Source organism: Podarcis bocagei (genome assembly GCF_964188305.1).
Source record: "Podarcis bocagei genome assembly, chromosome: 13".
NCBI lineage: Eukaryota > Metazoa > Chordata > Lepidosauria > Squamata > Lacertidae > Podarcis > Podarcis bocagei.
The window spans coordinates 54,617,844-54,847,712 of NC_138138.1; the positions used below are offsets into that span (position 1 = coordinate 54,617,844).

Genomic DNA, 229,869 nt, shown 5'->3' on the forward strand with positions numbered 1-229,869 from the left:
TATATCTTTACATGATTAAATCTTTTCTCTCCACAGCTGTTGACCTCCTTCCCTCCCGATTTCAGGCTTCTTAATCAAAAATTCTTTCTTTTTTCTGCAGCTAAGAGTTGTTATGGTTTGCCCGTCTTAAGATTTATATCAAACCTGCAGTAGTTTTTAAGTTTCTATAGTTTCCTTCAATATATGCCATAAATTTATTCCAATCGCTAATAAGCTTTGTATTTTTTTGGTTTCTAATTTTTTGCGTCAATAAAAGTTTTATTCTTGTAAATGTCTGCTAGGTGATTTAGCCTTTGTGCTGCGTGATGTGATGGAATAATGGGTGATAAACCAAGGAGATTGGTTTATTAGTGGGGTTGGGGACAATATGCCTACTTTTTCTTTCCATGCCTTAAAAATGGATAGTGTGAACCTATTTAGTGTTGTGGGGAGGTTTTTTTCAGCTTGTTTTGGAGGAAGGGATATGCAGCAGGCGTGTTTTCAATTGTATCTAACGCCAACTGATCCAACTGTCTCCCCTAGAATGTATGTTATGATGCGTGTTTGGTTGCCAAGGTAGTAGTATTCTATATTGTGAATTCCCCATCCTCAGTCTGAGGTTGAGAAGAGCAAGTAGTTGAGACCTGTTCTTTAAGTTTTGTACGATAAAATGAGTGGTTGTAATTTGTTCGGCCACATACTAGGATGGTTTGGTAGATGGTGGAATGGAAGGGTTGAGAATGGGTAGGTTAATTTTGGAAGGGTGATCATTTTGATCGTGGCTATTTTATCTGAGAGAGTGAAGTTAGTATTTTTTTTTAATAAATATTTATTGAGTTTTCACAAATTATAAAAACACACACAATACACAATACAAACATACACTCACAAAAACAAACAAACACGTATAATTTCGGATCTTTTTTTTTCCTTAAACCTTACTTCACTGACTTCCCCATACCTCCCCTTTCTGCATTCCAATTCCCAAATTTATTTTAGCAAAGAGAGTGAAGTTAGTATTGTTCCATCGCCTCCGGTCTTTGTTAATTTGTCGCCATGGGGATTTTTAATTATGGAGGTATAATTGGTTGAGGTTTCTGGATATTTGAACCCCTAGGTATCTGAATTTGGTACAACGGAGTTTTATCTTTATTTTATATATTTTTGGATATGAGAGAGTGTTGAAACACATTGCCTCGGATTTGGCAAACTTCACTTGCTGGCCCAACACCACTGCAAAAGTGTGGAGTTCTTTGGCTAGGTGATTGCTGTATTCATAGGGTATGGTGTCGTGACCATTAGGCCTGCAAAGAGCCCTAGTTTATATGTTTTACCTTTTATTTCCACTCCCTTGATATTCGGGGCTGCCCGGTGTTGGATTGCTAGAGGTCCTAGGGCCACGATGAATAGGAAGGGAGGCAGCAGGCTTCCCTGTTTGTGCCTCTTTGGATTGCTATAGTGTTAGAGTCCATATTGTTACCGGTAGCTAAAATCTGCACTTCCGACTTGGGTTGCCATACGTCCGGATTTTCCCGGGCATTTTTTAAAAAGCGAATTCTGCCCAGACACTGTTTGGGACGGTCAAATCCTGGCTATGTTGGACGTATGGCAACCCTAGAGTTCTGTGTAACATAGAAGCTTGGGAACACAGGAAGTTGCCTTATACCGAGTCAGGTCATTGGGGTCCATCTAACTCAGTACTGTCAACACTGACTGGCAGCACTGCCTCTCTGGGGCATTTCCCCCAACCCTATCTGAAGATGCTATTGAGAACCTTCTGCATGCAAAACACAGGCGTGCTCTCACTAAGCTACAACCCTTTCCCAAAAAGGCCTTGCTTCCATTAGTATAGTGTATTTTAAAATGGGGTTTTAGAGTTTTTAGGGGTTTCTGAATGTTTTATGTAGTTTTAATGTAGTTTTATGTAGTTTTGTGGTAGTTTTATGTAGTTTTTCAGTTTCATTGTTCTGCATGGGACAATGACAATAAAGATATCGTATATATCGTATACTTAAAACAAAAGAAAATAAATGAGCTTATAGGCTAAATGAAAGAGTTCTTTCTCTCAGCGACTTCACAGGGTCTCAGGAACTGGGAATGCCAAAGTCTCATTTTCCTCTGCCCTCTTGATTCAAAATGGCTCCCAGCACTCAGACGACAGGAACCCTCATGCTGAGTTTGGTGAGGAGGGGGGTCTGAGCCTACAAAGGAGACACCCACCCACCAAGCTAGGGCTTCAACCTGACCCAGACCTGCATCATTCTTTTTATTGGGTGCTGCTTAACTAGGGTTCATTTGGTCAGCCATCTTGATTCAAAATGGCACCCGCATCAAAGCGTCGACAGCGTCTGCCATGCCCACCTCAGGAAACCTTGTGGCAAGTTTGGCAATGGCAATCTCGAGAGAGGCGGCCGGACCTACACCCCCTCCCCCACCCCCAAAAAGAAGGGCAAAGTCAGGTCAAAAGTCGGTGTGCTGAATCAAAATGGTGGCTGGTGTCGAAACCACTTTCCAAAATATATATTAGATATATTAGATATCTATTAGATAGACCAGAAAGAAGATGAGTGTAAGAGGGTGAGAGGGATGGAATGTTGGCGTGTGCTGTGTGCTGATTGGCTGAGGGTGACAGGTGACAGTTGGAACAGGTGTGTGTGACAGTTAACGGCAGTTGGTTTTTTGGCGGGAAAAGGAGAAGGGGGTAGAGTAGGCAGGATAGGAATAGAAGTTTAAGCACTTGTTATAAAATGCTAAGTATCCAGACATTTATTAAAAGCATCATGTAAGACCCTGTTATATCCAGCTTTTATTTATGCTTTTATTTTTTATTGTTACATAGTGAGCATTGCCAACAACCCAAAAAGCGTCTTACCTCATACCACACACAAACAATAAATTATGAGAGAAAGGCATGGCAACACACCTATATAAACCAAGACATCCATATTTCCCGAGCTGGAGTGGATGGTGAATGTCAAGCCTCTTAAGTCAGAAGCACAGGAAATAAAATATCACCAGATGACTTAAAATTGTTCTGGATCGTCCATCCCTCTAGAGGCAACACATAAATTGTATATTTCTACACCCCCCCCCCAAAAAAAGACAAGTGTAATCTGCTTTGAGGGGTTTTGTTTTTTCCTCCAGTCAAGCACTCTATAAATTTCGTAAAATAATTAAATTAAGTCTATATTTTTTTCAAGGCTTTCTATTGCTGGGCTATTGAAACCCTAGCTGCAGCAAACATCCATGTCAAACGTCCTTTAGAGCGGCAAGCTTTCATGTTATCAGTCCGCACAGTCAGCCATGACAGTTGTGGAGAGGCTTAAACAGGGGATTTAATTATTTTATATATTTCTTGATACACCTGAGACCATTGGTTGGTATACCTGAGACAAGATTTTATGGCAATAATGAAGATTTCTTGCTCAAACTGCCTCATGTTTGGCCAGGCTATCTGGGCTGTGACAAAGACAGTCAGAGATAGTTTGGATTGATTGATTGATTGATTGATTGTCACTCAGAAATAATCGTATCTTACATAGTGGCAGTGGAATTCCAATAGGGAGATGATTTGAGATGTTCTATAAGCCCAGAGCGGGCAGCCCCATGAGGCAAAAAGGAGCCATGGGGAGTTGAGAGAACTATTCATCAAGCAAAATAGGATGGGTAATTTGAATTAAAGCACCCTTTTGCCACCCATGAGGCAAGGTGGGGTGACTGCCTCAGGGGGCAGGCTCCACTGAGACAGCAGTTCCTGGTGTAGATCTTTATTCCCCCATTGTTCCTCGTGTTGATCTTCACTCCCCTGGAGGGGAAGGGACACCATTTTGTGGTTCCTGTATCTTCATACATTCACTTGAAAGCACAAGGTCCCGTCCCCCCACCCTCCATGTCTTAGACTGAAGAGAGAGAGGTCACCTCCATCTCCTTTTTGCTCATTCTCCACACGCCATAAATTTTGTGTGGGTGAAGACTGCAAGATTATGTTACCTCACACTTCTTATGGACTATCATCGTTCTAATTTAAGATAACGTTCCACAACATTTCCTTTTTTATATATATAAATTTTTTATTAGTTTTTTAACATATCGTTTTCAACAGTAATTAAACATACTTTTACATCTTATTCAATTTTTTTTTTACTTCCATCAATCCTGTCTGAAAATTTTCCAATCTAATCTCTTAGTATGCATTCCTTATCTTCCCTATTACATTTCAAACTCATAACCAATATCTCTATCTTTTTCTACTTTGTAACACTTCGTATATTTCTCCTTACAAAACTTCTTGTAGTCCTACTAGCGTAATTTGTTGATTACAGTTGCTCTTCAGATAATTCATATACTTATTCCAATCTTCTGTAAATCTCTGGTCCCACAGGTTTTGAATCTTTCCTATCATTTTGTCCATTTTGTTCCCACATTTCCAATGCACAACGAATGGGACAGTCTCTATGGGGTATCTCCCTCTGAATTTTTCACATATTTGATTTTTTTTTTAAGTAAGGCTTGTCCCTTTGAAGCATTCAGATGCAGTAGCCTCCCCAGCTATACACAGCAGTAGATAAAATGCAACACAAAACCAATAAAACTGCATTATAATAAACAGAAATTCAGTAATAAAGAGAGTGCAATCTTGTGGGTCAGGGAAAGGCTAGTAAAAGGACATGTCTTCAGACAAATGTTTCTGAAACAATTAACAGATGATTCTTTATGTACGCTGCTCTCCATGGGCGGCTGGCTCAGCACCATTTATTTTGTTATTTTCCAACATTTAAACCCCAGCTTTCTATAAAATATTCAAGGCAGTTTATAATTTAAAAATGAAGCTATCTTTCACCATGGCAGCATCTACACTCCGGATCTCCTTGCCCATTGATATGTGTTGAAAATTCATAAGAACATTGTAAGAACATATTATTAAGAGGTTAAAATCACTCCAGAATGCTGGGGAATTGTTTAAAAACAGCGTTAAAGCTCAAGTGGAGTGTATACTGCAGGTCAGGAAAGGTACCATGACGGCTAAGAGGCCGCCAATGTGGTTAACAAGCAGAATCAAAGAAGCTATTAGAGATAAGAAGGCTTCATTCAGAAAAAAAATGAAGTCATCAAATTGATAAAACAAAAAGGAACACAAGCTTTGGCAAAAAATAAATAAATGCAAGCAGACAGTAAGGGATGCTAAAAAAAAAAGATTATGAGGAGCACATTGTTAAAACTATTAAGACAAACAAGAAGTTGCTTAAATACATTAACAGCAGGGGGCGGGGAGAGTTTAGACCATTGGATGACAAGGTTGTCAAAGATGTCCTAAAGGAGGATAAGGAGATTGTGGAGAAGCTGAATATCTTCACAGAGGACGATATAGGGCATATCTTGGTGCCTTTTTCAGGAAGGGAGACTGAGGAACTTAGGCAGGTAGTAGTGATGAGAGATGAAGTCTAGGCCTAATAGACAAATTAACAACTGACAAATAGTCAAATCTGGTTGACATCCACCCACCCAAGAATTCTGAAAGAACTCAAATGTTAAATTGCTGATCTTCTAACAAAAATATAGAACTTGTCTCCCAGATCAGCTTCCATAGCCAATGTAACACCGATTTTTAAAAAAGGAATCTAAGGGAATCCTGAAAATCATAGGCTTAATGTCTCTTTCCCAAGAAAACTGGTAGAAAATATGATGGAAGAGAAAATAAGCAAGCATATAGAAGAACAAGCCTTGCTGAAGCAGAGCCAGCATGGCTTAAGAGCATTAGAAGAGCCTGATGGAATCAGGTCAGTAGCCCATCTAGTCCAGCATCCTGTTCCCACAGTGGCCAACCAGTTCCATGTGGGAAACCCACAAGCAGGACCTGAGCACTGCCTCTCCTGTGGCTTCCAGAAACTGGTATCAGAAGTATCAGTGGAGACAGAGCATAGCCAACATGGCTGGCAGCCATCAATAGCCGCCTCCATGAATTTGTCCAATCTTCTATTAAAACATCCCAAGTTGGTGGCCTTCACAGTCTCATGCGAGTTTCATAGTTTAACTATGTGCTATGTGAAGAAGGGAGGCGGGTGGCGCTGTGGGTTAAACCACAGAGCCTAGGACTTGCCGATCAGAAGGTCAGCGGTTTGAATCCCCACGACGGGGTGAGCTCCTGTTGCTCTGTTCCAGCTCCTGCCAACCTAGCAGTTTGAAAGCACGTCCAAGTGCAAGTAGATAAAGAGGTACCACTCCGGCGGGAAGGTAAACGGCGTTTCTGTGCACTGCCCTGGCTCGCCAGAAGCGGCTTAGTCATGCTGGCCACGTAACCCGGAAGTTGTACGCCGGCTCCCTCGGCCAGTAAAGCGAGATGAGCGCCACAACCCCAGAGTCGGTCACGACTGGACCTAATGGTCAGGGGTCCCTTTACCTTTACCTTTTATGTGAAGAAAGTGGGTAGAGAATGGCATGGAAAAGGTGGAAAGAGAAAAGTTTTAATCCCTTGATCATAACTCCTAAAACTCACGGACATCCAGTGAAGCTGAATGTTGGGAGATTCAGGACAGATTAAAAAAGTACTTCTTCACATAGTGCCTTGTTGAAACTATGGGACTTACTCTCACAGGAAGCAGTGATGGCCACGAACTTGAATAGTATTAAAAGAAGTTTAGACAAATTCATGGAGAATTTGGCATGTCAAGAACTTGGCACGTCAAGAGCACCGGAACAGGAATAACTGTTTATGGTCATGGATGTCAACTTATGTGTATAAGCTGATGTGCTTGAATTCCTGGGGAAGGGGGGAGAGGGTGTCTGGAGGATATATATACTGCATGAAATTTCTCATTTCTTTGGACTTGCTGTGAGCTGACCACACAAGTGCCTTCTGCTATCCAGAGAGCAGAATAAACTCTTTCTCTGAACCAACCCTCGGTGTCATTTGACTTCCTTCCTCCCGTCCGGGAGCAATGCTCACCCTACCAATTAGTAAAGTCCAATAAGGCTACACTATCAACGGCTATTAGCCATGATGGCTGCAGTCTCCCTCCACTGTCAGAGGCAACATGCTTTCAGAACACCAGTTGGTAGGAACTGCAGGTGGGGAGAGCATTGCTGCTGCACTTGGGTTCTGTTTGCAGGCTTCCCAGAGGCACCTGTGTGAGGACAGGATGCTAGACTAGATGAACCATTGGCCTGATTCAGCAGGACTCTTCTTATGTTCTTTCTAGGCAGGCACCTTACGGTATTGTGTTTGGTGCCTGCTAAAAACACTTCTGCATAGGCAAGCCAATCCAGACTGGTCAAGTTAATATTTTTAGATGTAAGTTTCTTCTATACTGTATATTGTTAACTGGTGATTTTATCACTTTTTTGGGGGGGGGGGAGGTCAACTAGTTTTTAGCAATAATTTTAATGTATATTTTATATAAACTACTTAGAGGTTTTTACAATTAATTGGCAAACAAATTCTGTTAAATAAATAAAATAGAATTACTGGGTATGCACAACAATTATCTACCTACCTACCTACCTAAATGCCTGCACTTGAGACAGGCCATAGCACGGATGTCCATTTTACAGCTGAGCAAACTGAGGCCGGGGATGAAAAAAATGGCATCTTCCCTTTCTAGAGTGGGGGGTTAACCCCAGGGCCCCTGTCCTGTTGCCTCATTACCTCCTCCTCTCCAAGTGAGGGGGGAAACCAAATCTTCCCTTTTATGTGCGTTTGTTTGTGGGTATGGGACTAGTGTTGAACCCCCTTCCCTCTTTCTCTTCTCCTCTGTTCCAGACACGACGGCGGCCCTGCGCCTCATGGAAGAGTCATTGTTGCTGGACCAGAATTTCCGACACAAGGCAGAAAAACTCCTTGGGATTTTCCAAAGCGAACTGTTTCAGGCTCTCCTGGGTGCGTATGGGAGGTAGCTGACACCAGGACTGATGGGGGGAGCAAGCCAGGGTGCTGCTTGAAGAAATTGAGGAGGAGCCTAAGGGGCAAGGGGCAGGGCTTACATGCAGTACTCAGTCCAGCTTTCCCAAGCCTGGGGCCCACCAGATGTTGTAGTCCAAAACAGCTAGAGGGCTTCAGGTTGGGAAAAAGTAGTTTAGTTTCTGAAAGTCAATGCATGAGTCATTTCCCTCCTAACAGCCCAACTCCCAAATGTGGAGTATGAGGTGCAGGGCAGGGAATGCACTCTGAATGTGCTCAGAGCCACACTCATCTTGATTAACAAAAGAATTGTAGAGTTGGAAGAGGGACCCCAAGGGTCATCTAGTCCAACTCTTTGCAATGCAGGAATCTCTACGAGATCATACAAGACAGGCGGCCACCCAGCTTCTGCTTAAAAACCTCCAGTGAAGGAGAGTCCACCACCTCCCGAGGGAGTCTGTTCCACTGTCAAGCAGTTATTACCATCAGAAATTTATTCCTGATATTTAGTTGGAATCTCCTTTCTTGTAACTTAAATCTACTGGTTTGGGTCCTATCCCTCATCTTCCATGTGACAGCCCTTGAGATATTTGAAGATGCTAACATATCTCCTCCCAGTCTCCTCTTTACCAGGCTAAACATACCCAGTTCCCTCAACCATTCTTCATACAACTTGGTTTCCAGACCCTTGATCATCTTTGTCACCCTCCTCTGCCCACACTCCAGCTTGTAAATATCCGTCTTAAATTGTGGTGCCCAGAACTGGACACAGTACTCCAGGTGTGGTCTGCCCAAGACAGAATAGAGTGTGACTATGACTTCCCTTGATCTGGACCCTAGACTTCTGTTGATGCAGCCTGAGGCCTTGATGTTAATAAGCTCTGCCTGCCCCATATGTATAGATAAGCTAGGGAACTAGGTTCAGAAGCCAATGAAGTGTGGCGTTGTGAAGGAGGGCTACTGAGAAAGTGTGCAGGAAGCGAAAAAGAACCTGAAAGCTTCTTGGAGAGGCAGAAAGAAGAGGAAGCTGCCTTATGCTGAGACTATTGGTCCATGTGGCTCAATATTCTCTACACTGACTGGCAGCAGCTCCCCAGGGTTTCAGACAGGGAATGTCTCCCAGTTCTATGTGCAGATGCCACCAAGGATTGGACCTAGGATCTTCTGCAGAGGCTCTGCCACTGAGGTGCATCCCTCTCCTAAATAGTGGTGTAAATGGGCAAGCAGACATTGCATATTGGAGGGGGCAGGGCAGGGAGAATTCCCACTAAAATTTCCAGTGACCGCCGTTTCCCAGGAGAGAAGTTTTTGAAAAACAGTTCTTGAATATATTTTTAGATTAAAAGATCTTAAGTTATTTTTGAGCAGGGATCTCAAGTCCTGTAATTTTCCAAGATTTCAAAACACTGTTTAGAGGAGCTAAAAATGCAGAAGGCCAAGGGGGGAAATGAAGCAACTGTGTTTAATTTGTTTTGCAGGTGGGCGGGTTGCACACGGGTTCAAATAGCCAACAATGTGTGGTTAGCTTTATCACGGGGTACAAATACTTTTTGAAATGGGTACCTGAGCCTTCGCCAACTTAGAGCCTTCTAGATGCTTTGGACTACAACACCCATCAGCCCCAGCTGATAGTACAGTGGTACCTCGGGTTAAGTACTTAATTCGTTCCGGAGGTCCGTTCTTAACCTGAAACTGTTCTTAACCTGAAGCACCACTTTAGCTAATGGGGCCTCCTGCTGCCGCCACGCCAGCGGAGCACAATTTCTGTTCTCATCCTGAAGCAAAGTTCTTAACCTGAAGCACTATTTCTGGGTTAGCGGAGTCTTTAACCTGAAGCGTATGTAACCTGAAGCATATGTAACCCGAGGTACCACTGTAGTCCAAAACATCTAGAAAGCTCCAGGCTGGGGTCTATGAAGCATAATTCCCTGAGGAAAGGGAAGAGGGTCTAGCTGGGGCAGTTGCTTATCTGAACTTGATAAATTGAGGAGGGTCTTAAAGCAATGAAGCAATGGGGGGGGGAGAGGTGGGTGAAGCTTAAAAGTGAGAGGAGCTTGTTGGTTGGCTGGGGTTTAGAAGGGGAATTGTGGGGGGAAGAGGTTGGCCAAAGTTAGGGAAGACTTTCTTCTTCATTGGGAATTAGGGAATCAGAGGGGAATTAGGCAAAGCCTAAGCTTTGAAGGGGAGGGAGGAGGCGGAAGATGAAGCTTGTGGTGAGCCTTGCTGAGCTTTCAGCATGGAGGGTGCCCAGGTGTATGGGTTTGGGGGCTACTTTCCCCCAGCCACTCAGCCCTCTCATCTCTCACCCTTGCTTCAGGGCCCAAGAGCCCTGTCAGTCTACCTAATGCTAGGAGGCAGTAGCCTCCTTATCTTCCTCCTCCTCCTCCTCCTGCTCCTGATGCCAGAGCTGCACCTGCAGAGACTCAGCCAGCCAGCCAGGGAGGGGTTTGGCTCAGCTCGTGGGTCTAAATATAGGCTTTAATCTGAGTTTCATAATTACTTCTGAGCTGGGCTGAAGGGAGGTGGGGATGGGATGCCCGGAAGCATCTAGGAGCTCAGCTGTAAGGCGCTTGGTGTGCACCTGGGGAGTCCTAAGTCCTTTTCTTCCCACACCTGTGTGGCCAGCTGCTCCCCTTGGCCTACCTTGCAGGAGGATGTTATTTGCAGAGGAGGCTCCTCCAAGGCCTGTTTTGTGAAAATGTGCCTCCCAGATAGTGGCTTTTATTTTTCAGACAAAAGAAGAAAAAGAAATATTGGGGATTCCCCCCCCCCTTTATCTAATCTTAAAAATTATTTGACTTTCCATCCATGCTCTTGGTTTAGATATCCAGGAGTTTTATGAAGTGACCATTTCAGACACTCGCCCCACAACTTCACGGAGGTCTCGGCCTAAGGTAGGTGCTCTTTTATCAGTGATTTCCTTCCTCTTCCTATAGCTGTTTGCTTTCTTAGTACTCCTGAGTCCAACTCCTCCAACCTTGGATTGTGTGCCTCAGTAGAATTACAGAATTTGCTGCCACAGGAGGCTGTGATAGCCACCAAATTGAATGTCTTCAAAAGAGGATTAGATAAGTTCATGGAGGAGGATAGGGCTATTGTTTGTCGCTTTTGTTTTAGCTACTTATTTGTATTTTTATCTTGTGAGGAGCCCTGATATCTTTTGATGAAGGGCAGTATATAATCATCATCATCATCATCCTAAAAATAAATAATGGCTACTAGCCACAATAGTTATGCTTTGCCTCCACAGTCCAAGGCAGCAGTGCTTTTGTATGCCAGTTGCTGGAAATCGCAGGAGGGGAGAAGGCTCATGCTTGGATCCTGTTAGTGGGTTTCTCGCAGGCATCTGGCTGGCCACTGTGAGAACAGGATGCTGGACTAGATGGGCCTGCTTTGGCCTGATCCAGCTTTTCTAATGTTCTTATTGTGCACCAATGGGGGGGGGGAAATCCAATGTAAATTTGAAGTGATTCTGTGGTCCCTGAGTGGATTGCTAGCTAGCTAGTTAACATCATCTTATTTATTTAATTTAGAAATTTCTTTACATTTATATCTCTCTTATTTCTTTTGACATGAAACCCAAGGCGACATACATGTGGTTCCTAGGCAGTCACCAATTCAAGTACTGTTCTGACTTAGACTTGCTTAACTTCAGCAAGGTGATGGCATCATGTGCCTTTAGACCAGACCTTGGGGCCCTCCTGGGGCCATCAAAGCAGTATCTTTCTACACTGGTACCTCGGGTTAAGTACTTAATTCGTTCCAGAGGTCCGTTCTTAACCTGTTCTTAACTGTTCTTAACCCGAAGCAACACTTTAGCTAATGGGGCCTCCTGCTGCCGCCGCGCCGCCGGAGCACGATTTCTGTTCTCATCCTGAAGCAAAGTTCTTAACCCGAGGTAATATTTCTGGGTTAGCGGAGTCTGTAACCTGAAGCGTATGTAACCTGAAGCATATGTAACCTGAGGTACCACTGTACACCTGAAGTCCCAAGAGCCCTTTTCATTTCAAGCCCTTTTCTGAAGGTTTCTCTCCCTTGAGGACATGAATACTGGGAAATGGGTGCCAGGGAGAGGCAGAACACAGCTAAATGTTTTTGGGGAAGAGCTGTGGCTGTGTGGTGTAACCCAGCTCTTGCACGAGTGGGGATCCCAAATTCAGTCTTCCGTATCACCATTGGGAATGGATCTGGGCTAGTGTGGTTAAGATCCTGGTGCCGTTCCAACAATATAAGGCAGCTTTATATATGATTTAAGCAAGAGATATGGCAACAGGAAGTTGAAGATTAAACCGTCCAGACTCCTTGAGGTTGTATGCAGAGCAGTACAGACTGTTCGGATCGGATAGGTTGGAGGGAGCACTCTAAGGGACTGTTGGGGGATGTTCTTTCTAATTGAGTGAACTTCTGGTTAATTAATCTCACTGTTTCTCTTCTGGGAGAATGGAAGAAGGGAAATAGACACGGAGGAGAAGCGGAGAAAAGAACTGTGGTCTCTCTCTCTCTCACACCCACACCCTGGTGGATCTGCTTCTATGAATCCAGCCAATTAGAGGCCACAGGTGCCTTCCCATGCCCTGAAACGATGGAGACATGGATTCATTGGCTTTGAGCTTCAGTACTGACGCGGGTGGCACTGTGGGTTAAACCACAAAGCCTAGGGCTTGCCGATCAGAAGGTCAGCGGTTCGAATCCCTGTGATGGGGTGAGCTCCCGTTGTTTGGTCCCAGCTCCTGCCAACCTAGCAGTTCGAAAGCACGTCAAAAGTGCAAGTAGATAAATAGGTACCGCTCCGGTGGGAAGGTAAACGGCGTTTCTGTGCGCTGCTCTGGTTTGCCAGAAGCGGCTTAGTCATGCTGGCCACATGACCCAGAAGCTGTACGCTGGCTCCCTTGGCCAGTAAAGCGAGATGAGCACCGCAATCCCAGAGTCGTCCACGACTGGACCTAATGGTCAGGGGTCCCTTTACCTACTTTGTCAGTGACATGTTCCTCACTTAGTTTGTCCTGGACTTCACAACCTGTAGTAACCTCCACAACCTTCTCATCTGTGTCATTACCCAAAAGAGTACTCATAGAATCATAGAATCATAGAGTTGGAAGAGACCACAAGGGCCATCGAGTCCAACCCCCTGCCAAGCAGGAAACACCATCAGAGCACTCCTGACATATGGTTGTCAAGCCTCTGCTTAAAGACCTCCAAAGTAGGAGACTCCACCACACTCCTTGGCAGCAAATTCCACTGTCAAACAGCTCTTACTGTCAGGAAGGTCTTCCTAATGTTTAGGTGGAATCTTCTTTCTTGTAGTTTGGATCCATTGCTCCGTGTCCGCTTCTCTGGAGCAGCAGAAAACAACCTTTCTCCCTCCTCTATGTGACATCCTTTTATATATTTGAACATGGCTATCATATCACCCCTTAACCTCCTCTTCTCCAGGCTAAACATGCCCAGCTCCCTTAGCCGTTCCTCATAAGGCATCGTTTCCAGGCCTTTGACCATTTTGGTTGCCCTCCTCTGGACACGTTCCAGTTGGTCAGTGTCCTTCTTGAACTGTGGTGCCCAGAAGTGGACACAGTACTCCAGGTGAGGTCTGACCAGAGCAGAATACAGTGGCACTATTACTTCCCTTGATCTAGATGCTATACTCATTAATGGTTCCTCATCATCCTGGAAAAAGTGACAAGTGGGGTGCTGTAGGGTTTTGTCCTGGGCCTGTTGTTGTTCAGTGTTTTTATAAATGACTTGGATGAAGGAATTGAGGGGATGCTCATCAGATTTGTAGGTGACACCAAACTGGGAGGGGTAGCTAGTGCCGCAGAAGACAGAATCAGAATTCAAAATGACCTTAACAGATTGGAGAACTGGGCGGTAGCTAACAAAATGAATTTCAGTAGGGACAAATGTAAGATTCTGCACTTAGGCAGGAGGAACAGATGCACAAATATAGGATGGGGGACACCTGGCTTACTAGCAGTACATGTGAAAAGGATCTAGGGGTCTTGGTGGACCACAGGCTTAACATGAGTCCACAGTGTGATTCAGCAGCAAAAAAAGAGCTAATGGTGTTCTAGGCTGCGTAAACAGAAGTATAGTGTCCAGATCAAGGGAAGTAATAGTACCACTCTATTCTGACTTAGTCAGACCACACATGGAGTACTGGGTCCAATTCTGGGCACCACAATTTAAGAAGGATGTTGACAAGTTGGAATGTGTGCAGAGGAGGGCAACCAAGATGATCAAGGGTATGGAAATTAAACCTTATAAGGAGCACTTGGAGGAGCTGGGTATGTTTAGACTGGAAAAGAGGAGAGTGAGAGTATATATGATAGCCATCTTCAAATATCTGAAGGACTGTCACATAGAGGAGGGAGCAAGCTTGTTTTCTCCTGCTCTGGAGGGTAGGACTCAAACCAATGGCTTCAAGATGCAAGAAAGGAGATTCCAACTAAACATTCGGAAAAACTTTCTGACAGTAAGAGCTGTTCAGCAGTGGAACAGACCCCCACGAGGGGTGGTGGACTCTCCTTCCTTGGAGGTTTTTAAACAGAGATTGAATGGCCATCTGTCATGGATGCTTTAGCTGAGATTGCAGGCCGTTGGACTAGATGGCCTATGGGTCCCTTCCAACTATTCTATGATTATCTATTTCTCTTGCTGCTGCCTGTTACAGCTTCCTGTAGCAGTGAGTTCCACAGGTTAAGTGTGTGTGTGCGTGCGCGCATGCATGTGAGAGAGAGGGGGGGGGAATACTTCTTCACCAACACCTCTGTTCTGTTTGTCACACACTGGAGATGTCTTGCTTGTGGGTTTCTCATTGGGGCATCTAGTTGGCCACTATGAGAACAAGATGCTGGACTAGGTGGGTCTTTGGCTTGATTCAGCTGCTGCTGCAGTACTCTTCTTATGCTCCCTTTCTCTTCTCCCACCTTCACCCCACTATGGAGTGGAGACCTGTCTAGATCAGGGCCTCTACAGCGACAGGGTTCTATCCAACATTAGTTGTTCTCAGAGCAGTCCCATTGAAATGAATGAATGTGACTAACTTAAGTCCATTGATTTCAATGGGCCTATTATGAGCATAACTTAGTTGGTTCAAGCTCAGGTTTCTTTCCCCCCCAGCACCAAAATAGTCAAATGGAGGTTGACAGGGCAGGGATGGATATAGAAGCAGTTCATGAGGAACCAGGGCAGAGTGGCAGGATAAGGATGTGAAACAGAAACAAGTAGAATTTATGAGGTGAGGTTCACTCCTGGAGACCCCAGTTTCTGCAGTGACTGAGAGTCTCTGCATGACCAGGGCTGATGTACTAACTACACCTTTTCCTAGATGTGTCAGATCTGGCCATGTCTGTATTAAAACTCATTTGAATGACTACCATGGGCTTTGCGTATGGTTGCCTTTGAAGAATGTCCAGAAGCTTACAGCTGGTTCAAAATGTTGCAGTGGAGCAGCTGCTGAATGGGGTGAATTATAACAGGAATGGGGTCTGGAAGCAGCCCTCTAAAACTCTCTATATGGCCCTTTGTCTGTCCCCAGACAATGCCCCTTATGGGCCATTTTCCATGTGTTTTTGCCTGGTTGGAGTGTGTCCTTTGAAGTGCAATTCTTTTATTTTATTATTCAACACGTTTAAATTCCATGTGTCCTCAAAGGAGTTGAAGGTGGCATACATTGTTCACTTACGGTACTCCCTGTTTTATCTTCACAACAACCCTGCACTGTAGGTTAGCTTGAGAGACTATGACTGGCCCAAGGCCATGCAGTGAGTTTCAAGGCTATGTAGGGATTCGAACTCTAGTCTCCCAGGTTCTAATCCAATACCTCTAACCACTGCACCAAACTGGCTCTCTTGATTAACTGCATGGCTTTGGGAAGAATAATAGGGACCTGCCTTTATAAGGATTTCTGATGCATTACATGTTAAAGCAATGTTTGAACACTCATAAATCTATGTATAAATGCTGAGAATGATTATTTATTGATGTTACAAGCATGGTCCTTGCTAAGAAGATGGGGAAGCATATATAGGGACTGAGTAAAGGAGAATGAGCAGTCCCAGTGGGGGAAGGGCAGAGCATGGCTTGTGGGGCATGAAAGTGTGCTTTTCTGCACAGATGCAGTTGCTCAAAGAGGGGCAGATCCTGGAAGGCCTGGAATTTAGATCTGCCTTCTCTCTGTTTCTCACCAATGACCCTCCTGTTCAAGGGTAGGTTAAGAAAGGGACAGAAGATAAGGCTAGCCTGTTTCCTCATGGGTTTTATACAAATCTATAGGGCAGCCACACTTTGAATCCCGGGTACAGTTCTGCTTGTCTCATCTCAAAATGGCTAGCATAAAGCAGGGAAAGGTGCAGAGAAGCAGGGCAAACACCAGAACTAGAGCTGCCCTTGGCACAGTGCTGATGAGCTAAGCAGATCTTGGCTCAGCTCTGCCACAGCCACCACATGCTTTCTCTGCTGCTGCTTCTGCTTCTGCTGCTGCTGCTGCTGCTTTGGTGGTGGCTGCGTTGGCAACATTCACTGCCCCTCCACTGGGCTTCTGGATTCACTTCATTGATGGATGGGCACCACCACTTTTGAGTGGGAGCTAAACTCTGCTCCCAGCCATGGTGACCACTTGCCATCTTACAATACCCAAAATGCAATCCCTTGCCCCATACATCTGTTAAATCCACAGATTTAATATATTTATAATCCTGCTTGAACTATAGATATATGAAAGTAGTAAATTTTATAGATCTGTGGGCCAGGGCATTACATAAGTTCATTAATAATATTTTTGAGTGACTTAAAAATGGAGGAAAGCTAGCACAGATGGGACTCAAGTTTGGCTCCTGTTCCAAAGTGGGACCATTTCCTGTTGCTGAAAAGCCTCTGAGGTCTGTTTAGCAGTGAATGGCAGCGGAACCTGGTCAGGCAAGTGAGGGGCTCTGTTGAGACTCTGGGCCCCTTGTCAAATGCCTGACATGGTTGACAGCTGGCGCCAGACCTGCTGAAAAGGTCAACTGAAATGATCAGCAGGTTGGAGCAAGCTCAAGTGTTTGGGACTTTGTGCAGAGCAATCTTATACGCTAGTTCCACTGGAAGGGGATAAAAGATCCATTCTCTATACCTTCAGCATAACCCCTCAGTAATCATCTCTTGGCTGCTAAAAACTAGCAGAGAGGGGGACAGTTGGCTGGGCCAAGGAAATGTCGGCATCAGAGGGAGATGACTGAAATTAATACAATTATTAATGATATGGGTAGGTGCCCCCTCCAATAATACTGTAGCTCAGGCTCGTCCAGCTTCCAAGAGACTATGATCTATAAAAAAACTGGCAGTGACCCACTGTATTGACCAGCGTTGTTAAGCTTTTTTGGGGGGAGGATCAGCCAAAGTTGTCGAGCTTTTGTTTGGGGGGGGGGCGATCAGGGTCCCACAATCGACCATTAGACCAGTTGGACATCCCTGCCCTAGCTTATCCTCTGCAATTGATTGACAGTAGTGTGGAATTGAACTCTCTGCCATGGAGTGGTGGTCAGTAGCTTAAGGGTAAGACAGATTTATGGAGATGGAGAGATCCACCATTGGCTGTTGGAAGGGGCTTCAGCTTGGTGACAAAATACATTATTTGCTCACAGAAGGCCTCAGATTCAGTTTCCTCTACCATCACTTTAAAAAGACTTTGGAAGTGTGCTAAATGAGATGCCTGATGGCATGAGATAGCTTTATATGGAACTTCCATGGCCAAGGGCAGTCTAGCACTGAACACCAGTTGCTTTTAGAGCCACAGCAGGTATAAGGACCCTGTTGCCCTTGTGTTCTGCTTGAGGGCTTCCCATTAGGGCACCTGTTGGAAGCTCGAGGCTGGCCCGGGTAGGCCTTTTCACCTGATCCAACAAAGCTCTTCTTATGTTCTCTCTGTTAGTTTCTGAGGATGACGTGGTTTTTGTGGGCCATGATTTTTATTTGTCTCTGCACCCCCTTGTCCTGCTTTGTCAATTTCCTCTCAGTGCTCATGATCTCATAAGCCCTCTCTCATCTCCTTCCCCAACTGAACCTCGCTCCAGAAGAGAGATTATTCACCCCCCCTCCCCACAACTTCATAATTTTAGTTGCTGGTGTAAATGACTGTGAGAGTGACTTCACAGAGTTTGTTTATCCTGTCTGCTGAGACGGAGAGAGGATAAGAGGAAGGAGCAGCAGCCGCCAGTTTCAATGTGACAGGAAGGAAGTCCTTTTTCTAGGAACAGATTCTCTCCCTCCCAAGAGCCGAAGCAGTTTAGTGTGGGCTAAAGCTGGCTGGAGGGCAAGGTGCCAGAAAATTCTTGGAGGGTTCCAGAGGGTTCCTCAGTGTGCTGGGGCAGTCTACCTTTCCATATGTAGCAAGGGAATGCTGCAGACTTCAAGCACTGGCTATGAAGTCCTAGGGCAGCCTTTGCTAACCTGGCATCCTGCAGACTGTCTGGTCTTAGGAGCCTGCATAATAATAATATCACTGCTATTATTTCGTTAGATGATGATGATGATGAATTTCAGTGCCAGACTGTCTGATTTGGCAAGCTGGATTATCATTATCATTATTGCATTTATTTGTCATTTACTACTAAACTGTCTCAAAGCTACTTACAGTTATAAAAACCTGCATGATACAAAACTTAAAGTACATCACTAAGATAAAATACCATTAATTGGTGGAACGTGCTCATCCTGTTGTAACAAAGAAAGTGATAAATCCTACCCCATCCTGCTGAAAGATGAACACAAATAAAGGTGTGGGGATCATCATACCGTGACCCCCAACTGAGCCAAATGCATGGGGAAACAGGAATGTCTTTGACTGGTGCTCAATGGCTGATATTGATGGAATTAGGTGCATCCAACGCTCTGGGGAGAGCACTCCACAATCAGGGAGCCACCACTGAGAATGCCTGCTCTCATGCTGCCAAATTCTGTGCCTCTCTTGGAGGGGGCAGGGCAAGAAGGGCCTCTGGTGATCAGGTAGGTTCATGTGGGGAAAGGTGGTCCCTAAGGGGATTGGGGCCCTGAACCATGTGAGGCTTTATAATATTAACAGTAGTTCAGGCAATCTAGAAGGGTTCATTCTGTGTTTAGCTCCAGAATGAGGAACCTTTGGCTTTGCAGAAGCTGTTGGAGTCCCCACTCCCATCAGTCCAGCAACATCTGGAGGGTCAAAGGTTCCCATCCCTGGTATATATGAAGGTCAGCCAAACACCTGTTATGGAAGAATGCTAATAAAAGTATCCTGGCTGTAATGGGGAAGGGAGGCATCTTGGTGTCCCTCCTATGAATTAAGATGGGGTACAACTCACTGCTTGTGTAGGGGAACCTCTTGGGTTGGATCTCTTGCTCCGCCTGCCTTAGAGAAATTAAAAAACCCTTCCTAGAATGCGAGACATAATGCCTAGCAGCTGAAGAGTCTCTCAAGCTTGCCTCCTCAAAAGCACAGTCAGAATGTCTTGTCTCCCAAGACAGCTTGCAGGGCCAAAGCAAGTGCTCCTCAAATTTCGGCCCCCTCATCTGCTGCTCATGGTGTCTCTAATCTGGCTGGCCTTGTACTTGCTTTGTCTTGCAGTAAGTGGGAAGGGCTGAAGTCAAATCAGTGACTGTTTCAGGGTTCCTGTTGGAAGTGTTCACCTGAAAAGATAAATTTTAATAACATGTGGGACATTTGGGAAGGGCCTGAAAGCCACTGTGGGGTGGTGGGCCACCTATAAGAACCGAAAAGAAGAGTATAGGCTGCCAAATAGGACTTAGGGCCTCAAATAGCTGAAAGGACTCCTCTTCTTTTCCCACAGACCCTCTCAGGTGTTAAGATCAGCAGAGAATGATCAGCTCTTGGTAGTTCCTCTGGCATCAGAGCTTTGGGGTGGTGGTTCTCTGGGACAACCCCTAAGTTAGGATCATGGGAAGCTGTACCTTATTCTGAGCTGGGCCGTAAATCTGTCTAGCCCAGTATTGTCTATACTGTCTGGCAGCGGTTCTTCAGGCAGGGTTTTTCCCCAGCCCCCCTTGAGATGCCATTGCGGATTGAACCTAGGACCTCCTGCATGCAAAGCAGATGCTCCACCACTGAGGGACAATCAGTCCCTAAGTTGTGGAATTCCTTCCCTACAGAGGTGCACCTGCAACCTTCACGCCAGGTTTCTCCTCATATGGTGAAAACTTACCTCTTTATCCTGACCATTGCCACCCAAGAATGATATATTTAGGACCTACCCTATTCTTGTGACTGTAATTTGGGAAGGACCATAGTGGTAGAGCGTTTGTTTGGCATGCAGAATGTCTTAGGTTCAATCCCTGACTGCAACTCCAAATAGGGCTAGGAGAGACCCAGAGACTGAAACCCTTAGAGCTACTGCCAGTCAGTGTAGACAGTACTGAGCTAGATGGATCAAATGGTCTGACTCATTATGAAGCAGCTTCCTTTCTTCCTGTTTTAAATTGCTTTTCGTATTGTATTTCAAGATAGCTGAAACCCACACTGAGACCTTATGGTGAAGGGTGAGTAAGAAATCAAATATATTATTATTATTATTATTATTATTATTATTAATTATTATTATTCTATGTACACACATAGGCACACATATAAAAGCACACACACACAATATTTCCCATTTTCTGTCTGTCTGTCTGTCTCATGCATCTATACCTATGTATATCTACTGGCACATACTCCCTGATATTCTCTCTCTCTCCATTTCCAGCAGATCTTCTATTTTCTGCCTCCCCCTCACTTCTGTGATCAAGGCATTTTAGCTGCAGTTTTTAAAACTCTCCTCCCTCCCACCCCAACATCCGTTTGACCATATATTTCTATCTCTCTTTTCATGGGCATATATTTTCCTGGCAGTTGGATCTGATCTTTTCTTTTTAGCCCTCCTGTCTTCAACTCCAAATTTAACCTGTTACAGTCTGTTTTGGGGTTGTTGTTTTTCAGAGGTTTGAGGGAGATAATGTTAATGAATTCCTGGAGATCCTGTGTGTGTAAAGGTCAGATTTGTGGGGGTGGCATTATTTTTCTTTTTTTACCCCCTCTCTTGGCTCCCAGGCAGCCCCCCACCATTTTATATGAGATATTTCCTGTTAGGTGTAAAATTAAATTGGTCTCAAGTGTGTGTGTGAGTGAGACTGTGTGTGTGTCACACACACTCACATATACATATACTTGTGATTATCTTCTCCCTCCCAACCATTATACAAAGGAAGAAAAATCTTCCCAAATTAGATGAGGATCAATACCCTGCCCTGAAATATCACACTCAACGCTTGTGCATAAGCACTGGGTTCCCAGGGTCTCCCAACACCTTTTGGATCCCACTTTGTCACCACCACTTTCTGCCAGTTACATGCATGACCCATACTGGGTGGGCTCATATGACAAAAATATACACCTGCAGTCTCTCACACACACATACAAACACACCCACCCCACAAAAGTTCCTGATCTCTCCCTTCCTGATCCTTTCTGGACTTTGGTGCTGGGAAGTGGCTGTCTGTGCCTTTCACTTTCACCCACAATTGAAATTCAATCTCCCTCCCGCCAGCCTCTCATTCTACTACCTTCAGCCTCTCTGGCGCTGGGAGAGTTAACTCCCGGTGACGTTGCTGCCTCCACACACCGCCCACCTCCCTTGCTGGGCTGGATCCGTTCTGGCACTCAAAAGGTTAACCTCCTCTCCCTCCCCCCTTTTTCTTTGTGCCCCCCTCTCTCACTGCTCCATATTCCAGGTCCCTCTCCCCTCCCTCTGATGGGGAGCAGCAAGAGGGCTCTTCCTCTCGCCAATTCAGCCCCTACATCTTAGCGGGACCCCCCCTGCTCCTGGCCTTCCCCCCATTTCCCCCTTCTTCCCCCCTTCTCTCTATCTCTCTTCCTCCCCTCTTTTCCCACCCCTCCACCTTCTTTTCCACCTCTGCACCTCTTTCCAGCTGCCCATCTTGAGCGAAGGGAGCAAAGGACTCTGTTTCTCTGAGAACAGGCAGAGCCTCCTTCCTTTTTCCACCCTCCCCTTCCTTCCTTACATTCTGTCACTCTCCCCCCCCCCCACTGTAAGCTCTCTCTCCCCCCCCTTCCTTTTGGATCTCTCGCCTCTCCTTTCACACACGCTGCCTTTCATCTCTCGCATACTCCCAACTGGCATCCCCCCACCCTAACACACACACACACACACACACACCACCCAGATGCCAGCTTTGGCACCCCTAGGATACACCAAAGCGTAGCTCAGGGGCGGGTGGGACGTAACACCCCTGGTACCCCTCATCAGTCAGGGTGAGCTACCCAAGAACCATAGTTGAGGGGGGGGCAAGCGGTAACCCTGAGCCCCGGAATATCTGATGTTCTACAGACCTTTCCCAGCTAGGTGCTTGAGTCAAGAAAGGGATGGACTGCTTGTGCATAGTCACTACCAAGGTAAGATTTGCCTCTGGAGGGGGTATATTTTGTGCTTCTTGTTAACTGTGGGGTAGTTTGCTCACCTCTGCAAAGGGTGGGAAGGGGAGGGGGGGTAAGAGAGCTCTAGAAAGCCATGTGTATTTGTCTGTGTGTCAAGCGACGGAGCAGGGGCAGTTGCTGATGGGTGGCATGGAACAGCTTGGCAATGCTACTGGGTGCCAAGGTGGTCGCTGGCAATAGGGGTGGTTATGATGGTTGTGGTAAGCAATGGAAGAGACTCCTCCATTGCTTGAAGTGGTGGGAGGAGGTCTCCAGAAGCCTTCTGTCTCTCCCATGAGCAGTTTCCATGGAGCCGATGGCTGCGTGGGATAAGGCTCTATAGGGTGATGTGGGGTAGTGGTGGTGAGATTGGGGAGGTGGAATCGTCCCTATAAAGAGGCAGGAGGGAGAGAAATGGGGTGTTGCAGAGGCAAAAGGTGGCATCTTTACTGCTGGAATGTGAGGATGCTGGCCCTGGTGCTGAATCTTTGGTGCTCTCCGTGGTGCTGAAAGTGGATGCCACAAGGCTTGTGTCTTAAAGAGCTTGCAGCTAAAGGAACGTGCCCATGATGGTGACGGTGGCGGAGCACTGGGAACACAACACACTACTAGGCTGACATTGGGTGCAGGTGTGTGCATGTTTGTGCATGCACACACACACATTGTACAGCTCCAGAGGTTGCTGGGAGGTTTGTGTGTGCGGAGGGGGTGGAATGGACCCGTTCCCAATTCCACTTTGAAATGTCTTAGGGCTGGAATGGTTCTAAGATTAGGGTTAGTGGTGAAGTACAGGTCAAGGGTTGAGGTCCCTCTCTGTTTTAGCTGGGGGCTCTAGGGCTTTGCCATAAAAGTGTGTGTGTGTGTGTGTGTGTGTGTGTGTGTGTGTGTGTGTGTGTGTAAGAGAGAGAGAGATGCTTTTGCTATGCAGTTTCATTTGGTGTGTGTGAGGGAGGTTGGGGTCCTTCCCCAAGACAACTCATAGCACTGCGTTATATATCTGTGTGCCTGGAAAGGTTGGGTGGTGATTGTTTTAATAACTAGGAGACTTTCGATTGTTGAAATGGTGTGTGTGTGTGTGTGTGTGTCGGGGTGCTGGGAATTCTAGATTTGGGCTACTGGTCTTGGGAAAACTTGTCAATAGCTACAGTATTGAGAATTGAGGAGTAGGTGCTTCTCTGTCCAGTCTGAGACCCACTTGAGTCCTATATAAGGTAGCAAGGGGACCCATCCATTTCCTTAGTGCTCTCCATGGACCTTGGTGCTCAGCAGTTTCTGGCCTTGCTTTCCTAGTCCCTCTACCTCCCTTCCCTGACTTCTTTTCCTGGTGCTGTGGGTGGGTGGGTAGTGGTGGTGGTGGTCATTGAGATTTCCAGGCCTCATTCAGGGCCTGGTTCTGAGTGGGTATTGGGAACTGAACTCTCCCTTTCTCCACTGGACTAGGATTGAGAGCTGCCCCTGCTCTTGGCTGTTGGAATAAAAGGGTTTCCCACAGGTGTGTGATGGAGGTTGCCAGTGGGGTGGGGGCAAGAGAAGAAGGCCTGCATGTGCCAAAATGGGCAGCAGGAGGGAGAGCAGTGTTGGGGAGTGAGGGAAGGATAGAAGTCTGACATCTTCTGATGCTCATCCGAAAGTATTTGTCTCTTAGCAAACTCATGTTACTTCAGAGAACAGCAGATGGAGGAAGCATAAGAATGCACCACCTAAGAGGGAGGGTGGGGGGGGGAAGCTGTGGAATGCAGTGTCTTGTCAAAGCAAGATCAAGAAACCTTTCTTAACAAAAAAAGAAGAAAAGGAAAGCATTCCGCATTGGGTTTTCTGCCCTCCATGGAAACGCAGAGCAATCCAAGATCCCATCAGGCCTTTGGAGAATGGAATGATTCAGTCCTGATTAGTCAGGGCGGGGTGAACATTTAATTATAAAATAAGGCATTGATGTGGGTGGGTGGGGGGAGAGTGAATGAGTCTGTGGGGTGGGGGTGGCCAGGCTCCAGGGGTACACAGTGAACAGGTGTTGCTTTTGGCTGAGGTGGCTTAAAGTGTAGCTGGCTTATTGGGGTTTTTTTTTGAAAAAAGAGTGGGGTGTTGAGAGCGCATCACCCGGGGTGTATATAAGTGTGAGTGGGGGGAGGGGGAGAGAGACAGAAATAGCACCAAAAGGAGCCATTTCGTTCTGCCCGTCACACACACACACACACACACACACACACACACACACACACTGCTTGCGCTAAATACCACACTCCAACTGTACATGAATGCTGATTTTGGGGTGTGAGTGAGGAGGGTGGAGTGCTAGAAGAGAGAGAGGTTGAGTGGTTCGAGTGTCTGATAGGAACCAGTAGTAGAAACTGCAGTGGCTGTCCGCTTCCAGGCGGAAGAGGAATTTGGGGTGGTGGTGGTTGAAAGGTGTAAGTGCAAATAGGAAGATGAGAGAATGTCTGGGGTTCTCCCCCCCCCCCACAAAACCCCCCAACAAATTTTCTTGGTAGTGGGGAAAGTGATATGGTCTATTTGAGAAGTGTCTCTAGGCCGCATAACTGAAAATCAGGGTAGGGGGCTCTGTATGATGGGTGTCTAGATTGATTTTGCTGCGGAATGTAAAGCAGGCAGTGGAGTGGGTGGGGAATGGCGTTAATAGGGTTGGGTGTGTGAGGAGGGGAGACACAATCTGGGGCAGCTTTTCCCAATCGGATGCCCTCCAGATGTTGGGACTACAACTCCCATCAGCCCTAACCAGTACTGACTGGGGTTGATGGGAGTTGCAGTCCCAAGATCTGGAGGGTGTTGGGTTGGGGAAATCAATTCTACAGAGACTGTAAGTTATTTCTTAGCCCTGAATGTGAGGGTATATCTACATTAATTTGTGCAGACACACAACACATCTGTAAGTGTGTCTGAACACTGTGAGGCATAAGAATAGAGTGCTTTATTTTTTAAAAATGGTTTTGGGGAGGGGGAGTCTGTTGATTGTGGAGAGGGAGGGCTCTCAGCATAGCAGCAGGAGGCCCTGGCCCAGTCAGATGGGCGGGGTATAAGTAATAAAATTATAATAAATTTTAGAAGTCACTGGCAAGAGTGAACAATAGGTTTTCTGGGGGAGGGGGAATTGGACTTCCACTGAAAATAGCCTCCCCCCACTTTCCATAAATTGACAATGGTCCATTAATAATGGATGTGGGCACTGGGAGTGATTGGCTGGGGCTTTACTTCCTGAGGCTTCATCCATCTCTACTCTTATCAGATCTTCTAAGGACTGGCCTTGGATTCTTTGCTGGTTAAGTGCATGTGGAGGGGTGATGAATGTGTTGAGGAGGGGTGGGAGAGAAGGTCCCCTGAGGTTTATTAGATTGGTTTTTGCTTCCTTACGTTCCAGGCTAAGGGCCTGATCAACATTTGATGGCTTCATGGTATTTGTCTGTCATTTGGGGTCTTCAGGGGCTTGGCTAAGCTTGGAAACCCACTCTTCAGAGTTGACCAGCAGGTATTAAAAATAGAATCCAGGGAGAAAGTTGGGTTGAGTTAAGCCACCCACAGTGAGCTGTGTGGGAGTGTTCTTGCCTGCCTTCCCATTCATAGTTTTGATCCATGAAGAGTTCTTAAAGTGTCAAGAGCAGGTGACGTCAGGAGATTTAAAGGCAGGTAGTTTCTTTTTTCTTTTTTTCCTAGGGGAGAATTTTTTAGAGGCATTTCCTGTGGACAATCTGGTCAGAGTTCTAGGACAAATGTGGGGAAACATTTTTTGCCCGAGGGCCACATCTCCTCATAGGTAACTTTCTAGGGGGCAAAAAGTCTTTTTCAGACAAGCAAAAACACTTGAGATGGGGACAGGGCAAGGCTGGTGAGGGATGAAGCCTTGGGTGTGTCCCGAGGAGAGTCCCAAGAGCCACATACAGAGGCTTAGAGGGCAGCATTCGGACCCTGGGCTTGCCGGTCCCCCTCCTAGGAACATAGGAAGCTACCTTATACTGATTCAGATTATCTAGATCAGTATTGTCCAAATAGTTGAGTCTATATAGCTCTATGGTCCATAAAGCACAGTATTGTCAACAAAGACTGGCAGCAGTGGCTGTCCAGGGTTTCAGACAGAGGACATTCTGATTCTTACCTGGTGATGCCTTTAGAGATTGAACTTGGATCCTTCTGCAGGTAAATTAGATGCTCTGTATTATCCTCTAAATTGATATCAGAGTGTGTTAACAGTGGTGTCTGGATCCTGCCCAGTTTGTATGTGTATTCTAGAGGCTTCAGGAAAGTCCCCCCTCCCACACTTCATTTTAACAACTGGAGTAGAAATTTGCCTTGAGGCCTGTGAAGATGGCAATTTGGAATCATCTAGATGTAGACAAATGCCTAGAATCAGGAGTGCAAAGGTGTTTGATAGCAATCAGCCATCTTTTCTAGTCACTTGGTTAGGAATATAGGAAACTGTCGTCATACTAAGTCAGACTATTATCACCAATGGTACACTGACAGTGGCTCTCCAGGTTGCAGACAGGAATCCTTTCTCACCTGTACCTGGAAATGCCATATGGGATTGAACCCTGGGGCCTTCTGCATGAAAATCAGCTGTTCTACCACTGGGTTTGGGCCCTTTCCCAGCTACTGAGTTTCATGATTTTTGCATCTGTCTTGAATGCATATTGGCGGAGACTGATTGATCCAGGTAGAGCATTTGGGGTGGATGTAAAAGTGTGAACAGGTTCAGCTTTCCTTTCTAGAAGGCCTTGGATGCAGGAGTGGGGAAATTTGTGTAGTTGCCAGAGTTACAACTCCCATCATTCCTGAACATGCTTGGCTGAAGCTGATGGGAATTGAGTCAAGCAGCATTTGGAAGGGTGCAGGTCTCCCATTCCTCATCTAATGTCACAATATAGGGGTATTAATTTATTAGGGAGGTGGATGCATTAGTACCAAGGTGCTTCAGGTAAATCACGTGGGGGATTTGATTATACCACTTGTCAATGACCAGGATGGAAAGTATGTTTTTTTAGATGACTAGGTGTTGGGCTAGGAATCCTTGCTGGGCTATTTTGAATGCTCTGGACAGAGATTGGACTTGAAAGTATCTAACCATGGCAATTGTTTGTTTCAAAAACACCTAATAGCCATGGCTAAATATTTTCAACTTCAGAGCTAGGGAATCAAATAAGGCTGAGGGGGAGGACCTTCCACCTCCCCTAGACTTTGGAGGGTAACTTGTAGATTGGGGTAAGAGGGGAACCTGTGGCCCTTCATATATTGTTGGACTCCAGTTCCCATAAACCTCAGCCAACAACAGCAATAATCAGGGATGATGGGAGTTGCAGTCCAGCAACATCTAGAGGGCTGCTGGTTCTTCCCCATCTAGATGGGGATAGACACATTAAGAGGCTTCTAGGGGTGCTGTGAAGGATCCTGCTCAATCTCCAATGGCATATCCAGGTAGGACTGGGGATATCCCTTGTCTAAAACCCTGGAGAGCTGCTGCCAGTGCAGAAAATACCTACCTGGATGGGCAAAGAGCGTGATTTGGAATAAGGCAGCTTCCTATGTTCACTTCTTCAGATAATTAGCACAGGGCATGATCCATCCGGACATTTTTCCATGCAAGGTGCAGTTACAGTTCATTTTTCTGGGGTCTTTGTGAGACAGCGTCCCAACGGATCATGACTATTATGGCCTGATGGTTTGTGGGTCCTTCTTCATGGTGTCCAATATGATCTGCTTGTCTCTACTGAGCTCTTTCCATGTATGTGCTAAAATTTCTTGGGGTTGGTGGTGGGAAGTGGCAGTCTTGCAGATCAGTCCTCATCAAGGCATCCGGAATGTGACTCCAGAAAGCTGCTAGATAGCCTAGAATAGCACTGCCTTTACCTTCACCCTTTTTTCTTGTTCTCTGTCTCTCCAGGCATGGATTATTTGTGAGAGTGTGGTGTTCTTTAGCAGCTGTAAGAAAATGGGGGTGGGATAGGGCATCCGGTTGGTTGGTGACATTTTGTGTGTGTGTGTGTGTGTGTAACATGCCTGTGTGGCTCTTGCCATTGATAATCTGGATTGGGAATGAGTCATTGTGTGTGTGTGTGTGTGTGTGTGTGTGTGTGTGTGTGTATGAGTGACAAGGAGAGAGAAACTCACAGTAGAAGAGAGATTCCAAAAAGGAGAAATGCTTCTGAGGATGGGTGAGTGAACCAGGACTGACCTGTGACCACTGCCCCCCCAAAGGTTTATAAATGATTTGGTCCAAGAATTGCTGAAAGGGGGGCTTTGCTGAAATTTAGAAAAGGCCCTTGAGCTGGCAGAAGGTGGGTGGGAGGTATCATGCAGCAGTATGTGAGAGGGGGAGGGAAGTATCGTAAATTAGGCAATTTGGAAAGGCTCAGTCTCAGTGAGAATTCAGCCACAGGACCTGTTTTCAAGCATTTGGTGTTGGAACAAAAGTCCTCATAAGGGCATTTAGGGAAGGTTGTGGTTGTGGATGCAAAACACCCCAGAATCCACCGGAAACTTTATACACATGTGTACACACCCACACAACACACCTGTTGCATCCCAGCAGGTAGATCTTGGGTATCAGTCAGTGAGATTGACAGATCTGATCCAGAGTAGGTGCCTTTCAAACACGTATGCTAATAACCACATAGGCAATCTGGCGCACACATTTTTTTCTTGATATCAAGAAAAGCTGGATGTATTTATGATTTTTAATTGTATAGTGTACTGTTTTATTTTAATAATCTTTTAATTGGCCTTAAAGCTATTTTGGAAAAGGTGGGATGTGTATGTTTTAGAGAAAACAACTTATGCAACCCAAATAGACCTTGTAAAAATCTTCCATTTTTGCTCATGCTGTCTAGTTTTTATCCTTTTCCCCCACCTAAGGAACTCTGGACAGTTTACGTGAATCATCTGCCCCCTCCCATCTCAGCAACCCTGTGAGGTAGATTAGTTGGGAGAGTTGAGCCCATCAATTTCACCCACTGCATTTCATTGATTTTTAGGAATTTGGGCCCAGATCTCCTCTCCTGCCTGGCCCCCACAGTCCAACATACTTTCCACTCCACTGATGCTTTAAAAATGTATACCGTTAGAAGTAGTATTCAAACTCACTTGCTTTTTAAAAAAGCATTTGCTGGGAACATATATTTGACATTTTTTTAACTCTCTTGTCTTCAACTGGTGGGTCAGGACCCACTAGTGGGTTGCAGCCTGATCCAAGAAAAGGGTCATCCAAATGCATGTTGGAGTTAAAAGTGGGTCCTGGGTCTGAAAAAGTGGAAGATACTTGTTTTAACTGACTTTTCCTGCTCTCTGTCCTACATTTGGAGGTGTGAATGGTGTTAAGGGCTGGTCAGTGACAGTGACCATGGTGGTTGTGGTGGAGAGGGTCAATGTCACTTTCAGCATCTTGTCTGAAAATGCCTTGAGCCTGTCTGAAGATCTGGCATCCTCAATGGGGTGCGTGGTCCAGAACTCAGCTTTGCATGTCAAAAGTCCTTGGTTTAATCGCCAACAGCCTCTTCAGATGAAAGGGGCAGGGGCAGGCCATAAGAAGAGAGACTCTCCTCTCCCTGAGACCCTGAAGAACAACTACTAGCCACCCTCCCTCTATCCACACCATACATTGAAAGCACGTTCAAAGCATATGATTTCCCCAAAGAATCCTGGGGACTGTAGTTTCACCCTCACAGAGCTGCAATTCCCAGCACTTTTAACAAACTAGTACTCATGTTTCTTTGGGAGAAGCCATGTGATTTTAATGAGCCTTTAAAGGTAAAGGTAAAGGGACCCCTGACCATTAGGTCCAGTCGTGACCGACTCTGGGGTTGTGGCGCTCATCTCGCTTTATTGGCCAAGGGAGCTGGCGTACAGCTTCCGGGTTATGTGGCCAGCAGGACTAAGCCGCTTCTGGTGAACCAGAGCAGTGCTCGGAAACACCGTTTACCTTCCCGCCAGAGCGGTACCTATTGATCTACTTGCACTTTGATGAGCTGCTAGGTTGGCAGGAGCAGGGACCGAGCAACGGGAGCTCACCCCGTCGTGGGGATTTGAACCACCGACCTTCTGATCGGCAAGTCCTAGGCTCTGTGGTTTAGACCACAGCGCCACCCGCGTCCCTTGTGCCTTTAATTTCTTTTAATATATGGTGTAGATCTGCATAGGCAAAACTAGAGTACAGTAGATGGAGGGATTGCCTGAGTTTTGGGACAAGGCAGCTTCATAGCTTAGGAAAAACCAAGGGGATGCTGGCAGCAATCAATCCAGTTTTTGCTTATCTAGTGAGTGTGTTACATATACCATGACCCATTTAGTTGCTCTTGTATGGGTGGTGGATATAGGATTATAGCTGTGAGGTTTGCTCTAAAGGGAAAGAGGGTGGCTAAATCCCAAGTTTTTATAAGAATGGAAAGGTCACACAGGAAGCTGCCTTCTACCGATTCAGACACTTGTTCTGTATTGTTGACTGGCAGTGGCTCTCCAGGGTTTCAAGCAAGAGGTCTTTCCCAGCCCTACCTGCAGATGCCATTGGGGATTGATCCTAGTACCCTCCTGCATTCTACCACTGAGTTTCCTCTGGCTAGGTAGCAAGCTTTAGAGATGCAGCAAATGCTTTGGCTAGCTGTTTGCTTATCTCCTCAGACAAGTTTTGACAAGCCTTCTAAGTTGAGCTCTTCATCCCAGTCTACATCTGTACTGGAAAAGTTTTAAAGATGTTTTTATCATTTTATCACTTCTTGTTTGCCATCCTGGGCTCCTTGATATGAAGGATATAAAGAAAAATAAACTTCACTGGTTAGGACTGCAAGCTTTTGGGTTGTCCTGGACTCTTCTTCAATGAGCTGTGTTTGGTATAAGATAGCGACTGGCCTTTGAACCAAAAGGAGCTGTTTTTGCCAACAGGGTTGTTTGGGGTGGCAAATCCTTGGGAGGCCACAGATTTTAAGAGGTTTCTATTCCAGAAGTGTATGTTTGTGATGTTTAATTGGTTGATGGGCTTTTGTTTGTCAATAATAATAATGCAAATTTGGCATTAATGTCCCCCCCAATATGATTGAAAATATGCAAACTAAGTGTTCAGGGGTCTTGAATAGAGTATTTCTGTTGCAGCCATTGGATTTTCACCAGACATTCTGTGTTTGTCTGGAGTGATGGTGGATGAGAACAGTGCTGGGTTAGGTGATAGTGAGGTGGATGATGGAAAGGGACTCAGGCTGCAGAGGACATGTTTGCAGTCCTGTTGTGTTCTTGCGTTGTTTTCAAAGGTTTCCATGCAGGCAGGAAGGCAGGGCCTCTGTGTCCTTTTACATCCACCATGATAGTCGGGGATCAACAGGTGAGTGTTGCAGTGTTGGGGAAACACTTTGTCAGCTGGTTTCTACTTACCGTACTATGCAGCTATGGGCCCTGAGTTTTTGTACAAAAAGTGGTGGTGGCCTCAAAGAGGACTGGAAGCTTGGGCCGCATTTGTGTGAACAAAAGCTAATGGTGTTTTGCAAGGAAGTATGTGCCTTATATCTCTGTGCTACTTACATGCCCTCCACTGACAGGAGTACATTCTCTGTCCTCTCCTGACAAATGCTTTTCTGAAGTTATGGGAAGCGCTCAGGGAAGTGATGGAAATATCTCTGTCTCCCCAGCAGCCCTGGTGTGTGCTGAAGATGGCCTGCAATGTGAAGCCAGTGTTTATTGTGCAGTGCAGTGCTGTCCCCCCATCCCCAGCCCCCCTGCAATATACACACATACCTGAGATGGAGGGCACATTATGAATGAATTCCCCCCCTGGGCCTGCAAAAAATGGTGGCTGCCCCCAGGAGTCATTGACATGAATGCGATTGTAACAGTGCAGACCAAGGGTCTGCGAAGCTGTATTCATGAACAGAAGCAGCAGGCAGAGGGGGTAGCTTTAAGAGAGTCTTCCTCCATGCAAGGCCCTCTAGATGTTGCTGGAGTCCAACTTCCAGTGACTACCATGGCCAAGGACTGCACCAGTTTGGAGAAGGTGGCTTTAAGATATTTAAGGGGATGCCGCCGCTAGTGCTGGAGATGAGCCAGATCTACCCAGCTCCTGGGGGAAACTTTCTCCAAAATAAGATCAATTGAAATGAATGGGACCCACGCCTATTTATCCCAGTGGAGCTCGTAAGATTGCTGGGAGAGCCCTACTGGATCAGGCCAATGGCCCATCTAGTACAGCATCCTGTTCTCACAGTTGCCATCTGGAAATCCTCAAGTGGGATCCAAGCACAAAAGCACTTGCCCCTCCTGTGGCTTCCAGCAACTAGTGTTCAGAAACATTGCTGCCTCTGACTGGAGGCAGAGCATGGCCATCCTGGCTACTAGCTACTGATAGCCCTTCCCAGTCCTGTATCCATGTTGGTGACCTTGGATGCCTCTGGAGTGAGTTCCATAGTTTAGCTTGCTCAGGAGACTGTCCACCCTGAGTGGCCCCCGATCTCCTCCAAGGCATTCACCTTTCTGTACCTCCAGTTCCTGCCCACACCAGCCCTTTATATTATGAAGTCTCTCAAGGAGGTTTCATATGTGAAGAGCTGTTATGGCAAACAGAACAAGGCAGGGTTCAATACAGGCCACTCTCTCTCACCCAAACCCCCGGTGCTGCCAGCAGAGGTTGGGGTGGATGGTGGTGGGATGTCCCCGCATCACAGCTGTTTGCTGTTTTAAGGCAGAGGTGGTGACACCCACAGGCATGAAGATGTGTGTTTTTGAAACCACCCAAATTTTGGTTCGGGGCGGTAGAGGGTTGTGCAACTGTTTTTTGACAATTGCGAGGTAACTAAAACACCTCAGGCCAAGGGGTGAGATTGACGAAAGCTTCCTAAGGCAATGCTCAACCCACTCCTGATTTCGAAAGCAGTCTGCACCACACAGGTTCCCTCTAGAAGTTTTGGACTACAGCTCCCATCATCCACTAGCCAGCTGAGGGATGATGGGAGCTGTAGTTCGAAACATCTGGAAGGTGCCACATTGGGGGAGGCTGCTCTATCCAGTTTCTTCCTCCCTCCCCCACTTTTATCTCTTTTCTCAATCCTTGGCCGCCTCATCCCAGCACCCTCCCCCCCTCCTATCAGCCTCGGCTGCCTCTTGGATGCCATGGCAACCAGGGATAACTGGATCATGAATGCGTAGGGGGGGGGATTATTTCAGGCAACGTACAGCAACACCCCCTTCCATTTTCCTGTGTAGGCCCTTCATGCCCAGTTCCATTCAGTTCCCTTTCTACCCACCCCAAGGACTCCCAAAGAGATGGGGGGGACACACATGCTATTAATTTGGCATGGGGGGCGCAATATGGGGAAGAGGTTAAGGGCTTGCTTAACTTCCAGGTCACAGATAAATCCTGTTTCCAGTGCCCAAGATGAATCCTGGAAGCAGGTAGACTCAGCCCATATATTATTATTACTATTATTATTACCTATCCTTCAGGTCCCAGGGTGGGTTACAACAATTTAAAATTTCTTAGAATATACCGTACATATTTTTGCATACAGTTTGGACTAACATGCATATTTTTGCAAGTGTTTTTCCTACTACAATGCATTTTCACCAACATTATGCATTTTTTATGCCCTACCATGTTTTTGTACACATTCGTTGGAGAACTGCATGCAAAATTTGGAGAAGCAAAAATTTCAAAGAATAGTAGTGTTTCAGTTTGTGTTTTGGTTTGAGGAGTGTGAATTAAGTGGTTTCTGATTCAAATGTAAGGCAAAATTAATTATTAGTACTATTATTGCACTTAATTTATTAATCACCTTCTAATCCACTGTCTCAAGGTGATTTACAAATAAAACAGTAAATTTAGCAATTTATTAACAAAATAATTAAAAACAATTAAAAATACAACAGCAAATACATTTAAAAAATGATTAAAATCCTAACAAGTGGACATTCATAGTAAAGAACCATTTATCTAGCTGGAAAGCTTGTTGGAGCAAAGCATGTCTTCAGCTATTTCCAGAAGTGCAGATAGTGGTTGCCTGTCACATCTCGACAGGAATGCTCTTCCACAGAACAGGGGCAGCCACACTACAAACCCTCCTCTTGACTGAAACTTATTCATTCATTTCTATCATTTATATACCACCTTTTTCTCCCATGAGCTCAAGGTGGTGTACATGGTTCTTCTCCTCAAATTATTCTCACAACAACCCTGTGAGGTAGCTTACGCTGAAAGAAGACAGTGACTTGCCTAAGGTCACCCAGGGAGCTTCATGGCAAGTGGGGATTTGAACACTACCACAGACTCAACTTGCAGGAGAGACTTTTGTGCAGATTGAAGTAATCAACTGGGTGTATAAGGGGTACCGTGATCTCTCAGGTAACTTGGTCCTGAACTGCACAGGGACTTAGTACCAACACCTTGAACTTGTCCTGGTTAGCAGATTGGCTGTGAGTGCAAATCATGCAAGCAGGGTGTTCTATGCTGGTGATAGTTTGCTTCCTGAAGCAATATAGCCACTGTGTTCTGCACCACCTGCAGCCTCAAAATCAACCCCAAGGGTAGCCCCACATACAGCACACTGCAGTAATCCAGTCATGAGGTTACCAATGCATGGACAACTGTGCTCAAGCTATCCTGATCCAGGGACAGCCAATAACTGGTTGGTAAAGGGCACTCCTAGCCACTGAGGACACCACCTCCTGTCACAGAAGTAGATTTAGCACCCTTTCTTCCCCATTCCTAGTCCCTGAGCACATATAGAGTCCAGAAGCTTAGATTTTTATTGCTATATATATACTAGTCCTCTCCTGTCTTCCCACAAAAGTAAGGGTGCCATGTTATGTTGCACTAGCAGGGCAGGGAAGAAAGTTAAAGGAGGTGAATCAGTTGGAAAAGTCTCAACTTCTTATTAAGATCTTACAAATGCTTCTGAGGAGAAGGAGGCAGAGGCAGCAGCATCTCAAACTGCCTTGAATCTCAGCAACAAAGACACCTGCTTTACATTTGACAGTAGCACAGCAGGTAAATTACCTGTTTTGCATGCAGCAGCTCCCTGATGAGAGGCCTCCCAGCGGCCTGATGAGATCTCTAGGCAGTGCTGGGAAAGACCCCTTGTCTGAAATTCCAGTGAACTTCTGCCAGTCAATATACACAATACTGAGCTAGATAGACCATATGGCTTGACTGTATAAGCCTATGTTGTGGTGCTGCTCCAGGGAAGGCCCTGCTTTCAAAAGCACTAGATCAAATTCTAGATTGAGGCCTCTCCTGAGGATACTAAGAACTGCAGGGGTTCCTGTGGGAGAATATCATGTGTGAATGCAGCAGATAACTTCAGAGTTGTGTGGGGACTGTCTCCTGATTCTTCTTGGCCGTGACCCACCCATCTTAATGACCCTTGCAGCAGACTGTCCTTTTTTTTGCTGTGATTCCTCTCCAGTCTCCTAGTCATTGTTACAATAACCCTGTAAAGATGTGGATGAGATGACTGATGCTGGGCTTGGGGTGGGAGACTGGCTGAAGGGCCAGCTTGTGACGTCAAACAGGGATTTCTGCACTAAATAATTAATACTTAGCATTTACAGTGCCCACATTTTTTCATCCCACCTTTCATAAGGTTCTTCCACTAACCCAGTCACCATATTTTAGGCATTCAGGCTTAATTTTAGGCATTCAGGCGCTGTGGCGCCTAGGACTTGCTGATCAGAAGGTCGGTGGTTCGAATCCCCATTACGGGGTGAGCTCCCGTTGCTCGGTCCCTGCTCCTGCCAACTTAGCAGTTCGAAAGCACATCAAAGTGCAAGTAGATAAATAGGTACCGCTCCGTCAGGAAGGTAAACGGCATTTCCGTGTGCTGCTCTGGTTCGCCAGAAGCAGCTTAGTCATGCTGGCCACATGACCCAGAAGCTGTACGCCGGCTCCCTCGGCCAGTAAAGTGAGATGAGCACCACAACCCCAGAGTCGGCCCTGACTGGACCTAATGGTCAGGGGTCCCTTTACCTTTACCTTTATATTTAAATTATGCTGGGACTAGATATATGCTGCTGCTGCTCTGGCAGTACAGCCACTACATCTAGTGCCTAGCATGAGGGGCAAGCTCATAGGTAGAAAATACAAAAATGGAGGAAAGACCAGCTAGCCCACACTATCCCTAGAAACTTCACCAATGTCCAACAATCAAGGACTGCTGGTAACAACATCCACATGCTGCCTGCACATGAAGGGAGCTAGTGAACTTATGGCAATGAGGACTAGCACTCCACCCCACTCCCCATACACACTTACACTTAGTTTTTTTACATGCTACAGCAGGGGTAGCCACTATAATAACCTCCAGATGTTGTGGACCTCAACTCCCATCATCTCCAGACAGTATGGACAGTGGTCAGAAATGAGAGGAACTGTAGTTTAAAAAACCCCAGAGGGCTACCTCTTTGCTAGAGCTTCCCAATGGGACAGCTCCAAACTAAGAAAGCATGAAGGGGGCCATTCAGCCTTGGATAGGTGGCTAGACAGGTAGCAGGTGCAGTGCCCACTGTGGCACCAGGAAGGATATAGGAGTCTGCTGGAGCAAATAGGTTGACAGCCCTATGCAGGAAGCATGCTGGACACTGTTGCTGTCGCATGGGGTGGACCTCCCTTCTGGTCTGCGCAAGGCAGTACCTGTGTGGTCAGAAGGAATCTCCATGGGCAGAACAGTTTTTCACACACAGGACAAAACAAAGATAATAGTTTGAGTTCCTCACTTGAAGTTTAATAAATTTATATAGTATGACAACACAAATGGAAATCATTAATTATGCAGCTGTTGATTAAGGGATTATTATATTAACTGAAATGTAACTGACATTAATAAGATTATGGAACTCAGAAATGCGGGGAGCCCCTTTATCTAAATTGTATTAATTGGAAGTTGATTGGCATTTGAATGATTGTATTAATTGGGAGTTAATTGATATTGTTATAATTTGGCTATTGGGGGAATATTGGAAAACTAATAAAATTTATTTGGAAAGGAATCTGTACCTGTGGGAGAGTAGCCTGTGCGGATCAAGGCAAGACATAGAGGAACAAGAAAGAGGCAGCTTCTCGAAGGACATGTAGGCCCTAGAGCTGGATGTGCATATGGTGTTTGTGGATGCTCTGCCAGCCCTCCTGCCACAGTCTTCCTCCACCTTGCTCCAGTGACGGGGAGACTGCTGCGATTGTGAGTGCTTCCCTCCTGGAGGTTGTAGTTAAAGAATAAGGTGATATTCACTAAAAAAAAAAAATGAAACTTTATTTCAAAAGTCTTTTTTAAAAAATAAAAAATTTTTGTAAACTCAACAGAGTTTAAGAAGAACCACACATCATAAAATTATGTGTCTGGGTTGGTTTAATAAAGGAGAAGTCTGTTGATGGCTACTAGCAGTGATGGCTAGCTCTGCCTCCAAAGATAGGGCCAGCAATTTTCCCAACTGCCAGTTGCTGGAAAACCCAGGAGGGGAGTCCTCACGTGCTCAGGTTCTGCTTGTAAGTTTTGCACAGGCATCTGGTGGGCCACCGTGAGTGAGAACAGGATGCTGGATTAGCTGGGCCATCAGCCTGATCCAGCAGGCTCTGTTTATGTTTGCCTAAACCAGGGGTCTGCAACCTTTAAGACAAAAAGAGCCACTTGGACCCGTTTCTGAAGAAAAAAAAACTGGGAGCCGCAAAACTTGTCATTATAAAAATAACTTTTTTGTCACTTTTTTATTATTTCTTTGTTTGACCCCTCAGAATTACTCCTCCTCATAGAAATAAACGTTAAATTAACAAGTTACCTCTTGTGTGTGTGTGTGTTGTTCACTCCCCTTCAAAACAGTGACCAGCGTACATGCCCCCTTTCAATGCAGTGGGCGGGCGGGAAGGTGACATCAGGACGGTGCGTGACTAACGCATGCACCGCCCCCACCGCAGTGGCGTAGCGTGGGGGGTGCAGGGGGGGCCGGCCGCACCGGGCGCAACATCTGGGGGTTAGGGTTAGGGGGTGCAAATCCACGGGTTAGGGGGCGCAAATCCACGGGTTAGGGGGTGCAAATCCACGGGTTAGGGGGCGCAAATCCACGGGTTAGGGGGCGCAAATTACTTGCCTTGCCCCGGGTGCTGACAACCCACGCTACGCCACTGACCGTGAGAACAGGATGCTGGACTAGCTGGGACATCAGCCTGATCCAGCAGGCTCTGTTTATGTTTGCCTAAACAAACAAGATTTTAGCAAGCATTAAAAAGCAAGGCAACAAAGGTGCTTGCCTGACACAAAGAAGCAAGCAAGTAGTATAGCATAGTTCCTGCCACACTAAAAGTTTGATGTCTCACAAGCATGGGGTGAACATTTTGTGGCACTGGTAAAGGTGCCAGTTCCACAGATTGCTGTGCGGTCAAGTGGGCACATATGGCTTGAGGCAATACTTCAGGTAATCTGGTCCCATACTATTGAAGGCTTTATAACACCTCAAATTTAAGCCCAGCAGCATACTGGCAGCCCTGCGAGACAGTTGCAGCAGTTAGACATTATGGCAACCTTCTCCCCCCCCCCACCCCAATCAGCCTCCATCCAGTACAGAATTATAGTCCAAAACATCTGGAGGGCTCCAGTTTGGGGATGAAAGCTGCACTGTGGAATGTGCTTCCCTTCCCCTAGTTTATCCAAGTGATATGCTTTGTGTTTTCTTGATTGTTTTTGTACATGGTGATATTGATGTGATTCAATATGATCCCATTCTCAATATGGTTTGCACCTGCAAAATGTTGGGGCAGATAGACGGCTTCATTTCCAGTTGATGCAGGTCCCATAACTGCCTGCTGAAATCCTATACCTTTTTATACCACAAATGTTCAAGTTTATTTTTTGTCCAGTCTCTGTGGCAGACAGAAGTGTCCCTCCAGATAGCAAGAATGCATTGGGGAAGCTTCACACAGCAACTAATGAAGCGGAATGATGTGTGGATGGTCTAGTGGCACTGTGGTCTAAACCACTGAGCCTCTTGGGCTTGCTGATCGGAAGGTCGGCGGTTCAAATCTCCACGATGGGGTGAGCTCCTGTTGCTTGGTCCCAGCTCCTGCCAACCTAGCAGTTCGAAAGCACACCAGTGCAAGTAGATAAATAGGTACCGCTGCAGCAGGAAGGTAAACAATGTTTCTGTGCGCTCTGGCACTCATAACGGTCCTCCATTCGCCAGTAGTGGTTTAGTCATGCCGGCCACATGACCTGGAAAGCTGTCTGTGGACAAACGCCGGCTCCCTTGGCCTGAAAGCGAGATGAGCACCGCAACCCCATGGTCGCCTTTGATTGGACTTAACCGTCCAAGGGTCCTTTACCTTTACCTTTTACCTAGTATAAATGCACCCGCTAAAGCACTATTACTCTCTGCCTCTTGACCTTATGCAGGTACCATCATTGTACTCTTTTAGACACATCTGCTGAATTTTTTTCTGTTTCAGCAGGCATACATGATTTGGTTGTATCTGATTTTAATTTTTCTAAAATGTTTTATTGTTTTTAGTTTTTTAAAAACATTTAAAAAATATTTGAAAGCTATTTTTTGTTTATTTTTTATTACATGTTTTAATCGCAAAAGTGTTTGCTGCCCTGGGCTCCTTTCGGAGGGGTATAAGTTTAACAAGTAAATAAATGACATGTTGCAGAATACACTCACCAAAAGTCATTGGTCAGGAGGAGGCCTTAGTTACAAAGTTCTTATAAGTGCTCTGGTTGCCTCACTTCAGAAAGGATATTGTAGAGTTGGAAAAAGTTCAGAAAAGGGCAACCAAAAAGATCCAGTAGAATGGAGTAACTTCCCTATGAAGAAACGTTTGGGACTTCTCTAAACTAAAAAGGCGAGTAAGAGATGACATGATAGAAGGCTATATAAAGGTTCATGGCATGAAGAAAGTGTCTAGAGAAAAGTTTTTCTCCCTTTCTCAAAACACTAGGACCCATGGGCAGTGTTTGAAACTCCCATTGTTCTAGGCACATTTTGCGACAGGGAATTTCATTACAGCCGTTTCTGAGTTCTGGGTGCAGTACTGCACCTAAGATTTCAGATTAAAACTGCAGAGTGGAAGGAAAGGAGGACCTTTTTCTGCCTCCCCACTTCCAGCTACCCTCTGAAGACTGGGGAAGAAACCCTCTTAAGAATATATGGGGGGTGGGCAGGGGAAGGACTAGCCCATGTGAAAAACGAACATAATATTTTAGCTGCCGTTCATTCATTTTCAGCTTTGTATTCTTGTTGTAAAGAAAAAGTGCACCTAGACATTCCGTTGTTGTGCCCATAACCTAGGTTCAAGGTGCCATTTAGCTCCTAGCTTTCATAGCTCAGTTTCTAACACTGCTCATAGACACCCACTGAAGCGGAATGTTGGAAGATTCAGGTTAGATAAAAGAAAGTCCTTCTCCATGCAGTGCATAGTTAAGGTATGGAACTCCCTCCCACAGGAGACAGTGGTGGTAGAAACCCAGCCAGGTGGGTCTGTGGAACCATTCACATAACAAAAACTACCATAGAGATAACAAAATTTCAAAAGATTTCAAAAGTCGGGTCTCTGGCTTGGCTTTTGAAAAACTAAGTCCACAGTACTTGCTAACTGACCTAGACCATGCCCCAGAATCTCCCATGATGCATGCCAGTTATGCAACAGAGACTGGAAGGGGTTCTGTCAAAGGAGAGCATTAAAAGCTCACAGATGTAGAGTGTGCATGTGTGAGTAGAAATGTAAATTTTGTATTTCAAGATAGGCTGCTTTTTAAAAATACATAAATCTTTGGAATTCAGCCCTGTTGAATGCCTTTCATTCAGGGTGACAACTTTGACAATAAAACCAATCCTTTTGCCCCCCCCCCCAATCTCTGCACTGACAACCTGCTTGAAACTACTTCCTTGCAAACTCACACCACCATTGAGCTTGTATCTGTCAGGGAAACTAAAATGCTGGTTTGGGTGGTTCATGCCTGCATGGTAACAATTGGGAATGTGTGGCAATTTTGCACCTTTCATGGCCCATCTCAGGGTAGTTAGAACCCGCTGTCTGTTGCAAAAAATAAAAATGGAAACTTACTGCATTTTTAGTTGCTTAGTTTCAGTGCATTGGCCTTGAACATTTTTTCACAGTCATGACTACAGAGTCATCCAGTTTCTAACAGTTTCACAGCCACGTGCTGTTCTTGGTAAGCTTGTGAGCAGGGCCTGAGAGCCACAACCCTCCCTTTTGTTTTCTCCAGTGTGTGCTAATCAAAGCTAACCTGCCTCTGATTATGGAGGTTCCATTCCTAGTCTTGTGGCTAATGGTGCGTCGTGGAATCTGCTTTGTTCCTGCCGGATCGACTCATGCATATGTCAATGGACATTATATATTCTTGTGGCATCTCAGTTTTTTTCGCAGTTCGTTTCCGTGCCAAACGGTCAGCATGCTCACATTTTGAAACATTTCTCTTTTTCTGGCAACAAATGGTCATTATTCTTATGATCGAAATGTGTGAGAGCCAAACGTAACGTAAGAGAGGGGCTGTAGCTCAGAGCATAAGATAAGAATCCTGCGGGTTCAGGCTAAAGGTCTGTGCTGAATCCTGGAAAATATATCTGTACACTAGACTGTGTGTACACACCATACATTTAAAAACACATGACTTTCCCCAAAGAATCCTGGAAACTGAAGTTTATCCCTCATAGAGCTATAATTCCCAGGATCCACAACAAACTAAAATTCCCAGGATTCTTTTGGGGAAGGAGGAGGCATGTGTATTAAATATAGGGTGTGCCCACAGCCTAACTGTTAATATGAACATACAGTGGTACCTCGGGTTACATACGCTTCAGGTTACAGACTCCACTAACCCAGAAATATTACCTCAGGTTAAGAACTTTGCTTCAGGATGAGAACAGAAATCGTGCTCTGGCGGTGCAGCGGCAGCAGGAGGCCCCATTAGCTAAAGTGGTGCTTCAGGTTAAGAACAGTGTCAGGTTAAGAACAGACCTCCGGAACGAATTGAGTATGTAACCAGAGGTACCACTGTATAGTACACAGTGATGCTAACAGAATTTTCTGGGTCCAGAATCCTGTATGCAGATTGGGTCCTATGACCTACTCACAAAAGCAGGTGCAGACTTGCATAAAATTTGCATATGCTGTGTTGCATGCAAAGTTGTTTCCTCTTTTGCAATTGGAGTGGCATGCGGAAAAATAAATCGGTGGCTGCACATGTAATAAAATGTCTGACAGAATGCAGACAGGTGAAGCTTTCCCCCCATAATTATTTTTCCATGCTAGAAAAGGTTTAACCTGTTGAATTTATGCTTGACACATAACTGTTAAAGGCACAAGAAATCTGCTTTCCCACAATGATATGACCCTAAATTAAAGCCTGGGCTGCAATCCTGTACCCATGTACCTGCGACTAAGCCCTACTAAACACAAAGTGACGTACTTCTGGGTAGACATGTATACCATTGTACTGTAAGTTAATTATATAGTGGATTCTTAATTAATGCTTTGCCTTTAGCTCAAGCACAGCAGGAGAAATGCCTAAGCCTCTTTGTAAAGTTTTCATATTTTGCATTTTCCAGTTCTGGGACGGGCTTTTAACATCTACGTGCTCTTATTGTGCCGTGATATTTGCAGAAAATAACTTTTACGGAATACCTGATCTCAGATAACCCCCTACCCCACAGTAAAGATGCATCCTGATTACTAGGGGGAAAGGAAGGGCAAAAACTATGGAGATTCCAAAAACTGGAAAATGAGGCAGAAGCAGGAAAAATGCGCTAAAGGGGAGGATGAAATAGCTTTTTGGGATCCCGGGGATTACCATCATCTGGAGCACAAATAAGTCACATCTCTGACTTCACTCATTGGCTAAAAACACTGAAAGGTGGGAGCAACCAGGTTGGTGCATCTCACAAAAATTGTCTCAATGGTTGCCTTCCTTCTGGGGGGCTAGAGACTTACATTTTTAAAAATGAAAGCTCAGAGTGTGGAGTTTTAACATTCTGTATGTTTTAAATTACGGTTGCAAACTTTTTAGTGACAACTTTATTGTTTATCTGCTTTGTAAACAATTTTGAGGGTTTTTTTCTACTATCAAGCTGTATATAAATTTTATGAAATAAATAAATAGGCATAACAACTAGTAGCCGTAGGTAGTCCTATCCTCTATGAATTTGTCTTTTGTCATTTTAAAGCTGTCCACATTGGCAGCCATCACTGCATCATGTGGGAGCAAGTTCTATAATTTAACAATTCTCTGTGTGAAGTGTTTCCTTTTGTCTGTCATGAATGCCCCACCATTCAGATTCATGCTGGTGTTATGAAAGGGGGGCGGTGCAGAACTTCTGTATTCAGTTTCTCTGCATTTTCTAAACCTGTAAAATGTTACTTTTGGGTGGTACAGTATCTGCTTTGCTTGCAGAAGTTCCCAAGCTCAGTCCCCAATGGCATCGCCAGGTAAGGCTGGGAGAGACTTCCTCCCTAAAACCCTAGAGATTCACTGCCGGTCAGTGTAGGCAGCACTAAACTAGATGGACCCCAATGGGCTGACTCAGTGTAAGGCAACTTATTCAGTCCCTAATTTCCCTTAAACTAATTGCAGTCCTTCAACCCCTTTTATGTTTTTATTCTGGCAACTGAAATACATAAGCACAAAATAAGCTTTTATGAAGCTCAAAGACTACACAGTCCACAATGCACCGCCACTGAAATCAGGAGACATGTATGTGCAATTATGCCTGGGGCCTTTAATTGAAAATGTGTTCTCTTTGCATTCTTCTAGTTAGGTCTTTCCATTCTCCTCTCCGCACCCACCAATCTAAATGTTAAGCTTCCTCCATCTGTCTCATCTGAGTAACATAATGAAGACCAATTGAGGGGCAGAAGAGTGTGCTTTCAGAATGAATTGTCAGGTTGCTGTTATATTGGCACATGGCTGCGAAGAAACCCTCCACTGTAAAACTACTTCCCATTTCTACATGTGCTATGTCAACCTTTCCTCAACAGGGTGTCCTGTTTCGGACTACAACGCCATCAGCCCAAACCAGCATGACATTTTCATCCTTTGCCTTAATCTTGTCTTGTTTGGGGCTTCATTAAAGCTGGGGGACCACGTGTGTTGAATGCCCACAATCTGCTTTGATTTGGGGTTGTTTGTAGGAATGAACAAGGAGGTGCCACTAAGCATGTCTGCGCTGTCCTTCCTTGTCCACCAAGCAACCTTCACCACTGCTCTCATTCAGGAGTGCATGACCTTTGAGTATGCATGAGTTCCAACAGAAATTAATTTTTTTAGGAATTCATCCCTCCTTTTCTCACAATTTCACTTCCTTTAATAAGCTATGATTCCCCCCCCCACAACAATTGCAAACAACAAAATCTATCTTTTAACGTAAAAATGTTATAAAAATATTGTAACAGTCTAGATAAAGCTGTATTTCAATTGAAAACCAGTGTTAATGGTTTGCTGTGTTTGTGTATTTTTCTAACCCTATTAAAAAAAATGCAAGAAAATCATCCTTGTTTAGAGAACTGTCCCCAAACAGCATTATATGGTTTGTGCAAACCTACGAACACTTTCTAGACCTTTTGCTAATTGTCTATAAAAAATCTTCATAAAGTAAAAGTAAAGGGACCCCTGACCATTAGGTCCAGTCGTGACCGACTCTGGGGTTGCGGCGCTCATCTCGCTTTATTGGCCGAGGGAGCCGGTGTACAGCTTCCGGGTCATGTGGCCAGCAGGACTAAACCGCTTCTGGCGAACCAGAGCAGCGCACAGAAACGCCATTTACCTTCCTGCCGGAGCGGTGCCTATTTATCTACTTGTACTTTGACGTGCTTTCGAACTGCTAGGTTGGCAGGAGCAGGGACCGAGCAATGGGAGCTCACCCTGTTGCAGGGATTCGAACCGCTGACCTTCTGATCAGCAAGTCCCAGGCTCTGTGGTTTAACCCACAGTGCTGCCCTTGTCCCCATAAAAAATGTTCATACAGGGTGGTAATTAATGTTCAAGCTCATCTCAAAGGGGATGCTGATGGTTGTAGTTTATTGGGAGAAATGCCTCTTTTTGCTATGTGTGGATGCTTAGCACATAAGGATGTTTTTTGATCTGCGGTCGTTGGGATCAAAAATATTAAGCAGATGGAACAACTCCATTACAAAGAAAGATGGCCATGTTTGGGACTTTTAGTTTAGAGAAAAGGTGAGTAAGCAGTGACATGATAGAAGTTTATAAGGAGGAAGTAGATAGAAAAGTCCCACCCCCCTTATAACATTAGAACTTGTGGATATCCAATGAAGCTGAATGTTGGGAGATTCAGGACGGATAAAATAAAAAATAAAAAAATTCCAGTAGCACCTTAAAGACCAACTAAGTTAGTTCTTGGTATGAGCTTTCGTTTGCATGCACACTTCTTCAGATACACAGTAAAAGATAAAAGAAAGTCCTTCACATAGTGTATATGGAACTCACTCCTGCAGGAAGCAATAATGGCCACCAACATGGATGGTTTTAAAAGGATTAGACAAGAAAATAAGGCTATTAATGTTTGCTAACCATGATGGCTATGTTCTGCCTCCACAGCTGGAAGCAGTAATGCTTCTGAATACCAGTTGCTGGAAACCACTGCAGCAGAGTGCTCTCCTGCTTGAATCCTGCTTGTGGGCTTCCTATAGAGACATCTAGTTGGCTACTGTGAGAACAGGATGCTGGACTAGATGGGCTCTTGGCCTGATCCAAAAGGCTCTTAAGTTGTCTTTATAGGAAATATATGCCTGGAAAGCTTCCTTCAGAAAGAAAAAGTTGTAAAATTGAAGAGTTATTGGACTCACAAAACTTCCAGAGAGTTCCAAAGAACATCTGACCGGCCACTTTGGGAAGCTGGGAGCAGAACTAGGTGGAATCACTTAGGTTCATACAGTAGAGTTTTTTGTATGTTGTGTTAAACCGATGAAGCACACTAGAGGTTCATCAATACTTCCTTTTGTGCTGCATTTCTGGGCACAGGTCTGGTTTTAAATCCCTATGTCCAAGCAGGGTATTTTTTTGTCCCTGCACTTTCCCCAGGAAAAACCCGCATTTTACCACTGAATCAGAGCAAGTGGCAATAATCAGATTTTCTGCAGTTTGCTGTTTGCTCTCATTCAGCAGTAAAATGCAGGTTTTCCTGGGGAAAGCGCCAGAACAACAACAAAACAGATGTGGAGCTTTAAAGTGCGGACCTGTGCCTGGAAAGTGTAGTGCAAAAGGAAGTCTGGATGAGCTCTAGGCCAGCCTTCCCCAGATGTTTTGGAGCTTTCTCTTGGGGCTGATGGGAGTTGTAGTCCTAAACATCTGGAGGGCACGAGGTTGGGGAAGGCTGGATGAGCATAGGCCCACTCACTTGTTGACAGTGCATCTCCAAGCAGGATGCTTACTGGGAAGACACTGTTTTACAGGTTTGTATAGTTGGGGTTAGATTGTCAGAATAGGATCTGGGAGTAAAGGTAAAGGTAAAGGTACCCCTGCCCGTACGGGCCAGTCTTGACAGACTCTAGGGTTGTGCTCTCATCTCACTCTAGAGGTCGGGAGCCAGCGCTGTCCTCAGACACTTCCGGGTCACGTGGCCAGCGTGACGAAGCTGCTCTGGCGAACCGGCACCAGAGCAGCACACGGAAACGCCGTTTACCTTCCCGCTATAAAGCGGTACCTATTTATCTACTTGCACTTAAGAGTGCTTTCGAACTGCTAGGTTGGCAGGAGCTGGGACCGAACAACGGGAGCTCACCCCGCCGTGGGGATTCGAACCGCCGACCTTTTGATCGGCAAGTCCTAGGCACTGAGGTTTTACCCACAGCGCCACCAGGGTTCAAATCCTCACTCAGCCATGAAGCTCACTAAGTGACCTTGGGCCAGTCACTGTCTCTCAGCCTAATCCACCTCACAGTATTGCTGTGAGGAGGGAAGAACTGTGTATATAAATGTTGTTTGTGTGTGTTTGTAATAAACACTGTGGTACCTCGGGTTACATACGCTTCAGGTTATAGACGCTTCAGGTTACAGACTCCTCTAACCCAGAAATAGTACCTCGGGTTAAGAACTTTGCTTCAGGATGAGAACAGAAATCGTGCTCTGGCGGTGCAGCAGCAGCAGGAGGCCCCATTAGCTGAAGTACCCTTCAAGTTAAGAACAGTTTCAGGTTAAGAACGGACCTCTGGAACGAATTAAGTACTTAACCCAAGGTACCACTGTACATAATAAATAAAAGCAACAGTTTGAAGGGAGAAGAGCACACAAACAAAAGGAGTTGGGCCAGCCCCCTTTTGTTATGCACAGAATGTTGCATCAGCTCTGTTTCCTGCATTGTTGAAGAGGAGTTCTGTGTAGTACAGAAAACACACATTTTAACCAACATTCCTGATCAGGGAAGCAGTATAATATAGAACCACTTTGCAGAAAACTTTTTTTTTTTTTTGCAGTAACTAGGGGGAACTCTGAAGCTGACCAGAATTGACACTGATCCCCTTAGCATGTATGTTGAGTATGTGTGTGTGTGTGTGTGCGCGCGCGCATGCACTGAATTGCCTATTGGAGTAGAGAAGATAATTGTGTAATCTGAAGTGAGGCAGCTGCGTTCCCAGTGGGCTCCCTCATCTTATGCTGACTTGCAGTGGCCTCCTTGAGTGTATAGATTACTTATACTAGGGATCCCTCCTTCACCACCTTCTTAAATGCAGCTGGTTCTGGGGTTGTGGGGGGGGGGAGTTGCTCTGCAGCTGTGTAGAATGGAGGGGTAAGAATTACAGAGGAGGAAAGAAGATTTTCATTTGCTCCTGAATCTGAGTAATGCGGGAAGGTTGATGCTATACTTCCATATAATTCCCCCCTATCCCCTTGATCTCTCTGTTGAACCCTTCTGTCTTACCTCCCTCTTTAAGATCTTTCCCCATGGCCTTTGGCCCCAAATGTTGGGAGTTGTATTTTTTTAAAAAAATATAGGAAGCCACTAATTATTTTTTTGCCTTTTTAAAAAAAGAACTGCATCCTACCCCCCCCCTCCCCACAAAAAAACCTCTCAGCGCCATGCGGGAGCAGGAGCCTGTCGCCATGACAACCCCAGAGCCCCAGTGGCTTGGTTGCTAAGCGACTAAGAGACAGGGAGGCCAGGATGGATGGAGGAAATACATCAATGCAGATGGGGGAGGCAAAAAATGATGGTTCCGCCCCTTTGAGTGACTTTGGGATGGGGAGATTTGAAGAGCATGGGGGTATCCTTACGGATCCTTCACCTCTCCCAGTATCTTTTAAGGTCTCTCTGAGACCATCTGCTTTGCATGTGGAAGTCCCCAGGTTCTGTCTCCAATGGCATCTCCAAGAAGGGCTGGGAATGTCCCATCCGAAACCCTGGAGAGCTGCTGCCAGTCAGTGTAGACAGTACTGAGTTAAATGGACTCGTGCCTGTCTCAGTATAAACACAGCTTCCTATGTTCCTAGGACAGGAATGTTGGGGTGTTGAGGCTACTATTCCAAGCCCTCTTAGTGGGTGATGTGTGGGTGAGGATGCCTTCTTAGAGAGGTGGGGATGGTTCCAGGAAGGACCTTTGCATGACACCAGTATCCCACCCCTTGGAATCCCCAGCAACTGGTATTCAGAGACATAGTGCTACCAGTAGAATTTATCAGTGCAGGGGACTGATTTATTTATTAAATTTATATACTGCCCTTCATCATAAGATCTCAAGGCAGTTCACAGAATAAAATTTCATCACAGAAGAACATGCTTCACTCTATGTGTGTGTGTGTGAGAGAGAGAGAGAGAGCAAGAGGTTTTTTGATATGGTCTTTTCTAGCAACTGGTGTGTTGCTAGAATAATGGTGTGCATTATGTGCTGATTTAACACTCCTCCCTTTTATGCAGAGTGGGCCAAATATTGTCTGCCAGCAGTCGGGTGCAGTAGCCCTCCAAGGGTGCCAGAAACTGCATGGTTTTGCTTACATTGTTTGAGCCTACAAAAATAGGATGCTCTTGTACCCAGCAGGCAACAGGAAGAGGCCTCTGGGCTATGTTCATGGGCTGCACTGCTTTGAACATAAGAAAAGACTGCTACATTAGGGTGTGCTGAATTGCTCAACCTTCAGATTCCAAAAATGAAGGGTGCTAAAAACTTGCAACACGACTTGTGAAGTCAAAGATATTTTGATTAAATGAATATAATTTAGTTTTGCTTGGTAAGTAAAATGTGTGTAAAATTACATAGACATCATTTAAAATGATTGCCAAGTATTTGCAGTTATACATTATTCTTATTCTTATTTTATTTATACCCAACATTTTCAGAAGGTAAAACTAAATTATCTGGTTTTCCAAAAGCAATTTATGTGTTTTTCATCAAGCATAGACTTAACAAGCTAAATGTTGTCTAGTTAAAAATAATAGCAGATTTGAATTCCTCACACTCAAAAACATATTTTTTAAGACCCTTCACTGAAGAAATTTTCAAAAATTAAGTTTCACGCCCTAAAATGGCATGTCCTGCTACTGTATCAGACCAATGGCCATCTAGTCTACCATCCTCCTCTCAGAGTGGCCAACATGATACCTGTAGGAAATCCGCAAGCAGGACGTGAATAACAGAACACTCTCCCCTCCTGTGGTTTCTAGCAACTGGTATTTGGAAGCATATTGATTTATATATTAGTAACTTGGTTTTAATGTAGCGTTTTTATATGTAACTGTATATTTTTGTAATATTTTGTTCAAGTTGTCTGTTGTTGCTTCAGTTTTCTGTATATTTTAACTATACTAAGGCATATTTTTTAATTGGCATCTGTCTCCAGAGACAATGGAGTGCACCTCTGAGGGTGAAGTCAAACTGCATTAGCAGCATTTAAGTGACCTCCCTGGGGCGCAATCCCGAGCAATGTGTAAGGAAGTCCTGGGCTGCCCGCTCTGGGCCTCTTATGTGACCCAAAGGAAAACAGAGCAAGACATATGGTGCCAGCTTAGCTGCAGGAGCTGCTGGATGAAGGCATACAAGGCACCATCCAACTGCCACCCAAATGTGTAGATTTGTGTAGGGTTTACTTCTGAACATTTTCTTTTCCTGAAGATATACAGTGGTACCTCAGGTTAAGTACTTAATTCGTTCCGGAGGTCTGTTCTTAACCTGAAACTGTTCTTAACCTGAAGCACCAATTTAGCTAATGGGGCCTCCTGCTGCTGCCGCGCCACCGGAGCACGATTTCTGTTCTCATCCTGAAGCAAAGTTCTTAACCCGAGGTACTATTTCTGGGTTAGCGGAGTCTGTAACCTGAAGTGTATGTAACCTGAAGCCTATGTAACCCGAGGTACCACTGTACTGTAAGGCAGCAGAGGTTGAGGATCAGTGTTTTCTTTCTTCTTGACCATTGAGACTTACTCTTGGTCTCATCTGCTCAATCTGCCAGAGCCTGTCTTCACATGCCGGGGAAGTCCCTAACTCACCAAGGGCTTGAATCCCGTTGGCTACCCTCACATGGTTTAGCTAGCCAGTCGAAGCCATTCCTGGGATGTGGCCACTGTTGCATGCTGACAGCTTCTAGGAGCCACAGGTGAGAACCAAGTGCAGCGTGGAGACCAAAGAAGGAGCATGGCATGTTCCGCATCAGAGGTCCTACCCCTTCACTAACACCCAATGCACCCCATTAAGTGGTATAGAAATTAAATAATCATTATTGCCTCTGACCAGTGAGGCAGAGCACATCCATCATGGCTAGTAGCCATCACTTGCTGTCTCCATTAATTTGTTCAATCTTCTCTTAAAGCCATCCAAGTTGGTGGCCATCGCTACCTCCTGTGGGAGCGAGTTCATAGTGCTGCATGAAAACGTACTTTTGCCCATCCTGAATCTTCCAACATTCAGCTTCATTGGATATTCCGGGGTTCTAGTGTTATGAGAGGGGAGGGACTTTTCCCTCTACACTTTCTCCAGGCCAGGCAGAACTTTACAAGCTTCTATCATGTCACCTCTCAGTCACCTTTTCTCTAAACTCTGGTTTAGCAGTTTGCACCTATTGGAAATAGGGGCAGTCTTGTGCTCTGTGGAGACAGTGAAATGCAGAATTGGTGCATAAGTGCTACGTATGTGTATGCTCACAAGAATGTTATTGAACACCTTTGCACTGCATCCTTGTATTTGCAGTCAGCTGTCCCTCTCACACATGTGCTTGCACATACATGAGATATTCAGTAGTACTTTACCATTGCACTGTGTGTGTGATTCTCATTCATTCACATGCTCTTTCACGCTTTCTCCATGAGAGCACATGCATGTTAATCAACTGTGTGACTGACACGTTGAGAGAGGACTGGCACGTGTGAAGCAGTTGTCACAACTCAGATATCACAGATGGTGTGTGTGTTTGCATCCTTATGGCCCCCGCCACAAGGAGTTTTTGGCTGTTCACACATTCGACTGCAAGTCAACCACTGAGTGATAATGATATGTGCAAAATATACACGTGCACATACCCAGCCGTGTGGCATATCTCAACTCTGCACTTCCTTGTCCCTCTCTTGCACATGTGCGCTCTCTCTCTCTCTCTCTCTCTCTCTCTCTCTCTCACACACACACACACACACACACATCATTTCTCAGGTGTTTCTGTTTCAGCTCCACACTCATAGCTTTGATGATTCAATTTGTGAGCATTCCTTGCATAGTGCTGGAGCATTCTGAACACTGCAATGGTCTTTCTTCCTCCTTCCCTCCCTCCTTCCCTGCCTTGCACACACACACTGTTTCAGCTGCATTCTCCTAACAACTGCATTGACTTTTTGGTGACACACTCGTAGCAGTCACTTTGCTTCCCACATCCCCATGCAAAGTCCTGGCGCGCACACATGCATCACCCCCACATCAACACCCCTGCATTCCCCTTCTGGGAATACTGCAATGGGGTCTCTCTCTCTCTCTCTCTCTCTCTCTCTCTCTCTCACACACACACACACACACACACACCACTTTTGCATTGCACACACCAGAACATCCTTCTTCCATCCAGCCCTCCCCATCTCCTTCTGCATCAATTGGACACTCACAACTGGAGCATCCTTTTCCTTCAACACCCCCCCACCCCCGCAAAACGCAGCATCCTGGACACACACTCTCTCTCTCACACACAAATCCTGCGACTGTCTCACACCCACACCGCATCCCTCACTCAGACTCCCCACATCCTTTTCTTGCACACTCCTCTCTCTCTCTCTCTCCCTCTCTCCCTTGCTCACTGCATCAATCCTCTAATCACAGCCCTCTTTTTACCATTCTGCTTATATCCCCCCCCCCCCGCACATCCTCTCCTCCCTCCTTCGCCCTTTCAGTTTCCTCCCTCCGTCTAGTCGTGAGGATCAAGCCCCCACCTCCTCTCTCTGGCAGCCCCCACACTCAGCTCCCCCATCTCCACCCCCCCACACCCCCATGAAGACGAAGAACAGGCTCTCTTCCATGTGTCTCTGTGTGGTAGGTGTCACCTCTTCTATCTTTATGAACCCCCCCTCCTTCCACCAGCCCCTAAGCAAGTCAGAGCCACCCCTATCTTTAACCCCTTCTTTTCCTCCAGCCCCACAGCAACAGGTTCAGAAGAGAGAGGGAACGCATTGCAGGGGGGGTGCCGGGTGGGGGTGACACAGATGTCTTTCTTATTCAACATGCAGGAGACTGCCAAGAGACAGATCTTTCCCCAAAATATATTTTCTCTGGTCCTTAACCTGAAAAGGTGTGTGTCTTTGTGTTTGTGTTTGTGTAGCGAGATGGTGGGTGGGTGGGTTTGTTGCTAGGCACAAATCCAAATACTGACCCCATCCCCACCCCAAATATTCAAGGCTTCATGTGCCCCCCCAAAAAACAGCAGCCCCTGACATCATTAATGGCACAATCTTCCCCATATCCCAGCCACTTTGGCCCCCTCAAATTCCAGAGTATTGCTCTGTTTGTCTCCCAAACACCATCTGATTGCCCTCCCCATTTGTCTCCCTAAGCTCTGCTATTTCCTCCTGGGGTACACCCCCCCAAAAAATAGCAAATTCTGGTCTTGTCCCCTTCCGTATATTATAAATCCTTGGCCTTCACATCCCTCCTACACCAATATAGTACTCGCCCATTCAAGGATATTGCCAAATTCTCTGACACCCCCCCCCAAATGTTGGAGGCTCCCAACATAGTGGTACAGCTCTTCCCTCTCCCCACCCCATTCAAACCATCATGACGTCTTAAAATCTTCTGCTCAGTAACAACACAATGATCTCTCTTACCCTACCCCTGGAGAAAAAGTCTGGGGAGGGGGAGAGTTACAGTGGATTTTATCCCTTCCTCTAGAATCACCCGTTTACTCTTGCCATGACTGCCCCCCAACAATAGAACACCCCCCCCACAGGATACCTGGAAACTTTGGGACCCCCAAGCCTCCATTACACCCCAATCCTTTCACCAAAACAGCCCTCTAAACTAAATTTCCTTACATCCATAGGTATGGGATGCATCAGTTTCCCCATTGGCTCATGTACACGTCTTTTTCTGGACTAAGTCAAGGGAAACCCCTACAGTAGACATTTGGTGCAAATGCTGTGCTGTAACTCAAACCCTTTAAATTATTGTTATCTGTCTAATACGTTACATTAATATTTATTATTAATCCCCATTCATTCACAGTGTAAATGTAGTTATTCACATCCTGTTAGAAGCTCTTGGTTTTTTTATGAATATTTGCTACAAGAATCAGTTGCTTTTGGATGGTGTTAATTGGGGAGGGGTTGTCCCCTTTTCCTTGCTAGTGTTTCAGCTCTTTTTATCACCTCTCTGTTTTGCTTCCAGTGTTACTCAATTTTCTAGTCCTCATGAATGGTGCAAATGTTACAGTTATGATAGATGCTAGTGCATAGATGATATGAAGTGTCTGCTCCCCACCCTTCCCTTAGTCCTTGCTCCAAAGCTAATGAATGTGAACCTTCCAGATGTGAGAAATGTTGGTTCTTTTTTTTCAGAAAAAAATTCTGAATAGTCTCAAGTGATGGATAGACTAATCACATACAAATATCAGTTTGTTTTCTATTGTCCATTCCTTACTCATTTCAGAGGATATTCAAAGCCCTTTCTCTGAACTTTCTTTTTAAAACTGCATGAGCTTTTTTCAAATAAGTGGTACATGTATGCTTTTGCTTGAAAGAAAATTTTCTGAATGAACAAATACATAACATATAATAATCATAAAAGTGTATATATACAAGTGGAGTGAGTGTGTGTGAATATTTTTTTTTTGTAGGGGTTCTGTCTTCTTATAATGGGTGCTTAATTTTTTTTTGCCTTCCAGAGGAAGGGCAACTGAGTTTTTCTCATTCTAACGAGAGTTATAATAGTTTGCAATAATATGCAAATATTTTAACCCTCCTGACTGGGACATCTTTTAAAAACGCAAAAGTAATTTTTTATCAGATGGTAGATTTTGTTTCACTTCTGTAAAATGTTCAGAATGCTCCAGTGTTAAATGACATAACCCACCTTTTATCCTTTTTTACATACTTGGTTTTGAAGGACACCTGATCTGCTGCTTTTCAAATCTGATGCCTCTGTGTATGTACAATCCTATCAGTATCTTGTCCTTTTTAAAGCCAGGTGAAGAACCTGTGCTCCACTCAATATTGTTGGATTCCATCAGCCCCAGTCAGCATGGCCAATGATCAGAGGTTATGGGAGTTGTAGTCCTGCAATATCTAGAGGGCCACAGATTCCCCTGCCCCAGTTTTAAAGTACACTAATGGAGGGTGTAGGGACGCGGGTGGCGCTGTGGGTAAAACCTCAGCGCCTAGGACTTGCCGATCGCATGGTCGGCGGTTCGAATCCCCGCGGCGGGGTGCGCTCCCGTTGTTCGGTCCCAGTGCCTGCCAACCTAGCAGTTCGAAAGCACCCCCGGGTGCAAGTAGATAAATAGGGACCGCTTACCAGCAGGAAGATAAACGGCATTCCGTGTGCTGTGCTGGCTCGCCAGTTGCAGCTTGTCACGCTGGCCACGTGACCCGGAAGTGTCTGCGGATAGCGCTGGCTCCCGGCCTATAGAGTGAGATGAGCGCACAACCCTAGAGTCTGTCAAGACTGGCCCGAACGGGCAGGGGTACCTTTACCTTTACCTTTAATGGAGGGTGTGTGCCCAGTATGTTCCCAGTTCACTTGAGGAGGCTCTTCGGCCTACCGCGTGATCAGGCCAGCCTGGTACCATCCAGATATTTTGTGCTACAACTCCCATCAGCCCTAACCAGCGCAACTGATGGAAGTTGTAGTCCAAAACATCTGGATGGCACCAGGTTGAGGAAGTCTGGCCTAGTCATTAGAATTTAGACCTGTTGCATATAGTGCATGTATGAGTCTCTTTTCCTCTGGAGGGCCATTAATGTTCAGCGTTTCATGTGTATGCCCTTCCTCACACTTTCCTGCCCCTTCTTTTATTTAAGTGGCAAGGGACCTGTGGCACTCCTGATGTTGTTGGATTACAACTCCCATCAGCCCCATCCAGCATGGCCAGTTGTCAGGGATTGTGAGAATTGTAATCTGTGAATGTTTGGAAGGGCACAAGCTCATCAAATCTGCATTAAGGGAGACCCGGCAGGGAGAGACTGTGTCTTCATGGGAGGGCACCCATTTTGCAAGGTTCAGTCCCTGGCAGGATCTCCTGGTAGCACTGAGCAAAACTCATGCCTGAAATCCTGGAAAACAACTGCCTTCCAGTGTAGGCCAAACTGAGTTAGGGCCTTTGTGGGCCTGACTCATTGCAAAGTCCTCCCACGTGAGCCCAGAGTGGACTTCTGTTTTCAAATAAACATCAACACCTCCATTTTTGCTTCCAGCTCAGGATTGTTTTCCTTCCATGCAGCTTAAATGCTGTTTTATGTTCTCGCTTTAATCCCAAATCCACTAACAAGGACAACCGAGCTTAACCTGACTCTCTTGCACGGATGACGAGGCTGACCTGAACCATGACATGTGGGGGCTTGCTTATCCCCTTCCGCCATGCGGCCGTCCCCCCGTTACCTTTGGCCAGAGGGCTCGCCTCATGTCAAGTCAAGGGACGTTGACCTTAAATTATGTACAGTACTTTATTAACAGCCTACCTGAGACTTCACCACCATGGTGCCCTTCAGATGTTTGGGACTTAAGCTCCTATCAGCTGACTGGGGCTGTTGGGAATTGTTGTCCAAAACATCTTGAGAGCACCAGGCTGGCAAAGGCCGGCCTACCTCATCAGGCTGAGCTTGAAGCCTACTCATTAAGGTCTCTGAACCTCATTGTGTCTCTTTGTGAGCCACTCAACAACACTTGGTGCCGGAGACCCAAATAGGCAAATACACTCCCTTGGGGCTTAATGTTATCATTGGTGGGGATGTGTCTTTGTGAATTCTTATGGGGAAAGGCCATAGCTCTATGGCAGAACAAGTGTTTTGCATGCAAGAGAAGACCTCAGGTTCAATCCCAGCAGCACTTCTCATTAAAAGAATCAGGTGGCAAATAATGGGAGAGTTCTTCTTCTCCAGTACCTTTCCTCCATGGAACTCAAGGTGACTCCCCATAGTTCTCCCCATTGTATCCTCACAACAACCCTGTGAAGTAGGCTGTGCTGAGAGTGTGTGACTGGCCCAAGGTCACCCGGTGAGCTTCATGGCTGAGTGAGGATTGGAACACTCTAACCACAGTGCCATGCTGGCTGTCTTACTGCTTGAGATTCTGGGGAGCCACTACTGGTCAGAGAGCAGAGAGTACTGGGCTAGATGGAGGAATTGTTTCGCCTGGTATAAGGCAGCTTCCTATAGTCTTAATTTGAATGTTTTGGGATGCTCATGCAACATGTTGACAGCTGTTGGGTTTTTTGTTTTTCTGTGTTGCTTTATCTTGCTTTGATATGCAGTATGCCAGTTGCTGGGGATCACAAGTGGGGAGAGTGCCGCTGTTGCACTCATAGAATCCTAGAGTTGGAAGAGACCACAAGGGCCATGGAGTCCAACCCCCTGCCAAGCAGGAAACACCATCAGAGCACTCCTGACATATGGTTGTCAAGCCTCTGCTTAAAGACCTCCAAAGAAGGAGACTCCACCACACTCCTTGGCAGCAAATTCCACTGTCGAACAGCTCTTACTGTCAGGAAGTTCTTCCTAATGTTTAGGTGGAATCTTCTTTCTGGTAGTTTGGATCCATTGCTCCGTGTCCGCTTCTCTGGAGCAGCAGAAAACAACCTTTCTCCCTCCTCTATGGAGGGAGGACCACTAAGCAGGACCACTCGGGTCCTGCTTGCAGGCTTCCCTTTGGGGGCATCTGATTGGTCACTGTGAGACAAGGATGCTGAACTAGATGGGTCCCCCTTTGGCTCTTTTTACGTTCCTAACATGATTGCTGATTAAGTTATGCTGGCTACAATGGCTACTAGCCACGATGGCTGTGTCCTCCCTTCACTGCCGGAGGCAGTACACCTCTGAATACCAGTATTTTAGGATCACAAGTGGGAAGAGTGTTGCTGTTGCACAGGTTTTGAATGAAAGCTTCCCACAGGCATCCGGTTGGCCACTGTGAGAACAGGATGCTGGATTAGTTGGACAGTTGGCCTGATCCAGCAGCCAGGCTCTTCTTATGTACTTATTGCGGGACTCTGTACATAGAAGAAAAGATCCTTTAAATTGTACTGTGTGGCAGATTGTGTGTTTGATACCAGGACAGAGTACTTTGGGTCTGGTGTGTGTGTGTGTAGGAGAAACAGCTGTGTCTCTGTGGCCTACTCAGCTGGAGGAGGGGGGTGTAGCCTTCTCTCATCTATACAGGGAAAGGGCTGGGGAGAATCTCTGATTAACACCAAGGATTAATGATCTTAGCATAGCCCACGCAGACCACGTCCAGCCATTTCAGCTGCAGGGAGGAAGGACACTGGAAGGAGTGAATAGGTTGCTAATTCTCCCTTCTCCCTGCTCTTAATTTAAATACCCTAGTTGCCCAAATCCCATAGCTATGAAGTTGGCAGTATTTACCCATTGATGAGCCGAAGACTCTTTGCACATTCTCAGAATCGCTGTTCTCTCCTACTGCCCTGCAAGGTGCAAAGTGAATAAAACAGCAGGAAACAGAATAATAATAATAATAATAATTTATATTTATACCTTGCCCTCCCCAGCCAGGGCCGGGCTCAGGGGGGCTAACACAGAATATAAATTATAATAAAACGTAATAGAAAAAAAGAAAATGTCTGTGATGTGGGAGACGAAAGTTTCTGAAATATAAAGGCCAAGGCCTAATCAGGGCCTCACTCCTTCCCCTGAAAACAGCTTGTATATAGGGTCTAGACTCAGTTCTGTAATCATAGAATTGTAGAGTTGAAAAGGACAACCAGGGCTGTTTAGTCCAAGCCCCTATAATGCAAAAAATATTTGGCCCAAAGTGGGTTTTGATCCCATGACCTTGAGATAGGGTTGCCATATTTCAGAAAGTAAAAACCAAAACTAAGATCCAGGACAAAGCGCCACATTTCGAAAATCCCCCCTGGACGTCAATTCAACCTTTGAAATCCTGGACGTATGGCAGTCCTACCTGAGATTAAGAGTCTCATGCTCTACTGACTGAGCATAGGCTTCGGGTTTTTTAAAATCAGGGTAGTAGCTGCTGTGATCCTCCTTGATTCTGCACTACAAATGGTAACTTTATGAAGTGTGTGTGTGTGTGTGTGTGTGTGTGTGTGTGTGTGTGTGTGTGTAGAATCTTCTTGGAATCACCAGTGCTGAGATATGCTCTTAAAAGGCATAGGATGCCCACTAGAGGGTGCTAATCACGCAGGAATTACCATTACTCCAGCACCACTACTCTGTTCTGATTTCACTACATAGCACCCCCTGGTGTATGGGATGTTCTGTGGCTTGAGAGGGCAGATTGTGTCAACCAACTGACACATGTTTAGATACTATTCACATGGAGCCAGGGCAATGCAGATCGCATCTGAAGCCTGGGGCAGGAGTCTTGTTAGAATAAAGTTATCAACTAGAACAAAAAGGCAGCTGGTCCCTGGTGGGGCCCCCTGGCTGGCTTAGCCCTCTGAGACCGGGGCAAGTGTAACTGACTGTCCCCTACCTGGAACCCTGAACAGGTGCTGCCTGTCCATGTAGAGCCAGGGGTCAGCAACCTTTTTCAGCTGTGGGCCGGTCCACCGTCCCTCAGACCATTTGGTGGATTGTATTGGGGGGGGGGAATGAACAAATTCCTATGCCCCACAAATAACCCAGAGATGCATTTTAAATAAAAGGACACATTCTACTCATGTAAAAACACGCTGATTCCTGGACCATCCGTGGGCCGGGTTGAGAAGGCAATTGGGCCGCATCTGGCCTGCGGGCCTTAGGTTGCCTACCCCTGGTGTAGACAATATATATGAGTAACAATGGGCGACGTTCACACCATACATATAAAGCACTATGATACCACTTTACATAGTCATGGCTTGCCCCAATCAATTGTGGGAGCTGCAGTTTGTTAAAGATGCTGAGAGTTGTTAGGAGACCACCACCCCTTCTGATTCCCCTCACAGAGCTACAGTTTGCAGAATGGTTTAACAGTCTCTCTTCCTAGGCAACTCTGGAAATTGTAGCTCTGTGGAAACAAGGGGTCTCCTAACCATTTTCTGCACCTTTAACAAACTGCAGCTCCCAGAATTCATTGGGGGAAGTCATGACTATTTAAAGTGGTATCATAGTACTTTAAATATAGGGTGTGAATGTTTCCGTGGTCTGAGACTCAGGATCAGGCAACTGCCTAGTATGTTCCTATGAAAGAAGGTCAAACTGGTTTGGGCACAGAGGGGCTGAGCTTGTAGAGGCCAGAAGGCTGGCCTAGGAGACAGTTGGCACCAGTGAAATCTTTCCTGCTTTTCCAGGCCTGTAAGAACCCCTGCGAATTTATAGTCTGATCTGTCATCACAGGAGGACAGAAGCTTGTTGAAACTGGGCATCTGGTGCCCCCTGCAGGACCATTGCTAGGACATCTTGGCCGGACAGATTAATCCACACTGTTTATCAAAGCTCTTTTTGAGATGCTTCAATGACAAAGGACCACTACCAATGTCCCCTCCCAAATCAACCCACAGGCGTTCAATCAATATGTATGTCCTGCCATCACACACAGAAAGAACCTCTTTGTCTTTATATGTGACAGTTGCATCTTTTAACAATCTTCTAATTAGGGAGATATAGTCTGGCACTTTGGAGAGGCTGAAATGTATAATTCTGAATGGGGAGTCCCCACTCCTCAAATGTTTTTGAAAGACTGTATTAAGACTTTCACACTGCAAAGCAGCAAAGCCCTTATTTCATCCATTCTACCTCCGTCTCCATGGCCCTTTCCCTCCCCAGTTTTGAAAAAATCATTTTCAGTAAAGGACCACACAGTTACAGTGTGTGTGTGTGTGTGTATTTGTATACTCAAACCACAGTGAATGTGAATAAGAGGAAAGATTTGGGATTTTCTGTCATATTTGTGGGGTGATTGGGTTATGCTATTCCCAGATTTGGGGACAGGCTGGCCACATTCAGATGATACATTTAAAGCACTATGATTCCACTTTCAACAGTCACAGTTTTGTCCCAAAGCAATCTGGGACCTGTAGTTTGCTATAGTACTGAGAGTTTTCCTCCTCACAAAGCTACAATTTTCAAAGTGATTCAACAGTCCATGCCCCCTGCAGGGAACTCTTGCAATTGTAGCTGTGGGAGTGGGTATAGGGGTCTCCTAACAACTCTCAGGACCCACAGCAAGCTAAAGTTCCCAGAATTCTTTGGGGGAAGCAATGAAGTGGCATCATAGTGCTTTAAATGTATCGTGTGAAAGTGGCCTACATGTAAGAGCACCAAATTTGCACTCAAAAGATCCCAGGTTAACTCTCTCCCTTTAAGACCCTGCCTTCCAGGCGCCAAAGATTCACAGTGTGATAGTGCAGTTGCCCAGTCTTATAAAGCCCACTGACTGCAGCCCCTTCCTTTTGATTCATGTGGGTACAAACAATACTGCCCCACACAGCCTTCAACATACAGTGGTGCCTCGCAAGACGAAATTAATTCGTTCCGCAAGTTTTTTCTTCTTGCGAGTTTTTCGTCTTGCGATGCACGGTTTCCCATAGGAATGCATTGAAAATCAATTAATGCGTTCCTAGGGAAACCGCCTTCAGACCAGGTCCGGGGACAGTCTGTCCCCCGACCTCTTCTGAAGGCTGGGGGGGGGGGACAAGGGCTTTTCTTCCCACCGCCAGCCTTCAGAAGGCTGTTCTGAAGGCTGGCGGTGGGAAGAAAAGCCCTTCTCCCCACCTCCCGCGCCGCAAGCTCCGGGGACAGGAGGGCTTTGCCGCCCGCCAGCATTTTAAGATCGCCCGGGACAGCAGAGAAGTCTCCGCTGCCCCGGGAAGGCAGGCGCGGGGAGCAAAGACTTTCGCCCCCTGCCCGCCTTCAGAAGAGGTCCTGGACCTCTTCTGAAGGCGGGCGGGGGGCGAAAGTCTTTCCCCCCCCGCCTGCCTTCAAAAGCCGTCCGGGACAGCGGAGAAAGGCGCTGCCTTTCTCCGCTCTCCCGGGAAGGCAGGCAGGGGGGAGCAAAGACTTTCGCCCCCCGCCCGCCTTCAGAAGAGGTGCAGGACCTCTTCTGAAGGCGGGCGGGGGGCGAAAGTCTTTCCCCCCCCCACCTGCCTTCAAAAGCCGTCCGGGACAGCGGAGAAAGGCGCTGCCTTTCTCCGCTCTCCCGGGAAGGCAGGCAGGGGGGAGCAAAGACTTTCGCCCCCCGCCCGCCTTCAGAAGAGGTCCTGGACCTATTCTGAAGGCGGGCTGGGGGCGAAAGTCTTTGCTCCCCCCCGCCTGCCTTCAAAAGCCGTCCGCGATAGCGGGAAGCGCTTCCCTGCTATCCCGGACTGCTTTTAAAATGCTGGCGGTGGGGAGCAAAGCCTTTCGGCCCCCGCCGGCCTTCCTGGACCTCTTCTGAAGGCCAGAGGGGGGGGGGGAAAGGCTTTGCTCCCCACCGCCAGCATTTAAAATAGGTCCCCGGAGATTTCCCTATGGGCTTTCGTCTTGCGAAGCAAGCCCATAGGGAAATTCGTCTTGCGAAGCGCCTCCAAAACAGAAAACCCTTTCGTCTTGCGGGTTTTCCGTCTTGCGAGGCATTCGTCTTGCGGGGTACCACTGTATAGCTAGGGACTATGAGACTCTGGGCAGGAAGCTGAAGAGCCTTGGGTCACAGGTAATCTTTTCATCACTCCTTACTGTTGAAAGTCATGGCCCAAGGAGAGAGGAAAATACTGGAAGTAAACCACTGGCTGCACAGGTGGTGGTGTCAGGAAGGGGTGGCTTCTTGGATCATGGTCTCCTTCCTCAAGGAAGCAAAAGATGGGCCACAGCTCACAGCAGTTGGCAAGAATGTGTTTGCTAAGAGTCTTGTGAACCTGATCAGGAGAACTTTAAACTAGATGCTGATGGGGAGGGAAACAACATTACAGATGACAGAAGAACACCTGGTACTGGGGATAGCTTCATTAATGAAGAGGAAACTGAGGTGGTGCCCCAGAAACCTGCTAAAGGGCAAGAAACTACAAGAAGGAAGCAGCTGGAGGAAATGATTCATGGTTTCAGTTGTCTCTATGCAAATGCACAGAGTATGGGAAACAAGCAAGATGAATTGGAGCTTTTAATACAGGATGGCAAATATAACCTGGTAGGCATTACTGAAACCTGGTGGGATGAGACTCATGACTGGAATGTAGGAATTGAGGGTTCGAAAAGGAGTTCAAAAGGAACAGACGAAGTAGGAAGGGTGGAGGATTATATGTAAAGGATGTGTACACTTGTGAAGAAATCCATGACCTGGAGCATGGAAGGCAGATTAAGAGTATATGGGTCAAAATTGTAGGAGAGAAAAGCAACAGTGACCTTGCTGTGGGTGTCTCTATAGACCACCAAGCCAAACTGAAGACTTGGATGACGCCCTCCTAGAGCAGATTACCAAACATTCTAAAAGGAGGGATACAGCACTCATGGGAGACTCAACTTCCCTGATATCTGGTGGAACTCAAACTCTGCCAAGAATGTAAGGTCCAACAAATTCCTCCATTGCCTTGCTGACAATTTCATTTCCCAGAAGGTGGAAGAAGCAACAAGGGGACCATCTGTCTTGAACCTGGTCTTCACCAACAGAGAGGAACTGATCAACGAAGTGGAAGTACTCAGAAACGTGGAAGGAAGTGGTCATGTTCTCCTGGGTTTCAAGATACAGAAGTAAGGGAAAGCTGAGTGTAGTCAGACATGCACTCTGGACTTTAAGAAAGCCAATTTCAAAAAGTTTAAGGAGATACTGAGTGAGATCCCATGGTCAGAAATTCTCAAAGAGAAGAGTCCAAGATGGATGAGAGTTTATTAAGGGTGAAATATTGAAGGCCCAAGTGCATACAGTTCCAACAAGAAAGAAAAGTGGGAGGCATCTAAAGAAACCAGTGTGGCTGTATAAAGAGCTTACAGATGAGCTGAGATTTAAGAAGGGCATGTATAAGAAATGGAAGAAAGGGGAAATCACAAAAGAGGAGTATACATGAGTAGCCAACAGTTGCAGGGTGAATGTCAGGCGGGCTAAAGCTCAGAATGAGCTCAGACTTGCAAGAGAGATTAAAAATAATAATAAAAGGTTTCTTCGGCTATGTTCAAAGCAAGAGGAGGAACAAGCAAGTGGTAGGTTCCCTAAGTGGAGAAGATGGAGAAATGTGGAAAAGCAGAGCTGTTCAGCACCTACTTTGCCTTTGTTTTTACCCAAAAGGAAACCAATGCCCAACCTAACAGAATGAATGATGTAAGGAGGGAACTGCAGCCCAAGATAGGAAAAGAGGTGGTAAGGGAACACGTAGCTATTTTAAATTAATTCATATCTCCAGGCCTGATGAGCTGCACCCAAGGGTATTAATGAAGCTTGCAGATGAGAATTCTTCGAGAACAGGGGAGGTCCCTGCAGACTGGAGACACGCAAATGTTCTCCATCTTCAAAAAGAGGGAAAAAGAAGACCCAGGTAACTAGCAACCAGTGTGCTTGACTTTGATACCAGGAAAGGTCCTAGAACAGATAATTCAGCGGTCTGTGAGCACTAAGAAAAGGATGCTGTGATTACTAAGAGCCAGCGGGGGTTTCTCAAAAACAAGTCATGCCAGACAAATCTCATTTCTTTTTTTCTTTTTTTGATGGAGTTACAAGCTTTGTGGATCAGGGGAACGCTGTAGACATAGTTTATCTTGACTTCATTAAGGCTTTCAACATAGTCCACCATGATATTCTTGCGAGGAAGCCTGCAAAAAGTGGGTTGTACAAGGTAACTGTTAGGTGAACTTTCTGATGGTAAGAGCTGTTTTGACTCCCTCAGGAGGTTGTGGACTCTCCTTCCTTGGAGGTTTTTAAGCAGAGGTTGGATGGCCATCTGTCATGGATGCTTTAGTTGAGATTCTTGCATTGCAGGCAGTTGGATTCGATGACCCTTGCAGTACCTTCATGAACTGCTAGTCAGAGTAGAGAATATTGAACTGGCTGGACCAGTTGGCCTGATTCAGTCTAACACAGCTTCATATGTTCACTTTGAGGGGGGAAATTGGATTTTAATTATTTTCATCAGAATTTGATTGTGTGTGTGAATGTACAAGAAGCACTTTTGGTTTTCCAAAAATAGGTGATTGTTTGAAGGAGCTACTTACCTTCTCCATAATGGAAAATACTAAAAAGATAAGAACACAATAATCTTCTATTTGAAAAAAATAACATTACTAGAGATTGGTAGGCAATAAGAGAATAGGGTAAGGAGAATTTACATTGGCACTTGGCACTTGTCCAGTTAGCATTAAATTTTGCTGTCTTACACACACACATTGTCTCTTTTTTCTCCTTTCGGTGGCATCTGCTGTTCTAATCCTATTGTGGATGCGAATATTTCTGATTAAACTGGCCAAGGCGTTGTCTGCAAGGTTTTATCTGCAGGCAAGGCCAGCTGGCTGTTTGAGAAGGAGGGGGTTGCTTGATAGGAAGGAGCAAGGGGCAGATAGTGGTGAAAATGCTTTGCTGCTTGTTCGGGTTTTTTTCCTTTTAAATGATGTGCTCTAACATTTTCAATACCCCGCTTTGCTCATCTATGAACTCCCTTAGCACCTGACACATTATTAAAGTACATGAACCCACAATACACAGTGATATCAGTTCTCTGCATAAACAATTTTAAAATGGGGTGGGGGAGCTGGAAACACTCATCTGAACACCTCAAATAAAACCAGGCATTTCATTAGCTGCTTTAAGACTGACAGAGTGAGTTTAAATAGGGGTGTCCAGAGTACTATCTAGTTCTGTTCTGTTAGATGAGTTTCAGTTTGTAAGGCTCTAGAATCTAGACAACATGCTTGGACCAGTCAGGGTGACTTCTTGCACTCTGGCTTTTGCCAGCTGATAAAAACTAGCAAGGAGGGGAGAGCTGGCCCAGGGAGGTGGTTAATGCCTCCTTGTGAGAGATGATGGTCCCTGCCTGCCTGAAGGAGGCAATGGTTAAACCACTCCTTAAGAAACCTTCCCCGGGTTTGGAAAATGCAAATAATTACTGGTCAGTTGCCGTTCTCCCCTTCTTGGGCAAGTTTCTTTAGTGGCTGGTTGCAAACCTCATCCAGGTGCTGTCGGAGGAAACTGGTTTTCTAGATCCATTTTAATCAGAGTTCAGGCCTGGTTTTGGCACAGAAACTACTTTGGTCGCTCTGAATGATGACTTATGTCAGGGGAGAGACAGGGGAATTGTGTCCCTCTTAATTCTCCTCAGCCTCTCAGCAGCTTTCAGCATTGATCGTGGTAACCTTCTGGACTGGCTGTCTGAGTTGGGGATGGGCAGCAGTGCTTTGCAGCAGTTCTGGACCTACTTGGATGGTCATTTCCAGAGGATGATGCTTGAGGAGTGCTCTTTGACCTTGTGGAGCCTTCAATGTGGTATTCCTCAGGGTTTAATCTTATCCCACATGTTATTTAACATCTACATGAAACTGCTGAGTGGAGTCTTCCAGAGTTTTGGAGTATGTTGCCAGAAATATTCTGCAGACACACAGCTCTGCTTCTCCTTTACATCTGCAGGTGTGGGAGTGGATGTGCTGGACTGATGTCTTGCCTCAGTAATGGACTGGAGGAGAGCCAATAAACTGAAGCTCAATCCAGACTGAGGTACTATTAGTGGGCTGTTTCCTAGACTGGATAGATGGGAGATGGCCTGCTCTTGAGGGGGGTTACACTCTCTCTGAAGGAGCAAGTATGCAGCTTGGGGGTCCTTCTAGATCCTTTGCTGTCATTTGATCTTCTGGTGGCACAGAATGCCTTCCATCCACTATGGCTGGTGGCCCAACTGTACCCCTATCTGGACTGGGTTAGTCTAATTTCTGTTGTCTATGCTGTGGTATCATTTAGGTTAGATTACTGCAATGTGTTCATTATACATAGGGTTGCCTCTGAAGATGGTTTGGAAACATCAGCTGGTACAGAATTCAGTGACCAGGTTGCGCACCAGAGCAAGGCGGTTTGAGCATATAACATCAATCCTAACATCAGTGCATATTCTCTATGCATTTTCTTAAAAAACTCCCTGTAACAGCCATCTAAGAAAATGATGAACAATAAATTCAAATCAATATAATACCCATTTCCAAACAATAAACATAATACCAAAAAATCAGTGGTATACATAATAGCTGCAGTGCTAAATAACTGAAAAAGCAAATGTGTTGAACATATATATACACACTCCAGCTGGACTAGTAAAATCTTGGACAGGTTACAATTCCCATTTCACAATATTTGAAACCCAGTTACCTCCCACCTTCATCCTTTTCTTGCAGAATTCCCTCATTTGGGAACTGGGGGTGAGGCTTCAGGTTTGTACGCCTGGCTAATCTGCAGGGGAGGGGAAAGGTAGTTCCATAGGGTATGAGGCTAAATTGGGACCCAAATGTGATGTGTGATTATTTGATTTCCTATTTATTACATTTATATCTCACCTTTCCTCCAAGGAGCTCAAGGCTGCATACATAGTTCTCCTCCACCCCTCCATTTTATCCTCACGACAATCCTGTGAGGTAAATTAGACTGAGAGACGGTGGCTGGCCCAAGGTCAGCTGCATGGCTGAGTGGGGATTGGAACTGTGTCTGATGCTCTAACCACTACACCACACTGGTTTTTCCCCAGCTTGGTGTTCCTGTTAATTCATTGTGGGGTAACTGTTGTCAGTTGGCATTGAAGGTGGTCATGGTGGGGCACAGAATAAAGGCTTAGTATGCTGGGATATATTTATTTTATGCCAGCTGTGCCCATGACACTTCACAGTATCCCAAGACATCAAGTCTGTGTCCAACGGAGCCTACAAAGAAAATTCACCGTAGGGAAAATAAACAGCTGGTGAGGAGGCAGGGGATGAACAGGGAAGGAATACACAGTTGTCTCAGGGTGCCTCCAGGGTGTCAGTATTTCACAGGAGGGATTCAAGTGCATACCAGAAGTTTAGGATTGCGTATTTTAAAGTGGACTCAAAGGCTCTCTTGACCCAGCATGGCAAATCGACTTTTAAAAAGAATTGGAACTTGTTGCAGTTTTGGAAAGTGACAGGAAAATGCATTGAAAAGGCTGGGGTGCACAAATGACTTAACGGGAAGATGTCCAAACACCCCCGTCAGCACAAGTGCTCCTTGTCATATAACCTGTTTGCAAAGAAGTAATAACAAATGCTCAGTTAAGTCCAGATATCATCTAACTACAGTATAAATTTGTGCAAGCAAATCAGAATACTCAATGAATATGTTTTCTGGAGACGCCTTTGGTTGCATATGCTTAGGCTTACTTGCAGGTAACTTTAGGCCAGGTTTTGCCATTCTGTCACCCTTCAGTAGTTTTGAACTCCTATCAGCCCCAGCAAGCACAGGTGGCTTGTTTAGGGTATGAGATTGCAGACTGAGCAAATGTAGAGTTTAAGTAACTTGCAGGCAGGGGCCTGTCTCTTTGCCAGTTAAGTAACATCTTGTGCATAATATTGCATGTTATACCCAGAGAAGATGGGGCTGGGTTGGAAATGCCCTTGAGTCCACCATCCAAGTCGTTGATAAAGATGTTGAATAAAAAGATATGGGCTAGGGAGGGTGAGGAGCAGGATGACGTTAGGGAAGGGGTCACTGGGAGAACAACTGCTTTGAATGCAGAAGGTTGCAGGGTCAATCCCCAATGGCAACAAGCCATTTTTCAGAAAGGGCTGAGAAAGACTGGTCTGAAACTTGGGGTAACCGCTGCCATTCAGTGTGGGTACAGACACTGCTGGAAATAAGTCAGCTTCCTATGACTGCTAGTTAAGATTGTTCCATAAACGGGAGATGAGAGACCTCAACTTCCAACTCTCATAATAATCTCTGAAAACTGGCCACACAGGTTACTGGCAGCCCAAGAATGCTTGTTGTCAGCTAAATCCTACTCAGAGTAGACCCACTGGAATCAATGTATCTGTCCGCTACAATGGGGCTTCTCGCATACAAGCCCATGTTTCCCACACGCTGCCAGAAAGGCAAATACGCGGAGACCCTTAAGTGGGGGCGCATGGAGACTGAGAGCAGAGCCCCCATGTTCAGGGGCAGTGTTACTTCTCAGTGCCTGCGGCTAGGGAGCTGCAAGGGGGAAAGGGCTGGTGCCTTCCCGCCCTGCCGACTTGTGAGCTTTTGGGGCCGTCCGCCCTTGGAAACGGGATACTGGGCTGACCGACTGGACCCCGGTCCCGTCCCGGGATCCGTGCACGTGCGGCCTAGTGGGCGTCTCTCCTCCTGGGCTCTGGCGGGGAGGAGGCTGGCCTGGCGAGGGAGGGGAGGAGGGAGGGGAGGGGATTAGGGCAGGCAGGCCGGCCTGGCGGGCAGCGGCAGCAGCTGGCGGCGGGCGGGCGGCAGGTGCGGCGGGCGATGGGGCAGAGTCGGGGGGCGCCCCCTGGCCGCGGCGGCGGCGCGTAGCCGATGGGGGCAGGCGGGGGGGCGCGAGGGGGATGGGCCTGAACGGCGTGTCCCCCCCGTTCCGCAAGCTGGGCTGCTTCTCGCCCGTCCTGTGCCAGTGCAAGGTCACCTGCAGCAACCGGACCCTCTCGCTCGTCTTCGGCTGCAAGGTAAGGACGGATCGTGGCGCGGGTGGGAGGCGGGCATCCGAGGTCGGGAGAAGAGGCGAGACGATCCGTGCAAAGCTGGCGATCCGACTGTGACAGCCCGCTGTGCAAACGTGCAAGCGCCTGGATAAGGCGCAGGGAGTTTGTTCAGGGATGCATCTTTGGGGGGGGGGGCTGGCGGTGTTGGGAAAGCTGGCCCAGCGGAATTCAGGATGTGCGCTTGAGCAAAGTGCAAGGTTGAGCGGCGTGCAAGGTTGTGTGGCCTGCTCCATCGGGGAAGGCGCGAAGGTGGGGGCGAGAAGCGACTGGCGTGCAAGCGTCTCTCTCGGGAGGGAGGCGCCTGACTTCTCCGGCGAGCGCCCAGGGGTGGGGGTGGGGGTGCCTCCACACTTCTGTGGGGACATGGTTGTGCAAAGGATCGTGAGCGCCAGCCTCTAGGCCCCGCTTGCATAGTGGTGCCTGCTTCGATGAGTTTCCCATATTGCGCCTGGTCCTGATGCTGAGATTTCTGCTCCCTTCACCTCTTTTTTAAAAGATGGTGTGCAAACATGGGGTAGGGAGCCGATGACTAGACCCGGGGTCCTAGAATCTGGCCCCACTTCCATTTTCTTCCCCAGAGGTTCTTCAATCACTCCTAGGGTTGAGAACTCTTGAATCCAGGGATTTGGGTGAGTGTGGGGTGACATTAGTGGTGCCCTATGTATGCTGGGGAATTGGGGCAGGGGTGGGCTGGGGTCGTGGGAGTCTTCTCCTTACAGTTTTCAGTGTGCAAGGAGGAGCTTTTGTCAGGGCAAGGAAGGGGGGATATTTTTCTGAGCTGACTTTAATCTTCACCAGCCCGAGGCTTGTCTCCTCGTAAAGTCCTGGCTGTGCTTGTGAACCTGGGGATTACGCTTTTTAATCTTCTGACACTGAGTGAAGGAGGGTTGTAATAATGCAGTGACAAGCCAAGTGGGGGGAGGAGGAGGAGGTAAAGTGGGAAGTAAGAGGGAGGAGGGAGAAAACTTCCCAGTCACCCCTCCAGAGAATAAGCCCAGCATTTCCACCCCAAGCTTATCCCCTATTTGAGACCCAAGTCTCGCAGGAGGCAGCCCTTGCCAACCTGACACCCTCCAGATGTTTTGAACTACAACTCCCGTCAGTTTTAACCCAAACCATATGAAGGGTGCCCGTTTGGCAAAGACTGGCTTAGTAGATCTGTTCAAGAATTTCCCTGCCTTCCTCCAGAAAAAACCACTACAGTGGTACCTTGGGTTACAGACGCTTCAGGTTACAGACTCTTCAGGTTACAGACTCCGCTAACCCAGAAATAGTACCTCGAGTTAAGAACTTTGCTTCAGGATGAGAACAGAAATCGCGCGGCGGCAACGGCGCAAGAGCAGCAGCAGCAGCAGCAGCAGCGGGAGGCCCCATGAGCTAAAGTGGTGCTTCAGGTTAAGAACGGACCTCTGAAACGAATTAAGTACCGTACGTAACCGTATTGGCCTTTGACAATTGGCCATGCTGGCTGAGGCTGATGGGAGTTGTAGTCTAAAACCTTAGGAGAGGACCAGGTTGGCAAAGACTGGTCTTAGAGATCTTCTTTCTTCTTTTCTCTACACTGCACCCCTCCTTCTCAATCTTGTCTTTTGTCCCTTTTCAAAGCTTCCTTGTCAAAGCTTAAAAGGAAAGATCAAAGAAGGGAGCGAAAGATGGATGGGGTGCCCCCCCCTTCCAGGCGCATGGTTGTGGGAGGTTGGACGTGGCGTTGTACCAAGCATGAAACACATCAGAGAGCCCAGGTAGAAGCGGGGAGGCCTGCTGAGGATTGGGGGTGGGAGGGAGGAAGAAATATTTTGCACTCACACTCATGCAAAATTAAGAAAAATACCAACCCAAGAATCATTTGAGCCTCGTATCTCTCCTGCCCACCCGACCCACCTCGGGTTAAGAACTTAATTTGTTCTTGAGGTCTGTTCTTAACCTGAAACTGTTCTTAACCTGAGGTACCACTTTAGCTAATGGGGCCTCCCGCTGCCGCTGTGCTGCCGCCGCACGATTTCTGTTCTCATCCTGAAGCAAAGTTCTTAACTCGAGGTACAATTTCTGGGTTAGCGGAGTCTGTAGCCTGAAGCGTATGTAACCTGAAGCGTATGTAACCCGAGGTACCACTGTATACTTAAGGAAGTTGCTGTAATGAAGTACTGTCTATCTGCAAAGGTAAAAACTGAAGAATCTCCAAGGACATAAAGCTTTTCCTCCTCTCATAACTTGCGGACATCCAATGAAGCTGAATGTTGGAAGATTCAAGAGAGATAAAAGAAAGTCATTCACACAGCACACAGTTAAACTATGAAACTCCCTGCCACAGGAGGCAGTGATGGCTGTCAAGCTAGATGGCTTTAAAAGCAGATGAGACAAATTCATGGAGGAGGAGAGGGCTATCAGTGGCTTCTAGCCATGACAACCACATTCTGCCTCTACTGTCAGAACTAAAAATGCCTCTGAACAGCATCGGATTTAGGGCGGGTGCTGGTGGTTTCCCCAAGGGGCCAAGCCAAGGGGCCACAAAATAGAGAAGATCCATAACTGGGAAGATTCATTTGGGGGTGCCAAAATTGGGCCTTGCACAGGGTGCCATATTACAAAAGATTACCAAAGTCTGCCTCTGGATACCAGTTCCTACTTGTGGGCTTCAATTCTTGTGAGAAAAGGATTTTGGACCACATGGGCCCACACCGCCCTAAATCCGGTGCTGTTTGGAGGCATTGCTGCCTCTGACAGTACAGGTAGACCATAGTAATCATGGCCAGAAGGCATTGATAACCTTTTCTTCTGTTAATTTGTCTTAAAGCCATCCAAGTTGGTGGCCATTGCTAATCTCATGTGGGAGCATCTTCCATGGTTTAACTACTGTATTTTTCTGTGTATAAGACACCCCCATGTATAAGACGCTACCTATTCGGCCGCCAATCGCTCTACAGCCTGCCCGCCACTGCAAATCACACGCATCGCTGTGGCCACTATTCTTCCCTCCTCAACCTTTCATAAGGTTCAGGACCCCTGGCTTCCAGCCCCTTCACTTATTCACTTTCATTTCTAAGACATTTTTTAACTCTCCAATTATTTGAATACTGCTTTACATAAACTTTGCATGCAGATTTGACAGGTGTTAAAACTTCCTGCTTCTGAACTTCATTTCTATTTTAGGTGTCAAATAGAGCTGTCATTTATACAGTTCATCTAAATACTAATACTACCACCAACCACCACATGGACTTCTTATCACCCAATAAAATTTATGGATTTATTTATTTCATCCCAGCTCAAATTTTCTTCTACAGAGATGAAGTTCTTACATAGCTTTATATAGGTAGAGAGCAGCCAATAGCTATCCAGGCTGTGCCACCAGCCAACCAGAAACCATGGGTGTGGCTTATGGCTGTATATTAGGTTCTCCCACCAGGCTGTGAGTTGCAAGAATTTTGTAGATTTCATAATTGTACAGTGCTGTGTCTATGCATGTGTATAAATGATTTTAGGAAAGTGGAACTGGAAGAGCTTTGTGACTTGATTTGAGTGTTAAATTCTCCACCACCCCAAATTTAGCTAGAGAGCTGTTTTCCCCTCAAGTCTGTGGCTGCTGGTCTGTGTCTCTGGGCTGGACACTTTGTTAGAGTTGATTATACTGTCTGCTGTCTAAATAAATGTCCCTTTATTTAGGCTGCAGTCTAAACCATTAATACCCAGAAGTACCGTATTTTTTGCTCTATAAGACTCACTTTTTCCTTCCTAAAAAGTAAGGGGAACTGTGTGTGTGTGTTATGGAGCGAATGCAGGCTGCGCAGCTATCCCAGAAGCCAGAACAGCAAGAGGGATCGCTGCTTTCGCTGCGCAGCGATCCCTCTTGCTGTTCTGGCTTCTGGGATTCAGAATATTTTTTTTCTTGTTTTCCTCCTCCAAAAACTAGGTGCGTCTTGTGGTCTGGTGCGTCTTATAGAGCGAAAAATACGGTAGTTTAATTGAATTCAGTGGGGCTTACTCCCAAGTAAGCGGAGATAGGATTGCAGCCTTGGGATATTTAATACCTTGCTATTCCGTCCCAAAGGACTCGGGGGGGGGGGTATCTAGGGGGAGGGGGAGAATGTTTTAAATGGTAAAACATAATAGTCAATAAAATGATAGGAGTCCAAGGGGAGCTGTCTTCCAGCTGTTTTGGACTACAATTCCCATCAGCCCAGCCAACATAGGAGAGGGTGTTGTGTTGTGGCTGCTTTCCTTTATGGTCTAGTGGCAAACCATGTGGAGAAGAGGTTACACCAAGAGTATACCGCAGCGGGAAATGCCATTTTGCTTACAGTTTCTAAGCCCACAAGTGGAAAAGGTTCATCCTCTGGTGTGAGACTCTCAAGGATGTGGTTTTGAAATGGAAACACAAATGCTTAGGAAGGCCCCCTTAAAAAACAACAACACGGAAGCCACAAACTGAGTCAGTAGGGCCCATAAATAGTATGAAGCAATCAATGTAGTTGAGAGCTATGACAGTACTATATATTATGGCAATAGTACATAAGAACATATGTGGAATGGAATTGTGTTATAATATATGCAAAACAGATGTGCATTGTTGTTGTGGTTTTTGTGTTAACATGTAAACACCATAAATCTAGTGTGGCCCAGTGCACATGATTGGTAACCTGGCGTTGAAAATTTGGTTCTTCTCTGAGTGTCATTCCTGCTGGACTGATTTCTTTATGATGCTTTGCCATTCCTTGGTGGGCGGACCATCCTAGAACAGAGGCTCCATATCTGTGGTCCATGGACCCCCTAGCAGCCTGCGAGCTTCATTCAAGTGGTCCGCAGCAGGCCTGCATTAAGTATTCACATGGATATATAATTGCATTTTTATTGCTTATTTTATTTCTTAAATTATATTTTACTGTATTGCAATTTGAACTCTATGAAATGCAAATTGTAATTCAATCAAATACAATTTAAGGAGTAAAAGAAGGAATGCAAAACACAATTAAAAGCCATAGAGCATCTAGCTTAGCTCATTACCGTTGCTACAGTGGGGCAGAAAAAGCATTAAGTGGTTTGCCAAGACTCTCAGCAATTTTCAAGTGGTCCATTGCCTGGGAAGGCGGGGAGGGCAGAGTTTGGGAGCCAGTGTTCTAGAGGCAGCAACCATTTCCTGGCTAAAAAGCAGAGTGGGGTTTCCAGTGTAGAGCATGAAATACTCAGGTTGCTGCTCACCTAGCAGACCTATTCATTGGCCTTTGCCCTGCCTTAAAGAGTTGTTATGAAGATAAAGTGGACTCCACCCCATAGATGTTTTCACAGGCCCTTTGGAGGAATGATCTACAAATACATTGTTTTAAATCCTCACCTTAAAGCCAGTGTGATGTAGTGGTTAAGAGCGGTAGTCTCGTAATCTGGGGAACTGGGTTCACGTCTCCGCTCCTCCACCTGCAGCTGCTGGGTGACCTTGGGCCAGTCACACTTCTCTGAAGTCTCTCAGCCCCACTCACCTCACAGAGTGTTTGTTGTGGGGGAGGAAGGGAAAGGAGAATGTTAGTCGCTTTGAGACTCCTTAAAGGGACTGAAAGGCGGGATATCAAATCCAAACTCTTCTTCTTCTTTACTCATTAGCTTGAGAGGGGTGGGGAGGCTAACTGGAGGGGAGCAGGGAATGATAGAGCCAATCTGGTTCCCTCCAGGTGTTTCGGACTACAACTCCCATCAGCCCCAGTCAGCACTGCCATTGTAATTCAGAACATCTCAAGGTCACCAGCGGGGTGGGGGGTGAGGGGAGGAAACTGTCATTGAAACTTGTAAAAACAATGCAAGGCATGGATGGCAAAAGTGGATAAGTGATAAGTTAACTGAGGTAATCCACTGAAATGGATGGGCAGTAGATTTAGGACCAGCAAAAAGAAGGAGTGCATAGTTAAACTGTGGAACTCCCTTCCACGAGAGGCAGTGTCGGCCACCAACTTGGATGACTTTAAAAGAGGATCAGACAAATTCACGGGGGAGAAAGTGATCAAAGGGTGTCTGCCACCATGGTTGGAGGCAGTGATGCTTCTGTATACCAGTTTGTGGAAACCGCAGCACAGTCCTCTTTCGCTTGGGTCCTGCTTGCAGATTTCCTACAGGCATCTGGTTGGCTGCTGTGAGAACAGGATGCTGGACTAGATGGGCTGTGGGCCTCACCCAGCAGGGCTCATCTTATGCTCTTATGGAAATCCCTGCCACAAAGTGTGGAGGCCGTCAGCTATGGGAGCTGGATGGATTCATGGAGGAGAAGGCTCAGAATGGCTACGAGTCATGTATTGATTGTATGGTACCTTGAGGATCAGAGGTAGTAAATGCCCCGGATTGCCGTTTTCTGGGGATCACATGTGGGGGAGGGCTATTGTGCTCATGTCCTGCTTCTGGTCTTCCCAGGAGAAGCTTCTGATTGGCCACTGCCCAGCAAAGGACTGGAAGAAGGCTTTGCAGGCTTTAACTATCTGAATTTTTGTAGGTGGGTGTGAGAAGCAGCCTTTGAGCTCCGTATAGAATTGGATGTTTGCTTTTGGGGTGGCCTGTCAAGACTACCACTGATTCTCAGCATTTTTTGCTTGCCTCCTCCTACTCAGCTTGTACATCAATAAATAAAAATACGTTAGAAATACAGTGGTACCTCGGGTTAAGTACTTAATTCGTTCCGGAGGTCCATTCTTAACCTGAAACTGTTCTTAACCTGCAGCACCACTTTAGCTAATGGGGCCTCCTGCTGCTGCCGCACTGCCGGAGCCCGATTTCTGTTCTTATCCTGAAGCAAAGTTCTTAACCTGAAGCACTATTTCTGGGTTAGCGGAGTCTTTAACCTGAAGTGTATGTAACCTGAAGCGCATGTAACCTGAGGTACCACTGTACTTCAAATGAGCAGTTTCCCCCCTATAAAAATCTCTAGGGCTCTTGCCTTGTGGGTTGCTCCCCAAAACATGGGGCCATTTGGGGAAGTGAGAAATACAAACCAGTGTAATGTACTCCCATTCTTTAAGTTTGTGCAAATGGTGACGGAGTAAAGTGAGCCTTAGTCCCCTGAATAACCCTCTTCAGGAGTATGTAATGCTCCCTGTTGCCTTTGTTAGCATGAAAATGTCCTCCATGTCCAGTAAACACTGATTATTGGGTTGTGGGGAAGGGTTGGTTTTCTGTGGGTCTCAGCATGTATTTTGTATCAGAGAGAGGTGTATTTCTGTGTGCTGGCGTGATCATGAACATTTCTGCTTGCATTAGCTTCCTACAGCTCTGGTGCTCAGGGGAAGAGAACAACCTCTGTGCTAAGCAGTTTCACAGGGGTTTCACGTGCTGTGTGGGATCTGCTGATCAATTCCACCTGCAAACTCCCATGCTGCTTCCCCTCCTCTCTTGGATACACCTGTATTCCATTTAAAATAATTCTGGAACCTCTGAGCGAGAGCCACATTTCATTTTATTGAATAATCTGGTCCATGGCCTCATGATGTATACACCTTTCGGTATCTACTTAAAACGTTGTTTAGGCAAACCTATCCAGATTTGTTGATGTTGATGTGTTTTAATCTTTTAATTTTAAACATCTGTAATTGTTTTTCATTTTAATATTTATTGAAAACCACTTAAAGGATTTATTATAATCAAGCAGTATGTACATGTTGCTTTTACTTTTTGAATCATCTTTTGAACAAACAGCATGTTGTATGTGGAGGTGGAAATATAGATCTGACCAATGTGTGGGTAAATAAGAAAAAGAATTGGCTTTCCACATTCTCCAGCAGGAGAAAACCCCCAGCAGAGTTAAAACCAGCAGCATTGTGTGGAATATAGGTTGTTAAACCCTTTTACATACCTCTTTTGGTCTGCCTGAAAACACTTGCTACCTCTCTCTACCCCTCTAGCTATGAAAAGACCACTCACTGTCAAGTAAGTTTAAAAGGATTTATTTAGTAAATCCAAAGGTCTGGTTTATGTGTTATTCCATGCAGCAGCAAGGAGAACACAGGTAGATTACTGCTGGGTGCAAAATACAGCATATGGTTTCAAACATGTCCTGGTTGGTGACATGGTGCAAAGAGAGACTGAGGGAAGGAAGAGAAGAAGTTTCACTTCCTCCCTCACCAGAGGTGTGGGGGCCTGATTTAAACAGTCTAGGAACACAGCTCTGTGGTCTTAACCCCTTTGTGCATTAACTAGTACTCATGCATAGTTATGTTTGAATACAATTTCCTACAGTTTGAACAAAATTATCTTGGTAGAGACTTTTACAGTGGTGAGACGGCGAGTGACTCCTTTTTCTCCCAGTGTCTTGCAGAGCTGGTAATTTTTCATGGTCTAATAAAGCAAAATATTGGTTTAAAACAGAGGTTTAATTGCCATCTGCTCCATGTGCTATTCAACTTATTTTGTGTGTATTTTAAACAAGGGAGACTGTTGTGGCATCTTAAATACATTTTAAAAAAAGCAGTATTATGGCATCAGCTTTGTACAATCCATGACATACTAACACGACTATAAACCTCTGGAAATCATTGCTAGATTTTAGTTGTATGGTGCTTCTTGCAGTAATTGAGTCTGATTTTAATTAGTAGTACGGTTAGTTCATCCTTCCAGAGGAGTCTACAAAAGTTACTGGCCCTGACATCCTGTGTTTAGTCACAGAGATACATTGACATCCCGAAATACAGAATCTTCCATTTTATGAATGCTTACTTTCCTTGCTACCTGTAGCCAATTTTTATTGGCTGCAGTTATCAAGACAAAGAGCTAGGGACAAACTAGATGGTGGTTCAATCACGATGTGACTTTCAGGCATGTGCCTTTTCCTTCCATGAGGTGCCTCCTTGACTTCCCCGTCCCCTCGACTCCAAAGCTTTCCATGCTTTCCCTTTGTTGAGATTTCCCCCCTCTCTGCCCAGTCAAGCTAACCTTTCCTTCCCTCTCTGGAAGCAGCACTTGTTGCTGTTGTGTGGCTGAAGCTCTGATGACGTCACATAAGTTCATCCAGTGGGGTCAGGGCTCTGTTAGATGCAGACTGTGGTAAATCACCATAGAAATGATTCTGAATGGACGGACTTCAGGTTTCAAGAGCTGAATCTAAGTGGTGCTGTAGCTCTGGGGGTAGTTAGAAGGTTCCAGGTTCGATCCCTAGCGCAGGGGTCAGCAACCTTTTTCAGCCGTGGGCCGGTCCACCATCCCTCAGACCTTATGGGGGGCCAGACTATATTTTTTGGGGGGGAAATGAACGAATTCTTATGGCCCACAAATAACCCAGAGATGCATTTTAAATAAAAGTACACATTCTACTCATGTAAAAACACCAGGCAGGCCCCACAAATAACCCAGAGATGCATTTTAAAGAAAAGGACATATTCTACTCGTGTAAAAACACGCTGAATCCCAGACCATCTGCGGGCCAGATTGAGAAGGCGATTGGGCCGGATCCAGCCCCTGGGCCTTAGGTTGCCTACCCCTGTGCCTAGCATCTCAAGGTAGGACTGGGGATAATCTGTCTGAAACCCTAGAGCACTTCAGTCAGTGCGAACAGTAACACCCTACATTTAAAGGACATTTAACACACATTTAAAGCACAGGACTCCCCCTCAAAGAATCCTGGAAGCTGCTGTTAGTTAAGGGTGCTGGGGAAAACAGTATCAGAATGGCAAATTAAATTTTGCGAATTTATTGAATTGGCTAAAATGACAGCGGCAATCAGATTACAATCTAATCAAAATTTAAAGAAAGAATGGGTAAGCGTAGATGAAAGAATGGTAAAACGATGTTCCAAAAGTGATCTATTGATATGTTTAGACTGAAACCCACAAAGTTAAGAGGTAAATGGTACACGGTTTCATGGTCAATAGCAATAATATACCGCTTAATACAACCTAAAGGATACCGTAATAGAGCTAATAATTCCAAGCATGGGTGGAGGGAAGCCACAGGGGGAAAAGGGTGAAAATAAATAATATTACCGGTATTTGGATATATGTATGTTGAATGTAATGTTAAATTGCTAAAGGATGGTTTGTTTATTTTTGAACACATCATTGTAGTATTGTTAAGAACTAAATCTTAATAATAATAATAATAATAATAATAATAATAATAATAATAATAATAGGGTCTGGGAAATGTGAGCTCTGTGAGGCTTGTCTGACTCAGTACAAATCAACTTCCTATGACCTGCGAGAGGTTTTCTATGATACTTGTTAAACTTTGTGATACTCCGCCAAGTTCTTTTTCAGAGAGTGAGTGAGAGTGGACTACTTGTGTTCATGCGAAAGATTGTGGGAGAAAAATAGCCATATTGGAGAAGTGTGTGTATCTTGCAGTGTATCCCTCCCTTTAAAACAAACAGACAAATAAACAAATAAATATGCTGTCCTTTTAATAGATCCATTTCAAACTTGCCTGTAAAATTCATGGAGATTCCAAACCCAAATACCTGGAACAGTTAGCTGTTCCTTTCCCAAGCTGCTCTGTTAATGCAAAATCAACGCACAAGCAGGTTGTCAAGTTGTGTGTATATAACAGGAGTGTCTTGTTGAAAAATCCTAACTGAATTTAAACCATCACCACCCCTGCAAGGAGTATGTCGGTTTTGACCAGTTTCCAAGCAAAACGATGAGAGGCTTTTTTGTGATGGGAGGGCAGGAGCGGGGAGTGGACCGTCTCCTCTGTTCATCAAGAAACTAACCACATGGTCTGGATGCCAGCTCTTTAACCATCCAACATATCTGACCCGCCTATGGGGAGACGATTTTAAAAGAAAGAGAAATGTGGAATTCCTGACATTTATCACTCATTTTATTTATTGAATTTGTACTCTGCCCTTCCTCCCAAGGAGCCCAGGGTGGGGCACCATCAAAATCTAACCTAGTTTATATTGTCTCACCCAGACAGACGCCTTTCCTAGTGCCTGCTACCTTAGATGCCAAGGATTGGACCTTGGGGTTTTGCGTGCCAAGAAGATGCTCCACCACTGAGCTAGGGTTCAATCCATCCCTCCCATAGGTCTGTAAAACTTATGTGTAGGGTAGAGAAAAACAGAATAAGCTTTTTTTCCTGTTTCTCTCCTATAAGAACGGAACTCGGACACCATCCAGTGAAATCGAATAGGAGACGATTCAAGACCGACAACAGGAAAGTGTTTTTTTGCATGATGCATAATTTGTTTAAGGAATTTGCTTCCTCCGAAGTGTGGAGGCTGCCGCTGGCTTAGATGGCTTCAAAGGGGGATTAGACAAAATTTGAGGAGGAGGGGAAGTCTATATTCATCCTTATAGCTGTGATATGACTAAATGGAATATCCATGTTCAGTGGCATTCTACCCATGAGTGCCATTTGCAGTGGATCCAAACCTGGGGAGGAATGTTGCCTTCAGACACCTGCTTCCTGGAGGCATCTGATTGGACCGGCTGGACCCACCCAACAGAACAGCAGAGTTCTGTTTAGAACAGGCTTCCTCAACCTCAGCCCTCCAGATGTTTGGAGACTACAATTCCCATCATCCCTGACCACTGGTCCTGCTAGCTAGGGATCATGGGAGTTGTAGGCCAAAAAAAACATCTGGAGGGCCGAGGTTAAGGAAGCCTGGTTTAGAGTCATGGCAAAAGTAAATCACACCTTTCCCCACCCAACCTGGTACCTTCCAAGTGTTTCATACTACAACTCCCTTGAGCCCCAGCCCTCACAGCCATGTCACCTGTACTCAGGTGAAGTGTTAAGCTTCAAGTTGAGAGTGAACAGTTGCCTGTAGGGTTTTTATGATAGCACCCAGCCAGTCAGCAAAGCAGACTGGGAGGGAACCAGTCAGGCCCTGGAAAACTGTAAGATGGCAGAGGAAATGGGTGGAGTTGGTTTGCCAACTAACCATTAAAAGTAAGGCCTGTAGTTCTTGTACACACTGCTTCTCTAGACCATTTTGACATCCTGGAAAACATATCCAGTACTGTATATACGTATTGGTGTTTATGCTGCTGGAATCTGAAAATCTGCTGAAATCAACTCTCTCTCTCTCCATCTTCATCTTCCTTTCCATTTGGGATTCGTTTCACAGAGGCTTTGTTCCTGTACTCTACATGCCCACCGCATGTCAGGAACAGAGCTAATTAGTCCCCTCTGCTCAGTTGATTTTTTTTTTGTTAATCAACACGATAACGACCCAACTCCAGTGAGGATGTTCTATTCCTGTTAACAGGCAAGAATTTTTGCTTCCTGTGAAACTCCTAGTACTTGAAAGAGAAAAAAAGAGGCTTTGAAGAGTGTTGAGCAGGAAGAACCCTATAATCTCTTTTTCTTTTAACCCTTCCGTTTATACAATGCATTACTGCCACTGTTTGACAATTATCTGGGGCCAGCGGTATGTGCATGCTAAGTACTGTACAGGACATAACCCTGGACCAATTCTGTCTGGCCAGTCCACAGAAAGATTCATCCAGAAGCTTAAGAATGGTGCAAGCGTCTGAGTTTCACACAGCTCTTCCACCATTTCCTGTGTGGTATTTTTATGTAATTAATCTCAGTCCTTAGTCGGTTGTCACAGTGAATCAAGGCAGCTTCCTGTAAATCGGGAGTGGGAGAACCTCTGTTCCAGGAGGTGAATGTGGCCCTCCTCGGTTCCCTATCTGGCCCTTCGAATGCTCCGCAGACTACACATTTCAGCAGCGTTGCTTGGGACATTTCTGGAATGTATTTGCCTAGCTAGAATGCATCCTTGAACTCTGATCATTCCTGCCTGGATAGGGACTAGAGATGCACATGTGAGTGTGTGTAGAAGCCAACCTACTGTACAAAGGTAAAAATAAATAAAAGTTGCTTCACCCACTTTGGCTCCTGGCTCCACCAATCCTGTCACCCCCACGGGCTGAGAAACCTTACCCACCCCTGCTCTACAGCAAAGACAGGGGACTTGTGGCCCTCCAGATGTTGCTGGACTGCAACTCCCAACATTTCCTGAGCGTTGACCATGCTGTCGGGGGCTGATGGGAGCTGGAGTCCAGCAATTTCTAGAGGACCACAGGTTTTTCAAGAATAATTTCTGATGCAGAGTAGTGGTGTCCCCCAAGAACTTAAGCTACAATGCTTGCTGTTGGGGGAATGGAATTCTGCTCCTTCTCCTAGACTACCTTGTACTGAAGTGTGGTACGTACAGGACACCAAACCAGTACAGCCACGCATTGGCCAGTGTCCGTGATGTCACTGGTAATGAGAAGCATAACTTTTCTTCTCTGCTGGGGAAGGGTGCTAGCTCAGTGGTAGAGCACCTGCCTTGTATGCAGAAAGTCTCACATCCGATTTGTGACTGCCTCTCTAGATAGGACTGGGAGAGATCCTGAAATCTTGGATAGCCATTGCTGCCAGTCAGTCTCAACAATACTGAGGTAGAAGAACCCCATTATCTGATTTGATACGAGGCAGCACCCTACGTTCCCACATAAGTTGTTAAAAAGAATTATCATCATCATCATCATCATTATTAGCTGAAAGTTGTAAGATCTAATATCGCTTGACCACATTCCTATATCATTGCTTGATATTTTGCACATGTGAAGCATCCATTGCCGGTCAGATCCCACAATTCCATTCTCTTGTGTTATCCTGATCCAAATACTTTTCTTGCAAGGACAGCTAACAATTCCCAGTTAATTCACTGTCACGTTGGTGTTGCATGTATGTGTGAATCATCCCCAGTAGGTGACACTCACTCTCTTGCTGGAAATTCATCTCCCCAGGGCCCAGGAACTTGCCCCCCTCCAATTAAATCCTTCCTCCACAGCTCTCTGCTTCCCCATTCATCCGTGATTCCTGGCAAATGTGCATTTTTAAAACTCCCAGCCGTCCTGTGTTCTTAAAGGCTTTGGTGGCTCCAGAGGATTGAGCAGTGGTGAGGCATCCGCCTTAATTATTTTCTTCTGCTTTGGGGCATCTTGTTGGGATGAGGAGGGGAGGGGCCTGTTCCTAAACACCCACTCCCAGCCCACACTGATTTCTCCTTCACTGCCTAGGATCTGAAGGAATCTGAAAGCCTGATGCGGAGGCAGTGCAGAGGCAAATGTGTGCATGTGCGTATCGAGAGAGGCTTGCTATGAATGTTCATTGCATCTAGGTGTGTGTGTGTGTGCGCGTGTGCGCGCTAGAATGGTGACCTGAAGCTTAGATTGCCTGTTTATATTTGTGCATAATGTTGCTTCTCTCTTGGGCGCTGCAATTCTGGCTCCAATCTTCATGCCTGCCAGCTGCAGCATAATAACATAAGAGCCTCCTGGATCAGGCCAGTGGTCCATCTAGTCCAGCATACTCTTCTCGCAGGGACCAACCAGATGCCTGTGGGAAACCAGCAAGCGGGATTCGAGACAAGAGCCCTCTCCCATCCCGTGACTCTCAGCAACCAATGTTCAGAACCACTTCTGCCTCCAACTGTAGCAGCAGATAGCCATGGTGGTTAGTAACCATCCGTAGCCCTCTCCAATAGGAACTTAACTCATTCTGTTTTAAAGCCATCCAAGATTTTTGATCTCAACAAAATTGTTAGTTTTTTAATTACAGCAAGATACCAATTTTATTATTATTGATGTGGGTGGGAGGAAAAGATACGTCCGCTACTCATAATTCACTTTTGGTGGATGACAAGCATGCACCACTTAAAAGCTAAGGTAAAGGGTAAAGGGACCCCTGACCGTTAGGTCCAGTCGTGGCCGACTCTGGGGTTGCGGCGCTCATCTCGCTTTATTGGCTGAGGGAGCCAGCGTGCAGCTTCCGGGTCATGTGGCCAGCATGACTAAGCCGCTTCTGGCGAACCAGAGCAGCGCACAGAAACGCTGTTTACCTTCCCGCCAGAGCGGTACCTATTTATCTACTTGCACTTTGGCGTGCTTTCGAACTGCTAGGTTGGCAGGAGGTGGGACTGAGCAACGGGAGCTCACCCTGTCTTTGCCGCAAATAATCCTGGGAGCTGTAGTTTGTTAAGTGTGTTTAGAGTTGTTAGGGGATCCCTGTTCCCCTCACGAAGTTACCTGGGAAGAGGGGTTGATGGTTAAAGCATTCTCGATAGAAGGCAAGGATAGATAATTACCTAGATCATTGCTCTACCCACTGATCATGGCTCAGTGGCTTCGAATGCAGAAGGTCCCGGGTTCCCCACTTGCAATTCCTGGCAGCTGATATTCAGAGGCATACTGCCTTCAGCGCTTGAGCTAGTGCATTGCCATGGAGGCTTGTAGCCATGTCCTCCGTGACTCCATCCAGTCCTCTTTTAAAGACATCTGAGTTGGTGGCCATCACTGCCTCCTGAGGGAGGGAGTTCCATAGTTTATATACGCATAATGTGCTGCTATGTGTTTATGTATACTCTTGGGTGATTTTAGCATCTATCCCACAGGTACCACATCCTGAGCGGGTACCCAGACAAACTAAAACATGACAGTTGAGCAGTTGAAAGTGCTTAGTGGTAGAACGAAAACACCACAATGTCTGTCTAGAAAAGAAACTCCAGAGCTGGAGAAATATCAGCTGAGCACGAGAGAGAAGTGATTTGGATGAAGCCCCTCCCCATCCTCTCCCCTGAATGTGGTTTATCTGTAGAAAAGCACAGAAAGGAAGGAAAAGGAGGAGGCAGGTGGTTTGGCTCCGGATGGTGTCTCTGCCCATGTGTTAACACCTCTCATGCAAAGCTGCTGAGGCATGGACTAATCTCAGGCCTGATGTGAAGGGCCGCTTTTTAGTGAGAGGAAGGAACTTTACACTTACACAGGTACTCTTGGATCCTGCAGTTTCAGGTGCTGAGCTCTTGTGTATGAAGTGGTGCTTAATGGGGGGTGGGAGAGGTGAATTTTAAATTGAGATGCTTTTTGTGTGTGAAAGTGGTTTTTTTTTAATAATAAATGCAACCCTTAGTCAATAGGGGAGGCGGGGAGCCACCGTAGGAGCCCCCCCCCAACTGTGGGTGGAATCCCAGTTCACAGAAGCCACAGCTAGCTTTAGCCTATATTCAGGGATGATTTATTTATTTAAATGTTTATGATCTGCACTTTCATAAAATACATCAAAGCAGCTTACAACATAGAGCACAATAAAAAATCATTGTGTACATATAAAACAGAACTAAAAACATCAGTAAAAACTGAAAAAACCAGCTAATAAAACACCAATAGATACATTTGGTAAAAAGGGGAAAAAAACATACTGTTAAGGCCTGTCTTAAAAAGCACAGTTTTCAGAAGACTTATGAAAGAAGGCAGGTATTGTTCCTGCCAAACCTCTACAGGCAGGGAGTTGGAAAGGGCAAGCAAGGTCTGCCACACTGAAAGCTCAATTAAACTTCAGAGGTACAGGGAACCACCAGATGCCCCTTCAGAGGATCTCAGATTGAGGGGGAGACTTGGGAATCCCAAACATTTTATTGTACGGTACTTATTTATTCTGTTCAAATCCCAATATTCCTGCAAGGAGCTGAAGGTGGTGAGCATGGTCCATCCGTCCCCCTCTGCTTATTCTCAGAACCACCTTGTGAGGTGGGTTAGGCTGAGAGTTAGTGACTGGCCCATGGTCAGTCTTCAGTTCCTTGCTCAATAGATAAATCAATGAAACATGAACTGCACTGGGTCTGCACAGTTTTTGCTCTATGCAGTTGGATTTATTGCACCATAAAAAGGTAAAGGGACTCCTGACCATTAGGTCCAGTCGTGACCGACTCTGGGGTTGCGGCGCTCATCTCGCTTTATTGGCCAAGGGAGCCGGCATACAGGACTAAGCCACTTCTGGTGAACCAGAGCAGCGCACGGAAACGCCGTTTACCTTCCCGCCAAAGCGGTACCTATTGATCTACTTGCACTTTGACATGCTTTTGAACTGCTAGGTTGGCAGGAGCAGGGACCGAGCAACGGGAGCTCACCCCGTCGCAGGGATTCGAACCGCCAACCTTCTGATCAGCAAGCCCCAGGCTCTGTGGTTTAACCCACAGCGCCACCCACATCCCTTGTTTGTAGATTATGAGACTCCTAATCTCAGGGTTGTGGGTCCAAGCCCCACATTGAGTAAAAAAAGTCCTGCGTTGCAGGGGGCTGGACTAGATGACCCTTGTGGTCCCTACAATTCTATTATTCTCAAGGCCTGTGTGCAGCTGTTTAGGGGTACAGGTAAAAATCTCCCCAAGGGATGCTGTAGTCTGCCATGGATTTTACCCTGCCATTAAGCTGTGAGGGGCACAGGTAAAAGTTTTCCTATCCCCACATCTCAAGGGGTTCAGTACCTGTTGTATCTCAGCTTGCCATACAGCTCTTTAGGGACACAGGGCAAAAGAAAGGGGGGAAAGCCTGTCAGCAGCTGATTCCTTTTGCAAAGGCTTCTGGGAGGGGAGGCGCAGGGCCAAGCAAGCAGAGTGGTCTCTGCTGCTCCCCGCCCCGGTTTCAGGTGACGAGGCTTGGGTGCGCATCCTGACATGGCACTGTTATGCCGACCCAGCAGTGTTCTGCTTCCATGGCGTGCCGTGGCACTGACGCTCTGCCTCTTCCCTTTCAGAAATATCGTTACCAAGATGAAGACAGCCCCCCGTTGGAGCACAGCCCCGCCCACCTCCCCAACCAGGTAAAGGCCCCTGAGCTGGTCCACGTGGCGGAGAAGAACCTGTCCCAGATCGAGAGCGTCCACGGCTATGTGTCTCACTCGCACATCTCCCCCATGAAGGTAGGAAGGGGGGGCGCGGGTGCCCCGGCCAGGAGAGGGGACACCATCCTGCCACACCCGGCCCTGCCCACCCCTGCCACACCCGCACTCCGCCACACCCGCACCCACCTGTGGCCTGCACTGGAGCTCGTGGACACCACCGTCCACATGGCAGCACGTGTGTGTTTCGTGTGTCAGGTGGCGTTTGGCTGTTGCTGTCTCTGTAGTAGGCCGTATGTGTGATTTTTTTGGTGGTGGTAAGGTTTAGACTTTGGCGTTTTGATAGGTGTGCGAGTGAGGGAGTGTGTGGCGCTGTTTTCGCTTCTCTGTGCGTGGGGTTGTTATTCGTCCACATAAAGCTCTCCATGCACATGTGTGTTGTGTGTATTTCACGGCAAGTGCAACTGTACAACCCTTTTGTTTTTTCAAAGCACAGTGACTCAGCTCAGGGTTGTCATGACTGCGAATGTGTCTGTGTGCTGCTCTGTATGGAGGGAGCTCTTGGAAGGAGTGTGCGTATGTGGTAACTAATGAGTCTTTGCCACCAATTGTATGCTTCTGGAGTGCCAGTGCCTTAGCAAATAGAATCACCTGTGCCAACCTGGCACCCTTCAGCTGTTTTGGACTACAACTCCCATCAGCCCCAGACAGCACATGGGAGTTGTAGTCCAAACATCTGGAGGGCACTGGGTTGGGAAGGACTGAAAGAGACACAAATGCTTCCTTCCCTGTGCATGACCACACATCACTTTTTAAAACATAGACACATTTTTATGGGTCTTCCTTAACAATATAAAGCATCTCTGGAACAGCAGAGTGTGCCTGAGCATATAAAATGCTTTTGAAAGCATGCTTTGCTCCCTGGGCAGGAGGAATATTGTTATCATAATATGGAGACATCTGCCTATGTTCATTGAAGCACTTGTGGTCTTTCACAAGCGCTGGTGGGTGCGACATCTTAGCGTACAGGGTGTAACTTGGGCATCTTTGTATATTTTTGGGCATGCTACAGTTACACATGTGTGCTACATTCAAAGGTGCTTTTTTTAGTGTGTCTGTTTATCGCTGTGAGAGTTCGTAGCGTATTAGCTTATGGTTTGTGTCTTTGCTAGACCTGAAAGGATCGTGCTCCCTCAACTGGAGCTCTTCCCCTGAAATGGAAACCTTTGTTTATCTTTTTTTTGCTTCCTTCAAACGAGCACTGGTGTGAGACTCATTTAAGCATGTCTTGCTGGGAATCTCAGGTGAGGAGAGCGCTGCTGTTGCGCTCAGGAGCTGCTTGTGGGATTCCCATAATGGGCATCTGGTTGGCCACTGTGAGACCAGGGTGGGCCCCCTTTGGCCTGATCCAGCAGCCAGGCTCTTGGGCATTCCTTCCACTGTGTTGAAGCATTTGCACGAGGATCCTGTCGTTCAGCACCATTGGCATTTGACAGTGTCTCGGCTGCTCCCTAGAATACAAACACACTCACACCTGCACCAACCAACCCTTCCCAGAAAAGAAGCTTGCTATTTCAAATTCAGCAATAGCCAAATTGTGGCCCCCGTCTAAATTTCAGATCCCCATAAACAAAATAAGTGACTGGCCTGAGATGTCACCCAGTGAGCGTCACACGGCTGAATGTGTACCACCCTGTCTCCAGGATATAACACCAACATTTAAATTCTGTGGTTTGTGGCATGTTACTTGGGCTCAGGCTAAGCCCTAGTCTGTGTGCCTGCTGTGTCTTTGTCTGCTGTGGTGCATGGCTTCTGTATCCACCATATTGGATGCTGACCCTCACACAGAGACACCAGAACCTCACATCACACGTAGCCTCCGCTCTACCCTACTGAGAGGTATTTATCACTGTGAGAAGCGGTGGGGAGGGCTGCGATGGGTGGCGGGGTGGGGTGTGGGTTACGGATATGGAGTTGTCTTTTGGACAAAAAGTTTTTTTGTGGGACATTTTTGTGAGGGAGTAAGCCCCTCACAGTGGAGGGTGACCGGCAAAACAATCTGTGAATCAGCAGCACATGTGATTTTGGTGAACAGGAGAGGGATGAAGAATTGGAGGAAGGCCTCATCCCCCACCACACACCTCAGATCCACCCTGTTTCAAAGCCTGATGGTGTGTGGCCTGCAGAACCTGATTCATCTTAAGTGTTGGTGGGTTCAAATCCAGAAAGGCCAATTATCCTGAAATTAATTAGTCAGCGCTGTGCAGAGTGAAGTGGTGGTTTTTGATCAATTGTTGTAATAAATAGGAGTATTATGCATACTTGAAGGGCTGCCGGTCTCTAGATGTACCTCCCTGTTTGTTAAGATTTTCAGAGGAGGGTGGGGCCCTAGTTGCAGAATGCTTTCCTCAGGGAAAATTGCCGGTTTGTTATCATCCTTTGGCACCGGGATTTCTTTCTCTCCAAAGCTTTTGAGAAACATTTTAGAAACACTTTTAAAGCTGCTGATGGGTGGTGTGGGTTTTCTTGGGTTGTTGTTTACTTGCTGCTTCTTTTACTCTTTGTAGTGTTCTCTGGTTGTTCTTCACAACAGCCCTGTATGGTAGGACAGTATTAAAATATCCACATTGCCCATGTCATTGAAGAACCTAAAAGAAGACATGTGTTAACCCCATCCCCTGTGGAACCCTTTCAAGATAGCATGGGGTGGGTGGGGGATATGGCACAGTGTGCTGTTTTACAAAGGGGGTGGGTAGGGATGGAATGGGAGAGGGGCAGAAGGTTGGTGAGCGTTGCCATGCTTGAAAGGAGAGGGCATGTTGGGATTGGATAATTTTCGTCTCTCCTACCCAAACTCCTGTTTCTGATGTGGAACAGCACAGGCTAAGTCAGGGGAAATGTGCCAGCAAGCTGCAACCATACAGCAAATTGTCCTTCTTTCTGAGGACTGCAGACTTCAGTCTGGTGTGACTAATCACCAGCTGATTAACTGGGCGACATTCCCCACCCCACTTAATCAATGGGTTTGTTGTTGTTGTTTAGTCGTTTAGTCGTGTCCGCCTCTTCGTGACCCCCTGGACCACAGCACACCAGGCACTCCTGTCTTCCACTGCCTCCCGCAGTTTGGTCAAACTCATGGGTTTAGCAAAGAGCAATGGGTTTAGCAAAGAGCAAAAACTCCAGGATTTGGGTTGCTGAAGGTTGTGTCACTGGGCCATGTTGATATTTCACTCAGTCTTCACTGTGTTGCAGTACAACAGCTTTTGCCAGCCTGGTGCCCACCCCCACCCAACATGTTATGGACTGAAATTCCCCATCAGCCCCAGGGGCTGATAGTAGTTGTAGCCCAACAACATCTGGAAGGCGCCAAGTTGGCATAGTCAGGATTAGAAGATGCTGAGATGGCTTGTGCAGAGTTGGCAGAAATTGTAAGTTACATCTACAGTTACATAATGGGTATCTCTCTTGAAAACCTCGGCAGGGATTTTTCCACTGAGGATGGGCGGTATGCAAATATATTTAAATTTAATTTGCTGCTAAAATACTGGCGAGTTAACCAGTTTTTAAAACCGCTGTCATCCCTCTTGCTGTGTATTATTTATATAGTGTCATCTGTGTGGTTGACACTGTCAAAAATTTACAAGCGGTCCTGTCTCTGTTGTGAGTGAGCTTTCTCCTCCCAACATCAAATGCTGTAAAGATATAAAACTCAGCCTGCCACTTGACCCCTTCCCCATTCACCATAGTCTTGTGCTCCCTAGAATGCTCCCATAACTGCTCAAGGGGGAAGGGGAGGTCATAGAATGCTTACGTACAGCACCATTTCTGTGTGAGAAAGGGAGAGAGGTCAGATTGGAGGTGGGAGAATAACTGTGCAAGGCCAGGAAACGCATTTGAGGAGAGAGACGCGGTACTGGGGAATGTTATGGGAAAGTTACGCTTAAGGGAGAGATGGGTGGAGGAATTAAACTCCCGAAGAAGTGAATTGGTGTGCATCTTCCGTCCATTGAAACTTGTGTAGGAGAGCATCCTGGTTAATCGAAACCTCCTTATTAACTGGTGTTTGTGTATGGGCTTTGGTGCATTGGCTGATTTAGGGACCGGACTGGCGTGCAATTCAATGAATTACCTTCCTTACGAGGAATGAGGGGAGACAGGCTGGGAGAGGGCCATTTTTCTAACAACTGGCCCCTTCCTATGAATTATTGGAATAATAATTTTTGACAAATGGTGAATAAGGACCCCTTGACAGATCTAATCAAATGGCTGTTCTAGGCCTTGCAGAATCCCCTCTCCACCATCTTTCTAGGGTCTTTGTCAGTTTGTATTTCTCTCTCTCTCCCCTCCGCCCCTTCTTTCTTTTATTCCAAAATGTTTGTGTGCATATACAGTGGTGCCTCACAAGACGAAATTAATCCGTTCCGCGAGTCTCTTCGTCTTGCGGTTTTTTCGTCTTGCGAAGCACGGCTATTAGCAGCTTAGCAGCTTAGCGGCTTAGCGGCTTAGTGGCTATTAACGGCTTAGTGGCTTTAAGAAAAAGGAAACAAACTCGCAAGAACTCGCAAGACGTTTCGTCTTGCGAAGCAAGCCCATAGGGAAATTCGTCTTGCGGAACGACTCAAAAAACGGAAAACTCTTTCGTCTTGCGCGTTTTTCGTCTTGCAAGGCATTCGTCTTGCGAGGTACTACTGTAGTTTTTAATAGCACAGGAAATGTTACCTTCTTTTGGACATGGTGGATGGGTAGGTCAGTAATCATGGTGGGTCCTCTGTTTTTCAGGAGCATTTTACCTCTCGGGTTACCTTCACACTCCAGTAGATCTGATCCAGCAGGGCTCAATTATTATTTTATTTACTTAACCAAATGTATATACCTTTTGATTGTAGGAAAAACAACCAACCCTCTAAGCAGTTTGCAAAAATGTGAAATAAAACATTAAACATCTCAGCAAAAAAGCAGTTAAAAGCAAGCATATCAAAGCATTGGAAAGATGAGTTAAAATCAACAGGAGATAAAACAGATGTAACTTCTCTGTGCCTGTAACTCGATAGGCTTGCCTAAACTAAAATGGTTTAAAGAGTACAGCGAAGGTACCTGCCTGATCTCAATAGCCCGGTAGTTCCAAAATGTGGGGCTGCCATGCTAAAAGATAGATTTTCTACAAGTGCCTAGCAGGTGTTATGTGTAGCAGTGCCAGTTCTACAGATCAAATCAGTCCAGTGGGCATATATGGGGTGTGACGATCCTGCAAGTATACTGGTCCCAAGCTGTTAAAGGCTTTATATACTAGTAGTAACACATTGAATTTGGTCCCATAGCAAATGGGCGCAACCAGTACAGATATCTGAACAGAGAGGTGTTATATACATATTCTGGTGTTCTTGTGACCAATTTAGGTTGGTGTAGGAGGAAGTATGGAAATTTGAAAGCCCCCCTCCCCCCGTTATATAACACCCAGATTTATTTATTTTTGCTTGATGTAGCATATATGCAGAACTTGCTCCTTGCAGATCCACAAAAATCAACATTTCTCAGACTGTGCGTCAAAGGCCACCACCATTGAGCCTCTGCACTGCAGTCCGCCCCATGGTCATGCAGTAGTCTTTTGACAGGAGGGACACTAGCAGCAGCAGCAGCAGCAGCTCCTCACATGCACAGCGCATAGGCGCACGGGAAAGGACAGTTAGAGCATGAGGTGAGAGTGGATCTGTAGCAGGCAAAGATGGACAATGAAGAGAGATAACAGTGTAAATATTTTTTTTTAAAAGTAATACAGTGAGCCAGCCCACAATTTACGTGCATTTAACTTGTGCACCCTCGACTTTATGCATGTGGCAAATTTTAAAATAAAAAGAGGCGGAAAGGGGTTGGGGTTCCGGGAAAAATGACTTTGGCAATCCCCCTTCCCTCCATTGAACTCAATGGGTTTTGACTATACACAATTTTGGCTTTAGGTGTGATCCCTGGAACGTAACAACCTCATAAATTGTGGGCTTACTGTAATACCAAATTGGGAATAGAGAAGAAGGGTATGAGAAAAGGAAGGTGCTATAAGAGGAAGAAAAGGGCAGCCACAATGATCAAAGGAATGGAGTGAATCCCCTATACTGTATCCCCAAATTCGTGGAAGAGAGCGCTGTTGATGGCTACTAGCCATGACGGTTCTGCTTTGCCTCTGCAGTTGGAGGTAACTGTGCTTCTGAATGCCAGTCGCTGGAACCTTCAGGAGCTGGAGAGGACTCTTGTGTTTGGATCCCGCTTGCAAGTTTCTCACAGGCTGGCCACTGTGAGAAAAGGATCCTGGACTAGGCGGGCCATTGGCCTGATCAAGCAGGACTCTTCTAATGCTGTTATGTTCTTATGACAGTAAAATGAGCAGGGATGAGCGATGAAAGAAACAGGCACTTGGGGATGGGAGTAAGGTGCAAGTTAACTGCAGCGATGGCTGATAAGCACTGGTGTTAGCTGGCAGGGAGGGAAAGTGTAAAGCCAAAAAGGATCCATTAGATGCTGATCCTTTCAAGCCAAACCTGTGATTCCCCACGTGTTGTTGGATGGTTAGCTCCCACCATCCCTGGCCCGTGGCCATGCTGACTTCTGGGGTTGCTGGGAGGTGGGAGACCAGCAATGTTTACAGTGTTTCCCAACCTTGGGCCTCCAGCTGTTTTTGGACTACAACTCCCATCATCCCTAGCTAGCAAGACCAGTGGTCAGGGATGATGGGAATTGTAGTTCAAAAACAGCTGGAGGCCCAAGGTTGGGAAACACTGGAAGGCCACAGGGTCCCATTCCTCCATTCTACGACTGTGCACTGGTTACTCTCTTAAAATTCAGCTAGGTCCTTTTCTCAATTCAGATTGAAAATGGTTTGGAGGGAAATGTGTCAAAATGCAGTATTTCCTAAGAAATGACAGGATAGGTACGGGAGAGATATGGATTGTGTTTAGTGTAATGTGCCCACAGCTTCCCCAGCCTTTGGTGCGATCAAATGAGATGCAGATTAAATGGGAGGGCATGCCCAGTCTGAAAGACTCAGGATCAGGAAATTGTGCCTAAAATGTGGAAGCTGTTTCCTGATGCCTCCAGAGCTAAAGTCTCTACTTAGCTGGACTGTGGAACACCCTGCCACAAGGAAACTGCTACACCAAAGAATAAGCCATTTCCGCAGAGGGATTAGACAGCTGCAGAAAATGCTATCAGTGTTTACCAGCCTATATTGTACCTATTCTCCAGATGTCGCCATTTTGTGGTTGACTCTGCCCCTTGAACCACCATTTTGTGACTGGTCACAAGCAGACCCAGGGAACAGTGGGGTAGAGTAGAACTTTTCGAGAATCTGTCCCTTGCTCTAAAATATACCAATTTTGTACTTCCTACAGACACGACAATGCCTTTAGTTGTGGTTTAAAACCCTAAAACGGTCTCTCACAGCTGGATAAATCTTTACTATGAACGGTTTTAATTATCTTATGTGTAAATCGCTTTGAGACGGTGGGTTAGAAGACAATTAATAAATTAATTCTAGTAATGATAATGGCAACCAATAAACCTTCAATGGAGAATTCAAGATCCTTTTGTTAGTCAAACTCTTCTGGGTGCAGGGGGCGGTGGGAGAGGAAGCCTCCTAGCAGAGGCCAACGGGAGCCGAGGCACTTGGGTGTGGGGCAGAATTTCTTGCAGGAGGTTGGAAGAGGATATACCAGAATCCAAGAGGTTTGGGGCGGGGTGAGGGTAGGAAGTGCTGCTAGGTCTTTCAAAGACTCTAAGCCCAGGTCCATGGCACAAATTACTTGCATTTGCTAATTCAAATGTATGTATGCAATCACACACATTTGAAGGAAATAAGATTATCTGGTCCCAGGACTCTGTGTATTGGCCCCTCTCTGCAAATTGAGGGTCTGGAGTCTCACCTTTTGTTGGGGGCTCAGCTCCCCTGTAAGCAAAGGTTCTTTAAAAAAAGAAAAGTTTAATAAAGGAGAAGAAGGTGAAGGAGATCTGGGTCTGGTGCAGAATCCATGGGGCTCAGCCACCCCCTAATAGCTGTGTGTGTGAGAGAGCCAAGCATGGATGACTTGTCAGAAGAGATGGGGGGGTTCATCCACACTTCATCTTGTTGCAATGGGGCTCCCTGCCCCCACCATACGCCACCCCAATAAGAGGGCCTCATGGTAGCCTTGCAGTGGTGTGGGGTGGGCTGTAAGATCCGTGACAGAGCAGCTGCCTTGTGTGCAGAAGGTCCTGGGTTCAATCCCCAATGGCACCTCCAGATAGGGTTGGGAGAGACTCCCTGCCTGAATCTCTGGAGAGCCACTGCTGCCAGTCCATGTAGACAAGACTGAGCTAGACAGACCTGGCTTCCCATGTTCTTCTCTATTCCAGCCCTTCATTCTGAACGATGAGGGCTAGAATCTTGCTTTATTCTTGGGGGATTTGGCTGCAGCTCAGTGACAGAGCATCTGCTTCGCGTGCAGGTGCCAGATTCAATCCCCGACAGCATCTCCGGGTTGGGCTAGGAGAGACTCCCTATCTGAAACCCTGGAGAGCTGCTGCTGCCAGTCAGAGTGGGAAATTCTGAGCTAGATGGACTCCAGTAGTCTGACTCAGTATCAGCTTCCTTTGTTTCTTTCATTTTAAACCATGGAAACAACATAAAGGGTGTGTGTGTATGTTAACTATCTAGGACCAGTCTGGATAGTTGGCCTTGGTGAAGATTTGACATTTTCATCCCCAAAAAGTTTTTGATTTGAGTTTCTACTGAAATGAGGCTGCATTTTAATGTTGCATTTCAATCTTGTTTTTATGTTGTATTTTAATCAATTGTTTTTATACCTGGTGTTAGCCGCCCTGAGCCCGGTCTTGGCTGGGGAGGGCGGGCTATAAATAAAACTTCTTCTTCTTCTTCAACTAGAGCCAGGGCTTTTTCGGCCGCGGCTCCAATCTGGTGGAACGCTCTGTCACAAGAGACTAGGGCCCTGCGGGACCTGACATCTTTCCGCAGGGCCTGCAAGACAGAACTGTTCCACCAGGCCTTTGGTCAGGGCGCAGCCTGACCCCCTCCTCTGGCAATCTGCACAGAATTTTTGCTTAATGGTTGCCATCAATTTGATTTTAATTAATTTTTATAATGAAATGTTTTTAGAATGTTGCATTATTTGATTGTTGTTAGCCGCCCTGAGCCCGGCTTCGGCTGGGGAGGGTGGGGTATAAATAAAACTTCTTCTTCTTCATTCCCTCCCGCACCCCACAGGACTGTAACCCTGGCCCGATTTAGTCCTTGCAGCTGGCTTTAAGCCTTAGAAACCCCTTGTCTTGTCTGACCCTTCAAGAGGCCTATAGAGAATATAGGAACATGGGGTCCTGGACGTGTGGGTTCCCCACCAGAGTCACAGTGTCCACAGCTGTTGGCTGGAGCTGACTGCACTACTTATTTCAACACCTGCCCTATCCTAAACTGTAGGACTGTGACTTTCTAAGGTTGCTAACGCATCTTCTCTTTGGAGTGGGGAGAGTTCCTCCCGGGACAGAGCCGGGCCTGGCATGTGGTGTGGTGGGCGCAGATCTCATGGGGCTCATCGGATCACCCGCCCTCACCTTTCCGCAGGGGACTGCTGTGGTGCTTCTAATCCCATCAGAGAGGTGACCTAAGAGGCCTGTCCTGACAGAAGCCTCCTCCTCCCAATCCAATTAACCTGAGCGCCAGACCAAGGGCTGATAGAGGGCGTGAGGAGGAGGAGGGAGAAAGAGCCACTAGGGGGTGCTGTGCGGCAGGCCTGAGCAAGGGATACTGAGCGGCGTCTTTTCGGCAGAGCTGCATCCTTGGGGCTCAGTGAGAGCCTGCCGTGGTTGTGCAAAGCTCACTGCGGCGAGGTTTCCGCCATCCCTGCACTTTTTAAGCAGGTGTCTGGCCCCTGCAAAAACCTTTTCCCTAATAACTAGGAGGCCTCTTCTTTTCCCCGCTTCCTTCACCTTCTTCCCCTTATTCTTCTTCCTTTCTCCCTGCCTCCAGGAAAAGCCCCATTGTCGCTTAGCACCCCAAAGTGCCTCCTTTCAGCGTGATAAGGGCGCCACCTGGTGGCCGCTCATGACACCTGCAGCTCCACAAGGACATGGTCTCGTTCTGTTCCAGAACTCAGGAGTTCTGCCCCTTCCCCTCCCCCACACCTCCCCATTTGTCCTAATCCAAGCAGAACTCCACTTTCTATCCGGAAAACCTGGGCTTGGGCTCTCTCCAACCCCATACTGCCCCAGAGAAACAAGGCGCCCGGGGTTCTGGAACATCTCTTTTGTTAACCCACTGTGCCCCGTTCTTCCTCCAGATTACCGGATTTTCCCTGCTCCTCGCCCTTTCGCCTCTTTGCTCTCCCTTCCCAAAGAATCCAGGAGACCTTGCTCCTAGAATAATAATAATATGCCTCCCCCACTTCCCTAAGAGCCCAAGCTCCCAGCTCTCCCCCAACTGCTCCCTGCTCCCCTCTGCCCTAACCTCCTCTGCTCTCTTGAGAACCCAGGCGTCCTGGCGTCCTTCCCCAGCGCCCCCCCCACCGGAAGCCCAGGTGCCTCCCCCTTTCCCGTTTTCTGCCTGCCTGATGAACGATGCTCAAGAGGGATGGAGCCCCTCAACCCCGCTAGCTTTCCCTCCCTCCCCCCGCTCCCAAAGCCAAACCTGAGCCCAACCACCCGGGACCAGAGAGCGGGGGATCATTGCCTTCTAGCAAGGCAGGAATAGCAAGACTCCGTCCTTTCCAGAGGGGAAAAACCTCCTTTCTTCGCCGCCGTGCCTCCTCGGCCCCATCAGGCACGTAGAACCCGAACCCGGCTCCATCTGGGCAGCCGTCTGCCTCGCCATCCGCTGCGAGCGAAGGAGAGAGGGGGGAGGCAGTCTGCGTGAGTGTGAGTGTGTGTGTGGAGCGGGGGGGGGGGCAGAGAGAAGCTCAGGGATGCTGGGAGTCACAAACAGCCTTTAGCCCCGAAGGGAGGGGGTGCAAACAGTGCTTTCTCGCCGGGGTGGATCGGGCCCCTTGCCCATCGGTGGTCCCCCCCCCCCAGAGGTGAGCGGCATCCATCCATCCGCTGGCCTCCAGATCTATTCCTCCCTCGGTGGAAATTTCCTATTCCACCTGTTTTTCTTTTCCTTCCCTCCCCCTCCTCCTTCCCCTCCCTCTTTTTTTCTTCTTCTCCAACCCCCCCCCCCCTTCTCATTGAATTCTTTCTGGCCCATTGAGCACACAGAGAGAGGGAGATTGTTTGGCTTCCCTCCCTGCATCTTTTCCGTCCACCTGACGGGGAGCAAGCGAAAAGGAGGCAGAGAGAGCGTGAGGGTGGCATGATGATGGTGGTGAAGACGGGAAGGTCCTAAGCAGCCTGCTTGCTCCTTCCACCTCCTTCTGCCAGAGGGGGACATTGTGTCCCCCCCCCCCGCCCCATCCAGAGAGAGAGACGGGTCTGCATCCCGGCAGAGAAAGGGGGCACAGGGGGGAACAATGCCCCCTTTCCCCTAATATTTGCCTGGTGAATTTAAAACCCCTTCCCCCTCCCCTAAAATATATTTTGGTCTTGCCCTGCCAGTTTAGGTAGTCTTAAAAGGAAAATATTGGGGGAGGTATACAAAGAACTTGAAGGGGGCATTCTCCCTGTTTCTCCACCCTCCTGCCACCCTCTGGAGCGTCGCCCCAGGGGGCATCATGTTTGTGTCCGTGTGGTATGCCAAGAAAATGGGGCGAAGGTTTATTAGCAACGTCCGGAAGGCGAAGAGGCAAAGGCACCTGCTCACGGTACGGGGTTTGGGGGGGAGCGGGCTGGAGGGGGAGCACCCCTGTCATGGCATTGGAGTGGGTGGGATGGGTGAACATGGGGAGGGAGAGAAATCTCAGTTTTGCTTGGGAGGGGCGTATCAGCAGCAGGGAGGAATAGTGAGGGGGCTGGAGGAGGGGAACGGGTGGAGTTAGGGGTCACTGTGGAGTTTGGGGTTAAAAAGTGGGGCATGGTTCAAAGCCACTAGGGCTGCAGCTTGTATTTTTGGGGGGTGTACAAGCCAGATAGTTTGGGGTGGGGGGAAAGTAAGAAATTGGTTGGAGGAAGGAACAGGGTACTTTTTTGGGGGGGGAGACAGAGTTCTAGGCGCAAGGGGGAGAGACGGGGTGTGACATGATAGGGACTTCAGAGGACAGTGAAAAGGGGCAATGGTGGGACCTAGGACTCCTGGGTTGGGGGGGGCTGAGGGGGAGGTGTGCCTATGGGAAGGGAGCCAGGACTCCAAGGCTAATGAGGGGAGGTGAATTTTTTATTTTCTCCTGGGGTTGATTGGGTTGCAAGACAGCGAGTGAGTGGGAGGTAACCCGGACTCCTGGGTTCTCTGGGAGGTCTGAGCTCCATGGGGCGGGATGGGGGTGGCTTTGGGGTAATGGTGGTAAACAAATGGTTTTCTGTCTGCGTGGGTGGGTGGGAACAGACACAAGGCAGAACGTCCTTTTCCTCTCAGCCCATCTGGCTCTTCGCTCTGGGCCCAGACCCATAGATGGCCTTGTCCTTAACCCCCCCCTCAACTAATAAATGATACAAGGATTCCCAGGGGTGCAGGATAAGATGGCTGGGAAGGAGATAAAAGTCAGGAGTGGGGCAGCATTTGAGGGTCTTAGCAGAACCTTGGGGTTCTGGAAAGTCTGTATTGGAGGGGTGTCCCTGTGGTTGAGTTGGAATGCAAGGAGATTAAGAGGGGCTGAAATAGTGGGGGCAGGGGGCTTCATGATAGTCAGGGCATTGGGGGCGTGGGTCATGAGGGGCTGTAGATGTTCTTCAGAAGGCCCATCTCATCTGGAACTCAAAGTGGGGTGGGAGGGTCTGTGAATAAACTAACCATGACTGGGATTTTTCTGGAAAGGATAGAAGATGAAAATTTGTGCTCTGGACAACAGAATATTGGGGTGCAGGGTATTTATATGTCTGTCTGACTGGATGTGGATGGGTTGCAAGGGATACCCCCAGGAAAAGCACAGGTTATCTCCCAGATAATTATCTAGGGGTGGATGATTTGGGGTGGGGAGTAGTCCTTTGGCCAGGAATATTGGAGGGTCAGGATTAGAGGGCTGTCAGCCCTTTCAGTTCCCTTTGGGATCTATGTGAAGTAAGCAGTGTGTGTATATATATGAGTGTGTTGGGGGAGCAGGGGAGGGGGGAGGTTGTGCGTCAGCTTTATAGACAGATGGCGTCAGTGTTTATACTGTAAATTTTCCTGAGTTATGAATGGGAGAGTGAAGAAGGACTTTCATGACTTGGGTTCCTGATCAGTTTGTTTTTTGTGTGCTTTGCTTTTTAATAAAGGGGGGGGAGAGCCACCCTTCCCCTCCATTCCCTTTTTGTAGAAGCATTGCAGTTGTTAAAAAAAAAGGTGAATGAATCCTAGCGTTTGATCCCTGTGTGCTACACTCATCCTCGGGCTGCCACCCCCCAAACTAGGCTCTGCTGCCCCAGCTTGACCCTGCCTATCAGGACTACAGCCAGTTGTGTCACCCCATCCCAACTTAATTTAGATCCTCCCTATCCAGGCTCCCCCCCCCCACAAGGCTCCTAGCAAGACTGCAGCGGCCAGCACCACTATGTTCCTTCTGGAAACTGCATTGCCTCCTGTTGTCGTGGCCTTTTCTAGATCCCTCCATGCCCAGCTGGCAGGGCCGGCTCTGGATCCCGAAGGAGGGTGCATTTAGAAGATTAAAGGCCCCCAATTTGCCTTGGCAGACCTTCCCTGGGATTGCTGCATCGCCTGGCAGGGGGATGGACGCAGCTGCGGAAGGCCTGCTCTGTGGAGATGTGTGTGTGCGGTGGGGGGAGAAGGGCAGCTGTCCTTAAAGGAGGCCTTTTGCCTGCTGGAGCTAGGAATTTGGCCCTTGGCACAACTGTTGCCCATGACTTGAGCAGAATTCAGGGGTCTACCTGCTTGTTTATGGGGTGCAGGGACAGCTGTGAGGGTTTTTTGAGGGGGGTATTGGTGCCCTCTGAATGCCACTTTAAAATGCAGCCATCTTGACATAGGAGACCCTTGTTTGGGATGCAACCTCTCACCCCACCCAGTTTTATATAGCTAACCCTACGTTCTCTTTCTGAGTCTTAGAGCTGGTGCTGATGTTGTGACATGTGGATAATGCTCCCCTCTCCTATGGCAATTGTAGAGTAATCAGAGGACTGGGGAAATGAGGAAGGAAGGAGGGGTCAGAACTCTGGCAGATAAGCTGCCTTGCATGCAGAAGGCTCCAGGTTCAGTTCTTGGCATTTCCTGGGTGGGCTGTGACTAAATATAAGGCAGCTTCTTAGATTCCTATTACTTTAGACCCCTTCTGCACTATACCTTTAAAGCACTGTCATTCTTCTTTAAACAGTCATGGCTTCCCCTGCAAAATCCTGGAAACTTTGTGAAGGGTGCCGAGAGTTGTTAGGAGACCCCTGTTCCGCTCACAGAGCTACAAATCCCAGCGTGGCTTCACCGTCCATCCCACTTCCCTGGGAACGCTGAGGATTGTAGCTTTGGGAGGGGAATAGAGGTCTCGTACCAATTCTCAGCACCCTTAACAAACCACAGCTCCCGGAAATATTCACAGGAAGCCATGTCTTTTTAAATTGGTATCCTAGAGCTTTGCACTTACAGTGCTGGTGGGGCTGTAGCTCAGTGGTAGAGCAGCTGCTTTGCATTCAGAAGGTCCCGGGTTCAGTTCCCAGCAGTGTCTCCAAGTATGGGCTGGGAACGTCCCCTGTCTGAAACTCTGAAGAGCTACTGTCAATGAGAGTTGGCAATACTGAGCTGGGCGGATGAGAGGTTCTGACTTTGTATAAGAATCATAGAATCATAGAATCCTAGAGTTGGAAGAGACCACAAGGGCCATCGAGTCCAACCCCCTGCCAAGCAGGAAACACCATCAGAGCACTCCTGACATATGGTTGTCAAGCCTCTGCTTAAAGACCTCCAAAGGAGGAGACTCCACCACACTCCCTGGCAGCAAATTCCACTGTCAAACAGCTCTTACTGTCAGGAAGTTCTTCCTAATGTTTAGGTGGAATCTTCTTTCTTGTAGTTTGGATCCATTGCTCCGTGTCCGCTTCTCTGGAGCAGCAGAAAACAACCTTTCTCCCTCCTCTATATGACATCCTTTTACAGTGGTACCTCGCAAGACGAATGCCTCGCAAGACGAAAAACGCGCAAGACGAAAGAGTTTTCCGTTTTTTGAGTCGTTCCGCAATACGAATTTCCCTATGGGCTTGCTTCGCAAGATGAAACGTCTTGCGAGTTCTTGCGAGTTTGTTTCCTTTTTCTTAAAGCCACTAAGCCGTTAATAGCCGCTAAGCCGTTAATAGCCACTAAGCCGCTAAGCCGCTAATAGCCGTGCTTCGCAAGACAAAAAAACCGCAAGACGAAGAGACTTGCGGAATGGATTAATTTCGTCTTGCGAGGCACCACTGTATATATTTGAACATGGCTATCATATCACCCCTTAACCTCCTCTTCTCCAGGCTAAACATGCCCAGCTCCCTTAGCCGTTCCTCACAAGGCATCGTTTCCAGGCCTTGGACCATTTTGGTTGCCCTCCTCTGGACACGTGCCAGTTTGTCAGTGTCCTTCTTGAATTGTGGTGCCCAGAACTGGACACAGTACTCCAGGTGAGGTCTGACCAGAGCAGAATACAGTGGCATTATTACTTCCCTTGATCTAGATGCTATACTCCTATTGATGCAGCCCAGAATTGCATTGGCTTTTTTAGCTGCCGCGTCACACTGTTGGCTCATGTCAAGTTTGTGGTCAACCAAGACTCCTAGATCCTTTTCACATGTACTGCTCTCAAGGCACCTTATGATATCCCAAGCAGTGTTAGAAACTGGGATATGAAAGCTAGGAGCTCAATGGCACCTTAAACCTAGGTTATGGGCACAACAACAGAATGTCTAGGCACCCTTTTTTATAACAAGAATACAAAGCTGAAAACGAATGAACGGCAGCTAAAATATTATGTTCGTTTTTCATTTGGTCTAGTCCTTCCCTGCCCACCCCCCTAATATTCTGAAGGCAGTCTCTTCTCCATTCTTCAGAGAGTAGCTGGAAGTGGGGAGGCAGAAAAAGGTCCTCCTTTCCTTCCACTCTGCAGTTTTAATCTGAAATCTTAGGCGGTACTGCGCCCAGAGCTCAGAAACTGCTCGCTCTAATGAAATTCCCTGTCACAAAATGTGCCTAGAACAACGGGAGTTTTGAACACTGATTCCAAGGTTTAATCTGGACACATGATTCTGTTACTTATATTTTTATAGATATAAATTGATTTTGTTTGTTTGTTTTAACAGTGGTAATTCTTTATATATTTTTAACTGGTTTGTGGGTTTCAGCTATATTTTTACCTATAATTTTATCTGCACGTAGTTTGGAGAGCTTTTTAGATCAAACGGTTTATCCATTTTCTTAAAAAAGAAAGGCTTTTTAAAAAACATCTCCTGCATCTCCAGGGTTGCTGTTGTTGTTTGAATAATAAAAGCATCAAGTAGGAGGTGATGGGGAAAAGTCCCCCCCCCCCTCTGCCAGAGACCCTTCAGGACTCAGAAGGGCTTCCATTCAGAGATGAATCAGAGTTAGTCCTCCTTTATACCTTTCCTGAGATTGCATCAGTTAAATTTGTGAACAGGAAAGCTGCCATTAGGGCCTAGTGCAGGAAGTTGTGACTGAAGATTTTGTGTGTGTTTCTGACACACACACACACACACACACACACACTCTAAGGGTCTCAACTCCCATCATCCTTGGCCACCCTGAGGCTGGGGCTGGTGGGGCTGTAGTCTGTGAACATCTTAAGGGTGTCCGTGTCATGGAACACTGGAGAGTATTGAGTTAGAACTAGAGAGATTTAGGTTCCATTCCTCACTCAGCCATAAAGTGACCTTGGGCCAGGTGTGCTCTCTCTCTCTTTTACCCTACTAGCCTACCTTACAGAGTTGTTTTTGAGGATAAAAATGGAGCAGAGCTGTATTCCATCCTAAGCGCCTTGGAGGAAAGGTGGGATAAGTAACGGCAGCATAAGTGACCAAATGAATGAATGATAGTTTGCTTGGAGACAGTCAACTTGTGTGGGGGCTATACCTCTGTCTCCTCAAAGTCCCTTCGCAGAAAAATTACGTTGGGCAGGGAGGGGGAGAATTCCTGCCTATTTTTCTGGTTGTTTTTTTTTGGGGGGGGGACGGACACAAAGGAACCATCATGCAAGGACTTATCATCATGAGAACCAGGTGCTGAGACTGAAGTTGACCAGCTGCCTTTAATGAGAACTAGAATTTTAGTGACCGTCAGTGCTGGAGTGATGGCTTATTTGGAATTCTGATATGCAACCTCTTTCAGGGGTGAGAGCAGAAGGCTTTGGATTTATTTGTTCAGTAAGATAAGCCTTACTGGGACGCGGGTGGCGCTGTGGGTTAAACCACAGAGCCTAGGACTTGCTGATCAGAAGGTCGGCGGTTCAAATCCCCGCGACGGGGTGAGCTCCCATTGCTCAGTCCCAGCTCCTGCCAACCTAGCAGTTTGAAAGCACGTCAAAGTGCAAGTAGATAAATAGGTACCGCTCTGGCGGGAAGGTAAACGGTGTTTCCGTGCGCTGCTCTGGTTTGCCAGAAGCTGGATCAGGCCAGTGGCCATCTAGTCCAGCATCTTGTTCTCACACTGGCCAACCAGATGGGAAACCTGGAAGCAGGATTTGAACCCTCCTGTGGTTTCCAGCAACTGGTATTCAAAAGTGTGGCTTCCTCCAACTGTGACAGCAGAGCAGAGCTTTTGTGTCCAATCCTCTTTTAAAGGCATCCAGGTTGGGGGCCACCACTGCCTCCTGCACGAGTGAGTTCCACAGTTTTTACCATGCGTTGCACGAAGGAAGACTTCCTTTTATCCGTCCCAAATCTTCCAGCGTTCAGCCTCGCTGGATGTCCACAAGTTCTAGTGCCGGGAGAAAATGAGAAAAAAAACCTTTCCCAATCCACTTTACGTTGGATCCTCGTAAGAGAATCTGCAGCTGCCACGCAGGTCTCCTCTGGGGTGGAGGTAGCCGTTTTATACAAAGCTTTTGATGCAGCTGCTGCTGCTGCTGGCATAGACGGGTGGGTGGAGGGGTAACCAGGGGGGGGGGAGGCTACCATTAAAAAAAAAAGTTAATGAAATGAAATGAAACTTGTCATGTCTTCAGAACAGAACAAGGCAGCCCTCATTAGCAGCTGTAAATAATTCATGCCAAGGCTCCGTTTGGAGCGAAGCGGATTTACTGCCTCCCCACCCCTCCCCGCTGTTCTTCTCTCCGAAGAAGGAAAAAGTGGGTTGCGGGCAGAAAGACTTTTTAAAAATACACCCCCAGGAGATCCAGGGGGCGGTGTTTCTAGAGGGCGGTGCAGCCGGGGAGAGGGGGAGAGGAGGCTGGGAACGAAAGGTCCCTCTTGAGTTTTCTTCTCCGACCTTGGATGCTGCCAGAGTGATGTAACTCCTTCAAATCTGGGCCTCCCCGTGGCCCAAAAAGCACAGCCACATGGGGGAAGGGTGTCGGCCGCCCTGCCCCTGATCTCCACATGGTCAGCTTTCCTTCCGCATGGCAGACCTGCAGCCCTGATTCCCCCTGTTTGCTCTCTTCCTGCCTGCCCTGGTTTTAAAATGAAAGCCCTAGAAAATGTGATTGCACAGTAGGATACTTCTGAGCATGTTCAGAATGCTTTTTCTCCTGTGAAGCTGCAGAGCTCCCCGTCCATCTTCGGGAATGTACAGGTGAGGTGAGAAGGGATTTCTGGCTGGCTTTTACCTACTTTCATTTTTAAAAAAAGATAAATTGAATGTGAGGATTATGGCTGTGGGTACTGACCGTAGAATGGTTAATGGTTCTGGTCAGCTGAATGTAACTGCCAGGGGTATCTATATGGCTTTTTATCAGTTCCTTGGGCAGTTTTTTTTTTTTTTTTTACATAAAGGGGTTTCCTTCACCCACCGCTGACCTCAATACTGACTTCATCGTGATTAGCTCCTGTGGTCTGCATTAAGAGGCATTAAATCTCTTTTCTCTTCTGGTACTTTTAAGCTGTTGGTGTAATTGAACTATAATATATGCGTGTACCGTCTGTGTGCTGTGCTGGTGCACCCTCCTGGTATATCTTTGTGTGTGTGTGGCTAACCTGTGTGTCACCAGTGGCATCTCAAACACAGTAGAAAACTTCGCTGTGTAAACAAATAACAGCAAATCCTTGCATGTAGAAACTTAGTGTGTCAGGGAGAAGTGTTCCAGGCTGGTTATCTTGTGCTGGTGCATCCTCCAGTTATATCTGTGTGTGCGCATGCATGCGCATCTGTGAGCTGCAGAGAGTGCTGCATCTAAGCTTCCAGTTCTCAGGGAGATGGTTAAACTGTGTGCGGCCTCATGTAGCTGAACACCTATGTGTAAAAAAAACCAAACACCTACCAGCAAATCCCTGCATGCAGAAGCTTAGCATGTCAGGGAAAAGTATTCCAGCATAGCCTTCCCCTAAGAAGCTAGTTACCTTTACACAGCAGGAACTTTCTGTTCAGAGGAATATTCAGTTGTGAAACTCCCCATTTGCAAGTTGAAAGTGGTATTAATTAGATACAGGTTTATCCCTTCTGGAGGATCTAGACCAAACTGATTTTATTTTTTATTTTTTGCTTGAGACAGCATTCTCCTGTTGCTTTGAACCACAACTCCCATCAGCTTCAGCCAGCAGGTTGCTTTAAATGCTATTTAGCCCTTCTTTTGTCACTCTACAGCAGGGATAATCAGGGGTGATGGGAGTTGTAATCTAGCAACATCCAAAGAGCAATACTAGTATGCTTTGTACTTCCTAGTCTTGGCCTACATGTGACATCCAGCACAGCCTCCACTTACACATAATATCTAGCATAGCTCATCTCTCTCCTCACCCTGAGATTCATGAAAAAAAATCTTCAAACCGTGCTGGCCAGGGCTGAAGGGATTCATAGTCCCCCAAAAAGCTGGGCGGCAGTGAAGGTTCATATCAGATTTGCAGCATAGGCTTCGCAGGTGTGTGTGACTTAGGGATGCACAAGATTCCTGTACACAGAGCTTTGGAGACCTAGGTGTCCTTGTGTTGACGCCATCTTCTTCTGATGTCGGCACCATGTTTGTTCAGCTGTGTGCCCGCGGCTTCTTGTGGCATGGCCGGTGCTCGTTGGGACTGTGTGTGTGGGCGTTCTTAGCCTCTTGTGCGCTCAGCCTCTTTGCAGCTGTCGGTTGGGGAGCCACACAATGCCTCTCGTTCTCAGGGCCATGCGTTTGTAGTCCACCTTGTGGCCCAGTGTGCTGTGCTGGTGCAGTGTGCGTCACTGATTGTGTGCTGGTGTGGAGCAGGGAGACGTGGCCTCTTGTGCAGCAACGCAACTCTTCTTTGGAGTAAGTGTGTGCTGTGTTGTTGCCTGGTTGCAGTAATTTACAGGCGATGTGTATTTCATGTTCAGTGCCCTGGGGGCCGTGCTTTGCTTGAGGATCTGTGCTGTTTGCATGCTCCTTGTATGAGCCAAACATCTGTGGGCTTCCTGTTTGTGGCTTACATGTCTCCTGGTTTTGCGTGTGGATTGTCTGTGTCTGTTTAGATGTCTACTTTCCTGAACCCACATACACACACACTGTAGACAGTTCAACATCAGCAGTACCCTGGTATCTAAGATTGCATATCTTCCGTCTCTGCGTTATTCTGCGCCATTCACAGCTAAATGTCCTGTATAATGTATGCCGATTAAGTCTGTGTTTGCATGTTTGTGCATAATTTATTCTGTTACTGCAGATCATGGGAAGGAGCAAAGTGGTATCCAAGGTGCTGAAGTGTTCTCAGCCCCCCCCCCCCGCAATCTTCCTCAGCCCCCAAATTTTCAGATGTAACAAAGAAACCTATTCTTAGGGGCTAGGAACTTGGTTTTTTAAAAAAGAAAAGAAACCTGTGATTTCAGAGATAAAGAGCTCTGTTCCCTGTGCCAGATTCTCCATCTGTGCAGCTTAATTGCGGAGCTCGCTGCGTTTTGTAGACAATCCCCATTTCATGACATAGGTGATCAGACTTACTTGCTGTGTGACATACATTTCAATGTGGGCCAGTGTGGTGTAGCAGTTAGTCCGTTATCAGACCAGGACCTAGGAGACCAGGGTTCAAATCCCCCATTCAGCCTCATGAAGCTCACTAGGTGACCTTGGGCCAGTCACTGCCTCTCAGTTCAGCCTACCTCGCAGGATAGTTGTGAGGATAACATGAGGACCGTGTTTGCCACCTTGAGCTTCTTGGAGGAAATTAAACATAGTGAAAATGCAGACGTCTTGTCACGTAAATGCACATGGTGGTGCTATTAAGGTGGGGCTTTGGGGTCAGAAGTCCAGGGCCCCATGGGGCAGAATGAGCAGTGAGGGTTTTCATATCGCATGTTGACGTTACTACATATCATCATCTAAAGGAGGTGGCGCCTCACTTTCGCATGCAGTGGATCCAAGGTTTGATTGCTAGCATCCCAGGTAAGGCTGGGAATGTTCCCCATCTGAAATCCGGGAGAGTTGCTGCCAGTCAGTGCTGAGCTTGATTGACCAGGTGGTCTGTCTCAAGCTTCACTAGTCATGTTCTGTAGTCATTAAAGCAAGCCAAAGCACGCTTCTGGAAGGGAAGCTCCTTAGCTCAGTGGCAGAGGGCGCAAGTTCAATCTTGATGGCTTATTCAGGAAGTTTTAAAAAAATGTTTAATGTTCCATTATGTTTTTATATATGTTGGAAGCTGCCCAGAGTGGCTGGGGCAGCCCAGTAAGAAGGGTGGGGTACAAATAATAAAAGTATTTTTATTATTATCATCATCATCTTTGGGTATGGGTTAGAGAAGCTCTTGTGTGAAATTCTGGAGAGACTTTGGCACTCAATGTAGGCTAGATGGACTCCAATGGTCTGACTCCACACAAGGCAGTTTCCTATGTACCATTAAGTCTAAAATTACCAAACTGCACTGCTGAATACAGCCCCCCCTCTCTTCTCTCTCCCTTGTATGCAAATCGAGCAAGCTGCAGCTAAATGCACACATGATGCCCTCTCCAGCACAGACTCTCGTTGCAAACATGCATCACTGTGCTCAACCCCACGCCATAGCCTCTCTCTCTCTCCCCCTCTCCTAACACTCGCAGATTCATGCACATGTACGCCATTAATGCTCTGAGACAAACACATGCAAAGATCATCCAACGCCACACACACACACACACACACACACACACACACGTGTGTGAACATTTCCAGCTCTTCCACAAGCCTTCTCCCACACAGTTCCCTCTACCCAGCCACCCACATGCAGCTGCCAACCTGGCAGAGCCCACAGTACAGGAAGTTCCCCCCTCTTTCCTCCCACTCCTCGTGTAATGCCACAGGCCCCAAGGGGACCCAGACGTCCTGGCATCCTCTCTGCCCTCACCTGCTAGACACAGCCACTTTCCTTCCCAGAGGGTCCCAGGAGCCCAGGGCCCCGGAATTACTTACATCTAGCCTGCAACACCCTAATTATTTAAACTGGCTTCAAATTCCCCCACCTGGTTCCACCCCTCCTCAAGGTGGGGAGAAAACCCAGGGGGTCTGCTCTCAGCGCAGTGGCGTAGCGTGGGGGGTGCAGGGGGGGCCGGACGCACCAGGTGCAACATCTGGGGGTTAGGGGGTGCAAATCCACGGGTTAGGGGGCGCAAATTACTTGCCTTGCCCCGGGTGCTGACAACCCACGCTACGCCACTGTCTCAGCGACCACCTATTCTTTCCTCATCAACTCACTAAGCTTCACTCTCCACTTGGAGCAAATCATTTTAAAAAGAATTGCCTCTTCCTTTTAAATTTTTTAAAAAATCTATATTTTCTCTTCTTTGACAGAAGCTTCTGTTCTGCAAAAAGCAGTCAAATGGGGAAAGGGTGATGGGGCCTGGATCCTGGATTCCCTGGACAAGGAGTGGAGTGTAAGCAGTTCAGGATGCAACTGAACCAGCAGCCAGGAGTCTCTTGGTTTAGGTCAGGGTTCCTCAAACATCTGCGTTTGTTGATAATCTTATAAAATTGCCAGTGACCCCAACCCAAATTTGCAGGAATGTAAATGACATAAAGTAAAGAAATAATCAGTATTTAGAAATCACCAGTCACCATTATTAGGAATCATAACAAGGAAGTAAATCAAGTGAATATTTTAGCAATAAGCAATAAAAAGAAGCCTTGCCACAGAATGCTGTTGTGCTGTGGAATCCTCTTATTCAGTGAAGAGATTCCTCACTGGTAAGGGAACTGCGCTCTGTACATGCCCAGGACCATTATTTCTGAGGTTCATAGTTCCTAATTATTCCCCTGCCCTGCTAAATGTCTTTCCCCCTGGCCCTTTCAACCTCTAGGTCTTTGCAAAATGTGAAAGTGCCATTCTGCCCAATTGCCTTGTGAGAAACTGGCCCACCCCCACCTTATAGTGCTTAACCAGCAATGCAAGTCATAGCAGTGACTGACATTTGGGAAAGCCAGAGCTAGCCCATTAGTCAAAAAGAAGGTTAGAAGTGATGCACCCCATCAACTTCATGGTTCGTTTCCCAAGCTTTCCCCCTACCTTCTTCCCTCTGGCGGAGAGGAGATTTCTGTTTCATTTAAAACCATTATTCAGAAATCCAAGAATTAATGCAGCTGCAGTCTTCACAAAAACAGCAGATAGAAAGATAGCCACAAGGACAGGAGTTGGCTCCAGGTCTTACTTCATAACACCCCCCACCCATATGGCAACCCCACCCCCAGGTTTGAAAGCATGTAAAAACTATCCATCGTTATTACACCATTATTGCAGAGGGCAGGGCTGAATGGTATGTGAGTCTGACACAGTCAGCCGGTATGTTGCACCCATTTTGCTGGGTGGGGACAACAACAACAAGGACAGACTTGGAGTAATGTACAATAACCTTGCAGTGTAGTCTGGCATCCGCATCCTGGCAGACTGGGGTTTTAAAGTTTTTTTCCCCCCCAGGGAGGGCATGCTGTGAAGTTGATTGTACCAGCAGTGTGATTAATTGTTGATTTGTAGCAGCAATGCAATTAATTAAGGGCTGGAGGGAGTGAAGGGATCCAGAGGAAAAAAACGTAGGGTTGTTGTTTTTCCTCAGCTGCTGGTGGAAAGGACTAAGGTGTAAACCAACTTTGTGTATCCTTCTGGGGCTCAGGCTTTGGCTACCCCCTTGATCAGTACGTATACAAGAAACTATAGACCTGTTCTCTGACGCTAGTTATATATAAGTGGTATATATGTCCCTCTCACCCACCAGAAAAATTCCTGCAGATGCCCTCATTGCTTTCCTGGTGGATGAATGGAGGGTCTCCCCAGGAAATTTGTGAGAAAGTGGGGGCTTAGGGTGAGAGAGCAATGTCTGTGTGAGTGGTGTGTGTGTGTGTGGTGTGTGTGTACACGTGCGAGCATGCGCCTCTGAGTTAAGCGTGCCCGTTTCCCAGGATGCCTTGCTGGCTGAGCATTGGGGGTCATGAAAATTTGAAGAGCCCGAGATTAAAATGTGCCAGGGAAACCCGATTGCAGTCAAGCGTGGAGGAAGAGAACTGGCAGTCAGCGGTTGGGGGGGGGGGAGAGGACCTGAGCCTGCAAAAGGGCAAGCGTTGTTTGACGGATGGAGAGAGGAGAGAGCCTGTCATCTTTTTAGATTGAGAAGCTTCAGTTTAGGGAGCCAGGCCTTAGAAGAGGAGGGCTTCAACCTAGGACAGGTGAGTGGCTTTGCCATCCCTAGCCCCCAGGACTTTGCCCACCCTCTTCCCCTCAACTGCTCATCTTGCCCCTACCACCCACACTGAGTTGAATATTTCAGGCTTTTTGGAGCAGCTGGGACACATAAGGAGGAATGGAATAAAAATAAACAATTGCTGCAGTGGAACAGCCTTGATCCTTTCTCCCATTTGCAACTAGTCACAGGGCATATTATTATTATTATTATTATTATTATTATTATTATTATTATTATTATTATTAGTTTACCACCCTTCATCTGAAGACCAGAGGGTGGTTCACAATATAAAATGCAAAATACATAATGAAACAAAAGCAAAACAAACCAATACCCCCCCTCCCACAGGCACATTTGGAAGGCCATAGAATGTTAATCAGCCAAACATTTATCTGGTTGGAGAGAAATGTTTTCGCTTGGTGCCTAAAGATATGTGATGAAGGCACCAGGCGAGCCTTCTTGGGGAGAGCATTCCACAAACAGGGGGCCACTGCATAAAAGGCCACTTCCTTTGCTTCCACCCTTGTGATTCCTCTTGTGGGGGAGGCACCCAAAGAAGGGCCTCAGGTGATCATCACAAGGAGAGGTGGTCCTTGCGGTATTGCAGTCCTGGCCCCATTTGTTTTGAGGGGGATCAGCATTTAGGGCACCCTAAAAAGCAAACCAACACCAACCATGTTAAAAAATTTAGATATGTCCAGATGCAATACCCAGATACACAAACAGCTTCTTTTACATGTTCAGGGTCTCAGAGTTCTGTGGGTGTGGTTTTTACATTCAAATAAGTTTCTAGCTCTCACGATGAGTAAATCAATCAATCTTAGTCACGTCTTTGCCTTGTGCATACTGCAGCTTCGTAAGGCCTTGCTAAGGGTTTCACAGGGAATTCTTGCTAGCAGTGGCTGTCAGTCATGGTGGCAATGTATAGTGTCCCTAGGATCAGATGCTGGGTGCCTTTTGGTGACTGCTGGTCCTCAGTGCAGACACTACCACACCCACCCTGATCTCCACAAATTTCAGAAACAAAATTGTCGTGAAGACTCTAGTTGCACCTTTCTTGAATCTCAGGCATGCCCCTGATCAGCTGTGCAATGAAACCTTTGCCCTGGGATTTTCTCCCTCCACACACAAACACACCCCTGGCAGTCAAATTGGAGGACAGCCCATCTACAACCCCTGGCCTAGAGCTGGCGATGCAATCTATATATAAAAATTGGATGCTATTATTAAAAGCCTTAGCTATTTCCTCTCTGTAAATGTAGATCATAATAACAATAAACCCCATGCTCACCCCCAGAATTGGTTTCTCCACCCCTGCCAATCTTAAATATATTTCTTGATTTTTTTAATGCAAGGGGTTGTGCTATGCAGCCTCAAGTGGAGTTGTTCTGATGCGTAAAGCGCAAGGAAACACATTACTTCAAATATCCCCTATGAATAAACACCCACCCCACGTTCCCACCACTAGGAATGGGGTGTGGGGTTGATTGGGGTGGGTGCTAGTCCCACCCCAGAACATCCTGAACTATGGCGAAACCCGCGTTGCCACAGTAACCTTCTCCCCCTGAGGCAGATGCTGTTTCCATGGCATTGCCGTGGTTACCGTAGTCAGCAGCGGACAGTGGAGGTGGAGGAATCATTCTTTGGGTGGTGGGGAGAGAGGAAAAGAGAATGAAAGAGGATGGGGGTGGGAGAGAGAGGTTGGGTGCTTCTTGGGCGTTTTAACACTCCTGGTTTGGGGGGTCAAAAATACCCTTTTCAGAGCCAGGAGGTAAGCCAGACTCCTCCTAGAAGCACACTGCCCCCTAATGTCACAATTTGAAATGGTGGTTTGTGGATTTTGGATCTCTTTTCACCAGATATCTGGTGACCTCGGTTTCACCCCAGCTCATCCAGCTAGCTGTCCTTAAATGCACAATTGCAGCCCATACATTTTCTGCTGTTATCTATGCATTAAAATATATGGACATGAGACAGGGAGGGTGAAAAGTGTGTTTGTGTGTGTGGTGTTGGTGGAACTCAATTTTTCAGTCTGTAATTCAAAGTGGATTTGGACATCCATACAGAAAATGTTCGCGTGCTGCTTGGCTTATTTGGGGTTTTCGTATGTTAGCAGGGTGGAAGGAGTTTAAAGGGATTTTTAAAAATTCACAGCAAGCTATTCTAGCTGAGAACAGTCATGCAAGTTCTTTATGTCTGCCAGCAAAACCCATTCTCCTTCCCTAAGCCGCACTGAAATGACCCAGGAGTTTTGCCAAACCACAGTGGTGTGGAAGAAAGAGCGCAAATTTAGGGGCAGGGGAAGAAGGTTCATCTTTCAGCTTAAAACCTTCGGAGATAACAGCCATCTTTGGGGTGTGGTTTCAAAGTCTCACCAAGGGCTTCTCCTGTCTGCAAGCCAAGCAAAAGGCAGTTTCAGGGTTTGGGGAGCTTCGGCCTCCACCCCCAATTTGCTACCTACGGCCTCTCCTACCTGTGTGAAACAGCCCCACAACCACAATTAGGGACCATATTGCTTTGGGGACAGTTGTCCATATCATTCTTTTCTGTCTGTTTCTCTTCCTAGGCCAACTCCCCACCGGTAATTGTCAACACAGATACCTTAGAAGCACCAGCTTATGTGAGTTACTGGATGAATTCTTCCTTTTCTTTCCCCCTCCCCACAACCTTTCACACTTTTAACATATTCCAAAGCACCTCTCTCCCTATTTTGTTCGCTTCTTCTTCTTTTTTTGCATTGCTGCATTAACACAATTCCTCTCTGTCCCCTCTCTTTCAGGTAAATGGAACGGAAGGAGAAATGGAATACGAAGAAATAACTCTAGAGCGGGTAATTCTTATAGACATCGTTGATTCTGGGTGGGTGGGATTTTTTTACTTAGCCCAGGGAACCTAGACGGTCACTTTTTCCAGGAAGGACTTGATCACTTAATGACAAATCCACAGTTACAGTTGATTGGGAGGTCTTGTGCAACAAACCTGCTCCCCCCCCCCCCATGAAAGATCAGACTTTTTTTTGCAATTAATGAAAGTGACGGGGAAAAGAACCGGAAAGTGTGGGTGATGCTTGCTTTTATGCAGCGTCATCTAACCTCCCCTCAAAGAAATTGGAATGAATGCTCGTTAAATAACCAGCATCATCTAAGGTGCATTCAAATGTGGGGAATATTGTGTTAGTTTTCCTGATTACAATGCTAGTGCTTCTGTCCCGTTTTCTAATGTTCCATTTTATGCTGCAGTACCTGTTGTGTTATGGACTGTGGCTTTTTGACCAATGTACCGACATGCCGCGTTAAATTTCATTCACACCAAGGAATGTCATTAGGCAACATCGCTGCTCCCCCACTCTTTCCGCACATGTCTGCTTCCCTCCTCTCCATGATTACCCCATGAAAACAGCAGGAAAGAACCATATGCCAGTGTACCTACCATATGCCACCCCAAATTTCACTACTTTACTCCCGCCACTTTCTGGGTTAAGTGGGCTGCAAACTGTGTTTTTTTCCCCTGGAACCAGATAACATGGAAATGAGCATTAAATGTGGAATTATATTCTGTCGGTTTTCTAGAAATGACTCTTACGTTATGTGGAACCTCAAATATAATGCAGGAATTAACACCTAGAGAAACATCAGGGAAATTGAATAACCTATGTGATTGCAGCCTTAATCAGGATGAATGAACAATAAACAGGTTCTTTGGAAGTTCTTCCAGAGTGGGAAGAGTATGCATTTTTTAAAAAGGGGGGTCCCAAGCCTTTGTTCATGCTCTAATTAAATTCTGGCCTCTTCCTTTGGGTGGGGCATGACTTTTTCCTCCAGGGTAACTCCGGTTTGGGATTCAGCATCGCCGGTGGTACTGACAACCCCCATGTTGGGGATGACCCAAGCATCTTCATCACTAAGATCATCCCTGGTGGGGCAGCAGCACAAGATGGCAGGCTAAGGTACCAATGGCTTTGGGGGAAGCTTTTTTTGCAGGGAGGATGCTGACTGGGCTGGAGACAGTGAGTCTTTTTCTAAGGCACTTCCAGATGGCCGTTAGTCCCACGAGGGAATCATTTCAGCAATTTCAGGCTGCACAGTGAAAGTGGGCTAGTCCTCTTGTGCAACAGACTTGCTTTCCCCCAAAGAGCGGACTTATTGCGATAAGGAAAGTGAAGGAGGGATGCGTTGGAAATTGTGGGATAACGCTTGCTCTGATGCCAATGAAAATGAATGCTCATTAAATAGCCCACATTGTCTATAAACTCCCTGCAAAAGCAAATCAGGATGAATGCTCCATAAGCTGGTCATATGGGAGTTTTGGGAAAGGGCTCAGAGGTCATAGAACATCTGCAAAAGGTCCCAGTTTCAATCCCCTGGTATTATAAATATGTAATTAAATTTGTATACCACCCTTTATCTGTAGATTTCAGGGTGGTTCACAGCATAAATGGCATCTCCAAGGGGAGCTGGGAGAGAACCCAGCCTGAAATCCTGGCGAGCCACTCTGTCAGTGTGAACGATACTGAATTAGATGGACCATTTGTCTGGTTCAATATAAGGCAGCTTTCTGTATTCCTGTGTTTTGAAGAAAGGGACACAGCTCAGGGATCGAGCACCTGCTTTGCATGCAGAAGGTCCCAGGTTCAGTCACCAGTGGCATCTCCTGGTAGGGCTGGGAGAGACCTCTGCCTGAAATTTTGGAGAGCCACTGTTGCCTGTCTGCGTGGGGAATGTTGATTTGACTCAGTACAAGGTAGCATCCTATGTTCCTTCATTGGCCCAGTCAATACAAAGGTGTCTTCAGCCCCTTACGTGCCTGCAGGGGCTTCTGTTGGAACAGTTTCTTTGCCGTGTAGAAGGTTCTGAGGTTCAATCCTTGCCATCTCACTTTTCAAAAAAGAAAAGGGGATGAGGCTCAACGAGCCAGTTTCAAGGGAGGGGGTGGGTGAATCGTTTGTCTGGTTATCAATGAGATCTCATAAGACTTTTATCCAGAACCTTTTGCCCTGGGGCCATGCCCCCACATGTTTCAGTAGCTCCCAGTATCCTGGTGCTAAACGTGTCTTTCTGATCCGGCTGTGACACAGGGTGAACGACAGCATCCTCTTCGTCAATGATGTGGACGTGCGGGAGGTAACGCACAGCACGGCTGTTGAGGCCCTGAAGGAGGCCGGCTCCATTGTGCGTCTGTATGTCATGCGCAGGAAGCCGCTGGCCGAGAAGGTCATGGAGATCAAGCTGATCAAAGGCCCCAAAGGTGAGGGAGCCTAGCTCTGTCCCCCCCCCCCTGACAACTCCTTAAAGAACGCCCAGCCCTTCAGGTGCATGAGAAGGGACTGCGGAAAGCTGTTTTGTAGAGGCTTTTCCCCTTAGAAGCATCCTCCTTATTTCAGGGGAAGAACCAGAATCCTGAATCAAGGATGGGCAACCTATCATCATCATCATTTTCTTTAGTAATTTAAATTTCTATACCGCCTTTCATCTGAGGATCACAGGGCAGTTTACAATATAAAAACACAAAAAATGCACAACTTAGTAACAAACAAAAACAATAAGCCACCCGCTGCAGTTTTAAAGGCCATAGATTAAAAAGGCCATAGATTAAAAAGGGAGAAAGGTTGTTTTCTGCTGCTCCAGAGAAGCGGACACGGAGTAATGGATCCAAACTACAAGAAAGAAGATTCCACCTAAACATTAGGAAGAACTTCCTGACAGTAAGAGCTGTTTGACAGTGGAATTTGCTGCCAAGGAGTGTGGTGGAGTCTCCTACTTTGGAGGTCTTTAAGCAGAGGCTTGACAACCAGATGTCAGGAGTGCTCTGATGGTGTTTCCTGCTTGGCAGGGGGTTGGACTTGATGGCCCTTGTAGTCTCTTCCAACTCTAGGATTCTATGATTCTAGATTGTTTAATTAGCCAAAGGTCTGGGAGAAGAGGAACATTTTTGCCTGGTTACTAAAGATATGTAATGAAGGTGCCAGGCAAGCCTCCCTGGGGAGACCATCCCACAAACGGGGAGCCACTACAGAAAAGGCCCCGTTCTTGTGTTGCCGCCCTCCAGACCTTTCGTGGAGGAAACACACTAAGAGCGGCCTCAGAAGGTGATTACAGGGTCCAGGTTAGTTCATTTATTTATTTATCAAATATCTATACCACCTTTGTGGACTAAGCAGCACTTTATCCTGGTTGAAAGCAGTAGTAGGTGGGGCCAGACACACACACACACACACACACACACACGCACACACACACAGCTATTTCCTGTGGAAACAGAGACCAATGTTCAGTTGTATCCAGGTCAAGTCCTACTTATAGTAGACCCATTGAGATTAATGAAACTAGTGTAGTCATGCTCATTGATTTCCGTGGGTCTGCTCTGAGTAGGGCTAGCATTAGATACAACCCTAAATAACTTAATTCCAGTTTCACTTCCCATTTTCTCCGTGGACATTTAAAAGTTTGTTTAAAAACAAGCACTCCTTATTTTTCCTGACTGTGCAAAAGGCAAAAAGAGCTTAGTAAACCACAGGAGCATAATGCAAATAAAATCCATGCTCAGCCGAACTGCAAGCTCTGCTTTTCAAGTATTCAAAGCCTCCAACTTCAAAATGGAATTGCATCCAAAATTGGATGTATGCAGTTGCAAAATGCATGGACATTGTTTGCATATCGGCAAGGAACTCAAGCCTGGCGGGGGAATAAATTCTCCCACTTCATCCCCCTCTTGGGGATGAATTGCCGCACGTGAATGGACATATACTGATCTAGCTTCCCCCATTCCATGCAGCCTGATCCCCTCCAGATATTTTGTACTACAACTCCCATTCACCTGGAGGAGACTGCTCTAGGAAAACTGGAAACAACCTACTATGGAGAATTCCACCTTGTCTCAATGACTCTGTCCCCTTGCACTATGGAGAATTATCATCTTTCTAAAAAGGCTCCTCCCATGGGGGAGTAAACCTCACCCTCTTCAAAAGTCTCCGCCTCTCCACTTTCTTCCTTACCTGTTGATTTTCTTCTTCTTCTTCTTTCTCTTCCCACCTTCCTTCCTTCCTTCCCCACAGGTCTCGGCTTCAGCATTGCAGGTGGCGTTGGCAACCAGCACATCCCCGGCGACAATAGCATCTACGTCACCAAAATCATAGAGGGGGGTGCAGCCCACAAGGATGGGCGCCTGCAGATTGGGGACAAGATCCTGGCGGTAAGGATAGGTGGAGAAGGCCTGATGCCAGAGAGCAGTTGGACCTCTTGGTCTGGTCCAGACCCAGACTTCAGGAAAGGGGAGAAGGGGAGGGAAATCTGGGAGACCAGGGTTCAAATCCCCTCTCAGCCATAAAGCTTGCTGGGTGACCTTGGGCCAGTCACAGTCTCCTCTCAGCCTAATCTACCGCACAGGGTTGTCGTACGGATAAAATGGAAAGAGGGGAGAACCATGTACTACCATGAGCTACTTGGAGGAAGGTGGGATTTAAATGGAATAAATGGCAAAAATAATTTAAATGGACTGAGTGGTTCCCTGGGTTTTTTTTCTGAGGGTAAACAGAAACGTAGGGGAGGGAGGGGGGGTCTCCAACCCCCCAAAAGTGAAAAACACAACAGAGATGGTCATTGGTTTTAAGTATTTAAGTGGGGTGCAGCCTTGGGGCTTGTCAAAATGCGCCTGAAATATTAGACTGTTGAAAATGGTACACAATGCAAAACGAACTACCTCTCTGCACAAATCTGGGTAATTTGATTTGTTAGCGCTGGAAACCCACAGAATTCATTGAAGACCAAAACCTCGGTAAGCTGGATAGCCGTTTTGTGGCTCATTCCCAGCTGTCCTGTGTCTTGAGTTTCTTTGGCCCTGTGAATGTTTGGCTGCCCCAGTTCTGCATCTCACAGAAATACTTAATTATCTTCTTGTGGTGTCTATTTTTATTTATTTTTAGCAACCTAAGTAAAGAGGGCTGCTCTGCCTTATCCCATTGGAGTCATGAAGGTGTTATTTTTCCTTGGCCTAAATCTCTGCACAATACCCCACACTAGCAACTGGAGACTGGGTGTTGGGTGGGGAGGTTGATTTTTGGGAGAGGAGAGGTGCAGTGAATAAAGCAGCCTTTGCTAATCTGGTCCCTTCCAGATGTTCTGGACTACAGCTCCCAGCCTGGGGCTGATGGGAGTTGTAGTCCAAAACATCTGGAGGGCACCAGTTTGGCAAAGGCTGGAGCAGACGCAAGGCATGCGATCAGCCAGACTTTGTGCAGGTTTGGAAGCAGAGAAGTTCCCTAGATCACTGAGCACCACTCCAGCCTGCAAATAGGACTCAGAGGACTGAAAGCCCACCCTTCTCCTTGAAATGCTACTTTTCTATAAGCAGGGATTATTGTTATATATGCTTTCCCATGTTATATATGCTTTCCCACACCTTGCCAGGTAAACAATGTGAGCCTTGAAGATGTTATGCACGAAGATGCCGTTGCAGCCCTGAAGAACACATATGATGTCGTGTACTTGAAGGTGGCCAAACCCACAAATGTTTACCTGAATGATTCTTACGCCCCGCCTGACATCACTTCCTGTGAGTGGTTTCCTGTTCTCCCTACTGTGTCTGTGTTCGGCTGTCTTGTGGAGAACCGGTTAAAAGGGAGTGTCAATTCATACGCTGTCTGGGACACAACTGGATTTGATGGTGGAAGATTATCCTAAACCGAAGATGCTTGAAAAACTGTAGATTTTTGTGTTCCACACATTTCGCATTTTTATTGCCACATTTGCAGTAATAAATACTGCTGGATTTTGGGTGATTTAGAAAGTTAGCAAAGTGTTTAATGTACCATGTGGGACAACAACGATCTGTTGTTGTCCAGCTTGATTTAAGAGCATTTCTCAATGTTGCGTTCATAACTTTGGTTTCACTGCCTTCCACTGTGCTGTTAAAGCTTTTATCTTTTCCTTTTTTCATGCATTCTGACAGCCTATTCCCAGCATCTCGACAATGAAATTGGTCACCAGAGCTACCTGGGCACAGACTATCCACAAGCCATGACCCCCACCTCCCCTCGGAGGTACTCCCCCATCCCTAAGGAGCTGATGGGTGAGGAGGATATACCCAGGTAAGCTGTGCCCTTTCTGGCTCCTCCCTCTGGGCGTGGCTGTTCTGTTTCCCCATAGCACCACCAAGCAGCAGTTGCTGTCCGTGGTCCTGAAGAGTTTCTCTCTGTTGCCCAGTTCAAAGCTGCACCCATCTTCCCCCATCACCTCGCGTGCATCTCATCCATCCCATATCCGGCTACTCAGGGCTGCCAGAGTTGCAAATATTTTGGCACAGGGTAGTAATGCAGCCAGCCCCAAACTTCTTCTTTCCTGTGGGGGTTGTGTAGGTCACAGTCCTGTCGGGCATTTGGAGTTGGTGGCTCATTGCTGCCTGCCGCTGCATCCGCAGTCAACAAGCTGCTTCCAGCTTCCCCCTGTTTCTCTCCTTCCTTCTGCAGGGAACCGCGCCGCATTGTAATTCACCGTGGCTCAACAGGGCTGGGCTTCAACATTGTTGGGGGTGAAGATGGCGAGGGAATCTTCATCTCTTTCATCCTGGCTGGGGGGCCGGCCGACCTCAGTGGGGAGCTCCGGAAAGGGGACCAGATCCTCTCGGTAAGAACCGTTCCTTATCCCTGCATTGGCAGGTGCCTGGTTGGAAGAGGCAATTGGCTGGTACCCTACAATTGAACCTAAATGATGCTCACTTCCCTTGATAAGAATTAAGATTAGCCCTGCTGGATCAGATCAAAGGCCCATCTAGTCCACTTTTCCATAATGGACAACCAGGTGTTCCAAATGGAAGTCCATAACCAGGCCATGAGTGCAGTACCCATCTTCTGCTCACAACCCCAAGCAAATGGTTATTCAGAGACCAGCTCCCTCTTATCCTGGATGCAGCACATTGCCACCCTGGTTAGTAGCTGTTGATAGAATCATAGAACTGTAGAGTTGGAAGGGACCATGAGGGTCGTTTAGTCCAGCCTCCTGTAACGCAGGAATCTTTTGCCCTTTGTGGGGCTCTAACCCACGACCCTGAGGTTAAGAGTCTCATCCTCTGCCAACTGAGCTATCCCAGGGTTTTCTTCCTCCATGAATTTGTCTTTTAAAGCAATCTCTACATCTTGTGGTAGCAAAAGCCAGAGTTTTGACTCTGTGCCGTATGGAGACATCTTTCCTTTTGTCTGTCTTGAATCTTCCAACATTCAACTTGGTTTTATGATCCTGCTGGGTTCCTGTATTACAAAAGGGAAAAATTTCTCTCTGTCCACTTTGGTCCCCTCTGGACATCCTTTTTATTCTGCATTAATGATTATTTGTGCTCATGATAGTATTGGGGTGATTTTTATACTCAATCCCACTTTCAGAGTGGTACGTTTCTGCAAATGTTTTGGTGTGGACATGCTGCTTTCTTTCTAATTAGTTCATGTTCCATAACCTCCTCCTGAAATTCTGTAAATTTTTATACCACAAATGTTCTGGTTTATTTTTTTGTCCCATGTTTGGTCATGTTCACACCATACATTGAAAGCACCATGATACCACAGTGATAGCGTTCCCCCAAAGAATTGTGGGAGCTGTAGTTTGTTAAGGGTGCTGAGAGTTGTTAGGAGGCCCCTATACCCCTTGCAGAACTACAATTCCCAGAGTTGTCGTTGTTAAAGCACTCTAGAGTTAAAGCACTCCAGATGGCAGTAATAAAGTGGAATGATGTGTTGGTAGCCTGCTATAAATCCACTGCTAATGCTCTATTATCACAGCCATGACTTGTTGCAGGACACCCCCCCCCTGCAAAAAGCCACCACCAGCCTGAAGGGACTTCTTTCCCACACTCTGAACAATGTTATACACCTCTATTATGTTGCCTCCTTTACTTTCCTCTTTTTCTAAGGCAAATAGCCTCAGATGTTGTCATCTCACTGGAGAGTTGGCCCAGCCTCTTGATCTTTTTGGTTGCCTTTTCCTTCCCAGGTCAACGGTGTGGACCTCAGGAACGCCACACATGAACAAGCAGCCATTGCTCTGAAAAACGCCGGCCAGACGGTCACCATCATTGCTCAGTACAAACCGGATGGTGAGTTCTGTTCTGCAGAAGCCCCTCCTGAGAGGGAAGAGATTTGTGTGTGTGTGAACTGCCTGGGAAATGGTGCTGTCGCTGCCAAATGGGGTGGGGCAGTGGTGCCTGCTATCCAAGGAGCAATGTAAGGGGTGATGAAGATGTCCTAGGGGAGAATCCTCAGCATTTTCACCTTCAGGGATGAATGAATGGAGAGTTTGCAAGGAAAGGTGGTCAAGGAACCACATGAGAGACGATTGGTGCCTGTTGATGGGAAAATGGAAAGACAGAAGGGTGGGAAGTTGGGTTGGCTGGTTGCAGGCACATGTAGGGCAAGGCCATGTGTGACAAAGGGAGGGGGCAGTCTGTAGGTACCGTATTTTTTGCTCTATAGGACGCACTTTTCCCCCTCCAAAAATGAAGGGGAAATGTGTGCGCGTCCTATGGAGCGAATGCAGGGGGGAGGCAGGCAGGAAAAGCCCCCAAAAGCCGCACGCAAGCTCTGCACAGCTCTTGCAGGCTTTTCCGCGGCCAGTCAGTCCCTTCTCCCAGCCTCTGCCTGCCAGAGAGGTTGCACGGGGCTAAAGAAGCCATAGCCCCGTTCAGCCTCCCCCGGCTGGAGAGGTTGCGTGCGGCTATGGCAGAAGCCAAGACAGGAGCGGGATGCATCCCGCTCGCTGTCTTGGTTTCTTTGCTCTTTGGGGCTGGGGGGCAGCGCTTCCCCCCCCACCAGCCCCACAAGCTTGGGGAGCAGCAGAAGGCTGCGCGCCTTTCCGCTGCTCCCCAACCTGCTCTTTGAGGCTGGGGGGGAGGGCTTCCCCCCGCCAGCCCCAAAGAGCAGGTCGAAATGAACCTTCACTGAAGGTTGCCTTCACTGAAGCCTGGATAGCGAGAAGGGTTGGTGCGCACCGACCCCTATCACTCTCCAGGCTTCCAAGGTAGCCGCCTGAAGGTGACTGAACGCACCTTGAACGGCGCCTTGTTTTAGAGGGGGAGAACAAGGAAAAAACTTTCTCTCCCTCTCTGCGCAGCACCTCCTGCCGCTTTGCTGAAGGGGCGCTGGGCAGAGGGGGGGGAATATTTTTTTTCTTGTTCTCCCCCTCTAAAACAAGGTGTGTCCTATGGTCGGGTGCGTCCTATAGAGCGAAAAATACGGTAGGTGGGTAGGATTCAATGGGATTGAGAAGACTAAAGAGGTGCTGGAAGTTGCATGGCCCAGGTGAGCCCAATATGGTTGAGGTGAGAGGGAAACTGTGCAATGGGGTCTGTTCAGAGGTTTGTGGGGGGCTGGGGCCACATTCACACTGTGCATTTAAAGTGGTATCATGCCACTTTTAAGTTGTCATGGCTTCCTTCACCCACCAAAGAACCCTGGGAGCTGTAGTTTGCTATGGGTGCTAAAAGGTGTTGGGAGACCTCTTTTCCCCTCACAAGGCTGCCTTGGAAAGAGGGATAGATTGTAAAACCCCTCTGGCAACTGTAGCTCTTTGAGGGGAATGGGTGGGGTGTCTCCTAACCATTTTTAGCACCCATAACAAATCACAGCTGCCAGAATTCTTTGGGAGAAGCAATGATTGCTTAAAGAGGTATCATGGTGCTTTAAATTGATGGTTTGATCTGTGGAGACTGGTGGAAGGTTTAGAAGACTGGGTTGTGGAGTTGGGTGGGCAGCTGTGTAGCCGAATGAACTAGATGATTCTGTGAGGGAAGTTGAGTCATACTGACCCTGACCCTGTCTGTAACCACCCACTGCAGAGTACAGCCGCTTTGAGGCCAAGATCCACGACCTCCGGGAGCAGCTGATGAACAGCAGTTTGGGCTCAGGGACAGCATCGCTGCGGAGCAACCCCAAGAGGGGTTTCTACATCCGGTGAGATCACAGCTGCCTTCTCCTCAGTAGCTTGGCCATCCCCTGCCCCCTGCTCCTGAATTACTAGTAGATTTTAGCATCTGAGCACCACCAGAATCCATAATACTGCAGGTCCCTCTGAGTTTAATCTATGGGGGCTGGGTTCAAAAGCCATTTTCTTCCTTGGGCTCACTTTCTCCCACCTGTAAAATGGGAGCATGTCAGGGTTGTTTTACGGCTGGATAAGAATTATAAAGGGCTCTGTTCAGCTAGAGTTCCATATAAGGTAAAGGTAAAGGTATCCCTGCCCGTACGGGCCAGTCTTGCCAGACTCTGGGGTTGTGCGCCCATCTCACTTAAGAGGCCGGGGGCCAGCGATGTCCGGAGACACTTCCGGGTCACGAGGCCAGCGTGACAAAGCTGCTCTGGCGAGCCAGAGCCGCACACGGAAACGCCGTTTAGCTTCCCGCTAGTAAGTGGTCCCTATTTATCTACTTGCACCCGGGGGTGCTTTCGAACTGCTAGGTGGGCAGGAGCAGGGACCGAGCAACGGGAGCTCACCCCGCCACGGGGATTCGAACCGCCGACCATGCGATCGGCAAGTCCTAGGCGCTGAGGTTTTACCCACAGCGCCACCCGCGTCCCTCCCGAGTTCCATATAAGCAATTATTAATTATGATAACCTCTTTCCTTTGAAACAGAGAGGCATTTTAACTAAAACCATCCCTTTTATGTTGTTTCTGAGTCTGAAACCGATAACCAGACTTAGTGTCTCTTTACGTCCAGTGTTGGAAAATAGTATAGCCCTGCTGATGTTGCTGGACTACAGCTCCCATCTTTTCTGACCCTGGTCTGTGCTGATGGGAGTTAGAGTCTTCCAACAACTTCTGAGTGACCACAGATTAGCTCTCCCTAAAGTAAGTACTGCAAATATCCCCAGGCCATCCAAGCAATTCTGTCAATGCAAAAAATGTTCCCTTTCAGAATTTACATACCGTGTTCCCTATGGATCAGCTGTTGCCCACCCTTTTGGACTAGTGGGCACATTTTGAATTTTGGGAGAGAGCTGGGGGTGCCAATCACAAAGTGGCTTCCAGGGGGTATGACATAGCACAAAATGGCTGCCATTGAGAACGTGGCATAATGCAGAATTAGAGAGGCAACAACCACCCCAGACAACCTTATGCAGGAAGCCAGCTATGTTCTGATTTTGGACACTTAAAACAATACAATACCTCTTTAAACCCTCATGGTTTGCCCCAAAGCATCCTGGGAAGTGCGGTTTGTTAAAGGTGGTGAGGGATGTAAGGAGACCCCCATTCTCCTCCAATAGCAGCAGAGTTCCCCATGAAGAGAGATTGACTGTTAAACCACTCTGAATATGAAGAGGGGGATAGGTGGGGAATCTCCTAACAATTCTCACCAGCCTCAAAGAACCAAAGCACTCATAATTTGTCAGGGTCTGCCATGACTGTTTAAAGTAGCTTCAGACTGCATTAAATGCATGGTGTAAATGTGACCCCAGCCCAGAAGGCTCTAGCTGCACCTGATGTTGGGTCTCCCTGCCTCCTGCCCCACCATTTCCAATGGGCACCAGCTCCCACTGCTCCCGTGTTCACCCCCGGCCAACCTCCTCTCCCTCCCAACTCCCAGGGCGCTCTTTGACTATGATAAGACCAAGGACTGCGGTTTCCTGAGCCAAGCGCTGAGCTTCCATTTTGGCGACGTCCTGCACGTGATTGACGCTTCCGACGAGGAGTGGTGGCAGGCGCGGCGCGTCCATCCGGATGGCGACAGCGATGAGATTGGCTTCATCCCCAGCAAAAGGCGGTATGTGTGAAGGAGTCTTGGCAATAGGGGGTGGGATCAGAGGGAAGCTGTTTGTGTCACTGCCCTAAGCCTCTGCCCTCTGTTTGTGTCTCTCTCAGGGTCGAGCGACGGGAATGGACACGGCTAAAAGCAAAGGTAACTCACGCTCCATCCCTCTCTTGTTGGTGGAAGCTGAAAAAAGGCACTCTTGTGTGTGTGTGTGAAAGAGGGAGAACTTCATCCTGATGAAAAAGGTTCCCACTTGCACCCCAGTGTGCAAGTATGTTTTGTCTTCTCACACACACAGCGGGCGCCATTTCAACACAAGGCAAATCCCCACATGCAGGGAACTGGACCTGCCGATCAACTTGCTTGTCTCCACCCCTAGCCTCTAGGCCAGCCTTCCACAATTTCTCACCCTCCGCCATGGGCATAGCCAGGATTTTTGTTAGAGGGGGAGTAGAACCTCAGATTTGTATTGATTCAGGAGGGTCAGCTACCCCCCTGCCCCCCCTGGCTACGCCCATGCCTTCCGCATATTTTGGATTACAGCTCCCATTTTAGCTCCACCATCCTACAGCTGCTCTGGCTGTTCAGGCTGGGAGTTGTAATCCAAAGCAGCTGGAAGGTACCAGGTTAGAGAAGACTGGCCTAACCAAATTCCCTTCCCCTCCCACTGTTGTACCCAAATGACTGGCATTCAGAAGAGTGGTGTGTGTTTTGCCTGGAGAAGAGTGGGTTAAGGGGTGTCATGATGACCACACGTTTGAGGGGCACATCTTGGAGGGATCATAGCTCAGGAGTAGAGACTCTGCTTCGCCTGCAAAAGGTGCCAGGTTCAGTCCCCGACAGCATCTCCAGGTAGGGCCTGAGAATGCCCTTGACCTGAAATGCTGGAGGGCCTCTGCCAGTCAGTGTGGACAATGCTGAGCTAGATGGACCAGCAGTCAGATTCAGTAGAAATCTTTTTTCCACGCATCTTTTTCTATAGCTCCAGATTGTAGGACCTGAATCAGCCTCTTAGGAAGGGGATTTTGGCTAAACATTAGGCAGAACTTCCTGGCTATGTGACTGGTTTGACAGTGAAACAGACTGCCTCACAAGGTGGCAGACTCTCCTTTGTGAAGAAGTTTTCAAAGAGAGGCTCGAGTAGAGAGGTTGGGCTAGATGACCCTCGAGGACCCTTCCAACTCTGTGATCCTGCAGGAAGTACATTTCCTCCATCAACTGGTTTAATCCAGTTTTCAAGCTGTCCAATTTGGGGGCCGTGGATGCCTCTTTTAGGAGCGGATCCCATAAGCAAGTTAAGGCATAGTGTGAGGGACGTGTTTCTTTTCCTTTGTCCTGAATCTGCTGCCAGTTTCTTCAGATAACCTTGAGCTCCGTTGTGGGGTTCCTGTGTTTGTGTGTTACATAACAAAAATAGAGATTCAGCACTTGCATGAATTATGGAAATGAAATAGTTCTTTCATTATCCTCCTGCTTCTCAGCCCCACAGAAGGCTCCCAGGGCAGCTTACAAATGCCATTTGTTTATTTTGTCTAAGTTACAAGGGCCTTGCTTTTCCACTCCTCTTCATCCTGGGGATGGTCCCCAGAGTCAACGTGAGCTACTTTTGTAGTGTTTGTTATGACCCTAAAATTTCCTGGCATCCCTCCGGGGGCTGAGATAAGAGCCCCACCCCATCTCCCTGTTTGGTAACTCTTGCATTTAAACACAGGGGTGGGGGTGCTTCTGCTGGTGGCCCCCATACTGACAGAAATTCCAAGGCTTCCATGAGGCTGACTAATTGGTTCTTCCCTCTGTCTCTTCTTTCTTTCTTTCTTTCTTTCTTTCTTTCTTTCTTTCTTTCTTTCTTTCTTTCTTTCTTTCCTTCCTTCCTTCCTTCCTTCCTTCCTTCCTTCCTTCCTTCCTTCTCCTTCCTTCCTTCCTTCCTTCCTTCCTTCCTTCCTTCCTTCCTTCCTTCCTTTCTTTCTTTCTTCTCCTTCCAGGATCGGGTGCCAGGATCAGGCTCTCAAGGTGGGTCTCTGTCTCTTGGCTGCCCATCCCCAACTTGGGTCCTTTGGATGTCTTGCCCTACTCCTTCCATTGGCCCCTAGCACCACCATCTGCCCATACTGACTGGGGACTGATGGGAATTGTAGTCCAAAACAGCTGCAGGGCACCAGGTTGAGGAAAGATGCTCCAGGCCTTCCTCTTCACTCTTTCCCTCGACCCTTTGAGAAATACTTCCATGCTTTGAAATCCACAAGAGTGGGGGCTTTCCCCCCTTTCCTTTCTCCCTTCTCTCTCCACACCATTTTATTTATTTCTATTTTTATATATCCTACCTTTCCTCCAAGGAACTTGAAGTGGCATGTGCAGTTCTTCCCCCTTTCCCATATGATCCTCACAACAGCCCTGTGAGGTAGATTTGACTGAGAGACAGTGAGTGGCCCAAAGCCACCCAGTCAGCTTCATGGCCGAGGGCGGATTTCAACCATGGTTCTCCTAGGTCTTAAACTGACACTCTACACCACGCTGGCTCTAAACTTGCCCCTATTTCCCTGTTGCTCTAGAGCAGCCTTCCCAAACCTGACACCCTCCAGATGGGTTTTGGCCTACAATTCTTATCAGCCCCCAGCGTCATTTGGCTGTGCTGGCTGGGGTCTGCTGAAAATTGAACCCCAAACATTTGGAGGGCACCAGTTTGGGGAAGGCCCTTTGTAGTTTGCTGTTTTCCCTGTTAAGGAGCAGTTGTTCTGGGGCATGGGTTGAACAGGTTGTACTTAACAGCCTCCTTCTTTCCCTTCCAGGTCGAGAAGATGCTGTCTTGAGCTATGAAACCGTTGTACAAATGGAAGGTGAGAACCCTAACCCTTCCCTTCCTCAGCCCTGAATTACGTTATTATTGATGTTGTTGTTTGTACAATGAGGAAGGCTCAGAAGCTCACCCATTGCTTTGTGGTTGGTTGTAACCAACTGATGGTTTCAATTTCCCTTTTTTGAGTTGTGTTCACCACCAGCACAGACCATTTCCCATTTCTTTGGGTTTTTCCACCCCTAGTTCACTACGCTCGACCCATCATCATCCTGGGTCCCACTAAGGACCGAGTCAACGATGACCTCCTCTCGGAGTTCCCTGACAAATTTGGCTCCTGTGTCCCACGTGAGTCTGACGGGGTCCCTATCCCTGCCCCAAGATAAAATTATGGGTGGTGGATGGGAAGGATTTCTGCTTCAGGAGGAAGCCTTGGCTTGGGCTACTCTTGCTCCCCTGTGCTTGACGGAGACTCCCCACTCCCGCTTCTGCAGACACCACTCGGCCGAAACGGGAGTACGAAGTGGATGGGCGGGACTACCATTTTGTTGCCTCACGGGAGAAGATGGAGAAGGACATTCAGAGCCACAAGTTCATCGAGGCCGGCCAGTACAACAGCCACCTGTACGGGACGAGCGTCCAGTCAGTGCGCGAGGTGGCTGAGCAGGTAGGCCGGAAGTGGAGAGTCGAAGAATCACACAAATGCCAGAGTTTCTGAGAAATCATTCCGTGGTAGAGCACCTGCATTGCATGCAGAATGTCCAGAGTTCAGTCCCCAGCAGGGACTGTGAGACACTCCTACCTGATACTGTGGAAAGCAACTCAGCATAGACAATATTGAACTAGATAGACCACTGACTGAGTAGGCAACTTCCTGGGTCTTCCTCCCCCTAACAGAAAGGTTTGGACAAAGCAAGCAGGGAGAGGTTACAAAGACTCAAGAGTCCATTGATATTTAGACGCTCTCCAGCAGCACGCAGCCAGGGTCTTGCTCAGTGCTAACGCACCAGACTCAAATTATCCCCTTCCCCTGTTTGACTCGGTCTCTGGGGGCTGGTTGTTATAGGAGGGGGTAGCAGAGGATCCCTGAAGGTTGACATCCACAATATGCTGTGTATATCCCCTCAATTGTGTATGGGCAGGGGAGGGGACAGAATAGGCGATTGTCCTGTCAGTGGAGTGGAAATTTTTGGCAGGCGGAAGCGATGGGGGAGGCCATGGGTTAGCTGTGGCTTTGCGTGACCAGTGGAAGTGGAATACAAATTAGTGTTGAAACCTCTTGACCACATTTCTCTCTCCCCGCCCAGGGCAAGCACTGCATTTTGGACGTTTCGGCCAATGCCGTGCGGAGGCTGCAGGCAGCTCAACTTCACCCCATCGCCGTTTTTATCCGGCCACGCTCCCTCGAGAATGTTCTGTGAGTGGCCCCCCGGGGTGGACAGGGGCTGTGGCATGGGGGGCGGGGGCAGGAGGGTGTCCACACGTCACTTGTCCCACACCTAGGAAGCAGGAGGGGGCTGAGAGGTTTTTTGCTTGCCCCTGTGCTTCCTGAGTACGGGTCCTCCGAGCAGTTTTCCATTTGCCCCGCTGCTTTCACCAAGGACACCCCACTCTTGACCACTGAATCAGAGACAACATTAATCTGTGGAAAACCCGATAGAGTTTTGTTCCAACTCAATGGTAAGAAGCAGGTTTTCCCAGGGAAAAGTGGTGTGACAAGCAGAAGTGGTGAATGAGCCCTCTGTTGCCATCTTTGCCTTGGTTTTTTGGTCTGCAAGGGCCAGAAGGGTGTAAGATATTGCACAAAGGTTGGAGTGTGCAAGGGGATGGGATGTGGCCTGAGATCAGCCAAAGCTTTCATTTATCATTCACCATTTATTTACTTAAGGCATTTACTGTATTTTCCGGCGTATAAGACGACTGGACGTATAAGACGACCCCCCAACTTCTCCAGTTGAAATATAGAGTTTGGGATATACTCGCCGTATAAGACTACCTCTCTTCCAACGCACACCAAATAAAAATTAAAAAACCAGTCTCCAGTCCGGCTCGGAAATCCGCTCCGCTTCCCAATGGCCAGGGGCTTCTGGGGCCAATTTTCAAGCGTATTTCTGCTTCATCTAGAGAGCTTGGTGTCCTCTGATTTAATTTGCTGTCGTTTTATCCTTTGGTAGGGAGTTGCTGCAGGAGCTGCTGCTGTAGCTAGCGTATAAGACGACCCCCGACTTTTGAGAAGATTTTCCTGGGTTAAAAAGTAGTCTTATACGCCAGAAAATACAGTATATGCTGCTTAACCATGAAGCTCGCTGGGTGACCCTGGGTCAGCCACTGCCTCTTGGGGTTTCCCTGCCTCACAGGGTTGTTGTGGAGATTAAATGAGTAGGAGACTGGAAACCATGTACACCACATTGAGCTCCTTAGAGGAAAAGTGGGATATAAATGCTATAAATAAACAAGATTAATCCTCAGCATTTCTAAGCAGCATCTAGCAAGACAATCTCCTCCGCACCGTTGAAGAAAGACAAAATCGTTCAGGGGCTTTTAAGTCTTTGTTTTAAAAAGAGAAGGCAACAAAGGGTACTCCCATGCTGTCACTATTTTCGGGTGGGATTCAGTCACAGACCAGCAAATTCAGGTTGCACAATTATTGGCAAGGTCTTGTGCAACAAACCTGCTCTCCTCTACCCCACCCTCCCTCCCTCCCAAAATATATATAGTCATTTTTCTATAGGGGATGTGGTGGGTGCTTTGAAACAACCTCCCTGCAAACAAATCAGAATGAATGCTCCTTCAAAAGGAAAGGCTCAGTGATAGAGCATTTGCTTTGGATGCGGAAAGTCGAATCCCCAGCAGCATTTCCAAGTAGGGCCAGGAGAGACTCCCTGCTTGAAACCCTGGAGAGCCGCTGCTGCCGGTCAGTCTTGGCAGCAGCTGGCTGGGGCTGATGGGAGTTGTAGTCCCAAACTGCTGGAGGGCACCACCTTGGGAAAGGCCGGAATGGATGCATTAATGGAAGCAGGCAAGGGATAGCCGTTGTGATGAGAGAACCTCCAGATATATCCTGTGAACACCAGTTGCCGGGGAGCTGCCACTAGAGAGGGTTTTTCCCTTCATGTCCTATTTAGTGAGATTTACAGAAGCATCTGGCTGGCCACAGGGTGGGAACAAGCTGGTTCCCCAAATAGCAGAAGCATGTGTGTACACACACACACACACACACACACACACACACACACACACACAGTGCACACCCATAGCACAGGGGGGAAACCCAGCAGAATACAGGCATGTGCAAGAGACAGCTTTGGGGCTGCACAATCTTCATAATCACTTTGTGTCCTCCTTTCCCCCCCCTTCCTTCTTCTCCAGAGAAATTAACAAGCGGATAACGGAGGAGCAGGCGCGGAAAGCCTTCGACAGAGCTACAAAACTGGAGCAGGAATTTACAGAGTGCTTCTCGGGTAGGTCACCCCCTGCCCCCTCTTTTGCTTTCCGTACATCAGCCCTGGGCACAATTCACAGAAGGCTTAAGTTGGCGGAGGTGGGGGAGGGGCAGCCTCAGGCTGCTTTTGGAGTTTTCAGAGAAGGGAAGTGGCTCATTGGTGAAAGCATCTGCCTTGTGTGCAGAAAGTCCCAGATTTAATCCCTGACAGTATCTCCAGGTAAGAGTTGGGAATGTCCACTGCCTGGAAGTCTGGAGTGCCACTGCTGCCAGTCACTGGGCACATCAGAACATGGGAAGAACCCTGCAGCTGGAACAGCTCAAAGGGGAACCATTTAGTCCAGCACTCGGTTCTCAAAAGTGGCCAACCATGGGAAAACCACAAGCAGGACCTCCTTACCTCTGGTTGCCAGCGTACATAGCCATTATGATTAGTAACCAGTAGCGGCTGCTGTGGTCTAAACCACTGAGCCTAGGGTTTGCCGATCAGAAGGTCGGCAGTTCAAATCCTGCCACGGGGTGGGCTCCCGTTGCTCGGTCCCAGCTCCTGCCAACCTAGCCATTCGAAAGCACACCAGTGCAAGTAGATCAATAGGTACCGCCCTGGTGGGAAGGTAAACAGCTTTTCCGTGCACTGCTCTGGTTTGCCAGAAGCGGCTTGGTCATGCTGGCCACAAGACCCAGAAAAACTGTCTGCAGACAAACACTGGCTCCCTCGGCCAGTAAAGCGAGATGAGCATCACAACCCCAGAGTCGTTCACGACTGGACTTAACTGTCAGGGGTCCTTTACCTTTACCTTTTAGCGGCCTCATCCTCCAGTGTACCTATGATTTCCTCCTATTGGAAGGAGCTTCAGCACCTATCCAATTCCTCCCCACTGTAGGAATTGTGGGCATACAGTTGATGCAGGTGGGCTTGACTTGCATAATCCAGGTTCGTCCCTTAACCAAGGCCACCGTGTGGGGCTCAGTGGGTGGGCAGGAGCCTACATCTGACAAAGTCGGCTATAGCCCACGAAAGCTTATGCCACAACAGTTTTGTCAGTCTTTAAGGTGCCGCAAGACTCTTGATGCATCCAGGCCAAAGCAGAGGTGGTGGGGCCGATTGGCATGAGGCCTAATCCGAGTCCCCTGGTAGAGGCAAAGGGGGACCCTTTGGCCTACATTTCCCATATGGTGGGCCTATAACCAGCTCTGCTACAACAGGCATTCTGGGAATCCCCTCTTGCTAGGAGCTGAATATCAGCTGCCGAGAGCCACAGGAGAGGAGAGAGTGGTGCTTTGCTCAGATCCTGCCTCCTGTCTTCCCATTGAAGCATCTTCTTGGCCACTGTAAGAACAGAATGCTGGACTCGATGTGCCATTGGCCTGACCCAGCAGGGCTCTTAGATCCCGGAAATATCCTCAAGATCCCGGAATGAGCCCCTGGCCTGGATCAGCAGCCAGCCTCTTCTCAGGGTTCTAAAAGCAACCCCAGACTCTCTCTCTTTGACACACTCACCCCTTGCCATCTTCTTCTTTCCCCCCAGCCATTGTAGAAGGAGACAGCTTCGAAGAGATCTACCACAAGATCAAAAGAATCATTGAGGAGCTCTCCGGCCCGTACATTTGGATCCCGGCTCGCGAGAGACTTTAGGAGCTTAATGTGAACTGATATTTCCCGGAAGGGATGGCAAAACCAACCACCACCGAATCTGCGACAGAGCTGTCCTCTCTGGAGAGGGGGACCGACTCTTGTCTCTTGCCACTGAACTTAGCTGTTTGGTTAATATTTTGGGGATGGGTGGGGATGTCTTGGGACAGGCTTCTTTCGTTTCTTCCGTTGACTCTTTAATCTTCTCCATTTTTGTTTTCCTTTTTCCTTTCTTTTTTCTTTTCTTCTTCTTGCGTGATCCGGCTCCCCCACCCCTAATCCTGATTCAAAACCGCTCCCGTTTTAATTTCTGCAGCAAATGTGGGGCTTTCTTCCATCCCCAACAGCGCTAGCGCATGCATGCTGTCATTTGGGGGGGCAGGTGGTGGCACAGGGGAAGAATGGGGGGGTTCTTAGATTCTGGTCTGTTTCGTTTTACAAGCAGCAAGGTGGAGGGGGAGGCACACGCAGACTCTGAAGTCGGAGAGAGAAAGACTGAAACAAACTTATTGTGGGAGAGAAGAGAGAGATATTTTTTAAGAAAAACTTTCTGCAAATGGAAGCCACTTTTGATGAGTTTACTTTCCAGGACTCCCACCCCTTTTTTCCAGTGATTCAGAAGAAAAGAAGGCATTGTTGCTGAGGAGTTTTAAAGTTCCCTGATTGTGGATGGATCATTAGGGCAGAGAAGAGGGATGGGGATTCCGGAGGGTTTTTTAAATTTTGGAAGGAGGAGCAACATTGCACACTCGTTAAAAGAATCAAAACAAATTCACCAAGCTTTTTTCTGCTGTTTTAAAAAATAAAAAACCTGACTATTTTCCCCTTGGAAAGAAACAAGGATACCTTTTTCCGTTCCTTCCCTCTTTCGTTTTGGCTGAATAATATTCTACGATTGAAACAAGCACAGACCCAGGACTGATGAATCCAAGATAATCCTCGCTTGCAAGAATGGCCTGATGGTGACGATGACTTTGGGATATAATATATCTATATCTATATATCTATATATAGATAGATATATATTATTTTCAGTTGCATTTTTCTCAGTTTTTTATTTTCTCTTTCATTTTGTTTTGTTTTGTTCCTCTTCAGTGCATGAAGTTTACTTTTGTGGCTTCAAAATTTAGCAGAAAAAGGATAACAAAAAATAATAATAACAATAATCATGGAACCATTTTTGCTAATCCAGCAATCTATATTTTTCTTTCTGGGGGAGGGAGAGGAGAGAGAGAAAAAAAGAGAAAGGTTGGGGAAAAAAGGGAAATAGAGTTTTTTTGATGTCCTGTGACTATTTTTTGGGGTCATATCAAGTATTTTGGTGCGGCTGTGCGTGATGTATGAAAAAAAAAATACACAGAGGAGAACAGTTTTAGTGGGTGGGAGATATATTTCGGAGGGCTGTTTTAAGTTCACTTTGAAGATTTTAATTTCCAAATCTAATGGATTAATTATTATTTTTTGTATATAAAGAAAAAAACAGAGATTGGACTTGGGGGTTGGGGGAGTTGGAGATATTTAGCCCCCAACCCCACTGCTCCAGCCACTGCTGGCCCCCGGCAAGACACAAAACTCTCCAAAAGTTAGCCTGTCGGGGGTAGGAGGAAGGTGCCGGGTCAAACTTGTACTCTAGGAAGGAAGAGCTGCTGGTGTGTCAGTGGAGAAGTTTATTTCTGTAGCTGCCGGGAAGTTAAGCAACACAGATTCTGCTCCAAACACTTGAACTAAGCTTTCGCTCGAACCGGGTTCTCCCCTGCCCCACCCTCCAAAAGCAAGCCTCACCCTGACCATTCATAGGAATAATTTTTAAAATGACAGGGGTTGAATCTGACATTTTAATTATGCCTGAAAAGCATATGTTGGACCTGGTCCAAATCTCCGAAGGCTGGCTACCACCCCACCCCCAGCCCGCCCAAGGAGCGCAAATGTCTTTTTTTTTTTAACAACCGCTGAATTGAGGCAAAAAACAAGGATAATCTACAGAAAACAAAGGGAAAGATGCAGCTGGAACGGAGGGACAGAGCACAAGGATACCAGTGTGCTTGGAGGGGGGTGGGGCATCCTAGGGCTGTGTTTGCCCCCCCTCCCCCAAAGTCGCCCCAGCTCACACGACTAAATATGCCAATTCACCCACAGGCCAGTGGGGTAAAGCTGGAGGGGGGAGTTTACCCTGGGGAAACGGCCCACCCATGGCAAGATGGCGGCTGTCAGATGTGGCCTCTGATCCTGGTTTAAACAGTTTGATCTGGCCCTCTGCGCCCCCTCTTCAGGCCCTTCTAAAAAGTGTGCCGTTTCAAGCAGGGCAGCCCCGGCTCCTGAACTCCCTGGGTTTTCCAAGAGGGCCCAGAAGGGATCGGACACTTTGCGTCTCTTCTCCTTGCCCCCCCTCCCAGTAACGCTCGCTGAACACAATGGGTGCCTCCCGTCACACTGATTTGTTAAGGGCTTTCCTCCCAAGGGAATGGGGTTCCTGGTGCCAACCCCCTCCCCCCCAAAAAAAACACCAGTGTGTTGGCATGGAAGGGGTTGGTCAGACGCGAAAGGTTCTTCCCCCTCCCCTGGGGCATTATTTAAAAAAAACAAAACAGGATGTAATTGGAGGTTGTTTCTTGCTGGGGGCCACGTGAAGTTTGTTTGGGGTGGGCGGGTGGGTGGGGAGATATAAGAGTATTTTGCATAGAAATATTATCGCCTTCGGCAACGAATAATTAAAAACCAATGAAAAACCCATGTGCTTGTGTGGCTGTGTGATTCGCTTCGGCTGGGGAAGAGGAGAAATAGTTGTGTTAACTTCAGAATCACTTCTGTTTTCTTCCTAAATACCAGGGGTGGCCAGCTCCCAAGAGACTGCGATCTACTCACCGAGTTAAGGACTGGCAGTGATCTACCCCCTTCCCCTTTTTGGAGGTTCAGGTCAAAGTTGTTGAGTGGCGCTGTGGGTTAAACCACAGAGCCTAGGGCTTGCCGATCAGAAGGTTGGTGGTTCAAGTCCCTGCGACAGGGTGAGCTCCCGTTGCTCGGCTCCTGCCCACCTAGCAGTTTGAAAGCACGTCAAAGTGCAAGTAGATAAATAGGTACCACTCCGGCGGGAAGGTAAACGGCGTTTCCGTGCGCTGCTCTGGTTCGCCAGAAGCGGCTTAGTCATTCTGGCCACATGACCCGGAAGCTGTACGCTGGCTCCCTCGGCCAATAAAGCGAGATGAGCGCCGCAACCCCAGTCGGCCACGACTGGACCTAAGGTCAGGGGTCCCTTTACCTTAAACCACATTTTTTGGGGGGTGCATGGCAAAAGTGTTGAGCTTTATTTAGGGGAGCCAAACTGGGGTAGCCAGTAATCTACCACAGACATCTACCGGTACATCACAAACTACCTATTGGACGTGCCTGCTATATACTGTATTTTCTGGCGTATAAGACTACTTTTTAGCCCAGGAAAATCTTCTCAAAAGTCGGGGGTCGTCTTATACGCTAGCTACAGCAGCAGCTCCTGCAGCAACTCCCTACCAAAGGATAAAACGACAGCAAATTAAATCAGAGGACACGAAGCTCTCTAGATGAAGCAGAAATACGCTTGAAAATTGGCCCCAGAAGCACCCGGCCACTGGGAAGTGGAGCGGATTTCCGAGCCGGACTGGAGACTGGTTTTTTAATTTTTATTTGGTGTGCGTTGGAAGAGGGGTAGTCTTATATGGCGAGTATATCCCAAACTCTATATTTTAACTGGAACAGTTGGGGGGGGTCGTCTTATATGCCCAATCGTCTTATATGCCGGAAAATACGGTACATAAGAATGTAAGGTGTCATCACGCTCTGCAATTTGCATGGCCGCCACTAGGTGGCCACACCAACTGCAGCATGCGGGATAGCAGGCTGGTCCAGGGAAGCTCCCTCCATTAAATGGGCCTGCAGCAATGTTGAGGGGTGGGTTTAATTTACACCATAATTTTGCAAGCTGCTGTGTGGAGCAGCTTGCCTTCTCCCACCTCAGTGCCTGCAATGAGATTTAATTGGGGGCAGGGAAAGGCCCTTCACACAGTCGTTTAGCAAGCAGCTCTGTGCAGTGTGACACGTACAGTGGTGCCCCGCAAGACGAATGCCTCGCAAGACGGAAAACTCGCTAGACGAAAGAGTTTTCCGTTTTGGAGGTGCTTCGCAAAACGAATTTCCTATGGGCTTGCTTCGCAAGGCGACAATGTCTTGCGAGTTCCTGCGGGGTTTCCCCCCTCCCCCCCCCCTTTTTCTAAGCCGCTTATCCGATAAGCCGCTAAAAGCCGCTAATAGCGCTAATCCGCTAATCCGTCAATGGGCTTGCTTCGCAAGACGAAAAAACCGCTAGACGAAGAGAATCACAGAACGGATTCTTTTCGTCTTGCGAGGCACCACTGTACAATGATCGCAAACTCAAGTTCTCAGTGCCAACGGCTACTGTCATCCCAGTGGGACCTCTGGAAAACAAGAACATAGGAAGAGCCCTGCAGCTGGATCAGGCCACAGATGATCCATCTCCTCATGTTGGCCAACCAGGTGTTCCAGGTATTCAGAGGGATGCAGATTTGAATGTGGAGGTGTGAGACAGGGGTGTCAGGGGTGTGTGTGCTGCTGCTGCTGCTAGGAATTGTAGTCCAAAACATCTGGGTCCCCCAGGTTTGGAATGGTTGGTGTCTACGAAGATCAATAAATAACCGTATTTGACTTCTCTCACTTAAAAATGAAAGCTGGGTCCTTTTGCATGCCAAACAAAGAAGGCGTAGGATCCAAATAAACGGTCACTTGTTTTGTGCACTTAATTTCACTTATTTTGAAGAAAATGGGGGAAAAAATCGTTCCTGACCCTGATCTGCTGTTTTGAAAGCTGAAAATGCAGTCCTTCCCTGGAGAGAGAGCAAAAGTATGTTGACAGTGCAAAGATCACTTGAGGGGGCCTGGAGAAGGTTGGCGGAAGGGGGCCGAGGGAGACACTGGACAGCTGAAAAAAGGAAATGGAAGGACCCACTTTGTAGTGTCTGCTCCACAAACCTCCATAGGAGCCATGTACTTCCATATTTCTGGAAACTCGTGGTAAGGATCCTTGCCAAACCTTGTCAGGAGAGGCCAGCTCTTTTGCAGCCGTTCTCTAAAGCGATTGGCTTGTAGCTGTGGACACGAAGGGTGCAATGATCCCACGGTCGCTGGGGAGCAGTCTGATCCACTAGGCAGTCTGATCCACTCGTGTTGCTTTCAGGCAGCGTCTCACCTGCCTGCTTACAAAACAGTCCAGGTGGTGGTGCTAGCTGTTTTCAACCTTTTCCAGTCCACGGCTGCCTTGATCAACTCCCCTCTGGGGAAACACCTTCCAAGCTTCAAAAGCCCGGCAAGGTCACCCGTTGCCTGCAGAGCCGGCAGCCTCTCACAGGATTAGTGGCCCAATAGAGACACAAGAGCGCATCAGAAGAAGGAGGGAAGGAAAGAGGGACGGAGGCCATTGTTGCCTGTGGCACCCCTCACCATCATTCAAGGCACCCCCAGGGTATCTATTTGTCTATTCCTCTTTTAAGCCATCCAAGCTGGTGGTCATAACTGCCTCCAGTGGCAGGGAGTTCCATAGTTTAAGTCTGTGCAGAAGCACTTTCTTCTATCTGCCCTGAATCTTCCAGCATTCAGCTACATGGGATGTCCAGAAATTTGACTATTACGAGAGGGAGAAAATTATTATTATTATTATTATTATTATTATTATTATTATTATTATTATTATTATTTATACCCCGCCCACCTGATTAGGTTTCTCCATCCACTCTGGGTGCCTTACAATGGAATATTAAAATACAATAACCAGTTAAACATTAAAAGCTTCCCTAAACAGGGCTGCCTTCAGATATACTGGACCGAGGCTGTTTAGGGCTTTCAAGGTCAGCACCAACACTTTGAATTGTGCTCAGAAACGTACTGGGAGCCAATGTAGGTCTTTCAGGACCGGTGTTATATGGTCTCCCAGTCACCAGTCTAGCTGCCGCATTCTGGATTAGTTGTAGTTTCCAAGTCGCCTTCCAAGGTAGCCCCACATAGAGCGCATTGCAGTAGTCCAAGCGAGAGAGAACTAGAGCATGCACCACTCTGGTGAGACAGAAAAGCTTTTCTCTCTTTGCTTTCTCCACCCCACGCATAATTTTATAAACTTCCATCGCTTCATCTCTTACCCGCCTTTTCTCGAGACTGAAAAGCTGCAAATATGGCTTCCTTTCCTCACTGGGAACCTTCCTCCTCCTCTGTCTCAACGTTGCCTTTGTGGAATTCATCAGTAGCAGGCTAGAGTTGCGTGTTTCTGCTTGTCATTAGCTCTGGCGCCACCTACTGTTGGCCTCCCAACCTCCCACCCTACCAGTCGCAAATGGGTACCAGCCACTACCACCCTAGCAGGACATCCCAGGGACCACAGGCTAGATCAGACCTCTCTAGCATCTGAGACAAGGATCACCCTGCACTGCCAATGGCTTCTCTGAAGCCCTGACCCAGCCCAAGGCAGAGCTGAGGTGGAAGGTCAAGGGACCCCTGACCATTAGGTCCAGTTGTGACCGACTCTGGGGTTGCAGCGCTCATCTCGCTTTATTGGCCGAGGGAGCCGGCGTACAGCTTCTGGGTCACGTGGCCAGCATGACTAAGCCGCTTCTGGTGAACCAGAGCAGCGCACGGAAACGCCATTTACCTTCCCGCCATTTACCTATTTATCTACTTGCACTTTGACGTGATTTCAAACTGCTAGGTGGGCAGGAGCAGGGACCGAGCAACGGGAGCTCACCCCATCATTGCGGGGATTTGAACCGCAACCTTCTGAGAGGGCATTGCAGTGGGTGACTTAGGTTTGAAGGAGCCCAAGCAGTCCTGGAATCCTGAGATGCCCACAGACTGGTGGCATTGTTAGTGACCCCCAGAAGCAGGACTCTGTACTCTGGTTTCCCGCTGAGCGCTTTGTTCATTTAGCAAGATTTATACGCTGCTGAATCGGAAAATCTCTATGCAGCTTGCAAAATGTTCATTTAAATTAGCCATCAAAGCAGACTTTAAAAATAGTACACACTTCTAAGAAACAAGATTACGGTGCATTCAAATTACAAGAAACGAGATTCCTATTAAACATGAGGAAGAACTTTCTGATGGGAAGGGCTGTTTGATGGTGAAATGGACTTCCTTGGAAGATGGGCAGCTGTCTGCCAGCTCCATCTGGTACGCAGGATGAGACCCTCCCTGCCCGCAGACTGTCTCTCCAGAGTGGTGCATGCTCTGGTTTTCTCCCGCTTGGACTACTGCAATGCGCTCTGTGTGGGGCTACCTTTGAAGGTGACACCTTCGGTCGCCCCAGTTGCAACAAAACATGTCTCTCCCATATCAAAATAAAAAAATTCCTTCCAGTAGCACCTTAAAGACCAACTAAGTTAGTTCTTGGTATGAGCTTTCGTGTGCATGCACACTTCTTCAGATACACTGTGCATGCACACGAAAGCTCATACCAAGAACTAACTTAGTTGGTCTTTAAGGTGCTACTGGAAGGAATTTTTTTATTTTGACTATGGCAGACCAACACGGCTACCTATCTGTAACTCTCCCATATCAGTCTCTACAGCCACAACAGGCGCTGTAATTCTCCAACAGCCTGAGCCCAGTTTACCTGAAGGAGTGTCTCCATCCCCATCGTTCTGCCCGGACACTGAGGTCCAGTGCCGAGGGCCTTCTGGCAGTTCCCTCCCTGCAAGAAGTGAAACTACAGGGAACCGGCAGAAGGCCTTCTTGGTGGTGGCGCCCGCCCTGTGGAACGCCCTCCCAGCAGATGTCAAGGAAATAAACAACTATCTGACTTTTAGAAGACATCTGAAGGCAACCCTTTTTAAGGAAGTTTTTAATGTTTGATGCTTTATTGTGTTTTTAATATTCTGTTGGGAGCCACCCAGAGTGGGGAATCCCAGCCAGGTGGGCGGGGTGTAAATAAAAAAAATAAAAAATTATTATTATTATTATTATTATTATTATTATTATTATTATTATTATTATTATTATTATTACCACTACTTCTACTACTACCACTACTTCTTCTTCTTCTTCTTCTTCTTCTTCTACTACTACTACTACAGTGGTGCCTCGCAAGACGAAATTAATTCGTTCCGCAAGTTTTTTCTTCTTGCGAGTTTTTCGTCTTGCGAAGCACCGTTTCCCATAGGAATGCATTGAAAATCAATTAATGCGTTCCTATGGAAACCGCTTGCCAGGCTGGCGGTGCGGAGAAGGGCTTTTCTCCCCACCGCAAGCCTTCAGGACAGGTACGGGAACAGAGGGGAAGGGGCGCAGCGCTTCTCCTCTGTTCCCGGGGCTTGCGGTGGGAGGAGGGTTTTTCCTCCCCACCGCCAACATTCAGAACAGCATTCTGAATGTTGGCGGTGGGAAGGAAAGCCCTTCTCCCACCGCAAGTCTTCAGGACAGCCATCCGAAGGCTGGCGCGGGGAGAAGGTCTCTCCGCCCCACCGCCAGCCTTCGGAGGAGGTCCGAGGACAGTGGGGAAGACACGCTGCGCTTCCCCGCTGTCCCGGAGATTTCCCTATGGGCTCTCGTCTTGCGAAGGAAGCCCATAGGGAAATTCGTTTTGCGAAGCGCCTCCAAAACGGAAAACCCTTTCGTCTAGCGGGTTTTCCGTCTTGCGAGGCATTCGTCTTGCGGGGCACCACTGTACTACTACTGTGAAGGGAACCTGTACTTCTGAATGTGGTGTTACGCTACAGCCTCCAAGTATCATGGGCGAAAACAGAGATACCCACAGTGGTGGTCTATCAGGGACAGATTTCCTATGCCCCGTGGCAAAAAATGATGGTCACAGCCCTGGAACCAAGGCAGAACCCGGGGTGCCTTCAAAGAAAGCAGAGCCACCCTGCTTTAAAAGGGGAAACTGGAAGGTCTTGGAGGAGCGAATCCCAAAAGTGAATTCTGTGTTGTGGGGAGATGGGACCCCCCCTTCTTTTGTGCATCATTATCCTGCTGTTCAGGGACGCAGGTGGTGCTGTGGTCTAAATCACAGAGTCTAGGACTTGCTGAACAGAAGGTCGGCGGTTCGAATCCCCGCGACGGGGTAAGCTCCCGTTGCTCGGTCCCAGCTCCTGCCAGCCTAGCAGTTCGAAAGCACGTCAAAGTGCAAGTAGATAAATAGGTACCACTCCGGCGGGAAGGTAAACGGTGTTTCCGTGTGCTGCTCTGGTTTGCCAGAAGCGGCTTAGTCATGCTGGCCACAGGACCTGGAAGCTGGACGCCGGCTCCCTCGGCCAATAAAGCCAGATGAGCGCCGCAACCCCAGAGTCGGCCACGACTGGACCTGATGGTCAGGGGTCCCTTTACCTTTATCCTGCTGTTCTATGTGACCGAAAATGACTTCTGTACAGTAGGTGGAACCCTGAATTCTGAGAAGATTACACACAGAAACACACACACAAGAATTTGTTTTTCTATCAGCAACTTTCCCCTTCCAGCTTGGGGGAAAGAGGAAGCTAGAGGAAAACACTCCCCTTTGTGGTATTCATGGACTCAATGCCATCGTGGCACATGCCATTCCAGTGAAATTTGGTGGCATTTTGCAGGCCTTTCCTGTTGTGAAAAAGGAGCTGTGATTTATCCTGCTGTTGCAAAGTAAGGACATCGGAGGAGGCCGGTTGAATCAGGACTGCAGGCTCCTTCCACCCCCCCCCCTCCAGGCAATGAGAGATACCGTACTTCTAGGAAGCTCCCTGGAGAGTAGGAAGTCAACTGTCCCAACCACTTGCTTTTCATCCTGCTGGCAACTGCTATATAGAGGTAGACTGTCCCTGAAGATGGAGGGTCCATTTGTTGTTGTTTAGTCGTTTCCGCCTCTTCATGACCCCCTGGACCAGAGCACGCCAGGCCCTCCTGTCTTCCACTGCCTCCCGCAGTTGGGTCAAACTCATGCTGGTAGTTTCGAGAACACTGTCCCACCATCTCGTCCTCCATCGTCCCCTTCTCCTTGCGCCCTCCATCTCTTCCAACATCAGGGTCTTTTCCAGGGAGTCTTCTCTTCTCAGGAGGTGGCCAAAGTCTTGGAGCCTCAGCTTCAGGATCTGTCCTTCCAGGGAGCACTCAGGGCTGATTTCCTTCACAATGGAGAGTGTATACAACATCTATGTGAACCGAGAAATGTTGGAGGGGATGAGCTTCTGCAGTAAAAAGTTTTCCTCTGAGCCTTGGAAGATTTAGGGCATATAAAAGAAAGGGCCTCTTCATGCAGACTGTGGAACTCACTCCCACTGGAGACACCAAATTGTTTGGCTTTGAAAGAGGAAACGTGATCTTGGCTTCTATGCTTTGTTTGCTTTCTGGTTCCCCTCTTTCAGCTCAACTTCCACTTTTCAAGGAATGCCTGAGGGGGAACTTAGCCCCAGTTCAACTATGGGGGTGGGGCAACCCAGAGGTTGGGCTTCCCCTGCTGTCACCGCTTTGCGGTTTTGGAAAGCCCTAAATATGACCGTCCCCTGGGAGAAGGAAGCACATGGGCCAAGATAACCCACGAGTGTCAGGCGGACGGACAGAAACCCTGACCCACCCCTGCCTGGGAGACAAATAAAGAAGCAAAGGTAGGATTGGGGGGGGGGCTCCTAATCCCAGTTTGGACCTGCTGGGTGGCACTCCAGGGAACTGGGATTGGGTGGGCGATGTCCTCGCAAATTCTCATGCGCAGAGGGTGCCTTTTGGGGCAGGACTTCGAAACAGACTTCAAGACGAGGAGCAGGGGGGGAGCTCTGTGAGGGGACTAAGGGGGTCTCCTCACAACCGTCCGCACATGAAGAAAAAGACAGCTCCCAGAATCCTTTGGGGGAAGCCGGTTCTGTTCAAAGTGGTCTCATAGCGCTTTTTATTTTATTTTTTTATTCTATAACATATAAAACATATACACATACATTTACACAATACACATACACAACACACTACCTAATTTCCATAACGTAAAACATACCTACATTACTCTATATAATACCTACCTATACTATACATGGGACACGGGTGGCGCTGTGGGTTAAACCACAGAGCCTAGGACTTGCCGATCGGAAGGTCGGCGGTTTGAATCCCCGCGACGGGGTGAGCTCCTGTTGCTCTGTTCCAGCTCCTGCCAACCTAGCAGTCCAAAAGCACAAAGTGCAAGTAGATAAACAGGTACCGCTCCAGCAGGAAGGTAAATGGCGTTTCCATGCGCTGCTCTGGTTCGCGGCTTAGTCCTGCTGGCCACATGACCCGGAAGCTGTACACCGGCTCCCTTGGCCAATAAAGCGAGATGAGCACCACAACCCCAGAGTCGGCCGCGACTGGACCTAATGGTCAGGGGTCCCTTTACCTTTACCTTTAAGAAGTAAAGAGTAACAACTTTTGGAATGCAGTTAAACTTTATTTGCGTCTACTCTTCTTTGTTACCTTGAGAACCTGACTGAGATTAAGTGATTTTACCAGGGAGGACCTGGTTGGTGGCAGCAGATTAGTGGTGTACGGGTCAATAGTCCGTGAGACGACAGGGGGCTCCACAAAGACCTTTAAAGTCAGTCTTGTTGACATTGAGAAGGAGCTTACGGAAATGGAGTAGAAGTCAGGGGTAGCACAGAGACGATCCGCAGCACCCATATCTCTTTGGTGGCCCCTGGTCTGGCCTGTCCATAGCCCAGGGCTACCTCCAGATGTTTTGGGTGTTGACTGCTTTTCAGGGCTACTGTACCTTCAATTAAAAGCTTGCCCTCTTGCAGCTGACTGGGTTGGAGGGCACCAGGGTGGGGAAGGCTAGCTCCACCAATCCTTTAACTTCACCCTGCCTCTTTGTTTACTTCTCACCTCCTTCTGCCCTCCACACAGGCATCTCTGACCCAGATCTGGAGCCCGATTGACAATGAGCCGGGACTACAACGACCTTGTGACAATGAGTGAGGAGGGTGACTGTGAAATTCAGCTCCGAAACGGTATGTCGGCTGGGTGGGATTTTGATGTGGGCAAAGAGGGATATGGGGAAGCAGGTCTACATAGGGAAAGGCTAATAATAATAATAATAATAATAATAATAATAATAATAATAATTTATTATTTGTACCGCGCCCATCTGGCTGGGCTTCCCCGCCACTCTGGGCGGCTTCCAACAAAGATTAAAACTACATTAAAATGTCACACATTAAAAACTTCCCTTCAGATGTCTTCTAAATGTCAGGTAGTTGTTGTTCTCTTTGACATCTCAAGGGAGGGCGTTCCACAGGGCGGGTGCCACCACTGAGAAGGTCCTCTGCCTGGTTCCCTGTAGCTTTGCTTCTCGCAATGAGGGAACCGCCAGAAGGCCCTCGGAGCTGGACCTCAGTGTCCGGGCTGAACGATGGGGGTGGAGACGCTCCTTCAGGTCTACTGGGCCTTTGAGGCCGTTTAGGGCTTTCAAGGTCAACACCAAGACTTTGAATTGTGCTCAGAAATGTACTGGGAGCCAATGTAGGTCTTTCAAGACCGGTGTGATATGGTTTCGGCGGCCACTCCCAGTCACCAGTCTGGCCTGTCTCCTTCTGGCCTGTCAGCTAAGAATAGCCATGGGGTCCTTGTGCGATGGGTGAGGACCAAGGAAGTGAGTGAAGCTAGCTCTGTTGACCAGTGCCTACCTTCCCGAAAGAGCAAGGACTAGTTCAAGATTACTTCCCAGATATGAGCATACCATACAGTCAGATCAGACACCTACAAATCCACTGCAACTCTATAAAATGTAGGCGGACTCCCCACTAGCCTTTTTCTCTGGAATTGGGATTGGGGTTCCTTGGGACTACTGTGCCTTCTGTTAATATGTTCCTTCCTTCTCTCCACCACCCACCACAGTAGCTGTGGGGCCTTTTGGCACTGTTGAGTGTCGCTGAGGGATTATAGTGATTAAGGTAAAGGGACGCCTTACCGTTAGGTCCAGTCGTGGCCGACTCATCTTGCTTTACTGGCCGAGGGAGCCGGCGTACAGCTTCCGGGTCATGTGGCCAGCAGGACTAAGCCGCTTCTGGCGAACCAGAGCAGCGCACGGAAACGCCGTTTACCTTCCCGCCGGAGTGGTACCTATTGATCTACTTGCACTTTGATGTGCGTTCGAACTGCTAGGTTGGCAGGAGCAGCGACTGAGCAACGGGAGCTCACTCCGTCGTGGGGATTCAAACCGCCGACCTTCTGATTGGCAAGTCCTAGGCTCTGTGGTTTAACCCACAGCGCCACCCGCATCCCAATCTGAACATACAGTAAGGCAGGAGTAATTCCCATAATCATTTCTGCCTGGTGATTACGATGATTAAAATCTGTTATCTGTCCTTCTGCAGCAAGTCACAGGCCTCAAGAAGGCCCCCACCTGCTGATCTCAACACTAGGGAGGGTCTGTCAGAAAAGAGGCAGCCTCTCAGATGTTATTCTCTCCATCATGAAACACACAGGGCAGGGGGCAGACCTGCAAAATCCCCAGGCCCCTACCTGTTCCTCATAGGAGTCCCATCCTTATGCCATATAATTATGAACTATTACTGATCACGCTATAACTAAGAATTTGTAAATCAACAAATCAGTATGGCAAATTCAGCCCACACTTTCCCCTGTCTCATAATCTTTCTGCCTCTGATCCCTGTCCCTTCTCCACCTCCTCTTCCTCTCAAACCTTGGCCTGCTTTCCACCCTTCCTTCAGTCACCCTCCATCTATGAACTCTGCTCACTCCCCAGCCTTCCCTACAAAACTCCTCCTTTCCTTTAGGGTCTGTGTGAAACCACTTCCCCCCTGAGTGACGATTTCCCCTTCCCTCAAAGAAACTGGCCTGCAAACATCCCGACTGTTTTTGCTGCCTGGTTGCTTGGAATTCTCATAAACATCACAGCGTTGCAGCCAAGTGGTATCAGAAGTGTCAAGCAACGTTGACAGATAAATTACTGGAGAAGATCTAAAATGCAAGCTGGAGTTGAGGGTGGATTCATGACCGATGTCCCTTCTCCTCAGCCTCCCAGAAACGCTCCCTGGGCCTATCATGGAGGCAACGAATCTGCCCCAGCCGTCGCCTGGTCCTGATCCTGCTGGGAGTGAGCGTCATCCTCACCATCACAATCATTGTCTTTGGCGCCAAAGGTGAGTTCTTCATCATTTGAAGGGAGAACGTTTAAGCCTGTCGTGGCCTCCAGTCTGGATTGCTTTAAAAGAGGACTGTGTAGATCCAGAAGGACATGTCATATGTTCTTATGTTCTTACCCCCACCCCAGGCAGTGACCACATCTCTCAGTTATTGGGGTTGAAGGATGAAATCACAAGCATGAATCAAAGTGTTGGTGAAGGGATGGTCGCTTCCCAACACAAGGGTAAGTGAAGGCAGCACTGTGGGTTCAAAGGAAAGTGAAACCTGTTCTTTTCTTTTATTTTTCAATATATTTTTATTATTTTCATTAATAAAACATAAAATATAACAACATTACAATAATCAATCAAATGCATTTGCTCCGCTGAGTTCATGACTTCCCTCCCTCCCTTCAACTGGTTTCCTGCTTCCTCATATATTGTACACGCCTTTCTATTGTCGGTTTCTGTCCTTTAATACATATCCAATCCTTCTATTGTCTATGGTCAGATACTATTACTACACAGTCATACCTCATGTTACGTTTGCTTCATCTTACGTTTTTTCAGGTTGTGTCTTACGGAGACCCGGAAGTACTGAAAAGGGTTACTTCCGGGTTTCACCGCTCACGCATGCGCACAAGCGCCAAATCGCACTGCGCACCTGCGCAGATACGGCGCTTCAGGTTGCGGGCTTTTCATGTTGCGAACAGGCCTCTGGAATAGATCCTGTTCACAACCAGAGGTACCACGGTACTGTGTTGCAGAATTTATGTCAGTTCTGCTAGTGTCTTCGGCTTTTTACAATAGCCTCCAACAATAGCTACCTTTTTACAACAGCTACCAACCCCAATTTGTGCATTTGCAGAGGCAGACACGGAAGCGAAAATGAAGGACCTGGAGGGGAAGGTCAAAGAGCTAGCAGAGAAAGCGGAAGCAGGTGAGTTGAGGAGGCAGAACCTGCTGCAAAATGTCTCCACGGAGAACTTGGGCAATCACTTCTGAAGGCAGCAATACTTCTGAATCGCTCTCATGCTCGGATCCTGTTTGTGGGTTTCCCTATTGAGGCAACTGGGCGGCCACTGTGAGAACAGGATGCTGGACTAGGTGGGTCATTGGCCTGATCCAGCCAAAGGCTCTTCCTATGTCCTCTCCCCAGCATCTTAAAAAGCAGAGACACCACCTTGCCAACAAAGGTACGTATAGTAAAAAGCTCTGGTTTCCCCAGTAGTGATGGATGGAAGTGAGAGCTGGACCATAAAGGCTGATTGCCCAAGAATGGATGCTTTTGAATTCTGGTGCTGGAGGAGACTCTTGAGAGTCCCATGGACTGCAAGAAGATCAAATCTCTCCATTCTGAAGGAAATCAGCCCTGAGCGCTCACTGGAAGGACAGATCCTGAAGCTGAGGCTCCAAGACTTTGGCCACCTCATGAGAAGAGAAGACTCCCTGGAAAAGACCCTGAGGCTGGGAAAGATGGAGGGCACAAGGAGAAGGGGACGACGGAGGAAGAGATGGTGGGACAGTGTCCTCGAAGGGACCAGCACAGTGGCGTAGCGTGGGGGGTGCAGGGGGGGGGCGGCCGGACCGGGCGCAACATCTGGGGGTTAGGGTTAGGGGGCGCAAATTACTTGCCTTGCCCCGGGTGCTGACAACCCACGCTACGCCACTGGACCAGCATGAGTTTGACCCAACTGCGGGAGGCAGTGGAAGACAGGAGTGCCTGGCGTGCTCTGGTCCAGGGGGTCAGGAAGAGGCGGACACCACTAAACAACAACAACATGTCCTCTCCCAATGCTGACAATCCTCCACCTTCAGGATGTAATAAGGCAGCAGCCTGAAGCCCCTGTAGATGTTTAATTATGGGAACCTGCAGTCAGGATCTGAGCAGAATAGCAACTCTCTCGTCCTGGGGTTTCCAGCAACTGGTGTCCAGAAGCATCGCTTCCTCTGACTCTGATGGGAGAGCCTTGCAATCCTAGCTTATAGCTAGTGGAATGTCTGCTAGGCAGGTGTTTAAAAATTTCATTTGCTGCATCCTATGGGGCAGTTTCAGGAGGGAGGAGAGCAGGGGATAGAAACCTTTTTCTTTTTATAAATGATATTTATTAAGTTTGCCAATTTAACGACCCAATAAAAACCACATTCAATCATTCCAAATTAAAATACAACAAAACGGCCAAAGAAGCATGTCAAATTATAAATCTTTGGGTGACTTCCCGCGCTCTGAAGTTCAGGGAGTGATGATCTAATATTGTTAACGCATCCTTAATTAGTCAGATAGACCTGATAAACGGAAGAGGCAGGAATGAAGATTTGGAGATATGCTTCAGAGGTCCAGACTATGGGGAGCCCAGAAAAAATTAATAATTACAATTTGGACTATAATTTGGTAGGGTTTTTTAAATTTTTAATTGGATTATGATTCAGATATCTTGATTGGGTGTTTTTATTGGACAATCAATAAAAACGATTAAAAAAAAAGATAGCCCCGATAAATATTTCTGATGTTGATCCTTCATTTATTTTTAACAGTTCTTTTAAACAAGCGGGTCAGTCCTTTGTAGTTCTGTGTGAAATATTGTCCTGTAATCCAACGTTCACTTTCACTTTCTTAATGTGTCACAGCCAAGATTGAGAGAGATGTCGCCTTTTTTGCCATTCGCGCTGGGCAGATATCCAAAATTCCCTCCTGTCATCTTTTTCCAGCTGCTAGCGAGTTGATGTTTCTGTAAAAAAAAATGCCACAGTTCCCATCATAAATTCTTTTTATCATTCCATTAAAGGTCTTTGCCAGAATCATAGTCCAGATTTCACACAGTGAATTTTGTAGCTAAACCATAACAATAACGTTAGCAAGACACTCTTTCAGTCCCGCTTGCTTATTTCAAACCGTCCTTCGGGGAAGATTTGCCGAAAAAACAGCAAATGCGAAATATATCAAGAGGAAGTAATGGAGGCTTGCTTCCTCCAACATACCGATAGTTGCAAGGAAAGTCCTTCTCCAGGTCGAATCCTTGGCACCCCGTGGCTGAATCAGCTAGCAGAGTACTTTATCTCCCCTAGTTCAGAGCATGTCTGTTAGTTAAGTCCGAATTTTATCTTAAAAAAGCAGGTGTCCGCTGCTCATGACGACAGCTTTGGAGAGTTGCCAAAACACACAGTAAAATTCCTTCAGAGTGGGCAGCAGGTATTGGACGATCTGTGGGTGAAACATTGGGAGGATAAGTACTCCCATATTATCCTCGATTAGCACAAAAAGGCTCCACTGGAATGGGTACAGCCATTTGCCATGGCAGACAAAGAGTTTGGATTTGATATCCCGCTTTATTACTACCTGAAGGAGTCTCAATTCTCCTTTCCCTTCCTCCCCCACAACAAACACTCTGTGAGGTGAGTGGGGCTGAGAGACTTCAGAGAAGTGTGACTAGCCCAAGGTCACCCAGCAGCTGCATGTGGAGGAGCAGAGACGCGAACCTGGTTCCCCAGATTACGAGTCCACCGCTCTTAACCACTACACCACACTGGCTCTCAAACAGGAAGTCCCGATAGAAACCTTTTTCCTGCTTCCGAGATGGAATGGGTATTCCTGCTCCTCCGTGGAGCCTTCGACGTTTCTGCAAATGTTCCTGGTCTGTGTGCATTTCCCCCTCTGAAAGTCAAATGTGGCTGCCTAACTAGCCACCCCCCCTTTTATGTTTTTCTCCTCTCTCTCTCCGCTCTCACCAGCCAAGACGCAATTCCTGACCCGGTTGAAAGACATGCAAAAGAGCTTTCGACTCATGTATTGTGAGCTGGAGGATTTCAAGAACAACCAAACAGGTCAGGACGGGGGCCGCCATAAAGCAGGTGGGGTGGGGGGCTAAAGAGGTGGGATGTTCTCCCCAGGGACGCGTGGCAAAAATGTTCCTTAGGCTTTTCGCTGATTAATATTGTATAGCCATTTAAATGTGCCTGTTTTTTTGGGGGGGGGGTATCGTTTTGCTGCTTTCTTTCATTTAGTTTCATGTTTTTATCCTGTGTACTGCCCTGAAATCTTAAGATGAAGGGTGGTATAATAATACTAATAATACTAATACTACTAATAATAGAATTTATATACCGCCCTGTACCCAGAGGCCTCAGGGCCGTGCACAGAACAAAATCAAAATATAAAACCACAAAATATATAATCAAAATATAAAACCACAAAATATATAATCAAAATTAAAACAACAACCCAATAATGCCCCCAACCACATTTTAAAAGGGCATAGAATAAATAATAATAATAATAATAATAATAATAATAATAATAATAATAAGACGTCAGACATTAAAAACTTCCCTAAAGAGGGCTGCCTTCAGATGTCTTCTGAAAGTTGTGTAGCTTTTTATCTGCTTGACAGGGTGTTCCACAGGGCGGGTGCCACCACCGAGAAGGCCCTCTGCCTGGTTCCCTGCAACCTCACTTCTCACTGGGAGGGAACCGCCAGAAGGCCCTCGGAACTGGACCTCAGCGTCCGGGCAGAACGATGGGGGTGGAGACGCTCCTTCAGGTATACTGGGCTGAGGATGTTGGAGAATTACAGTGGTGCCTCGCAAGACGAAATTAATCCGTTCCGCGAGTCTCTTCGTCTAGCGGTTTTTTTCGTCTTGCGAAGCAACCCTATTAGCGGCTTAGCGGATTAGCGCTATTAGTGGTTTAGCGGCTATTAAAGGCTTAGTGGCTTAGCGGCTTAGCTGCTAAAAGGCTATTAAAGGCTTAGCGGCTTAGAAAAAGGGGGGAGCGAAAAAAAATCTCAAGACTCGCAAGACATTTTCGTCTTGCGAAGCAAGCCCATAGGGAAATTCGTCCTGCGAAGCGCATTGAAAACAGAAAACCCTTTCGTCTAGCGGGTTTTCCGTCTTGCGAGGCATTCGTCTTGCGGGGCACCACTGTACAGCGCCTGTTGTGGCTGTAGAGATGTGTTTTGTTGCAGCTGGGGCGACTGAAGGTGTCTGGTTGTGCTGCTGCAAATGTACCGTGGCATTTCTTCTCTTTGTGCTCCTCCCTGCGGTCATTCCTCCTCTGGTCACTGCTGGGGACACATGACCTGATAGTCTGTCTTCTGGCTGAAACCAGTGGACGTCCGCTGTTTCATTGGGTCTATACAGAGTTTGACTATTGCTCCCTTTATCTTCCTCCCTTTGTGTTGTCTGATCTTCCAGCTAACCCAAAGGAATGTTGTCCGAAAGGGTGGGACTTCTTTCGTAAAAGCTGTTACTGGGAGTCTGGAAAGAGTAAATCCTGGGAGGAGGCCAAGGTCAACTGTGAAGTCCAAAATGCCCACCTGGTGATTATCAACTCCATTGAGGAACAGGTAGGTGCCCAGTGGGTTTTGTGTTGGAGAGAGCGGTTTGGAAGAGATGTGTAGCAGAGTTAGCACTAAAAAAATGTAGTATAAACACCGACAACTGGGAAACACTGGCCTGCGGGCGCTCCAGTTGGAGAACAGCCTTTACCAAAGGTGTCATGGACTTTGAAGACACTCGAACTCAGGACGCAAGGGAGAAATGTGCTAAGAGGAAGGCACGCCTGGCAAATCCACACCGTGATCAACTCCTATCAGGAAACCAATGTCCCCACTGTGGAAGGACGTGTGGATCCAGAATTGGCCTCCACAGTCACTTACGGACTCATTGTTAAAACCGTGTTTATGGAAGACAATCTTACTCGGCTACGAGGGATCGCCAAAGAAGATTGCTCCAAGCACATTGAAACTTGGTTAGATTTACATCTGCCCACTTCCACCTTTAAACAGATGTTCCCCACAAAAATACCTAGGCTAGAATAAATCACAGGCGCTTGGCTTTGCAAATAGGTGAAGGTTTTACTCACAGAGTTCCAGGCATAACCGCCAACAAGTCACAATCTGTTGGCAGTAAAGCAAATCTGTTGGCAGTAAAGCAAAGAAGAAAAAGATTCCCCCTTGCAAAATGGCATTGAAAATGTGTCATTAGCGCTAGGGTGCTAATGAGTTTTCATTGGGGTTCTCCAAAAATTAAAAAATTGATGTGGAAATGTAAAGAACTGAATTTAAGACGGGAGAAACTGAGAGCAAGTTAAGAGATCCTTCTGTTTCCCTCCCCTCTGTCCTTTTTTCCACGCCAGCAATTTGTGGCCGTCCGCGTGCGCCCGCAATATATGTGGATCGGCTTGACTTACACCAGCGGGAGCTGGAAGTGGGTGGACGGAAGGCCCTATACATTTCGCCAAGGGTAAGTTCATGGGCGAACCCGTAATGCAATGCGGGGCACGCTAGGGGCTGGTGCCGTAAAGTAGCAGGCCCCGCCAAAGTCCTCCTGGAGCAAAGACTTTGGCCACCTTCACACCATACGTTCAAAGCCCTGGGGTACAGCTTTAAACAGTCCTGGCTTCCCCCCAGAGGATTCTGGGAGCTGTGGCTTGTTCGGGAGACTTCTGTGAAAGTGCCCGTTCCTCTCACAGAACTACAATTCCCAGATTTCCCTGGGAGGAGGGGTTGTTTGTTAAACCACTCTGGGAATTGCAGCTCTGGGAGCAGAATAGGGGACTGTGCGGGGTCTGCCTCCTCGCCTCCCTCTTCCCTCTGTTGTTGCAAATTATTATTATTATTATTAATTCAATTTATACACTGCCCTATACCCGGAGGTCACAGGGCAGTTCACAACAAGAGCACAACATAGAAAATCAAACCACAAGCAGTAACCCAATAAACCTGCCCCCCCAAGCCACATTCTAAGAGGATGTTGGATGTCAATAAGATCAACCAAAGACCCGGTGAAAAAGGAACGTTTTTGCCTGGCACCTAAAGGTGTATAATGAAGGCACCAGGTGAACTTCCCTGGCGAGAGCATCCCTCAGACGGGGAGCCACCACAGAGAAGGCCCTGTTCTTGTGTTGCCACCCTCCGGACATCTCGAGCAGGTGGCACATGAAGAAGGGCCTCAGAAGATGATCTTAGGGTCTGGGTTGGTTCTTGAGGTACTGCGATCCTGAGCCATTTAAGGCTTTATAGATCAAAACCAACACTTTGAATTAGGCCTGGAAACTAATCGGTAGCCAGTGCATTCGGACCAAGATCGGTGAAATATGCTCAAACCGTCTGCTCCAGGGAGCAATCTGAATTCTGCACCAGCTGAAGTTTCTGAACAAAATTACTGCATAGATTCTCTAGGCCCCACCCCCTGTGACATCACTCCAGGACTTCACCAGGGGCCACCCCTAAGACCCAGATTGAGGCCCTGCAGTCTCAGGGTGTGGGGTGCTCCTGACTTGGGAACCCTAATTTGAGGGCAATGGTTCATCAAAGCATGTGGTTCTTGCCTCAGCCTGAGCCCCTGTCCCCCTGGACCTAGAATTTCAACCTCTCAACCCCTTTGCTAAGTAACCAAGTAGATTCCGCGCTCCTGCTTCCCGGGCCAGAACCTGGAGGTGGTTTTGAGGATCGCGACCTGTGTCTTCACCTCTCCTTTCCCCGTCTAGGGACTGGGTTCCAGGTCAGCCAGATAACTCTTCCAGCCATGGACTTTTGGGAGGAGAGAACTGCGTCCACTTCCACAGCGATGGCCGCTGGACCGACGACCACTGCTCTCTCGACTTTGGCTGGATCTGCGAGATGGAGATGACTGATTAAGGCGGCGGAAATTGGGTGTAACCAGGATTTATTTTAGGGGGGCAGGCTTTAAGTTAGTGGGGCCCAGAACCGAGTTACCTGCAATGCAATTGGTCAGTTAGTTAGTTAAGTATTTTTATTTATTTACTTGATTGGAAGGCAACTGCCCCCCTGACCCCCCAGCTATGCCCATACGACAGAAATCTGACCTCCAGCAGAAACTCAGACCCCAGCAGGTTTTGCCGCAGAAAAATCCAAATTGGAAATGGAGTTGTTAGATACCAATTTTAAAAACCTATCCAAAATGTACAATTTATTGTTGGAGTGGCATACAAAGGATGAACAAGTTAAATCTGTAATGATAGATTGGGCAAGAGATGTTGGACAAATATAATGTTAGAAGATTGGGAAAGGTTGCAGAAGAAAGGGGTTAAGTTCACTGCATGTACTGCCTTAAAAGAAAACATTATGAAAATGATGTATAGATGGTACTTAACCCCAGTAAAATTAGTAAAGATTTACCACACGGATGATAATTTATGTTAGAAAAAGAAGGCACCTTTGATCATATGTGGTGGACGTGTCCCAAGGTGAAGGACTTCTGGGAAAAGATTTATAATGAGTTGGGAAAAAAATGTTGAAAAATACATTCGTTAGTATTGGAATGTGTTTTCTTTTGTGTGTTTTATATGTTATGTCTGTTATAAATGTGGAAAATTAATTTAAAAAATTGGGGGGGGGGAGAGAAACTCAGACCCCAACCAACCCCTCTCATCATGGTTCTTAGTAGCTGCCAGACTTTCTATTGCCCAAAATGGGGAGAGAGAATTAACGGACCTGGTTTTGGAACGGTGGTACAAAAATGGTTGCAATTGCTGAGGCGATAACCCACAAGATTTGGGTGATAAAAGGCAAGGAATAAAGAGGACCGTTTTGTGCAATTTGGTTGGGTTTCGTATCCTACGTTTCAGATCTGCTTGAATCCTCCCTGGCACCCAAAAATGAAATTTGGCTCTCCAAACCCATGAGCTCGTTCCAAACTTTTTTCAAAGAGGGCCAGATTTGATGAAGTGAAGGGCTGTGAGGGCCGCCCAAAGGGCCAACCGTGGTTTTTTTTAGGACTGAAGTTGTTGAGTTTTTTTTTAGGATTTTACCCCAGCAAATAAACTGCCCCAGGGGTCAGATTCAACCGACCAGTGGGCCGGATTAGGCCCCCTGTTAAATAGTGGGTGAACATCTGAGACGACACAGCGATTCTTCAAACAGCTCTTGTTTATTCACAGGCCAGAACAGAACTGAACTGAAGGGTTCAGCCAGCCTGCTTATATAGAGCTCCACTAGAACGCAACTGTAACACTTTCTGTAACTATTCAATCATTGAACGTCACTTTCAATCCCTTATTTGCATACGTGGACGTGAGTGAAAACTATCTACAGTATCCCCCTGCTGGCCCAGGGTGAGAACTTCAGTACATAACACCCCCAAAACGGACTTTGGACATGCCTGGTTTAAAATGTAGTACGGTATTCACTACCGTTGTGTAACTGTCTCACTGATGATTTCTCAACTTTTGGTGTTGTCTCTTTCCATTGGTTATTGTTTGCATGAAATATTAATAAACTTTGTAATTAAAAAATATATATTACACGTTGGTTGAAGAAATTCGATTCAGTTCTCATCTATAGAAAAAACGGCCAAAGTTGCACATGAACCAAAACACAGCCGTCTGTCAATATTACATTATTTTTGCAGTTCTCCGCCCAAGGAATACGCTCACAAATGCAGATGCTATGGTAAACTTTTGCACTGTTATAGTAAATTTTGGGGTTGGCTTTTACAGCCCAACGCTCTGTCGCTGAGCTTATTGTCCCCTAAGCCTATTATCAGTCAGAGAAGAATGGATGGAGGCAGGATTCAGTCAAAGCAAAACAGATCTTTATTTTTCTGTTGCAACAGAGTGCCCTACCTTGCACCTTGCAAGGAGGCAAGGACCCAGAACAAAGGTGTACAAGAACTTTTAAAGACTTTAGAAACTGCCCAAACCCCTAGCCAAAGACCACCCCACACATGCCACAGAAAGAGGCGGTCTACAACAGAAATTTGAGTGCATGGCTTCTCTCCTGTCTGCCAAGATACCTGATAATGGCCACCAATTACCTAGCCAGTATGAGCCAGTTTTTTGAGGTGGTAAATATTTTAGTTCTTGAATTCAGGTCAGAGGCCTGCCCTATGCATATACAGAATGTGCCCTTAAAGCAGGATTTGAAAATGAAAAGAATCATTGGGAGAGGTTTCCCCAAGATATTTCCCTCTGCAGAGGGACTATTTGAGGTCATTCAGAGTCAAAATGGCTTCAGGATTGGTCTCATTCATTTTATTTTATTCATTTTATTTATGGCACCTATGAATTCTTATGCTGTAACGGCATTAAAATGCAACTGTAATCATTTACAGATGGTCACAGCATATGAAGTCAGAAGGACAAAGTTGCAGGTGTTTCTAGGGCATATCTCAGTCACAAATCTCTCTCTCTCTCTCTCTCTCTCTCTCTCTCTCTCTCTCTCTCTCTCTCTCCCCTCTCCTCCCCACTACATTTTGGGGCGCTCCCATCCTGATGAGCACCTCTGCTTAAAAATACTCCTCCTCCTCCTCCTCCTCCTTCTTCTTCATCATCATCATCTTCATCTTCATCTTCTTTGGCGAGCCAAGTAACAATGTCTTCCTTGAACACGGAACACGGTTTTAACAATGAGTCCGTAAGTGACTGTGGAGGCCAATTCTGGATCCACACGTCCTTCCACAGTGGGGACATTGGTTTCCGGGTGGGAGTTGATCATGGTGAGGGTTTGCCAAGCGTGCCTTCCTCCTAGCACATTTATCCCTTGCGTCCTGAGTTCGAGTGTCTTCAAAGCCCACAACACCTTTGGTAAAGGCTGTTCTCCAACTGGAGCGCTCGCAGGCCAGTGTTTCCCAGTTGTCGGCATTTATACTACATTCATTTTTAGATTTGCTTTGAGACAGTCTTTCAACCTCTTTTGTTGACCACCAGCATTACGCTTTCCATTTCTAAGTTCGGAATAGAGTAGTTGCTTTGGAATCTCAATAACATGACCAGTTCAACGAAGTTGATGTTGAAGAATCGTTGCTTCAACACTGATGAATTTTGCTTCTTCCAGTACCCTGGTATTAGTTCGCCTGTCTTCCCAAGTGATATGTAAAAATTTTCAGAGACGCCGTTGATGGAATCTTTCAAGGAAGTGGAGATGGCATTTATAAATGGTCCATATTTCACAAGCAGACAGTAAGGTTGGCAGTACGATAGCTTTGTAAACAAGCATTTTGGTTTCCCTGCGAATGTCCCAGTCCTCAAACACTCTGCACTTCAATCAGGAGAAAGCCACAGGCACAGAGCTCAGGCGATGCTGGATTTTGGCATCAATGTCGGCCCTTGTGGAAAGATAACTGCCCAGTTAGGAGAAGTGATTGACATTTTCCAACGTTGCACCATTGAGTTGGATTTGTCGCGCTGCAGAGGGGTTGTTTTGTGCTTGTCGGTGCAGCACTTTGGTTTTTTGGATGTTGAGCGATAGGCCAAGCTTATTGTAAGCTTCTGAGAAGATATTTAGGATGGTTTGGAGGTCATCCTCTGAGCGTGCACACGCTATACAAAATGCACCATTACTCCCCAAGCCACAGTCATGTCTTAGAATCATAGAATCATAGATTTGGAAGAGACCACAAGGGCCATCGAGTCCAACACCCTGCCAAGCAGGAAACACCATCAGAGCACTCCTGACATATGGTTGTCAAGCCTCTGCTTAAAGACCTCCAAAGTAGGAGACTCCACCACACTCCTTGGCAGCAAATTCCACTGTCAAACAGCTCCTACTGTCAGGAAGTTCTTCCTAATGTTTAGGTGGAATCTTCTTTCTTGTAGTTTGGATCCATTGCTCCGTGTCCGCTTCTCTGGAGCAGCAGAAAACAACCTTTCTCCCTCCTCTATGTGACATCCTTTTATATCTTTGAACATGGCTATCATATCACCCCTTAACCTCCTCTTCTCCAGGATAAACATGCCCAGCTCCCTTAGCCCTTCCTCATAAGGCATCGTTTCCAGGCCTTTGACCATTTTGGTTGCCCTCCTCTGGACACGTTCCAGTTTGTCGGTGTCTTGCAGGAATGAGTCTCATAAGTTAATTTTGTGTTGTTGTGAATCATGACCCTGCTGTCCTACATGACCTAGAATGACTTCTGTAGGTGTGCCCCTGAATTCTAGGGAAATGACAAACCCCAAACGTGTCTCCGTCAGCAGCTTTCCTCTACCAGCTCAGTGCAAAAGAGGAAGCTGGAACAAAGCTTCTTGGCCACATGGAGAAACATTGCCAGATAAAATGTGCCATAAATAATTCCACTTCCAGCTTGTTCCACTGCTGAGGTCACAGGGTTTGGGGAAAAGGGGGTGGGAGTTTATGAAGCTGAGCCTGGTTGGGAGGAAGTGGGCACAGGAACATTCTCTTCTCCCCCTCTTGCCAGGTGTGGGGGCCTCCCTGGTCCTGAATGGGGCAACTGTGCCCCCGAAGGACCAGGTGCGCAGCCTGGGAGTCATTCTGGACTCACCGCTGTCCATGGAGGCTCAGGTCAGTTCTGTGTCCAGGGCGGCCTGTCTACCAGCTCCATCTGGTATGCAGGATGAGACCCTCCCTGCCCGCAGACTGTCTTGCCAGAGTGGCACATGCTCTGGTTATCTCCTGCTTGGACTACTGCCATGCGCTCTACGTGGGGCTACCTTTGAAGGTGACCCGGAAACTGCAACTAATCCAGAATGCGGCAGCCAGACTGAGGACTGGGAGTGGCCACCGAGACCACATAACACCGGTCCTGAGAGATCTGCATTGGCTCCCAGTACGTTTCCAAGCACAATTCAAAGTGTTGGTGCTGACCTTGAAAGCCCTAAACGGCCTCAAAGGCCCAGTAGACCTGAAGGAGCGTCTCCACCCCCATCGTTCTGCCGGACACTGAGGTCCAGCTCCAAGGGCCTTCTGGCGGTTCCCTCCCTGCGAGAAGTGAGGTTGCAGGGAACCAGGCAGAGGGCCTCCTCGGTGGTGGCATCCCCCCTGTGGAACGCCCTCCCAGCAGATGTCAAGGAAATAAACAACTATATGACTTCTAGAAGACATCTGAAGGCAGCTCTGTTTAGGGAAGTTTTTAATGTTTTAAAAGAGGGCTGGACAAATTCATGGAAAGGAAGGCTATTGACAGCAACTAGCCATGATGGTTCTGGTCTGCATCCACGGTTGGAGGCTGCGATGCTTCTGAATCAGTTGCTGGAAATTGCAGGAGCTGAGAGTGGCTCTGGGGGTCAGATCCTGCCTCTTTCCCATAATGGATGTCTGGTTGGCCTCCGCAAGGACAGGACGCTAGACTAGATGGGTCGTTGGCCTGATGGAGCAAGCTATTACAGTGGTACCTCGGGTTAAGTACTTAATTCGTTCCGGAGGTCTGTTCTTAACCTGAAACTGTTCTTAACCTGAAACACCACTTTAGCTAATGGGGCCTCCCACTGCCGCCACGCCTCCGGAGCACGATTTCTCTTCTTATTCTGAAGCAAAGTTCTTAACCTGAGGTACTATTTCTGGGTTAGCAGAGTCTGTAACCTGAAGCGTATGTAACCCGAGGTACCACTGTATTATGTTCTTATGTCCTTTTACCCCAAGCCCACTTTTTAAAACACTTAGATACTGCCTTAAGTGGTAAAGAAGGTACATTAAATAAATAACAGATAAACAGGGGGAAACGCAAAGAATTCATCCAGTGAAAACGCCGGAAGTATTCAGATAAATTCAACAGTGTAAACAAGTTTTGATAGGTGCAGCTTGGATCCCAAACGCCTTGTGACTCTAACGTTTTGGATCCCGTACGCCGCAAACCCGGAAGTGATTGTTCCAGTTTGCAAACGTTCTTTGGAACCCGAACGTCTGACATGGATTCCGCGGCTTCCGATTGGCTGCAGGAACTTCCTGCAGCCAATCAGAAGCCGTGCCTTGGTTTTCGAACATTTTGGAAGTCGAACGGACTTCCGGAATGGATTCCGTTCTACTTCCGAGGTACGACTGTAGTGGAATACTGAATGGTATAGTTTTTGTAAAATATGCAGGGATTTGTGATATTTAAATTTATCCATGGAAAGAGAAGATGGGAAGTCATTGATATCTTAGGGATGTGAAATGAGTATTTTAAACTGTAAAACAGAAAATTTAATAACACACACAAACTAAATAATTCATCCGGCAGTTCTCCAAATGTCTTTCATGTGGGAATTTGATTAAATGGGCAAAGAAATTGCAGATGGATTACAGGGTTAAAATTCACATTGTGTTGTGATCTTAAATAACTTTTTAAATAAAACAGTGTATCAATCATATCCAACTCTGGCGAAATTATCTAGAATGTTCCAAATGTTTGCTGGAAGTGTGAAAAATAGGAAGAGATGTTTTATCATGCTTGGTAGACTTGTAAAAAAGCTAAGAGATATTGGATACAAATACATACACCAATGCAGACGATTTTAAAGCTTAGCATTCAGTTGAAGCCAAGACTTTTCCTGTTAGGAATAATGGATATGTAATTAGAAAAAGACTATAGAACATTATTTCAATACATGAGCACAGCAGCAAGGCTTTTATATGCACAAAGATCGAACGATTCACCATTACCCACCATGGAGGAATTATTGTTAAAATGATTGGTCTTAGCTGAGGTGTTTAATCAGAGAAAAGCCATTGTCAATATTTACTAAAGACTGGAAACTCCTTATAGACTTTTTGAGAGAAAAATAAAACAAAAATGATGATATCTGGGTTTAAGAACTGAAGAAAGTATTGGTTTATAGAAAACGGGTGCTATCTTGGAACAGATGTTTTGAACAATTTTCGATGTATAGCTGACAAACGAAGATTTGGAAATTCTCTCTCTTTTTCCCCTTTCCCCTTTATTTTCTTCCTTTTAGTTTGTGTTTCTATTTAGATGAGATAGATAATTTATTACGGTCAGAGACCAGCTTATAAAACACACTTGGGGGTACTGTCACAGAAGGAAAACAATCAATCAAAACAATGTACAACAATAAATTTAAAAGCATTGTACAATTTAAAAACAACATACGACAATAAACTACCACAGGGAGCTGACCCAGAGTCACTCATAGAACCGAGTTTGGGGTTTTTTTCTTAACGAACTAGTTTGAGTTGGGAGATGGTCTGCGCATACAGATCTGTATTTAGATTAGTATTTTTTTGGGGGGGGGAGGGATGCGAAGGTTAGCATCAAATAACACCCCAGAGGACAGGATCACACTTCAAAACGACCTTGACAGATTAGAGAACTGGGCCAAAACAAACAAGATGAACTTTAACAGGGAGAAATGTAAAGTAAATGAGAGGCACAAATACAAAAATGAGAGGCACAAATACAAGATGGGTGACACCTGGCTTGAGAGCAGTACATGTGAAAAGGATCTAGGAGTCTTGGTTGACCACAAACTTGACATGAGCCAACAGTGTGACGCGGCAGCTAAAAAAGCCAATGCAATTCTGGGCTGCATCAATAGGAGTATAGCATCTAGATCAAGGGAAGTAATAGTGCCACTGTATTCTGCTCTGGTCAGACCTCACCTGGAGTACTGTGTCCAGTTCTGGGCACCACAGTTCAAGAAGGACACTGACAAACTGGAACGTGTCCAGAGGAGGGCAACCAAAATGGTCAAAGGCCTGGAAACGATGCCTTATGAGGAACGGCTAAGGGAGCTGGGCATGTTTAGCCTGGAGAAGAGGAGGTTAAGGGGTGATATGATAGCCATGTTCAAATATATAAAAGGATGTCACATAGAGGAAGGGAGAAAGGTTGTTTTCTGCTGCTCCAGAGAAGCGGACACGGAGCAATGGATCCAAACTACAAGAAAGAAGATTCCACCTAAACATTAGGAAGAGCTTCCTGACAGTAAGAGCTGTTTGACAGTGGAATTTGCTGCCAAGGAGTGTGGTGGAGTCTCCTGCTTTGGAGGTCTTTAAGCAGAGGCTTGACAACCATATGTCAGGAGTGCTCTGATGGTGTTTCCTGCTTGGCAGGGGGTTGGACTCGATGGCCCTTGTGCTCTCTTCCAACTCTAGGATTCTATGATTCTATGATTCTATGAAATATCCAACATCTTGTTATGATGAGATTAAAAACCACTTTCAGAGTTGGTTGCATTATCGACAACTATATGAAACACATAAAGAAGACAGCAAGAAAGGATTCAGTTATACTAGATCTAGGTTTCAAATGGAAGTGATCGAAGGGAAAGTGAAATTATTGAAGGCCGCATACAGCATATTATTAGAATGGGAGACGAAAGATGAAGAGGTAAAATCAGTTATGATTAAATGGGCACGAGATGTAGGTCACAACATTATGATGGAAGATTGGGAAAAATTATGGAAAACTGATTTCAAATTTACAGATTGTTCCCTATTGAAGGAGAATTACGTGAGGGTGATGTACAGATGGTACACAACACCAGTGCAGTTAGGGATAATAATAATAATAATAATAATAATAATAATAATAATAATAATAATAATAATAATTTATTATTTGTACCCCGCCCATCTGGCTGGGCCTCCCCAGCCACTCTGGGCGGCTTCCATAGAAACCAAAAATACACTAAAATATCACACGTTAAAAACTTCCCTGAACAGGGCTGCCTTAAGATGTCTCCTGAATGTCAGGTAGTTGTTTATCGCTTTGACATCTGGTGGGAGGGAGTTCCACAGGGCAGGCGCCACCACCGAGAAGGCCCTCTGCCTGGTTCCCTGTAGCTTTGCTTCTCGCAATGCGGGAACCGCCAGAAGGCCCTCGGCGCTGGACCTCAGCGTCCAAATGTACAAAACTAGTTCAAATATATGTTGGAAGTGTAAGGAAAGGGAAGGGACATTTTATCATATGTGGTGTGATTGTAATGTAATTAAAAAATGATATACAATGAATTGAAGAAAATGTTCCATTTAACATTTGTTTAAAAACCTGAGGCATTTTTGTTGGGGATTGTAGGGAAAGACCTGGCAAAAAAGCAGAAAAACATCTTCATGTATGTGACAATGGCCGCGAGAGTTCTGGTAGCACAAGGATGGAAGACTGAAGAAACCCCACCGAAAGAATCATGGCCAGAAAAATTGATGGACTATGCCAGGGGTCTGCAACCCGCGGCTCCGGAGCTGCATGTGGCTCTTTTACACCTTTGCTGCGGCTCCAGGGCGGATACTAGCGAGGGGAGGAGGCGCATTGTGCGCCCCAACACTCCCCACTGTGGCGGGCGCTGTACTGGCTGTGACGTCGCATGGGGGCGGTGCGTGCGTTAGTCACGCACCGCCCCGACGTCACCTTCCCGCCCGCCCGCTACATTGTAAGGGGCATGTATGGTGGTCACTACTACATTGTAAGGGGCATGTACGCTGGTCACTGCATTGAAAGGGGGCGTGTACGCTGGTCACTGTTTTGAAGGGGAGTGAAGAACACACACACAAAAAAGGTAACTTGTTAATTTAACGTTTATTTCTATGAGGAGGAGTAATTCTGAGGGGTCAAACAAAGAAATAATTAAAAAAAGTGACAAAAAAGTTATTTTTATAATGACGAGTTTTGCGGCTCTTTTTTTTTCTTCGGAAACGGGTCCAAGTGGCTCCTTTTGTCTTAAAGGTTGCAGACCCCTGGACTATGCAGAACTGGCAAAATTGACTACGGGACAAGGATAACTGTGACTTTAAAGATGAATGGGAACCCTTTACAAAGTATCTGAAGATGCAACAAAGTGAACTGGACTCCTTGGCAGATTTTGAATAAACATTCACAAACTTTTTATTGATAATAATCAGCTAAATAGTTTGAGGATCTATACAACTTTGTAACATGCAGAAAACAGCATTCTCAGAGAAACCAAAGACGGGAACGGAGGGAAGTTGGGGGGTGGGGTGGGGGTGGGGGTTTGTGGGGGAGGAAAAATGGGGGGAAACAAGGATGATATGTTTTTGGATAATATGTCTTGTTTTAATTTTGAATAAAAAAAAATCCAATATCTTTTTATCAAAGATTTTTTTTAAAAAAACTTTAATAAAACCTATTCCAAATACAGTGGTACCTCGGGTTAAGTACTTAATTCGTTCTGGAGGTCTGTTCTTAACCTGAAACTGTTCTTAACCTGAAGCACCACTTTAGCTAATGGGGCCTCCTGCTGCCGCCGCGTTGCCAGAGCACGATTTCTGTTCTTATCCTGAAGCAAAGTTCTTAACCTGAAGCACTATTTCTGGGTCAGCGGAGTGTGTAACCTGAAGTGTATGTAACCCGAGGTATCACTGTATTTGTGTGTGTGTGTGTCTGTCTGTCTCTCTCTCTGTGTGTGTATATTAAAAATCTATAATAAAACATTTCCTCATTTTTGTATCTTTGTGGGAGGGAAATGGGTTTAACTCTGTACGTTTTGTTCTCTCCCTGGTCCTCCTCTGTTGGCTAAACTTCCACTTTTAAAAGGAAGCCAGAGGGTAAACTAGGCTATCAGGGAGGGAGGGGGCAAACCCCGGAAACTGGGTGCCCCCGTGGTGCTGCTGGCACTGCTCTGTGGTTTTGGAAAGCTCTCAGATTTGACCGTTCCCTGCAGAAGGCGGCGTGTTGACAGGGCAAAGATCACCAGCCAGCGCCGGGCCAAACTGGGAGACGTCAGGAACCCCTGAACACCCTTCCCCCACCCCCGGGAGACCAGGAAAAAGGTAAAGGTAGGACTGGGGGAACCCTAATCCCAGTTTGGGTTTGGGGCAGCTTGCTGGGAGAAGGGCTGCCTGGTATCACCCACCCAGGAACTGGAATTTGGCTGGGTGGCATTCTCGTGGTGAGAGGGACAAAGCTGCCATTTTAGGGACAGGGTTTCAGGGCAGGCGTCTGGGTCATTGCTCACCGGACCGGGCTTCTCTTTTCAATTTTTTAATTGATTTTCCAAAATTTACAAACAAACATAAATTCTAACTGTAATTATTCCACTCTTTTTAAAAAAAAAATGAATGAGACATTGGAGTTCTGTTAAAATCCTTGGTTCGTAATAGTTTGCTGTTATTCACAAAAGCCACACAGCGCAGACACCAGAGGAGAATGGCATTTTGGGGGCGAGTGAATTTCTGAAGTAGACAACTTATGGGCGTCTGGCCGTGAGTCCGGCTGTGCCAGCTTACCAAGGTCAACACCCTTATATAGACTTGTTATCTGTGTAGATATAAATCTGAGGCTACAATTCTCCCTTTCCGCATGTAGGCTTGTACAGGGTCAGATTTAGGTTTGATGAGGCCCTAAGATACTGAAGGTCATGGGGCCCTTTCTATGTCCAGCTGTCCTTTGTCAACAACAAATTGTCCCTGTTTTTTGTGTTGAATATATGCCCTATGGTCATTTATGGACCTCATAGGTATCTCAAGCCATTTGCCCATGTTGCCCTGCAACCTGTCCATGCAGAATGTAGGCACCCTATATATAGAAAGGAGCAAACCAGGGATATTTTAGGGAGCAGGCAAGCAGGCGGGGCTCATGACTTACACCCTAGGAGCCTACACAACACAAAGCACTGTTGCTGTTTTATTTAATTTGCTTTTTATCTTATATTTTGAAAATGTTGTTGAGTCGTTTAGTCGTGTCCGCCTCTTCGTGACCCCGTGGACCAGAGCACGCCAGGCCCTCCTGTCTTCCACTGCCTCCTGCAGTTTGGTCAAACTCATGCTGGTAGCTTCAAGAACACTGTCCCACCATCTCGTCCTCTGTCGTCCCCTTCTCCTTGGGCCCTCCATCTTCCCCAACATCAGGGTCTTTTCCAGGGAGTCTTCTCTTCTCATGAGGTGGCCAAAGTATTGGAGCCTCAGCTTCAGGATCTGTCCTTCCAGGGAGCACTCAGGGCTGATTTCCTTCAGAATGGAGAGGTTGGATCTTCTTGCAGTCCATGGGACTCTCCAGAGTCTCCTCCAGCACCATAATTCAAAAGCATCAAAAGCATCATTTACTTAGCAGAGTTCATTTCCCTTTACACAGCAGAAAACTTGTTGCAAACTCGTGTGAGTTTCTTAAGACAATACGCAGTTCAATCTGGCTTGTCCAGGTTGAAATGCGTTTTAATATTTCCTCGGCGATCAGCCTTCTTTGGAAATGTACATCCAGTTTTTTCCCCTTTAATTTTTTTGGGGCCCCCAAGAGAGTGGGGCCCTAAGCTATAGCTTGTTTAGCTTATATGTAAATCCGGCACTGGGCTTGCATCTAGGTAGACCTCAGAACTTTAGAAGCGAGGAGCTCTCAAAATGCTGTCATTGTATCCAATGAGTATTTTTGCAAGCCACCCTCTGAAGAAGTCTGGAGTTGTTTTTTGGGGGGGGACTTTATACGAATTCTTTGTCTGAAAAAACCCCTGTAAAAAGTCCAGGTGGATAACATCTCATGGTTCATCTTTCGGGAAACGTCCCACACTGAATCAGTTGGTTTGTGCAAACCAATAATTTTTTTGGATTTCCTCCCCTTTGTCTCCTGTGTCTCATTGGAAAGATCCATCATCATCATCATCATCATCATCATCATCATCATCATAATTTATTATTTATACCCCGCCCATCTGGCTGGATTTCCCCAGCCACTCTGGGTGGCTTCCAAAAAAATACTAAAAACAATACAGCATCAGATATTAATGTGTGTTTAATTCAGGCTTTATCAGCCTGGTACCTCTAAGTCATGGATAGGCAAACTAAGGCCCGGGGGCCGGATCCGGCCCAATCACCTTCTAAATCCGGCCTGCGGACGCTCCGGGAATCAGCATGTTTTTACATGAGTAGAATGTGTCCTGTTATTTAAAATGCATCTCTGGGTTATTTGTGGGGCATAGGAATTCGTTCATTCTTTCCCCTTCAAAATATAGTCCGGCCCCCCACAAGGTCTGAGGGACAGCGGACCGACCCCCTGCTGAAAAGGTTTGCTGACCCCTGGTCCAAGTGTTTTGTGCAGTGTGGACTGGGAAAGTGTGATTGAGATCTATCTATCTATATCTATCTATCTATCTATCTATCTATCTATCTATCTATCTATCTATCTATCTATCATCTATCATCTATCTATCTATCATCTATCTCTATCTATCATCTATCTATCTATCTATCTATCTATCTATCTATCTATCTATCTTTTGTGGGGCTACTGTGCCTTCAGTTAAAAGCTCCTTCCCTCCATGCAAGGTCCGATGAGAGCTGTAATTCAAAACACCAGGTTGAGAAGCCTAGCTTAACCAATCCTTTAGCACCATGTTCTGCCTCCTCGCCTGATTCTGACATGCAGGCATCAGGGTTCCGTGTCTTTCCAGGCGCCTGGTCTTGTTCCGGAGCCAGAGTCACGATGAGTCAGGACTACCGAGATCTCACAGCTGTGGACGTGGAGGATGACGACGACGAAATACAGCTCCGAAAAGGTGTGTAGTCCAGACGGGACTTCGAAAAGATGTGTGGGGAACGAGGTCCGCATAGGTAAAGGCTCGTAAGAAGTCTCCTTCTGGCATGCTTGCGAAGAATCGTACAATTGTAGAGGTGGAAGGGACCCAGGTCTCTTGGGCTTGCTGATCAGAAAGTCGGCGGTTCGAATCCCCGCGACGGGGTGAGCTCCCGTTGCTCTGTCCCAGCTCCTGCCAACCTAATAGTTTGAAAGCATGTCAAAGTGCAAGTAGATAAATAGGGACCACTCCGGCGGGAAGGTAAACGGCGTTTCCGTGCGCTCTGGTTTCCGTCACGGTGTTCCGTTGCGCCAGAAGCGGTTTAGTCCTGCTGGCCAAATGACCCGGGAAGCTGTCTGAGGACAAACGCCGGTTTCCTCGGCCTAAAAGCGAGATGAGCGCCGCAACCCCATAGTTGCCTTTGACTGGACCTAACCGTCCAGGGGTCCTTTACCTGTTTTTTATACCTTGTTCAACCTGCTGCAAGACAATACAGTGGTACCTCGGGTTAAGAACTTAATTCATTCCGGAGGTCCGTTCTTAACCTGAAACTGTTCTTAACCTGAAGCACCACTTTAGCTAATGGGGCCTCCTGCTGCCGCCGCACCGCCAGAGCCCGATTTCTGTACTCATCCTGAAGCAAAGTTCTTAACCCGAGGTACTATTTCTGGGTTAGCGGAGTCTGTGACCTGAAGCGTCTGTAACCTGAAGCATCTGTAACCCGAGGTACCACTGTATTAATGGGGTCCTCGCGAGATGAACCAGGATCGTGACAGTTAGCAATGCTATGTGGACTAGTGTCCATTTGTCCAAAAGAGCAAGGACTAATTTGGGATTGATTCTTCCAAGAAATAAGCACACCATACGGTCAGATCTAATTCCTATTGTAACTCCATAAAACTTAGGTTGACTTTCCACTAGCCCTTTTCTCTGGAATTGGGATTTGGGTTCCTTGGGGCTCCTGTGCCTTCAGTTAAAATGTTCCTTCCTTCCTTCCTTCCTCCTCTCCCTCCACCCCACTGAACCCGCTCTGCCTTTTAGTGCTTCCTGTTCAGTGACGCTGGGAAATTAGTCATGACTTGTCATGTGATTAGTCAGCAGTAAAAGAGGCAGAAGCTGCAAGGAGAAAGCCGATAATTAAGATTACAGGGGACCTTGTAATTACTGGGGAGGAAACATTTCGGAGAGCTGTGAAAAAATGCTGCTGGATAAAATGTGTGATATGTTTTAAGTCCACTTCCAGCTTATTGCGGCAAAGTCATGTCTCCGCATTCCTAAAGAGCCTACAGGAATAGCTCTGTGGCCATGTAATTATGGGCTACTTCGGACCATACTGTAGTAGGAATTTGTAAATCAACAAATCAGTACAGTGGTACCTTGGGTTACATACGCTTCAGGTTACATACGCTTCAGGTTACAGACTCTGCTAACCCAGAAATAGTGCTTCAGGTTAAGAACTTTGCTTCAGGATGAGAACAGAAATCGTGCTCCGGCGGCGCGGCAGCAGCAGGAGGCCCCATTAGCTAAAGTGGTGCTTCAGGTTAAGAATGGTTTCAAGTTAAGAACGGACTTCCGGAACGAATTAAGTACTTAACCCGAGGTACCACTATATGGCAAATTCAGTCCACACTTTCCCCTGTCTCATTATATTTCTGCCTTCAATCCCTGTCCCTTCTCCACCTCCTCTTCCTCTCAAACCTTGGCCTGCTTTCCACCCTTCCTTCAGTCACCCTCCATCTATGAACTCTGCTCACTCCCCAGCTTTCCCTACAAAACTCCGCCTTTCCTTTAGGGCCTGTGTGAAACCACTTTCCCCCTGGGTGACAATTTCCCCTTCCCTCAAAGAAGCTGGCCTGCAAACATCCCAACCGTTTTTGCTGCCTGGTTGCTTGGAATTCCCATAAGAACCACTGCGTTGCAGCCAAGTGGTGTCAGAAGTGTCAAGCAACGTTGACCGATAAAAGAGGGTAAATTACTGCAGAAGATCTAAAATGCAAGCTGGAGTTGAGGGTGGATTCCTGACCGATGCCCCTTCTCCTCAGCCTCCCAGAAACGCTCCCTGGGCCTATCATGGAGGCAACGAATCTGCCCCAGCCGTCGCCTGGTCCTGATCCTGCTGGGAGTGAGCGTCATCCTCACCATCGCAATCATTGTCTTTGGCGCCAAAGGTGAGTGCTTCAAGGATTGAGGGATGACGTGGGGGAATGACATTAAGAAAATAATAAGAATGAGAAAAGGGCGGGATGGAGTGGGAGAATATTGAAGATCAAGGGGGTAGGCAAATGTCCAAGGAAGGGATGAGTGTTCAGTGAAAAGGCCTCAGGCAGAGAATGAGGAGCGCAATGAAGGGTCTGTGTGCACAGCTGGAGTCCTATGCAGACACAGGAAGGGAGAACGTGGGGGGTGGCAGCTGTGGGGCGCCCCACCTACACCTCCCTCTCTTCTCCCCCCACATGTTGTGACTGCCCTTTGAAGTGGGGCTACCTTTGACGGTGACCCTACCTGCCCGCAAACTGTCTCGCCACAGTGGTGCATGCTCTGGTTATCTCCAGCTTGGACTACTGCAATGCGTTCTACGTGGGGCTACCTTTGAAGGTGACCCGGAAACTACAACTAATCCAGAATGCAGCAGCTAGACTGGGGACTGGGAGACCACATAACACTGGTCCTGAAAGACCTACATTGGCTCCCAGGACGTTTCCGAGCACAATTCAAAGTGTTGGTGCTGACCTTGAAAGCCCTAAACGGCCTCAAAAGCCAGTATACCTGAAGGAGCGTCTCCACCCCCATCGTTCAACCGGACACTGAGGTCCAGCTCCGAGGGCCTTTTGGCAGTTCCCTCCCTGCAAGAAGCAAAGCTACAGGGAACCAGGCAGAGGGCCTTCTTGGTGGTGGTGCCTGCCCTGTGGAATGTTCTGGGTTCCTCTCCTACTTCCTGCATGTGGGGAGTAGGGACCCTGTTGCAAAAGTTCAATAAAGACCAGGCTTACTAGCCGCTTTGCTTCTCAATATTCTCTGGTTGGCCTCTGTTATTTCCTCCTACCAATAGGGAACCCACTTAAGGACTCTATACGGGCTCTTGGATACCCCATAAGGGACAAAGGAGCAGTTTTTCTTATAGCACCGGAATTCGCCAGTTGGCAGGGTGTTGCTGAGCTGATGTCCAGCTTGTGGGCTTCTTCTAAGCCGCACCTGCTGGACCACAGTGAGAACAGGGTGCTGGACTGGACGGGCCATTGGCTGGATCCAGCAAACCTCTTACTACGTTACTGCATTCTTACCCGCACCGCAGGCAGTCAACGCAGCTCTCAGCTATCGGGAATGCGCGATACGCTCACAAGCCTGAATCAAAGTATTGGTGATGGAATCGTCTCCCTCCAGCAGAAGGGTAAGTAAAGGACGCCTTGCGTAGCCTCCAACATTTCTCCGATGGAAATAGGAACGTCCAGAGAAGAATGGCAGGTGAGGTTGATGGGCTATAATATGCTGAAACGGCTAAAAGGACCGGAAGAGTCAGAAATCAGGAAGACCAAAATTTTAATAAGGAATGGGGAGAATTTATAACTTATCTTAAAGATCAGGCTTCCTCAACCTCGGCCCTCCAGATGTTTGGAGACTACAATTCCCATCATCCCTGACCACTGGTCCTGCTAGCTAGGGATCATGGGAGTTGTAGTCCAAAAACATCTGGAGGGCCAAGGTTGAGGAAGCCTGATAAAGACCACTGTAAACAGTTAAAATCACTACGGTGGTACCTCGGTTCACGAACTTCATCCGTTCTGGAAGTCTGTTCCAAAATGAAGGTGTGTTTTCCCATAGAAAGTAATGCAAAATGGATTAATCCGTTCCAGACTTTTAAAAACAACCCCTAAAACAGCAATTTAACATGAATTTTAGTATCTAACGAGACTGTTCCATAAAATGAAAGCAATAAGCAATGTACTGCACTCACACAATCAATCAATCAATTAGTAGCTGAACTGGGTTCCACACAGTCCCAAAAGAAAAAAGAGTTGCCAAAACACAAACGCAAAATAAATAGCAAAAACAGACAGACCTCAGCATATCACTCAAAACGGAAGCGTGGCACTCAAAACAGAGCATGTTCAGCTTCTGAAAAACAGTTTACAAACCGGAACACTTACTTCCGGGTTTGCAGTGTTTGGGTTCTAACTTGTTTGAGTACCAAAGTGTTTCAGAACCAAGGAACCACTGTAGTTGGTTAGGTGAATCAATTAAAAACTGTTAGCAACAACCGGGAATAGCATCCCTGGTGATTTGGGTGACGTGGTTTTTTAAAAATTGAGTGTTGTTGTTTTTTAAAGCGTGTGTTAAAAACTTCAGGCAACAACTGCAGCCTCTCTGAGCCGTGATTCCTGTATTGGAGAATCGCTGCTGCCAGTCTGTGTCAGCAGCACTAAGCTAGGAGGAGCAAGGGTCTCCGATTCAGCATAAGGTGGCTCTTGCAGTATTAGACCACAGCCCAAGTCCTCCTGCAATGTTTTTCTCCCGCTGAAGCTCCATTCGGCAAAGGTCCCCTGCCATGTTAATTAGAAGCTTCCCACTCCTTTTCGCTCCCCGTTCAGGGCGAGGGCAGCATTGCCGGAGAATGATGCTGAACGCAGGAGATGCTGCGAACTTACAGAGGGGAATCATAGACATAAAACCCACACAGAAACACATCATTGCTTGTTTTAACATGCTTGTGGGAACAACTCAGAGGCTGTGAAGGAAGGTTAACAGCAGAAAGAATTAGAGGAAACATCGGAAGTGACTATGAAAAGCAGTAGAAGTTTGAGATGATCAGAACCCTCCAAACTTGAAACATGGGAAGTCCTATTTCAAAATTTATAATTTGGCAGAATATTCAGATTATGTGATATGTACAGTGGTACCTTGGGTTAAGTGCTTAATTCGTTCCGGAGGTCCGTTCTTAACTTGAAACTGTTCTTAACCTGAAGCACCACTTTAGCTAATGGGGCTGCCACGCTGCCGGAGCACGATTTCTGTTCTCATCCTGAAGTTCTTAACCCGCGGTAATATTTCTGGGTTAGCGGAGTCTGTAACCTGAAGCGTCTGTAACCCGAGGTACCACTGTATATGTATAATGTGGAATATTTAAGGTGATTTGATTGGATTGTTAAAGTGGAAAATTTAATAAAAATGATTTTTAAAAAGGAGAGAATGATGCTGAATGCGCCACGACCAGTCCCCAAGCGCTAAGGCAGGCGACAGGGAAGGCTTTGGCGGGGTGGGGGGCCGCAAGAGAAGACTCCAGCTTGGACCACGTTGCCACCCAACCCCACTTTGTGCCTTGCAGGGACGGACACAGCCGCGAAGATCACGCAGCTGGAGGCGAAGGTGAAAAAACTTACGGAGGAAGCAGAAGCAGGTAAGTTGGGGAGGGGAAACTGGATGCAATTGGCAATACATCCAATTGAAACGTATGTTGGAAAGGCAGTTTGGTCCTGACGCTATAGCAGCATCGGAAACACCCTTGCTGCTACAAGATTTAAATTCTGCAGCAAAAACAAAAAACTCTACACTTGCACTCTATAAAACCCTTCTCAACTGGAAGAAATGTGATTTAGAATATGATAGACAAAAATGGAGTGAAGAGTTAGGGGTACAGATAACAAATATTATATGGGAGTCGAGTATAAAATCAACAGAAATAGCCTCTACGGATCTAAGACTAAGACTTATTCAACAGAAAATAATATTCAGAGTCCACTGGACTCCAGCAAAACCTTACCAGAAGAAAATAACAAATGCAGACAACTGCTGGAGATGTGGAAGTAAAAATGTGAACTTAGTACATAGGATGATTAACTGTCCGTTGATAAGATCATTTTGGTGTGAGGTGAGGATATTTACAGCAAGAGTAATAAAAAGAAATTGTTATTTAGGGGAACTGAATTTAATTCTAAATTATATACCGGAAACGTGGGAGATTACAAGGGGTCAAAAAAAAAAATGGATATACCGTGCCATATTAGAAGCAAAAAAAAACTTGTTCTGATGAATTGGAAGAGCTGGAAAAATATTCCACTGAGCACATGGATTGACAATATGGACAGACTAGTTACATACGAAGGAATTGTGTATCGATACAAATTAAGAATGGATAAATATGAAGAAATCTGGAAGGAATATTTAAACGATAAGGCGGATAGTGGTGGGAAATAGGGAGAGGAGAGAGGTGGGGAAATATGGTTTAAAAAGTGTAGTCATAGGTATATCAGTACTCAAATCTGAAATGTTATTGGGGTTTTTGTTATATGTGTTTTTTGTGGTTGTTTATATTGAAAAAATGATTAAATAAATTAAAACAAAACAAAACAGGATGCAATTAAAAAAAAAGTCCACTGAGAACTTCTGCAATTGCTTTTTTCAAGCGGTCCCAAATTGGAGAGGGAAAGTTTCATCTGCACCGGACTTTAGTGTGAATTTGGAGCTGCTTGTGTGGGTCTCCTTTTATTTACCGGTTTCCTCATTTAGCTGCTGCTCCTTTTCTCTCCCCTCCCTCTCCTCTCGCCTTTGCCAGCCAAGACGCGACTCCTGTCCCAGATGACAACCTTGCAGAGGAGTTTTAGAGGCATGAATTGCGACTTGCAGAACTTCAAAAACAACCGGACAGGTCAGGAGTGCGGGGAGTCGGGGTCTGGAAAGCAGATTGCCTGAGGGTTCAAGACAGGGTGGGAATGTTCAGGGTGGCAGGAGAGGATATATTGTTTATTCATATCATTCCTAACTTGCACTAGCAAGTTCCTTTACTTGTTTGTTGTTTAGTCATTTAGTCGTGTCCGCCTCTTCGTGACCCCCTGGACCAGAGAACGCCAGGCCCTCCTGTCTTCCACTGCCTCCCGCAGTTTGGTCAAACTCATGCTGGTAGCTTCGAGAACACTGTCCCACCATCTCGTCTCTGTCGTCCCCTTCTCCTTGTGCCCTCCATCTTTCCCAACATCAAGGTCTTTTCCAGGGAGTCTTCTCTTCTCCTGAGGTGGCCAAAGTCTTGGAGCCTCCGCTTCAGGATCTGTCCTTCCAGTGAGCACTCAGGGCTGATTTCCTTCAGAATGGAGAGGTTGGATCTTCTTGCAGTCCATGGGACTCTCAAGCGTCTCCTCCAGCACCAGAATTCAAAAGCATCAAAAGCATCATTTACTTAGCAGAGTTCATTTCCCTTTACACAGCAGAAAACTTGTTGCAAACTCATGTGAGTTTCTTAAGACAATACGTAATTCAAGCTGGCTTGTCCAGGCTGAAATGCGTTCTAATATTTCCCCTTGAATCCCTCCTAAAAGAATAAAGACACCACAGTCTTATTCATAAGCAATAAAAGGAAGTTTACTCACGATCAGGCAGAGCACAGTGTGATCCCTGAAGGCAGGCTTGAGGCCAGTGATGGCCAAACTTGGCCCTCCAGCTGTTTTTGGACCACAACTCCCATCATCCCTAGATAACAGGACCAGAGGGATGATGGAATGATTGATACATCAATTCATAAGATTAAGGCACCCCTTGTCTGTAAAAACCACACACAAAGCGGTTTACAAAAAAGACGAAAGGGTAATATTGTGACTAAGAAGAATTAACAACAGCAATTCGAGGCTCTTGAAAAGGGATTTCAACATCGAAAAGTCGAAAATAACAGTCGGATAAAAACAGATGAAAGCTCGCGTGAGTTTTCTAAACAACTGGGTAGGCTATATAGGAATATAGGAAACCCGAACCACAAACCCGCTAACCCTAACCACTACACAACCCTGGTTTGATCCAACATTAGTCAGAGAAGTCCCACTGAAATCGGTGGCCCACACAAAACAGTGCCCTAAAATATATACCTGGACTTGTTTCGATTAATGTCTGCAGGAGACTTTTGTGGATATTTAAGTTACAATTAGAAAAATCTTAATAATTATTCATAAAGGAAACAGCTTATATGAAGTAAATAACTCCTCCAGATACAGGATAAAGGAAATATTTTATTTGGCTGTTTGTATTGTTGTATGTTATGCTCATTGTATGTTATGTTCATGTTTAATGATGGATTTCTGTATGGGGGGGGGGGTTATGTTATGTTGTAAATAAAATTTCCAATAAAAGAAAATTAAAAAATGAAATCAGTGGACCTTGGTTGTTTCATTGGTACTGCTCGGAGTCTGACTAACGCTGAATATCCCTCTTTCCTTTCTGTGGCCTAGCCCCCCCAGAGGCCTGCTGCCCCAAAGGGTGGGACATATTTCGGAAAAGCTGTTACTGGGAGTCCCGACTCGGGAGGCCCTGGGAGGAAGCCAAGGCTGACTGCGAAGCCCGAGACGCTCACCTGGTGATCATCAACTCCTATGAGGAACAGGTAGGGGCCCTGGGGATTTTGCAGGTCTGCTCCCTGCGCTGTGGGTTTGGTGCTAAAAGATAAAGGGGACCCCTGACCATTAGGTCCAGTCGTGGCCGACTCTGGGGTTGCGGCGCTCATCTCGCTTTACTGGCCGAGGGAGCCGGTGTACAGCTTCTGGGTCATGTGGCCAGCAGGACAAAGCTACTTCTGGCAAACCAGAGCAGCGCACGGAAATGCCGTTTACCTTCCTGCCAGAGTGGTACCTATTTATCTACTTGCACTTTGACATGCTTTCAAACTGCTAGGTTGGCAGGAGCTGGGACTGAGCAACGGGAGCTCACCCCGTCATTGCGGGGATTCGAACCACCGACCTTCTGATCGGCAAGTTCTAGGCTCTGTGGTTTAACCCACAGCGCCACCTGCGTCCCGGGTTTGGTGGTAGGGAGGGGTAAGATGTCGCCTCCGTCCTTGCAGACCTTACTGGGTGCTAAGATCAGCAGAGGAGGCCCTCTTAAAATCACAGAATGGTAAAATTGGAAGGGAACCCGATGGTCATAGTTGTGTGTACAGTCAAACCTCGGTTGTCAAACATAATCTGAAACGACAATCATAATCGACATAATCATAATCGACAATCGAGGTGTGGCTTCCGATTGATTGCAGGAGCTTCTTGCACTCAAACAGAAGCCGTGTCGGACTTGCGGCTTTCGAAAAACGTTCGAAAACCAGAGCATTTACTTCCGGTTTTTCGGCGTTTGGGAGCCAAAACATTCAAAAACGAAGGCGTTTGAGAACCGAGGTTTGACTGTATTAGTGATAATAACATACCAAAGAATGCATTCTATTGCAGAACATTGCTTTGCAAAAATGGGCATCTGATGCAAATGTACCAAAAATATTAGGTGAAATCTAATATGCTGGTAAATTTTGCAAATTTTTTGCTGATAAATCCTGCAATTTTCAGTGCAAGTGTGACCTGCAAAAATACATAACTAGGGTAAGGTGTGCATAAGAATGCATATTAAAAGGTAGGTTATCATCACCATAATAATAGGGATTTTTGTTGTTGTTGCAAAAATGTGTCTGTTAGTCACAATGGCATACAAAAAATAACCTGTCTAGCAGGACAAATTTGCCCTAAAATCCTGACGGAATTTCATAGTTGCTGCTGTTTGTAATTGCAAAATGTCGAGAACTGGGTTTAAGATTTAAAAAATGAGAAACAGAGCTGACCGATCCTAGTGCTTCCTCTCTTTGCATTTTCTAATTTTTGTGGTTTTTTTTCTCACGCCAGCGATTTGTGGCCGTCCGTGTGCGCCCCCAGTTTATGTGGATCGGCTTGAGTGACGCTACCGGGAGCTGGAAGTGGGTGGACGGAACCCCCTACACCGTTCGCCGATCGTAAGTTCGCGGACGGCAGTGCGGCCAGCCCATAATGCAATGTGGGGTTTCGGCCACATTCACACCATAAATTCAAGGCCCTGTGATACAACTTTAAAGAGCCTGGCTTCCCCCAGAGGATTCTGGGAGCTGTGGCTTGTTAAGGGCGCTGAGAGTTGTGAGCAAAGACACCTATTCCCCCCCCCACAGAACCCCCTATGATGCCAATTCCTTTTTTTAAAAATATAATTTTTATTAAATTTTCACTTTAAACAGTAATTTCAAATATTCGTCTACAACTCTCATTCCCTGCTGAGCTTATGACTTCCCTCCATCCCACCAACAGGCTTTCCCTTTTCAAATCTATATCTCACAGTTGAATCTTATATTATAAAGTCCACGTCGTAGGGTTTATTTCAATCCTGCTAGTGTCTTCACACTTCTACAGTTATTATTTATGTAGTCAATGGATTTACTCCAGGCTCTTTGGAATTTTCAATCGTCCTGGTTTCGAACCTTGCAGGTCAGTTTTGCCAATTCCACACAATCCATCATCTTCGTCTGCCACTCCTCCATCGCTGATAATTCTTGGAGCTAATCGAGTTCTCGCCGCAGTTGTTGCGTACATAAATAGTCTCCAATCTACCTTTGCAATTTCTTCTCCCGTCAAGCCCAGCAAAAAAGCTTCCACTATGATGCCACTTTCAATGGTCATGGCTTCCCCCAAAGGATTCTGGGAGCTTGTTCAGAGCGGTGAGACTTCTGAAGAGATGCCTGTTCCCCTCATAGAACCACAATTCCCAGAATTCCCTGGGAAGAGGAATTGACTGTTAAACTACTCTGCGCATTGTAGCTCTATGAAGGGAATTGGGGTGAGGAGTGGGTCTGCTGGCAACTCTCAGCCCCCTTAACCAGCCACAGCTCCCAGAATCCTTTGGGGGGAAACCATGGCACCATAGTTGTCAGGAGCTGGCCAGCTGCCAGCTTGAGAAAACTGTACGCAAGAGGCAATTAACGGAGGATTTATTGCTGGGGACCACCTCCTTCGGTGATCTATGTATGATGTTTTGGGGGGGCGGTCTTGAGCTACAGGGGAGGCAGTTTCAAAAGTCTATATAAGAGCTTGTTCTGGGTTCCTCTCCACCCTCCCTGGGTGGGGTGAGTGGGGACCCTGTTGCAACAATTTAATAAAGATCAGGCTTACTAGCTGCTTTGCTTCTTAATATTCTCTGGTTGGCCTCTCTTATTTTCTCCTACCAATAGGGAACCCACTTAAGGACTCTATATGGGCTCTTGGGTACCCCGTAAGGGAAAAAGAAGCAGTTTTTCTTATAACAAGGGCATGGGGAGGTGGTCATCAAAGTATGTGCTTTAGCCTTGTTATAAGAACCTAACCCTTAGCACTTGTCCCTCTTGACCTAGAATTCAACCTCTGTGCCCATTCGCTAAGAATCTAAGTGCATTTTTCTTTTTATATAAATTTTTATTAGTTTTTTAACATATCATTTTCAACAGCAATTAAACATACTTTTACATCTTATTCAATTTTTTTGGCTTCCATCAGTCCTGTCTGAAAATTTTCCAATCTAATCTCTTAGTATGCATTCCTTATCTTCCCTATTACATTTCAAACTCATAACCAATATCACTATCTTTTTCTACTTTGTAGCACTTCGTATATTTATCCTTACAAAACTTCTTGCAGTCCTACTAGGGTAATTTGTTGGTTACAGTTGCTCTTCAAATAATTCATATACTTCTTCCAATCTTCTGTGAATCTCTGGTCCCACAGGTTTCAAATCCTCCCTGTCATTTTGCCCAATTCTGCACAGTCCATTAATTTCGTCTGCCATTCTTCTTTCGTTGGAATTTCTTCTTGCTTCCATTTCTGGGCTAACAATACTCTTGCCGCTGTTGCATATAAGAATATAACCTAAGTGCATTTTTCACCCTTCCTTTCCGTGGTTGAACCTGGGAGAGGAGAGGAAATTGAATGTCATAACCTGCAGTTTCTCTTTTTTTGCCTTCCAGGGACTGGTCCCCAGGGCAGCCAGATAACTGGTACGGCCACGGACTTGGGGGAGGAGAGGATTGCGCCCACCTCCATCATGACGGCACCTGGAATGACGACCACTGCTCTCGCAACTATGGCTGGGTCTGCGAGATGGAGGCAGTGGATTAAGGGGTGGGGAGCCTGCCCTTTGACCCCTGGCTCCATGAAACTGAGTTCTCACCAGTCGCCGAAGGATCTAGGGATCCTGGGGCAACAGAAGCAATTTTGCTGCCTTCACCCCTGGGGAGGGTTTTCAGTTTCCTCTCAGACAACCCCTCTTGCCTACAGTGTCCTAAAACATAGCCAGGCATACAAAGCCCTCCGTACCTGACTGCTTTATTTCATTATTATTTTTTAACCCAAATTTTAATTTTCTACACCGGCAATGGGCACCCAGAACCTCAGCGCGGAGCCTCGATTCCCCTGTTGTGACCCTGGCTCCAACCATTAACAACACAGCCAGGGCCAGATTGATAGAGGCCCCTAAGCGCTTAAAGGATTTTGGTGCCCCCACAGATATCTAATTCAGAATGCAAACAAGAATAAACCGTGAAATAAAATTTTATTTTTCGAAATGAAACGAAGTCTACGGTAGAGTGGGAAATAATGTTTCTTTTTGCATACTTCGACTTTATTTGCATTTGGGGGGAAATTATCCTCCTTTTCCCGATTACAAAGTCTCTGATCAGACCCTCAAAACTAATCTTACGTAACACATCTGCTTCTATACTTGGTAGAGATAAGGAATCCAGCCTGCCTCTTTGCACAGTTGCTTGGTTGGGATTTTTAATAGACTTCAGCTGAGAAAATGAAAGCTTGGCTGAGCAGTTTGTGACCATTAATATTAAAAATCTGGCAATGCAAAATTTCTGTGCTGCACCCACTTCCCTTGACGCCCTAAACACGGGCTTATTTTGCTTAATGGTTGATCCAGCCCTGAACACAAGCCCTTCTGCCCTTTGGCTGTATGTGAGATTCCCCTGACATCTCTTTTTCCTTTATTACTTTCCTCGTTTCCTGGGCTCTCCTTCCGGCCTTTCACTTCCCTCGCAGAAGTTGCTCTGTCTGTGAACATTCTGCTGCTGTCCTTTTCCCTCCCCGCCCTGGGAACGCACACTATCCTTTAGCTCCCTGGGCAACTGAGCTTGTATTCATCAGGCAAAAGATCTGACCGTGTGGCTCTTAGCAATTAACGTACGGTTTCTGGAACTTGGAACAGGGAAGGCAGGTGTGTTTTTTTTTTGGGGGGGAGCGATGCCCCATTTCTCTCTGTGCTTGCAAATTGGCTGGGGAAACTTCTCGGCAATAATAATTCAAGGAGAAATTAGGTGTCACCTTTATTACAACAACAACAATCTTTATTACGGTCCAGAGACCCAACAAATCGTTACAAAGCAATACACAATTCATACAGCCCACCTCCAGGTCAAACAAGCATTTTGTTCAGAATATAGGGATCATTGGTTCTTGCAACCACCGATAAAAACTTTTCCACTGCTAATGTTCTAGCGTTTGTCTGGTCTTCCAATAGGAACCTCACATAGTGAGCCTCTGATTTTCCTGGGAAAGGTACCAGCAAGGGCAGCATCAGTTCAGCCCTGGCTTGCTCATATTTTGCACAGTGCAACAAAATCTGTTTTATGGAATCGATGTCTTGAGCACACAAGCAAAGTCTGTCCTGGTAGGGAACTCCTCTCAACCTGCCATCCAACACTGCAGAAGGAAAGACGTTTAGTCTGGCTTTGGTGAAAAGCCTTTGATAGTTTGGTACTGTCAGGTTTTTAATGTAAGATGTTAATTTAAAGACATGCCCATACAGTGGTGCCTCGCAAGACGAAATAAATCCGTTCCTCAAGTCTCTTCGTCTAGCTTTTTTCGTCTTGCAAAGCAACCCTATTAGCGGCTTAACGGATTAGCGCTATTAGCGGTTTAGCGGCTATTAAAGGCTTAGCGGCTATTAAAGGATTAGCAGATTAGCGGCTAAAAGGCTATTAGCGGCTTAGTGGCTTAGAAAAAGGGGGGGAGCGGGAAAAAATCGGAACACTTGCAAGACCTTTTCGTCTTGCAAAGCAAGCCCATAGGGAAAATCGTCTTGCGAAGCAGCTCAAAAACGGAAAACCCTTTCGTCTAGTGGGTTTTCCGTCTTGAGAGGCATTCGTCTTGCGGGGCACCACTGTATTGTAATAATAAATCAGGGAAACGGAATCAAATCCTGGGTTAGGCCACTGTGTGCTTGCAAGTGCGTGTCTCCTCACCTGGAGCGATCAGCTTGGCTGGCAGGCTTGTCACAGAGTGAAGCCTTTGTTGCTAATGAGGACTGTCCTAAATTACTGTTTTGTCTCACCCAAGGAGCACCCACCTCTCTGCTCCAACTGCCTCGTGGTTTCAGGTGGAGCCCAGCCAGGTGACCTGGCATGCAGCCACGCCTCTCAAATCTTCCTCAGGTATCGAAATGATACAATACGCTAACCTTTATTGTCACTGTCCCATACAGAACAACAACATTGAAAAAATCTACATCAGACATTCAAAAACCAACAAGCCTGCTATCCCAGCCTGGTTAGCCCCCTAAAAACTCTGATACCCCATAATTGAATACAATATACTCCCATAGAAATTACCTCACACTGCGTTTAAAACCAAAATCGCATTTGGATAGACACTGTTTCTCAGGCAGCTATTCCTTCTTCCAGAAAGGGACGCGGGTGGCGCTGTGGGTTAAACCACAGAGCCTAGGACTTGCCGATCAGAAGGTCGGTGGTTCGAATCCCCGCGATGGGGTGAGCACCCGTTGCTCGGTCCCTGCTCCTGCCAACCTAGCAGTTCGAAGCACCTCAAAGTGCAAGTAGATAAATAGGTACCACTCTGGCAGGAAGGTAAACGGCGTTTCCGTGCGCTGCTCTGGTTCGCCAGAAGCAGCTTAGTCATGCTGGCCCCATGACCCGGAAGCTGAACGCCGGCTCCCACGGCCAGTAAAGCGATATGAGCGCCGCAACCCCAGAGTCGGCCACGCCTGGACCTAATGGTCAGGGGTCCCTTTACCTTTACCTTTACCTTTACCTTTACCTTTACCTGGACCTTCTTCCAGAAGGCAGAAGCTGAAAGAGATTATTTCCGGGGTGCGCACTATCCTGTGCTATCTCTGCCGCTTTCTTATGGCACCTGGAAGCGTAGTTTTGGTCCAAGGTGGGAAGAGTGCACCCAATTATTCTCTCCGCAGTCTTTGCAACCTTGGAGAGAGTTGTTTTTCCCCTAACCGTGCAGCTCCCAAACCACACACAGAGACCATAAGTTAATACCACCCCCATCGTACTGCCCGGACACTGAGGTCCAACTCTGAGGGCCTTCTGGCGGTTCCCTCACTGCGAGAAGCCAAGTTACAGGGAACCAGGCAGAGGGCCTTCTTGGTAGTGGCACCCGCCCTGTGGAACGCCCTCCCTCCAGATGTCAAAGAGAAAAATAACTACCAAACTTTTAGAAGACATCTGAAGGCAGCCCTGTTTAGGGAAGTTTTTAATGACTGATGTTTTAATGTATTTTTAATATTTTGTTGGAAGCCGCCCAGAGTGGCTGGGGAAACCCAGCCAGATGTGCGGTTTATTATTATTATTATTATTATTATTATTATTATTATTATTATTAATTGAAAATGATGTTTCTCTCGTAACACTGGAAGCTGAATGTCAGGAGATTCGGGGGGAGATAAAAGGAAGTCTTTCTTCCTGCAGCGCAGAGTTTAAACTGTGGAACTCCCTGCCTCAGTGATGGCCCCCAACTTGGATGGCTTTAAAAGAGGATTGGAGAGGTTCGTGGAGAAGGAGAGGGCTTTCGATGGCTCCGCTCTGTCCCCCCCTGTCAGAGGAAGAGGGGATATGATAGCCTTCTTCAAATATCACAAGGGCTGTGGACTTGCAGCAAGTTTGTTTTGTGCTGCTCCAGAGGACCCAAGCCAATGGCTTCAAGTGAAAGGAAACGAGATTGCAACACCTGGAAGAACTTTCTGAGGGTAAGAGCTGTCTGACAGTGAAACGGATGCCCTCGGGAGGTAATAATAATAATAATAATAATAATAATAATAATAATAATAATAATAATAATAATAATAATAATAATAATAATAATATTTATACCCCACCCTCCCCAGCCAGAGCCCAGCTCAGGGCGGCTAACACCAGTAATATTACAGTAAAAACATAATGGGGGGGGGCAATTAAAAATACAGGTTACTCTCCTTCCTTGGAGGTTTTTAACCTGTTGGGGACGATTGGCTTGTGCTTCCGGCACATGCTCCTCCCAGCTCTACCATCCTATGATTCTAAGCAATGCACCTGAATGCCAATTGCCAGAAGGATGGGCAAATGGCCTTGTGTTCGAATCCTGATCACTGGTTTCCCACTGGGACACCCAGTTGGCGACTGTGGGAACAGGGTGGTGGCTCAGATGGGCCGTGGGCCTGATCCACCAGGGCTTTTCTAATGTTAATAATGATAATAGTAATAGTAATAATAATAATAATAATAATAATAATAATAATAATAATAATAATTTATTATTTGTACCCCCCCCCAATCTGGCTGGGTTTCCCCAGCCACTCTGGGCGGCTTCCAACAAAGACCAAAAATACACTAAGGCCCAAGGCCTTCACGTCCTGCTTTGTAGCTCCAAACCAGGCTTCCCAAAAGCACTGACGAGGAATCTTGGTTGCTCTCCTACGTTCCCCTTTGTGCAAACTCCACCGAAACCAATGCCAGGAGTTGCCTCGTTTGGCTGTGTCTCCTCCTCCTCCCAAGGCAGCGTCCCACACTCCTTGCTGTTATTAAACAACACGCGCCAATTACTCACCAACCTGGTTTCCCAGGCAGGAGACAAAACATAACAAACTGGATCGAGGGTGGAAACAAGTCGAGGTGAGCAGAAAAACAGGATCGGGGTGGCGGTGGAGGAAAAAGTTTTCTCTTCCATCATCACAGGTTCGTTTCCTGCAGCACGTACTCAGGATTTGAACTCGTACCCTCGGCGGCTAGCCACAGATTTGCCGCCACTTGCCACAGCCTGGGTTGATTTGGGCAGGTTTGCTCACACCCACAAGGTGAGTTATCATTTGGCGGCTTGGCAGCAGGTAAAATCTGAGGCTGGCGCGGCTATTTTTAAGATGTCGGCCAACTGCGACACTTGAATTTCCAGATGTGCACACTCAAGTTGGAGGCGACTGCAAAATGCACAGCCCTAAATACTGCTGCAATTACTAAGACAGACATCATTTTCCAGCTCACGATCCCTCAGACATTCGTGGGGCCGTCCTTTTTGAAAATAATAATCAATAATAATAGTAATAATAGTAATAATAATAATAAGACCCTGCCCATCTGGCTGGGCTTCCCCAGCCACTCTGGGCGGCTTCCAACAAAGTATTAAAATACCGTAATACATCAAAAGTCAGATACAGTGGTACCCCGCAAGACGAATGCCTCGCTAAACGAAAAACCCGCAAGACGAAAGGGTTTTCCGATTTTTAGAGGCTTCGCAAGACGAATTTCCCTATGGGCTTGCTTCGCAAGACGAAAGCCCATAGGGAAATCTCCTGGGACAGCGGGAAAGCGCAGCGCACCTTCTCCTCTGTTCCCAGACCTGTCCTGAAGGCTTGTGGTGGGAGGTCCGGGAACAGAGGAGAAGGCGCGCAGCGCTTCTCCTCTGTTCCCGGGGCTTGCGGTGGGAGGAGGGTTTTTCCTCCCCACCGCCAACATTCAGAACAGCATTCTGAATGTTGGCGGTGGGGAGGAAAGCCCTCCTCCCACCGCAAGCCTTCAGGACAGGTCCGGGAACAGGGGGGAAGGCGTGCAGCGCTTCTCCTCTGTTCCCGGACCTGTTTTGAAGATTTGCGGTGGCAGGAAGGTTTTCCTCCCCACCGCCAACATTCAGAAGGCTGTTCTGAAGGCTGGCGGTGGGAAGAAAAGCCCTTCTCCCCCGCCAGCCTTCAGAAGAGTTCCCGGAGGGCTGCCTAGGCTGCGGATAGCAGCATGCTGCCCCGCGCAAGGGGCGCTCTTAAGCAGAGCGCCCCTCGCGCGGGGCAGACATTCGCAGCTTGGGGAGCCCTGCAGGACTTCCCCGCAGGGCTCTCCAAGCTGCGGATAGCAGCCTGCTGCCCCGCACGAGGGGCACTCTTTAGCAGAGCGCCCTTCGCGCGGGGCAGACACCTGCAGCTTGGGGAGCCCTGCAGGACTTCCCTGCAGGGCTCTCCAAGCTGCGGATAGCAGCCTGCTGCCCCGCACGAGGGGCGCTCTTTAGCAGAGCGCCCCTCGCGCGGGGCAGACATTCACAGCTTGGGGAGCCCTGCAGGACTTCCCCGCAGGGCTCTCCAAGCTGCGGATAGAAGCTGCGGATAGCAGCCTGCTGCCCCGCACGAGGGGCGCTCTTTAGCAGAGCGCCCTTCGCGCGGGGCAGACATTCGCAGCTTGGGGAGCCCTGCAGGACTTCCCCGCAGGGCTCTCCAAGCTGCGGATAGCAGCCTGCTGCCCCGCACGAGGGGCACTCTTTAGCAGAGCGCCCTTCGCGCGGGGCAGACACCTGCAGCTTGGGGAGCCCTGCAGGACTTCCCCGCAGGGCTCTCCAAGCTGCAGATAGCAGCCTGCTGCGCCTATCCGCAGCTTGCAGAGCCCTGCGGGGAAGTCCTGCAGGGCTCCCCAAGCTGTGAATGTCTGCCTCGCGCGAGGGGCGCTCTGCTAAAGAGCGCCCCTCGTGCGGGGCAGCAGGCTGCTATCCGCAGCTTGGAGAGCCCTGCGGGGAAGTCCTGCAGGGCACCCCAAGCTGCAGATGTCTGCCTCGCACCGGGCAGCAGGCTGCTATCCGCAGCCTAGGCAGCCCTCCGGGAACTCTTCTGAAGGCTGGCGGCGGGACAAGGGCTTTTCTTCCCACCGCCAGCCTTCAGAAGGCTGTTCTGAAGGCTGGCGGTGGGGAGAAAAGTCCTTCTTCCCCCGCCAGCCTTCAGAAGAGGTCTGGGGACAGACTGTCCCTGGACCTGGTCTGAAGGCGGTCTCCATAGGAACGCATTAATTGATTTTCAATGCATTCCTATGGGAAACCTTGCTTCGCAAGACGAAAAACTCGCAAGAAGAAAAAACTTGCGGAACGAATTAATTTCGTCTTGCGAGGCACCACTGTACTTGTTTATTTCCCAGTAAATTTTAACCTTACTACAAGACCATCATATACACAGGGCCAGATTGAGGTTTGATGTGTCCCTAAGCTACTGAACGTAATGGGGCCCTTTCTATGTCCAGCTGTCCTTTGTCAACAACAAATTGGCGCTGTTTTTTGTGTTGAATATATGCTCTATGGTCACTTATGGACCTAGTAGGTATCTCAAGCCATTTGCCCATGTTGCCCTGCAACCTGTCCATGCAGAATTTAGGCACCCTATATATAGAAAGGAGCAAACCAGGGATATTTGAGGGAGCAGGCGGGGCCCGTGACTTACATCATAGGAGCCTACACACTGTTGCTGTAGGTAGGCTTTATTTTATTCGCTTTTTATCTTATATTTTGGAAATGTACTTCCAATTTTTTCCCCTTTAATTTTTTTGGGGGTGCCCCCAAGAGAGTGGGAGGGACGCGGGTGGCGCTGTGGTCTAAACCACAGAGCTTAGGACTTGCCGATCAGAAGGTCGGCGGTTCGAATCCCCACGACGGGGTGAGCTCCTGTTGCTCGGTCCCTGCTCCTGCCAACCTAGCAGTTCGAAAGCACGTCAAAGTGCAAGTAGATAAATAGGTACCACTCCAGCAGGAAAGTAAACGGCGTTTCCGTGCGCTGCTCTGGTTCGCTAGAAGCGGCTTAGTCCTGCTGGCCACATGACCCGGAAGCTGTACACCGGCTCCCTCGGCCTATAGAGCGAGATGAATGGGCAACCCCAGAGACGTTCGTGACTGGACCTAACGGTCAGGGGTACTTTTACCTTTAAGAGAGTGGGGCCCTAAGCTATAGCTTGTTTAGCTTATACGTAAATCCGGCACAGCCCCCAGCCCCATCCTCACCAGGCCTTGACCACCCATTCTCGCACCCAGAAACTTGCTTTTATTATTACTACAGTGGTACCTCGGGTTAAGAACTTAATTCGTTCCAGAGGTCTGTTCTTAACCTGAAACTGTTCTTAACCTGAGGTACCACTTTAGCTAATGGGGCCTCCCTCTGCTGCCGTTGTGCAACTTCTGTTCTCATCCTGAGGCAAAGTTCTTAACCCGAGGTACCATTTCTGGGTTAGCGGAGTCTGTAACCTGAAGCGTCTGTAACCCGAGGTACCACTGTATTATTAAATGGAATATCTGTTGTTGTTGTTACCGAATGGAAAGCGAGGTCTTTCGGAAGCTCGGTTCCACCCACGACGCCACAGCCCTGGCTTTGCCCGGACTTGTCGTGGCAACACACGGCACCCTGGCGAAACCGCTCGAAGGAAGTCAGTGAGCAAAGATGGAACGGCACTCCTTTGAAGCACGCAAGGAAGAGCGTGCAGGATCACGCCAGTGGCCCTTTGAGTCCAGTATCCTCTTCCCACAGGGGCCAACCAGATGGGAAACCTGCAAGCAGGACCCGAGTGCGAGAGCCCTCTACCCTCTTGCGGCTCCCAGCCACTGGCATTCATAAGCATTGATGCCTCGCAAGTGTGGAGGCCAAGCCGAGCCACTGCGGCTGGGAGCCATTGATAGTTTTTCATGCCATCCCAACCGCCGACGACAGACCCCAAGCGTTCCAGGCTCAGCAGAGAATACCCACCATTAAAACGAATGTTTTACTAAAAATGCTTTTCCTGTTTCAGACAATCCCTGTGATTGGAGGGACAGGCTGCCTCAAAAATTGGCAGCGAGGCATCTCTAAATATATCTGGCAGGGGGAAATCCCAATTAACTATTTTTGTTGTTGTTGTTGAGTTGTTTAGTCGTGTCCGCCTCTTCGTGACCCCCTGGACCAGAGCACGCCAGGCACCCCTTTCTTCCACTGCCTCCCACAGTTTGGCCAAATTCATGTTCATAGCTTCGAGAACACTGTCCCACCCTCTCGTCCTCAGTCGTCCCCTTCTCCTTGGGCCCTCCATCTTTCCCAACCTCAGGGTCTTATCCAGGGAGTCTTCTCTTCTCATGAGGGGGGCAAAGTCTTGGAGCCTCAGCTTCAGGATCTGTCCTTCCAGTGAGCACTCAGGGCTGATTTCCTTCAGAATGGAGAGGTTGCATCTTCTTGCAGTCCATGGGACTCTCAAGAGTCTCCTCCAGCACCAGAATTCAAAGCATCCATTCTTGGGTGATCAGCCTTCTTGATGGTCCAGCTCTCACTTCCATACATCACTACTGGGAAAACCATAGCTTTTACTATATGGACCTTTGTTGGCAAGGTGATGTCGCTTTTTTTAAGAAGCTGTGTAGGTTTGTCACAAACTATTATAAAAACATAATAAAACATTACACATTAAAAGGCTTCCCTATTCAGGGCTGCCTTCAAATGTCTTCTAAAGGTTATATAGTTACTCATCTTCTTGACATCTGATGGGAGGGCATTCCACAAGGTGGGTGCTACTACTGAGAAGGCTCTCTGCAAGTGTTCATCTTACCCACAGGATTACGGCCTTAGTTTCAAGCTAAAGGTGCTTAATTGTCAGGAGTGCTCTGATGGTGTTTCCTGCTTGGCAGGGGGTTGGACTCGATGGCCCTTGTGGTCTCTTCCAACTCTATGATTCTATGATTCTATGATTCTATGATTCTATGATTCTATTAATTGATATCAAAGAAAGAGGGGGATTTTCTCTGTCAGGTTTGAAACTCTATTACGAGGCGGCCTGTCTCTCCTGGATCAGGGAATTGTGTACACTTCAAAATACAGACCACCTAGACCTGGAAGGACATGACAACTGTTATGGCTGGCATGCCTACTTAGGTATTGTGATGTGAAAGAACAAATATTACCATTTACTTCTCTTTTTTCTGGCTAAGCCCTTTGTTTGTTATTTCAATAAAGCATTTATATTTTTTTTTAAAAAAACAGACTGACCCTACAGCAAACCCACAAAAATGCCCTTGCTTAGAACAGGGGGACCCTACTTCCAGGAGCTGAACGCGGCCCCCACAGGTTTTTCTACTTGGCCCTCAAAACTTTCATCACACAACCCTTCCTCTTGCGTAATCACACACACCCAAAAGCCACCCCTCCTCCAAACATTCCTTGAGGGTTTTTTATTTTGGGCCTGCTTTGAGTGTGACATTGAATTACACCTCTGCGCTTGCTCCCTCGGATGTAGGGCAGGGAGGGTTGGGTGAGAGTGTGGGTGGAGAAACTAGGCTTCCATCCAGAGGCAAACATCTGCATTTATTACGCCGCAGCCTTTTGCTTCTGCCCTGTACACACCTAGAAGGAGACGGCGCAGCCCCTGGGCTCTGAAAAAATATCCCCCATCCCTGGCATACAAGATATATATATATTTTAAAAGATATTTATTAAAGTTTCACAAATTATAAATCAATCACAACAATACAAACAAACACAAACAAGAAAAAACAAGTATAATTTCAAATCCTTATTTTCTTAAAACTTACTTCACCGACCTCCTCATACTTCCCCTTTCTGCATTCCAATTTCAAATATTTAGTTCAGCAAATCCTCACCCTTAATTTTATCTAATTATTAACCTTTCTTTTCTTCCTGGCGCACAAGATAAAAGCAAGCCAGAATGAGGCCTGCAACCTGTTTATTTATTTATTACATTAATATTTCACTTTTTTTCCTCCATGGAGCTCAAGGCAGCTTCTATGATTCTCATTTAATGCCTGCAACAGCAACAACCCTGTGAGACAGGTCAGGCCAGAGTGAACGACTGGCTCAGTGAGGTCGCCCGGTGAGCTTCACTCCCGAGTCGGGATTCGAACCCAGACCTGTCCCTGGTTCTAGTCTTACGCTCCAACCCAAGGGATCTCAAATGGCGTGAGGGAAGTTCTGCCCTGGTGTGGCAGGAGCGGACGGCAGGGGCGGTGGGAAGATTCGAGGACAACCAAAGGAACATTTAAACATTTCAGCTTAGCAGAGCAGAGCATCGTATCAGAATAATTTTGTTTATTTGCAGATTATGGATGGAGAGCTTTTCAAAACGAGAGCAAGGGCATCAAGTTGCAGGAGGTTGTGAACTCTCCTTCCTTGGAGGTTTTTAAGCAGAAGTTGTCTGCCCATCTGTCATGGATGCTTTAGTTGGGATTCCTGTATTACAGGGGGCTGGGCTAGATGACCGCTGGGTTCCCTTCCAGCTCTACACTTCTACGATTCTGTGCTTCTAAGTGATCATGAGGACAATTCTAGTTCTGATCCAGAATCACCGTTCGAACAGAGTGCTAGAGAAGACTCGTTTATAATTATATTTTTGGAACGGTTAATGTTACCATGTAGCTGCCTTGTCTTATATCTTCTGATCATATTATAAAGGAGTTGTGTTGGATGTTACAAATCAAGCACTACTTGGAGTTGTTTATTTTTGTATTCCTTATCAATCAAAAAATTGAGCGTGGAGCGAGCAAATTTTTATTCTGAAAGTGTGGCCCAGGAAAAAAAAGAGTTTGAGAACCACTGCTCTAAACCACTATTGTTGTTGTTGTTGAGTTGTTTAGTCGTGTCCGCCTCTTCGTGACCCCCTGGACCAGAGCACGCCAGGCCCTCCTGTCTTCCACTGCCTCCCGCAGTTTGGTCAAACTCATGCTGGTCGCTTCGAGAACACTGTCCCACCATCTCGTCCTCCGTCGTCCCCTTCTCCTTCTGCCCTCCATCTTTCCCAACATCAGGGTCTTTTCCAGGGAGTCTTCTCTTCTCATGAGGTGGCCAAAGTCTTGGAGCCTCAGCTTCAGGATCTGTCCTTCCAGTGAGCACTCAGGGCTGATTTCCTTAAGGATGGAGAGGTTTGATCTTCTTGCAGTCCATGGGACTCTCAAGAGTCTCCTCCAGCACCAGAATTCAAAGCATCCATTCTTTGGCGATCAGCCTTCTTTATGGTGCAGCTCTCACTTCCATACATCACTACTGGGAAAACCAGAGCTTTAACTATATGGACCTTTGTCGGCAAGGTGATGTCTCTGCTTTTTAAGATGCTGTCTAGGTTTGTCATTGCTTTTCTCCCGAGAAGCAGGCGTTTCAATTTAGAAGGAAAATCAACTAAAGCATTGAGGATCATTTAAAAATAATCCCCGCCCCCGTTGTTCTGGATTTGAAAGGTGATCTGACGCCACCTGTTTACTCAGGGAGTAAATGGGCCTTCCTGAGTTTGCACAGGACATGATTCACAACCTCCTCCCTCAAGCTGACGAAAAGGGATCTTCCCCTTTTTTTCAATCCAGAAGAATATTTTTGATAGCCAAGAAATCTCTGTCACTCCTGACGCCACTTCCCTTCAGGTTTTGCTGCGAAGGGAATAATTAATATTCTGGGCTCCCAAACTGATGCAATGGAAGATAAGCAACGAATGTGGGAGAAGATATAATTAGATTCTGCAAACGATGCTTTGCTGCAGTCTTTTAGATCCCAAGCAGCCTGCGGGGAGAGTGGCCTCCTTTAATCTTCTGGCATCTTAGGCGAGAATGAGGTCATATTGGGTGGCGTCAGCAGGAGAGGAGTGGGGCTCGCGGAGGGCAGAGGAAAAAACAAGACCTTTCCCCCTTTCCTTGTGCTTCTAACAGGAGGTGCGCTGTCAGACACGACTAAACGACTAAACAACCACCACTTTAGCTAATGGGGCCTCCCGCTGCCGCCGCGCCACCAGAGCACGATTTGTGTTCTCATCCTGAAGCAAAGTTCTTAACCTTAGGTAATATTTCTGGGTTAGCGGAGTCTGTAACCTGAAGCGTATGTAACCCGAGGTACTACTGTATCTATGTACTGGCTCACTGGGAAAACTTCAGAAATTCATATAGACAAGTCAGCTCCTCAGCCGCCCCTCTGCCTGAGTGATAACCCCTGGCATCCTGATACCTGAGTGCCAGACAGGTAGCCATTCCAGAAAGAACAAACCCAGATGGAGACAAAAGGGTGTGATTAACTTGGCTGGGAAATTTGTTGTTGTTTAGTCGTTTAGTCGTGTCCGCCTCTTTGTGACCCCCTGGACCAGAGCACGCCAGGCCCTCCTGTCTTCCACTGCCTCCCACAGTTTGGTCAAACACATGTTGGTCTCTTCCAGAACACTGTCCCACCATCTCGTCCTCCATCGTCCCCTTCTCCTTGTGCCCTCCATCTTTCCCAACATCAGGGTCTTTTCCAGGGAGTCTTCTCTTCTCATGAGGTGGCCAAAGTATTGGAGGTGGCCAAAGTATTCCCTACTGGGAAACAGGGAAATGTAAAGATCTCTTTTGTTACACTTGATGGGTGTTTGATGGAGGGCAAGGAGAACCATGGGGCAGGGTCCAGGATGCTCAGATTACGGCCACCAGACCTCCCCTTTCATGATGTAATCGTGATGTAACCGTGATGTAGTTTGGGGGGGTAACATGGGGATTAGCAGCTAATAAAAGTTTGGGTCCTCTCTTGTTCGGGGCTTCCATCTTGTTCCACCTGGTGGCAGGTGGGAGTCCTGTCGCGACAGTCTTCATAAAGACCAAGCCGACTGGCTGCTGTTTTGCTCTGGTATTCCTGACTGGTGTCCTTGTTTTTAGTCCAAGGGAGCCCTCAGATTTCTCCGTTAACAGTGTCCTCTAGTCCAACCCCCTTGCAATGCAGGAATCTCAACTAAAGCATCGACGGCAGGTGGCTATCCAACCTGTGCAGACTCCGGGCTTCTGGCAAAGGCACTCTTCACATGCTCAGAAACACTGCTTTCTAACTTCATGAAAAGCAGAAAGTTAAGTGTTATGCTTGGAGAAGGGAGGGTTAAACCAACTGCGGAGATCCAGGAGGGAGTTTTTTATTTCCACTTCCACGGCTAGCAGCTCAAAGCTCAAACTTGCCCTCCATATTTCAAATATATATTTTATTAAATTTCCAAAAAGTTCACATAAACAATCCCATACACGATAGATTTTTCTTCTCTGTTTCCGATTTCCCTTCCCATTTCCCGTGATGTTTCCTTTTCCATTTTTTCTCTCGCAAAAGCAGCGGTATCTGGAATATTGGGGGGGGGGGTGTTTCCAGGACGCCTGGGTCCCCTCCTCGCTTCTAAGAGGCTCCTGAGAGCGGGGAGGCGTCGGAAGCGGCGGGGCTCCTGGTTCTCCCCTACCTGAGCGCTGGAAAACCTCCCCTCCATTTTTCGAAACATATATTTGATTATTATAATAATAATAATTTATTTATACCCCGCCCATCTGGCTGGGTTTCCCCAGCCACTCTGGGCGGCTTCCAACAAAACACTAAAGCACAACCTATTAAACATTGATTGACATTCCAAAAAGTTCACATAAACAACCCAAGACATGATAGCTTTTTCTTTTAGTTTGCAGATTTCCCATCCCATTCCCTCCCCTCCATTTCCCCCCCTCTTGCAGAAGCAGCGGGGCGGGTCTGGAGGGTCGGTGGGGTGCCAGGACGCCTGGGTCCCTTCCTCGCTCCCGGATCCCCCATACCTGTTCTGGGGAGACCCCTTGAGATGCGACTCGCGGGGCGGGGGCGGAGAAACCGCCCGCCCCGGACGCCTGGGTCCCTTCCCTCCCTCCCTCCCTCCTTCCCGGGCGTCCGTCGGGGCGGAGACCGGCGCCTGCCCGCCCCCCCGGCCGGTCCCTCCCTTATAAAGCGCGGCCGGCGCCGAGATAAGCTCAGCTGCGCGCAGCGCTGCGCTCCACTTCCTGCGCCGGCACCGGGAGCCGCCCAGAGACCTCGCCTCTGCTCCAGGTACAGCGACCCCTCCGGCAGGATCGGGCCCCCCCTGTCCTGTTTTCCTCTTGGGTGGTCCTTCCCCCCCCTTAGGACACCCCCCTCCAAAGGATCCCGCCCCCCAGGCGCTCCCAGGCCCTTTTGGGTTGGATAGGTGGGGGCCTTTTCCTGGGCTGAAATATTTCTAGTCCACCAGCCATCCCTGAAGTCTTTTCCTGGTACAGCCAGCCTCTTTCTGGAAGATCAGGTTTTTTAATTCTGTTTTAACAACTTATGGTGCTTTGATCTCATCTGTGCATTCCCTTCGGGTTGTTGTCGTCGTCGTTTTAGATACAATTTATTCATTTTATATAACCAAAACAAAACCACACACATTCAGAAATCCACATCATATATCTTAATTGGCTTCGCTCCACTCTCCCTCCTGGTTCCATTATTTTATACTTATTCACGTCCTTATAATCTTATATCTTAACCCAATTTCAAAACCTTGTTCATGTCTTTACAAGCGACCTTTAGAAGTTCAACTCATGTAAAACCTATACACAAAGCTTACAGAGTATGCCATGAAAAAATCCCTTTTTGAAAAGGTTGTTTTTGACCGTAAGTTTGGGGGGGGGGGTCTCTCCTGACTTGGGGATTTATTTTTTTAAAAAAAGAAGGTTCACAAGTTTGTAATAATAATAATAATTTATTATTTGTACCCCGCCCATCTGGCTGGGTTTCCCCAGCCACTCTGGGCGGCTTCCACAGAGACCAAAAATACACTAAGATGCCACACATTAAAAACTTCCCTGAACAGGGCTGCCTTCAGATGTCTTCTGAATGTCAGGTAGTTGTTTATTGCTTTGACATCTGGTGGGAGGGTGTTCCACAGGGAAGGCGCCACTACCGAGAAGGCCCTCTGCCTGGTTCCCTGTAGCTTTGCTTCTCACAGGGAGGGAACCGCCAGAAGGCCCTCGGCGCTGGACCTCAGTGTTCAGGCAGAACGATGGGGGTGGAGACGCTCCTTCAGGTCTACTGGGTAGAGTTAGGAAGGGGAACCTCATCGGTCATCTAGTCCAACCCCCTTTCAATGCCAAACATGGGGTTCAAACCCACAACCCCGATATTAAACTGATCAGACCTTCTTCCTCAGCTGAGTGCAGCGTTTGCCAACATGGCGCCCCTCCCCAGATGTTTTGGACTACAACGCCCAATACCCTGACTCAGCTTGGCTCAATTGTTGTGGAACTGCCCCATGAAAGTTACCCCCTGAGCTCCTTGTCAAAACTCCCAATTTTATTGCAGGTTTCCTGTTCGGACCCCAACCTAGTTGTATTGTATTGGAACCCATATTTCGCTCCGCCTCCGGTCCAAATAAAAAAACATATTCCAAGCAGAGGGACTGAAAATAGGATTCCTCCAGCCTTACAGAGCTTCAACATTTAAATTGGTCGGTTGCCTAGATGAGTTGTCTTCAAAACTTTGAAATCTTTGAGAAGGGAAGGTCAATTTATTTTTGGGGAAAGGTGATTAGTCAACCTTAAGGGCTCTCTGGGAAGGAAGTCACACAAAGAACCCCCCTCTTGTTATTTTACGGTATTTATACCTGCTACGTAATCGATGAAAATCTCTACATGAAATCTCGTAATACGTGCACAAGAAAATGCTGGTAAAATCAAAACTTTACAAACAAGGAGATGTAAAATTTATTCAAAAAAGGAAAAGCCAAAATTGACAGTGTTAAAATGATACAAAGAGTGTATATATACATATCTATCTATCTATCTATCTATCTATCTATCTATCTATCTATCTATTGTTTGATGTATTACAGTATTTTAATATTTTGTTGGAAGCCGCCCAGAGTGGCGGGGGAAGCCCAGCCAGATGGGTGGGGTATAAATATATTATTATTATCTATAAAATAGAATTGTAGGGTCTTCTAGTTCAACCCTGAGCTAAAGAATCTGACAGATGGCTATCCAACCTCTGTTTAAAAACTTCCAGTGAAGATTAAAAACCCTCCAGTGCGTAGCTCCTGCCCTATTGAATGCCCTATGGTCATCTTTTCCTTACACACTTGCTTCAGTTTCCCCCCTTTCCCTTTGTCGAAATTAAATAAAATTGCAAGTTCTCTGGGGCTGAGCTTCCACTTCTGCCTGGACTCTGAGATTGCCTGTGCAACCTCACATATTTGCAACCTTGAGGTCTAGAAACATTTTCCCCCTCTGAAAAAAGAGAGAAGATAACAGCAGCAAAACAACCAAGCAAGCTTTCCCAGAAGCCTGATTCTGAGGCCCGGACGTTGTCGGTGTTTGTGTGAGGAATGCGAAAAGTTCCCTGTGAATTTTCAGCGACATAATGTATTTATGTTTTTCAATGTTTGCTGCTTGGAGGCCTGAGCCGCAAAAAGTAATTACCTGTCTTGAGATGAAACATGCATGTGTCATAGTGAGGCGTCAAAAAGGACGGGGAAAATAAATGCATTCAGCTCTTAATCACTGCCTTGACCTCAGCTTCTTCTGGTCTATTTGTAGAAAAGAATCTGCGGGGCAGGGCTGGGAACTCAAGATGTTGTTGGACTCCAATTCCCATCAGCCCCAGACAGGCGGGAGCCAGGGATTATGGGAGTTGTAGTCCAATAACATTGGGAGGGCCCCAGACAGGCTCCCACCCCCACCTTTAACAACATTTTTAATGTGTCAGAATAGTTGCTTACTCATACGCCAAGGTTCAGAAGGCGGCAAGCAAAACTACTGACTGGATAGAAAGTTTGCAGCGTTTGAGAGTTTAGAGAAAAGGTCATAGGCAGCGGGATGGAAGTTGATAAAACGAATGATGGGGAGCAAGAGAATAGAGGAAAGCTTTTCCCCCTCCCTCATAACAATAGAATATGTGGACACCTGAGGAACGTGAATGTCGGCAAAGCCTGGACAGATACAACAAAGTCCTTCTTCACACGGCGCATGGTTTAAACTGTGGAACTCCCTGCCACAGCAGGCAGAGACCAAATTAAAGGTAAAAGGACCCCTGACCATTAGGTCCAGTTGTGTCCGACTCTGGGGTTGCGGCGCTCATCTCGTGGTACCTATTTATCTACTTGCACTTTGACATGCTTTTGAACTGCTAGGTTGGCAGGAGCAGGGACCGAGCAATGGGAGCTCACCCTGTCGCGGGGATTCGAACCGCTGACCTTCTGATTGTCAAGTCCTAGGCTCTGTGGTTTAACCCACAGCACCACCCGCGTCCCACCAAATTAGATGGCTTTAAAAGAGGATTGGAGAAATTCACGAAGGAGGAGAGGGTGATGGATGGCTGTTCTGTGCCTCCATGAATATAGAGGCAGCAATGTTTCTGGATCCCAGTTGTTGGAAACCGCAGGAGGGGAGAGTCAAGGGCCATTGGGAGTTGTAGCTCAGGGGCGCCTGGAGGGCAGCGCCTTGGGGACGGCTGCCCGGTGGTGCGTTGATGTGCTCAGACAGACGGGAAAAGCAAAGGCAGCGAGGGAACAAGGCTCCAGGCCCTGGTGCAGAAATCCTGTACGCATTCATGCCATAGCTGTCAACTTACAGATTTGAAAATAAGGGACCAGCAGCCTCGAAAATAAGGGACCAGCAGCCTCGAAAATAAGGGATCAGCAGCCTCGAAAATAAGGGATCAGCAGCCAAAATAAGGGATTTTCAGGGCACAGGTGTGTTCAGCTTCTGAGCCCCTGCAAGCCAAAGGCAGAAAGCCCAGCCAGCAGCCAAACGAAGCCTCAAGCGGTGGTTCCCACAGCGCAGCAACCCGGCAAAGGGGATGCAGCAAGTAAAACCACCGTCCCCTCTCTGCTGGGAAGCGCTGAGCAAAGGCGAGTCCCCAGGCAACGCGGCCGATTTGATTGGCACAAGGCATGCAAGTTCCACCCCCCAGTCGTTCTCAGACTCCTTATTGGGTGAGCAACGCAGCCAAGCAACACAGTTGGAGCCTCCCTCCTCCCTGGCCGGCAGGGAGGGAGGGAGAGGAGCTGCTTCCTTTGAAACCCGGGAAATTTAAGGGACATCATCAGTAAGGGACGGCAGCGGGACACAGCGCTGGGATAAGGGACTTTCCCGCCAAATAAGGGACGGTTGACAGCTATGATTCATGCGCCCAAACCCTCCGCTATCTCTGCGTCTTTCTCCCTCTTCCTTCCTGCGAGATGGTGTGCGCACACCTGTTGACATGTTGTTTGGCGCTCTGTTCCAGCAACACCTGTAAGCGCCTCTCCTTGATATAAAATTGGTTCCTTCTCCTCCCTCCACCCTTTGACCCATTGTCAGCCTCCCCCAGAGAGGTGGTCTCAGGCACAAGACTGGGACCCACCCAATGCACCGGGGGTTGTTTTGGGTGCCACCAGACTCCCTGTTTTGTTGTTGTTGTTTAGTCTTCCACTGCCTCCCCCAGTTTGGTCAAACTCATGCTGGTAGCTTCGAGAACACTGTCCCACCATCTCGTCCTCTGCCGTCCCCTTCTCCTTGTGCCCTCCATCTTTCCCAACATCAGGGTCTTTTCCAGGGAGTCTTCTCTTCTCATGAGGTGGCCAAAGTATTGGAGTCTCAGCTTCAGGATCTGTCCTTCCAGTGAGCACACAGGGCTGATTTCCTTCAGAATGGAGAGGTTTGATCTTCTTGCAGTCCATGGGACTCTCAAGAGTCTCCTCCAGCACCATAATTCAAAAGCATCCATTTTTCGGCGATCAGCCTTCTTTATGGTCCAGCTCTCACTTCCATACATCACTACTGGGAAAACCAGAGCTTTTACTATACGGACCTTTGTTGGCAATGTGATGTCTCTGCTTTTCAAGATGCTGTCTAGGTCTTAAATAACTCAGAGAAGCTATGAGGTATGCCATGCAGGGCCACCTAAGATGGACAGGTCATAGTGGAGAGTTTTGACCAAACGCGATCCACCTGGAGCAGGAACCGGCAAGCCACTCCAGTATCCCTGCCATGGACAAGGACAACTCCCTGTTTACTAAACCCAAAGTCTCCTGCTGTCTCCACATCCTTCGGCGTTTGTGGACAAACAGTCTCTGCTCCTGTCGCCAGCCAGCCGTGGCTATTTATGGCTGCTTGACGTGATGGCTGTGCTCTGACTTCACAGTTGCAGGTAGAAGAATAGAGGTGGAAGGGACACCCAAAGGTCATCCATCCCAGCCCCCTTCAATGCAGGAATCTCAGCTAAAGCCTCCATGGCAGATGGACATCTGACCTCTGCGTCAAAACTTCCAAGGAAGGAGACTCCAACCCTCGCGAGGGTGTCTGTTCCACTGTCAAACGCCTCTTGCTGTCAGAAAGTTCTTCCCGCTTCTAGATTCCTGCAGGAGGCAAGAGTTGCCCTCATGTTCAAATCCTGATTGACGGTTTCCCTTCTGGGCGTGTGAACAGGACGGTGGACCACTGGCCTGATCCCAGCAGGATGTTGTTCCGCTCCGATGCGTACAACTCAATCCACAAATTCTTCATTCTTTCTTATTTTAAATTATTTTTATTCGGTTTTTCCAATTAATGTTTACATTCAAACTCACATACAGTCATACCTTGGGTTACAGACACTTCAGGTTGTGTTTTTTCGGGTTACGGACCCGCCGAAACCTGGAAGTACTGGAATGGATTACTTCCGGGTTTTGGCTGCTGCGCATGCGCAGAAGTGCTAAATCGCGCTTTGCGCATGCGCAGATGCGGGTTCCGAATGCTGCGGGTTGCGAACGTGCATTCCACATGGATCACATTGGCAACCCGCGCGTCCACTGTATAGATAAAAACAAATGCAAGATTCTTTCGAATCTATAGACTTCTGCTGCATATTTTACATCATCCAGTTAATTATCCATTACTGTACATCGAAAGTCTTTGTTATATTGCAAGTGTTATTTGAGTCCTGTTAAAGAGTTCAGTTGTTTACAGTGTTCTTCCAAGTATGATATAATTTCCCCCTACTCTTTATTAAAGTTTTGCCCTTCCTGATTTCTGATTTTTTTTTTTTGCGGCCTTTTTCGCCGTCTCTGAATAGTCCAGGCTTCCTCAACCTTGGCCCTCCAGATGTTTTTGGGACTACAACTCCCATGATCCCTAGCTAGCAGGACCAGTGGTCAGGGATGATGGGAATTGTAGTCTCCAAACATCTGGAAGGCCGAGGTTGAGGAAGCCTGGAATAGTCCATCAGTTTGGTCTGCCATTCCTCTCTGGTAGGGACCTGGGTGTCTTTCCATCTCTGGGCTGCAAGCGTTCTGGCAGCTGACATATTTACCTGGCAGGCGAGACACCTTGATCACAAATGCTTCTTTCACCAGGTGAAATCCCTCCTTCCCAACTTTCCTTACATACTTTATGACCACTGCTCTGTAGCAATTGTTGTTATACATTCACCGTATAGATGGGTTTATGAAGCATTTCTGTATCCTTCTGCTGTGCTGAAGAAGAATTTCATGAAACCGTGGTTATATCTGGAATCACTGTTCACCACGTCTGTTTGCGGACCACTTTGGCAGCGTTGGACATCATAAAACAAATCTTTGCGGCTTGTTTTCACCAGATACGATTCTGACCTATTGCTTCTTTCAGAGACTTGTACAGTGGTACCTCAGGTTACATACACTTCAGGTTACATATGCTTCAGGTTACAGACTCCGCTAACCCAGAAATAGTGCTTCAGGTTAAGAACTTTGCTGCAGGATGAGAACAGAAACCGTGCTCCGGCGGAGCGGCGGCAGCGGGAGGCCCCATGAGCTAAAGTGGTGCTTCAGATTAAGAACAGTTTTAGGTTAAGAACAGACCTCCGGAATGAATTAAGTACTTAACCCAAGGTACCACTGTATAGTCTACAAAGATTTTCAGAGACTTAAAAGACTTATATTTATTTGGTTCTACGTTTTCAAGAGACAGCATCCAGAGTACACATTTTGTGACTTTCAGAGATTTATAAGATTTCTGTTCATTTGGTTTTCCAGAGAGTATATAGTTCATATTCTTTAATGTTCTGAATAGATTATATAAAGAGATTATATTGACATCGTATTGTTGTACTCGGTCATCGTGTTGCCTTTGGATATTACTGATATTTACCTGGCAGGTGAGCCACCTTGATCACAAATGCTTCTTTCGCCAGGTGAAACACCTCCTTCGCAACGATGCCGGGCACCTGCGAGGCCCCGGGGCGGACGCCCGGCCTGGTGACCTTGAATGTCGGCGGCAAGCTCTACAGCACCACCCTCGACACCCTCACCCGCTTCCCTGACTCCATGCTGGGTGCCATGTTCCGCGGCCCCCAGCCGGCCCTCACCGACAGCTGCGGCAACTACTTCATCGACCGCGACGGCAAAGCCTTCCGCCACATCCTCAACTTCCTCCGTTTCGGCCGGCTGGACCTTCCTGAGGGCTACGCTGAGCTCTCCCTCCTGCGGGCCGAGGCGGACTTCTACCAGATCCGGCCGCTCCTGGAGGAGCTCCGGCGGGTGGAGGCGGAGCGCTGGCGGCAGAGGAGGAACGCGGTGCTGCACGCCGATGTGGACGTACGGAAACGCCTTGTGCACTTCAACGTCCGCCGAGGGCCGCAGAACTACGAGCTGAGCTCCAGCTGCCTGCACATCTTCACGGCCAACGTTTTCTGCACCGATAAACACTTCTTGGCTTTGCTGCGGAGGCGGCTGGGCCAATCAGGCAGTGGCGTGGAAGAGGGGCATTCTGGGAAGGGTGTGGGACAATTCTCTAGGAATACGGGCTCTGGCACGGTGAGGGATTCCGTCGTCGGCAACGGAGATTTCAGAGAGCAGAAGGGGCGGCTGGGCGGTTCGGGGACCGGCGGCGAGCTGGGGATTTGGCCGGGCGACTCCACGGACGAAGACGAATCGGACGAGGAGGCGTGGGACTACTCCCCTGTGGACACCAAGACATGCCACCACCTTTGCCTGGAGTGGGCGCCACGCCCAGCCGAACTTCCGGTAGCCGAGTACGCCAAGCAGAAGCTGCAGCCTCTGGCGGTTGGCGGGCGGGAGGTCCGTACGGGCCACGAGTTCCTGGAGGAGGTGCTGAAGGTGGCGCTGGCGCAAGGCTTCCGCGTGGATTCCGTCTTCCCCGACCCGGCGGATATCCTGAACGCCCGCTCTTTGCGGTTCGTCCGGCATTGAGCCTTATGTGACCAAATGCCGGGGGCGGGAAGGGGGAGAGCAGCAGCGCCGCGCGAAGATCAGCACCGTCTTAAAGGAAGATGGAGAGGGTAAGAAACTGGAGGGGACAAGTTCATATATATATATATATATATATATATATATATATATATACACACACACACACACACACACACACATTTTTATTCGGATGCGGGTGGCGCTGTGGGTTAAACAACAGAGCCTAGGACTTGCCAATCAGAAGGTCGGCGGTTCGAATCCCTGCGACAGGGTGAGCTCCCGTTGCTCAGTCCCAGCTCCTGTATACACCATTTATTCTTATTTTTTCCAAACAAACCTCAAAGTGGTTTATGAAATGCAAAATGAACTTTTTGCCATTCTCCCCAGTGAACCTGTCTGGATTCTTGAGATCCTTGGGGGATACCATTTTTTCAGTCCCACGACCCTCCCAGGGACATGGGACAGGGCCTTCTCGGTGGTGGCTGCCCCCAAACAACTTTGGAACTCCCTTCCGAGAGAAGAAAGACTTGCTCCCTCCTTGGCCACCTTGAGTCGCGGTCTCGGCGGTGTGTGTGTGTAAGGCAAAATATAAATAATAATAATTTTTTTAAAGAACTATCTGTGGTCCCTCTACAGCCCTTGGGTATACCGTATGTAATATTTCCTTCCCCTAAATCAGAGATGGCCTCTGCAAGGCAGGGTCCTCTCAAGTCTGGGGAAAATATTTCTGAATTTGGACGCTGAAATCCCGGTTCCTCAAACTGCGGTGGATGTTTCAGAACAGTTAGACGGGAGCGAGACGGAGGCAAATTTGAGGAAAAAAAGTAAGAGGCCGTGCAGCAAATCAGTAACTTTCGGCAGGACTTGGATCTAGGTTCAGAGTTCAAAATATCGGCAGTCAAAAGTCAGAGCAGGAAGCCAAGCGTTCTCCCTGCTGAACAATGTTTGCATAAGAATACAGTGGGCCTGATCCGTGCAGGAGGCACGTTCGCAACCCGCAGCGTCCGCAGCGCTGCGTCTGTGCATGCGTGGGTTGCAATTCTGTGCATGTGCAAAGCGCGGTTTAGCGCTTCTGCGCATGCACGACTGCCAAAACCCGGAAGTAACCCATTCCGGTGCTTCCGGGTTTCGGCAGTCTGCAACCTGAAAAAACGCGACCTGAAGCGTCTGCAACCCGAGGTATGACTGTAAATATATATTTTTTTTAAATTAAAAATTGTCCAGTAGCACCTTAAAGGTAAAGGGACCCCTGACCATTAGGTCCAGTCGTAGCCGACTCTGGGGTTACGGCACGCATCTCGCTTTATTGGCCGAGGGAGCCGGCGTACAGCTTCTGGGTCATGTGGCCAGCATGACTAAGCCGCTTCTGGCGAACCAGAGCAGCACACGGAAATGTCGTTTACCTTCCCGCCAGAGTGGTACCTATTTATCTACTTGCACTTTGACGTGCTTTCGGACTGCTAGGTGGGCAGGAGCAGGGACCGAGCAACGGGAGCTCACTCAGTCGTGGGGATTCGAACCGCTGACCTTCTGATTGGCAAGTCCTGTGGTTTAACCCACAGCACCACCCGTGTCTCACCTTAGAGACCAACTAAGTTTGTTCTTGGTACAGTGGTACCTCGGGTTACACACGCTTCAGGTTACATACGCTTCAGGTTACAGACTCCGCTACCCCAGAAATAGGACCTCGGGTTAAGAACTTTGCTTCAGGATGAGAACAGAAATTGTGCTCCAGCGGCGCGGCAGCAGCAGGAGGCCCCATTAGCTAAAGTGGTGCTTCAGGTTAAGAACAATTTCAGGTTAAGAACGGACCTCCGGAACGAATTAAGTACTTAGCCCGAGGTACCACTGTATAAGCTTTCGTGTGCATGCACACTTTTTCAGATAGTATAAGGATAGTAAGGGAACGAAAGGAATTATATTTATTCATTTATTTATTTATTTATTTTTATTTATTTATTTATTTATACCCTGCCCATTTGGCTGGGTTGGAATGCTCAAAGCGACCTCATATGGAGTCACACCAATTGAGTTCAGTGTTGTCGACACGGGCTGGCAGCAATTGCTGTCCAGGGTTTTACACGGGGGGGAGGTCTCTACCTGGAGATACCGCCGGGGGTTGAACCCGCAGCCTTCTACATCCCAAGCATGTGCCCTTTCACTGAGCTGCAGCCCTTGCTCTGAGCTGTGTTGAAGACCAGACCAATAATAATAATAATAATAATAATAATAAAATTTTATTTACTGTATTTTTCGCTCTATAAGATGCACCAGACCACAAGACGCACCTAGTTTTGGGAGGAGGAAAACAAGAAAAAAAATATTCTGAATCTCAGAAGCCAGAACAGCAAGAGGGATCGCTGTGCTGTTTCCGCTTACTTTTTAGGAGGTAAAAAGTGAGTCTTATAGAGCAAAAAATACTGTATATCCCGCCCTCCCCAGCTGAAGCCGGGTTCAGAGCGGCTAACAACAGTAAAAGTAACACAATTTACATAAAATCACAATCAATTAAATGAAATACATTCTAAAATCTACTGCAGTAATTTACCCTCTTTTATCGGTCAACGTTGCTTGACACTTCTGACACCACTTGGTTGCAACGCAGTGGTTCTTATGGGAATTCCAAGCAACCAGGCAGCAAAAACGGTCGGGATGTTTGCAGGCCAGCTTCTTTGAGGGAAGGGGAAATTGTCACTCAGGGGGAAAGTGGTTTCACACAGGCCCTAAAGGAAAGGCGGAGTTTTGTAGGGAAGGCCGGGGTGTGAGCAGAGTTCATAGATGAAGGGGAATAATAATAATAATAATAATAATAATAATAATAATAATAATAATAATAATAATAATATGTTTATATACTGCCCTCCCCAGCTGAAGCCGGGCTCAGAGCGGCTAACAACAGTAAAAGTAACACAATTTACATAAAATCACAATCATTCTAAAATACTTTCTAGAAATACATTCTAAAATCAATTCATTCTCAGGGGTGGTGGTTGGCTGCCAAGGGGTTCAATTGAAAGGTGCTGGCGCTCAGCCCCCGGGAAAGCCTTCCCTCCTGGTCCCAGCTTTTCCCTTAAGAGGGAAAGGAACTTTGCACGTGTGCAGTGGTACCCTTGTTGTTCCTGCTGCCCCGAAAGTGCTCAAGATAAATTTCTGGCTTGTCTCAGAGGCCGGATACCAGGGAGCGCTGACTCACCTGGGCGAGAGTGTTGCTAGGATCTGGGCGTCGCTTCCTCCGAAGTCGGCCAACCTGTCTTTACGAAAGGGAAGGAGAGGGCCGGTCACCTGGGCCCCTCCCAAGCCCAAGCAAGATGAGCTGGTTGCCTTTAGTGGGTTTAGCTGCAAGAATGGGCTGGGGAGTCTGGGAGACAGAGTAGGACTTCCACCTGAATTGTGGTTCCATTATTATTATTATTATTATTATTATTATTATTATTATTATTCCCCTCCATCTATGAACTCTGCTCACTCCGCAGCCAGGCCAGTGGCCCTTCTAGTCCAGCTTCCTTTTCTCAGAGTGGTCAACCAACGGGGGAACTCCCAGGCAGGATTTGAACCCAGGATCCCTCTCCCCCTCTTGCGATTCCCAGCGGCTAATATTCAGAAGCATTTCCTGACTCCCAAACGAAGCCCTTTCCTCGTGTGAATTTCTCTGATTGTCTTTGAAAGCTGACCATCGCCGCTTCCTGTGGCAGGGAGTTCCACAGGTCAATCATGTGCAGCCTGGAGGAAGACTTCCTTTTATCTGCTCTGCATCATCCAGCCTTCAGCCTCGCGTGATGTCCGCGAAATCTAGCGTTACGAGAGAGAGGGAGGAGAACTTCTCTCTTTCCCCGCGCCAGGCAAAATCTTACAAACTCCTGCCATGGTTGTTCAAACTTGCCTCTTCATAATAATAATAATAATAATAATAATAATAATAATAATAATAATAATAATAATATTTATACCCCGCCCACAGGGCCAGATTTAGGTTTGATGAGGGCCTAAGCTACTGGAGGTAATGGGGCCTTTTATATGTCCTGCTGTCCTTTGTCCTTTGTTTTTTGTGTTGAATATATGCCCTATGGTCATTTATGGACCTAATAGGTATCTCAAGCCATTTGCACTTGTTGCCCTGCAACCCGTCCATGCAGAATGTAGGCACCCTATATATAGAAAGGAGCAAACCAGGGATATTTGAGGGAGCATTTCTTACATCATAGGAGCCCACACAATACAAAACACTGTTGCTGTAGGCAGGTATTTTATTTGTTTTTTGTCTTATATTTGGGAAATGTACATCCAGTTTTTTCCCCTTTAAATTTTTTTGGGGCCCCCAAGAGAGTGAGGCCCTAAGCTATAGCTTGTTTGTTGTTGTTGTTTAGTCGTTTAGTTGTGTCCGACTCTTCGTGGCCCCATGCACCAGAGCACTTGGGAGAAAAGCAGTGACAAACCTAGACAGCATCTTAAAAAGCAGAGACATCACCTTGCCAACAAAGGTCCGTATAGTTCAGGGGTCTGCAACCTGCGGCTCCGGAGCCGCATGTGGCTCTTTTACACCTTTGCCGTGGCTCCGGGGCGGATACTAGCGAGGGGAGGAGGCGCATTGTGCGCCCCGACACTCCCCACTGTGGCGGGCGCTGTACTGGCATGTACGCTGGTCACTGTTTTGAAGGAGAGTGAAGAACACACACACACAAAATGTTAACTTGCTAATTTAACGTTTATTTCTATGAGGAGGAGTAATTCTGAGGGTTCAAACAAAGAAATAATAAAAAAGTGACAAAAAAGTTATTTTTATAATGACGAGTTTTGCGGCTCCCAGTTGTTTTTTCTTCGGAAACGGGTCCAAGTGGCTCTTTTTGTCTTAAAGGTTGCAGACCCCTGGTATAGTTAAAGCTCTGTTTTTCCAGTAGTGATGTATGGAAGTGAGAGCTGGACCATAAAGAAGGCTGATTGGCAAAGAATGGATGCTTTTGAATTATGGTGCTGGAGGAGACTCTTGAGAGTCCCATGGACTGCAAGAAGATCCAACCTCTCCATTCTTAAGGAAATCAGCCCTGAGTGCTCACTGGAAGGACAGATCCTGAAGCTGAGGCTCCAAGACTTTGGCCACCTCCTGAGAAGAGAAGACTCCCTGGAAAAGACCCTGATGTTGGGGAAGATGGAGGGCAGAAGGAGAAGGGGACGACGGAGGACGAGATGGTGGGACAGTGTTGTGGAAGCTACCAGCATGAGTTTGACCAAACTGCGGGAGGCAGTGGAAGACAGGAGTGCCTGGCGTGCTCTGGTCCAGGGGTCACGAAGAGGCGGACACGACTAAACGACTCAACAACAACAAGAAACAGGGAAACTGCCTTTCTTCATCGGAGAGTTGCTCCCTCCCCTTGACTGTTTGGGTTGGACCTTTTCCAATTCTTAACAATCTCCGTTTTGAGGCGAGGCAACCAGAACTGTGCATGTCTTGTTCCAAACAGGGGGAGAGATGGGTTGAGGTGTGTCAAGGCGAACACTGAACCATTCTGGCTCTCCTATCGGCGTCTTGAGAACTCGGGGTGGTTGCAGAGTGGTACCTCGGGGAGGCCAGATGGCTGGTGGGGAGGTTGATCTTTGTCTTTCTGGGCTGACAAGCAGGCTATTGTATTATGGGTTGGCTGCTCCCAGAATGCCAGCCTTTGTTATGGGTCTGTGCTGTGGGGAGCTCAGTTCAATGGGGCTCACAGTCTCTCTCCCTTCTGCTCTGGTCGAGATTTATTTCATTTTGCAACAGCCACGACAACAGATGGAAATTGAAAGGTGAAAAGCGTTCCAGCTATAAAATAGGCACGCGGAATGAGTATCGTGGCGCGTGGGTTTGAATAACTAAGCGAAGAATACCCGTGTTGTCCAATTATCTAATTCAGTTATATGAAAAGTGTCAGCCCCAGACAGACTACAAATCCTATCATTCCTAGCCAGAGATGATGGGAGTTGTAGTCCCAGAACATCTGGAGACCTGAGAGACAGGCTCCAGTCCTTGCTGAAATCTCAAATTATCCCTATTTTTTCCTGTTATGATAGCCATATTCCAGAGGGAGTGTTACCAAGTCTCTGGGGCAAGATTTGGGACTGTTTCCTGTTGAGTTGAAATTCCTATTTGTGCTGCCCAGGTCGCACATAAAACCATTATATATATTTTTGACAACATATCTACATCTGTGTCATCAAAAAATAGTCAGTAATGTTAATTTTGGGCAGCAAACAATCTTTTTCTTTAGTACAGTGGTACCTCAGGTTAAGTACTTAATTCGTTCCGGAGGTCTGTTCTTAATCTGAAACTGTTCTTAACCTGAAGCACCACTTTAGCTAATGGGGCCTCCTGCTGCCACTGGAGCACGATTTCTGTTCTCATCCTGAAGCAAAGTTCTTAACCTGAAGCACTATTTCTGGGTTAGCGGAGTCTGTAACCTGAAGCGTATGTAACCTGAAGCGTATGTAACCCGAGGTACCACTGTAATATTGATCATATCTGTCAAAATTAAAGTGATGATATGTGCCAAGTTTATCGCAACCCCTCCAGCAGCAACGGAAGAAAACATTTTAGACTTTTGCAAAGGAGAGCAATGCCATCTGTGTGGTAATTTCAAGGAGTTTTTCCTAAGGCAACTGGAAATGGATTTTAAGGGTCGTTGTTCCATCCAGCTGTTTTTGGACTACAACTCCCATCATCGCTAGCTAACAGGACCAGTGGTCAGGGATGATAGGAATTGTAGTCCCAAAACAGCTGGAAGGCCAAGTGTGGCCATCACTGGTCTAGATCAGCTCTACAGCTCTATGATTCCCAAAGTTTAACAGTCTCTTTTTTATTCTTCTTCTAGGTTTTTATTAAAGTTTCCTGTGCCTTCGGCTTCCAGTTCCCACAGCTGAGCTGAATTTCTGGGGTTCTCCGTCCTGCCTCACCTCACCCAAATCTTCCACCTTAGAACCACAGCAACCAAAAGCCCTACAAAGGGGAGAATGGGCTGCAGACGGATGGATGGGTTTTGAAACACACAAGTGCATTTTTTGGGAGAGAATCATCGCCATGCAAACAGACATTTGTTAACGCTTTTCACTGAGGGCACTTTGACGTTAGGGTGAAACAGGCTGCCTCCTGGCTTTAGCAATTGGTGTGCCTTTTGGAAAACCCAAAAAGCATTTTTTTTTAACACTCACAAAATGGAACCTTTGAGGGTTTCTCAGGAGGTGGGTCTGGAGTCTTAATGATGAAACCGGTTTCAATCTGGTTTGGTTTTGCAAGGAGCACTGTGGCTTTTTGGATTTAGACCTGTTATCTTGTTTCTGACTGCCTTGTAGATATTTTTTTTTTTTTAGGCACATAAACACTTCTCAGGTGGTGGGAATGTTGGCCACCGCCTAGGCGAGCCTTCGCCAAACTGGCGACCTCCGGACTACAACTCCCATCATCCTCAGCGTCGTGCTGGCATGGCATGATGGGAGTTGTAGTCCCATCGGCAGGCCGCCATGTTGGCAAAGACTGGTCTAGCAGACTTCCTGGTTGCTAAGTGGGTAAAAACTTCACATTTTCCTCACATCATTCCCTCGACACGAGAACATCTAGATAGTTGCTTTTCGAAGCTGTGTTTCGGTGGTGGTGGTGGAGACGCACACGCCCTCCTTCGGAAACGGCAGGGGTCTGTTGGAAGAAAAATATTGCATTTGCCACGGTGGTTCTCAGGGCACCATTATTCTTAGTGCCCTTTGTGTGGTCTGTATTCTCCTCGGTTAGAGAGCCAAACATCTGTTTCGGGATAAGAGTCACTACCATCCTCCTTCCGCCGCTGACGGTGAGCAGGTGTGTCGGCCTCGGAGGTTGACCGCGGTGTCGCAGTACAATAAAGCTTACTTTTTAATAAAAATATACAGACTTTGGTGAGGATATTGGGGGGTGGGAATGGAGGGAATTGGGAATTCCCAGAAAATGCACACCTTTGTGGATGTGCGGAGAAGCAAACATAAAAATAAATTCCTGCCATATTAGGCCATGTATCTCATCACCCTTGCAGTAGCTTTAGAGCAAAACAACAACAAACCTATGGTTACGTGAAACATAATAAACACACAAGATGTAACAGGCTGTACTTTTGAATAAGTAAGGTATACTATTCATAGTATCCAATTGTAGATTTCAACGGAAGTCTCACAAAGTTCAACGAAAAAAGCAGAAGACCCAGTGGATCAGTTCATTCTCTAGTCTTTTGGTTTGTGAACATTTTTCGGAAGCCGAACGTACTCCATTTTGAGTGTTACGCTTCCGATTTGAGTGCCACACTTCCGTTCTGAGTGTTACACCAAGGTCTGCCTGTTTTTGCTATTTATTTTGCATTTTTGTGGCTTTTTTTTGTTTTTGCGACTGTGTGGAACCCAGTTCAGCTACTGATGGATTGATTTTGTGACTGCAGGACATTGTTTATTGCTTTCGTGTTATGGATCAATGGTCTCGTTGGAGAGTAAAATTCATGTTTAATTGCTGTTTTTTAAGGGGTTGTTTTTAAAAGTCTGGAATGGATCGTTCCGTTTCGCGTTACTTTCTATGGGAAAGCGCGCCTTGGTTTTGGAGTGCTTTGGTTTTGGAACGGACTTCCGAAACGGATTAAGTTGGCTGAGACCCTCCCTGCCCGCGGACTGTCTTGCCAGAGTGGTGCATGCTCTGGTTATCTCCCGCTTGGACTACTACAATGCGCTCTATGTGGGGCTACCTTTGAAGGTGACCCGGAAACTACAACTAATCCAGAATGCGGCAGCCAGATTGGTGACTGGGAGCGGCCGCTGGGACCACATAACACCAGTCCTGAGAGATCTGCATTGGCTCCCAGTACGTTTCAGAGCACAATTCAAAGTGTTGGTGCTGACCTTGAAAGCGCTAAACGGCCTCGGCCCAGGAGACCTGAAGGAGTGTCTCCACCCCCATCGTCCAGCCCGGACACTGAGGTCCAGCACCGAGGGCCTTTTGGTGGTTCCCTCATTGCGAGAAGTGAGGTTACAGGGAACCAGGCAGAGGGCCTTCTCGGTGGTGGCGCCCGCCCAGTGGAACGCCCTCCCTTCAGATGTCAAGGAAATAAGCAACTATTTTATTTTTAAAAGACATCTGAAGGCAGCCCTGTTTAGGGAAGTTTTTAATATTTAATGCTGTATTGTTTTAACACTCGATTGAAAGCCGCCCAGAGTGGCTGGGGAAACTCAGCCAGATGGGCGGGGTATAAATAATAAATTATTTTTATTTGAGAACCAAGGTACCGCTGCACTGGGCTAGATCATGTCCAGCAAAAGGCTCTCCTCCTGGCCGGCTTTTTCAATTGCTGTGTCCTTTAGGAGCTGCTTGCAGCTCTGTGAACTGACCGGTAGAGGGAGAAAAATCTCTCTCTCTCTCTCTTGGCAGGTCAAAGCACAAAAGAGGCATTACATTAGACTTATTTACAGACCTGCGTTGTCACCCTGTACCTGCTAAACCTGTTCAGGCTCTCAACGCCCACACATTCCCCCTCCTCCTCTGTGGATCTATGCGCAAGCTCTGATGTGGCGCATCTTAAGCGCTCGGCAACAGGCCCCAACACGCACTGCTTAAATATTGAATCTTCTTCAAAGCAGGCCTGTCACGCCGGCACACTTTTAATGCGTAACGCACAGCAAAGCTTCCCTGGGCTGGCTCTGTTTCCTAAGTTGGAGGTGGGGAATGCCCTCCGCACATGCGCAGAGGCACTCTCTTCTTTGCTAGCCACATGACCTAAGAGCTGGTGCCTTGGGTGTTTGGGGGCTCTGTCGCTCTCCCTGAAATGCTTGTCTTCTGAATCTGACGCAGCGCGGGAATGAAGAGGCTCTCACAATCACATGTTCTCACTCTCCGTCATGCAGTGTTAGAAACTGAAATATGAACACTAGGAGCTAAAGAGCACCTTAAACCATGGTTACGGGCGCAACAACGGAATGTCCAGGCACACTTTTTTAATAAGATTGCAAAGCTGAAAATGAATGAACTGCACCTAAAGTATTATAGTGGTACCTTGGAACTTAATCTGTTCCGCAAGTCCGTTCCAAAACCAAAGCGTTCTAAAACCAAGGCACACTTTCCCATAGAAATCCGTTCCAGACTTTTAAAAACAACCCCTTAAAAAAGAGCAATTTAACATGATTTTTACTCTCTAAGGAGACCATCAATCCATAAAATGGAAGCAATAAACAATGTACACAATCAATCACAAAAACAAAACACAAAAAAACAGGGACAATTTTGTTGTTGACAAAGGACAGCTGGACATATAAAGAGCCCCATTACCTTCAGTAGCTGAGGGCCTCGTCCAACCTAAATCCAGCCCTGGGTGGATGAGTGGTCAGAGAGGGAAGAGGAGAGGGAAGAGGCAATGGGGCTAAGTGAGTCTAAGTCCAGAAGTGGAAGCAGGAGAGTGAGGTGACCAAGGGGCAGAGATGAGTCTGGCTGGCAAAGACCCCAGGGTGTCTCCCCCTCCTGCTGTGACAAGAACCCCCTGCCTGGTCTCCCAGAACCAGAAGAGGCGTGAAGAGGACAGAGCGTTGAGAGACAAGGTGTTAGTGAAGTCTCAGATTGCTTGGGAAGGACCTGGCCAAGGAGGAGCCGTAGGGAGCTGTGGAAAGGCCCACAACCACCTCCTAGAGGCAAGATCTACCAAGAAACTGGATTGTTGTTGTTTAGCCGTTTAGTCGTGTCCGCCTCTTCGTGACCCCCTGGACCAGAGCACGCCAGGCCCTCCTGTCTTCCACTGCCTCCCGCAGTTTGGACAAACTCATGCTGGTCGCTTCGAGAACACTGTCCCACCATCTCGTCCTCTGTCGTTCCCTTCTCCTTGCGCCCTCCATCTTTCCCAACATCAGGGTCTTTTCCAGGGAGTCTTCTCTTCTCCTGAGGTGGCCAAAGTCTTGGAGCCTCAGCTTCAGGATCTGTCCTTCCAGTGAGCACTCAGGGCTGATTTCCTTCAGAATGGAGAGGTTGGATCTTCTCGCAGTCCATGGGACTCTCCAGAGTCTCCTCCAGCACCAGAATTCAAAAGCATCCATTCTTCGGCGATCAGCCTTCTTTATGGTCCAGCTCTCACTTCCATACATCACTACTGGGAAACTGGATAGTAGCCATCAATAACCTTTTCCTCCTCCACAAATTTGCCCACTCCTTTTTTTAAAGCCTTCCAAGATGGTGGAAATCTTGTGGGAGGGAGTTCCGCAGTTGACCTTTTCAAGGCACAGAGGATTTTCTTTTCTTTGTCCTTAATCTTGCAGGATGTTGTTCTGGGAATGTTCAGGGTGGCAGGAGAGGATATACTGTTTATTCATATCCTTCCTAACTTGCGCTAGCAAGTTCCTTTACTTAGAGTGCATTTCCCTTTCCGCAGCAGAAAACCTGTTGCAAACTCGTGTGAGTTTCTGAAGGCAATATGCAATTCAATCTGGCTTGTCCAGGTTGAAATGCGTTTTAATATTCCCCCTTGAATCCCTCCTAAAAGAATAAAGACACCACAGTCTTACTCATAAGCAATAAAAATAAAGTTTACTCACGATCAGGCAGAGCACAGTGTGATCCCTGAAGGCAGGCTTGAGGCCAGTGATGGCCAGACTCGGGCCTCCAGCTGTTTTGGGACTACAACTCCCATCATCCCTAGCTAACAGGACCAGAGGTCAAGGATGATGGGAACTGTAGTCCCCAAACTGCTGGAGGGCCAAGTTTGGCCGTCACTGCTTTAGGCTTAAAGTTTCAAACATATAGAAACAGGTTTACCCCATAAGGGAGATTTGCCTAGTGACCGCAGGCTAGCAGTGCAGCAGTTCACAGGACGAAAGGAAGATGGAGAAGAGGGATAGGGGAAGCATGTCTTGGCCTTTGACTAGGTCTGACAAGGTCATGCCCACCCACTAGTCACGTGCAAAAGGAAGGATGCTCCAGGCCAGGGGGAACAGGAAGTTTAGAACGGCTTGGACCAAACATCCCCTCGCTCGTCCACTCTAGGAAAACAAGGAATGTTGTACTTGACTGCTCCCAGTGGATCACATAATATAATTGCTACGGAAGAATCTAGGTGTGAGGCTGCTCAGTCACCCAGCGGGTTGGGCAGAGATCGCAGGTCCCTGCGGAATAAAGGAAGGAGCCCAGCCACCAACCGGAGCAAATAGCTGTAGACCAAAGTTTATTGCGCAACAGGTTCAAAGAGGAATTTTGAACCCCGAGGATGGGGTGACAAGGACTTTTAAAACTTTCCCGCCATATCCCAGAATACAGTTCGTACAGCATTATTGCTACATCACTGACCTGTCACAAAAGGGGAGGGGTAGACAGGGGTTACACTAGTTTAACCTTGGCAAACACGTCCAGACAAGTCCTGGGTGCAAGATTAGCATAAGCAGACATGGCAGGGCAAGACCCAGGTATAAGATGAGCAGAGGCAAACACCTCTGAAGTCCCACCACCCAAAGTACAAGAGAAGTTCCTTTGCATGTCTGGACCCCTTGGCAAGTCTGGTGATGGGATTAGGCTTTCTTTGGCCAACAATCAGCTCAGCAATTGTCACCTCTGGGAACTTCCTGGAGTCCCTTTCAAGGGGGAAATAGCTTTGGAATGGAGGAAACTGGCAAAGAAGTTGATTTTATATTATTTTTAAAGCTAGGTAACTTCCCTGAGCTGTCGAGTTGAAAGGATACATTCAGGCATAATATTTGTAACATTTTACTTTAAAGATGTGCCCCCTGTAATTTCCATAAAATAATAATAATAATAATAATAATAATAATAATTATTATTATTATTATTATTATTATTATTATTAATATCCCACCCATCTGGCTGGGTTTCCCCAGCCACTCTGGGCGGCTTCCAACCGAATATTAAAAACAATACAGCGTCAGACATTCAAAGCTTCCCTAAACAGGGCCGCCTTCAGTTGTCTTTTAAAAGTAAAATAGTTGTTTATTTCCTTGACATCTGGAGGGAGGGCGTTCCACAGGGCGGGCGCCACCACCGAGAAGGCCCTCTGCCTGGTTCCCTGTAACCTCACATCTCGCAGGGAGGGAACCGCCAGAAGGCCCTCGGCGTTGGATCTCTGTGTCCGGGCTGGACGATGGGGGTGGAGACGCTCCTTCAGGTATCCAGGACCGAGGCCAGAGTTGTCCCTTTATGAACAGAGCCTCCGCCCCAGGACTCTGGAACCGGTTGCCCTGGCGGCAGCTTAGAACCCCGACCCAAAGAACCAAAAGGGTTCTGGAATGTGTTCCGCCAGCCACGCCGACAGCTTTTCTGGAGGGCCCACAGATGGCCCTCTCCAAAGCGTTCTCCGCTCCGAGGGCTCTGGGACCTGCCTCTCGGTCGCCCGCGACTCTGGCCCTCCTACTCCTGCTCCTCGCCTGCGAGAGCCCCGAGACGGAGGGGTGCATCCACTGCGGACTCCATTCCAAGAACCTGAAGACCCGCTTTGCCCACCTCTGCGCCCAATACCGAGAGCGTTACAGCCAGGCAAACTGTACCGGTTATCCCTGGGGTAGAGAGTCCTCCCTGGGCTTGGCCTTAGGTAGAGAAAACGGGGCTCTTTGGGGATGTCTGGAAAAGGGCAGGATTTATTATTAGTTAATGGCAATGATTAGAACATCACTGTTATTATTTCTGTACACATTGATGGAACGTCACTGTTAGTATTTCTGTCTGCATCGTGCAACATCACTATTATTAGTTTGGTATGCGTGACCGGAATGCCACTGTTGTTATTTCTGTATGCATCCCATTAGCATAGTCGCTCAGATCAATATTATTAGCGGTAATAATAACAATATATTCTTATGGGTGGGGCTCCCCCTATATTTCCCTGTGGGTTATCTCTTTGGGGGGCAGGTGTCCACATGCTGGTTGTGGGTGGGGCCAGAGGGGGGGAAGGGGGCAGAGGAAGAGATAATAATAATAATAATAATAATAATAATAATAATAATAATATGAATTTCTAGGTGGTCTGCATTCTAGTTAGGCAAAAGCCTAGAGGTTTCTACCTGCACACAATCACACGTATATAATGCCAGAAGGTTCAGGACAAATGAAAGTGCTTCTCCCTTCATAGTTGACCTGTGGAACTCAATCCCACAAGAAGTAGAGATAGCTGTTAAAAATTAGACAAACTAAGGGGAGATATCACCACAGTTCTTCAGAGGGATTGCGTTTTTCAGAATCCACCGAAGTACTTTCGTAAGCTCGTTATTCCTCGGAGCTGGACCTCAGTGTCTGGGCTGAATGATGGGGGTGGAGACGCTCCTTCAGGTCTACTGGGCCTTTGAGGCCGTTTAGGGCTTTCAAGGTCAGCACCAACACTTTGAATTGTGCTCGAAAACGTCCTGGGAGCCAGTGTAGGTCTTTCAAGTCCGGTGTTATATGGTCTCCCAGTCCCCAGTCTGGCTGCCGCATTCTGGATTAATTGCAGGGTCACCTTCAAAGGTAGCCCCATGTAGAGCGCATGGCAGTAGTCCAAGCGGGAGATAACCAGAGCATGCGCCACTCTGGAGGGTGCCTGGGGGTGGCAGGTGTTGCAGACCACCGTGGCTCATGCAAGGCTCCCCTTTCTGCCCTCCCACCTGCAGATGACATGTCCCTGGATCTGCTGCTGGAAAAAACACACCGAGTCTTTCGTGTTATAGGTAAGGAGCAGTTTGGATTGTGCAGATTTCAGAGGGTGGCCCTCCCTTGGGACGATGGGCGTAAAATGAAGGAAGGGGTGTGTGTGAAAACTCTTGCTTTTGCATCAGTCTAGAGAAGCTGCTGGTGGTGGCAGAAGTGGGATTATCCTTATCTCATCCCTTCTCCCCGCCAGAAATAAACCAGAGCCTTGCTGACTTCCCAAAATTTTGGAACTGGCTTCATGAAGTCAAGATACCAGAACAGAGCAGAGAAGGTACGAGAAAGGATGTTCAGTCTGTATTTGAAAAGTAATTGTGACGATCAAATTACGTTTGTAGGTTTGCAAGAAGTTTTTTGAGGTGAATTATTGGAACTATTGCAAAAATGAATAAAGGGGAGGATGGTTAGTTAAGATAAATAAAGGCAATATGAATTTAAAAAATGCACAAGAAGTGATAAAAACGGTGGATCATCAGAGGTCCTGATGGAAGTCCAAAAAAGATTGTATAAGTGGTGAAGTTCTGTGGTATGCATTAGAATTTATATGTTAAAATTAATAAAAAGTATTTATAAAAAAAGAGAGAAAGGATGTTCAGTCTGAAACCCAGTCTGTATTGGGACTGGCTCTGAAATCGTTTAAATACATCTCAGTCACAGAACGTGCTGGAAAAACAGAGCTTGCTTCTGGGCATGTGCAAAGTGTGTTTTCCCTCAAATGTGGGGTTTCGCTTATGCTCATGTGCGCAACATCAGGACGTCAAAATATCACACACATAAATAATAAGTAAATTAATGTTTATTTATACCCCTCCCTCGCCGGCAGGGCAGGGCTCACAGCGGCTAACACCAAATATGAATTACAATAAAACGTAATAGAAAAACAATAACCACCACCACCACCACCAGTTAATTAAAATATGGCTTAAAATGCAGCTTAAAATGCAGCCTCATTTTAGTAGTAGCCCATAAATCAAGACCATAAAGGGAGGAAACATCGGATATTCACCCGAGCCAGCTATCCATACTGGTCCTACATGGGTCAGCAAAAAAGCCAGGGGGAAATGTATATACCAAATCCCATATAAGGGGTCAGAGTGAGTCCAAGCTGAAGGCCAGGCGGAACAGCTCTGTCTTGCAGGCCCTGCGGAAAGATGTCAAGTCCCGCAGGGCCCTAGTCTCTTGGGACAGAGCGTTCCACCAAGTCGGGGCCAGTGCCGAAAAGGCCCTGGCCCTTGTTGAGACGAATCTAACCACCTTGCGACTTGGGACCTCCAAGGTGTTGTCATTTGTGGACCTTAAGGTCCTCCGCGGGGCATACCAGGAGAGGCGGTTTCGCTTATGCTCGCGTGTGCGACACCAGGACGTCACAATATCACACGCATGACATTGACCCCTGCAATGCCCACGCAATCTAGCCCCTAACCGTTCCCCTATGAAAAACTTCACCGCACCCCACTGCTGCAGCCCAGTTGCTGAAAGGAGGGAGGCTTTGTCGCCATATCGCACCTCTGCTCAGAGATTTCCCCAATTTGGTACGGGGTGTTGCTCTCAGTATCTAAATCCCTTATCAACATGGGACCCGGTTCACCTGTGAGATCGCCTCGCCCCATAAACGCCCCACTTGACCGCTTGGATTGGCAGGACTTTCGCTGTTTCCACACGCTACCCGTTCTGCCTTGCTGGGAACCGGATCTTTTGTTGTGGCAGGGCCGACACCTTTGGAACTCCCTGCCACTTGACGCCAGGCAGGAGTACCTTCAGCAGTACTCCTCTTGGCGCCTGCTAAAACCACTGTTGCTTAGACAAGCCTGCTCAGACCTGTAGAACGTGGGTGTATGTTTCAATCTGCTCTTTAGTTTATTGCCGGTTTTTAAAAAACTCTTTTCACTGATGATTTCATTGTTTTGTTCTCTTTGCAATCTGCTTTGAGGGCATTTTTTAAAAAAGTGGTGTGTAGATTTTATGAAATAAATGAATGAATGAATCATAATCTCACTCATCTGGGACGAGAGGGAAGAGGGTAATTTTTCCTCTCAGAATCTGCCCCCTCGGGCAAAGGAGAAATAACCTGAATCATGCGTTTGGGTGACTAGAAACAGCACTCCCCAGACTGAAAAGCATCCTTCGCTCCAGAAAACTCCAGGATCCTATCCTGACCTCAAAACATAGCTGTCAACCGTCCCTTATTTGGCGGGACAGTCCCACATCCCAGCGCTCTGTCCCGCTGCGGTCCCTTATTGATGATGTCCCTTAAATTTCCCGGGTTTCAAAGGAAGCAGCTCCTCTCCCTCCCTCCCTGCCGGCCAGGGAGGAGGGAGGCTCCAGCTGTGTTGCTTGGCTGCGTTGCTCACCCAATAAGGAGTCTGAGAACGACTGGGGGGTGGAGCTTGCATGCCTTGTGCCAATCAAATCGGCCGCCTTGCCTGGGGACTCGCCTTTGCTCAGCGCTTCCCAGCAGAGAGGGGACGGTGGTTTTCCTTGCTGCATCCCCTTTGCCGGGTTGCTGCGCTGTGGGAACCAGCGCTTGAGGCTTCGCTTGGCTGCTGGCTGGGCTTTCTGCCTTTGGCTGGGAGGGGCTCAGAAGTCGAACATACCTGCGTTTGGAAAATCCCTTTTTTGGCTGCTGATCCCTTATTTTTGAGGCTGCAGGTCCCTTTTTTCCAAATCTGTACGTTGACAGCTATGCCTCACAATTTCCAAGGCAGGGACCAGCTCCAGTCCCTGATAGAAGGCTGGGAAAACTAGCTTGCTAGATGACTGAGTGTCTTGCAATAAACCTCTTTTCTCTTTTCTCTTCCAGCGCTGTGCCCTCCGGCTTGCCGTAAGTTCCGGGGACGGGATAACAGAACGAGAAATACTGGGATCAAGAGCCCCACCTTTATAAAAGATGGGGAAACACCCCCTCCCTTATTACATCCCTTCTCAGTGGTGGCTCCGACCTGGTGGAATGCTCTGTCCCAGGAGACCAGGGCCCTGCAGGATTTAACCTCCTTCCGCCGGGCCTGTAAGACAGAGCTATTCCGCCTGGCCTTTAATTTGAATTCAGCCTGATCTTTTATTCCCCTTCCTTCCCTCCCCCTCCCCTTTTTATGAAGATCACCCGCTCTGGGATCCCACAGCTAATTCTCCCCTGGTCTCCTCGCTGGCCCAAATAGGACCAATTCAGCCAGCTGGCCCTGGGGACTATCTAACTGATTTTTTATTGTTATTCATGTTTTTATACTGTATTTTATGCTGCTTTAATAATTAAGTGTTTAAAAGTGTTTTAAATTTGTTGTTAGCCATTCTGGTTTTTGAACCAGGAAGTGGGATATAAATTATTATTATTATTATTATTATTATTATTATTATTATTATTATTACATTGCCCACCTACCCACCCCTGGCTACATTCATAGAATTGTAGAGTTGGAAGAGACCAAGGGGTCATTTATTCCAACCCCCTGCAATTCAGGAATCTCAGCTAAAACATCCCTGACAGATGTCCACATTGCTTAAAAGAATTTTGGTCTATTACTCAGTTATCTGTGGAAATATCACTATAGCCTGTGCATGGGGTCAAGATTAACATTAATAATAACAGCTAATAATAATAATAATTGTGCCTTGGGTCGTTAAGCAATTACAGTGGTCACCTTGGTTCTCAAACTTAATCCGTTCCGGAAGTCCGTTCCAAAACCAAAGCGTTCCAAAACCGAGGTGCGTTTTCCCATAGAAAGTAATGCAAAACGGATTAATCTGTTCCAGACTTTATAAAGCAACTCCTAAAACAGCAATTTAACGTGAATTTTACTGTCTGACGAAACCATGGATCCATAAAATGAAAGCAATAAACAATGTACAGTGGTACCTCGGGTTAAGTACTTAATTTGTTCCGGAGGTCCATTCTTAACCTGAAACTGTTCTTAACCTGAAGCACCACTTTAGCCAATGGGGCCGCCGGAACCCAATTTCTGTTCTTATCCTGAAGCAAAGTTCTTAACCTGAAGCACTATTTCTGGGTTAGCGGAGTCTGTAACCTGAAGCGTATGTAACCTGAAGCGTATGTAACCTGAAGTGTATGTAACCAAGGTACCACTGTACTGCACACACACTCAATCAATCAATCAATCAATCAATCAATCAGTAGCTGAACTGGGTTCCACACAGTCACAAAAACAAAACAAAAAGCCACAAAAACGCAAAATAAATAGCAAAAACAGACAGATCTCAGCGTAACACTCAAAACGGAAGCGTGGCACTCAAAACGGAGCACGTTTGGCTTCTGAAAAAAGTTCGCAAACCGGAACACTTACTTCCGGGTTTGCAGCGTTTGGGTTCTAACTTGTTTGAGTACCAAGGCGTTTGAGAACCAAGGGACCACTGTAGTTGGTTAGATGAATCAATTAAAAACTGTTAGCAGCCACCGGGAATAGCATCCCAGTTATTTGGGTGACGTGGTTTTAAAAAATTGAGTGTTGTTTTTTAAGCATGTATTAAAAACTGCAGGCAAGAACTGCAGCCTCTCTGAGCCGCAATTCCTGTATTGGAGAATTGCTGCTGCCAACCTGTGTCAACAGCACTAAGCTAGGTGGAACAAGGTTTTCCGATTCAGCATAAGATGGATGCCGTCTGGGCTCCTGCAGTGCACCCCGAAGTCCAGGAGGGCGCCTGGTTGGGGAAGTCTGACCTGCTCCCACTGGGAGTGGCTCTCACAAAAGGCACCTCTCATCTCCTGATCCTTTGAATCAAAGATGCTGCCGGCCAGGGACCGAACCATAGCTGTCAACCGTCCATTATTTGATGGGAAAGTCCTTATCCCAGCGCCGTGTCCTGCTGCTGTCCCTTATTGATGATGTCCCTTAAATGATGTCCCTTAAATTTCAAAGGAAGCAGCTCCTCTCCCTCCCTCCCTGCCGGTCAGGGAGGAGGGAGGCTCCAGCTGTGTTGCTGGGCTGCGTTGCTCACCCAATAAGGAGTCTGAGAATGACTGGGGGGTGGAGCTTGCATGCCTTGTGCCAATCAAATCAGCCGCCTTGCCTGGGGACTCGCCTTTGCTCAGCGCTTCCCAGCGGAGAGGGGACGGTGGTTTTCCTTGCTGCATCCCCTTTGCCGGGTTGCTGCGCTGTGGGAACCACCACTTGAGGCTTCGTTTGGCTGTTGGCTGGGCTTTCTGCCTTTGGTTCAGAGGGGCTCAGAAGCTGAACATACCTGTGCCCTGAAAATCCCTTATTTTGGCTGCTGATCCCTTATTTTCGAGGCTGCTGGTCCCTTATTTTCAAATCTGTAAATTGACAGCTATGGACTGAACCCAGGCTGCCTCTTCCCTGTGCAAAGCAAGAAGGGCTTGTGGCTAAGCCGGGTTTCCAAAAATTTTGGTCTCCATCTGTTTTGGACTACAGCTCCCATCGTCCCCAGCTAGTAGGTCCGGCGGTGAGTTTAAGATGGGAGTTGTAGACCCCCAAAACAGTTGCGCAAACTCTGGCTGGCAGAAGGACCCGGAGAACACAGGGGATGATCCCTACTGGCAAATCAATAGTCAATAGTAACAAAAACTAATCCATTCAAAAGTATGTATTCTGACAAGGATTACAAACTCAAATAGAGATTACGAAACTCAAACAGAGATTACAAACTCAAACTCATAAAAATACGTATGACACAATAATTCATTACAGAATTAGAAGTAAGAGTTTAGAGATAAGAATTAGAGATAACAGGATACAGTGGTACCTCGGGTTAAGCACTTAATTCGTTCCGGAGGTCCGTTCTTAACCTGAAGCACCACTTTAGCTAATGGGGCCTCCTGCTGCTGCCGCGCCGCTGGAGCACGATTTCTGTTCTCATCCTGAAACAAAGTTCTTAACCTGAAGCACTATTTCTGGGTTAGCGGAGTCTGTAACTTGAAGCGTCTGTAACCTGAAGCGTATGTAACCTGAGGTACCATTGTATATTTATGTGAAAGTCTTCAAACTTACACAACCCTTTAAAAATTAGGTAAGGATGCTTTTGAATTCTGGTGCTGGAGGAGACTCTGGAGAGTCCCATGGACTGCAAGAAGATCCAACCTCTCCATTCTGAGGGAAATCAGCCCTGAGTGCTCACTGGAAGGACAGATCCTGAAGCTGAGGCTCCAAGACTTTGGCCACCTCATGAGAAGAGAAGACTCCCTGTCAAAGACCCTGATGCAGGAGGCAGTGGAAGACAGGAGTGCCTGGCGTGCTCTGGTCCAGGCGTCACGAAGAGGCGGACACGACTAAACGACTAAACAACAACAACAACAACAACATCTCTACTCATAAACTCTTATTTTTAATATTGTAACGAATTATTGTGTTATACATATCCTTATGAGTTTGAGTTTTTAATCTCTATTTGAGTTTGTAATCCTTGTCAGAATACATACTTTTGAATGGATTAGTTTTTGTTACTATTGACTATTGATTTGCGAGTAGGGACCACTCCCACTATTGAATCTTACATTGGCCTGAGTTCTTGGTGTGCTTTTTTTCTTGGTATATTTAATAACAAGAACTCCAACTTATTTAATGAAAAGCAGAGGATGGCTGCTGCCGCTGCTGCCGCCCAGTGTAGACAGCATGGAGCTTCATGGACCTCAGCTTCTGAGGGAGTCATTCCCAAAGCTGTCAACTTACAGATTTGAAAATAAGGGACCAGCAGCCTCGAAAATAAGGGATCAGCAGCCAAAATAAGGGATTTTCAGGGCACAGGTATGTTCAGCTTCTGAGCCAAAGGCAGAAAGTCCAGCCAGCAGCCAAACGAAGCCTCAAGCGGTGGTTCCCACAGCGCAGCAACCCGGCAAAGGGGATGCAGCAAGGAAAACCACCGTCCCCTCTCCGCTGGGAAGCGCTGAGCAAAGGCGAGTCCCCAGGCAAGGCGGCCGATTTGATTGGCACAAGGCATGCAAGCTCCACCCCCCAGTCGTTCTCAGACTCCTTATTGGGTGAGCAACGCAGCCAAGCAACATAGCTGGAGCCTCCCTCCTCCCTGGCCGGCAGGGAGGGAGGGAGGGAGAGGAGCTGCTTCCTTTGAAACCCGGGAAATTTAAGGGACATCATCAAGAAGGGACAGCAGCGGGACACGGCGCTGGGATGAGGGACTGTCCCGCCAAATAAGGGACGGTTGACATCTATGGTCCTTCCCCTCCGTCAGAGGAGGTGGGGGGTTTTGAGGCCTCTGCCCCCGACCCTCACCTGACCCCCCTTCCCTCCTGACCCCCATTTCCAGAGGGATCAGCCTTGGTGTGGAACTGTACCACTTGCCGGAGAGTAGAGCTGCGCTGCTGGGATATGAAGACCTGTTACCCAGGTGAGGAGTTTCTCTCTCCTTTGCTGCCGTAATTAATAATAATAATAATAATAATAATAATAATATTTATACCCCGCCAGTCTGGCTGGGTTTCCCTGGCTGCTCTGGGCGGTTCCCAACAGAACACTAAAAATAGAATAAAAACAGAATTAAAAAGCACCCTGTCTCTTATGCAAACCCTCTGGGTGTGCCATTCCCACCCCTCCTTGGCCAGTCCTGGCCCCCTCCCTCCCTGCCCTTTTATTTTCCAGGGTCCACCCTACTTGCCAGTTTTCCAGGGACAGCCCTGGATTGACAGACGCCATCCTGGTTTCTGGTTTGATCCCTGTATGTCCCGCTTTCCCTTAGAACCGGGCACAGGGCCTTCTCGGTGGTGGCGCCTGACCTGTTGAACTCCCTCCCACCACATGTCAAGGAAATAAAGAACTAGCTGACTTTTAGAAGGCACCTGAAGGCAGCCCTGTTTACGGAAGCTTTTAGTGTTTGATGTTTTATCACATCATTATTATTATTATTATTATTATTATTATTATTATTATTATTATTTTGGGAGCCACCCAAGACCTTCCTGGTCTCTTCCAAGCACACCTTCCTCTCCTACCCATTTCTCTCCCTCTCTTTCTCCCCACAGAGGGCGGAGGTCTGGAAAAAATCACCCGGTTAATCTGCTCCATCTCTGGGTCCTGCCTTTTCCTGGGCATCGTCTCTTGTGCTCTCGAGTAAGTGGGGCACCCCATGGAGGAGGATGGAGGGGGCAAAGGGGGAGGGGCACTGCTGATAAGAGAACATCAATTAATGGGATAATGGGCAGTACAGTGGTGCCTTGGTTCTCAAACTTGATCCGTTCCTGAAGTCCGTTCCAAAACCAAAGCGCGTTCCAAAACCGAGGCACAATTTCCCATAGCAAGTAATGCAAAACAGATTAATCCGTTCCAGACTTTTAAAAGCAACCCCTTAAAAAACAGTAATTGAACATGAATTTTACTCTCTAACGAGACCGCAGATCCACAAAATGAAAGCAATAAACACAATGCAAAATAAATAAAGGATGTCTTCACACGGCACATAGTTAGACTGCAGAACTGCCTGCCACAGCCTGGATGGCTTTGAAAAGGGGACAGGGCAAATTCACTGCGCTCCGCAGTTCGAGGCAAAATAAATAGCAACTCCCTGCTGTGGCAGGGAGTTCCGCAGTCTAACCGTGTGCCATGTGAAGACATCCTTCCTTTTCTCTGCCCTGAATCTCCCAGCCAGTGTCTCTGGATGCAACCGTGTGTGTGTGTGTGTGTTTTCCACACCTGTTTCACGACACCAGAAGCGTCACAACACCACACGCACCCGGCATAGTTTCTGACTGAATCACTCTGCAAAGAAACGAAAAGAGAAGGTGTGGGGGGGGAGGGAGTCTGTGCAAACCGGTTTTCCGATGATGAATATTTTCCTTTCCTCTTTGGCAGGTTTTGGCTCCGCGCGAACACGAGAGAAGAGGAGGGGCCGGTATAGGAAAGGGGAGCAAAATGCTTGCAGGCCCCTCCATAATCTCCTCCTTTGCACATGAAGGGGGGGGGGCGTTGTATAAGAGTCAAAATACGTGAGGCACAAGCTGGAAGAAGCGATGCTGGCGACACCCAACAACGTGCAAGCAATGTTCAGGACACATAGGTCTTGGCTCTGACTGCGTCCCATAAGCACATGTGCAAAATAACTGCACTTTTTTTAAAAAAATGCACAGATCTGCATGTAATTCCAAAAAAGCCATTTTTATTCAGTTATATATAGGAAAAAACAGCACATATTCAGATGCAAACAGGAACACTAGAAAGCGCCGATAATTCCCCCCTCTCTGCTGCTATAACTCCCTAGGTGCAAAATTATCCCATGTTATGAAATGTAGATTTATTTATATTCCAGTTCAGTCAGCCACAGAGGCACTACCAGGCTGATTTAAAAGCTCACAGGCAGTGGGTAAGGAAATCAGAGAGCGGGGGGTCTTAAAAAAAAGAAAGAAAGAAACTCTGTTTGTGTTTAAAACGTCCAGTCCATTAAATTATCGCCTGATTTAACGAGTTCCAGATTGAAGCATATTGGGTTGGGAGGGGGGAATTTATTTCATTGCCTTTGTTACAAATGTTTTGTCATAAAACCGAACCCTGCCTTGACGAATCTGCCTGGTTTTTTGAAATACTTATTCACGTGTTAACCTGTGGAACTCCCTGCCACAGGAGGGCGGCTTTAAAAGAGGACGGGACAAATTCATGGAGGAGGAGGAGAGGGCGATGGCTACTAGCCAATATGTCGATGCTCTGAGAGGGTTCTTGAGGTCGGATCCTGCTCACTGGTTTCCCACGGGTATCTGGTTGTGTCCCCCCCCCCCCGCCACCCCCATGAGAACAGGATGCTGGCCAAGATAGGCCTGATCCAGCAACCTCTTCTCCTATTCTGGAAGAACCAGGTGCACAAATATAGGCTGAAGGGCCTGTTGTTCAACGTCTTTATAAATGACTTGGATGAAGGAGTTGAGGGGATGCTTGTCAAATTTGCAGATGACACTGTAATAAATGAAAATCTGCCCTTATTCCCTTATGGGGGACACAAGAACCGTTATAGAGTCCTTTGTAGGTTCTCCATCGGTCGGAGAAAATAACAGAGGCCAACCAGAGAATATTGAGAAGCAAAGCAGCTAGTAAGTTATTGAACTGTTGCAACAAGGTGCCCCCTTCACACGCAGGAGGACGGAGGAGGACCCAGAACCCAGGTGTGTCCGCCCTTATATAGATATTTTAAATTCCCCACCCTGGAGTCCAAGACCACCCCCAGACACATCATACCTACATCACAGAAGAGGCAGTCTACAGCAGAAATCTGAGCGCGTTGTTTATCTCCTGTCTGGCAGGTTACCTGTTAATGGTCACTTGATTGGATACCCTGGGGAGCCTGGCCAGTCTTTTGTAATGACAAAAACAAAAACGCCCTGATGATGCCAGCCTGCCGACGGCTGCCCAGCAAAAGCGAGTTCCGGAATGTGCAAAGGGTGTGTCTGAGCATGTGCAAAGGGCTGCTCGCCTGAGCTCGGCTTTTTCCGGGGCTCATGCTCATGCTCTCGGGCTCCTTCGCCGCCCGTGTTTTGCAAACCGTTCAGAGCTCACCTGAAGCACCGCTGCGCAACCCCAGCCGGCGTTTGGTGCGTGGGCTCTGGGAAACAGCCATGCGCTTATGGACTGGCACCCGGAGGCTGGTGGAGAGAAAGAGACGCTGTGAGCCTTGCTAGCGCATGGCGGGTGGAAAGGGGGGAAGGTGCCACTGAGATGCTTTGCTGTCAATGCGTTACATAACAGGCCCAGTTAATTAGTGTTGCCTCCGCCAATTAAATGCTCAATTTACCAATTTGAAAACCTCTGGGGTTTTTTTACTGCACTTTCTCAGACGCAAACCGGTGTGGTTTTCTGGGTTCCTGTCGCATCTAGCCAAACCCCCTTCTCCTCCTCCTCCTCCTCCTCCTCCTCCTCCTCCTCCTCCTCCTCCTTCTTCTTCGGCGATCCCTCGTAGCCGAGTAAGATTGTCTTCCATAAACAC

General features: G+C 47.2%; 4 protein-coding genes across 25 annotated transcripts; all 4 read left to right on the forward strand.

Annotated features, from left to right (window-relative positions):
- Nucleotides 1-7,735: 7,735 nt before the first annotated feature.
- On the forward strand, nucleotides 7,736-136,989 carry DLG4 (discs large MAGUK scaffold protein 4; the record flags this gene model as incomplete). Of its 17 annotated transcripts, none has more annotated exons than XM_081167829.1 (22): nucleotides 7,736-7,852; nucleotides 10,697-10,767; nucleotides 86,955-87,119; nucleotides 114,380-114,433; nucleotides 114,593-114,643; nucleotides 115,635-115,759; nucleotides 116,888-117,057; nucleotides 118,865-119,001; nucleotides 120,216-120,360; nucleotides 120,757-120,895; nucleotides 121,274-121,430; nucleotides 122,787-122,889; nucleotides 124,627-124,741; nucleotides 126,374-126,550; nucleotides 126,649-126,685; nucleotides 128,521-128,548; nucleotides 129,325-129,372; nucleotides 129,576-129,677; nucleotides 129,824-129,996; nucleotides 130,637-130,746; nucleotides 132,699-132,790; nucleotides 134,301-136,989. In XM_081167829.1, 22 exons carry the CDS (start codon nucleotides 7,759-7,761, stop codon nucleotides 134,405-134,407), a joined length of 2,400 nt encoding a protein of 799 aa, XP_081023955.1. In that variant the 3' UTR covers nucleotides 134,408-136,989. The 17 variants fall into 17 exon arrangements, with proteins under 17 accessions (XP_081023955.1, XP_081023946.1, XP_081023958.1 ...); XM_081167820.1 differs by having other exon boundaries at nucleotides 114,593-114,641; nucleotides 115,609-115,759; XM_081167832.1 differs by having other exon boundaries at nucleotides 86,955-87,020.
- Nucleotides 136,990-144,846: 7,857 nt separating this feature from the next.
- On the forward strand, nucleotides 144,847-181,999 carry LOC308572199 (asialoglycoprotein receptor 1-like). 5 transcript variants are annotated; one of them, XM_081168172.1, is made up of 10 exons: nucleotides 144,926-145,002; nucleotides 166,808-166,922; nucleotides 169,526-169,630; nucleotides 171,691-171,816; nucleotides 172,941-173,036; nucleotides 174,969-175,040; nucleotides 176,196-176,288; nucleotides 177,862-178,004; nucleotides 179,281-179,387; nucleotides 181,398-181,999. In XM_081168172.1, the coding sequence occupies exons 3-10, from the start codon at nucleotides 169,558-169,560 to the stop codon at nucleotides 181,546-181,548; spliced, it is 861 nt and encodes a 286-aa protein (XP_081024298.1). In that variant the 5' UTR covers nucleotides 144,926-145,002; nucleotides 166,808-166,922; nucleotides 169,526-169,557; the 3' UTR covers nucleotides 181,549-181,999. The 5 variants fall into 5 exon arrangements, with proteins under 5 accessions (XP_081024295.1, XP_081024299.1, XP_081024298.1 ...); XM_081168171.1 differs by having other exon boundaries at nucleotides 166,808-166,916; XM_081168169.1 differs by lacking the exons at nucleotides 166,808-166,922; nucleotides 169,526-169,630; nucleotides 171,691-171,816; ... (4 more) ...; nucleotides 179,281-179,387; nucleotides 181,398-181,999 and adding exons at nucleotides 146,264-146,367; nucleotides 148,396-148,521; nucleotides 148,653-148,748; ... (3 more) ...; nucleotides 154,637-154,743; nucleotides 155,990-157,248 and having other exon boundaries at nucleotides 144,847-145,002.
- Nucleotides 182,000-196,165: 14,166 nt separating this feature from the next.
- KCTD11 (potassium channel tetramerization domain containing 11) lies at nucleotides 196,166-212,238 on the forward strand. Its single transcript, XM_081168104.1, has 3 exons — nucleotides 196,166-196,246; nucleotides 203,342-204,448; nucleotides 211,196-212,238. Exon 2 carries the CDS (start codon nucleotides 203,364-203,366, stop codon nucleotides 204,357-204,359), a length of 996 nt encoding a protein of 331 aa, XP_081024230.1. The 5' UTR covers nucleotides 196,166-196,246; nucleotides 203,342-203,363; the 3' UTR covers nucleotides 204,360-204,448; nucleotides 211,196-212,238.
- Nucleotides 212,239-217,236: 4,998 nt separating this feature from the next.
- TMEM95 (transmembrane protein 95) lies at nucleotides 217,237-228,455 on the forward strand. 2 transcript variants are annotated; one of them, XM_081168185.1, is made up of 7 exons: nucleotides 217,258-217,900; nucleotides 218,952-219,008; nucleotides 219,182-219,262; nucleotides 221,789-221,809; nucleotides 226,216-226,296; nucleotides 226,928-227,015; nucleotides 227,754-228,455. In XM_081168185.1, exons 1-7 carry the CDS (start codon nucleotides 217,510-217,512, stop codon nucleotides 227,797-227,799), a joined length of 765 nt encoding a protein of 254 aa, XP_081024311.1. In that variant the 5' UTR covers nucleotides 217,258-217,509; the 3' UTR covers nucleotides 227,800-228,455. The 2 variants fall into 2 exon arrangements, with proteins under 2 accessions (XP_081024310.1, XP_081024311.1); XM_081168184.1 differs by lacking the exons at nucleotides 226,216-226,296; nucleotides 226,928-227,015; nucleotides 227,754-228,455 and having other exon boundaries at nucleotides 217,237-217,900; nucleotides 221,789-222,242.
- The last annotated feature ends 1,414 nt before the right edge of the window (nucleotides 228,456-229,869 follow it).

What these genes read in the sequence shown, in the direction of transcription:
- TMEM95 (XM_081168184.1), top strand. Translation starts at nt 217,510, where the DNA reads ATGAACAGAGCCTCCGCCCCAGGACTCTGGAACCGGTTGCCCTGGCGG. An exon ending in CTCCCTGGGCTTGGCCTTAG is followed by an intron (nt 217,901 to 218,951) that starts GTAGAGAAAACG and finishes TCCCACCTGCAG; the next exon opens with ATGACATGTCCCTGGATCTG. An exon ending in CCGAGTCTTTCGTGTTATAG is followed by an intron (nt 219,009 to 219,181) that starts GTAAGGAGCAGT and finishes TCTCCCCGCCAG; the next exon opens with AAATAAACCAGAGCCTTGCT.
- LOC308572199 (XM_081168169.1), top strand. Translation starts at nt 146,298, where the DNA reads ATGAGCCGGGACTACAACGACCTTGTGACAATGAGTGAGGAGGGTGAC. An exon ending in GGTCGCTTCCCAACACAAGG is followed by an intron (nt 148,749 to 149,371) that starts GTAAGTGAAGGC and finishes GTGCATTTGCAG; the next exon opens with AGGCAGACACGGAAGCGAAA. An exon ending in TTTCAAGAACAACCAAACAG is followed by an intron (nt 152,326 to 153,693) that starts GTCAGGACGGGG and finishes CTGATCTTCCAG; the next exon opens with CTAACCCAAAGGAATGTTGT.
- KCTD11 (XM_081168104.1), top strand. Translation starts at nt 203,364, where the DNA reads ATGCCGGGCACCTGCGAGGCCCCGGGGCGGACGCCCGGCCTGGTGACC.